The 288,358-nt window shown below is 38.0% G+C and overlaps 1 protein-coding gene across 2 annotated transcripts; it reads left to right on the forward strand.

Annotated features, from left to right (window-relative positions):
- The first annotated feature begins 57,973 nt into the window (after window positions 1-57,973).
- On the forward strand, window positions 57,974-203,989 carry LOC131072805 (AIG2-like protein D). 2 transcript variants are annotated; one of them, XM_058009064.2, is made up of 5 exons: window positions 57,974-58,352; window positions 62,076-62,148; window positions 142,894-142,986; window positions 192,384-192,485; window positions 203,672-203,989. In XM_058009064.2, the coding sequence occupies exons 1-5, from the start codon at window positions 58,231-58,233 to the stop codon at window positions 203,768-203,770; spliced, it is 489 nt and encodes a 162-aa protein (XP_057865047.2). In that variant the 5' UTR covers window positions 57,974-58,230; the 3' UTR covers window positions 203,771-203,989. The 2 variants fall into 2 exon arrangements, with proteins under 2 accessions (XP_057865047.2, XP_057865046.2); XM_058009063.2 differs by having other exon boundaries at window positions 57,977-58,355.
- Window positions 203,990-288,358: the final 84,369 nt, after the last annotated feature.

Genomic DNA, 288,358 nt, shown 5'->3' on the forward strand with positions numbered 1-288,358 from the left:
CCAATGTGGGAAAAACGTCAGTGAGAAAAGTTGCTGGAGTCTACTGCTCCAATCCAGCCTCACAATGAAACAACAATATTACACTGATTTAGGGCACCAACCCAAGGAGCACTAACCCCTAACTGTTTATAGGCACCAACCCAAAGGAGCACCAACCCCTGCACCGAGCACCAACTCAATGATATAAAATGAAATTAAAAACTTATTAACATGAAAGTACCTTGTTACAAATGAGTTTTGTAACGCCTATTCAACTTCTCTCTGTCGATTACAACTCTTTTCTGTTTTAGCGATTCTTTCACTACTGGTTATCAATTCACTCTCTTTGATCCCTTACCAATCAGCCTTTGCCTTTCTTAACTTCCCCTGATCCTCAATTTGCACTCTTTAACTCTATGATTCCTTCTTACCAATTCAATCACTGTCGGTACCCTTGACTGTTAACTCTATAACAGTTCATCGATTTCCCTGCCTCTACTAGTTAAAACCACTTACTGATTCTACCTTCAAATACTTAGTCAATTCAATGTTTTATGATGAACTCTCATACTGATTATCTCTCTTCTTTCTCAAGCACACTCTTTTCTCGCAACTGGCATCCCATCTCATCTCTTCAATCTGCATATTTATACATAAGCTTTCTCGCCATAATAAGGTTCAAACTATCTGTGGTTAGGGTTTCTACCTACCACGAACCATATCATATCACATTGGATCTCCTCTCCACAATTGACAACCTGCAACAAATCAAGCTTCACCACCATTTCTATTCCTTCCATAACATGCTTACTATATTTGGCAAACACGTCTCTACTTTTTGTCAATCGCCATAAATGCTCTGGATGTTTTCTTCACCAAATTTGATCTGCAACTTGATGTCCTGCATCGATCCTTACATCACCAATATCAATCTTATTTTGTTGTTCTACTTCAAGCTGCAAACCTTTGTCATCATCTCATGATTTATGCAGACTACATTAAATGTCTTACCAATCACTGACTACTTCGATGATGCACTGTTCACTTACCATTTGGAGACCATGTGGCATCTCAGTCGACATCCAACTCAGCTCAGTCCATTGTGTCAGTTTAGACTCAATTACCAACTAAACATGTACAGTTGGTACTTCTCCTTATACTACCAGTCTTCTTACCCTACCGGTCTTTTGAGCCAGAAACTTCTCATTTCTTTCGGTTGGAGCATATTAGCCCATTCATCAAACTTGCCTACCCACAATAGGTATCCAAGGTGAGTCATTGTGTCCATCTCTTATGCACTTTGTTGCATATTGGTATCCCTATTTACTGATTGACACTACTCCTGCCTACATACTGATAGTCTGTAGTCTTCAACTATCTCCAACTATTATGCATCGATCTCCTCATGCATCTTAGTCTCCTTGCATAATGGTGATCATGTTCCTTTATATTGTCCCTTTCTTGCTTATCAGTAGATACTACTTATGTTTGCATATCGGTTGACCATACCGGTTGACATCAATGAAAATACAATGCCAACACCCCTTGAGATTAACATAGAGATAATCTAAAGAGCTAATATGAATGCACATGCATGCATGGATTATCCCCAACAACTAGGCCTAATCAAGTACTCATGTACAACAAACCAATGCAAAGCTATAAAAATATCACAAATGAAGAAAAGGAGAAAAACCTAATGGGTGAAAACTCCTCTCTAAAGGAGAGAATACTAGAGAAAGAAGGAAAGAAGGAGGACTCAATGTGGCTCCCCAAGTACTCCTTCTATCACAACATTACAATGAATGTCCCCCCATAAGACAGAGAAAATGAGGATAGGAATCCCCCCAATGAAAAGTAGCTCCTATGCCAATGATGAATGCCTAAAGACAGAACATGATCTACTACCCACAAACAATATTTCTTCTCTTAGGAAGAAACAAATCAAGAGGAGATTTGAGAAGCAACTCCCATAAACTGAAAGAAGTAGGAAGATAAATCCAAACTATGTGTTCTTCTAGAAACTGCTCATCTGTCACTATGTCCATGATAGATGATAATTCCTCAAACCAATAAGGTTCATGCACAATCAATGTAGGAGGTGAAAAATTAGGACTCTGCAAACACTAATGAAGAACAAGCTCCATTGATGATAAAGGTGAATTGACAATATTGATGTGGCTATTAGCAAAGTGGAGATGAATATCCTCAAAATAGTCCTCCAAATCTAAAGTATGAGACTATTATGGATATGTTTGTAAGATACAAATCCCACGGATATATTATGTTGCACTAGATCAATGGGGGTTATGCACGAGCTAGTGTCAGTCTGATCAGGAACAATAGAAGATGAATATGATTGAGATGGAATCTCAATGTGAGGAGTAGGAACAAGAAGATAGGCCTTTGATCCATCAGAACATGCAAGACCTATGATCTATACTTAAGCTCCTCTAAAGTATCATCATCAAAGGGCATGAAATTTATACATGTGAGGGGAAGAAGATAATCCCCATGCATCTCTCAAAGTCTATTTCAAAGTGCACGAAGACACTGAAGGTCCCATATAGCACACATAATGTCATAATCAACACTAGAACAAATCACACCTACAAAATGGTCTATGATATTACCCCAAGTTAATCTACCTCTTGAACTCATTGGTTTACGTACAAGTACATACAAATAAGGCCAAATATATATCCACTTAAGATGTGTTAGGATGCCATGTTTCTAAGACTCATAATTACTCTTTGCCAAGCTGATAATAGAAGGATGAATTAAAAAACCCATGATACCTCCCCAAATGAAGTAATCAGACCCCAAGAATCTCAATACATATAAAGCACATCAAATACAACCTTCTCCAACAAACATATCCATCCCAAGTGCCAAAACATCCAAGTAATTGACCAGACAATGAAAACCCAAAAATCTAAATAAAATGTACTTGGGGCAAATTTTGGCAAATAGACCTGAGATCTAAATAGAGGACTTAGAGATTTCTGATAAAAAAAAAATTTAATGGAGTCCAAATGTGCAAGATATGGACCTAGAAGTGCAAAATTGAAGGTTGACTTTAGAGGCTTGGTATGAAAAATTGGAGTAGAATCTAACAAACCACTTGCAAATTCGAATTGGCACTAGAAATTATTTTCTAATGATATCTTGTTTGTGTAATTTTGAACCCATATGCCCAAGTTATAGCCAAAAAACCACACCTAGGCCCATGCAAACTGAAGATCCAAAAATATGCCAAAAAATTATGTCAAAATATTCTTGATGTCTTCGGTATATTTTTGTTGCCAGAACTAGTGCTGCTATTAATTTAGGGGGTCCTCTATTTTTAGTGGAAGACTGCCAAATTATGATGACATCAACACTTATAACAGACTACGTTGGACATTCATAGTAGGTATGAACTATACCTGAAAAAGACTGCTTCAACTTTAAAAAAAGTGCACCCTTTTGTGATAAAAAAAATAGATTTTTTGTTGGAAAATTTTGCATCAAATTTTCAATAAAGAAACTTGCAAAGTTTTTTTGCACTTCTGCTATTTTTTATGTCAGCACTGGAAGTGTAGGTGTACAGGTCCATAAGGTTATATACAATTGTAAAGATTTGTACAACCATACAAACCTATACTGATCCATACGATCAATATGAATTTGTGTGCCAATTAAAACCAATTTTCCACCAAATTTGACCAACTGCAATTTTGGTGAATGAACATGCAATTTTAGGGTTCTCAAACCTTCTAACCATGATGGTGGCCTTCATTTCACTCCAAAGTGCCCAAATGTTTTAGCTACCCCTAGATTTTTCTTCAATTTTTATGCCCTCAGCCAAATTGATCCAAAACTTCAAGTTCTCAAATTTTGACAATATGACAAATTATCTTAGGGTTTTGGGATGCTACGAACGCAATGGCAACCTTCGTTTGAGCCCAATGTACATAGAAAAATCACTCAAGGTTGGATCCTTCAAGCATGTGGATAGGAACTTGATAGAGCTAAATCATCTTCAAGAAAAACACTTGTCACACAAAAAAGATCAAGCAAAGATAATATGATCCATAACAACCTAAGAATTTTGTATTGATGCATACAAGAATATTTGAGATATAATTACAATGAATGAGTGACTTGCTTTATAGAAATTAAGAGATTCCCTAGTCCTAAAATTAGGAGAACTAAATAAAACTTAAGAGGAGCTAAATAAAGCTCAACTACAACTAAACTAAAGCTATTAAAGCATAACTCTAGATGAAAAAATGACCTAATTAATAAATAAGTAGATAAAGTGTCCTAATTATTGCAACAATAACCAAAGAAGACACACCATCTCCTGTTGATAATTATTTCTTAGAGAAAAATTGGGGTCCATTAGAAGTTACACCCTCCTTTGCTAGAGAATGCAAAGTCCCTAAATTTACATTTGAAGCCTTGAAAGATCCTTGTGTTTCACCTGTCCAAGCCACTTCTAAATATTTGCCAACTCCTTCATCTTATAACATGTCTTGGTGATGATTGGGGCTCTTTAGAATTCACCCCGCATGAACTAATTGAATCTAAGAGTGAACCTTCCCATCTTGACATCTCAACACCCAATAAGGATCTGCATTCTTGCAAAAGAATCAGCTCTCCTACTACTAATTCTACATATGATTTGGAAAAATATTATATTGTTGGTTTTAAAATTATTTCTAAATGCAGATACAATGGATATGATTTAGGGTGTATGGAACAAAGTATTGAGGCTCATGTAAAACCTATATCACACTTTTCTATGGAGGTTTTAGGGTTTCAACCTTTTCCTTTGTCTACGTCCCCTCCTCCATCGTATAATACCTCTATGTCTTATTTTACGAGCAATCAAACCTCTCTCCACAACAGAAATGATTTCTCGTTATTCCTCACCTTCCATTTAAAAAAGATAATATTTTGTTGATTTTTCTTAGATCTTACTTGCTTACTCTTCCTCCTTTAAAAGTAAGAAACTTCATAAACATAATCAAACAAATGCTTTTTTTGCATATTATCAAGTGTATGCCCATTCCACTAATGAATATTGAGCATCAAAAAGTAAAATACAACAACTTATTGAATATATTATCATTCAAATAAAAAGTGACAATGAATTGAACCTTCGTCCTATCCCTTTTAAATAAAACTTATTTATATTATGTTGCTCCTTATTATGTAACACTTGTAGCTCTATATGGGGGGCTAATTGTCATTCATGATGGTACACTCTCACGTGCAACCATGATTTTCTAGGGTAAGCAACATTATAGTCTCTATTGTGGTTGTCCTTGCCTACACACTAGGGGGCATGAACAACTTGTTTGAGGTAGGCATCCTTGTTTGAGGATCCATCTCCTTTTCCTGGTAAGTGTGCATACTTTCTTAAGGATCTCCTCTCCTTCTCTTGTGTGAATCCCTATTTGAACATATTCTTCATTTGTAGAGGTAAACATATTTAGAAAAGAATCATCCCATCTCTTTGCCTCTTTGATAGTTGTGTATCATTGATAAGGATCCCTTTACCCTTGTTACAAGATGTTTCCTTTACAATGATCTCTTCATTGCTTGAATATTTTAATCCTTTATAAGTATTTTCTTCCTAGCTTGGATGTATGCATTATTGAAAAGGATATCTCCTTGGTTTTGAAGGTGTGTATCCTTGATTTGGATCTCTATCTTTCTTAAGATATCAACATAGAAATGTGTTGACATCTTAAGTAGGAATATTACCCTCCTAAACCTTGATCTCATTGATGTACCCCCCGAGGTGTGGTTATCAATTTTTCCATTGGCTATTTTTTTTTGCCTTTGTTCATGCAAGAATACACACTCTTTTACCTTTGTTCTTATGAGAACACACATTATCTTGATCTATGGATCACCTAGTATGACATGGTTTGTTAGTTGTGATCATTATTTTTTATGCTCCCTAAGGAATTAGTCATCTAACATAGCACAAGTTTTTAGCATGATCGTTTTCATAGTGTACACTCCACAAGGCATGGATCTCCTAGTATAGAGTGCATTGCTAGGGTGATCATTTTGTTTCAATACATGGATCACCCAACATAACACAACTTGTTAAAAAGTGAAATTCATGCCATCTTTATGGACCCCTAGCATAGCACAAGTTGCTATTTGATGGACCATGGAGCATCCTCTCCTCTTAATAGTGCATGGTCTTGTCTCTTTATTGAAGTCCACTTGTGCTTTTATAATAATATTCTAAGAATGATATTGGCGGTTGAGACAACCTTTACATCAAGGTCTCTTTACCTATTGACTTGAAACCTTTTGTTTTCTTTAGTTATTTGTGTTGTACATGTGTATCTTGTTTTAAATGTTTTTTGTGGATTTATTGGATCCTAAGCTTGGGGGATTGCACATCCCTCAACTTAGTGTCATTGAAATACCCCAAATTAAATTAATTAATTAATTTAATCAATTTACATAAAAGGAGATCTAGTGAATTTAACTTATCAATTCAAAACCTTCATATTTTGAAAACCTTTAGGAACTTCTTAACTAAATTCAACAAAATGTTAATTAGGTAAACAAATATTTTAACCAAACTTTATAGAAATGGATCTAAATATTTGTGTAATTGAAATTTATTGTTTAAAACTACTTTCCAACATGAAATAGATCAATTTTTCATTAAATATTGCATCCGATAGTAAAATCCATCTACAACTACTTTCTCTAAAAATAGAGGTCCAAATTGAGTCCCAAAATCACTCCACAACACTACATACTTAAGGACAACTCACCAAACTTCGTTAAAAAAATTCTGATTGATTTTCATTATCTCAAGGCTACCAATATAATTCTTCAAACTCTAAATACAAAAATCATACTCAAAACAATTGCAAACTAAAGAAATCCCAAACCAATTAACATAGTGATAACCTCTAAAATGAGATTATTCAATGGTAATCCTTGAATATCATCTTAAATCACCTAGTAATCCTTTTAATCCCATCCTTATATGACTCAAAAAATCTCAAACTCATATTCTATAGTCTCCTTCTCCATTGGTTTATCAAACACTGAAGAAACATGCAAAAGTTAGTAAACTTTGCAACATGAATGATGAATTTTGGATCCCAAACCATGCATAAATAAACCATATTCAAACCCATAATTTTGGAATCCAAATCACACTCCCAAGGAAAATAAACTTTCCTTTTCCAAGTGTCTCATAATCCACAAACTCCCCATGAGTTGCCAACTTTACTAGAAAATTGTCAATTACCACCAAAAGCCAACAAATGATCCATATGAAGTTTCCCAAAACCCCAATCCAAAAGGAAGGAAAAAAATTAAATTTTATATATTTAGTGTTTAAATAATATTCTAATCTCAACCAAATCACTAATTTTATTATTATTTCCTAAGCTATCAACTAATCTTGATTTTCTATTTTGGGATTGTTGACTTACTATTTTTAGAAAATTTTGAAAAGTGTACATGACAAGTCCTTCCTTCCCAAAAAAAATTATCCTCAATCAATTACAAAAATGATGCTCCAAATTCCTAATGCCCAAAATAACTAAACATTCCATACAACAAAACAAATTATGATCATGTACCTATGTGAAGTTGCATTTTGCTCCCAAGCATCCTCATTTTTTTAAGGAAAGTGTACCTTTGATCTATGATATTGTGAATATATGCAAACCCCTACTCCTTATTACCCCGGGTTTAATATCCTTCCTTTCATCTTTTCCATTCACTCCTTTCCAAAGTTGTGTATGTGCACTATCACCAAGAATTATACCAAAAGCTCTTGCAACCATTCTAAAAGATATAAATATGATTTATGTAGACTAAAGTATCATTACAAAAGAAAATACATCCTTCATAATAGTGGATATCATTCTTGCAAATAAATACCTCCATTACCTTGGAATTGTGGAGACACTTCCTATAGGACATATCACAAATTGCTACCAATCTTGCCTCTATTTAAAAAATGCTTGATACAACTTTAGGATTTGATTTTGAATAGTAATGGAGCATATGAAGAACATAAAATTTCATCACATAACAGGATGTCAAACTGCACAAAACTCTGAATATTGATATTACAAACCCCAAGCCATTGTCATGCCAATTTATACACTTGAAGTCCTCCAACTAGCACATACTAATCACTCAATAATATCTTCAAAATGTTACTACAAAATAATTTTATTTCATATTCTACTAATTCAAATGACTTACTAATATTATTTAAATTTTCCACTTTGAAACACTTCCAACACAAACTCTCTATATGGAAAATAGAGTCTAGGTTCTCTAGCTAGAACTACACTATCATTAGGCAACTTGTACCTAAACATTCTAACAAAATTCATAATTTTATGAATCTATTTTTTTATTATTATTAGGATTGTTGAAAAATCCTTTACAATCAATATTATATCTAATACATAGTGTGGAAAAATATCTTTCATTCACCTTAACATACTAAGATACATAACATAAAAATGGATAACAAAAGTCCCAACCATTACCTCAACTTGATAAAAGTCTTTTTCATCCAATTGGATTGGTCTATAGGATCCAAAATATAGTAATAGAGTGATCGTAAAACAACAACAATAATAATTCTATGGCACCCAAATGATAAACAACAAATTATTTTGTAGGAAGATGATGAACTCCTTGGAATCATCCTTTGCCATATACTTGACTTCATTCACATTTTCATATAAATTGTTAGTGACAAAATCATCATGAATACAATCTATCATGATGGAATTCATTTGGCCCTTGTGGATGGTAAGAACTGTAGCATCCTAAAATTGCACCCTTTACAATTTTGGCTGCATTTGGGACCCTCGCCTTAGTTTTCTCATCCTCATGCTTGTTCGAGACCTATTTATGTCTCTGCCATGAAATAAATGTCATATTTTCTTCTTGTACCTTGTTGGGACCCCTTAAACCTGGCCCAATTTGGGGTAAGACTAGGGTATGGCACCTTGGTCCTCACTAGGACCATGACACCATGCCATGGTCCTCCCTAATTGGGGCCTAATTTGGACCCTTGGCCCTATCCAAAATTTTGGCAAGAAAACTTCCTCTGTGTCGGCCTATGTTGGAAAATTAATATGTTTGACGACATGAAAGTATATAAGGAGGTCTTCCCCTCTCATTTTGATATACAATCTGTTAGGATTAATAATAGTCTCAAAGATACTGAGAGGGGGGGCGAGTGAATCAGTATCTAACCAGTGAATGGAATATTTAACCTTATTAAGTATTTTGCATTCCAAAACAGTGTACCGGTAAATAAGAATTAATGCAATAAATAGGAACAATAAAGACAACAAAAAAAACACACCATAACACAAGATGTTTAATGAGGAAACCCGGTGTGGGAAAAACCTCAGTGGGATTTGTGACCCACAATATTCACTCACTGGCCAATGAATAAATATTACTTACAATGAGGGCCTTGCACATGCAGGAAGGCCAACTGCCTAGAGCTCACTGCTCAATCTACAAAATAGAAGTCTCACTGACTTACAAATGGATTATGAAATTCCAATACAATGTACTGCTTCAAATCAGCATCAACTATGTCAGGTTCAGTACCGGTTTAAGCTCATACTATAACCATAAACCTTATACAAAATCTTCCTTATTATTCACTCATTCCTATCTCATCTCCCCCTGAGCCATTTTTTTTGTCCTCTACTCCCCCTTTGACATCAATGACAAAGGTTGTCAAAAATTGTCAAACGAGTGCAAAATTTCACCTTAAGGTTTGTAACCGGTTGGTTACAATCTGAAATATATCAGCCAAAACCAAATTTAAACTCTGCATGAATCTGTTGCTATCATTCATGGTTTCCTCAGTTTGTTGGATCGTGTCAGTGAGATGATGCATATGCTCTTCCGGTGATATTTCTCCTTGAATTAATGCCTTAGAGATCTCATTTCTCAGAGAGATAAGGTTATCCGGTTCAGGACTAAGTTTATACTTCAGCTCTCTGGCATTTTCCTTGGTCCTTACTTTTTCCTTCTCCAATTTCTCCAACTTTTCCTCAAATCTTGCTATTTCTTGCTCAATAATTGATATAGGTTCGGATGAACCAATGATGTTATCAGCTATATCATTAATTTATTTTGTACTCTGCTTATTTCTTTTTCAATGTCATGGGTCAACAAATGTGGCTTGCATGTTTCTCTGTACAATTCCTTATACTCAAAAATTGTTGTATTAAGTGCCAATAAAAGTGTGTTAATATGCTCAGTGCACTTCTTTATTATCTCCTCAAAGAATTTTTCTTTTTCTTTTTCCATTTTCTCTTTGAATGTATCCCCATTTACCTTATCCACTGTTATTACATTTCCAGCAATGAATTTAGACAATGCGTCTAACTATCCTAAAGAATCCTTTACATTATCTACATTGCATTTTGGTGCAATCATCTTAAGAATAGGTATTGTATCATCAATTTCCTTGTAGGCCAATGCATTACAGTCAATTATCTTCTTAATTGAGTCTAGAAGTACCTATGTCACATTAGTGGGTCTGAATTTGGATGTCTGACCAACTACCTTTATTATTTTAGTGCTTCCAGTGTTAGTAACCAATTTTCTTGTATCAACCTTCGGTGGATCAGTCTAAGTTTGTGTTTCAACCTATAGTGGTTTGGGTTTCTCAGTGATTACCGGTTTTACTATCTCAACATGTACCTGTGCCTCTATCGATTGCTCTGTTGGTTTCTCGGTGTTATTAGCTATCGATATCTCTGTGTTATCAACTGTCGGTATCTCTGTCTCTACAGTTTCGCAGTGCCAGCATCTACACTACCAATATTCATTCCATTGTCCAAAGGTTGCTCTGTATGCTATGTTTTCTCTGTTTGTATTTCAACCTCTACATTTTGTGTCGGTTGCTCAATAATGTTTCCACTGCTAGCAATATCATCCTGTACCTCTGTGTTGTCCTTGTCCATAATAATGTTCACTTCCTGAGTATCAACATTCATAGTGAATAGAATTTATGATTCAGGGTTAGTGTCATCATGTGTTATGTCCACATTTTTAGTAGACGGTGTATCGTCAGTATGTACCGATGTAGTATCCAAGGGTGGTGGTAAGTTGTCAATTATTTTGATGTTTGGTATTCCACCAACTTTACCTTTCCCTTTGTCCTACCTTTCCCTTTGTCCTTGTCCTTCCGATAAACTTTGAATGTTTTCTTGGGTCGGTTCAATTCTTCTTGTTTTTCCTTTTCTACAAAAAAGATATCCCATTTGTTAGTTGTTTCCTCTGTGATTTCATTTACTCTGCTAGCCATTAAGCTCACTTGCCGGTGTTCACTAGCAAAAAATGATCTGTTAGCCTCACAAATTAATTCATCAATCTCCTCTTTCGAGTTAACTGGATGAACAACCAGAAATTTTTCAACCTTAAGTTTCTTATCTAACTCCATTACCGCAATCCTCTTTACATCTGACCTTCTGTATAGATCATTTGGTAAATCATCTACAACTTCAATTAGCACTTTCTTGTAAATGTCCAGATGTAGAATAATGTTGTTTTCAACACTTTCCTTTTCAGAATCAGTGAATGTGTTATACAACTTGCTCACATTTTCCAAGTTACTGTCATTAGTGATTTCATTCAGTAAGTTATCCAAAGGTGGTATCACCTATTTCTATTTCTTCTTGGGTGTTAACTTATTTGTTGGTTGTCTTACCGCTTGTTGCTTCTTTCTCAAAGTTCTTGTTTTCTTGGGTGGAGGAGAGGGTACCGATGAAGGTTTTCTCTTCCTATCAACTCTCTTAAACTCAACAGGTATCTCACTGTCAGATGATGTGCCAATCGGTGAGATATGTGCCTCAGGTTGCAATCCTTCTAGTTCACTTTCCTTTATTCCAGTAAGGTTCATAACATTTTCTTTTATTTCCTTTACTTGTTTTGATGCATCTCTTATATACTTTTATCTTCTCTTCCTTTGTTTCAATGTTTGTACACCACTCTCACTTGTTTATGCACTGCCAAAAATATCTTTTGTTGGTTCTCTAGGTGCTTCTAACAAGGCTTTAGCATAAGTCTCAATAATATTCACATCAGCCTCATACCCAATTTCAGTTACCCATATAGTTCTAGGAAGAACTGCTTCCATCCATATTTCATCTTTCTTAATCACAAAGAAGATTTCCTTATCATATTTGTCTACTATATTTTGTGGTAGTCTCTCTCTTGTTTTCATTTTGGCTTGGAAAGCTTTGAAATATTCAATTATATTGTTTTCCCTAGCAGTACCCATGCTGGTGAAGGCTTCTTGCAATTGTTTGCCTACCGGTATGTCATATCCAGAATCTTTGTGTCCAATACTAGGAATTTTCTTTGAAAAATACAACATAAGACATACCAAAAGATTACCAAAATGAAATGTCCCTTTCTTGTCTCCTTTTATCTTCTTCAAATTATCAACTAGTTCATCCTTCAACCATTCACATACATCTATTTTTGAATCATTATGTACCATATCATAAGCACTTTAATGCAAAGACTAGAAACTAAATTAAGTTGGTTTGCATGTGTGGTCTTGTAGCCTAAAATCATACTTATGAATCTCACATTGATATCCTTGATGTCATTAATTCTCAAAGATCTACTATCAGATGTTGCTCATGTTAAGGTCATGACTGTGTTGTTAGGTACCTTCTTTGTTTTGTCTAGTCTGCTGCCAGTAGAGGGTAAACCTATCACTGCCCTAATTGCTTGCCGAGTGAATTTGCAGACTGAATCTAACCAAAAAAATTCTCCATGTGCCCTACTTAGGACAATTCTCACTACCTCCTCTAGAAATTCAGGGATGTTCAAGATTTCTACAAAACCTAAAGTCTCAATAACCTTGTGCTCGGGTTTGACATTTCCATTTACATCACAAATTATGGTTTTAAACATCTTTAACACTTCCATAGAACCTAATTCTTCAATATTGTAGTGAATATAAATTCTAGGGTCTTTAGAATAAGCTACACCTTTAGGAATTTTTGAAAATGCACCTATGCAATCATCTTGCTTAGCTATCTCGGGAATAATTTTGAAAACAGGCCTAGGGCGTTTTACAATTTCCACAACAGTAGGGTTTGCAATAAATTCGAGAGCAGAAGAGGAAGCCATTTGAAAAATACCTTAAGATGCCTGATAATGTTTGAGTGCTTGAAATAAATCACTTCACTTCTTCACCCTGAATGCCTTCGCTCATATTTTTGTGCTCTCTGCTAGTTTGAATGCTCGGTGAATCAAAAAAGAGGGAAAACTGATGATTTATAATGAAATTTCATTCAACAACCACAATAAATGCTCGTCGGTTAAGTGAAAACTTAACACATTTGCCGATAAAGAAGAAATCTATCTTCTCACCATCTACCGAGGGTAATTTGCATGATATTCAACTTGTTGCAATACCCCCAAAGGGTTACTTCTTAGTTGGATGAAGAATTTCCTATCAGTGGAGTAATACTCTATTCTACCGGTGAAGAAATAGTCGCATCAACATTCTGCTATGTCTTTCTAATCCATTGTCTTGAAAATCCTTGCTTTACCTCATCAACCTTTTCTTTGCCTTTCAAATTGGGTCCTTTATTGTTTGTTGGTGAAGTCTTGCTTCTACAAAATTTTGCAATATGTCCAGTTTTGTTACAAGCATAACAAGTCACATTATTCTTCTAAATATCCTTTCCATATCCTATACCGGTTTGTGTTCTACATTGATTAGATAAGTGCCCAAATCTTCCACAAACATAACATCTTACATTCATTCTACAGTTTTCTGAATTATGACCAACTTTGTTGCATTTGGAACATTGATCGGTGGGTGTATTAATGTTCTGATTGTTTCTAGATCTACACTCATTTTCTCTATGACCATACTTGTTACAGTTAAAGCATTTCCCATTAAATTTGTAAGCATTATGTTGTCTTATAGGTTTACTGTGATCATGATTGTTTGCAGTATCGGAACTTTCACCAACTTCAAATCCAAGTCCATTAGTATCTCCATTAGGTTTCTGACTTTTCAACATATCATCGAATTCTTCTGGACTTTTCTTGAATTTCTCTTTATGTTGATTTGCAATAGCCAACTCATTTTCCAGAATTCCCATTTGCCTCATAAGTTTAGTTTTATCATATTGCATGTGAATCAGATCTATCTTTAACATGTTATTTTTATGACTGAGTCTTAGATTTTCATTTTCGGCATCATTAAGTCTCCTAGTCAAGTCATCTTCATTCTTCTTTATGTCTTCAATGTCTTTACAAAATCTCATAGTTATATCTTGCATTTCATTCCTCATAGTCATGTTTTCTTGTCTCAACTTGTTCACAAGCTCATTAAGAGTTTCCTTTTCATCATTATCATTTTGCATCTTCTCATGAAGTTATTTTCTCTTATTCCTAGCAATAGTAAGATTCTCCTGAAGTCCTTGAATGAATTCCTATGTAGTCCTTAGATCATCTTCAAGTTTGATATTCTTTAACTTCTCTGAATCATAGTCTACAAGAGCTCCTTCCAATTGCTTTCTTAAGTTCTCCATCTGTACCGGTGTCAAAATCTTCCTCAAGTTGTTAGGCTTTTGAAAATAGAGGACCAGGCTCTGATACCAATTATTAGGATTAATGATAGTCCCAAATATACTGAGGGGGGGGGGGGAATCAGTATCTAACCGGTGAATGAAATATTTAACCTTATTAAGTATTTTGTATTCCAAAACAGTGTACTAGTAAATAAGAATTAATGCAGTAAACGAGAACAATAAAGACAGCATAGAAAACACACCATAACACAAGATTTTTAACGAGGAAACCCAGTCTAGGAAAAACCTTGGTGGGATTTGTGACCCACAATATTCACTCACTGGCCAATGAATAAATATTACTTACAATGAGGGGCCTGCACATGCAGGAAGGCCAACTGCCTAGAGCTCACTACTCAATCTACAAAATAGAAGTCTCACTGACTTACAAATGGATTATGAAAATCCAATACAATGTACTGCTTCAAATCAACATCAATTATGCCAAGTTCAGTACCGGTTTAAGCTCACACTATAACCATAAACCTTATACAAAATCTTCCTTATTATTTGCTCATTCCTATCTCATCTCCTTCTTTTCTTCTATCATGTATCAAAATGATTTACAAGATCTCATACATATATGAGTTTATTACGATATGCCATGTCGGCTTTACAAAAAGATATTTACAATTAAATACAATAAACAAAAGTTTATTCTTGTTGGCTGGGGTGTCGATATGCATTGTTGCCACTTCTGGTGAAGTGTTTGTCGGTGTTGGTGCTTGCCAGTGGTTTGCCAGTAGGTTGTCGGTAGGTTGCCATCAATGACAACACCATCATTTCTCACTAGAGTGTAGAATGCCAACACAATCATAAGGAAAGGATAAATTAGTCGAACAATCAAGTATTCAAGCATTGGAGCATTCATCATCAAGCATTCCTAGAGGTCTTCAAGGTTGCATATTCTTCATCTATCTATTGTGGAGAAATATTACATCATTCATTTGCAAGAATTTGTGTGTGATTAGGGTTTTGTCATGTTCATGCCATTTCATATAACATATATGATTACATTCAAGAAGCAAAGCATCATCATCAATCATTGCAGATCTGAGATATACATCTCCATTATTTATTTTAGTATTTGTAACATTTAATTAAAGTTTGATTCCTCAACTGAGGTTTGACTTAGGCAAACCCCTATTCCCAACCTATTTCCCTTTCTTTTTGTGTGCAGGAAACAAATGCACAGTTGTACTTCTCAGAATAAGCTTCAGACATAGAGGTCATGGAACAACCCTTTTTGGTGTGTGAAAAATTTAGAAGACCGTGTTGCCGCATCATGATCTCTTTTTTGGGGGGCATTTTCGAGGTGCAGGACCGAATCAACTTATACTGCTGAATTCGAGGTGCACGACGAAATCCCATATTCCTAGGTCACTGTTTTCTCAAATTTTTACACTAAATCAACACTTTAACTCACAAAAGAGGGAACCCAAATTAACCAAATCAATCCAATCCACTTAGTGTTCAGTACTTATCTAATTTGTGACTGGATCTAGTGAATTATAACCCTCTTTTGAATTTAAAAGTCTTAAATCACTAAATTACCAGTTTTCATCCTCCTTTGGGTGGAAACCCTAATTTTTCACTCTTTACAAGAACATACCAATAAGAAAACATTTTGAATAAATCATCTACCACCATCATTTTTAATCCCCCTTTATGTGGCTCTTCACTCCCATAAAACCAAGCCCAATAGATCCTTTATTCAAGTAATCTACCTTCCTCACATGTCTAACATGAACCAATGGGAATTTGAATTCTTTCAAGAAAAAATGATATTAAGGTTCTTATCATACCTTGTGATTCTCTTCTTTGAAACTTTGAACTTTATTTTATCAATTTCTTTAAGATCTTATCTTTGCATTGAAAACCAAATATTACTCTTTCTTAAATCTCCATACTCAAAAGAAAAAACACATAAAATATATGAAATATTTAGTGCATGATAAAAGATTATTACCTTAGAAATACCCTTCCATACTTCTTGCATTGCCACCTCCTATAATCTTTGGATGCTTATGACTTGATCCAAGTAGGTGAAGTCTATGTTTTGAAGTTCATGTTGCTAATATACTCTTGTAACAATTTCCAAATGCTCTAAAATATCAACCCAAGTTTTGAAACAAAGAATATTTTCAACAAAGCCAAACTCAAATCATATTACCTAATTCATCTTTAATTGGTAAGTCAACCTATGCGCCATAAACTTGAACTTTGTGTGCTCCTTGAAAATTAATATCAATAGGTAGCTTGATATCAACTCAAAATATAAAGCAATATGAATGGTATACCAAAATCTCCTCTTCACAAATGATTATAGTAGTACATTAATGAAAACTCTCCTTTTCTGATTTGACAATAGAGAAATGATAGATTGAGACTCACTTGAGAATAACATAGCTTGTACACTCTTCAACACTAAACAACTTTCTCCCTAATAAACATCCCATAAAACACCACACTCTTCTACAAAGTGAATGATAAATAAAAAATGTTACATTCAAAACATGAATTCATTACTTCCAAGTTTCTATCAAAAATATCAAGGGTTGCATTTCCATGCATGCCAAGAATATGGATGGTACAAGTCATTACGGATCCTAAGATCATAAAATATGTCTTTAAAAATCTTGTGTTCACTCCAAAGGATAAACAATATCCTCCCCTTAAGAATGTTATAATTTTGTAATATCTCCTTCTTCATGAAACCTCCATTTTGTGGGAAAATCGATATCCGAAATACTAAAGGACAATTAATCATAAAATCTTGAATATCAAAATTATTTTGACTTGGGGTTAACCCCACAGTGCAACAACAGTTGCATCCCACTGTTGATGGTGGGTTGTTGGTTCGAATCTTTGCCCGAGTGATCCCCCCCGCGTTGGTGTCTCCCTGTTTGTGCCATGGTGTGTGCTTGGACTGTAGTTCCTCCTCCCCTTCGATTGGTGCTTCTCACGCATGACTATCGGATGGCGGTCGTCCCATGCGCTACTTCCTCAATGTTGTTGCATGGATGCCCCTTCCATGACCTGTGCGATTCTGCTGCTAGCTAGGAGTGATAAGGTGACCATATGGAGGGATAAGTAGTTGAGATAGAGTGATAAGGTGAAGTGTGGAGAGATAAGGAGATGGGAGATATAAGGAGTATTATGGAGAGATAAGGAGATGGGAGATATAAGGAGTATTATGGAGAGATAAGGAGAAGGGAGATATAAGGAGTATTACGGATATGAAGGATCAATATGCTACATGTGACCCCACTGGTTCAAAGCTCCAGTCAAAACCAACTATATTGTGAGGGCGAGACCCCATATTGTCTTAAGTTAGTGGCATGCTGCAGAGTAGCTGAAAATGTAATACCTGTTACCGATAAAATAAAAATAAAAATTATTTTGACTTTTCTTACCAAGGCCTTGCTTCAAGCAACTCAAGTCAGTCACATCCTTCTATCTATCACCAATTTCTTTATCTTCAGTGGTGATTCATCAATCCCATGAATATTCCAAAATTATGGGCATTGTCCCTTCGCCATGTGGTTAGTATGATTAAATACCTCACATGAAACCAATTGTAGTAGGAAGAGAAGTTAATATTGAATCATTTTTCAAACTTAATCTTCAAAGCATCACTTGGATCCCATATATAAGAACACTTTGAAAATTGAAACAAGGAATGATCGTTGCTTGTTGTGTTCATTATTTTTTCACCCTTTCTTGCATGCTCTCTTTGATAAAAAAATTTTTTAAAAGGAATGGGAAGAGGTAATAAATTTGAAATTTGTGAATCTTGAGTTTGTTGTGCTACTTTGGTGCTATAATCAATATCTTCATCCCTCTTTCCAAAGAGATATTGTTGAGATAACCTCAACCTTTTCATCTTTGCGACTCCAAGCTTCTAGCTTAGGGTTGTCCCAAACAATCTTCATATCTTCCTTCCTAGAATCAAAAAGTTCCTATAAAACTTCTAAGAAGATAATATGTTCATCTCCTTGTTCCATATTTTCTTAAAAACCAGTTTCATCATATTTATCTTCATCATCAATGTTATACTAAAATAAATGATTTTTAGAAAATTGGATTGAAAATTTCAAGAGTTTTTTGTCTTCAACTTAATGGATACAAGATTTTTGTACTTCCTCCTATGTTTGGCTAAAAGATGTCTTGAATCTCAACTTTCATATTCTCTTCTTAATTTTTGATATTTGTAGCTTTTTCCGTCTTAAATCCTTCATTTCTTCATCTCAGGAAGTACCCATCAAATGATCCTTCAAATTTTCCCTCTGAACTTAGGTACTCCTCAAAAATTCTAAAAACCTCTCCTTGATCAGGCATATCTTTCTCGATGGTCTCTACATATTCATAAAATGTGAGGGAGACCTTTAAAACTATACATTTTATAAAATATTCATCAAACCATCTTGATATTTTGGAGACTAACATATCATTTCCCCAACTCTAGAACATGGATTGGAAGAAATCTCCCATGATCGACTTTTTAGAAACCTACAGGTTGGTAAGATCTCAGCTCTTATACCATTGAAATGTCCCAGATTAAATTAATTAATTTAATCAGTTTGTAGAAAAAGAAATTTAATGAGCTTGACTTATTGATAGAAAACCCTTTAGACTTGAAAAACTTCAATACTTCTTAATTGAATTCAATGAAATGCCAATCAGGTGAAAAATGATTTCACCTAAACTTCACAGAACTAGATTTGAATTTTCATGCAAAAAAATGAATTCTTGTTCAAAACTGATTTCTAGAATGAAATACATAATTTTTTTTGTTAAATATTGTAGCCAATAGTAGCAAACATAAACAACAATTTTCACTTAAAAAATATATCAACATTAAGTTTAGAAATCACTCTGCAACACTACAAACTTAAGGAAAAATCATCAAACTTCAAAACAAACTTCTAATTGACAAAATATCTAAGATTGTATAGAAAAAATAGCAAAACCATTGTTTTAATGCTGCCAATATACTCATATAAACTCGGAATACAAAAATTATACTCAAAACAATTGCAGATTGAATAAATCTTAAACTAATAAGCACAATGATAACCTCTGAAATGAGATTATTCAATGGCAATCCTTGACTCCCATCTTAGATCACCTTATAATCCTTTGACTCCCATACTTAGATCACATGGAAACTTTCAAACTCTCATTCAACAATCTCCTTCTCCATTGGTTTATCAATTAATAAAGAAACAAGTAAAAGATTAGCAATACATATAAGATGAATAATTAATTTTGGAGACAAAATCATGCATAAAGAAAACCACATTCAAACCCATAATATGGGCTTTTGAATCTCACTCCCAATGAAAGGATTTTTTCTTTTTTCTAAGTGTCTCCTAACCTCCACAAACTCCCCATGAGTTGCCAACTTTATGAAAACTACCAATTACAACTAAAAGTCAACAAATAATTCATGTGAATTTTTCCAAATCCTTAGGCCAAAAAGAAGGAAAATATTTAAATATAAATATATTTAGTATTTAAATAATATTCTAATCTCAACCAAATCACCTAATTTATTATTGTTTCTCAAATTGTCAACTGGTCATGATTTGCTATTTTTAGACTGTTGACTTACTATTTTTAGTAAGTTGTTATTTTTATAAAATTTTGAAAAAGGGACACGATAGTCATCCTATCCCTAGTCTATTTTCTCTCTCTCTCTCTCTCTCTCTCTCTCTCTCTCTCTCTCTCTCTCTCTCTCTCTCTCTCTCTCTCTCTCTCTCTCTCTCTCTACTTTACCACAAGTATGTGTAAGTTCATAACCTTGCTAAAGTGGGGGATAAATGTAGTGTAGGAAATTGCATCCCTTTACAATTCAACACACTATTTGGGACCTACTTTAGTGTTATTTTCCCTAGATCATTTTATACCTATTTGGGCCCTATCATACTTTAAATCTTAATTGTTAGTATTGCAATCTAACTATTGTCAAACACTTAAATTAGGACTAGATCCAACATCACAAACCCAACACTCATGGCTCCCTTTCAAAGGCCCTATATTACTGGGACTAGGGCACCCAACACACTTGTCCCACCAAAGTCTCCCAAAACTATAGCTAGTCCAAGTTTCAACCTTCATATTTTCAAATCTAGTCTTGATTTTGGTACTTGGCCATTTTATATTGGCCTAGACTCAAAAATGCCTTGTTCTCCCTATAGAAAGCACATTTTCTATAATTCATAAGGATAGATCCAAGAAGAAACCATTATTCCATGCCAATTCAATAAAGAGAAACCAAGAAGAAATAGATTGCAACACACTATGCAAGTATGATTTCATGTTTGTCTTATTTTGTTATCATGTTACTGCATCAACCCTTGTAGGACTTGTCTAAAGACCATTACATCACCACCTTTATGTGAAAATCCATGAGAGAGTTTCATACCTAAGGTATGATGATTTTATTTCAACATTCCCATTATTGTTTAGCCTCTATCCTCCCTAAGATTAGATCTTTTCTCATCAATCATAGCTATTGTGGAGGTGGGAACACCAACACAAGGTTTGACTTAGGAAAGCCCCTACACAACACAACCATTCTTCCTCATTTTTGTGTGTGCAAATTGAGATTTGATAGGAGAGTTTGTTATAGGGGTGCATAACAGATTGTGACAAACATTCCTAGATTTTAAACAAGTACAAATACTAGGACTAGGACACTCAAAATACGTGTCCAATCCTTTTTGGCTATATTTTTGGGAGATAGACCTATAAGACCTCCTAACTACATTTTTGCTCCATTTTGTCAGTTTGGACACCCCTTAGACTAGGGAACCCAGCACACCAATCCTGCATTTTTAGCTCCAAATTGGAGATCTGGGTTCTTTTTTGTGTCCTCTTTCTATATTTGGCCTATTGTGTTGGTTTTTTGTTCTATAATTTATTGTTATTGTTAAAATTCATCCTTTTTTCTATCATTTAACCTAGTTCATTCACACACACTTCACAATTTTAATTCCATTGCATCAAAGGAACATCAATCGAAGTGTTCAACTCTTCCATTAGAATTATAATTGAAATTATTCATGTTCCAATGACATGCCATGTAGATTTGAGATCTTAGTTTGATCCATAGTCCTAGGATCTCATTTCCATACATATCAATTAAATATAATAAATTAAAAGTAAAATTAAATATATCATATGTTTATATTGAAAATGACCAACACAAATAAAATTGTTCAACTTGGACTACTAAAAGTAATTTAATAAATATAACTCTTAATGACATAGCTTATCTTTATAGTTTAGATGACATGTCTCTTTTTCTACAACATGTTGCATTTCCTGACTATCAATATTTTCTCATATTTTATTCTCTTAGATCCATGATAATGTGATACCTTATGAAGCATTAGTTTTAACTCTTCATGTGGATTCTTGTTTGAACTACAAATATTTTCCAATTTATTACATTTTGACATTTTGAGAAATTATTTAAATTTTTTACATGATGATTATGCTTATCACATAACCTACAAGTACACTTTGATAATATCACCATCAATTATGTCATCTAATGCATTAAATCTACCTTCTCAACCTCAACTCATTTCTAAACAATCTAAAGATTTTGACATTATTTTTACAATAGTTAAATACATAAGCCAAAATACAACATTGGAACTTAAAGCACACATTGCCTTTTTATAGCTTGATATTTCTATTCCTTCATGGTATGGGTTAGTGATTATCCTTTCCTATGAGACACACAATTTATTGAATTTGATAAATGACTTTATGGATTGTGAGAGTAATATTTACATGTCTAGTGAGGTTTTATTTGTTAGAGTCACTAATGGTTTGAAGCTCCCAAGAACCAAAAGATGCCTTCCACAAGAAAACATCAAGAGAAAAATGTTATGTTATAATTATTATAAAAATACCATATACATATAATTTAATTCTCGTTTTGACAAACTCAATTTTGATTTGTTTATCAAAGTCAAAATCAGCTAGTTAATTTATAAAGACTATTTACTAACAAGTTAATTGTTCATTAACATTTAACAAATATTATTCTAAGGACAAACTCAATGTCAACTATGCTACTCATAATTGTGCTTAGCACGAATCAAACTTAAGATCAAAATTAACCTTAACAACTATAATCTTCACAAAATGATCCACTAATTGAGCAAGTTTCAATAGTTATAAATGTTGGGAAAATGGTGTCTCAACCTTGCATTTACATGAGGTTACTATTTATAGTAAGTTTTCATTTGAGCACTAAATGGTGTGAAATTATCCCCGAAGATTTTAGTTGGCTAGATAAGCATTCTAGTAAAGTTACGTCACAAGATCATAGCTAGTCGTGAAGATATTAATTTTTTTCATTTTGGAGGGGTCCAATGAAAGGTTTAAATTTTATTTTGAGGACTTTAGAGGCCCTGAAACACCCTGAAAGGTGGGCATAAATGGTATTGTGATTTACGAGGCAATAAAGCACTTTGCGAGCTTTCCAGTGCTTCAAACGGTTCATCAATAGGATACACGGTTCTCAAGTTATGGTCTCCGAAAGTTTATACTCCTGAAATAGGAAATATAAAATACATCGAACACATAAATGAGCTGTAAAAAGGGAGGGATGCGTCATAGGGCATCTAGAAGGGAGATAAGGTTGTCTATGCCTTATTGGGTGGTTTTATCCCATGGATTTTGTAATATCGTTTCATGGTTTCTTGTATTGTATCTCCTATAAATGAGGTGCGTGAGATAGAGGTTGTGTGTAAGAGTCTTATAGCTATTGAGTTACCTTTGAATCTTTGATTAGTGGTACTCCTGCAAAGAACTTGCTCTGCAAGTATATTGTAATCTTTTTTTTATTGCAAAATAATATATTGGGCGGCTTTTGGAGTGTGGGGTTTTCCTCCCGAAAGGGTTTTCCCCACGTAAATCACTATGTTATGGTTCAAATATTATTATATCTGTTTCTATTTTTTGTAACTATTGTGAAGATCTGTTAAAGTTTTTGCATTACCCTCCTCTCAAGGTTAGTGTAGGAAGTTGTTCTACTACTTAACTTCCTTACAATAACATTTGTTGATTTAATGTCCAATATTTTTACAATATTGCACTAATAGTTATGACTTTAAAGTTGCTAGTGTTGATAATGGGTGCTTATTATTACATGAAATGTATTCCTTAGATCTAAAAATAAACAAATTATGTGATGTCACATCAACACACCAATATAACATGACTTAACACAACTATTAGTCTCATATTTGGGGGGGACCTATTTGGACACCTTAACAAAAATCGTACTGATGTGACATCATAGTTGATGATGCCACCTTAAAATTTTAATTGTGAACAAATAAATTATCAGATAAATTAGTATTAAAAACTTAAAAGTGATTTCAAATTCTTACCTAATGTTTTGAGAAAGAAATAAAATATTGTTAGACGTTTCAAATCACTCTCCGTGATTCATCATCGGGATTCTAGAGAGTTCAACGAGTTGTAAAATAGTGAGTTGCAAACCTAGATAGCAATATAAAGAAAGAGGAGGGGAATGAGCACGAGGACCAAGGAAAACCCAAGGTAAAATAAATAAATAAACAACACAAAACACCTAAAAATGTAAAAATAAGACCTCAAAAGTCTACCTCAAAAAATCTAAAAAAGCTAGAATAATAAAGAGAGAACAAGAAAAATAAAATTGAGAAAAATAATAAAGAAAAACAACAAGAGCCATTATATATATATATATATATATATATATATATATATATATATATATATATATATATATATATACGAAATGTAAAAATGCATAAAGATATGAATAGGTTTTATATATATATATATATATATATATATATATATATATATATATATATATATATATATATATATATATATATATATATATATATATATATACACCTAAAAATGTCTTGTCAACCATGCACTAATTTATCGTCTTATTAGTTAAATAATTCTTTAATTATTTAATTAAGCTAATTTGTTCTTCTAAACTAATTTAATCATTAGTTTCAATCATTACTAAGCATTCAACTTCCATCCTTTAATTAATTAATCATTCACCCCCTTCTCAAATATTAATTATTTAATTAATTATGATTAATTCCCTTAATTAAATAATCTTAATTATTTAAATAATCCTATTTCTAATGATTAAATAATTTTATTTAAATTATTTAATTAATTAATTTATTGCTCAAATTCCCCAAATTCGAATTTCAACTCATTACATCTAATTTCATTTTCCCAAATTCATATTTCACCAAATTTGAATTTCAATGAATTTCAGTAAATCTCATGCGCAAATCATCATTCAAAATTCAAAATTCAAATTCAAATCAAAATGAAAAAGAATTTCAATTCAATCTCCTCCAACACGTTGAAAATCATGATTGATTGATCAAATCAGTTAACTCTCCAATCTCCCCTTTTCACTCCGAATCACCTTTTCTGACTAATCAATTAATTCAATCTTCTCCTCAATCAATCTTGTCAACTGGCTAATCTATTCAGTCATCTCCCTAATCAATTCAATCTACTAATCAATCAAATGAGTTAACAAATCAATCTATCATGTTAACAAATCAATCAATTCACTTAATTGATCAATCAAAATTAGTTGAACTATCAATCAACACTTCAGTTCCAAATCTCACCCCATCTCACCTGAAAATATATAAAAGCAAGGCTTATTTCCCAATTTCAATTTGGAATCACTATCTTCAAAATAATTGTCTATCTTATGCATGAAATCCAAATGCAACACTTGAGAGCCACCTACATACACAATTCAGAGAAGAGCAATGGAAGCTTTGTTGAATCAATTGAGGGAGTTTAATTAGAGTTTTGTTATTCAATTGATTTAAGCATTATTTCATTTTCATTTAGGAGATAGTTGTAATTGGATTTAGAGTTTGTGATTCACTCTTTCATATCGGATTATCTTAATGATTGAATTTACCCCTGGAAACAATGGTGAGCCCGACATGAACTAACCTTTTGATGCCTTTTTCATGATTTGCATATTCTGTACGGATTCAAAAAATAGTACTACGCATTTGTCCACCCAAAAATTCACATTCGTCATTACTAATTCACATTTGTATTGACAATAATTCGCATTTGTATAAGATTATTAGCATTTGCAAGAATGATTCAAAATTTTAATTTTAATTGTTGTTTATGTTTTTGATTAATTTGTGCTGATAAGCCATAAATCTTTTTCAATTTTGGAAAAAAAAAATTAAGCATAAAATGTGTCTAACCCTATGGCAGGAAGAGTGACCTTCAAAATTTTAGGTTCCAAATAGAGAAAAGAACAAAGAAGACAATGAAGAGCTTATTGATGGTTGATAAGAGCAGAGAAGAGATTCCAAGATCTCAAAGAATTGGCTACCCTATCTCGATACTATCGTATAGCGTAGAAATACCTGGAAAGATTTGATGTATTTAATGACATTGAGATCATGGCCAACATGATAATGGATCCAACTCATGTCATTTGAAAAAAAAAACTTCTATTTTTTGTCTTTTTCTTTCTGTGTTTAATTAATTCGCATTTGTGCAGATCTTAGTTCGCATTTGTGCATAGATCAATTCGCAATTGTGCACACAAAAATTCACAATTGTGTAGATGCTAGTTCGCATTTGTGCAGATCCTGATTTGCATTTGTCAAAGGCTAACAAAGGATTAATGTTTTGTCTTTTCTTGATTTTCTATCAATGTAATGTTCTATTCCAACAGATAGTGAAGTCAATTTTGTAACCGAAAGAGAAAATTAGGCTTGTGAACCCACAATGTGCTAACATTTTTATGAGTTTTTGCAGGGATAGTTGGACCTAGTTTAGCTAATACTTACTTTGGTTATCTTTAAAAAGAACAAAAACAAACCTTCTTTTTTTTATCTCATCATTGCTTTGTTGGCTAAAATGAACATCATGCTTTTTTTTTTGGAGAAACATCTCCAAATAGTTTAGAAAATTTTGCAATGAAGGGATAAAAAGAACTCTTGTTTTCCATGTTTCCAACGTGATAGGCATATTCTCTCCCCTTAATTGGGTGACCAAAAAGCCAGACCCACCTTTCATGGTTTTTGTCAATTTTTGCAATAGGATAAAACCCTTAGCAGGCCTGCCTCCCAAGTAGCCCATAAGGTCAAGTGAGAGGGAATGACCTAAGTGACAACGACTAATGCCAAGTAATCCAGTCCACTATAAATAAATGTGTTTGCATTGAAAATTGTAAGCAACGAGTGTTACATGTTTTCATAACAGTGTCATGCCTCCCTCAGTGCCTATGTGGTATGAGAAAATTTGTAGAGTGTAACCTCTACAAACTGGGAGGCCTCCATAACGGAGCGGAAAACACTACTAATTATGACCACTCAAATGGAAACAGACTAATATCTTTAGAAAATTAGAGGCCAATCCAAGTCAGTAACCAGACACTTATAGTATCATAGTGCAAGGGTGGGGAAGAATCTTCCCCTAAGACACTCACCATATATCTCCCAAGATAAGGAGCCAATTGAGGAGAAATCCTCTTTGGTTTAATTTATGGAGAAAGGCAAAAAAATGGGTGCACCCTAGGGTGTGACAGGGTTGTTTGAGCTGATCGAGTATCAAGATGTGGGTTGTTATACTATTCGTGACCTTTTGACCTTAGTAGAGTCTGACTGTTGTATGATCAAATGACCAAAATTTATCGAAAACAAAATGGGTTTTTGAAAAAGATTCCAACATTCATAGGGGTTTGAAAAAATCCTTTGAATAGTGCTCTCTTTATGTCAGATTGTTTTTCTTTCTTTGTTGTTGTGACTTTGCTACAAGATCAAATATTTTTCAAACATTACCAAAAATAAAGTGGAATATCAACCAAGTTTTGTAAAACCATCAACAAAAATCTCAAAGTTCAAAGAAAACTCCATGTATCCACAATCAAAAAACTCAACAAATTTGCCACATTCAGAGAAATGGATAATATGTTGCATATTGTGATCTTAGGTCCCATGCACTTAGTCCATGCATAGTTACTTCTTATGTCCTCATTTTGCACAAGTCCTCACGACATACTTAGGAAGTAAGGTCAACTAATTCACATCCAAATAGTCTTTGCAAACTCATCATTTACATCCCTCCTATGATAGAAACAGTCTTGCACACTTCAATAAGTTAACACCAAGTTCATCATCTTAAACCTTTCATAGTCATCATTAGCATCAATCATAGTCCATCACCCTTAGAAGTCTTAAGAGGATTTCATTTGCATGGGTCTACCAAGGGATGGAGAATTTCCATTCAAGCAACCAAACCTTGGACCAGATAACAATCAATTAAAAATAATTAATGTTTTACAAAATCTTTCTTCGAAATTAAGAATTTATCTCCCACAATATGAAGAGATTGAGGTTGTCTTAGATAAAGAAGTTTGTAAGTCAGTCTGAATCCAAAGGCAAGCTGAGCGAGAAATCAAGAAACAAACAGAGCAATAAGTTATTCAACAACTTTCTGGACTTACCATCAAAGAACAAGCTCCTCAGATGTAGAGAGTCCTCATAGTAGTTTAAGTTTGTATACGTAATCTCATAGTCAATAGATCAAAGTCTTTCATATCAATTGTCCATGTACCTCATCCTTCTTTTAGGTGCATCATAGAGAGTCAAGATCACTTTGAGGTTACATGCATGCCATTAACATGATCTCAAAAGGCAAAACACCAAATGGATCCAAACAGTGACCCTGCAAAAATGGATCCAAATAATGACCCCTATTACAATCCTACTTGGAATATGAGCCCACATACAAGCTCAACTTCACAACTAAGAGGGGGAGCTACTTTACCTACGAACACAAATCAACTACCCACAATTGAGGAGATACAAACTAGATTAACACAAGAAGAGAATGAGACTGCTCAACAAGACCCTCAAGTATTAACAATCCTCAACACTCTCATCAATAACAACATAGATAGGTATCTCTCTCTTTTGATCCAAAATGGAGCAAAGTTACCCCCGAATGTTGACTTTTTTGCAATCTTGCCACCCAGGGTAACTCTAAACCAAAATACAAGTCAGATACCAACAACAACAACAAATTTAACACAAAGTGTAGCTCAAATTATGACAACACAATCAAATGCAATACAAGCTACCATGGCTTCAAGACAAATGTTGGGAACTACATTTGCTACATTCCAAACAACACATATGGTCAATTCACAATTGGTGAATACATCACAAGTGGAAACGACAGTAGCTATAGGATCTACTCTTAGTGGGGGACACAACAAGGATCTACCAATCCCTTTGGGTCTAATCAATCCAATACAAGATCACAATTTGCCTACTTTACGACACCTAGTGGAGGTTTCAACTCACAACTCCACAATCAAGCAATGTCTTCAACAATACATATCTATACAAAAGATCCATCATATGTGTCCAATACATACACATCCAGTGTACCCTTGACACAAACATAGGTTTTGGCTCAACAAGTTCAGAATCTACAAAGGCAAATGATGACATTGCAGTCAAGTAAAGAGAAAAAGTATTACACTATGAAAGATCTTGTTGGCAATTGACACCGACACTGGCATTCACTTCATACCCAGCTAAGTCCTGATCATGGTAACAAGTTCTGATCCCAGTAATGTGTATATGGAACCCGATAATGGATAGGACCCAAATAGGAAATCTTTTGCTCTTGATTATTTTCTTCATAGATTTTGTGGTAATGTGTGATGGACGAAATGGTCATTAGGATTATGTTTGAAGCTTATTATGTACCGACAACCGACATGTTTATATTTCTCATTGAAGATGACATGGTAAAGTTGGAAGGATATTTAAGAAGATCATTTAAGCGATAGATCAGATATGTGATGGAATACAAATTTTTGGTTGCGAATGTTTCAGTGAGTATCGGTATACATTTTGGTCAGTGATTAGAAGCATTTGTGTGCAGTTTCACGTGTACAACATAACTAGTAGCAGAACAGGGCAAAACAAAGCATCAGACAACTGATATACAAAGAAGGATATCAGAGCATTCACCAGAACTTATCCAGCATGGTTAGATGCAATTTATAAGCTCATTTTCATTTGTAAACACTTTGTAATATTTTGTAAGTTAGCGAGACTTCTCATTCTATGTTTGAGAAGTGAGCTCTAGGTGGTTGGCCAGATTACATGTGCAATCCTCTACATGTAATATTTGTATACCTTGATCAAGCATATAGATATTGTGGGTATCGGCCCCAACATGGTTTTTCCCTTTGCAGGGTTTTCCACATATAAATATTGGTGTTATGGTGTTTCCTCTTTATGTGTTATTTGGTGTATGCACTTTAATTTTATTTATTGTTAACCAGTTAATAATCAATAAGTTCAAAATTGTCATTACCAGTAGAACACTGATTCAACCCCCCCCCCCCCCCCCCCCTCTCGGTGTTCTTAGATTCCAACAATTGGTATCAGAGCTTGGTTCCTCGGAAGAAGTTTAACCACTTGAGGAAGATCCAGAATTTGGAATCAATGGAAACTGGTTTGTGCAACAGCAACTTCGACTTGCTCTTGAGGATCTTGATAATGAGTAGATGGAGAACAACAAACTGAAAAATAAACTAAACCAAGCTAGAGAACACATCATTTCATTGCAAAGAAAGCTTTCAGTTGTCAAGGCTAAGAGGAAGGAACTTTATGATCAATTGCAAAATCAAAACAGTGATGGGGAAGATGATATGAAGGATCATTGTCAGAAACTTACTCAGGAGAACACTATCTTGAAGAATGAGATGCAAGCCCTAACAATGATAATGTGTGAGGAGATTGAGGATAGAAATAAAATGAAGAAAACCTAGCTCAAGCATTGAAGGATAGATCTTAGGAATGAAATAGATTGGCACATGAGAGTGTTATGTTGAAACTTGAGTTGACCCAGTCCCAGAATAATGAATAGGAACTTGAGAGACATATTAAAATCATGAGAGATGACCTAGATATTGTAAATGAGTACAAGGACAAGTTCAAGGATAGCTCTGCTAAACTTGATGAACTGTTAAAGAATCTAAGAGATGTTAATGACAGGAGAGCTCTTGGTTATGAAGAAGGAGAAAGATCCAACACTGCACAATATAAGCAAAATCATACCAACAACCAAAACCAGAAATCACTGGTAAGGTAGCCTAATGCTCACAAATTCAATGGCACATGCTTTGTTTGCAATAAATATAGTCATATGACTAGTCAGTGCAGAAATAGGAATAATCAGAACAACACATCATTCATTAGTCTTGGAAATGTAAGATGTCATGAATGTAGCTAATTTGGACACATGGATAACCAATGCAGATCAAATGGAAATCAAGGAAATCAAGGGGTTAACAAGGCAATTCAGAAGAAAAATATTGTTTCTTATGCATGCAACAAGGTTAGACATATTGCTAAATATTACACAAGTAAGAATCCACTAGCAACAAATGGAAATGCATATGAGAAGGGAAAGGCAAAAGTGGAAGACATCAGACAATAGCATGAGAAAAGATGGGTAAGAAGATCTAATACACCACAGGCAAAAGAACCGGTAGCAGACACAACTGGTAACTAAGGCACTCGGCCTTAGGGGTAGGAAAATTATTGAAGATCATGCAAATACCTTGGATTAGGTCTGTATTCAGAAAATTTTGATTGTGGATGGTTACTCAGGAGATTTCAGATGTTTATTAGAACCAAAAAGAAGAACCGGTAAGAAGAAGATGAACTCTCAAGATTTGATTGATCAGATAATAAATTATGGTAATTTAGATAATATTTGTTCATTCTTTGATAATTTTAATGAGGTGGACAAGAAGCAGATTGAAGAGGCTATTCTTTTGTATCTTGATTCTTTTAGTAAGGCATTGATTGAATTGGGGAAAATTTTGCCTAAGGGGTTATATGATAAGTTAGAGGTCAGAAAAATACTAGCTCAGTCTTTGAACCGACATATTGAGGAGACTGAATTGGTCAATCTTTGTCCCACAATAACCTCTCCAGAGATGGCAGATTTAATTAATAAAACCGGGTCATCAGAATTCAATCCCAAGCACAAAATAAACAGTCTTATGTTGGACAGATTAGAAGAGATTAGGAAGGAAACAATTGATATCTAGGTAAGGATTCTTTTGGGTTTAGGCTATGAGTTGAGATCCAGTTTTGTGCAATCCTAGAATATACAATTGCCTAAGGATAAGCAACCAACAGATCAACAAATTGTAGATATTGAGAAACTAGCTAGCACTCCATCATATACCACTGTACCGGTTACTAAGTCACATTTTGTAACAGAGGATATACTGACAAAAAATGTGCAGATTGTAGAGGATACAAAGGATGTACATGTTTTTGATAAGGCACCAAGTGGCGAAGCAACTGATGCACAAGAGCTAAAAGATTCTAAAGTTATGTCACCGAGTGATAAGGGTAAGGAAATTGTGGTGGATCTCTCCTCCGACTTGGAAATTAACACTTCTACCATAGCTAAAGGAAATTTACCACAACTTTCCATTAGTTTTGACAAACCCTACCACATAATTTCATTGTCAGAGATGATTTTGGTAGCAGGAGCTCTTCAGGCATAGGCAACTCACGAATTGGCTCAGGAAGAGTCAAAAGGATAAAAAAATTGATTGAACACAACTTTGAGGTTTTGAACTAGTTAGTCACTGAATTTAAAGCTCAGGAAGGTGCAAGCTCTTCGGGTAAAGTAGAAGAAATTATTGATTTTATCCCCAAGCACTATGATTCTTTATTGAAAATTTCACTAACAGAGGCTAAATAAATTTTTGTGGCGGCCTAGAAGTTAACATTTTTCCAAATGACTGAGATTGATAAGGAGAACTCTAGACCTGCTTGCAATCCACTGATGTAGCTTTGGCTGAAAGAGGTGGTGTATATAAGACTTGTCTAGATTTTGATAAGCTCGCCAACTCCATAGACAAGCAACTGTCAGATTGTAAGAAAAACTTAATTCCGATTTCTAACTCTTACAACCCGACAATCAATCTAACAAACTCTTTGGATGGTCCAATCTTGGTGGTTATGGATCAAATTTTGAAATTGGAGAAAGATAGGGACTGAATAATAAGGAGAGCAAATGAGCTCCGAAATCTGATTGGTCCCTGACTTGATAATTTGTTGTTTCATAAAACAGAGTGTATTTCTAACTTGCGAAAGGAGGATCCCACTACTTCAGAAAAAATTGAGTATTATGCCAGTATCTTGAGTGGATTCAACTCCATTCTTGAATCTCTTAAGTAGGGTTGGGATATCTACTTTTCATTTTTGAAAAATATGTATGCATATTTTTTTAAGTTTGTATAGAATCGACTCATGTTTATAACTGTATAGAATTATTTGTGGGCACCTCGCTTTGTCATTGATGTCAAATGGGGAGGAATAAGTGGAAAATGTATATATTTCTAAAGGGGAACATTAGATGTATATAGAAGATTCATGTATAGGTCAGGAGGTTATGTAGATTCAAAGGCAAATTAATGATTGACACCATTTTTCACATGAGTTTTGCCATCAATGCAAAAGGGAGAGATTGTTGGAAATTGACACTCATCCGGTAAGAGTTAATGGAATTTTGGGTTGTCATTGATGGCAACTCATCACCTCAAGGTAAATGGTTTCATTATTTCGTTAGCCGACATTCATTGCACTTAACCAGTATTCACATTGCTTTACACCAGCACCAGCTGATGGTATGATGAAAGAATAAGTATCTGATCAACTACTGAGAGGGGGGTGAATCAATAGATAGAAAAACTGATACAAACTTCACCAATCTCAAAAATCAATCTCTCAAAGTAAACTTAGAATAATAACTCTGTCAAGATAAAAACTCATAAGATAAACTGGTTGACTGTTACAGCAAATTAACAGTAAATAACTTCTTCATATCTCAATGCTTTTGGTTATCATGACTTATCAAAATAGTTAAGTAGTTAAGTAAATCAATCATGAAAACATAACCACAAAAACATTCACCACCTGACACAAATATTTTTGACGTAGAAACCAAAATAGGTAAAAACCACAGTGAGATGAGACTCACAAGATAACTATCTAAACTCTTCTGAAGTTCGCCCTGTTAGGAGCCTAGCCTATTAAAGCTTTACAAAAAGTCTTATTAAGAACTGATCCTGTTAGGAATCACCTGATTAAGGGATTGACTACAAATGCCTTGTTAGAAGCAATACCTTATAAGGAGTAACCTTGGTAGAGCATTTGAAAATCCAATCTAATGGACCACCTTGTTAGAGGATTTGAATAACACCAAGCTTGTTAGAGCTTACCTGGTTAGGGGATTTCAATTCTGATATAATTGTTAGAAAACAATAGGAGTTTATTGATTTGTCTGAATAGCACTAGACTTGCTTGATCAGATCCATTTCATGCTCCTATCTTCCTTTACTCAAACTGAAAATACATCATCCGGTTTGACAACCACACACTCAACTGAACTATGTCTATCTCTTTTGCCAACTCATTAAACTAAACAACTTCATCAACCTTAAATACAAATCAATCAGGTTGGTAACACAACAAAAACCTAATTCTCATAGAGATTACAAATAAATCGGTTCAAGTATGACCGTTGGATTACATAGCAATCTCTACACATGAATCAAGAAAACCTGGATTGGTCCTTGATCAATGCTTCATCGAACTTAGTAACTCATCACGCGCTTTGCATTAGATGTAATACATTTTCTCATTCCCTAGACAAAAACCGTTACAACAACTCACCAAAATCTCTTGGAATTGTCTTCATACAATAATCATATGTGTCATAATCATTACCACTTATCATTAGATCATAAACTAATATAGCCAGTTCACCAAACTTAATCGGTTAGGGTTTATCAAAAACAACAGGTACGGTTTACCGGTTACATCAATAGATAAGGTTTACACCGGTTACCGGTTGACTCCAAAAATTCTTCCTACCAGTTACAGTAACAATATTACAACAATATCAATAATATCATTACCGATTTAATTGACATCAATGACAACATAATATATAATTAATGCAATCTCCATGCAAATGCCAACAATATCCCCCTTTGGCATTGATGGAAATACAAATATCAATACCATTGATTGTTGTGTGATTGTGAATAGGAATCTTGGTTTACATTACCAATTATTCACCATGCTCTCCATGTCTTCAGCTTGTCACTGGTTCTCCTTCCCATAATCACATAATTATTCTCCCCCTTTGACAACAATGCCAAATTGAAAGTAAAACATGTAATGCCAAATTTCATTTTGCATCATCAACATTCTACAACTTGATGCTCCCCCTATGGAATAAATCCACTTCTACACCAATCGTTCTATAAAATTATGCAAGTAGCTCTGGGACTAATGTAATCTACATCATACTTAACTGACTTCATGAAGAGGGACAACCCCTAGCTGACTTCTAAGATACTCAAAAGTAGTCTTAGGAAGAGCTTTAGTAAAAATATCTGCAGATTGTTCCTTGGTAGAAACATGCTCCAAGATCACATCTTTACTCTGTACTTTTTCCCTCAAGAAATTATACTTCAATTCAATATGCTTGGTTTGTGCGTGCAAAACAGGGTTCTTGGAAATATTTATGGCACTTGTATTATCACATAAAATCTTTTAGAGGTTCTAAAATCTTCATCTTAAAACCTTCCAAAATGTGTCTCATCCATATAGCCTTTGTACAATTCATGTAAGCTGCAACATACTTAGCTTCAATAGTAGATTGTGAAGTACAAGTATGCTTCTCACTACTCCATGAAACAAGTCTTCCTCCAAGAAAAAATGCTCTACCAGTTGTGCTTTTCTGGTCATCAACATTTCCTACCCAATTTGCATCTGTGTACACCTTCAAGTCAAAATTTCCTCCATATGGATACCATAACCCATAATCAAAAGTACCTTTCAAGTATCTAAAAATTCTTTTGGTTCCTATCAGATGTGTTTCCTTGGGATTCTTCTGAAATCTAGCAACTGTGCCAATTGCATGAGCTATGTATGGTTTGTTGTGAACAACATAGTGCAATTTTCCAATCATTGACCCGTATTCCTTCTCATCAACAGATTTGGACTCATTTTCCTTAGACAACTTACAACCTGTAACCATAGGTGTCCCAACTAGTTTACAGTCACTCATGCCAAATGTCTTCAAGACCTCTTTCACATACTTAGATTGTGTGACAAAATACCATTCTTCATTTGTTGTATTTGCAAGCCTATGAAATTTTTTATTTCTCCCACTAAAGACATTTCAAACTCATTTTTCATTTCATCTACAAAATTGTTCTTCATGTCATCATTACCTCCAAATATGATATCATCAACAAATACTTCTCTTTGTTGCGAACTACAATACCATCTTCATTCAACTTGTTCCTGAAAACCCACTTAGTACCTATCACATTTTTATTTACTGATCGGGGTACTAGGGTCCATGTGTTGTTATTCTCAATTTGATCTAATTCCTCCTCCATAGCTTTAACCCAATGATCATCACAAAATATTTCCTTAGAAGTTCTTGGTTCAATAGTGGAGATCATGCAAAAATTCTCTTTGATTCTTCTTCTGGTTAGTACTCCAACATCCTTATCCCCAATAATCTGTTCAGGATTGTGACTCAGTCTCACATATCTTGGAATAACATGATCATTATCTTCAGGATCATCTTCTTCATTATCATCATCTTCTTCTGAATTTATTTGTTCCAGTCGAACTGGTACATCAATATTTGCTTTGTCAGTTTCAGATTTCATAGTTTTTGGTTCCAAAAACAAAATGCAAGGATCTTCATCCTTTTTCTCTATACCGGTTTCCTCTGAGACTTTAGGATTTTCATCCACTTGAACATCAGCACTCTCAATAATTCTATGTGTCTGGTTGTTAAAACATTTGTAGGCCTTACTCTTGGTGGAATAGCCAAGAAATATACCTTCATCACTTTTAGCCTCAAATTTTCTAATATAATCACCTCTCTTAACAAAACATTTGCTTCCAAATATTCTGAAATAACTAACATCAGGTGATCTACCATACCAATAATCATAAGGAGTCCTGTCCTTACCTCTACCAAAATTTGGTTCATAGTATAGACAATTATGCTGACAGCTTCTCTCCAAAAAAATTTCACTATACCTCCTTGTATCAACATCATCCTAGCAACTTCAACAACTAACTAGTTGTTTCTCTCTATGATACCATTCTGTTGTGGTGTCCTTGGTACATAAAGTTGTTGTTTGATACCATTTTCTTCACAATACCTAGTGAATTCCTCATAAGTAAATTCACTGCCTTGATCTGTCCTCAAACATTTTATCTTCTTACTGCTCTCTTTCTCAGCTAATTCCTTGAATGCCTTGAACTTACCAAAAGCTTCAATCTTATCCTTCAAGAATGTGACCCACATCATCCTTGAGCAATCATCAGTGAAGATCATAAAATATATGTCACCTTGAATACTGTTTGTTCTTATTGGTCCACAAAGATCTATATGAACCAAATCTAACAAATGTTTCGCTGAAAAGGATTTGCTCTTGAAAGTTGAGGATGTCATCTTTCCCAACAGACATTCTTTGCACAGAGCTTCAACTGGTTTGTCTAACTAAGGCAAACCTCTCACTGTCTTGGACTTACTCACTTTTACAATGTTATCAAAGTTTATATGACAAAATATCCTATGCCAAAGCCAACTATCATCTATCTTTGCAATTAAACAGTTGTTGACTTTAGGACTAAGGTGAAACAAGTTACCTTTAGTTTGCTTTCCAGTTGCAATCAGTTCACCTTTATTGTCATAGATTTTGCACATACCATTTTTAAACTCCAATGGGTATCCTATGTCATTGAGTTATGCCACGCTCAAAAGATTATGCTTTAAACTTTCAACCCAATAGATAGCATCTGCACTACTCTTTCCATTAAGAGAAATAGTACCCTTACCTTTAACCATGCAGGGTGAGTCATTGCCAAATCTTACAACTTTTCCATCAAATTCCTTTAGAGAAAGAAATTTGTTCTGATCATTGATCATGTGATGTGAACAACCACTATCAATGATCTAATCATTAGAGTTATCCATCCTAGATACTAATGCCTTCTGGTTTGACATCTCTTCTTTAATGGCTACAAACATAATGTCTTCATTAGCATCACCATTAGATTCATCATCAGTGATACCACCATCAACAACAATAAGACAATCTCTTTTTCCTTTACCCTTATACTCCTTGAATTTCTCTCATTTGTGCTCATTATCACCATTAAGACAGTTAGCAGCAATGTGTCCAATCTTGTTGTATGCAAAACATTTCAAAGGTAATTTGCCTCTATATTTACCTGTACCTCTAGGCAACTACTTGGCCAACAATGCTTCAAACTCAACTAAATTGTCTTCATCATCAGCTTCTCTGCTGAATCTAGATTCATAACTGTGACTGGCATCTCTACTTTTCCTCGTAGATGGGTTAGAAACAAAATCTCTAAATTTAGACTCAGATTTATGTACACTACCATCATAACCATTCAATTCAAAAGTAGTAAGCTTGCCAATGATGGAGTCAAGAGTTACCTTAGTTTTGTTAATGGACTTCAGCTCCTGAATAGCTGCAACTCGGATAGCGTAGACCTGTAGCAGGGTTCTCAGTACCTTACTGATCACTGTGGAATCTTCCACTTTACCTCCTACACTCTTAATTTCACTGACTATCTCTTTTATCCTTTGACCATACTGCTGGATATTCTCACCTTCGGTCATCTAAAAGTCATCAAACTTTCCTCTTAGACTCTCTTCTTTAGCAATCTTAACATGTTCATCGTAGTTATAAATCTCTTCAAGTTTTTTCCATATCTCATATGCAGTTTCAAGACCATGAACATCTACATACTCTACATCAGACAAAGAAATGATAATAGCCTCCAATGCATGATGATTTTCTTGTTGCTCTTTCTTTAGATCATCAGTCAACATCCCAGTAGGTGCAACATACTTAGTATCGACATGTTCCCCATACTGGCTTCCCAAACTCTTGATATAAATTTTCATTTTGTCATTCCATATCTTGTAGTTCTCTCTATTAAACTTCAGACCTTCCTTCTTCATCATGATCTGCAAATCTTTACCTCAAGTCATTAGGCTTAAACCTTAGAGGACCTAAAATGCTCTGATACCAATTGATGGTATGATGAAAAAATAAATATCCGGTCAACTACTGAGAGGGGGGGGGGTTGAATCAGTAGATAGAAAAATTGATACAAACTTCACCAATCTCAAAAATCAATCTCTTAAAGTAAACTTAGAATAATAACTCTATCAAGATAAAAACTCATAAGATAAATCGGTTGACTGTTACAACAAATTAATAGTAAACAACTTCTTCATATCTCGATGCTTCTACTTATCATGACTTATCAAAATAGTTAAGTAGTTAAGTAAATCAACCATGAAAACATAACCACAAAAACATTCACCACTTGACACAAATATTTTTGACATGGAAACCAAAATAGGTAAAAACTATGGTGAGATGAGACTCACAAGATAACTATCTGAACTCTTCTGAAGTTCACCCTGTTAGGAGCCTAGCTTGTTAAAGATTTACAAAATGTCTTGTTAAGAACCGATCCTGTTAGGAATCACCCGGTTAAGGGATTGACTACAAATGCCTTGTTAGAAGCAATGCCCTGTAAGGAGTAACCTTGGTAGAGGATTTGAAAATCCAATCTAATGGACCACCTTGTTAAAGGATTTGAATAGCACCAATATTGTTAGAGCTTACTCAGTTAGGGGTTTTCAATTCTGTTGCAATTGTTAGAAAATAATGGGAGTTTGTTGATCTGTCTGAATAGCACTACACTTGCTTGATTAGATCCATTTCATGCTCCTATCTGCCTTTACTCAAACTACAAATACATCATATGGTTCGACAACCACACACTCAACTAAACTGTGCCTATCTCTTTTTCCAACTCATTAAACTAAACAACTTCATTGACCTTAAATACAAATCAATCAGGTTGGTAACACAACAAAAACCTAATTCTTGTAGAGATTACAAACAAATCGGTTCAAGTATGACTGTTGGATTACATAGAAATCTTTGCACATCAATCAAGAAAACCTTGATCGGTCCTTGATCATTGCTTCATCGAACTTAGTGACTCATCACGCGCTTTGCATTAGATGCAATACATTTGCTCATTCCCTAGACAAAAACTGTTACAACAACTTGCCAAAATCTCTTCGAATTGTCTTCATACAATAATCATACGTGTCATAATCATTATCACTCATCATTAGATCATAAACCAATATAACCAATTCACCAAACTTAATCGGTTAGGGTTTATCAAAAACAATAGGTAGGGTTTATAGGTTACATCAATAGATAAGGTTTACACTGGTTACCAGTTCACTCCACAAATTCTTCCTACCACTTACAGTAACAATATTACAACAATATCAACAATATCATTATCGGTTTAATTAACATCAATGACAACATAACATATCATTAATGCAATCTTCATGCAAATGCCAACAATGGCATTCACTTCATACCCGGCTAAGTCCTGATCCCGGTAACGTGTATACAGTAATGAATAGGACTTAGATAGGAAATCTTTTGGTCTCGATTATTTCCTTCATGGATTTCGTGGTAACATGTGATGGCTGACATGGTCATTAGGATTATGTTTGAAACTCATTATGTACCGACAATCGACATGTTTATATTTCTCATTGAAGTCAACATGGTAAAGTTGGAAGGATATTTAAGAAGATCATTTCAGCGATAGATCATATATGTGATGGAATACAAATTTTTGGTTGTGAATGTTTTAGTGAGTATCGCTATACATTTTGGTCAATGATTAAAAGCATCTATGTGAGGTTTCACATGCACAACATAACCGGTATCAGAACAGGGCAAAACAAAGCATCAAACAACTGGTATACAAAGAAGGATATCAGAGCATTCACCGAAACTTATCCAACATCGTCAAATGCAATTTATAAGTTCATTTTCATTTGTAAACACTTTGTAATATTTTGTAAGTCAGTGAGACTTCCCATTCTGTGTTTGAGCAGTGAACTCTAGGCGGTTGATCTGATTGCATGTGCAATCCCCTACATGTAATATTTGTATACCTTGATCAAGTATATTGATATTGCGGGTATCAGCCCCACCATGGTTTTTCCCTTTACAGGGTTTTCAACGTATAAATATTGGTGTTATGGTGTTGCCTCTTTATGTGTTATTTGGTGTATGCATTTTAATTTTATTTATTGTTAACCAATTAATAATCAATAAGTTCAAAATTGTAATTACCGGTAGAACATTGATTCACCCCCCCCCCCCTCTCAGTGTTCTTGGATCCCAACAAATCTCAAACCTTATCCTTTTGATAGGTCATTATACATGCCACTCTTTCCTCCTCATTTTGAAACACCAAATTTTTACAAGTATAGAGGAAAGGGTGATCCAATAGATCACATCGGAGAGTTCTTTAAATCATGCATTGAAATAGCCCATGAGGATACATACATTTTAAGACTTTTTCCCAAAAGTATTGGAGGATCTACACTAGAGTTGTTTTTACATCTACCATCAAGGGTTACCTCATGGGGAGAGTTGGCAGAGTTGTTCAATACAAATTTCTCTCACAATATTGGCAACCTAGTAACTCTCATAGACTTTTGTTCTACAAAGAAAAAGGAAAGTGAGACCTTTGCTATGTTTTTACAAATATGGAGATCTTTATCCCACTGGTATCCAAGCCACATACCAGAACATAACAAGTGGATATTTTCAGTGAAAACCTCACACCTCCAGTGAAGTATCCCTTACAAATTCAATGTTTGAGTACCTTTAGAGAGATCACTGAAAAGGGATTAAAATGTGAGAAAGGGTTGCTATAACAAGGCATCCTTAAAAAGAGAAAAGACAATGGTACATCCAACATAGTAGGTGCAGATAAGCCTAAATTCTGGTCTAGAAATAAGAATGTGACAAATGATGGTGTGGTAGATGCTCATGTGGTAAGTAGAGTTCAACCAACAGTATCATTGCAAGGTCCAATAACTTCTTCACCAAATGTGAATCATTCACAAGTGAACAATACAACAACTACAGTACAAATGCAGTGCAATCCAACATCTTTAAACCTCCAAGGAATAACGCACCAAAAAGAAACTTTACACCCTTGGGAGAACCGATAGACTCTACATTGAAGAAACTTGTGCAAACCAATGTAATAACATTACCCGAGGTGCAACAATATGAATCGGGTCTATTCAAACTAGCATGGTGGCATGACAATGACTTTTGTGAGTACCATCGAGCAAAAGACTGCAAGATATCTAGTTGTTATAAGATTAAAAAAAAAACCTCATTCAATATTTAATAGACCAAGGGGATGTCACAGTGAATCCCAATAAAGGATCTACAAATCAATCACACATCATCTACAAAGATCTATTTGTTAAGAACAATCAAGGTCAAGCTTCTGGTTCAAGAACACAAGATAACACAACCAACTACACAAAGGTTGATTATGACTACACCATCAATAGACTCAGTGAAGGAGATGGAATACTTTCCACTATCAGTGTTAATCCTAGAAACAAAGATTGTGTCGTTATGACCCACAGATCAAAGGTTACACTACAAGGAGTACCTTCTTATACACCTCCTCAAACAAGCAACTTTAATGTTGTTGGTCATTTGAAGAAGACTCCAGCACAAATCTAATTCTTTGAATTACTTTGTATATCACCAAGTCATAAAAAAATCTCAGACAAGGCACTCCAAGATTCAGTGTCTTAAGGGATATAGATGAGACTACATTTCAATCAATGGTAGGAAACATAGCTACTTCATCTTGGGTTACTTTCACAAAACACGATGTCACCACAGATAGAATCATGCACAATGATCCTTTACATCTAGTAGCATACATTCATAAGAAAAGGATTAGAAGAGTGTTGGTTCATGGAGGAGCAGGGATAAATATATGCACCCTCAAATTAATTCAAGCACTAGGATATTCTCAATTTCACATAGAATCTACAAAGAAGATCAATATAAATACATATGATGATGAAGAACGTCCTTCAAAAGGGGTAGTCATGCCGCCAGTACAAGTTGGACCTGTCACTACCAATGTTATGTTCCAAGTATTAGACAGGGAACTGGGATACAATGTGTTATTGGGTCGTCCATGGATACATGCCATGTAGGGCATACCTTCCACACTCCATCAATGCATCAAGTTCCATTCAATGGAATTGAAATAACAGTACATGGAGACCCAGATCCTTTTCAACATTGTAATTACTTGAGAGCAAGTACATACAAACAAGTCCCCATCAATCAAAAATCCACAATCATTCCATAGTTGGGATCTATAGCACCATCAGATGCACAAAATTATACACCATACATTCTTACTGCACCTCCATTGCAAATCAAGGATGAAGGGTGTGGGGAATACTCTATTGTTGGAGCATCATCAACAAGACCATTATCTCTATCTCCTAGAAATTTTGGGAGGCCCTTATCTACTGGCACCAAGCAAGATAAAGGAAAATATATTGTCAAATATTCAGACTCTTGCTCATTTGTTAGATGGGGAGACATACAAGATGAAGCCCTAGAAGAAGACATGAATGCTTGGCTATACAAGGATGAAGAAGACTACCATTTTATCACAATTCCCTTAGACCTATATGGGAATGGATTCACAATGTTACAAAGACATGGCTATGATGGAACAACATGATCGGGACTAAATGCTCAAGGCATCATAGAACCCATCTTACCTATAGACAATCCAAAACACCGAGGGTTGGGATATAGCCACACAACAAAAAAGTCTAAAAAATCAGCTACTCCAGTAATTATGAACATGCCACCAGCAATACCACAACAGTCAACCAACAAAATCATAGTTCATGATAATGTTACACTGGGAAACTTGTCAACAATTGAATGTCCACCATCTTCACATGCCAATGCAATAATAGAAATAGGCATTGCACCTTCCAATGACAACAACACATGGATTGCTTCTTCAAGCATAAGACCACCAAATGAGATCAACACCTGGTTGGCCTCATCCTTATCTTCAAGTGCATCAACAGATAATGACATAGCACTAGCAAATATCATAGTAACATGACCAGAATCAGTCATCCAAGGGATAAGCAACACATTAATAAATGAAGATACATCATCAAGTCATGAGAGTATTCCATGCATCATCAATATTGCAGAGTTCCCTCTAACTCTAATTGAAGAGGAACCATACGATGATAAATCAGATATGTACACCTATGTAGAGATGATCACTGACTCACATGACTATGAATTCATATCTCTCCATAGCAGCAACACAACACATGTGGACAAATATTATGATCACCTACCACCTGCAGATGATGGAATTGTTTACGAAGATATAGGAATAGACACTTCACAAGCCAATTTGATAATCAAGTCTGCATGATAACAACAAGCCCAAACTTTGATGATGAAAGAGATCCATGCCTTATGTACCCATATTTAATAGACTGGGGGAAAAAAGAAGAACCAAAGCTAGATTGGTTTGAGAATGACGAGGCCATAGCAGAGTTCTTGGGTGCCAGAAATGGATTCCCATTTCATGACCACATGGCAGGATTTGCCATAGATCTGAATAGAACAACATATTTTGGAGAGGCAAGTTCTTCCTTCATATAGATGACTCAGAAAAAGCATAAAGTATGACCAGAGGTAGACTTGACGATCTTCCAATAGATCAAGAGCAATTGACACTCCTAATGGAGGAAAATAAAGAGATCAACATAGGAGATGCCAAGAATGTACACAAAATTCATTTGGTACAATCCCTAAATCCTCTAGAAAAAGAGAAATTTATTCATTTTTTCAAGCAAAGGCTTATCAAATTTGCATGGTCTTATGCAGATATGCCAGGACTGGATCCTGAATTGGTCTTACACCATCTACCGCTATTACCGGGAACAAAAACCTACAAGTAAAAGTTAAGAAAGATGCATCCACAGATATCCTTATTAGTCAAAATTGAATTGCATAAATTGTTAGATGTGGGTTTTATAAGACCCATAAACTATGCAGAGTGGATCTCCAATCTAGTCCTAGTAACCAAGCACACAGGGGGGCATCAAAATCTACATAGACTTCAAAGATCTAAACAAGGCTTGTTCAAAGGATGATTTCTGCTTCCAAATATTGATATGATTGTAGATCTTACAACGGGAAATGAAATGCTTTCGCTCATGAATGGTTTCTCTGGTTATAATCAAATCGAGATTGTACCAGAAGACCAAGCAAAGACAACATTCACATGTCCTTGGGGAACATAATGTTGGAACGTCATACCATTTGGTTTAAAGAATGCAGGTGCAACATATCAACGAGCTATGACAACATTGCTCCATGACATGATACAAGATATCATGGAGGATTATGTTGATGATATCCTAGCCAAGTCACGAACCAAAGAAGATCACTTGGAAGTTCCAGCCAAAACCTTTGATAAATTAGAACAGTACAAAGTAAGGCTAAATCCTAAGAAGTGTGTATTTGGTGTTAGAACTGGAAATCTCTTAGACTTAATTGTGTCAAATAGAGGCATTGAAGTAGATCCAGAAAAAGTGAAAGCCATCTTAGAATTGCCAGCACCAATAACACTCAAGCAATTGAGAAGTCTACAAGGGAGACTCCAATCTATAAGATGCTTCATAGTGCAATTGGAAGATAAGTGTCACCCTTTCCAACACCTTTTAAAGAAATGTGTAACATTCAAGTGGTCAGAACAATGCCAGGGGGTATTTCAAGCTTTGAAAGACTATCTACTTACCACACTAGCGTTAATCCCACCAATTGATGGAAACCACTATTGTTATATATATCTTCCTCAAACTCCGCTTTGGGTTCTATCTTAGCACAACATGATGATCAAGGGAAAGAAAGAGCAACCTACTACATCAGTAGAACCCTTGTAGGATATTAACTGAATTACACTCCTATTGAGTGTGCATGCTTAGCAGTGGTTTTTGCTTCCCAAAAGCTTAGACATTATATGATCAGTCATAAGATTCATCTCATTGCAAAGTTTGACCCACTCAAGTATCTATAAAGCAGAGCTACATTAACCAAAAGGTTAGCTAAGTGGGTAATGATCCTAAGTGAGTTTGATATTGAGTATGTTGCTAGAAAGGCAATTAAAGGGAAAATAATTATAGATCAATTGGCAGAGGCTCCAATGCAAGACCATCATCCAATGTTGATAGACTTCCCAAATGAATCTGTCTTCATAATCACAACATCAAGCAATTGGAAACTATACTTTGATGGATCACATAACAATCATGGAGCAAGAGCGGGAATCCTATTTATCACCCCTCAAGGTGATTCTATTACCAAGTCATTCAGAATAAGTTTCCCATGCACTTTTAACATAGCTGAATATGAAGCATTAGTAATAGGACTTTGGACTGTCGTGCAATGGAAGATAAAAGAATTACAAGTCTATAGGGATTCTCAGCTTATCATCAACCAAGTAAATGATGATTATGACACCAAGGATGATAAGCTCACACCCTAAAAATAGTTGGTAGAATAACTCAAGGAGCATTTCTCCAACATCTCTTTTGAGAAAATCCCCAGAGTACAAAATAGAGTCGTTGATGCAATGACAACTATGGGATCTCTCCTTGGTATGCCAAATAATGGAACTCAATTTGAGTTCATAGTAGAGTAGTTGATGGTACCTTCATATGAAATACCTGCTTTAGAATATGTTTGTGTCATAGTGGGACCCGAATCCCCCTGGTATCAAAAAGTCTACTCATATCTACATGATCAGTATATGCCTCTAGATCTTTCATCCAATCAGACAAAGACCCTCATACGACAAGCATCTAGATACACACTTATTGCAGACACATTGTACAGAAGAATCTTGGATACCACCTTTCTTAGATGTCTCAATTTTGAAGAAGCACAACAAGCACTAAAAGAAGTTCACGATGGAATCTGTGGTGCCCATGTTAGTGGCCCAACTTTAGCCAAGAATTTGTTGAGAACAAGATACTACTGGCCAACAATGGAGAAGGATGCCTACAAATATGTACAAAAATGTAGAGAATGCCAAATTCATGGAGATCTAATTCACACACCTACACAAGACCTTCAACCCATCACATCACCATGGTCATTCTCACAATGGGAACTTGATTTAGTAGGGAAAATCAACCCTACCTCATCTAATGGACATAAGTTCATTATTATTGCCATAAAATATTTCATAAAGTGGGTTGAGGCAATCCCTATGACTTACACTATGGGCAAACAATTAGAAAAAATCATTCTGAATTATATTATCTGCAGATATGGAGTCCCAATGTGCATTGTGACAGATAATGGAAGACCATTCAAGAACCAAGAAGTAAGTGAACTTTGTGAGAAGTTTCACATCCAACAATGATTTGCAATACCATATTATTCACAAAGCAATGGACAAGAAGAGGCAACAAACAAAATAATTTTGAAAATCTAAAGAAAGTTGTCACTGAAATAGGACGTGATTGACACATTCAACTCAATCATGCTCTTTGGGCCTACAGAACTGGTGTATGAACTGCAACAGGAGCTACATTATATTCATTGGTATATGGTGTAGAAAATATTTTACCTATTGAGGTAGAATTGGCATCCCTAGAGTATCTCTAAAAAACATCATATTCGAGGAAGATTATAGAGTGTCAAGATTGCAAGAGTTGGAATTATTGGATGAAAAGAGATAAACTACTCTAAATTACCTACAAGGTTACCAAAACCAAATGAGAAGAAGCTACAACAAAAGAGTGAGACCACATTGTTTTGAAGTGGGAGATCTTGTCCTTAAATAAAATAAAAGAAATTTAGTAGAGCGAAAACGACCAAGTAAGTTTGAACCTAACCGGTTGGGACCGTTCATCATCACAAGAGTTGTTGGCAATGGTGCCTAAAGTTTATCCACCATGGAAGGAGAGTCAAACTCCCTGATCCTATGAATAGTATGCACCTAAAAAGATATTGCATCTAAGGGATAGATTCATTTTAAATTCAACATTGTATTGCATACTAATCATTGCGCATCATGTAGCTACATATCATTACTACTTGTTCATATAGTTACATCAATAAAACAAGGCAATCGTCCAAATTTATCATCCATTTGCATTCAAGAGAAACAAAGGTTGTCTCCTTTTTTAGATATCCCAACACGAAGTTTTTGAGATCCTGAAGTCATTCATTTTCAACATCACTCTGTGGCGATGTTGTACCTATGGTCAGGTAGAGATTTCACTATTTGTGCATTTTAAACCCAAAATATATCAATTACTATATCTCACACATTAACAAAATCTCTAATTCATTCTAGACACCTAGTTGATCATATGACTAGTGAAAAATTTAATATTCTACTTCACCGTCGGTGTAATCATCATACCCAAGTAGGTTTCATTACTTACAAGTCAAGGCAAGAAAATAAAAAGAAAAAGGTGCTATTCCAATATCCATCTAAGGCAAAAGAGAAATGACATATAACTGAAATATCACACACACAAGTGTGAAAAAAAATAGCTTTACTATGGGAACATGCGAATAACTCCATCACAACTATGGGTGCCTATTGGAAATGGAGCAATATTTGAGAGATTATGGTGTATAACCTCGTCAAAGCCCTTAAAGCTTGTTGGAAACAAGGCTCTATCCAAGATGCTTTTGAAGTTAGAATAATCCACGTAGCTAGTCATATAGGATGCCAAGGATCTTTAGTGAACACAAGAGCTAGAATTAACTCACCCGCACTCACTTCTCTACATCCTGTGCCTTCATTCCTTTGATTCACATGCAAATAATGAAGATAGTTTGCAAAATTTTTTAAGGGTTTCGGCCTTCATTATTGACACTCCTTTTTTTGGTTTTCTGAGACTCATGTGATGGCCGAAAACATCATGAATTTGCTTCTTTTCTTTCTGTATATGAACCCTAATAGGGTTTTCAACTCTTATATATGATTTTATTTTTCCTTTTTGATATATGTACGAGGCCGGAAACACATACAATGGTCGACTATATTTGTAAACCTAGTCATGAGTTTTGGCCTTACTTTATTCCATATTATTGCTCTATTCTATGACACATATATGGGGTAAAAATATAATGGTTTCTTGCTTTATTTTGTTAGAGAACTCAAGGTGGGTTTCGACCTCCATTATTCATTATATCTCTGCAACTTTTACTTGACTAGGACACACCCAGTTGGCAGCAATAAAGACAAACAAAAATATGAATAGGGATTCAACCTTACTTTGAAATGAAAAACCCAATAAGGGTTTCGACCTCCATTATATTTGCATTTCTCTATTCTGATACATACATGCTGATAAATGATGGATTTAAATGACAACCCCTAACACAGGGTTTCAACCCTCTCATAGAAATGTACTGGAACATTCGACCTTCATAACTTTTCAGATTACCTTGAACATGTATAAACTAAAAATGGAACAAGAATGCGATTAGGGTTATGATGAAACCCTAATCAACTATGATCAAACCCGAACTGAAACAACATCATTTAATGGAAACATCTGATCCTTGAATTAATGAATATTTCATTTATCATAAAAAAAAAATGAAAGCACCAAAGGCACTCAAACACTACAATCTGCAACTTGAAACCTGGTACCAACATGGCAAACTGAAACTAAAAATATATCCCAAACATCTGGATGTTGAACAATAAGGACTGAAATGTATTGCAATAGACAATTGGGGATTAAATGAATGGTATGAATAATCACCCTAACTGATTTCACTTATGGTAATGTAATGAACATGTTGTTTCACTTAATCTGAAGATAAAGTACACACTGTGGCCAGCACTATATAATAACATATGAAATCATTTCAATCAAGAACACATAATGTATTCATTGATATAAGGTAATTCAATGTTTGAATTTATTCTGCACCAAAACATGCCATTAATGCCATGACATTCACTTTTTATCATTGTTCTGTTGCAACTGGATAATCATATGATGCATATCTCCATAGTTATATAGCTGTAATGATAGCTTATTGATGCATTTCTTTCACTATTTAATCATATACAACAGTGTACTTGTTGGCTTAAAAGGTTTCCTTTATAAACTTGTCAGTCATATAGACATGTTCTATTCTAAATGATGAATACTGGAAAATGTATACCTTGTTGTAGCTACACATATAATGCATTGTTATTATGTGTTGAAAACTGCTCTTATTGGTAATTGTTCTTTGACATTTTGAAGCAATATAAACTTGGAACTGCTAAAAGACATTGTTATGATGCATCAATATCTTTGTACTTTATGCTATAAACTGTGACTGTTATATTTCCTTGAGTTTGATCATTCTTATTTTCACAGCCACTCATGTGATGGCTCTAGTCATCAGTTGACTATTGAGTGCAGTTGTATTCATTGTAGTATGTATTGCCATTGGATGGAAATTTATATTGTCATTGAATGATATTATATGGGACCATGGATACAATTGCATTCTATGGTTAACAACTTATTAGTGTCGCCCTGTGAGTGATGACTGGTATATTGAGCTCAACCCTTATGGGAGCCCATTTTTCCGTACATACTTGATATTCATGAAATGGAAACCTATCTTATACCTGCACAATGAACAAACATGTTAGATAAAATAAGAAGCTGATGAAGCTTCTGATGATTTGTCACTTTGATCTCTCTGATTCTCTTGCTTGATCTGATATGATTTTCTCCATTTGCAGTCTAATGTATATGTGTATAAGTAGATTTATAGAGGAACAAAGATCCCAAGTTCTAACACACCCGATCTTCACCCCTTGCAGGTACTCTAGGAGCACTAGGAGCATAAAGACACAATGACGCGGCTTCAACAAACCAATGGTTCATCATTGAAGGGCAATGACAAATCTTTCTCTCTCTCTTTTTCTATTTATGCATGTGCATATCATTCTATTTGTTACACCTTTTCAGTCATACCCATGGCTTGTGTGGGTCCTTACACATTTATGTAAATAAAAAAGCTTCTCTCATATGCGTCTTTTATGATGTACATTATTGAAATACATTGCATTTGAAAATAATTTTTCATTTGTATGATCTATTTTGATAAATAATGAAGTATGACAAAAAAATTTGTGTACCTTTCTTTCATTTGATGTGCAAGGCCAATCATAGGCCTATTAAATTTTGTTGGTTCAAAATTTAGATAACAATAAAATAATTGTCTCAACCGACACTTCCCCTATCACTAGGAGGATTGTGCCTACTAGATCATGCCCTAGGATGTCCTGATGATGCCCAAGGTGGACCCATAACACCCCCACTGCTAGTCCTCCGTGATGTAGACCTACTAGAGCCTAATCGACCCCTAAACTCATAATAAATAGGAGCTCTTTGTCCCTCGGGAACTAGGCCCTCATAAAGTTGTATGTAATATAATGCCTCCTAAGAAACATCATAGAGTCTATTAGACCATGTCCGTATATCTGTACCCAGAGAAAATATTGATCATACACATCTCAGACTAACTGTTCTCATCAACATGCATCATCTCGCTCGGCTATGGCCTAATCTCTCTAAGTCACAACATCAATATACTCTCGTCGGAATAATGCCCTATCATCCTGCCTCCCTTGTCGCTCATCCTGAAGATCTACATGAACAACTGGTCGAGCAATGGCTATATGCTCCCATAACCAAACCTGGAGTACTGTAACCCCACATCTGAAAGATCCCTGTCTGAGATACATAATGTCGTGCATCTGATGGTACAAAGTGGCAAGTAGACAAGGACCCCATGCGAACACTCGTCTATGCACAATCATGTCACGTATAACTCTGCCCCAACCAACTGGGAACCCATGTGTCCTCGTATCGGGAATCAATAGACCTGCTACTATACTACATAATACAATGGTGAGGTCATCATAATCCATTGCCTCCCAAGGTATCTCGTATCGACCTCTAATTCAGAGCTCCTCCTTTGTACACTCATGAAGCTCGCACATGCCAGCTATCCCAACTCTGCGATCATATATCACCCTGGCACCATGAATAGGAATGTGCAAGATGTACCATACATCCTCCAAAGTGATCGATGCCTCTCCAGTAGGTAAATGGAATGAACATGTCTCTGAATGCCAATGCTCAACTACTGCTGTGATCATGGCCCTGTTCGTCGTAACCTCGGGCAAGTGCAATACATGATACAAACCAACATGTCGAACCAAGGCAACATCCTTGGTACTCAACTCGGATCGAAGATCGAGACCATTAGGCCTCATCTATCTACATACCAGTACACTCAGATTCTCCTGCAAGTGAAAAACACAAAAAGGTCAGACAAGTATTCACATGCCAAATTTTAATCATACATATAGAAAAATCAATCTATTCAACAAATGTGAGCTAGTTATGACAAATGTGCATCATTTATGACATATGCACAACAATAATAAAAAATGCACAATATTTGAGAGAATTGTGAATTATTCAAAACAAATGTGCATCATTACATACAGATGTGAACCATTACAAACAAATGCGAATTAAAAAATCAATTGTGCATCAATTGAAACAAATGCGAATTACTAAATACAAATGCAAATAGATCGATCTACAATTGCACATTAGATAAAATTTGGAGCTTTGAGAAATATTTTGAAAATCTAGCACAAATAGGCAAACACAAGTAAATTTTTTGGAATACGTACATGCCTCCAGTCCCGGGTGGTCTTTAGTATGATCAGACTCAATTGGATAAGTGCAATCGCGCTTGGAAGCCGACCATGATGCTCACAAATTTGCAGGAAAGCTCAAAAATCAAAAGAAACTCCAAGAACTCAAATGAATGCAAATGAGCAAATGAAAGGGCAAAATCACTATTTGTAGCTCAAAATTAGGGTTTTTACCACTCCGACGGTCATGGTCCCCTTGAACTTAATGCATTTGTAGGTAGATCAAATGGAATCAAAATTCCTCGAAACTTGAAACGATTGCTCACTAGCACTGTATCAGAAAAACGGTCTCAATTCCATAATTTTTCGACCACTCTTCCCGATGGGGCATATTTACACCTAAAGTGTCACCGAGGCATATTGGGGTAGAATTTTTTTGTTTTCTTTGAAACAACGTTGTTTCAACATTTTACCAAAGAGGGGCAAATGTAGACACCTAAAAATGTGTTGTCAGTCATGTACAATTTATTGTCTTATTAGTTAAATAATTCTTTAATTATTTAATTAAACTAATTTGTTCTTCTAAACTAATTTAATCATCAGTTTCAATCATTACTAATCATTCAATTTTTATCCTTTATTTAATTCATTATAACGCCCTTCTCAAATATTAATTATTTAATTAATTATGATTAATTCTCTTAATTAAATAATCTTTATTATTTAATTAATCCTATTTCTAATGGTTAAACAATTTAATTTAAATTATTTAATTAATTAATTTATTCCTCCAATTCCCCAAATTTGAATTTCAACTCATTCCATCTAATTTCATTTTCCCAAATTCATATTTCACCAAATCTGAATTTCAATGAATTTCAGTAAATCTCATGTGCATTTCATCATTTGAAAATAAAAATTCAAATTCAAATCAAAATGAAAATGAATTTCAATTCAATCTCCTACAACACATGTTGAAAATCAGGACTGTTTGATAAAATCAGTTAACTCAATTAACTCTCTAATTCCCCTTTTCACTCCAAATCACCTTTTCTGACTAATCAATTAATTCAGTCTTCTCCTCAATCAATCTAGTCAACTAGCTAATCTATTTAGTCATCTCCCTAATCAATTAAGTCTACTAATCAATCAAATGAGTCAACAAATCAATCCATCCTGTTAACATATCAATCAATTCACTTATTGATCAATCAAAATCAGTTGAGCTATCAATCAACACTTCAGTTCCAAATCTCACCCCATCTCACCTGAAAATCTATAAAAACAAGGCTTATTTTCTAATTTCAATCTAGAATCACTATCTTCAAAATAATTGTCTATCTTATGCAAGAAATCCCAGTGCAAAGCCTGAGAGCCACCTACATACACAATTTGGAGAAGAGCAATGGAAGCTTTGTTGAATCAATTGAGGGAGTTTAATTAGAGTTTTGTTATTCAATTGATTTAAACATTATTTCGTTGTCATTTAAGAGTTAATTGTAATTGGATTTAGAGTTTGTGATTCACTCTTTCATATTTGATTATCTTAATGATTGAATTTACCCTTGGAATATATATATGTATTGGGTGAACTCATAATACTGGTTCCCACTTTTTGACCAACTTTGACACTTAGATGAACATTTTAAAAAACAAACTCACTTTCTGACACCTATAACTTTTAAACCATTAAGAATTTGAAGATGTTGTAAACTAGTGATTTGTAACATCTTGTTTGCAGATTCTAAATATATTTTTTTCAAATTTTTTTGAATAGAATTTTATTGATTTTTCCATCTCCTTCAAAAAGTAGTTTTTTATAGAAAACAACATTTTTTAAGAGTGATGTGCATCCCTAAACGCATAACTTTTTTTCTATTTTATTAAGTTTTGAATTCCGATTAATTATAATTTAGATATAGGTGTACGTTTGAACACATAACTTGTTTTATATATATTAAAATTAAATTAAATTTTTTTTGTTAGAAAGAAGACATCAATACCTAGTGCATAGATATTTTTCAGAATTTTTTTGAATTGGTTTACTATTTTGCCAATGCATTGAACAAATAAGTTCATGTTCGGTGAAAAACCTACATTCATAAGAAATAAAATAAAAATATATTAAAAATTATACTATTTGGAAAGCTTATAATAAGGAATAAATACTTTAAAAAAAAACTTCTAAATGAATTCATTTCACTCCACAAAAGCTAATTTAAATTTGGTTTTTTATCAGCATTTGATAGATGCAAATGAGACTCCATTGCAAGTATGATTTAGAAGTAGAGAGGTTCTATCCAAGAAATTTTGATCTAAGAGCCTTTGATCTAACTCTCTTCAATTAATTACTTCAAATGGGACTTGATGCAGGACCATCCTCAGTTCACAACAATCTTGCATCAACCAAAAACATTTTCCTTTATGTTTTGCTTTCTATTTGCAATTTCAATTTTCCTTTCTGTGCTTCCCAGTTTTGGCTCACTGGATCCTATGGAGTTGGATTCTGCTTGACGACTTGATCATCTTTCTTGCTTTTAGACCGCATCCCATTCGGATCACTTTCTGACAAGATATCACTACCGGTTTCCATGATAGTTTCTTGTTATTGGATTGACAGTTCTTTGTTACCAATTGCCTAGACCTATTCTGGTGATCTTCCGGAACCCATTCCGAAGCTTGTAGAGCCTTGGGCATTGATTTCAATGTTCCTTGGCGTGTGGTCGACCTTTTCTCGTGATCTACATTTCATCCTTTGAATTTTTTGGAGGAAACTCTTGGCGGAGGTCGACCTTGTTTATTTTGTACGTTAGGTCTTGTTCTTCGGGTTTTGATCCCTTTTGGGCCAACTAGATCCTTCAGATATATATATATATATATATATATATATATATATATATATATATATATATATATATATATATATATAAAATTGTAATTGCATATTAGAATAAATCAAATTAAGAGAATCAAGTAGCTAGACTATGCATAGAAGATAGATCTTTCAATTCAAGGTCCCGGTTGTGATCTATTCTACCAGGCCTGTGAGCTGGTATGTTGTAACCTGGTTGTTACCAGTTGGATGTAATTATTTTTCATGCAATAAAACTATCTGTTTTGCATTGCCTCCATCATATCTGTGTGTTTCCGTTGTGTTACCCTTGCTAATGAGTTCAAATTGATCTCCTTGAGGTCCCTCTTCATGCAATAAGGAATGCCAAGAGAGACTTAAACTCCACCCTTCATCACGATTGAGATTGGTGGGGTTATTATTAATTTTGATTGCCTCTTTGAGTTTCCTTTTAAAGAAGTTGTCCTCCTTAATCACAATTTGAGTGTCTTCTAAATAAATGTGGTGCTTGGTGGAAGAGGAATGCTTAGCAAGAGTTGACTTACTAATACACTCGTGCTTGATGTATGTATCATGCTCTTTGATTCTGGAGCTAAAGGAGCAACTTGTTTCACCTATATACGGGGTTTCACAAGAGCAAACAACCTTGTAGACTCCAGACTCTGAAAATATATCTTTGGAGTCTTTGAGAGGGGGGATACAATTTTTAAGATGGATAAGGGTTTGAAGGCACAATGAAGACCTTTTTTGAGCAAAATGTTTGAGATCTTGTGGGAGATGCCTTCAACATAAGGAGGGGAAACCATATGAGCACCACAAATTGAGCATGGGGGATTTGAAATGGAATGAAATAAATATTTGGCTTGGTGAAAGGCTCTAGAAATTTGCTTGTCTGAATAGCCATTCCATTTTAAGACTTGTCGAGGACGGGAAAGCTCTTGGTTTAAGTTATCCTCATCGCAAATATGATGGGGTCTCAAGGCCAAAGTTATAAGGATCCCAACATTTTGGCTACGGTGGAGGTGAGAAGAGGCATGTTTAATAAAGGTCAGTGTGGGTGACTTTGCAGATCACCTGTCGACCTAGGGAGCCATCAGGTTTTTTGAGGATTAAAACATCTAGGAAAGGTAATTGGTTGTCTGACTCCAACAAGTCTTCAAGTGGAATGGCTATTCGAACAAGCAAATTTCTAGAGCCTTTCACCAAGCCAAATATTTATTTCATTCCATTTCAAATCCCCCCTGCTCAATCTGTGGTGCTCCCTATGGTTTCCCTTCCTTATGTCGAAGGCATCTCCCACAAGATCTCAAAAAAATTGCTCAAAAAAGGTCTTCGCTGTGCCTTCAAAGCCTTATCCATCTTAAAAAATCATATCCCCCCTCTCAAAGACTCCAGAGATATCTTTTCAGAGTCTGAAGTCTACAAGGTTGTTTTCTCTTGTGGAACCCCCTATATAGGTGAAACATGCCGCTCCTTTAGCGCCAGAATTAAAAAGCATGGTGCAGAAACCAAGTACAAGCGTTTTAGTAAATCAGCTCTTGCTGAGCATTCCTCTTCCACCAAGCACCACATTTGTTTAGAAGACACTCAATTTGTGTTTAAGGAGGACAACTTCTTTAAAAGGAAACTCAAAGAGGCAATCGAAATTAATAATAATCCCACCAATCTCAATTGTGATGAAGTGTGGAGTTTAAGTCTCTCTTGGCATCCCTTATTATCCAAAAAATGTTCCTCTCATTTATGTTCCCCCCTCCCTCTAACTTCTATTTATTCTTATACTTAAAGATTAATTTAAATATAAGAATAAATAAAGTTTTTAGTCATTTGAAAACTTGCGATATTTTCTTGTTTTTATTATTTTGACTTTTTTTTGTTTGATTTTCTTTGGTGATTCCTAGTTCCTTGCTTTCTTTTTCTTTTATTTTATTTTCTAGTTTGTTGGTTTATATATATGTGTGTGTGTGTGCGCATATGTACATTTGTCTATATATATAAATAAACATATACATAACTTTATGATTCTTTACAATTCATATATATATGTAACTTATTCATATCTTTATGTATTTTTACATTTCATATATATATATATATATATATAATGACTCTTGTTATTTTTCTTTATTATTGCAGCTTTTTAGATTTTTTGAGGTAGACTTTTTGTGGTCTTATTTTTACATTTTTAGGTGTTGTGTGTTGTTTATTTTTTATTTTTATTCTTGGGTTTTCCTTGGTCCTCATGCTCATTCCCCTCCTCTTTCTTTATATTGCTATCTAGGTTTGCAACTCACTATTTTACAACTCCTTGAACTCTTAGCATCCTATGATGAATCAAAGAGTGTGATTCGAAATGTTGATGATAAAAAATTTCTCACACAATCAAAGAGTGTGATTCGAAATGTTGATGATCAAAAATTTCTCACACAATCAAAGAGTGTGATTCGAAATGTTGATGATCAAAAATTTCTCACACAATCAAATCTAGAAATTGCTAACAATATTTAAACAAATTGTAGCTTTGAAAGAAATAAGATGCTTTAACTATTATACCCTTTCCCCATTTAACATGCAAACTTAAACTATTGTCTACCCTTTATTTAGTCATGTCATGATTGACGAGATGACAAATGCTTCTGGGCCTAACGGCACTTTTTAAATTTGCTCCAATGCTTTTGGAAATCAGGTTATGGCGGCTGACGACTATAAAAAATTAACACGTCTCATTCACGTCTTTGGAGCCAATTGCTGGTGGTTTTTATAGTGGGCTTAAAATAGGTCACGCTCAAATGCTGAAAGCAATTGACAGGGGAGCGTCTTCAATTTACCTATTGTTCTGTAAGTTGTGAGTTGTTGAAGACACGGGAGCATTACAATGGCTGCTGCAACCTCCATGCAGTTACACAATGTATTTGTGTATGGAAGCCTTATGGCCGATGAGGTGGTCAAGGTGCTTCTGAACCGTATACCTTCTGCTGCTCCTGCTCTGCTTCCTGGGTAGTAAGTATTCCCATCATTTTTTATTTCGTGGCGATTGCTTTAAAAAGCTCAATTCATGTATACAAGTTATGGATACTGTTTATGGTACAGGTACATTGATAAATTCAATTTCACATATGCCATGTTTCTTAATTGTTTACTAAAATTTTAATGGTTTATAGGCTTACAGAATTAGAGCTCAAAATTTTACTAAATTAGTTAAAATAGTTTGATTTTTTAAACGAAAACGTGCATGTTCAGAGATCTGTACAATTGATCGTGGGCTTGTGGAAGGTAATAACTGATTGGCTAGGTTAAGTTGTATGGTACTAGTGAGTGAACTGGAATTTTTACCAGTGAATGACTGAGGATTTTGGCTGTTTGTTTGATCCAGTTAGGGTTAATGGGTAGGTGTTTCATTGAAGTGCTTCATTTTATACTTTTGTTTTGTTCTTTTGGAGGTAGGTGTGGGATGTGGATCGGGGCGAGTTTTGCCCTTGTGTTTTTAGATAGGATTTTCTGAATGGAACTCATAATTCCATACTTGTATAAATGGATTTTTGATTAAGCTCCACCGAGTTTTGTATTGGAGAGGACAAGAAAACATAGGAATACCCAGAAAGGATGCCTAGAAGTACCTCCTAAAGCCTAGCTACAATATATGGGGAGGAATGCAGGTCAGGGGATGAGGGACTAACGGGGAGGAATGCATCCATCTGGAACATAGGTTTTAAGTTTTTAACTAAAATACCAAACCAAAATTCTGCGCAACCTATCTATTTCCCTCGTTGGTGCTTTTAACTGTGATTTTGAGGCTTTTCAGCAAGGGGATTGAAGATTCATGTTTTCATTCTGTACAATTTTGTTTTTTCCCTCATGTTCCCTTGTTTATGGGGATGACTTGATTGTGGCATAACAAATGACGGCTGTTGGACATGTTTCCATTCTTTGGTGTATTCCCTATGGTTTTATGTTATTGTTTTAAAACTCATTTTTTCCTTTTTAGGAGAATGACTTGATTATGGCATAATGAATAATAGCTGGTATAGAGTTGCAGTCTGAACTCATAACATTCATAAACCATAGAATACATTACATATTTGTGCAGATGCTTATTTTAAGTTTTGCCATCTGCTTAATATTTAATTTGAATAAAATTAATGAATGACAAATTATGGGGACTGAATAGTATGTGCCGTTGTAATAGGGAGGTGCTAGGGTGAAACTAAATGTAGATGTTTAGAAGCAATTAAATTCTAAAAACAATTACCGTGTAAATATGTAAACATTACTAAAAGAGATACACCCAAAGCTTTTAAACCCCAAAACATTTGATCCAAGTACGGGAATAAATGGCCATGCAAGGGAAGAACCATCTAATGGAAAAGGGAATTTATGAGTACCAATATAGATCTAGAGGTAAAGGCTGGAAGCTAGTTACACATTTGTAGTCAATCAAAACTTTCAAATTGAAATTTTAACGCGTATTAAGTTATAAACCATTAACTGTACCTTAATGATCTTTATGACCATGGGAATCCATTATTGTGGATTTCATTAGGTTATGCCACGTTTCAGCACTGCATTTTTGTGTTTGCGTGCTCATTTTAATAGATGACAACTTTTATGCCATGCATCAATGTTGGAATGTAATATAATGTTATATCATTATAAGGTTAGATCATTGTAATATTTATGTTAATAAATAATTTAATAAATAATAATATTCATATTATTATTATTAATAACATATGGTAGTTGCTGGGTGGTTAACCAGTTTTCTCTCTCAAACTGAGTATTCTCTTGTATATATTGACTGCCAGTTCATAATAGTATTATTCATTGCCTCTCAATGATTCAATTACCAAGTCAATTGATTCTTCAGATGTAGACTGTACCCTGTCTTGTTCATTAAACATGCCTACAACAATTTTGCAAAAACACCTATTGCAGCATAACTTTTTGAATCATTTTTGACCATCGTTGTGGAAGCTTATTGTTTGTTCCTTGGGATTCTCCACTTCATTGCATACATGTGATGGCAAGATCAAGTTTGTCAATCTAAATATCACACCTTGTTTTATGGTCGCTCTATCTCATCTATAAAATAGGTTGTGGGACAACTAGCCAGGTATTATTTGGCATAGCTACAACCAGGATTATCATTTCTCTATAGGATATTCATCTTTTGAAGTCTGTTATGGATTCCACTCTTTTACCCCATACAAAATTCCAGTTGCTCTTCCAGCACCAGATGCTTTCAACCCAAAGATACAACAGGACAAAGCTTCTTCCTTTGTGTGGAATTTGGTCAAGCTCCATGCAACATTCAAGACATTCTCTAACAAATTTACCACTAAATTCAAACCACTTTATCACTGTCAACATAGTTATAAAAAGCCTTGGTGAGATTGAAACATCACTCCACTCAAGCTTGAGCAAGGGGAATGATGATTAAAGGACAAGTCGCATAACACATGCCTAGCTGGATTGTTGACAGAAGTAGTGGTAAAAATTATAAGATGTAAGACCAGAAAGCTGAAATTTGGCCATAACTTGATCACTATAAAATTGAATCATTGTTTTGAATTATGTGTTAATTTGTCAATGATGCCCATATATGATCACGTTGTTATAACCTAATCTGTGGGCCATTCTAAGGTCATCATAATGTTTCATTTTTTATTTCTGTTTACTCCTGATGTTTTCTCCCTAGTGTTTTCCTATATACATTCTTCTATGGCTTAACCAGCATTCCTATTTCTCTATAGTATATACACCTTTTGAGGTTGTATATGGATTTTACCTGTTGGTCCCATACAAGATTCCAGTTGCTCTTCCAGTGCTAGATACTTCTTCCCCAAAGATTAGGTGGGACAAGATTTTTCCTTTGCATAGAATTTGGTCGAGCTCCATTCAGCATTCAAGACATTCTCCAACAAATTTATATCAGTTCATGTGAGAGGTTGGAGATAGGTTATAATCTTTTGTGTTTGCGTTTATCAATCAATAATATGGATGGGACACATTTTACTTGGTTGTGTGCTAAAAGTGTATTTAATTTCATACATTATTATGAATACTCATTTGCATGTTCTATATTTCATTCTTTGTTTGATCTGTGGTTTCCTAAGCTAACAACATCAGATTTACTGAAGTTATGACTGCAGCAATGCGTCTCTTCTTCATTAACTTCTTGAAATTATTTTTGAAGTTACTGTCTAGTGTTCTCTTTCGAATCCAAGTCCTGAGTCAATTAGGTGCAATTGTTTTTCCTTTTTTGATATACAAATGGCTTTGTAAGCATTTTACAATATCCCTCATAATTCATATTGTTGTTCCTCCCTTTGTACAAGGCTGAGTGTCTTAACAGATTAGACTGTTGACTGTCCCTAGTTTAAATATGGTATTGTTGGCTACAAAATTTGTACCTATAGGCCTAATTGAGGCTTTGGGTGCTCTAGAACTAAGTCTCCATTGATCAAGGCATTGAAGTTGTTTTCTTAATATCCTTTTCATGAATTTTCATTTGATTATAAACTTAAGAGAATGAAGCAAGACAGAAGATGATGTTATCACTTGAATAAAATACAAAGATACACACACACACACACCCCTTAATTACTTGTAGCAGATCAGGCTAAATCTTAATTTAATGTGATGATTTACTATATATCAAGATTTTGGAACATAAAATAAAAAAAAATTGAAAATACTGATATTACACTTTTATCATGACAGTCAACGGCATAGTATTAGAGAACGTGTATATCCTGCTATTATTCCTGCTGAGAAGGATAAAGTCAATGGAAAGGTTTGACTGATATCTTTGAACTTGTTGACTTATATTTTAGAAATTTTAAATCTAAGATTACTTCTTATTTCAAAAACACAATGTATTTAAATCTCTGTGAGAATTTGGCTAGTACACATAGTACCAATTCTGAACTTGTTCTGAACTTGAGAGCTTACAAATGAATCACATGCCATGCTGGTGAAAATTGTTCGTCTATTTCTTAATTGTAGATCTTTAAGTTTTGGAACACACAAGCACGTAAAGCTTTGATATGCTTCATTGTACAGAAAGGTTCTGTTAAGCTAATATTTTAAATATCGTCAGTAACTGAATGAACCTTATTATTAGACGAGCTCATAGGTGGGTACACTAATCGTCTATTCGGTGGATAGAGTGTATGTTGAATCATTAATAGAATTAAACCTGTCTATATTGTATAAACAAACTCAAATGTTTATTGCCATCAAGTTGAGATACAATTGGTACACGATTAAAATATATTTTAAACACTGAATTATCATTGAAATAAACCTCCACAAACTAAAACTGTAATGGGTAAGTGTTGTGATGTATTCACACATCACCCCATTGCAAATGGGGACCCCTACTTTTTGCTTTCTAGGGTTAGTCTTCCTGGTTTAGATTTTTAGGTTCTTGGCTATTAGTCTTTGCATTGAAGGGTCGCCAGAGGGCTCATTAGGATAAGGTGGTCTGCTTAGGTTCAAATTGGTCAGTAGGTGGTCCAGGTCAGGGTCTCTATTTAAAGTTTCCTCTTGGTTAGGCTTGGGAGCTTGTTAAGTCTTGATTGGGAATAGAGGGATCTTTGTACCTTGCCATGAGTCTAAGTGAAAATCCAAGGGTGGCCTTGCCTTTAAGACCTAGGGCATTTAGTCAAGGATGTGATGAAGAATTTGAGCACAATTGCCAAATTCGCTCCCGACCCTTCCAAAGGGATAGGAGCGAATTTCCTTAGAATCCTCTTTTGCTCCCAGTCTAGACCTCAAAGCTTACTCCTACGCCTTGACTGAGTGAGGAATGATCTATTTTTGCCTTGTGAACAAGTTGGAGCGAGATGGGATGAAGAAATTGGGCTTAAAACATCAATTTCGCTCCTGACCCTTCCAAAGGGTCCAAAGCGAAATCCTCCAAAAGACTTATTTCTTCACTAGGGACATCAAATGGTGGACATACATGGCAAGGAAAGGATTCAAAAGGACAAGTCTAAAGCCAGATGAGTGAAAAGAAGGAAGAATTGGGTCTAGAGGAACAAATTCGCTCCTAACCCTTCCAAAGGGTCCAGAGCGAATTTCTTCATAAAGCATCATACCTTGCTCAAACCTTAAAACTAAGTCATTCCCAAGCATTTTTAAAGGCAAAACACTTGTTTTTGATAAGGAAAGGTTGAAAATGAAGTGAATAATGGAAAATTTGAGCCTAAAATGCCAATTTCGCTCCTGACCCTTTCAAAGGGTCTAGAGCGAAATCCTTAGATGGACTCTCAATTTCACCTAAGGCACTAAAAGAACCTCATTTTAAGCTAAATTGATGGCAAGTTGAGTTGATGGTGATAGAAGGAGGTTTGACAAGTTAAATTCAAGGCAAAGAAAGGAGAAAAATAAGTGTGAATTGAGCCTAAGGAAGAATTTCGCTCCTGACCCTTCCAAAGGGTCCAAAGCGAAATTTTCTAAATCTCTATTTTGCTCCTTGTTTGAGACCAAGAACCTTATCCCTATGGCATAGTTGAGAGAAGATTGATGTATACTTGCCTTAAGAACTGACTGGAAGTGAAGGCAATGATGGATTTGAGGGCAAAAGACAAAATTCGCTCCTGACCCTTCCAAAGGGTCCAGAGCGAATTTTCATAGAATCCTCCCTTTGCTTCAAATTTGGACTAATTTCGTGCCTTGGAGCCTTAGCTAGGATGTCATCATGCCTTGGAAGCAATTGAGGGGTGAAAAGGTGGACGATTTGGGCCTAAAATACAAATTTCGCTCCTGACCCTTCCAAAGGGTCTAGAGCGAAATCCTTAGGATAGCCTAATTTTCTTGCCAAAAACATTAAGTTGACATCACTTTGAGGGTAGATGGGCTTGATAGTATGGGGGGAGGACCCAAAGGCCTAGCCTAGGAGCAACGTTCAAGGAAATGATGAAAGGTTGAGTGCAAATGCAATAAGGGTCCAAAGCGAAATTTCTTAAAACCTCTATTTTGCTCCTTGTTGAGACCCAGATCTTGGTTCCTAAGGCATGGTTGGGAAAGGATTGATGTGTACTTGTCCTTGAGAAGAGATATGAGGCAAAGAGATGATGAAATTTGAGCTAAAATGCAAATTTCGCTCCTAACCCTTCCAAAGGGTCCAGAGTGAAATTCCTAGGAGGTCTAATGTTTTGCCTAGGTCCTTGAGCAAAACCTATTCCTAGGCAATTTTGGAGGCGAATGATTTGATCTTGGTAAGGTAAGGCTGAAAATGGGGTCTAATTGAGCAACTTTGTCAATTATAGGGTCTATCCTTGGAGAGGGTCCAAAGCGAATCTCATTATAGGTCCTGTCCTTAGAGAGGATCCAGAGCGAAATTAATCTTAATGTCTTCTTGTTGATGATTTAGGGTAAGGAATGCCATGTTAGAATCAATATATCATGTGTACTTAATCATCTTTTGTTTGTTTTGCAGATCAACAAAATCAAGATGGAGGAAGATCAGGCCAGGACAAGGTGGACCTATTCAAGTTCCATCATCATCAAGGACACTTTAAATGCGTGAAGGAGGACTCAAAGTGCTTCAAAGTTGGTTGACTTAAAGTGTTCAAAGAGTTGCACGTAATAGACCAAACTATCCTCAAAGACCTCATTCTACCACATGGAGAAACCACGGGATGTCAAAAAGAGGAATCTTGGAAAGAGAGATATGCTACTAGAGAAGGAGTTACTTGGCCGTGAGGAGCCCTCATTAGGCACAAAGAGAGTCAAGGAGAGGTACACCTTTCATCTAGTACATCAAGGACAAAGAAGGATCGACCAAGGTCAGTGCAAGGGTACGTTGAAAGAAGCAGATAGTTTTAGAAGAGTTAATCAGAGTTAGCTTCTCAGCATCACCAAATTGAGTATCAAAAGAGATACGAGCAAGTACCAGACAAGGTGGCATCCCAGTCACTATTCCTTCAGTCAGATAGCTCCACCTAAGCATGTCCAGATTCAATGTACCTGACTCACTAGCGATGGCACAAACTTCGAGGCACCTACCCTTGACATCTATTGGTCCACACTCGTGAAATGTAATTTTCTCATTGGCTAAGGGAGTTTGTTGTAATAGACCCTAATTAGGGTTTTCATCCCGAAATCCTAGCCATTCATTGTTAATCAATCTGAGCCATTGAATTGTAAAGAGCTCCCTATATAAAGCTCTGGCTCTTCATTTGTAAGGGGTTAATAGTTAGTTCATAGAGGTTAGAATAGCTAATGATTAATAGTGAATAGAATAGAAGTTAGAGTAGATTAGGAAGAGAAGGCAAGAAATTGTTGCCTTGATTGTAAATGAACTCCATTTTCATTGAAGTTATGGTGAAGTGTGTTGTTTCTTTGCAATATGCATGGTCTCTTGTTGAATCTTCATTTTAGATGGTAAATAATTAGATTGAATGAAGGAAGTTATTGAATGCACTTGCGTGGAATCCGCCTAGTCCAAACCACTAGCCTCTTGCTGATTGTAAGTGCGCCTTGCGTGGTCAATTGGCATAGAATGAGCTTAATCTCAAGTCGTTACGCGTCTATTGTTCATGCATTAGCTTGAATGGTGATCAGTGTCTGATGGTGTACGATTTGAATATATTCGAAGCATCCTTTAGAAGATCGCATTGAGTTGGTGTCGGATTGTTCAACCTGATGGTGAGACCCAGCCCAGTAGGACTCCACCTAGTTGTTCATCCATCTTCTTGCATTCTAGGTCTTAGATTAGATTCTCCAAACCCTGTATCTTTTAATATATCTTTATCTTCCAGCTAGTAGATAGGATTCAAGTTCCAGTAGATTAAACGCTCAGGTAGTCGATTGTAAGTCCCCTTGTTAATCCGGGCTAATCACATCACACCAACAAAGCTTATCCACACTTAGAGACCCTACATACTAGAACCTTGGAGTTGCCTCGATTGATCCTTAGGCGAAATCTTCAGCATTCAGGGAAACTTTGTTCAAGAGAGGATAAGATACCTTGGTATTTTATTTTGTGTTCGCATGTGCATGAAAAACACATCAACAGTAAGTAAGCTACATGCCTACGATTTTGGCATTGAATATGTCAAAGGAATATGTCAAAGGGAAGAAAAATGTAGTGGCTGATGCATTGTCATGAAGGCCACATTTATGTTCTTTGATGGAAATTGTAGCTGATTGGAAAGAACGGATTCTCACAAGAGTATGCCAAGAACTCCTTTGCCAATAGTATTTTGGACGGTAATTTGCATGATGTCAAGTACAAGGTAGTGGATGGACCTATACTATACAAGGAGAGAATCTTTTTAGTACTTGAATTGGAGCTTAAGGTGAAGTTTATGAGGACATTTCATGATGCACCCATGGCTGGTCACACAGGTTTAGGTAGATCCAAGAAAGACTCTTTTGTAAAGGGCTTAAGGATGAAGTCCTTAAGTATGTTAGGGAGTGTCTTGTGTGCCAACAAAACAAAAATGACCATACCTTTTCTGTTGGTTCATTGCAGTATTTGCCTATTTCAAATAAAAAATGGTAAAGTGTCTTCATGGATTTCATTATAGGTTTCCCAAAGTGCAAGGGAATGATTGCATCTATGTGGTTTTTTTTTTTTGGTTGATAATAGATAATTTTTATTGATATTCAAAAATATGTACATATAAGTTGTAGTAAGTGTAATTGCATAAACAACAAACCCTATCTACTAGAAACCAAGCTGATAACCCCATTTATAGTATTGCAGATTTACAAAATCACAAACAAAATAGGGACCACTTCCTCCCAGAATCTTCCAGACAGATATATGTATACTTGGACAACAAAAAAAGATCAGAGCCAACCAACCATGGCTCACCCAACAAAACAAAAAAGAGGAACAACCACAACCCTACAAAATTTGAAATCATTATCCACCCTACCTCAATGCACCAATCATCATCATCCCATCCTGTGCATACTGACTATAGAAGGCTCCGCTTTATCTGTCACATTCCTCTTTCCCTTCACCACCTGCATTGCCACCTGCTCCAATTTTGAATTCTTCTCCTCGGCCTTCCTCTCCTCTCTTTCACGCAGGAAAATCTTCAATGTGTCCCACCCTATTGCTGCTTCTGCTCTTTGCTCCTCCCTGTTAACACCAAAGGGCCATCGCATAAAAGGAATAAGCTCACGAACCTCGAACTCTTCCTCATTTTCCAAGCCTTCACCAACACCAAACCTAGCACCAGGAATTGCCCACTCCAGAATCGACTGCAACCCACAAAGCCAATTAGTATCCACACATTCCTTCAAGATCCACTCGATCACGTCCTCCTCACCCAATTCGAAACCCCAAGCCATTACCATTGTGACAATGTCCACATTTGTACCTATGTAATATCTTGTTGACGTGTTTTTTATGACGACGTCTAACACAGAATAAAGTTACCAATGGTCACCTTTCTCTTGATCAAAATTAGTTCGTATGCTAAGATTGCACAAAAAGTTCAAACGGCTAACTCCAAGGTTCCTTCAATGCATGGACATGACTCAGTTGATTGATGGGTTTGCTGTTAACCCAAGGGGCCTTACGTATTCACTTGAAGAGGATAACAAACTTATGCAAGTTCAAGGATTTCTATGTGAATGATTTGCAATGAAAGCCCTATTTTTTGGATTTTTGGATTTAAGAGATGCGGAAAAGTAAATGAGGAAAGGTTTAGAGGTCTAAGCTAAGGCTAATCTAATCCTATGAACACGGAGACGAGATTACTTATGCAAGATCCAACCACGCTTCGCTTCGCCAGCAATGCACAACTACACGAAGGCAGTGCAATCTTCAAAGGGTGTGTTAAAGATTTTCAAATCATCAGTAGAAACCATCAAATCGAACAATCTCTACTGATAATCAAAGTTAAACATACACAAATAACGGAGGCTCAAGCTAACTTTGCACAGTATGCAACAATCCGCTGCACACCAAAAGTATGAGCACGAATCTTGCAGCAAGCAATCCTATCAAATCTAGTCCATCTAATAACATAAAGCAAAATCTATTCTAACTGAAGAGAGCAAGACCATGCAGATTGCTAAAATAGAACAAGAATACACCATCGAAATGAAACAAAGTATTAAGTTGGCTACTTCAACAATCCTTAGCAACAATCTCAAACAATAATCTCTCCTTTTCAAATGAGGGGGGTCACCCCTTTATATAGGCTCCTGGCATTGACTACATGCAAACCCTAAAGATTCCCCACTCAAGATGCAATAAGGTGGGAATCGACTATTAATGCCCACTAAGCCCATGTACAACTATTTAAAAGCCCAAAAATGGCGTCCATCAGTGCATTAAATGCACCCTATTATATCAATCATGCCCAAAATACAATAAACATTCTCATGCAAGAAATAAATGCCCATCATTCCCCATGCGATGTATATGCGTAGAGAATTTGTCATAGAATCATTAATAAGGTGGTTGCATGCAAGAAGATTCCTCATGCATTTAACATGCATTGATCAGGCCGCCACTAAGTCAAAATATTCCTGTAATATGTGCACCACCACGAAGCCATAAATGCACCATCATCTCCTGGACGTGATGACCGCATGCACAAGGAATTTGTCATTAATTCAATATGCGTTGACCTAGCTACCACTTGGCAAGAAATCCTTGGAGGGAGAAAACTTCAGGAGAGAGAATCTTTGACTCTGGAAGCATTTTTTTAAAAAGTTTTTCAACTTTCCTTACCTTGGAGGAGATTTTCAACAATTTTCCACCATCTCCTATTTTTTAGGAACTTTCCTTAAATTTAGGACTCGGGTCCAGAAGAGAGAGAATTCTCTCATGATTCCAAATCTGTAAAAAAATTCGGATTCTGATAAGATTTGGTGTCTAAAAATGGAAATTTCAAAATTTTTCCTGAGGGGATTTCCGCTTTTACATTCCTCCTTGACCCTTGGATTTTCATGCCTTAGACAATTCTCAACTTCCTGACTGGGCCTGGAATTTTGACTTTGATAGAGGAAATTCATCCTTTCCATGCTCTTCCTTGATACCTTGACTTGGGCACCTGCCTTTGGACTTGGGCAAATGATTTTGCATTGGTAAGGAATTTTGTGATTTTGAAGCTTTCCATGACCATCAAGTTTTGGCGTCCTAGTACCTTCCTTAGGCACAAATCTCACTTGGTGATGGAATTTTGAACCTTCTTGGATTTTCCATGCTTGGGCCAATTTGGCGCCCTATCCTTGACTAGGGTGGAATTCTTCACAGGGTGTGGAACTTATTCTTTTTCAAACTTTTTTTGAACACTTTATTCTAGCGCCCTCCTTCATTGCTAGGTGCAATTTTCCTTAAGGCAAAGATTTTTACTTTTTTGATGCTTTCCATGGACACCCTTGTTTGGCGCCATTCACCTGGCATGGGCGCAATTTCTTTATGAGGGAGGAATTCACTATTTTCCATGAATTCCATGGCTCCTTCTATTTGGCACCCTGCGTAGTCCTTGGGCACTATTTTTACTAAGGCAAGGAAATCTTGATTTTCCACGTTCTCCATGACCTCTTGACTTTTGGGGCCCTTCCAACTCCTAGGGCGGAATTTTGTACTGAAGGAGGAATTTCACACTTTGGAGTTCTTCCTTGACTCCCTTGTTTTGGCGCCCTTTCCTGTGCATGGGTGGATTTTTCACTAAGGCATGGAATTCATGATTTTGGTTTTCTCCATGGCATGGGCACTTTAGCGCCCTTCCCTGTGCATGGGTGGATTTCTCACTAAGGCGTGGAATTCATGATTTTTTGGTTTTCTCCATGGCATGGGCACTTTGGCGCCCTTCCTTGCCTTAGGGTGGAATTTTGACTAAGGTGAAGGAATTTACAATTTTTCAAACTTTCCATGTTGACTTCATTTTGACGCCCTTTGACCTTCTTGGGCGGATTTTTGGTGGTGAGGAGGAATTTGGCAATTTCCATGCTATCCATGGAGACTTCATTTTGGCGCCCTCACCTGGCTTTGGGTGGGTTTTGACCATGAAGGAGGAATTCACACTTTCCCCGCTTCTTCTGGACTTAGGTGAATTTCTGAGCTTCTTTCGGATCAGGCTACCATATATGGATTTGAGGTGATTTCCCAGACAAAGATGAATTTCTCGAGCTTTCCACTTCAGGAATGGGCTTTCAGCACTTAGCCATTTTTTGACTCTCTCTGTCTGCTTTCCGACTTTTCGGAATTAGAAGTAGTCAGAATGCTTGGCCTTCATCACTTCGCCTGAATGGTCCTGCCAAAAATGAACTTCCAAAAATAAAAACCTTTAGAGCGTTAGTGTTAGACCCCTAAAATAGGACACATAATGACTTACTATAAATAGAAACTTACTAAGAATAGAAATTACTAAAAATACTAAGTTTGATTTTTGGCCAAATGAAGACATTCCGAGACACAGTAAAATCCCTAAAAAATAGGAACTTTCTAAAAATAGAAAGTTGCTCTGTATCGGCTCAAATTTTACTGGGAGGTTCCTTGAGGGGTCCTGATTCCAGTTGTATGTCCAGTTTTTCCAAAACCCTAACAAAAACCCCTAAAATCTAAGACTAAAAGTAGAAACCCTAAAATTGATGAAACGGGCCCTAGACTTCACCAAATCACTCAAATGAAAAGAAGACTTAATCAATTTGACCCCCGAACACTCGCAAAGCAAAAAGACTGACGAGATTGTTACAAAAAGACCCCAAAAACGAAAGCCAAAAGACCGGGAGGGCCTAAAAAGTAGGGGGTTCCCATTTGCAATGGGGCGATTTGTGAAAACATCACAACATGTCCCTCTTTGGAATTCCCCAATTTAAGCCCTAGAATATCAATTCAATTTTGAATTCAAGAGAGTAATAACAGTAATTCAGATATATTTTAATTCATATTATATACATGATAACATTTTGTCCTACAATCTTGTATTTAAGCTAGCTGCAAATAGATGTATCTCAGACTGTATTAATAATTGCAACCTGAAAGCATATAAACCTTAGAAGGATCTGCTAGGATATAATGCCCCTACAAACGAATACTGAAATTATTCCTTAAACAAAGTAGAATGAGATAAAGAGATACTTGGTATTCTGGCCGAAGACCCGCAAACAGGTTAGGATGATATAAAATTACCTAAGTTAGCGGTTCAGGTTCGGGAATGGGTTTGAGGACGTGAACCCGGTTCGTGGGTTCGGGCAATTTTTTTTTTGCCTTTTGGGTTTGTGGGTTGGGTTATATATATATATATATACATATATGTATGTATATATGTATATATATTATACATATATACATACCCAACCCACAAACCCACATATATACATACCCAACCCACAAACCCACATGTATATATAACCCAACCACAAACCCAAAAGGCACAAAAATATACAAAATTAAAAGAAATAGTATGCAACAATTTAAAGAAATATACAAAATTACAAATCTAAATACATTTAATAGTATGCTACTTCATCATTGATCAATGCCAAATGCCAATTCAATTGATAGTTTAGAGTTTCAATAATATCATATTATGTCATATACTCATATGCCATATAATATATATCAATGTATCATAGATTCATATATGTCCAGGTTCACGATTCAAATGAAAATCATTGCAATTACAAAATTGACAATAAAAAATAATAATTGTCTTCTATCTTCAATGTTCATCAATCATCAAAAGGATCAAGATCAAGATCATCATCATTTGCTCCAAGTTCAAATTCAAAATCATTTGAACCCAAACAAGTGCAACTCCTACTAGCTCCATCAGCTGTAGGTATCTCATCATCATCATTTAAAGTTGGTTTGTACCTGGGTTTGCCCGGGTTCGGATAGGGTTCACCCCAGGGGCCTTGGGTTCCTTGGGGTGAACCCTATCTGAACTAGTCACAAACCCAATTCAAACCAGGACCCACGTGGACTTGGTCCGTGTTAGGGGCTCTAGACAGGCCGACTTGGTAACTTAGAAAATTCCAGTATACATGATCATAACAAATCCTAAGAATCTACATGAGTTCATTCTAAAAGAATTAGTCATATAATAGGAATAGGATAGGAAGATCAAGTGTGGTGCCCTAGAAACCCTCTACCCTAGGCTCAAGGGTGGCTTAACCCCCTTGACCTCATGTAATCCATACCATCAATGAGGTGGCTTACCTAGTGAGGTGTCCTATCACTGTTCATCTCCACTCATCATGCTGCCCTAACCCATGGTTTACATATTCAACATGGTAGAAGGTAAAAGGGCCATTACAGTAAGGTGCCCAAGTAGTCTACTTCTTGTAGGCCGAAGGGCATCACCTGTGTACCCTCTTGGCCTCATGGGACACCCTGGTCTTAAACCATGAGGTGGCGTGCCTACAAGGTAACCCCAACACCGTTTTCCTAACTGTAACTTCTCTCCTTCTGTCATGCTTCAGTAATTCTCAGGATAGTCCCATGATTTCAATTGAATGGATTCCTAGAATTTCCATTAGTATGAATATATAGAACATAGGCTTGATGAACATGCAGGAATTTATATGTATGCAGTAATAATATTGTCACAGAGTTGGATATTGGTGCACAGGAATTCATACCACTGTGTGTTTACAAGTCTGCTCCACGTGCCTGTATACTGCTCCAGCTCGGATCCTTTTTCCTTTTGTATTCTTTCCGCCAAAAATATATTATTCTTTTTCTATCTTCTTCCTGGATTGTTCGATTCAGACTCAAGCTTGATCTTTTGTTCCTTTCTATCTATTTAGAATGAACTCAGATATAATGTTCTGTAATTCAGTATTTAACTTATAGATGCTTGCCAGCAATATGATGCGATTCATCTCTTTTTATGAACACCAATAATTCCTATTATTCCTTTTTGATCCTTTCCCATGTGATTATTACCAAGCACATTTTATAATTTCTCATTCCATGCTTTCCTCTCTTGTGGTTGATACTCTTTTTTGTCTTTTGGGATCAAATAGGTGTGTCTCATCTTGACATATTCTTCTTAACTGCACCTCTTCATGAGTAATGATTATGGTCTTAATCACATCTCTTTACTAATTTGTTATTTGTACAAATCGGGTTTGTATGTTTAATTGCTGCCTTGTAATCTGTTGTTTACTTCATTTGTGATTCGCTATTTATTAGTAGTTGTTTTTATTAGAATATTTAATTATATTTTAGTCACCTATATTTAGTTCCTTGTTTAATGGTCATTTAGCTTTTTAGTTAATTAGCTTTTAAGCTTTATTTAACATTTAGCTTTTTCTTTTTAGTTAATTAGCTTTTAAGCTTTATTTAACATTTAGCTTTTTGGTAGTTCACTTTAAACGACTTGTTCTTAATTTAGAACATCGTCCTTGTAATCTCTTTATATACGCTTGTATATTGTTGAATAGATTATCCGATTATTGAATCATTCATTCAATTTATTTTTCATGGTATCAGAGCATGGAAATTAAAAATTTTGAAAATTTTTGTTATTAAAATTTTTCGAAGTTTTTATTGAAGAGATTTTTTTAAAACATTTAAAAAAGAAAAAAAAGAGCAGGTTCTTTTTCTCTTCCTGGGCAGATTTTTTTTGCAGGTTGAAATTTTTCCTAGGGTTTCTGCAATTTTCGACTAGAGTTTTGATCCTTTAGTTCAAGTCGAAATTTTGTTCTAATTTTAGATTCTTGGTGGGTTTTTTGAGACCTCAATTGGGTCGTCGTCAGATTTTTCTGGGTGCATCGTTTTCTGTGCCTCGATTTTTGAGCCGTCGGATTTGTATTTTGATTTTAGATTTTTGGTGGGTTTTTCGAGAGCTTTTTTGGGTTGATCTCAAATTTTTTTGGTTGCCTCGTTTTTCGTGCCTCAAATTTTTTGCCGGCGAATTTGCTTTAGAATTTAAAAACAGTCAGCGATTTCTTCTAATTTTGTGGGCGTTGTTTTTGTTGTACATCTAACCTAGGGTTTTTGCCCTATTTTTTTTGCCTTTTTTTTGGAAAAAAAATCATCAATATTTTTCTATTTTTTTTACAAAAAAAAATCATGGGTATTTTTTTATTTTCTGCAAATTATTATTTTTTCTGATTATTTTTAGGAAAAATTTTAGGTTTTAAGTTTGTAGAAAATTTTAATTTTTGGGTTTCTTCCAAACCTTGGAATTCGTGCATTGGAATTCATGCCAGAATTCTCCTCTGGGGTTTCAAATTTTTGTGCAACTGCTTCTATTTTGATTTAAAAAAAAATCAGATTCTTCTGTCTCTTGCTTTCACTTAGTTGACCTTGATCAACCGCGGATTCCGTGATGGCATCTTTGACCAACATCATGTCGGAACACAGACAGAAGTTCAACAGCTACCACAACACCTGGAAACAGTGCATGTTCACGATATTTGAATATCATTACCTTTATTAGATTGATTTAGGCCAGACCTCGTCTTACAGGTCCCAGGGTTTTCATGATTTTTTTCCTGAAAAATTGTCTGTGGGTTTTCTGATTTTTCTCCACAAAAAATTATGGGAGGGTTTTGCTTGATTTTTCCTCAAAAATTAGGGGATGTTGTTTTACCACGTGATGTTTGCTATTTTTCCATGTGAGGTTTGGTATTTTACCACATAATGTTGTTTGGTGTTTTCCTGCATGATGTTTGATGTTTTACTGCGTGATGTTTGGTGTCTTACCATGTGGTGTTTTGGGTCTTGCCATGCAAAGTTTCAGGGTTTTGTTCGATTTTTTCCACAAAAATCGTTTCAAGGGTTTTTACCATTTTTTTCCTCAAAAATGATGATTTGTATCTTCAGTTTTGGAGGGTTTGCCGATTTTTCCTCAAAATCATGGTTTCAGGTTTCAGTTTGGTTACCCAACGTTAGGTTGGATGGATTTTGGTATTCTTGGTCATTAACACTTTTCAGATCTAGGAAGGGTCTCCACCACAGCAGAGTGTTCTTTTCATTTGTGATCAAAAGACCTGCAGTGTCTTCTGTAGGGTAGTTAGTAGATAGAATGACCATTAAGTGAGGGTATTAGAATATTTAATTATATTTTAGTCACCTATATTTAGTTCCTTGTTTAATGGTCATTTAGCTTTATAGTTAATTAGCTTTTAAGCTTTATTTAGCATTTAGCTTTTTCTTTTTAGTTAATTAGCTTTTAAGCTTTATTTAGCGATTAGCTTTTTGGTAGTTCACTTTAAACGACTTGTTCTTAATTTAGAACGTCCTCCTTGTAATCTCTTTATATACACTTGTATATTGTTGAATAGAGTATCCGATTATTGAATCATTCATTCAATTTATTTTTCAGTTTTTGGATATCATTGCCGCCTAAAAACATTAGTTATTTAGTGGTTGTAAGGGTAGATAGATCTGACATGCGTCAGATCTGGTCCGCCACTTAGATTGCTGGGATACAACACAAAGTCTTACTTTGTTTAGTGTTTTTTTTTAATTAATGACAAATTGCTTGAAATCAGTTAAGGAGAATTGGTTATTTATTTAATAACAGTGAGCTGATTTTATTCATTTTAATCAGGGACATGACAATCTATGCATGGTACTTAGAAAACAATCACCCAAAAGCGTTTCCAAAATTTGCAGAAAAACCCCATCTCCGAATTTAAAAATGCATTTCAGCCTTTTGGCAGAGATATCACCTGCAAAGGCCAGCTGTTGCCTAGAGGTATACAATGTAAATGTGGCTTCCATTAGCTTAGACACTTAAACACCCATCACTGCAAAAACAATGACACACAACTACCGCCACCTTTAAATACTAAAAATGGAAGCCTTGTCTCTTCACATTTGGCCACTCCAAAAGATCATTACCAAACTCAAACGGTAGTGTACTTCCCTATATCCGTTTCATCCATTGAAAGATTTCTGACATCTTCAAAACGTACCACTTCCTCATCATGAAAGGAGAACACCCACTTTGAAAGGGAATCAGCTACCTCGTTCCCTTCACGCTGTACATGTGTGACACAAAAATCATTAAAGGATTTTAAAATTTGTGTAATGGCATAAATGTATTTATTGAGATACTACTCCTGAGCTTCCCCCTTCAAAATTGCATTTACAATAATTAGAGAATCTCCCTCGAAATGTAACTTTTGAACTCCCAATTTTTGCCCTGATTGCACGAGTAGGGCAGCTTGTGCTTCTAGAACATTGTTCGTTCCTACTGGTAGTTTCTTTGCCCCCAGAGCAATAATTTTAATTACCCTTCCAGTCTCGGACAACAAAACCCGCTCTTGACACTCCTGGGTTACCCTTAGAGGCCCCATCAAAGTTTACCTTATGCCAACCATCTTGGGGAGTAGTCCAACTCACTTTAAGTGCTTGGTCACCATCCGGATTTACCCAAACCCGGAGGGGCTTGTTAACAAGCTATTCACTCATCTATGTGGTTGTTGATAGGGTGAAAATTTGCTCACTTTTTTGCTATTTTTGTAGTGTTAACAATAGTACAGGTGGCATATTTGTTTTTCAAGGAGGTGTTCGGGTTGCCAAAAAACATTGTTATTGATAGGGACAACAAGATTTTGAGTTTATTTTGGTAGGAATTGTTTAGATTGAGTGGACTAAACTTACTCCAAATAATAGTTACCATCCACAGAGAGATGGGCAAATGAAGTTTGTCAACAAATGGCTTGAAAGGTACCTTCGGAATTATGTTTCAGGGCAGCAGAAGGCTTGGTTGAGTATTGTTATAAATACACCTATCACATGTCCATTATGATGTTTTTGCTCGTAGCTTTGAATGGGTATGAAGCTCCTAGCTTCATTAATTTATTGTTTGGTGATAGTAGAAGGCTTGGGTGAGTATTGTTATAATTCCACCAATCACATGTATATTAAGATGTTTCCGTTCATAAGTTTGAATGGGTATGAAGCTCCTAGCTTCATTAATTTATTGTTTGGTGATAGTAGAGTGCCTAAGGCCAAGAATTTATTGCAGCAGAGTTAGGACATAATGAAATCCTTGAAACACAACCTCTAGCATGCTTAAACTCAGCAAAAATTGTATGCAAACCAGCGCCACATAGAGCGTGCATTTGAGGTGGGAGACATGGTTTATTTGAGATTGTAGCCTTACAGGTAACCCACTCTCAAGTAGAGTGGATTAGAGAAGTTGAAGCCATGTTTTTATTGTCTTTTCAAGATCTCCAAGGGGAATGGGAGGTGGCATATGAGTTGGAGCTACTGGAGCATAGCAAGGTGCATAATGTCTTCCATGTATCGTGCCTCAAGAAGGTGCTTGGGCTTAATGATGTTCCCTCTTTTGAGCTGCCCCCTTTGGATGAGGAAGGAAAGCTTGTGTTGGTTGCAAAGGTAATTATTGATTACAGGGATTGTTATTTGAGGAAGAGGACCATCAGGGAATATTTGGTGAAGTGGAAGAACCTACTTGTGGAGGATGCTACTTGGGAGATTGAGCATAGTTTACAACATCTAGATTTTTAATTGTTTGGGGACAAACATTTTTGGGGAGGGAGGATTGTAATGCTCCCTTCTTGAGCCTAATCAACAAGGATGACGATTAGCCTATTTCCTAGGTTCCTATAGGCTAATTGGTTTTTGTAAGGGGACTCCTCAAATCTTGAAGTGCACTAGTTCAATTTTTCTTGGTTTCTCATTGATGGATTCTAGCCCAGTTGGCATTATGGATTGACGTGACATTTTTTGAAGTGTTTATGAACTCTTGAGGTATTCTCCAAACTTTTTGGAGAGCACATCTATTTTTAGTAATTTTTTGAGTTGAAATCAGTCATCATCCACTACCTCTATTTCATATTGGCATGTTTAAATTTGGTTTCTGATGCCTTGATAGAGCTTTCTGCATCTCAATTGGGAGTAGAGTATTTAAAATATACACTAAAGTTCTAATGTTAAAGTTATATTATTTTACTTTAGAAAGTCACGTGATGCCCCCTAAAGTGGATGCCTAGGGGAAGGGGACTTGCACATAAGGCATTTTAATGTTTCAAAAAGTGCTTTTGGTGGGAAATGAATTATTTTAAGTTCAAATTGGCTTATTTTCCCTCCAAAGCTATAAAAGTAGGTTTGGGCTCTCATTTTGGATATGCAGAGTAGTACACATAATTAAATGTTGCCGGATTGAACCTATATGTTCTTTCTTGGATCTTGTGAGGATGAAAACCCTCATTGGATAATTGGTTTCGGATTTGAAAGGACAATCCCTAGCTGGTTGGAGTGGTTCTACTTTAGGAATCACCAATGCTATTCATAGGGATTGAGAATTAGGGATTTCAGAAGTGAAGATATATGAGATGTTTTGATTGCATATTTTTAGGAGTATATTTTGAATTGATTTTAGAGATTCTTGGTGCGAGTTTGTTGCATTTACTGTTGTTTCCTACTAGCCATACAGTTGGTGGATTTGGGTCCTGCCCTAGCTGGTTGTTGTTGGCGGGAATATTGTACGGGAATAAAGTAGTAGTTAATTAGATAGTACTTTACTTTGTTAGTAATGTAACCGAGGGATGGTAGTTACGGGTGTGACGGTTGTCCCTCGCATCCCCTTGGTACCTTTATATATCATGGAAGGTAACTTGTAAAGACACATGATTATGAATGGAAATGGTATCTCTTATATTTGCTTGATCTTATCATCTGGTATCTATGGCATTATTGGTTCTTGTTAAGCATTCTATCTGTATGTTTTAAACTGTTCACCCAGAGGGTAAACATCTGGCGCCATTGCCTAAATTAATCTGGAGCACGGGAATATACTACATGGCACGTAGATAATGGGACAACCATTGCCCGAAGGGACGAGCACTAACCTTGACGAACAAACTGAAGAACTGTTCGAGGGAGAACTGGCACTTATGAAAGATTTCTCTTGCATCCTCCAGGCGGCGATTGAAACACACGTATTCCGCGAAGTCACCACCAAGGATGTTCCAGAGGATGTTGTGTGGAGTGCGCTTGGTGTAAGCCCGATGGTAAATCATTTGATGAGCAACTTGCCAAACCTTCTGGCACAGGCATTTTTGGCTCTTCAAAACCCCAGGGAAGACACCTATCGGGAGAACTGACGACAACAAAGCCTACGGGAGTTTTACGAGGGCCAAGAAGAGGAGCACGATGAAACATAGCGAGGGGTAAATAATCCCTGAACTGTGTACGGGCGAAGGAGAATAAACAAGAACACCCCCATTGTAATGGGTATGTCAGTGACATACATTGTATACGAGGGATGAATTAATAGAAGTGTTCTTTTAATATGATGTCTTGTTCTATTTCATAAGGAGAATTTAGAATTAATGCACAATCAGCTACATAAAGACAAAAACAAAAAGGAATACGTAGGGGACTCTCAAGCTGCCCAACAAGCATTAATTCTTGAGCAACAAGCAGAACGAAGAAGAAGATTCAAGAGGATTGCCGAGGAAGGAAGCTATAGAAATGGCAACAATGGCTCTGGCGAGGGCCAAGTTTCGTACTAATAGAAACCACCAGGAAATGGTTGGGGGACCTTTCCCTAACATTGGAGGAGATCGGTGACGGGAGTACGGTAGAGCAGTACATGCCATATAGAGGTGCCGAGACCAGGAGGGAAGACGAGACAAAGACCGAGAACAGAGAAGCGGAGGATACCGGTGTGACCGAAGGTCGGGAGGACACAAGGTCATGGTAGTAGAAGCAATTTGTTTGCTGCAGGCTCATCACACCTTGGTAGTCAGAGCAACTTGGTGGGACCTGTTGATGTGTATTTTGTACACAATCAAACACAGAATAAAATACCTAAGGGTACCTTATCCTCTCTTGAATAAAGCCTCTGATTGCTGAAGATATCGCGAAAAAGGATCAATCAGGATGACTCCAAGGTTCTTGTATGTACGGTCTCTACGTGTGGATAAGCTCTCTGTGGTATGATGTGATTTGCTGGAATCACAAGGGGACTTACATTTGATGATTGAACATCTGATCTGCTTTGAATATTGCTGGAACATAGGCTCTTACTGGCTTTGACTTGAAAAAAAGGAAAAAAGATGAGGGCGAAGAGAGGATCTAATCCTAATACTAAGAATGTAGGAGCAATGATTGATCTTTGATGAAACTCTAACTAGGTCTTGTTTTGACATCGCAGGACCATCTCCACAAGGCTAGTGCGATCTTCGAAGGAAAGCTTTATGATGTTCAAATCATCACTGCAGGCATAGACACCATCAGGTTGATGCATATCAATGAAGAAGCGACAACTGAAGTTAAGCTTAAGCTGAATGATTCCAGTTGACTACGCAAGGCAAGTCTGCAATCAACAAACTGCTAGTAGTATGGATATACGAATTTCACCATCAATCAAGCACATTTCTTCCACTCATCTAATCATAAAATCAAACACGAGAAGTATAAAGACCATGCAAATTGTCGAATCAACCCATAAATTTCACCATTTCTTCAATGAGGTTACAAGTCTTTTACAACAACATCTTGGCAACAATCTTTGCCTTCTCTCTCTACTCTACTCTAATTGCTATTCTATCAACTATATTCTAACTCTTCCAACTATCTTCTAACTCTCTAACTATTTATTGCTAATTGCCTTTACAAAATGAAATGCCAGGGCTTATATAGTGCCCTCAATACAATTCGATGGCTTAGATCAATTCGAGATCAACGGCCAAGATTCAACAATGAAAACCCTAATTAGGGTTTGTTACAACCATTACACAACATTTAATGCTTGACCAATGATAAAATTGTATTGCTTGGACACATGTCCTCTCTAGAAAATTCCACCAATGAATAGCCGGGGTAGGTACATCGGAGTTTGTGCCACCTTCCATGAGTTTGGTCGGCCACTCTGTAAATTTTGCATTTCCTGATGAAGTCTAAAGGCAATCTAGAATGCATCTTTCTTTTCACTTCAAGGTCATCCAAGAGATTCATCACAAAGTCCTCTACCTGAGGTTCATGTTTATATTTTCTTCCAACCGTCTCCTCTATATACCCATATGGATCAAAGCTCTCTCTCAAGGCAAAGAATGAAAATGAATATAAAGCTAACTCCTTCTCCGCATCATCCATGGCTAGAGCATTAGGACATACCTCAACTGAATTCCCTAATATGATAGGCACAGGAACTCCATTTCCATGTCTGTGTCTGAATGCTTTCACATAAGCTGCCAACTGTCTTGTTACCTCAAGTAACACTATTCTGTCTGTCGGATATCTTGGCAACATGTAGGGGGGTGAAGGACATCCATGAACTCTAATATATGTAAATTTCTGGAATTGGATAAACCATGCACCGTACCTCTTCACAAGCTCTTGTGCGTCCTGAGATAACCGGTTGTGAATCCCGCCTTGCAATATCCTGGTGATGTTCATCGTGAATGTATCATTGACTAACTTGTAGTTACTCCCTGGCGGATGATGCAAGTGAACATAAGAATCACAAACTCTGACCTCGCCAGGTCCTCTTCCAATCACTCCTCTGTGAGGTAGTCCTGCATACTCAAAGCTCCTGATCAAGGCATATATGATGTATGAACTCATGTGGAAAGACTTGGTAGCCTTCAATCTCCTTAACTGTACGTCCAAGCAATGGCTAATCATTCTAGCCCAATGGATTGTTCCTTTTCCCTGAACTATCACTTGGATGAAGTAGAACATCCACTTCTCAAAATAGAAGGCTTGAGGGGCTCCTGTGACTCGGTTGAGTAGTGTTATCAAATCTCTGTACTCCTCCTGGAAGTCGATCCTATGTGGTGTGTTCGGAATCTTGCTCAGGCGAGGACGACTCTTGAGTAACCAATTCTTGTTGATGATGCTTAGGCAAGTGTCTGGATCATCTTCGTACATGGACCTGGCTCCTTCTATGCTTTTATAAATCATATCTTTATGTTCTGGTAAGTGAAGAGCTTCACTGATAGCTTCCTCTGAAAGATAAGTAAAAGTGTCTCCTTCCTTGGACACTATTGATCTGGACTGTGGATCGTAATGGCGAGCACACTCGATCATCAACTCATGGCACTGGATTGCTGGAGGGAAGCCGGCCGCCTTGATAATGCCACTTTCAATTATTCTCCTTGCGACAGGTGATGGCTTGCCAATGTAAGGGACCTCTCGAAACTTCTTCACACTGAAGTTGCCCAAGTTGGTATCTCCAATGTTGCTCCACTTCGACACGATCTTGGTCTCCAATTCTTCGTTCTTCTGATCTTCCTTCATGAGAGCTGGACGACTGGTGGATGCTCCCACCTTTGGGGTCGCCATTGTAACACCTACACAACATTTCATAATAAGTAATAAATTTTGCAATGTTTAAACATAGATTAGATTAGAGATTGAATTTAGGAAACTTCATGATAAGTCTTTGAGTTATCATTTCCTAAATTCGATTGAGCTACAGGAAATTCAAAATTTCAAAATTCAAAATTTAAGATCAATATTCAAAATTCGAGACAAGGGAAGACTTCGCCATACCTCACTTGAGAGCTAACTCTAAAAAGATGCAAAAATATGAAATTCGCCTAGGCAAAAATCGAAATTTGAAGTATCAATGCGATCCTCCTCTAGCAAAGGCGCCTTCCTTGTCAACTTCGCCAACTTTTGGGGTCTTCAACGTCTTGATGGCAAATTCGCCCCACTTGAACACAAACCAAGTTCGCACTCCCCTTCAAATGGAAATTTCGCACTTCTCCTTGATGAAATTCGCACCTTGTAATTGTCTTCTCCAAATCGCATGCAAAGGATGATTGAATGATGTTTTAAAATGCCATATCACACCCCCTATATATAAGCGCTTACCTCCTTAATTACCTCAAGGCCGACTTTTGGAAATAAAGCAAAATAAAAACAAATTTTAAATAAAAATCAAGGCCGACTTTTTTAAAATATGGAAAATAAAACCCAAGCGCCCCAATTTATTTATTTAAAATAATAATTAATTAATTTAATGCCTTCGTATTTAATAGTTTCAATTTTTTAAAGGCAAAATTAATTAATTAAATGTCTTGTGCGCACTTATTAAATGCCCATTTTATCGAAATTTAGCATTTGAAATAATTTGAAAATGATGTTAGCGCCAAAACATGGGAGATGTAAGGGGTACAAACCACATCGCTCTGGTCCCTGGGAGAGGGACAGGAGCGATCTAGCATTTGGCTCTTGAATTTCTTGCCTTTTATGTTCAAAACCACTTCCTCTACGTTGAAACTGGCATTTTCATTGGGAATCTCGAGCTTGATCTATTCAATTTTGTAGATGAATGCCTCTTAAGATCATTATCGCCCTGGTCCTTGACTGGAGGACAGGAGCGATCTTGCATTTACTCCTTGGTCTTTGCTTCTTTAATCACCAATTTGCATCACAAGGCAAGTAACAACTTTATCCTTTCATTCCACGTATACTTACTTGTCCTTTACAAAGCAAATTTGATATTTGAGTGAATATCGCCCTGGTCCTTGACTGGAGGACAGGAGCGAACTTTGAATTCTAGCTCAAATTCATCATCTTTTAACCTTAACTCTTTGTTCATCACCTTTCAAATGACATTTCGGTTCTTGTGTAACCTTGCTTTGATGTGATCTAGGAAGAAAAATGATTGATTTCATGAATATCGCCTTGGTCCTTGACTGAAGGACAGGAGCGATTTTGCTTCTTTGCTCAAGTTAGTCGCTTTTTGACGTTTGGTTCCTTGCTTATCATCTTCCCAAAGACATTTTTGACCTTGTGCGATCTTGCCTTGACGTGGTTTCTTGAAAGAAATGACCAGTCTAGTGAATATCGCCCTGGTCCTTGACTAGAGGACAGGAGCGAACTTTAGTTTATGGTGCAAATCCTTCATCATATCGATATCCAATTGTCTTCAAGGCGTAAAATGGTGTTCTTTATTCCTTCTTGAACATTTGAAACGAACGTGGCCTTCAAAGTTTAAGCATATTTGACTATTTCGCTCTGGTCCCTAGGAGAGGGACAGGAGCGATCTTTCACTTGTAGGCTTGTTCGTGCTTTGCCAACCTTCAAACTTGTTTTCAACGGACTCATTATGCTCCCCTTCATTCATCTTCGACATGAAACTCACTTTAACTTCGTGGGAAATTTGCCTAAGGAAGAAATCGCTCTGGTCCCTGGGAGAGGGACAAGAGCGCCTAGGACAAAATAGGCTTCACTGGCGTCTTGCACTCTTCAAAATTATATTCAATGGATTCGTTACGCTTCCTTTGCTTGCCTCAAACTTAACACTCACTCGATCTTTGCCCAAAACTTGTTTTATAAGGAAAATCGCTCTAGTCCCTGGGAGAGGGACGGGAGCTATCACTAAACTTAGCCCTTGTCCCTGGCAGAGGGACAGGAGTGATTTTGCTTCTAGGGCCAATTTTCCTCATTATGGTACTTTCAAGTTATATTCAACTGATAATATGTACTTCCTTTGTTCTTCTCAAATCGCGAAATCATTCAAATCTTTCAAGGACAAGGCAATTTTGGATTTCAAGCTCCGGTCCTTCAGTGAGGGATAGGAGCGATTTTTGTTCCTGGCACATTTCCTTGTTTGCAAATTTCTTCAAATTATATTCAATAGACAGAACATGCCTCCCTTTATCTCTTCCAATCCAAAAATCGTCTTGATCCTGCAAGGACAGTGAAATTTTGAGAAACAAGCTCCGGTCCTTCAGTGAGGGATAGGAGCGATTTGTCCTCAAACTTCAAAAAAATTGCCATTTTGAGTCTCAAAAAATCTTCAAAACCTCCAATTCGCGTTCAACTGCATCTCCTGGCGACCTTGCACAAGACAAATGAAATAAATTAATAACCAGGATGCATAAAATATCATTTTCGCCCTGGTCCCTGACTGAGGGACAGGGGCGAACTTGCTTCCACAGGCCAAAATATCAAGTTTTTAGGACCTCAGTCACTTCACAAGGTAAAATTAGGTTATTTCCAATGCCTGGGATCAATTATCAAAATTTCCAAAATTTGGTCAAAATCACTCAAACAAAATTTCAAAATTCCATCATCAACACTTAGGCAAAAATTCGGACTTGCATTCAAAATTCCGACTGAACCTAGACAGACTCACTTGACCCCCTGACAGATCACCTTACCTCAAAATTGCATCCTACGAGAGGAAGCTCAACAGTCTTCAAAATTGGACTAGACATCGGTTTGAAAACATCAAAACGGAAACCCTAAGGCTTAACCCTAATCCAGGTGACTGACTCACCTACTCAAAACCCTAAAAGCAGAGAGAGAAACAGGCAAAACCGAGCAAAAAGAGGGGGTCCCCATTTTAATGGGGCGATGTGTGAAATGGTCACAACAGGACCCAACGGACCAAATCTAGGCGGAGTACCTTCGAGAGGACCAGTGTTTGGAGGAGGAGTTCCTAGAGAGTCAAGTTCGAGTTCCAGAGGGCAGACCTGGTCGCCACCAAGGAACGTAATTTCGAATCGGAAAAATTGTCGAAGCTCACTGGAGATGGGAAAGAAGACCTTGTACGACATTGCCGTACATGTGAGACAATCTGGTCGGCCAATGGCGTGGGTGATAGGGCGGAATGGATGGTGCAATTCCCCACCACCCTACGAAGAGTAGCCATCAATTGGTACTTGGATGTTGATAAAACCAAATTGACAACTTGGGGATGAATTGCACAAAGCCTTCGAAAAGGAGTTTCGACTCCTCAGAGACGATAATGAAATCATAGCCGAAATCCTGAGCACCACCAAGCAAGGGAAAAGTGAGACCATCCGAGCATATAGCCTACCCTTCAAGGAATTGTTGTGAAGAATGGATAACCAACCCGACAATGGGTTGAAGAAAAGGTGGTTTGTGGAGGGCTTAAAATCATCACTTAGAAGGAAAATGAAAATTGTACCCCCCACATCCTACGAAGATGCCTATAATCGGGCAATGGACCTGGAGAGTGAAGGGAAGACATCTAGGAAAAAGAAAGACAAATCCTTTGAAGAGGAGGATTCCTCCGACCGAAGTAGCAGCGACGAGGGGTCGAGTAAAAAGGTGCAAGCCCTTCAGAAGGATATGCATCACATGATGAAGGAATTCAAGAGCATGAAGGGAAGCACCAGCAAAAATGAGGAAGTATGGTGCGCAGAATGTAAGGAGGAAGGTCAAACAAAAGGCTCCTGTCCAAAAACGGCTTCTGCGATATTTGCCAAGTGTTGGGACACTCTACCAAAGAATGTCCCTACAACATGAAGACACGGGGTAACCAAGTGCTCTTCACCCAAGAACAACTGTCAGCGACAACAGGCATATTGCAACCTCAAGCCAACACCATGGCATCATCTGGCGGTTACAGAGGTAATCGAAGGGGAGGAAGAGGCAAAAATAATAATAGCAATAATCGAAGTCGGATGCAGTATGATGCCAAGGGACGACCGATGATTCAATGTCGGGCATGCAACCAGTGGGGACACTTTGTGTGGGATTGCCAGAAAGAGGAGGCACTGCATCACTTGTGCAGATGGTGTGGTCTTGGAGACCATGATGAGACAAATTGCCCCAAGCCAGCGGTTAATCTCCCCAACATTGAGAAGACTGGTGATAAAGAAGTACTGGCAATCACCCATGCTCAAACCAAAAAGGCCACCTATCCAGACCCCTGTACGGAGGAGAGATTACGGGAGGCAAAAGCCAACATTGAGCGCGAGATGGCGGCAGAACGACGGAACAATGCAGAGGTGGTGAGTACATCATCCCGTACTGAAGCCGAAAATAACATAATTGGGCAAGTATTACAGATGGAGGTGCCGATAAGGGTGAAGGACCTTCTAGACACAATGCCACAGCTGAGAACCGCCATTTTCAGATCCGTACAAACCACTGCACAGGCACCTTCGGGTGTGACAGGGGTGGAAGTTCCGATCAACCCCTTAGCTAACCCAATGTTGTTGGCCTTAAATAGTGGTCGACATCCTGCGGTAGTAGAGATGGGAATTCTCGGGGCTATCCTCAAAGACACCATCGTGGACGGAGGTTCGGGGGTGAATGTGTTGCCGGAGGATACATGGAAGAAGCTCGGGAAGCCAACACTATGGCCATCCACATTCAACTTGGGGGGAGAAGACCAACACGACATCAAGCCACTCAACACCCTGATGGCCCAGTTGGTGACCATCGACACTCAACCCTTCCTACTGGATTTTGTGGTAATCCCACTGAAGAAGAAGGGGTATGACGCCATCTAAGGGAGAGGGTGGTTGGTTACAACAAAGGTGAACCACAACTGGAAGAAGAACACCCTTTCCATGAAGAAAGGGGGGCGGAAGTACATCATTGACCTAAGGACCCAGGTTGTCGACAAGGAGCTTGCATCATCGGACTCGGATTCAAAGGACTCAAACAGATGGGAGTGGGATTCCTATGAAGGTAAAGATGAGAGGGAACCCAACGATGAAGGAGTGCTTGAACTCGATGGATGCTCAGAAGATGACATTTCCTCATTGAATGGACTCTTCCACTGGCAAATGGAAGATTATGAAGTGTTTCACCCTGCTTGTCACATGCTGCAAATTGAGGACGAGCCAGGCGAGGAGGAGTTTCCGCCAGAATACACGGAGTACAAGGAGGGAGACGCCAAGGTAAATGATGTTTTGGCGTACGAATTTTCAAAGGACAGACCAATGCGGTACGAAGACCCCACCGTGAAGGAGACAAACTTAAGAGACACTGCCACCCCTCGAAATATTTGGATAGGGGATGATTAGAGCCCGGTGTTGAAGGCCGCAACATTCAAAATCTTCATGGAATACAAGGACGCATTTGCTGGTTCTGCAAGGATCTGAAGGTGGTCTCGCCAGAAATGTGCGTCCATCGGATACCATTGGTCCCGGGAGCCCAATCGGTACAGAAGAGGCCGTACCGAATGAATAGGAATTATGCTGCCAAGGTGAACGAAGAGATTGAACGGATGCTGGAGGCCGGTATATTTTGTCGGGTGGAGACAAGTGAGTGGGTCTCACCGATTGTGATCTCACTGAAGAAGGAGGCCAACCAGATCTGTATCTGCGTGGATTTTCGGTGCCTCAACGCAATCACCATCAAGGATCCATTCCCTATACCTTTCACAGACAGCATCCTGGAGGAGGTGGCTAGGCATGAAATGTACTCATTTCTGGACGGCTTTTCTGGATACAATCAGATTTTGATAGCTAAGGAGGACAAGTTGAAGACCACCTTTGTGGTGGAGGATGGAGTCTATGTGTACAACCGGATGCCGTTCGGGTTGTGCAATGCTCCCGCAACATTGTAGAGCATAGTCCTTCACATCTTCGATAAGATGTCTGTGGGAAATTTTGAAGCCTTTTTGGATGACTGTTCGATTTTCAGTAGCGAAGATGCTCACTTGGTGGCGTTGAGAGAGTGCATGGAGAGATGCCGAAGGGCCAGGCTCGCCTTGAATCCACGGAAATGCAAATTTATGGTACCACAAGGAAAGATGCTGGGCCATATTGTTTGTAAAGCTAGACTGAAAACTGACACAGATAAGGTACAGGTAATTGTAGAAATGGAGTCGCCTAGTGATGTGACGGGAGTCAAGTCCTTCTTGGGACACATTGGATACTACCGGAAGTTCATCAAGAACTTTGCCCAATTTTCATTCCCACTGGACAAACTGACAAGAAAGGGCGAACCGTACATATGGGAATTGACACAAGGGGAAGCATTCGAGGAACTCAAGAGGAGACTGGTGGCAGCACCCATTTTGGCCTATCCAAACTAGGATCGAGAATTCCACGTACATGTGGATGCCTCGAACTATGCCATTGGGGCTACACTGGCACAAGAAGGGGGACATGGGTTGGATCATCCCATATATTTTGCCAGTCGGTTGATGTTGAAAGCCGAGAAGAAATATAGTACCATTGAGAGGGAAGCCCTCAGAATGGTCTATGTCGTACAAAAATTTCGGCACTACTTGCTGGCGACACCCTTCACTTTCTATGTGGATCACCAGGGGTTGATGTACCTGGTAAATAAACCCATTATCCAAGGCAGGATAAGCAGGTGGCTACTGCTCCTTTAGGAGTTCACGTTCTCAATAATTGTATGGTCAGGCAAGAGCCATGTCATTGCCGATCAGTTGTCCCAGATTAGGTCCAGAGAGCCGCCAGAGGGGGTAAATGGTGAATTTCTAGATGCTCACCTATTCAAGATCGTAGTACTGCCACCACGGTATACTGCCATCGGGGAATATCTCTCCACCTCCGTGTTCCCACAAGGTATGCCATCAAGAGAACGAAGGAAACTTGTGTTGAGAAGCCGCACGTTTCAGTTGATTAATGGATTGTTGTATAAAATGGGACCCGACCAGGTGTTACGTTGGTGTGTGATGGAGGAAGAGGTGCCAAGCATTCTAAGGGAGGCACATGAGGGGCCCACAGGAGGCCATATGGGACCAGACACTATGGCAAGAAAGGTGCAGCTAGCGGGCCTGTGGTGGTCCACATTGTATAATGATGCTTGAGAATGGGGTGGAGGAAGCGTCCCTAGTGAGGAGGGTGCCGATGCACGAGGTGCGGCTGTCAAGTGAGCCCGTAACTCATAGGCCTGCTTAGTCCACGGCTTGAGGTCCTGCTCCGCAACCATCTGGCGCTCCATCGCTGTTTTCACCATCATTGCCACCTCCAAGACCTCTTTGTCTTTCTGCTCTACCATCTCTAAGGCACTACCCAGGCGGCTCTCCAACATAGCCTTGTCCTCGCGGCCTCCTTCAATTGTGCCTCCAAGGCATCCTTCGCCGACCTCCCCTTGGCTAACACTGTGTCCAAGGTAGCGTGTTCTGCATCCCATGAGTCCTTCTCCCGAGCGAATTGCTCTCTATGCAACTCCTCCATCTGCTGGAGTCTATATGTTTTAAATTGTTCACCCAGAGGGTAAACAATTGTACGACTCTTTATGCAAGGAAAAAGTGGTGAATGGTCTTAGAAATCATGAAAGACTGATTTAATATTACTCCTTGTGGCTGGTTGACTTAGTTTAGAAGGACTTTTGGCTTGTTTTGAAGTGGCACAAATTTCTATGAAGGGTTGTACATGTTGTAGGAGCTCTTGAAACTAGGTGTGAGAACCTAGGAGGCCGGTCACTTGATTTTATGGAGTTTTTTCTGTATGGTTGGTGGCACCTAGGTGAGTGTCTTATCATTCCAAGAAATTTCTTGCTGAGCAAAGTGAGTTTTGGAGTGGACTTTTGGGTTATTGGTGTTGTTTGGGCTTTTGGGTTGCTGGCCTCCCTTGTTGCAAGTGCCATTCTCATGTAGGGTATGACTGAAAACATAGAACAGACTTGAAACTTGTCATTTTCCGTCATTTTGAGGTTGAATAACAGTGTGGGGTTGGTGTTTAGGGCCAGCCTTAAACCACACACACTAAGCAACATATTAAGCCTAGAGAATGTTAGTCAACTCCGAGTGTTTAACACTTTTAAGTCTAGAAGTGCATTCTTAGTGTGAACACACACCTTAAGCAACATATTAAGCCTAAAAAATGTCAGTCAACTCTAAGTGTTTAACACTTTAAAGCCTAGAAGTATAATCTTAGTGTGTGCGATTTAAGCCATTCTGGTGTTTAGTGTTTGGTGACCCTTGGAGTTTTCATTGTGAGGTTGGAGTGCATTATTGAAGGTTTCTTCTTATTCTTTGAGCTTGTAACAGTCATTTCCAGACCTTCCATCTCTTAGATTATCATTGCAGACCTGTTTGCCATTTTTTTGGAGAGTTTGGAAGGTGTTTGGGTCAGATTTGTTGGTGTAAATCCATCACAAGCACTTGTGAGTGTATTGCATTCAAGTTATGAGGCTGGCTGGTGATATCCATTGCTGTCCTGCCTATAATAGTGAGATATTTGTCCATTTTCAGATCTGCAATAGTCAGCCTCGGCTATGTTTTCGATGTATTTCATGTGGGGTTTCCTATATATGTTCATTTCATGCATTGGTTTTTCACTATGAGTGATTATTCACTCACAACTTTGTAATAGTAGTTATATGAATGTTGAAAAAATTAGATTAGAACTTTGTGGCAGCAAACAACCACTATTTGTTGAACAATCCAAAATAATGAGAGGGGGGGTGAATCAATATTCCTTTTTAAAATTAAAACCGAACTTCTGAAACTTAGCTTATTATGAATAACCATAGCAAAAAAGTAATGCATGCAACATATTTGAAATGCAAGAGATACACAACCATAAGAGGGACCATATTTTTGTACGTGGAAAACCCAAATGGGTAAAACCACGGAGAGGGTTAACTCTCAGGATAATATAACTAGTTATATGAGATTACAAGGCTCATTGTCGGAGGGCTCACTACCCGGATTACAACGGCTTACTGTCGGAAGGCTCATTGCCAAGAGATAGAGACAAAAAATGAACTGAAAAAATTGCATCTACGTATGCATAGGTTCAGTTCTTGATAAGCTCAGATATCTAAATAACTGCTTGCAGCAGATCCAATCAAGAATCTTTGCAACTCTATTGCAATCTGCCTGCTCCAATCCACTGTCGCACCAATTTTGCCTTTCTTCTTCAGACACACATAGCACACTCAACAACCACAACACATGAACACTCTCACACCTTACATAATACTCTCATCATATCAAGCAAACCATAACATATATATATACCGGTAGGTATATGCACTAAGTTGGCTTCAAGAACAATTTCCCCAAGAATATTTCTCCATCGGTCTTCTACATGTTTTCTTTCAAGAATATTCCAACGGTCAGATCACACGTTACAATCACCAGAACAAAAACAAAAAATAGAAAAAACATTCAAGGTCGGTTAGACTTAGAATGATCATATCCTTGTGCTTCTGGAAGCACGTTTCTGAAGCACAAAAACATGATCTAACTTGACATAAAGAAATTAAGGTCATGAACAATGTATTGTCAAAAGATCATCTTTAGAAACCAAAATGCAGAGGAATGAAAAGCACTGCAAACATTGTTGAACACCATCATCGCTGAATACACTTCTGGAGCACCAAATTCAATTGCCATAACTGAATCCAAAACTTGGTCAACATGAAAACATATCAACATATTGGTAACATACATTTCCGGAGCAATATCCTTTTGGAAAACACATCTGCAACAACTGTAACATATTTGCAACAACTGTAACACATCTACAACAATTGTAACACATCTGCTTTCTAACATAACAACAAGGTTCTTCTTCTTCATACATACATACCTATCTTCCACTATTTTGCAATACCTTCATACATACATACCACTGTTCTGCAACACCTTCACTCTGTACATTGTATTACTATATCCGAACCAATCCGGATCACCTGGTTTGACATCAATGACAACCAAACATATATTTCTAACACTATTCTGCATTTTCATGTTGTGATCTTTATTGGTAAAGAAATTGGAAAAAAATAGGGGTGATTGTTACATTGGAGCACAAAAGATAAATGTGAAGGACATACAAAAATTAATTTTCTCAAGAAGTTATTTTGTGACATCCATGGGGTCTTGAGCCATTCAATTTTGCAAAAAATAGAACACAAGTACTCTTCACATAATAAGAATAGTTTATTTAACCAAGTACATTGCCAAAACCATAGAATATATCGAAACAGTAGATCTAATAGTAATAGATTCAATAATAATAATAGTGGAAACAGGAGTTGGATACAATATAGTTCAAAAGAGCATCCTAATATATAATGTAGACAATGGAATTAGTGGGAGCACTTCGGTAGAGATTCTGAAGGCAATCCAAATAAGACTGAGCTCTTGTGCAAATGGTGTGGACTAGGAAGCCATGAAGAGACTGATTGTCTAAACCAAAAAGTAACAATCAACATGATTGATATAGAGGAGAAAAACAATGAAGTTCTATTAGTCACAAGAGCACAAATAAAAAAGCATTGTATTCGAACCCACCTAGGAAGAAAGAACTACGTGATGCAAAAGTAGAAGTCAAGCAAGCCACAGAAAGATAATAGTGTTGCTCTAATGGGAATACAAGATGGTAGATATTTTGCAAAGTATGCCTCAATTAAGGACTACCATAATTGCTACAATAGAGTAAACAACAAAAGGGGATAAGACACAAAAAAAGGCAAAGATACAATATTGGAACCCCCTTTGCATGGTGAGCAAGTAATAGATCCCATGCTACTATCCTCTAATAGGACAAAAAGACCTACCTTAGTGATGAGAACACACTTATATTGAGAGGGGTGGGGAGGGGTGAATTGGTATAAGATAAACTTTTACTTGTTAAAATCCAACAACCATGAAAATAGCAATCACACAAGATCTACCAACTAAGAGACACAAGATTTACTTGAAAAGTGTAACAGCATAAGAGAAATAGACAAGTAACAAGTATCATTGAACGAGTTACCCCAAAAGATATTATTATACAATATAAGATCATAATGATATGGAAAATTTTTCATCAACTAGATTTTACATCTAGAATATAGCATAAGTTCTCATTTCCATGGCAAGGCATTTAATGTTCAGTTAATCTAGAGGTCAGCATATGAACAATTCTATCATAACAACAAAATCATGCATATCATCGAGAGTATAATATACTCAAAAGAACTTAAACTGAAATAAGTAAATTCTAATTTTAACATAGTAATTGAAGACAAACCTCTTCCGTCCATTATCCATCAATTGAGAGAGAGAGAGAGAGAGAGAGAGAGAGAGAGAGAGAGAGAGAGAGAGAGAATGCTTTTTGGTCTGCCACAACTCCATAGGCTTCCTCGTGCTACCACACCAAGGAAGCTTGACCCATCTGATCCATCACGAGGAGTCTAGCATTCTGTGGCCGACATGTGTGAAATCTTTGCATATATGGAGTAACTGACACATGCAATCTATTAATACCCCAAGCATAAATATATGCATGTGCCCTTTAACCATGAAATGACTCATTTTACTCGATCAATTCTTTGTCTAACTATCTGAATTAACTACTTTGGCCAAAGCATCCATTTCATTTATTTGTTCCCTTGGGAGCAATTGGCAGCCACTTTGCAGCAGAATCATCCAAAATGACCCCTGAAAAGATGCGACTATTCATATTCCAAAAGACCATGGAATATATATATGAAGACCTAAAGATATCGGAGAAGAGTACCATGTCAAAAGTAGATAATAAAACTGCAAGGGAAACTAGAGAACTGATTGAAGAAGCAATGGGCAAGAATACTGCTAAAAGAAAAGCAAGGTAGACTTAGGAAAGAGAGGAGAGATACCTCAAAAGGGTGAAAGAGATAGAAAAGAAAGAAAAGCAACAAATTGGCAAAATGGCAGAAGAAAATTTAAAAAGTAACTGTTACTTATTTTTCACTTCCAGTTGAAAAATATTTTTTGATATGCTTGTTTTTACAAAATGAAACAAGTACATATTACTTCTGCTATAGTGCATTCCAACTGCACTAAGAAAAAATGAACTAAAGATTATATTTTAATACTTCTAGCTTGCAACAGCAAAAGAGAGAGACATCTCATCAAAAAAGGGAAGTATTTTTATTGATATTCAAAACATGCGTCCCACACAAAGAGCCGTGAGACTAGCTACATACATCAGGTGTAGGAAGGAAATACATAGACATGTATGCATGAGTACAAAAATAAAGAGAGCATGTTGAGAATGGAACTAGTCATTGCCTGAATGACTGGAACGGTTGGAGTAGCCTTGATGTTGCCTTCGTCTTGCTGCTTCGTCCTTTTCTGCATCTGTCTTCCTTCCGGTATCTGCAAAGGAGTTAAATATGCAATGGGCTAGAACATTTTGTTCTAAGTAATAGCTGATTACATTCCTAACATGTATGCTAACGCATGCATGTATATATAGTCCCTACATGCATTGGGTGCATATAATCAGCATCACAGAAGAATCTCAGAAGGGGAAATATCAAATCAGAGGAAATCAAGAGATCATCATACATAGGCATATTATTTCTAACATGTTTGTTTCATGTGCAGCTGTAGATCTGATTATGTTCATTTTCAACATGTGGGGGCAAATGGGCTCCCACAAGGGTTGAGCTCAACATGCCGGCATATGAAAAGCCAAATGGTGATAATGTTTCAGTCAAAAGAGGAACCCATTTTCAGGAAATAGTGGTAGGAGTGTCATCAAATAAGGTATTTTAAGAGCACAACCTGTTTTGCATTGATGAAAGCTTTTTAGTAGTCATATAGAGAGACAGGCATATCAGTGAAGGAGTCTCAGACACAAAGATAGATGTTCACCGTCAAAATGAATGTCATAAAAGCTAGGACAGAGTTTAACAATGAATTTTGCAGTCCTATTTAAGGAAATACCCTCCTAGGCCCAACCACAATCAAAATAAATATCATACAGAGCCTTGAATTTGAGATGGAAAATCAGAAAAGTGATATTAAAATACTGATTTCAATGGTCAGCTACAGCAGTAGTTCAGAAAGAAATCTGAGCTAAATATCATGTGTGAAAGAGCAAACCAAGAACAAGCACAGGTGTTGCTTGCATTCTCTTCAAGCATGTTGACAAACAATAATGACTTCCCATAATGAACAATACATAACACAGTGGGCAGCAAATAGGAAGGAGCACGATTCATTTTCAAAAAATCATGATGAAGACAACTTCCTAGCACAATGCATGATACAATTGAACGCAGTTAGAGAAAGGATACATATAATCTAAAATTCAATCACAATGATCAGTTTATAGACTTGATTAACAGTCAATTTGACAATCAACAACAGCAAGATAAGGAGGTTACAGAGCAGTCACAGGAGTCCCACAACAAATCAGATTCAAAACAGTGAACAAAGGATGCTGTCATTAAGAGTTAGAGAGCAGCCTTAATGGATAGATCAATACAACAACCATAAAATTATGTTGCAGCATCTTTTAGAACTTCAGGGCAGTCATCGATATGATGAGATCATAAACAATACATAGTCACAGTGCAGTGAACATCATAAATTCACGGTTAAAAGTTCAATAATAGAGTGTCAATTGAAATCTATAGTGGCATTGTTTTCACGGAAAAATACAGTCATACATGCTTTCAAGTACAGTCATGGTAAAGCTTTATATATCAGCCCAATGTTAGAAGCGAGACATTTAAGGAGGCTCAGTAAAATGACAGCAGTGATAGCCTAAGAAATGTTTGAGGAGGGAGAAACATTTGGAGCCAGGTTAGGGTCACCATTCAAAAGATGAAAGTGCAGTCTTCTTAACCATATGCAATGTAGTCTTAGAGGATCAAATCAGAGAAAGAGCAGTAAATGAGCAACTTGCTGTTATATACAATAAATGCAAAGATTGCAGCAGTTGAAGAGTCATCAACACTGAATGAAGAGCTGGGAGCAACAATGAAGAATCTGAAAAAATACAGTCATACAACAATGACAAAATGCATCCACAATGAGTCTAAGAAGTGGGGAACAGTCATATCGCAGCTGCAGCAGTAAAAGAACAAAGTATACAACCAACAAATCACAAAAAATTCAGTCAATCAGAGCCTCTATTAGAAGATCAAAATCTGATGTAATGTTAGGACAGTGAATGGTGCTTGGTCTGCTACAAATTATGGACGATTAAGACATGTGACAATTCTGGAGCTCAAACACGTTAAGACAGAGATACGTGTTAAGTTTTATCAAACGTGCAAAGTAAGCAGCAGTTCGCATAAATACACGGAGGGGAATATTGTTAAGTTTCAGACTTTGTTACTTTTTGCAAAGATGAAAAAATGTGCACCTGAAGCAGCCATTAATGGCGGAAATCTGCAGAAAATGGTTCCCAGAAATAGCAGCATGACAGCCAGAGAGGGCAGCGCCCAGCTCACAAGAAATCACGCTCAACACACACAAAATCTATAAAATATGAGGAAAAAAACCAGTCATGGCAACATCTATGATCTTTTCCAGAAAATTCATCCGAAACCCTCAGGAATGTGAAATATAGCATGGCGGCCAGAAGTAAGCACAAAAAATTGCCTCAAATGCCCCTTCTTTTTTCCTCAAACCCTAGCCTGGCAGCAATCTCCAGCAGCGAAGTTTCCAGAAAGAGAGATATCGTGCATGATGTAGAATAAAATGAGGTTTTTAGGGTTGGGAATTCCCTAAGTATTCATCGATGCCTTAAGGCATTTCTTTGTCTTTGTTTTATTTTTTATCCTCATGCTCCAAATGCCACGTGAGGTGCATAAGGGGTCTAAGTGTATGAATTTTTTCCCTTTCCTTGTCATTTAAGTGACTTTAAAATAAATCACTTAATTTATCTTTCCATAAAGATTTAGGCATGGTTTTTCTTATAAAATGATTAAGTATTTATTAGAGTGGTTAAAATTTATTACTTAAATAGCCTTAATTTCGTTTTTATATTTAAAAGCCAAAAATATAATAAATATAATAAAAAAAAAAAAAAAAAATCATAAAGTGATTAATAATTTAAAACACTTTATAAAATATATTTTCTTATTACATTTATTGTTTTAATAAATAAAAGTAATGAAATTACTTATTGGAGTGATTTAATTTATTAATCGCTCTAATAAATAGCTTTATTATGTTTATTTTATTGAATCTTGACTTTAAATATAAAAACAAAATTAACAATGTCTAATTAAGTGATAAATTTTAAAGTTTTTTTTAAAAATTTTTTCTTTTTTAATTAAATATTTATTTTATTTTATGTTTATAGTTAAAATAAAAAATACTAATAAATGAAATAATAAAATGTTTGTTAAAGTGATAGATATGTCACTTTATTAAATTGTTTTATTATTATTTACATTTATTACCATTTTGCTTTTAAACATAAACATAAAATAAAACAGATATTCAATTAAATAATAAATTTAAAATAAAAAAGACCACTTTATGAGATTAATTTTCATTTTATTTGATAAAGTCAAAGAGGATATTTTTGGCATTTATGAAGGCTTGCAGGCCTGTCAGATGATATTTTGGGGCCATTTATGGTGCTTTTAAGAGCTTTTATGGTTGCAGTATGGGTTGGCTTGACTTTTGGCCAGGTTTTTCCCTTTCAGACCTGTTTCAGGTTTTTTGAAGGTGGGTTTTTGTTTCTGCTCGCCCAAGAGGAGGTGGAATATATTATTCATTATCTGCTTTTTGGAAAGCATATATACTACCTTCCTTCTTCATTGTAAGGGTTTTGACTTGTTCATTTTTTGGCAGACTGTAATGTTTAGAGTTCTCTCTGCAGAAAATGAATGATTTTGTAACACAATTTCAGGAATAGTACAGATTGGTGGTACCTTTTGTAGAAACAATTAGTTCATTCCTTCCCAGTTTCTTTTGTCATTGTGGGTCCTTATTGTTTAGTGCAGTTTCTTGTGAGTTTTTCTTGTCCTTGGAGCTGTGTCTTTTCATATTGGTGCCTTCATGCAGGGGAATAATCATTTGCAGGTCATAAGCTGTTTGTTATTAGTTATCAGTTTTGGATTGTGAAAGTTTTTCTTTCCTCCTGGGACTGTGGTTATCTAGCCTCCTTATAAATTACTAATGCAAAGGTTATCTTTTTCTGGGTTGTGAAAGAGATTTTTGTTACTGTCATGTTGTGTATCACTCTTTATTAATTTTAAGTTTTTCATCATATCATTTCAGTGCATCACCTTAGGTTTAGATTTTAGTTTCATATGTCTTCTTTCTCACTCTTTTCCTTGAAGAAATTGTTAGTTTAGGTGAAGATTTTGAAAAGAACCAGCTTACTTTGGAGGTCCACTTCAGTCTTTAGGTCACCCACAACTTCGAAGTGTTCCCATGTTTCAATAGGCAGCTGAAGTTCACAGCTTTAGCAGAGGGTGCAGGCTTGATTGATAACAGTAACAAGAAGCGTGCCAAAGAGGGTGCAACTAAGCGTGCTGATGTGGGTGCAATTAAAGAAATAAAAGGGAAAAGAAAGGAATCAGGAGCCAAGAATGCTGAGAAAAAGAAAAGCAAAGATGCTGTGGAAATTGATCTTAATCTTGAGGCATACTAGTTGAATATGAACTAGTGCCACTTATCAATGAATCGTCACCTCTAGAAATGAAATGGTATGATGAATAGACATCACCTCAGGCTAGGAGCCATCCCTTATGCCAATTACATCAAATACAAATACAATGAGTGAAGAAGAATCAAAAGAAAAAACAAATAGAATAGAATTTCAGACAACTTACATTTTGAACTAGAATAATCAAGGAAATGATACTCAAACCATAGAGTGGGCAAATCGAAAAAATAATACCCCGACTAATTTTGGAAGGAGGGAATACCTCCGAGGAAGAAGATGAAATGAGTAATATGAGGAAGATGCCCATTTTTGAAAAGGATACGAACGATGTAGTGTAACACATTTTCTTGTTGGATTCTATATGGTAGAGCAAAAATGAGAATCATGATAGCACACAATTGTTTGATTTCATTGGATCCCTAAGAAATGAATTGTTAAAATGGTACTGAAAGTCATATTGCATGAAATGATAAGGAATGGGATGAGGTGCGAAAGTCATTTTTGGCAAACTTTGATAGCTTGAAACTCCCTACAGAAGGAGTAAGCAAACTAAGAAAATTATCTTAGTAGGAGGACGAATCAATCACAAAATTCGACAAAAGGCTCAAAGAGGCAAGGTGGAGGCTGGAAGAAGCTCTAAATGACAATTAGAAGATGGACTGGTTCCTTTCGGTGGTAACACTAGAATTGAGGATGGCTTTAGATGGGAGATATTTCATCACATACTTAGTAACACTAGCCTGTCAGACAGAGAATCAATTGTTGCGCAAGGTAGAGAAGGAAAGAGAAAATAGAAGAGTAGAACAAATTGCAACTGGAAATTGAGCAATTGCGATTAAGATAGGAACTCATGAAACATGATATACAATCATAAAGGCCAAACATATGTTGCTCTTACTACGATAGAGAGGGGCGTATGCAAAACGAATGTCCTAAATAAATTTGAGAGAAAAAGGCAAACACTCTAAGGGTAGACCATCACATAGTAAGGAAACCAAATTCATTGTATTGTGGCACTTGTGAAGAATGGGATGACCATGAGATAGTAGGTTACCCATCCTAGAGATTTCGGGTAAGGGAAGAACATAACTATGATAGAGACATGGCATATGTAAAAGGGCTGGCAGAAAGAATATTATATGCATAGGATAGTGGGTATAGAGTATTGCCATGGCAGTAGAACCAGAGAAATGTCAACACCATTTAGAATTTGGAACCATACAACAATAATGGAATATTTCGAGGAAGAGGCCGAGGTTGAGGAAGAGGAGTGCAGGCAGATGCTACTTGCTTCAATTGCGGTAAAACAGGCCATTATGTAGTTGAATGTTGGGGGGAGAAAAGGAAACAATGCGGATTTTGTGGCTAGGAAGATCATGTCCTCTTTAACTACGAGAAGGCACACCAACATTACAAAAGTGCAACACCTTAGATCCAAAATGATGATTTGCAGAGCTCGATTGCAAATAGGGGAGCAAGGCTCCTCTGCAAAGTGCCTAAGACCTCATCAAAGGAAACAAAAAGATGCCGCAAAGTTGGGAAAGATTGAGATTATACTTTAGAAGAGAGCAACATTGAAGAAGAGGACTATTGTATCAAATCTGAAAAGAATAGAGCAGTAGTGGTAACTAGGCAAGGGATTAATATCGAAAAGCAGTCAGTGTTAACAATAGAAGAGGAGAGTTCAAAGGAGGAGGAAGAGTTCCGCCGAATCAAGCAACATGATCATATTGTGGAACATACTAGGAGTTTAGTGGAGCAAGAATAGAACAAAGGAAAGGATCAAAAAAACTATTTTTCGGAACAAGAAGTAAGAATTCTAAAATAGATGGTGCAGATGGAAGGATATCATGATTGGTGAATCTGAAACAAATTAGCAACTATTGGAACAAGAAATCCACTCCACAAGTCAAAACCGTAGGGAAGAATTGGAAGACTAGACCAATCATGATTGACCTTGGGATTCATTACAAGATCTCTAGAGTTATGGTGGTGTTGTGACCTTTTCACACATCGCCCCATTGCTAACGAAGACCCCCTCTTTGCTGGCTTTCTGCATTGTTAGGTTAGGGTTTTGGCTGCTTAGTGGACAATTTTGTGTTTCCCATGCCCGAGTCTCGGAGTTTTGATCATGCCTAGTGCCGTCTAGGGTTTTTGAAGTTACAGGATCACGTTGCAAAAGTTGATATTTTAATGATCCTAAGTTTTGCTAAGTGTTTGACCTTTTGAGCATTAACGTGTTTTTAAATACGCGCATCAATGATTTTAAAGTGCCAAGGCATTCACAAACCTTTTGGAGTTGTTTTCTCGCTCCTAAGGTATTATTTAAGTTGGTTTCATACTTTATTCCAATATTTTCTTAGCGTTTTGCTCATATTTTTGGAAAATTAGCATAAGTCCAGTCTAAATTTAATGTTTTTAAGCGATTTTGAGTGGTTAAAATGATAAAATCCTAAGGGAAATTCATATTCCAAGGGTTAAAGGGTCAAATTCCATGCTAGAGGTGCTTTTCCCCTCACATTCCAGACTACCCAACCCATTCCCCCACTCAAAATCCACACTACACATGGGTTTCCCCTGAAATCCATACTTCCCCCACTGTTTATCCATATCCAAATCGATTTTCCCCTGGGAGTGCTAAAATTTGGCTAAGTGTCAAGATTTATCCAGACTGCCATCGATTTTCCACCAGGAGTGCGGACTAAAGTGCAGACAACATTGAGGACGATTCCATTTTTGGGTCGATTTTCCACCAGGATTTTTGTGATAACTAAGTGCGGATTTTTTGTCCGGATTTTCATCCATACAGAGGTCGATTTTCCCTTGAGAGCATTTGTAAGGATTTTTTCTGTATTTTCATCCAGACAGAGATCGATTTTCCACTGGGAATATTTTGAAGAGTTTTGAGTCCGGATTTTCATCTAGATTGAGGTCGAAATTCCACCATTGAGGATTTTTCCAAGTTAAGTGAGTTTGGAGTGTGGATTTTTCAATCCAGACTGCCATCGAATTTCCCCTGGGGGTGATTTTTTTGCAAGTAGAGTGTATTTTTGTTTGGATTTTTGTCCAAGCTCATATCGATTTTCCCCTGGGAGGTTTTTGTGTGCAATTTTGATGAATTTATGCATGGATTTTTATCCAAGCTAAGGTCGATTTTCCCTTATGGGGTAAATTTTGATATTTTAATGATTTTGGAAGGGATTTTTCAATCCCAAACTAAGTCAATTTTCCCATGGAAGCTTAATTTTGACTTAAATTGCAATATTTTAATAGATAAGCCCCATTTAATTGCTTTTAAATAATTATTAATGATTATTTAAAATTTAAAAGCAAAATTTAATAACTTGCAATAATCATTTAATATTTGAACCTTCTAGAAGCAAGTTAGGTTTTCACTAAGCAAGTATTTAAGCAAGTGTTTTATCCCACATTGCTTGTGTGGTGAAAGTGAGAGGTGAAAGCAAGTATAAGAGAGGAGGAGCTTTAGCATTATTTTATTATTAAATCTGCCAAGTGTCTCCATGAAAGTGATTTTTCTCCAAGTTGGGTGAATTTTAGCAAGTGATTGAAGTGAAGTGTTGGGTTGATCTATTCCCCTTTGCTGCCATTAAAGACCAGTTCCAGAATTTCGATTTTTGCTAAGTTGGGCGATTTTTCCAAATTTGGCATTTTTTGGTGAAAGTTGGCGATTTTATGTTTGGAGACTTGGGTGATATTTTCCTCCATTATTTGCTTGCTGTCCAGACCTCCATTGTTGTAGATCAAGGGTGCCATTAATAACATTTTTCAGAATTTCACCTTGGCACCATAGCTGAAAAATTCGATTTTTGCTAAGGCAATTTTTTGTGTTTGGGGTATCCAATCCCAACTTGGGCGATTTTCCAGATTGTTGCCATCCTTGCCACCGCAGATCTAAGCTGCCATTGACAACATTTTCAGAATTCCATTTTGGCGTCATAGTTGGGAAAATTTCGATTTTGCTTGGAAAGTGATTTGGTGCCACATTTTGGTGATTTTCATGCATTCTTGGTGGCTGCCATCATTTCCAACCTACTGATTCGCTTCAGATCTGAGGTTTGCTTCAGATTTTGACCTCCATTAATGACTGCGATTAATTTTCAGACTTAAGTTTTTATTGCCTAGCCAATTCCAACTTAGTCAATTTGCGTTTGGAGGTATTTTGTGGAGTTTTCTATTCATTTTTTTAGACCATTTTATCTCTGTTGTAGGTCTGAAAACTCCATTGTTAGGCGGTTGTCCTCAGAAATTTTCATTTTCAGCCACCTAACCATTTTGGCGATTTTGCTTGGAGCTGATTCCTTAGCCATTTTTAATCATTTTCAGGGATTTTTTTAACTACTTTGCAAGGTGCTGGTAATTCTGAAGTAACCAATTTTCAGACTTGTCCTCAAAAATAAATTTTTTACCAGCCAGACTTACATTCCTGAATATGATTATTTTCATCATTTAAACTAATTTTTATCAAGTTTATGCACATTTTTGAAGATTGCAACATGTTTTAAAAGTCTGATTTTGAGGTTGTCTTCAGAATTGTTGACCTCCATTGTTGACTGCGGAAGGTGTCTTCAGACATTCATTGTGTGAAAACACAACCTTTCACACCTTTCCTTAGTCATCATTTATCCGGTATACTCATTTGCATTTTAACTTGCATATTTTCTAAGCATAAGGAGGTATTCATGAATTTTATGGAAGACTTCCATGCCTTAGTGTTGTCACACTTTGAACTTAATTGCTAAAATTTACCAAGTGTATGGATTATTTTCCTGACTCCATGCTCTAAATTAGCTAAATCTTTAGAAAGTCAGGAATTTTATTAAGAACATTGTTTATTTTCCTAGGTCTAACTTTGAGCTTCGTACAAGTGCGATATCAAAGTCTGGATATAAGAAAAGGAAAGAATTATTGAAGATGCTGGAGATTGGATTTTATGTAGAGCTCAAGATTTCATCCAGATGGAAGGAGATCACAGATACAAACATGCATTTCCTAGATTTCGACCAGATGCAACGGCGGATGTTCGGAGTCGGAGATCAAGTTCCTTCCCCAGCATATGCGAATATTATGAAGAGTGGCATTTTCCATGCCGCTGGATTTCCATAGTCCATACAGTGCAGTGAGCTTATCCTGGAGTGTGCACGATGTTACAATCCGCTCACAAGAATGATCAAGACTCCCAAGGGCGTTGTCATCGCCTACCTTGCTGAGGATATTGCAAAGGTGTTCGGAATTCCATGCGGAACAGACATGAAGGATTTGACCAAGGAGGATTATGCAGAAAGGTACACGAAAAAGATGGGTGTATGCAAGAATTTAATTAACAAAGAGTGGATGGTTGAGCCTAGGTCTCATCATTCCAAGGCTCCCAAGACACTCATGTGCATAGATTTCAAGGAGGAGTATAGTGATTTGATATTCCTACTCAATAGAGTGATGGGGATGCCGCGGGGAGCAATATTTGATGGATGAATGTTCTACTTCATCTAGGATTGTCTTAGAGGAACACTAGTAAATTGGTCCAAGATTATAAGTGACAACCTGGATTTTCAGCTGAGGAATGTAGAGCGGTCCAAGTCATTCACCATGACTTCTTACTTGGTGTACCTGCTTGCACGGTTTGTTTCATACAAAGGATTAATATGCAAAGGTGAAGTCGGGAATGGGCAAGGACAATTCAAGAGTCATGAATGCTACCCCCAGCTGAGCATGCATAGAATTGAAGACTATAAGAGAGTGAATGATGCATTCACTATGTACATCACACAGATGCTGCAAGGCGGAATCCACAGAAGATTGTCCAAGGAGGCAACAAAGTTAATAGAAAATTATGGATCGTGGTATATACAGTTTCCCACTTTCACATACCTCAGAATTCATGGGTTTCAATCTGAACCCTACAGACTTCCTAGGTATCCAACCAACAAAATGATATTGTTGGAAGTGGTGAGACAGCTTCTAGAGTTCGATGTTATTCAGAGAGAGAAGCATAGGACAGGAATGACATTCCCTATTTTAGTTGGGAAGACGTTAGAGGTTTGCCAATCCGCCATAGCCGTTAGCACAACGAGTGAGGAGCTTGCATTCTACCGATTTGCTACATATAAGAAGAGAGAAAGATTTGATCTAGACAAGGTCGGAAGGATCAGAGGAGAGAAGTTCACTCACAAAATTGAAATAGAGGATTATTGGGCTAACCTGATGGACGAGCAAGCAGTAAAGAGAAGAATGTGGTCTAGAATGTTAGTGGGTTTCACTGATTCCATGAGGAAGTGTGTACTTTTCCTCATTCCTGATCAGGTATTAGATGATAGAGATCATATACATCCACAGTATGAGAGTGAAATGAAGAAGGCAATCCTATTGCCTAATTGGTCAGAGTCATAAGAGATTGACCTGAATATATTAATGAGAAAGGTGTTGAATTTCTCTCGCCTATGGGTGGATATATACAGATGAATAAGTTAGTTGACATGGGTGTTCCCTTCACTTGTGAAAAGATGAAGCCAAAAGTGTCTATTTCCGAGGATGATCAGAGGACTATCAGTGATGTCAGGATTCATGCAGACGAAGAGAGTCAAGCTCCCAAGAAAAGGAAGAACATGCCAGGAGAAGTCAAGGCCAAAGGGAAGAAGATTGAGGAGGTGAAGAAGAAATAAAAGACTATCATTCTTCCACTTATCATTCCTTCACCCCCTCCCAGTGTCTCATCAATCGAAGTGATTGAAGTAACAAAACAGAATAAGGAGACTCAACAGTGTTCCAACACAGTGATATTACCAGAGAATATTCAAGAGTTCCATGCCACAACGACATCTGCACCTCCTGATGAGAATAATGATCAGCCGAAATCCCCTACTGTCCTTTTGGAAGTTAGCTTGGGAAATGAGGTATATGACTGGACCAAGAATAATCCTGATGATGATGATGATGCTATCTCGGCATTGAAGGAGCTTGATCCAGAAGTATGTCTCGATGATGGTATGGAGATGGCCTTTATTCCTGAATGGCTGATGAGAAGTATGGAAATGCAGCCTATTGATGATATTGATGACTACCTAGCTAGGAGTGCTAAGGGGAAGGAGCCCAAGAGAGCGAAGATTTTGTCGCACATAGCTAGAGATAAGACAGGAATGCGGATTGCGCAGATTGCTATTCCTATTGCAGGCATTACAACAGACATGGCTACTCCTATGGATTTCCAGATCACTTCAATCGCCCTTGGTGAAAACCTCCAGGCAATCGATGCGAGGTTAGGCAGAGAGGTTGTGGAGAAAGAAAGGTACAGAGAAGAGAATATTAGACTCAGAGAGTATAGTGCAGGGACAAGGCGTGGAAATCCCACCCTTATTTCCCCTATTGCAATTGACCATGGAATACATTCACACTGTGAGGTAGTGAGAGGTACACACTCGGAAGTGGAAAAGTGGATTGAGAGCACAAGAAAGCAGGCAGATGATTTCCTCACTTAGTTTGTCCATGCATATGATAGGACAACAGGGCTTGTATTCAAAATCCAGTATTTGGAGGGAGTTTGGGAAGAATTCCGACCTATCCAAGAGATGACTATTCCACGCCTCCAGGCTTTGAAGAAGGTTCCTAATTCCACCTTGGTCAGGGAGAACATTGTGCACAGTGGAGACAGATATGATTTCCATGGCTGATATTGTGCATTAGCCGTGAAGAAATCAACTTTTGAAAACGCCCAGTTGAGTTGTATGGAGATGGAAGGATTAATTCAGGACATTTAGATGAAGATCCTTGCCTCGATTGAGGAATTATTGGGTGTTGATGTTAGTGATGCTAGTGGTTTACACTTAGCCGAATTAAGAGACAAAATGAAATTTATGTATTTTTGCTAGTTGGACTCTTTGAAGAAGAGTCAGATAGATGATTTGGTCTCTTTGTTGATTCATGTTCATAGTTCGCAGAAGCTCATGCCAGAATGGGAAAACACTTTGAATGCTTGCTTGGACTCACTGGACGTGATTGATTTACAACAGGATACCTTGCCTAGCATTTCCATGGAGGAGTTAGATTCAGTATTGGCTAGATTCTTGGAGTATGCTAGGAGAGAGAGAGATGCAGGGAGGAATCTTCTAGAAGATTCCCTATTTGATGACTAGGTATCTTTTCATTGGGCCATATGTTGGTGGCACCATTTTTGATGTAACCCTAATTAGGGCAATTCTAGGGTTTTGTTGGCATGATCTTGGTCGTTGATCTTAGATCAATCCTGGCCATCCATTTTGTAAGAGACTCTATATATGCCTCTTTGTCTCTCATTTGTAAGAGAGTTTTTGTAGAGTTGTTGGTATATGCTACAACTATTTGAATCCTAATCATTGTTCAATTGTTGGTGATTTTGCTTGCTCTTCAAGCGTTGTATTTGCATTCATGGTTCTCAATTCCTTCAAGTTAGATTAGATTTTAGAGTAGAATTTATTTTCATGTATGTTAGATTGAGTGGAAGATTTGTTGAATTGTGTGGAATCTTTAATCCATACCACTAGCCTCTTGCCGCTGGTAAGTGCGCCTTGTGTGTTCAATTGGAATTTGAGTAAGCATAACTTCAACTATTACGCGTCCGTTGACAAGCATTAACTTGGATGGTGTCAACGTTTGATGGTGATAGCCTGAAAATCTTTAAGTATACCTTAGACGATTGCACTAAGCTTGTGTCAATACCTGATTGTGAGACCTTGCCTGGTTTGATTCCACTAAATCCATTCATCATTTCCTACATTCCTAGTTTTAGAATAGATTTCCTGAACCCTATTCCTTTTGCTCATTTTTCAGTAAGTAAATCCAGAGCCATATTGATAAATCTTAAGTTGTTAGCACACCTATTCCGCATCATTCATGATAATCCAAACATTTGCGTAAGTCCCCAAGTGAAACACAACAATTCACATCGACCATTGAGTTACCCACTCGTCAAGACCTGATATGTAGAAACCTTGGAATCATTTTAGTTGATCTCATTCTTAGCATCTGAGGTGATTTTGTTCAAGAGAGGGTAAATTATCTTGGTAATTTATTCTGTATTGTTATGTGCGTAAAACACACATCAACAGGTGGATTGAGGGGTAGTTGCAAATCTGCTTCCAAAAAGGAATGGGAATACTTAAGGAGACTCGCACTTGAGCCAACTCCCTACAACATTAGTCTGGTGGATGGGACGGACATGAAAACACTGGGCACTTGGAAACATGTGGAAGTTAATGTCAAACGGGTAAACCTTAAAACAAATTGTTGACTTTCTTTGATGCATTTCTGGGTTTAAGGTGGTTTGTTGATTCACAAGGAGTAATAGATGCCACAAAAGAAGAAATCTCATTTGCAAGTAATAGAAGGATAGTACATATCTCATTGGGAAGGAATATGGAAAAATCTTGTGTGGAATAAATCAATTCGGAAGAATGAGGATGATGATAAGAACATAAACACTATAACTAAAATATTTACAACCAAGGTTTGGGAAGAACCCAATTCAGGATGGAACTAGAAACAAATGAGATGGATGGGATGACGAATAGCGAGACTATATTGGAAGCATGGATGAACGATGAATCAAAAGTGTACTTGTTGTGCGTTGCACACGCTCTCTGTCGCTGACAGGGTCCCCCTTCCCTTTTTGAGCCTTTCGTCTTCGCCCTGTTGAGTTTCGCGTCCTTTCGAGCGAATCTGCGACTGGTCTGTGAAGTGATGATGTTGAGAGAAAAGAGCCGATGATTCCATTAGGCTAGTCTAGCCCTCCGACATGAATACCAAGAGATTGTTCAAAATTGTGAAATTGCCTTGGATAGGCGTAAGATGATAGAGGTTGGCGAAGCCCGCCTAGCAAAGAACAACGCGTCTGAAGGTCGCATGACGACCCAAAATTGTCATTTTTCGTGTAAGAGCGATGAGATAGATTACATGAGGTTTGTTTTTACGGAGTTTACGGGATTTGAACGAACGACGATTTTTCGACAACTAGAGAAGGAGCGAATTTCGTTGCAAGATGCCAAAGTTGACAAAATCGCCCAGGGGGCTGAATTTCGAACCCTGGGGTTAAAATGAGAGAAATTCATAAAGTTTGCAAAATCGCCCAGGGGGTCGAGTTTTGGACCCTGGGGTTAAAATGAGAGAAATTCATAAAGTTTGCAAAAATCGCCCAGGGGGTTGAATTTTGGACCCTAGGGTTAAAATGAGAGAAATTCATAAAGTTTGCAAAAATCGCCCAGGGGGCCGAATTTCGGACCCTGGGGTTAAAATGAGAGAAATTCATAAAGTTTGCAAAAATCGCCCAGGGGGCCGAATTTTGGACCCTGGGGTTAACATGAGAGAAATTCATAAAGTTTGCAAAAATCGCCCAGGGGGCCGAATTTCAGACCTTGGTTGGGGTTAAAATGAGAGAAATTCATAAAGTTTTCAAAAATTGCCCAGGGGGCCGAATTTCAGACCTTGGTTGGGGTTAAAATGAGAGAAATTCATAAAGTTTGCAAAAATCGCCCAGGGGGCTGAATTTCGGACCTTGGGGCCGAAATTTCAGAAAAGCTCCGAAAATTTGCAAAATGTGCCAGAGGTCTGAAAAATACTTTAAATTTGCAAAATGTGCCAGAGGTTCGAAAAATACTTTTAAGTTTCCAAAATGTGCCAAAGGTCCGAAATTTGATAAGTTTGCAAAAAAGCGTGAAAGGTCCGAAATGTGATAAGTTTGCAAAAACGTTGAAAGCTCCGAAATTTGTTAATTCTGGCGAAAGTGTCCAAATAGTCCAAAAAATGCAGGCATTCGAAGTTTACCTTGCTCGCGAAAGCTTCCAAAGGTTCGAGATTCACCATCTAGGGCGAAAATCGCAACACAAGGCAAGCATAGGGGATTCGAGATTGGTAAAATCCCCATTCACCCAAAGTTCACATCGCAGCACAGAAAGTTTATTAGACAGCAAAACGCAAAAAACACGAAGTTCGCGATTTAGGAGAAAGAGACGTGAGGTTTAAAAGTCTGCTAAACCCCTCCCCCCCCCCATGCCAAGCGAAAATTTTCAAAACCCTCATAGCTCCGAAAATCGTATTTTAAGGTAAAGTGCAAAGTGTTTAATTTGGCAAAGCGCCTGAGTGCCGAGAATCGCGATTTAAAGTGAACGAAAATAAATGATTAAAGTTTTAAATGGTCTCCAGACTCTCCGATTCACCGAAGTTTGCCAGCCGCAACCCTCTTCAGAATCACGTTCAACTAAATCGCCTGGTTTAAAACTCAACATTGCAAATTCTTTTCCAGCCACAACTGCGAAAATTTGAATTAGAGAGATAACCGTTGGAATTCAAAATTTGCATAACTATCCATTCGTCTTTGCACAGCAAGTCGGGCAATTTCTCACCATCCATTTTCATCAGGTAAGTACGCTTTGTCTCTCTTGATCATCTGAAATATTTATAAATTGGATGCATGCCTGTGCAAAAGTGATTGAAATGCTTAAATCTTCAAATTCGCATCTTTTTTCCGATTATTAAAGCGTCATGTAAAGCAATCGAAATTAGAATTTGCTCCTAAGATTTAATCAAAAATTGCATTTTCAAACTTAGGAGAATTTTTCGAGCTTTGTCCCTTTTAAAAATTAATCCAGAAAATGCTTAAGTAAATTCGCGATCAAAAGCTTCATGAATAAATGTTTTGCTCAATCAAGCTTTCATCTAGCAATATTTTGCTGTTTCCAATCCAGATTTTGAATTAATCCTTGAATGCTGGCATATTCTCTATCTAATCCGCCTTACTTCTTTTATATCGCCCCGTAATCCGCATCCGGCTGTGCAGGATAAATGCCTAAATCAACGGTGGAATCATCAAAAACGCCCGCTACAACCGAGACATTGCGAGCATCCAAATCAGATATCCCACGCAAAGTCGAAAGGATGAAGTACCAGTATCAAAGAGGGGGATTGAAGGAGTCAAAAGTTCAAAGCGTCTGGGATAGTGTTAGTGATACCGACCTAGGCCATATTGATATCCAAGACTTCAGGAATCGGGTCTTCTCCCCTCACGCATATGGCAAGCCTAGACAGATGGTGGAAAGCGGCATCGCCCAAGTGGTGGGATTTCCTCCAGCAGTACAAAACTATGAGTTAGTGGTAGAGGCTGCCCAACATTATCAGCCAGGTTCCAGATTGGTGCTCCTCGAGAATATGACCCTCGCCAACTTCACTCTTGAGGCCATTGGCGACGCATTCGACATTCCCTTCCCAAACAATCTCACGACCACAACTATAGACGAAGCACAGGGGGCATATGATATGAATCCGGCCAGATGCAGAACACTGATCAACGAAGAGTGGTACAAGGAGAGAAGGCCTCCAAGCGCCAGAATTGGGAAAAAGACCCCAAGAAGTGACTTTCACAATGAGCATGGGGATATGGTCACATTACTCAGCAGGGTTATGGGACTTCCTAAATCCAACTACTTTGAAGAGTGGATGTTTTATTTCACAGAGCAAGTCTTCGCTGGGAAGTCTAAGTTTGACTGGGCCCAGATTATAAGCGACCACATCCACACTCAACTAATTGAACTCGAGAGCAAAAAGTACTTCACTATGACCTCCTACTTGGTGTACATGTTCGCCAAGAACCAGCCACTGCCAGGTTTGATAATGAAAGGTGAAATCGGGAATGGGCCTGGTCAGGTAAAGGTATATGATTGTTACCCACAGCTTCACTATCAGGATATAGCTCAGAGAGAAAAGAACAACCTAGCTTATGCAGTTGGCCAATATGAGCGCGTCAATGACGCCTTCACAATGCGCTTGGTTAGGCTAATGCATGGAGGATTACACATAAGGCTCTCGAAGCAAGCTACTATTCTAGTACAGAGATACAGAGCCTGGTTCATCCAGTCCCCAAGGTTCTCCTATATCCGAATGGCGGGCTTTGATGGTGCCCCTCTCCGACTTCCACAGTACCCAACCGACAAGATAGTTCTTATGGAGGTTGCAAGGGAGTCATGTCTAGTCGGTATCTTACTCAGGGATAGCAAGCAGGCTGGATTCGCGTTCCCCATGATTATAGGCAACCAGGATGTCGATCTGAAGACCTCCACCCTAGCAGAGGAATCCTTCGTAGAGCTGGCTTCCTATGGCCTACAAGAGCATTTTCCAAGGAAGTGCTTTGATCACGATAATCTGGCAAAGAGAGCCTATGGCAGGCGGTACAGAGCAAAGGAATCAGTTGAAGATTATTGGAAAAACTGCTCTGATGACTATGAGGTCCGGAGGCATGAATATTCAAGGTTGAGTGTGCAGCAAATGTGACTCTTTGAATACCGTCGGGTCCCATATCAACTCACGGATTCAGGGAATTGTTTGCAAGTTCGGGAATTTGAGGCAGTGAGGCATCTTCTGCCAGGCGTTGATTGGTCGCAGGACCCTATCACTGATTTTGAGGTAGTCATGGTAGCCCCAGCAAGATAAACAGACCTATGGTTGCATCAGCAGATCGAAAGACTAATTCATGAGGGAGTCCAGTTCATCTACCACTTAATGGGCAACCTCGATTCTCAGTCCTCCGAAGATGAGGGAACATCCAATGCACCCAGAGAAGAAATTGAGAAACTTGAAAAGAGAAAGAAGGCTAAGGCTTACAGAGGTACTCGAACGTCCAAGAGAACAAGAAGGGAAAAGATTCCTAGAAGAAGACCAGAGGTCACTTCATCGTCAAAGGACCCCAGTTCGTTCGACGATGTAGTAGAATTGGATTATATACCTGCTCCTCCTTCCCAGAGTGACATCGATGCATTTGGAGCTAATGATCCTCCCGCACCCGACATGCTAGAAGCCGAGCTAATAGCTATTGAACCAGCCAAGCTGGGTAACCAAATTGAGGAAGGAGAAATTCCATCCATCCAGGAGATCAAAGTGCATGAACCCACCCAACATAGTCGCCATGAACTGTTGCTCCATAACACTGCCAAAGATGACTCTACTGTTGAAGGAGAGCAAAAGACAGAGGAGACTCGCAAGCTTGAAAAGACTGAAGAGCTACCATCACATGAAGGCATCAGACAATTGTTCAACGAAGTAGGAGAAAACTCTACTGCAAGCAAAGAGCTTGACACCTCCTCTTCCACCCCTCCGGTAACAAAATAGCTGCGAATTTGCGATGAGTCGGGTGAAAACATCAAAGAACAGAATGCAAACTTAACCATATCATCAGCCCAGATAGTACCTCAAGAATGGTTGATTGCCAAAGCCCAGCGCAAGGCCGCCACCAAACCACCTATTGATTTGGAGGACATCTTCTCACGCATGGACCAAGCTAAAGCTAAGGGGAAGAAAAAGCCCAAGGCATATTCTAGAATGACTAAAGATGATCAAAGGAACCACACTCTTCACATTGCCACCCCACCTTTAGACACGTCAACAAAATTGGCGCTAGAAGGAGGGCCGTAGGATGGATGTCTAAACAGCTAAATCCGCATCATATCAGTCTATATCTGTGAAGAGTAACCTTATAGCTTTTTCTTTTTTTACCCTCCTCCGCGCGCAACAAAATTGGCGCTAGAAGGAGGGCAATAATGCAGTATAGTATTGCTGCATGAATTCCCGCTTAACCTTCCCCTTGGACAGCCTGATCAAGGACTGAACCAGTCCTATATTGCAGACCAGTTACGAACCCTCGCTTGGAAATCAGAAGCAGGTCACCCTCTTTTCAGACGAGTAAGTCGCACTATTAATCAGGAAGAAGAAAAGGGTTTGCAAATATAGATTGTGATCAGGGAAAATTTAGAAAGACAAAGGATTGTTGCCCTTCGTAAGCAAGTTCTTAGGGAAATCCAACAGTTTTCTTTCTGGTCCGCTAATATGGTGAGCAATGGGTCTAACCCATTAATCCTCCTCAGCCAGAAAGAGACCCCGAACCAGTGATACAACCAGATTTGAATTTCAGCGACGAACAAGAAAGCCTTATCACTGAATTATATAGCTTGGCCTGGTCAATAAAAAGGAATTATCCAGACTGGTCTCGGATGCGCTTGATCCTTGAGGAAGAACAGGAGATTGCTGATCGTATCGACGCACAAAATCAGAGAGATCAAGAAGAGGCTAATCTAGCTCCTGCACCGCATCCACAAAATTGACATTAAAAATAACTCACGCTGGAACGAATTGGATCTTTCTCTCCGGAGAGATTCGAAAGAGTCTTAAGGTCAAGCCCAGATCGGGAAAGATTTGCTGGATTTCAGTTCTACAAACGCAAGAGTTATCGCCGGGCTGCAGATCCCAGTGAGTCCAGTTCTACAAATCAGCAATTTGTTGTCCCAACAAATACAGTTTTTACAGCTCCAGCGGATATAACTACGGTTCCTATTGTAACTCAAGTAAATCAGCCACAGATGGCACACAATCCACCCGCTCCAAATGGTGCCACTTGGTTGGTAGACAATCCATCGCCCATCATTTTCCCAGCTTACCATGATATGCCTAAGAGCCCGGAGAGGTTCTGTTCTATTTTTCACGCAAATGATCCAAACAGAACAGCAGAAGAACATATCAAAATATTTGAAGATGCGTTACGCAATAGACAGATTGAGTATGCAGATGTTGCATGTAGACATTTCCCTTATTCATTGGGGGAAGACGCATTTTACTGGTTTATCCATTTGCTGGTATCTTCTATTGACTCTTGGGAGTATTTGAAGACAACTTTTACGGGAAAGTATGGTATTCCTATGACCTCGACAGAGCTATATAGACAGTTTGTAGAAGTCAAAAGACAGGGGCATGAGCCGATCGGTTCCTTCAATAACAGATTCCATAAAGCCTTTACCTGATTGCAAGATCCGTATGTGGTAAGTGATGCTTCGGCAAGGGAAATCTACTATTCAGCTCTGGACTATTTAATAGCTATGTTTGTCCGACAGTCACACCCCGCACTGACCACGTTAACTGAAGCCTATGCTAAGGCTATGGAGATCAGCAAGGGACTAGGCCAAAACATTGCCGGACCATTGGTGCAATTCGGACCTCCCGCTATGCCTAATCAAATTCAAGAAATCAGCCAGGCTTTGGCTCACCAAATGCCTATCATGAATCCAATTCCGCAATTGGCATATCAGCCCCAACAATCTACCGATCAGCTAGTGCTCCATCCGGGACCACCTATATCCCAGATCCCTCCTAAATAGCCCATATATCTGCAAAATACTACAGTATCGTCTAGAACCCAAGAGGAGAAGGATGAGATGCGGGAGCTGACTGACCAAATGAAGAAGCTTTCCTTTGAAGTCACTTATCTGCGAAATCAGAATAACCAATTGCAAAATAGTCAGAGAAACCAGCAGCAAGGCCAGCACCAAGGTCAATACCAAAACCAAGGATATCAACGACCCACCAGGACGTGGAACACCCGTCCCAACAACAGAGGAGTCCCCACTCCACTAGATAACCCCCCAACATCAGAAAATAGGCCGATAGATAGGGTATTCCTGGCGGAGGCATCTTTTTCTAATTGGTGCAGGTTGCATAATACTAACCAACACTCAGAGATGCAATGTGACGAGTTTCAGGTTGCAACAAATATATTCCAGCGAGAAGTGGAAAACACAATGCCTCAACCAGTGCTTCCTCCCACTAGATTTGAAATAGTGCCGTCACCAAGGTATGATACAACGCTTGTCTTAGAGACCTACATTCCCCCGTTCTTCTTCCCTAATCAAGATGAAAATGAGGTGGCGGACCCAAACGAGCCTATTGATGTGAATGCATTTCAGCAGTACCAACGCGGCAATCGGGGGTATTACAATAACATTAACCAGAACAACAATAGTGGCCCTTATACTACTTCCACACCTCCCAAGGATATTCAAGTTCCTCTAGATCAGAATGCCAACAACAAACCAAGTTATCCTAGGGCATCGCAGCAGTATGCAGGCCAAGGTCAGCCGCAAAAGGCGCAAGCCCCTCAGAGAATACTTACTCCTCAGAATCAGCTGACCGCTGCCACAAATCAGGGCTCCAGTGATAAGCCATCTAGCAATATAGAGATTACTAAACTAGGCTAGTTGGTGGCAGATGAATTCAAGAAGATTAAAGTCAGCTTATCCCTTGCTAAACTGATGAAAGTTTCCGAGGTCAGGACATGGTTTTGGGCAGCCTTAGGGAACCCTTGCCAGTTCAGTCCAAAGGGACCGATGAGAACTCCGGATAGAGAGTACTGCCAAGACAACCCCAAAAGGTCAGCAATGAGGTAAGGGCACTAACAAATCCTAGGGGTGCAACAGTAAATTATGCTGCACCGCCTGAGTTCTCAAATGATCAGCCTATGGAAATTGGTTTTGGAGTGCGTGCACAAGGAAGAACTCAGGACATCTCAATCATGAACAATGACACTGCCATCACAGCCCACTATTAATTTGTTCATTGAAAAGCTAGAATCCCCGCCTTTCCTATTAACTCTCAGAATCTTTGGTAAGAACTTGCACAATTGTCTAATAGATTCAGGAGCTTCAGCTAATGTTATTCCTCTATCAGTGTGCAGTGCTCTAGGCCTAACCCCCACCAAGACTAACCGAAAGGTTACTCAATTAGATAAATCTGAAGTGACGGTAGTGGGGGAGTTGAACAATATACACATGTAGTTGACAACAGATCCGCGTATCCAGATGTACATTGATATCCAAGTAGTAGACATCCCGGGAGCATATGGCATGCTGCTTAGTCGAGACTGGACCCGTGTCCTTAACGGCTGGCTGCATTCTAGTTTCACTCATATGTGGCTACCATGGAGAGGGGTAGCTAATCAAATCCGGATTGAGTCCGAACCTAGGCTTAAATTGATGATCACCGAGTATAACCAGGCTAACGAAACCTTGTTTCTAGAATCCGATATGGGCACTTCCAAGGCTCACATTGACTCAACAAACGAAGTTTTGTTGGTACAATGCTCAAATCCAGTCCAAAATCTGGAAGGAATTGCAGAGAATTATGATAAAGAGATCCCGTCATCAGATGAAAATGAGTTGTTCAACAACTTTAAAGAGTTTTTCTGCAAATACACGGAGCAGATGCACCATCTCAATCGTCAAGATTCTATTAAGGATTTGCTTCTAACTAGCTGGTGTAGAGTCCACAATGCTGCCCATTCAGAAATAACATGTTCATTATGCAGAACAACATTAAATCAAGCATGGAAGAGACATTCAGAGGTGTTGCAAACCCACACTCTCGGGCCAGAAGACATCGCTTTCCCCGAAATTCCTGAAAGGAGGCCTCTTGAGCAAGAAAAGTATGAAATGATAACTCCAACAATCGCAACCAGCAAGGTTGCCAGCCCAAATCAGACTTGGACTCTAAGATTTGATGGTTCAAAGTCCAAGCGAGGAGCTGGAGCAGGAGTAGAACTGATAAGCCCTACCAGGGAAACCTATTTGGCCTCCTACCGACTACAGTTTCACTGTACCAATAACATAGCAGAGTATGAATCTTTGATTCATGGTTTGCTGCTAGCCATCAAGAAGGGAGCTCGGATCCTACATTGTTTCGGAGATTCCGAAGTGGTAGTCCGGCAAGTTCGAAAACAATACACCTGCCATGACAAGAGACTCAACGTTTATTGCAATCGAGTGTGGGATATAATTGAGAGTTTTGATGCTTTCAACATCAAAGCCATATTCAGATCACAAAATCAAGTTGCTGATTCATTGGCACAGGCTGCGAGTACGCTCGAGCCTCTGTCAATGCAAAGTTTAAAAAAATTCACAGTGGAGTTAACATCAGTCCCATCTGTTCTGGACAATGTCACTAATTTTCAGGTGTTCGATGATGATAAGCACATCATTGATTTTATTACAAGCTCAGATGTGTTTGCGACACAGATTATTGACGAGGAAGAACCTCAAGGAGCCGAGATCGACATAGAAGGAGTCTTGAATCTCAGGACAAATACCATCCCCAGGGGTATGGTCCAGTTGGAAAGAATCTTTGACTGGGACCAGCTCAAATCTCGCAAGGAAGGTACTTTTGAGGGAGGCGCGTGCGATAAGATCAATGTTGGCACACATGAAAATCAAAAGAACGTGTTGATTGGCAAGGTATGTACATCTTAGGAAAGAGACGGAATCCTCAAGAACATGAGAGAATTCCTAGATATCATCACTTGGGGATATGAGGATCTCAAAACTTATGACACTTCAGTGATAACTCATACCATACCCCTTAAGCCAGACTCAAAACCTTTCAGACAGAGGCAACGGCCAGTTAATGCCCTCCTCGAACCTTTAATCTATCAAGAAGTAAAAAAATTACTGGCTGCTCGCATCATCTTTCCAGTACGACATTCTACCTGGGTCGCTAACCTAGTTCCCGTAAGGAAGAAGAGCGGTGAAATTAGATTGTGTGTCGACTTCCGCAATCTAAATAGAGCATCAGAAAAAGATAACTACCCGCTGCCCTCACTTGATGAAGTCCTGCAAATGGTTAATGGATCCCAGATGATGTCTTTCTTAGACGGTTATTTCGGGTACAATCAGGTAATGGTTGAGTATGAGGACTGACTGAAGACCGCATTCACCACCAAGTGGGGAATATTTGCTTATAGAAGAATGCCTTTTGGTTTGATCAACGCAGGAGCCACATTTCAGCGTGCCATGGACATCGCGTTTAAGGACCTTGTAGGCCGGTGCATCATTATCTATATGGATGATTTGATCGTTTTCTCCAAGCAAAGGGCAGATCATGTGAATGATCTACGGAAAGTTTTTCAGCGCTGTCGCCAATTTGGGATATCTCTAAATCCCAAGAAGTGTATGTTTGGCATGACCGAAGGTAAGCTTCTCGGTCATGTTATTTCAGAAAAGGGGATATCAATCGATCCTGATAGAATCAAAGCCATATTGCAAATCAATCTCCCCACAAGCAAAAAGGAACTTAAGTCATACTTCGGGAAGATAAATTTTGTCAGAAAATTTATAACTGGATTTGCCGAAATAGTTCACTTGCTCAATGACATGCTGAAGAAAGATGCCAAGATAGAGTGGACCCCAGTGACCAAGAAGGCGTTTGAAGAAATCAAACAAGCTATTGTCCAGGCGCCAGTTTTGGTAAGCCTAGACTACCTAAGGCCATTCTACATATATTCTTTCACTTCTGAACACACCTGTGCAGCAATTTTGACTCAGCGAAAGGAAGAAGAGGGAGAGCACCCGATAGCATTCATGAGCACCCCACTAAAGGAAGCTGAATTGAGAAATCCGAATATTGAGAAGCAAGCTTATGCGCTAGTCAAAGCCATCAGGAAATTCCAGCATTATATACTCAGGAGTAAGATATATGCCATAGTGCCAGATGTTGCAGTAAAGACATTATTGATGCAGAATGAGCTAGGTGAAAGGAGAGGCAAATGGGTGACCATTATCCAAGAGTATGACATTGAAATCCAGCCCATGAAGCTAGTACGAGGTCAAGCTTTGACGCAGACTCTCGCATCGGAATGCTCAGGAATTGTACACCAGCAATACTTGATTGAACAAGTCTTGCCAGACGAGTGGTATGATGACATAACCTTCCATCTTCTTAATCAAAAATGTCCATCACACCTTAACCCAGTACAGAAAAGGGCACTGAGGATGAAGAGCAGCCGTTTCATGCTGCAAGGTGCTGTCTTGTATCGAAGAAACCACGAAGGCATCTACCTAAGATGCGTGAATAGAGATGAAGCATGCCAAATTATAGAGCAGTTCCATACTAAGTTTGGGACAAGTCATGGGTCAGGCTTAGCAACAGCCCACCAAATCCTCAGGGCAGGCTATTATTGGCCTACCTTATTCCGGGACACCCATGAACATGTGAAGATCTGCCATGTTTGCCAAGTATCTGCAACTAAGGAGTGAACCCTAGCCATGCCACTCCGACCAGTCATAGAGGTAAAACCGTTTGGCCAGTGGGCACTCGACTTCATAGGTACGATCAACCCGCCCTCCTCCGCGCAACACAGGTACATTCTAACCGCTTCGGATTATTGTACAAGGTGGTCTGAAGCTCAATCTTTGAAGCAATGCAATGCTGATGCTGTTATTAAATTTTTAGAAGAGAACATTATAACACGTTTTGGTTGTCCGCATGCTTTAGTTCGTGATAACGGTTTTGCTTTTGCATCATTAAAATTTTCAAATTAGGCCTTTGATTACAGGATTACCTTAAAATTTTCATCTAACTACTATCCCCAAGGTAACGGTTTAGCAGAATCCACTAACAAGAACCTGCTGCAAGTGATCAAAAAACTTCTAGACAAGAATCCGAAAGATTGGCACACCCAACTCCGATTTGCCCTTTGGGCAGACCGCACCAGATGTAAGGTCGCCATTGGAACTTCACCGTACCATTTGGTATATGGCCTTGACCCCATCTTTCCTATACAATTGAGAATACCAACCTTACAATTCATGAGAGAATATCTAGGAATCGACAATGCCGTAGAGGCCATGTTGTCCCAACTGTTATATTTGGAAGAAAAGAGAGACAACGCCATAGATAATTTTGCCAAACACTAAGAGGTGGTCAAGCATTGGTTTGACAGAGGGGCGAAAGTGAAGGCCTTCCACATTTTTGACCTTGTCCTTTGTTGGGACAAAGCTCATGAACGGAAAGGGGAGCACGACAAGTTCGATAATCTGTGGCTCGGTCCTTTCCAGATTTTTGAAATTTTGGGAGAAAATGCATTCCGACTCAGGATCCTAACAGGTGAGGATGTCCCCTTGCCTGTGAATGGTCAATTCCTCAAGCATTATTTCCAGCCTTAGGCTTCTCGAAGCCTTTCCCCTGTATATAATGGTTTAGTTTTCCGTTTCTTGTTATAGCTTAGTTTTCGTTTCCTGTTTTCCTGTTTTGTTGTGGGACCCCTGTCAATTTTGAAAGGAGGCTTATGCTGTGCACGATTTTGGTGCGATGCTGGATTTCTGTAACTTTCTACTTCTAGGATCCAAGTTCGGGGAGGACTCTTGATTGATGGAGCACCCCATGATGAGGTCGGATTAATCTAGATGACCTTTCTCTGCAAGATCTTGTTTTTGTCAAAACCTATCCCCGATATCGTGATTATTGCACAAACACATTTTAAAATCGCATACAATTAGTTGTTAATCAAAGGGACACTACATCGATGAAAGGTCCGAGGCTATGCTTCAGCGGCCACTGTTACGCTCAATCCCACGTAGGCTTCAATGCCTGCCATGCCAAAAAAAGAAAAAAAGAAAAAAAAAAAGAAGAAATTTTTGGATTGTTGCGAAAGCTTTGGCGAAATTTACAGGATTTAATGCAAAGTTAAGACTGTTTCCAAGTTTCCTTATGAGTGCATGGTGTAATGTCCCCACTTTGAAATAAAATTTAATAATAAATGATAATAATAAAATTAAAATATTTAACAGTAAATTAAAATATAAAATAAAATAATTAAATATAATTAAATATGATTAATTAAAAATTAATTAAGTTAATGAAAAGTCAAAAGAAATGAAAGGAAAGGTTGTGACTCCCTCAACAATGAGATATAAAAGGGAGAAGAGAACCTCATTTGAGAGGGGGAATAATTTGGAAATGAGAAGTGCAGAACTGAATTAAATAATAAGTGCAGATCTCATTATGAGAGGTTGTGTCCCTTTCAAATGGCAGAAATAATGAAGAGTTGCACTCTTTCAAAGGGTGCTAATGGTGAAAGGGTGCGTCTCTTGCCAAAGGGTATACATGATGAAGAGGCGTGACCTCTCCCTCACATTGAGAGATATAAAGGAAAGGAATCAAAAGCATCTAGTAAGATCACCATTGATCAGATCAGATCAGAATTGTTATCAAGTTACAGGCAGTAACATTTGTGTTCTTGGTGGTATGCATGGGGATGTGCTTAATAAGTATGCTTAATATATGAAGCCCAATAATGTTCTTATGCAGAATTAATAGTAATGCTAATATGGACTGCAATATGTATGACAGTCATACTTAATTTCATATATATATTCATAATACATAAGAAATATATATACTTATAGTCTAAATCATGTTATTACTTTTCGTATTTAAGAAGATGGGATTGAGATGTTCCAAAGAGGGGCAGTCTAAATCCAAGCAATAGGTTAAGTCCCAAGATAGGGTGGGGATCAGCGACCCATACGCCTTGAGGGTATAGACCCAAGATAGGTAAGGGCTTGGATCTGTAAACTTTGAGGGCACCTATTGTAGTTGGTCTCTAAGCGCTTTGGTAACATATGTAAACCCTTCTCCCTTAAAACTGAAGTAGTTGCAAGGTTTGATAGCTATATTAAGAACTATGAATAATGAAATTAATCAGCTAATGAGGAAAATAGACAAGCACTTGTTAATAACTTATTGAAGAAAATCTATCAATTTTAGTATATTTAAATAGATCGGGTAGGGGACATTACAATGGTCTCCTTCTTCATTAGTTTAGAAATTTTTCAGTCATGTTTCTTTCCTGTACATAGCATTTTCAAATAAACATCCAATAGCATCCTCGCAGTTCACACCATTAGGGAATGGCTGATTGCCTTTCTTTCTGCATGGTTAATCTGAACCTTTCATATGCTCAGTTCGGTTATTAAATGCTCATTATGAATGTAAAAGTTCCAATGTTGTATTTGATATCATGAAAATCCTATTTTCCTTTGAAGATCGCACTAGATTGATGCAAGTATTGTGCTTAAATAGCTGGTGATGCTTAGTGTAGTTATTTGGAGGTGTCCGTCTGTTTACTGAATCTGCTATCTTAGTTAAAATTTATATTTTTATGTATCTCTCTCTCCCTATCCTTCCCTTTTTCCCCTTTTTTTTATCAAGAGAATCCGTAGTCCTTTTGAAGACAGTATCAACCCAACTCGAACCATTTGATAAGCAAGACCATTAAAGTTTTGGGGAACTCATCCAGCAATCTCCTATCTCACCGTAAGTCCCCCTTGTGTTTCCAGCATAAACACATCAAACCACTGAGCAATCCCGCAGTCAAGACCTGACAAACGAAACCTTGAGGTTGTCCCCTTTGATCAAACGTAGAAAATAGCACTAGGGATTTCCTTATCTTAAGAGATGATAGGATACTCGACAAGTTTATTCTATTCTGTGTTGGCCGTATGGAGTTTGCAGTAATGCGACTTTTGACACGTCAACAGTACTCTCACAAGATCTTTGGCTCCAGAAGAGTATTTATGATTAGGAAGTCACCTTTAGAAGACTCAAGCATGGAGGAGGTACCGCAAGACAATTTTGCAAACACAAAGAGCAACAAGAAAGATAGTGATGAAGTATCTCACCGAGCCTACGACATATCACATATCAAGTTGCCTAGGTATTCCGGAGTAGGGGAATTGTGAGCATACATTGAGCAAATAGAACAAATCTTTAGAAATGAAGGCTACATACTTGAAATCCTCAAGCATACACTCACTTGCAGTGTCGCATGTTGGTATAGTGTACACAAGGATACTATCACAAGGTGGGAAGCTTTCAAAATATTGATTAGAGAAATTTACTTACTAGATAAAGGAGAGTACCCAGACATATCAAAATATAAGGAGGACAATGTATTGTAGGACCGCTTGGATACATGTATACATTAGTGGGAGGAGTGGTATTAGTATGACAATGTATTATACATTCAATTATTCTACTTGACACAATCATTGGTAGTGCAAACTTGGTATATCAATCAGGAGAGAAGAGGAGAAACCAAGACATGGGAAAAAGAACAACCGATTTCTTGCATACATTCTCTTTTTATAGTGAAGATCCACATATACATATTGTATTGCTCAAAATGAAGGAGATTATATTTAGTCCAAACTAGGATCAGGAGATAGCAGTACCGCAATGCTCATCTCCACCTCCCAAAGAAGGGATATGGGAGTATATTGAATGGTTAGACCTATGCTATATTGCACAACAAGACAACGAAGAGGGAAAGGATCTAGACATAAAGATAGATCACAGAGAAAGGGAGATACAAGAATCTATTAAACACAAATAGAAATTCTATAATAACTAGAACAAGTTGAGAGAAGAAAACATTGTGGCAGAAGGTGACCTTAGGATGGTGAAAATAGGAGACTATAGGGATGAAAAGGTGGTAGCTCAAGTAGTGAAGACTCTCTCAGATTTCTAAGATTGCTTTCCTAGAACGATTACATACATGAAATGTTTTTAGAGGAGGTAGGAGTAATGAAAATTGAATTGAAGGAAGGAACTAAACCGGTTCGGAAGAGACCTTACAGACTAAACCTCAATATTAAAAAGGTGGTCAGAATAGAATTGGATAAGATGTTAGTCGTTGGAATCATTAAACCAGTAGAGGATGTAGAATGGATAACCCCCATGGTGATCTAGAATAAGAAGACCAGAAAATAAGGATTTGTATAGATTTCAGGGAATTGAATAAAGGTTGCTTACATGATTCATTTCACACTCCATTTCCAGAAGAAATTTTGGAATCACTAGTAGGAAGAAATATATATATTCATTCACTGATGGCTTCTTCGGGTACCACTAGGTCAAGATAAGGGAAGAAGACCAACCAAAAACCACATTTGCCACAAAATGGGGGTCTTATATGCATACAATGATGCCATTTGGATTGAAGAACGCTCTTGCTGTATTTAGCAGAATAATGATCAATGCATTTAAGGATTTCATACAAGATTTTTTGTAAGTCTACTTGGATGATTGGACGATCTATAGATTGGTCAAAGACCACATATAGGTACTTTGCATGATGCTAAAAACATGCAGAAGTATACAAATATCATTGAACTCGAAGAAATGTATGTTTGTGGTACCCTACTAGGCCACATTATATGCAAAGAGGGATTGATGGTGGATCCTATGAAGGTTACTCTAATACTAAACTTATTGCCACCTAAGAGTGCTCCATAAGTTAAGACATTTTTGGGATATATTGGATACCATAGAAAGTTTTTAAGGGGATATGCTAGTATTGCTAAGCCACTAGAACTCCTAAAGAAGTAGAATGGCAAGAGTATTGCATGGAATGAGGAGTCTCAAAAAGCATTTGGCACTTTGAAACAAAAGATTGCGGAAGCAACAATCGTTACATTTCCGGATTGGAATAATCATGTTCATGTCGATACTTTCGGTATTGCCATAGGAGTAGTGCTGGCCCAACCCAAAGGGAACAAAGACCATCCTATTGCCTTTGCTAGTGGAAAATTGTTTGCTGTAGAGAAAAAATACACTACCATTGAGAGGGGGGCATTGGCTATGGTCTATGCGCTTCAAAAATACAAACATTATCTACTCTCCACACCATTTACATTCTTTTAGATCACAAACCATTGCAATACCTTCTCAATAAACCAGTTACACATGGCCACATATCTAGATGGTTATTACTGTTCCAATAATTTGATTTCAAGATTATGGTGAAATTGGGGAAAAACAATCAAGGGCTGGATTATCTATTTTGGATCGAAACAGGAGAAGAATCAGAAGTCAAGATGAAGACCTCCCTGGTCACATCTATTCCACATCAAGGCGGTACTAGGACATTGCTATACTTTTTTCTAGCAAAGAATTTCCCAAAGATATATCACCGCAAGACAAACAATCATTAGTGCGAAGGGGTGTGTCATATACATTGGTTGAAGGAGAACTACACCATCTGGGAAGGCATGATAACTTGACAAGAGTGGTGTATAAACAAGAAAGATAGTCAATTGTCAAAGAAGCACATGAACGAATAGTAGGGGGACATAATTGCAGAGAAAGCACAAGGAGGGTGCAACTTGCAGGGTTATGGTGGCCAATTGTACATAAAGATGCCAAGGAGTATACAAAAGGATGTGACATTTGTTAGAGGGTGTGGAGACCTACCACAAGGGATGAGATGCTTTTGAGACTGGTACTAGCACAAAATCCATTTGAGAAATGGGCCAGACTTAATTGGACCTATTGACCCACCGACAAAGCACTTTAAGGAAATATTCATTATAATAGGAGTAGAGTGCCTCACAAAGTGGGCAGAGGTAGAACCTACAAGGGATTGTACCACAAAGATTGTTGCAAGGTTCCTATATGAGAATATCATTACAAGGTATGGATGTACATCGAGTATAGTAAGTGATCAAAGCAAACACTTTGTGAATAAGATGATAAAATAACTACTATAGAGCTTTATGGTAGTCCACAACAAGAGTTCTCCCTATCACCCACAAGCTAATGGAGCAAGCGAAGCATTAAACAAGATAATTGGGAAAGCATTTACCAAAATATGTGATGGAAACATGACAAATTAGGATGTAAAAGTACTTGCGGTACTTTGGGCATACTACACTTCATATAAAAGGACAAGTAAATTCACTCCATTTTAGCTATTTTAATGGCATTTGATGTTGTAGTCCCTATGAACTTCATAATCCCTAATATACACTCACTTTTTAGTTGGAAGATGACCAATCCTTAGCACAATGGATAGAAGATTTGGATAAAATGGATGAATCTAGGCAAATTGCAATGCATAACCATCAGCTTGAGCGACAGAGGTAGAAAGCATGACATGAAAAACTTGTGGTTGAAAACATTTAGAATAGGGAACTTGGTACTATTGTATGATAGTAAGTGTAAGAAAAGGGGGAAACTGAAGGTCCGTTGGTTAGGTGTAATGACCCTTGACTAGTTTAACATTTCCATAGCTTCCCAGATTGTATGCATTTTGTCAAACAGTTATTATTCTGTATTATTGAATTGGGTTTATGTTGAATGTTACAAGTTTTTCTTTGTATTAGTCAAGTAATTGAACACTAACTCATACATCTGAACCTTCAGTCAGATACTTAATTACGTAGGCAATATGGATGCACAAAAATTCAATAGCAATACATTTATTCATAACTGCAGTAAATTACATTCATTAGACTCCATGTTCAATAAAATGTATGCACCTAATCTTAGCGAAAATCAGACCATCTTCAAACTTTAGGTCTTCTGGGAATGGAAATGCACCAATTGTTAAATTTAAGTGATCAGATTATATAGATAGAAAATTCACACAAAATGCACAGTGTATATCCTGGGAAAACCTTCCTCTTGAAGGTGAAAAACCCAGCCAAGAAGTTCCTTATTATTTTATTGATACATAAGATGTATACAATGAATTTGCCTCACTCCTTGAAGCTAGTATCAATTCAGTTCAACATACAATCTGCTAGGATAAGTTCGATCTGCTACAGGAACTATCCACTCGTTGTCTATGATGCCACTGCCGTGTGTCTAGAAGATCTGCAGATAATGGATATATCTCAACACAAGGAGCAACATGATCTGTATGCTGACTGTAAGATTCAGACTGCTGAAGATAATAGATTATTTGCTGAACAAAGAACACGATCTGCAGAATATTATCCGATATGCTTAAATGAATTGAATCACTGCCTTGGAAGTGTGAGGAGGATCGAACTATATACCCATATCAACCAGCACGACTTCTCCAAAGTCGGCTCTTCTCAATCATCACGTCTCTCCACAATGCTAACTAACACGTCTTATGAGTTAGGTATTAGCTATACAATATTAATGAATCACTTCATTAATTCGCCAATATAAATCAAGGGTCGGCATCATAGAATTCGAATTATATATTAAATGTGTAAGGCCGATTAGGCCATTCACACATTTGATGGCAAGTTGACCCTGTAGGATCTGACCGATGCTATACAACAACATTCCTTGTTAGCTAGGGAGGAATCCTTCTTGATATCTGAGTCACGTATTGACATCCACCATGGCTACTCCTAGAGAGTGAATAAGCACAAATGCCAAGTCATGGAGTTTCTCACGTGACATCCACCATACCTACTCGCAGAGGGTGGATCTACCATACCTACTCGCAGAGGGTGGGATGAGCTTAAGAGCAGACCAGGCAAGCATACAAAATTTGACTCATTTTGGGGAGGTCCGTTTGTGATAACAGAGTGCAAGGAGCACAATGCTTTCCAGCTGTCAACACTTGAAGCAGAAAGCTTGCCGATACCAGTCAATGGTATCCACCTCAAATCTTGTTTTGAGGTATGTCCTACTTTGTAAATGCTAGATTAGTTGCTGAATAAAGTGCTGCTGCACTATTTGTTTTTGAAGTTTCCTTTTCCCTAAGTGATGTTGCACAGTGAGAGTTAGTTTTCAGCAGTATACACTCCTAACAGCAATTCATGTGCACTAGGATAGCTACATATCAAAATTCTACAACACATATGCAGGATATAGACTGAAACTGCCATACATGATGTACAATCTCCACATATAGTTACCCTAGTGCATACAAGCCTGCTGTTATTAGTGTTCCTGCTGTGTAGTCTTTCAGTTAGCCAGTTTTCTAGTTTTCCCTAAGTGGTTTTCAAATCACAAGTTGCTTTTTCAGAGTCTCCAAGTTTCAAATTGCTGTTTCAAGAGTTGAGTTTCATGGATAACGGATCCATATGAAGTCATCATTTGATTGCACACCTATCACTCATGATAGGGGAGCTGATAGACTCCACTAATATCAGCCATAAATCTGCATTCAATTGATATCAGAAACTGATATATTTCAGCCATGGCTTTCAAAGTTATTGTAATGTTTCTCAGTGACCCTTATGCCCAATGGACTGTAAAAGGCTACTTGTTTTCCCTATGTCTAGCAGGCAGATAATCGACAGATGTTGCCAAAATTGTTACTAAATTTTTACACATGTTTAAATTTAGTTAAGAAGCTATGATGCCTAACCCTTTATCATTATATTCAGTTCGTGTTAAGAGATTACATACACATAGAGGGAATTTGAAAATCTTTCAATTATATTAAGCACAAGGATTTACATCTTTTATACAATTGGAAAGATTAAAAGAAAGTAATCACTAATCTACTGAATTAAAATAGTCTCTCACATAGGATCGTGAGAGTGATCTTTACTTTCCTATGCAAAGGAGAAATGCAAAACCAAATAATACAAATGCATAGAAATGATGAGAAGGGAACCAACCATTGCCTGGGGCTATATGGCTGGCATAAATCTGTTTCTGTTGGTGTAGTTTTGCAATCCTGGTGTCTCCTAGCCTCCAAGTGCCTCCTTGTCCTGAAAGAATGAAAAGAAGTAGGTGTTAGATCCAAGGGATCTAAGCAATGACTGATTGATGCCTAGTCATGCCTATACATTTATACTATTCAATCATGATCCTTACTTGAACGGGAAAGTAAACATCAAAACCAGAAAAATGATCGTTCTCATTGCATCGGAGGAGATTTTTATTGCTAACTAGTTTGTTTCATGTGCAGTAACAGGTATCTTAATCTGACAAGTGGGGTTAAATGTGGCTCCCACAAGGGTTGAGCTCAGCTTGTCAGACTAATACAAAAGAGAAATCAAGTAACGGACAGTATGTGATATTAAAGGGACGTGTAAGTCACAAACACAAAACCTTTTATTACATGATTATAGAGCAAGTTAAAAAACTTTTTAAGGGATAGATTACTTGAAATCTGAAACCTTATAGTTTTATCAACCATTTTACCCCTTGATTTAATCAAGGAGGTTCTACAGGTTTATGGTAATGATATAGACCATCGAACAACAAATGAACAATATCAACTTCAGGGTCAGATCAGGAGGAAGTTTTTCTAGTTTTCCTGTATATACCTGTAACAAAAATTTCCAGAAATCTACAAGCATTTACTGTTATAATTTTTCCACAATGTGCAAGCAAAATGCTAATTATTTTTCCAGAACAGAAGAAGCAAAATGCTAACAAAATTTCCAGAATTTGCAGCAGAGGGGTTTTACGGAATCTCCAGATTTCTTTTAGAAACCTCGTGGCTTCCTATTTCTTCATGGTGGCAGCAACAACAGAATATCACAAAAAAACGCAAAGAAATGCTCTCTTTTTCCCTTCATGGCGGCATGTTTAGGGTTGTTAAAAATGCTCTCGACTTTAGCTGAGTCTAAATGAAATATATTTTATGAGCTACCGTGAGTTTTAAAAAGTCCAAGTTAAAAGTTTTTGAGAAACTTTTGAAGTCCGATAAAATCTCATCGACTTTTACCATGTTTAAATTATGCCTTGTCTCATATGTTTATTTGTCGATGGCATTTACCTTGCCTTTATCGATTTATATTATGCTATGTAATGTGTTTTGCGGGCTTTTGGCCTTCTACATATTGCTCTTTTGAAATCCGCAAGGTAAAGACTTTAAGTCTTTAAAGTGTAATTGTTGTTTTTACAATTTAATATATTAATATTAATATTAATGCTTTAAAAAGTATTAATATTATATAACAATATTAATATAAATATATTCTTACTTTTATTTTCATGTAAATTAATTTTAGCTATGATGGCATTATAAATCATAGCTAAACATTAATATTCTAGAAAAGCAAGTTAAAATGACTAAGTCTTGAGGACTTAGTTAAAGACTTAAATGAAGAAATGACCAAGTCTTAAAGACTTAGTTATCAAGTAAGTGTTGAGAGCTATTTTTGGGGAAAGCAGACTTTTTCTTTGCAAACTTTAGGAACTCAAATTTGGACTTTTTCCAGGTTGTTGAGGGCCTTTTATGAGCATTTTGAGTGTTTTAAGGGAGGTTTTGATGAGTTGTCCAGTTGTTTATGGCTGGGAAGGACTTTTTCATTCCACACATGGCTTTTTGGAGCATTTCTAGTGCCTAAAAAATAGGCTTTTCAGTTGAATCCGACCCAAGGATTCAGTTCCTATTTTCATGCATATCTTTGAGAGAAAAGCATAAATATTGTAATCACTTCTTTTAGAAGTTCTCAGTTCTGATTATGCAGAGAAGGCTCTTGTGACAACATTTTGTCCTTAGCATATTTTCTTGTATATTTTCTGTAACTCAATCTTGGAGACTGAATATATGATGACAACATCTTTTGGAGCAAGATTTTATTAAGTTTTTTTTTTTCCAAGCCTTCTTTTCTTTCTGTATCTTTGTGTTCATAACATGATTGATAGAGGTAACTAGTGAATTGTATTATTCCTTGTTATTTTGTCTCATCAAGAGTTTAGTTGTAGAAGTGTATTTTGTTTGCAGGTTTTAGTTTGTGTCCACAAGTACACAAAGCTTTTATGTCAAAAATATTTAGGACCTTTCTGTGAAACATTTATGCAGGCCTATATAGAAGAGAAGTGTTTACCCACTAAAATAGAGTTTATGCAATTAGAGACCTGTCATTATCATTTTAGTTTCCCTCAAAGTCTGGTGAATCACCTAGTTAGTTTTTTTTTGTTTTTTTTCTTTCTTTTCCCTTTTCCTACCAAGTTTTCAGTTGTTAGAAGAGAAAATAGGCGATTAATCAAATAGGAACCGGCCTAGAATTCAGAGGTCTCATTTCAATTGATGCATTTCCCACATGCAGAGATGAGTTCCATTGTTATGCAAAGTTGTTGAACTCATTAGTTCAACAGGGTGCAAATTTTAAGCATTAACACTTTGTTTTGTCACGGAACACTAGATTGACTGAAAGCTTCACACAACTTTGGTTATCTCAATGAATGGTAGTAGGCTCCAATGATTGTCCAAACAATCTTGCAAGGAGCTTACGAAGCCACACTGCTTCGCGAGTTGCGACACATGCTGCAATGTATTCTGCCTCTGTAGTGCTCAGAGCTACTGAAGACTGCTTCTTGCTACACCAAGAAATCATAGCAGATCCCAAGCTGAAGCAACAACCAGAGGTGGTCTTCCAATCAATAACACTCCCTGTCCAATCAGAATTAGAATATCCTCCAAGTATCAGGTCTACACTGGAAGAGTATTTCAAGCCATATCCAACTGTGCCACGCAAGTATCTCAAGATATGCTTGGCTGCAACTAGATGTATCTGTCTAGGTTCACTCATGAACTGGATAAGTGCACTCACTGCATAGCAAATATCTGGTCTAGTATTAACTAGATACATCAAAGACCCAATCAACTGCCTGTACATAGTAGGGTCCACAAGATTTGAGCTAGTTGCAACTTCCCTCAATTTCTTCAAGTTAGTTTCCGTTGGTGTAGACATAGATTTACAATCTGCCATTCCAAATCTCTTCAAGATATCGATGGTGTATTTTCCTTGACTTAGGGTAATCTCATTGTGCCTCTGCCAAACTTCCAACCCTAGAAAGAAGTGCATGGGTCCTAAGTCCTTCGTGCTGAATTCTGAAGTCAACTCCTTGCATCTATGAATGAGATGATCTTCTCCTGTGACAAATAGGTCATCAACATAAAGTACCAAGATCAACATATCACCATTGAATACCTTGAAGTAAAGGTTTGGATCAGCATCATTCTTGCAGAAACCCAAACCCACTAAGTATCTATCAATTCTTTCATACCAAGCTCGAGGAGCCTGTTTCAGACCATATAGGGCTTTCTTCCATTTACACACATGAGAATCTTTCCCATGAATCACGAACCCCTCAGGTTGCTCGATGTTGACTACTTCTTCAATCACACCGTTGAGAAAAGCTGTCTTCACATCCATCTGATGTAACTTCCATCCCTTAGCTGCAACAATGACAATGGTGGTTCTAATGGAAGTATAGCGAGCAACAGGAGCAAATGTTTCTTCATGGTCTATTCCCTCTTGTTGAGAGAAGCCACGAGCCACAAATATAGCCTTGTACTTTTCAATGCTACCATTAGCTGCATGCTTAATTTTGTACAACCACTTGGAAGATACAACAGACTTCCCTTTCGGTCTAGGCACAATATCCCACACATCATTCTTGAGAATGGATTGATATTCCTCATCCATTGCATCTTTCCAAACCTGTTGTTTTGAGGCTTCCTCTACGTTGGAAGGTTCAGACTCAATAAGATTGCACGTCAGTGCAACATAATTGGAGAATCTTTGTGGTCTTTTACTTTTGAATGTGCCTCTAGGAGTGGCAAACAGTTCTGCTTCCCGTAAAGTGTTTCTTTCCCAAAGAGGTCTCTTTCGAGACACAACAATATCTCTAGGTCCATCAGTGGGATCCAAAGGTTCAACTGGATCATCATTCATATCAGGTTCTGTAGACTCCCTCTAAATCTTAGGAGCATGATCAACATCCATGTCTTGAGGAGTCTCATCATCTATCTCCATGTACAAACCCTTTGATTTCTTGAATGCAACATCTGCCTCAAATGTGACATCCCTGCTTACTTCTATTTGCTTCTGACCAGGGATGTAAATACGGTAGGCTTTGGAGGTTTCATTGTAGCCCACAAATATCTATCTCTTGCCAGAAGGTTCCAACTTGGTCCTCTTGTCCTTGGGAATATGAACATACATAGGACAACCAAAGATTCTTAGATTGATTGATATCAAGCTTGATTCTTGAAAAAGCTTCTTCCGGGGTCATGTCTTGCAAAATTCGGTGAGGACATCTGTTCTGAACACACACTTCTGTTCTAGGGGCTTCTGCCCATAGAAAAGTCTGAAGGTCTTGATCATGAATCATAGCTTTTGCAGCTTCAACAATAGATCTGTTCTTCCTTTATGCAACCCCATTTTGTTGAGGGTTGTAAGGGACACATAACTCCCTCTTGATCCCTGCCTCAATACAGAAATCACGAAAGCTACCCGAGGTGTACTCACCTCCATTATCAAACCTTAAAGTTTTAATTTTCTTTCCAAACAAATTTTCTACTAGAGCTTTAAATTCTTTAAACCTACCTAGAACTTCATCAGACTCTTTAGACCTTAAGAAATAAACCCAAGTCTTCCTAGAGTAGTCATCTATGAAAGTTACATAATACAAACATTCACTTAAGGATGGAATAGTCATTGGACCTGTAATGTCCCCTAATGCTACCCTCTTTTATTCAGTCCCAGGATTACAATTTTAGTACACAGAGAGAACAATAGAAGGACATTAATGTCAACCTTTCTTTTCCTCCACCTATCCTCAAGGAGAATCACACAAGATACCACAAGGTATTACAGACTCTATCGTATAATTTACTTAATTGTCATATAGACAGTTATTTATTAACTGTCATTATGACATTATTATCTTATATCCTATTAATAACATTACATTATGTTATCTGCATTATGTAATAACATTATTATATTACATTACATAATTATGTAATAACATTATTATATTATATTACAGTCTGATATTTTATTACCAGCATTATGTTATATTGACATCATTATATTATATTATTACAGTATTTATAATATTGAATAGTGCCACATCATATTAGTATTACTTTATTCCTTATGGCCAGCGAACTTCTTTTATGTGTCTCCTTAATTTTTACGTGCTATTCATTTTTACTATTCTCCCTATGCTGTGTGATGACTGTTATTAGTCAGGCTTATTTTCTTACTATTCCCGATATATTCCCCTTTCTCTCATCATGACTTCTATTATATATCTTGTCTTATGATGAGACACACCTCTTTATCGAGCCTTTTGACTACCTCTTAATCGTGCCTTTTTGTTTAATATTTGCTATCTTTTTAGTAGTAATCGCTGCCCCTTACTAATAGAGATCACCCTAATCTTAATGTTAATTCATTGCCCGTCTTAAAGGTAATTGCTATCGCATTATTTCCTTTAAACATACGCAACCTCCTCTAATTGAGTAGCCACGTAACCACATTCTTTAGATTTCTTTTAATAACTTTTAGTCACCGATTTGAGGGAATCATGTATCTTCCTTAATATAGAGTTGATCATGTATAATATTATTAATTAAAAATTATTAATAAATAAATAAATAATAAATAAGTAATAAATAATAGTATTAGTAATAAACATAATATGTAAATTATGTTTATAATATTATTAATTTAATAAACAAATAAATAATAAATAATTCGTTGGTAATTATTATATTAATTAATAATAATTATTTTATTAGAATATATATAATGATTAAGGACGGGACATGACAAGACCACATAAATCTGAATGTACAAGATCTAGAATTTCTTTAGACCTCCTTTCATTGCTATGAAAAGGACTCTTAATATTTTTACCCATAGCACAACCTTTACAAGTACCATCATGTACATGATTAAGTTTAGGAATACCTTTTACCATCTTCTCCAGTGATGGAAGAGCCCTAAAGTGGAGATGTCCAAGTATTCTATGCCAAAGTTCGCTGGAGCTGGAAGAATCGTGAATAAGAGCTTGAATAGGGAGAGTGGAGAGTTTATACAAACTCTCATGTTGATTTTCGATCACACGAGCAATCTTGATGCTAGAGTTCTTAGGCCAAGCAAGAACTCTTCCTTCAGAAAATGCAATTTGATAGCCCTTATCCTCCAAGGCTGAAATAGACACAAGGTTTCTCTTGATCCCTGACACGAATAACACATCACTTAGGTGTAGAAAAATTCCATATTCAAGGTTTAGAGATGTGGCCCCAAATCCTCTTACAGAATAGCGTGCATCATCCCCAATAATAATTTGAAGATTTGACGACTCCAAATCAGAAAGGTGCTCTCGATAGCAGGTGACATATCTAGAGGCTCCACTATCAATCAACCAGGTATCACTGTTTGTAGGAACATTGCTTGATAATGCTGATATGAAAAGAAAATCATTGGAGTTATCTTCAACCTCTTGAGATGAGACTTCATTGATGTTTGCTCCTTGATGATTTGGTCTTGTCAAACAATCCTCTGCAAAGTGACCAAACTTGTCACACCTAAAACATTGTGTTGTGCGTATAGCACACACGCCCCGTCATTGACAGGGACCCCCCCGTGTTGTATCTGTTTGCCCGCTAGGAGAGAAGCCCGAAGTCTTAGGGCGAATGTAGGTTACCCTCGTGTCGGTCATCAAAGGCTTCAAAGTTCGCAGGAATCAATTTTTTTACAAACACTCCTTGTGGGCCTAAGTGTGAAAGCGGACTCTCAAATCGACTCATAAGGCCAATTTGAGAGGAGTCGTCAAGATCATGCAGTTTGCCCTAAATGTCCGAAAGATATAACGTTTTGGAAGTTTGCATTTTGACCCCTTAGCTCGAAATCACTAAAGTTCACGATATCTGCTCACAGGTCGAAAAGGGTAAAGTGCATATCGAATTCACGCGAAGTTACTTCCTATGCCAAAAAGCGAAGTTCAGAAACTTGAAAAATTGTCCAAGAGCCCGAAATTAGAGAGGGTCATTTGGCCAAAAACTTTCAAAATTGCGCCTAAAGAGGCCTCCAACCCGAAAATCGTGAAAGAGGAAAATCGCGCTATATGATCTTTAGCCGAAATCATTCGAAGTTCACAAAATCACGCATTCTCACTCAAATGGGCCAAAAATAGAACAATCTCGCAAAAGAGCATTGTGGGCCGAAAATGGACAAAATACAAAATGTCTCCATTTAGGCCGAAATTCACAAAGTCTCCAAATAGCCTGAAAAAGCACAACTAAAACCAAAATCGCGCAGTAACCTTATTTTGCCGAAAAGGTAAAACGTCAAAGCCCATAAAATCAGCCAGTAACCCGAAAATAAGAAAAGGATGTTAAGTCCAAAATCGCGTGATATATTCTTCTAGGCGAAAAACAAAAGACTAAGTGTAAATTCGTGCAAATCTTCCAAAATTCCCGAAATTAGCAGATAGCCCGCAAAATCTCATTTAGGCCGAAATACCGTGAAAAATCAAGTTCGCATTGTTTACTCTAAATGGCCGAAAAGATCAAAAAACTCGAATTCAACCCCCATGCCGAAAATGGTAGGAACTTGTAAATCGCATCTCTTTGTCCAAAGTCTACCAAAGGGGGGGAGTTATTAAATTAAGTCGCAAAATAATGTCCTCTTTTCATCGAAATACTTGATTTTTAGTGTAAAGGAAGAGGGCGTTTAAACGGATTAATTGCTCATTTTGAACAAAGAATCCGTATTTTGCAACCAATGAGGGAAAAATGGCAAGTTAGTGAGAAATCTCGCAAAAGGTCAATTCACCCAAAATTCGGCCAAAGAAACATTTAGCACGGAAAAAACAAACATCTCTCAAAAAGTTTCAAAGGCCCGAATTTCACGAGAGGCATTTAAAAGATACATCTCACAAAGAGCTTCTTGAGCCAGGCATCGAAATTTAATGTTTGTTAAATTAATTTTATTAATTTTTCAAATTGATTTATTAAAGTGAAATCAATTGTTTGCAGGTCGCAGGACGTCATCGGAAGGAACCAGGAGAAAGCTTGAAACGACAAAGCTAGGCGCTGAAAGATGAAGAACAAGATGCAGGTTTGCACTGCAAAAGCGCGTGATCTGAACCGATTATTGGGAAGCGTGCCGTTGAACAACAAGCTAAAGTCCACCACCGGGACCAAAGACTAAAGAACACTCTGAATGCAACAATCATGCATTCTAAGGAAAAGTGCACAGCTGGATTTAATTCTAGAAGTTCAGTTTTTGAAAACAGAAACCGTTTTATTGTAAAATTGCCTGTGGGCCCCACTCAAGATATTTTGAAACAAAGGGGAAATAGGTCAGTTGTGGACAGTTATGTCCAACCACCGGATAGACTCAAATTGAATCCAGACAGTTGCATGCAGTTGAGATAGTGGTTGGATAGATGACTAAGAGTTTAATGGGCATGGGTTAAAGCTGTCAGCTTCTGGAAGGCAGATTGCAGCCCTTGGATGTAGTCAATCCTGGCCATTGGTTTGACATGCAAAATCTATAAAAGGCAGAGGCCTTTCTTTTGTAAAGGGTTAGATAGTTAGAATTTTGTAGTTAGATTTTAGAGTTAGAATAGGTTAGATTATAGGAATAGCATAGAGATGCTGTAGAAATTGTTGTAATAGGTAGCTGAAATCAATATATAGACATTGATTTGGTGTTTATTATCTTGTTTTTAGTTTGTTTGCATGGTTTCTTTCAACTGGTTAAATTTTAGAGTGCAAGAATTTTAATGGTGAAGTGTAGAGGGGTATTTGATGCATTTCCGGTTCATACCATTGGGGGTTTGCTGATTGTAGGTCACCGTGCATGGTTAGTCTGAACCCAAACTATGCTCAGTTCAATCACAGGTGTTCGTCTTAGGCTGCGCTAGAATTGGGTACCTAAACGAGTGTCTTCGGTCTGAAAATCCTTCATCCCTTGGAGCTTGCACCGTTCTTGTCTAGTTGTGAGGGTATCTTTGGAAAAACAAGAACTGGTTTATCGAAATCTATCTACCCCCTGCATTAGCTATTATCATCTTTGTCCTTAGGCTTCCTGAACCCTTCTCTTTTGATTTTATTTCGCAGTCCGAAAATCGCAATAGACCAGCTTGTTGCAAAACGTAAGTCCCCTTGTGTTTCCAGCAAATCACACCAATCACTGAGTAATCCTGCAGTCAAGACCTGACAATCTAAACCTTGAGGTCGTCCCCATTGATCAACTAAAACAACTTTAGGGCTTCCTTATACAAGAGAGGATAGGATACTCGGCGAGATCATTCTATTCTGTGTTGGCCGGATGGAGTTGTAGTTCCGCGATTTTAGCCCCGTCAACACACTGGATGCGAGAGAGATCTTTCTTCTTCTTCTTCCTAGAATCAGGTGCAGAATCTGATTTTAGATCTCTATTCCTTTTGAAGTTGCCCTTCTTCCAATTCTTACGTTTCTTGGTAGATTGAGTGGCAAGAACATGTGTATCTTCATTTTGGGAGCTTTTGATAATTCCCCTAGCTGTCAATCTTGATTCTTCTTGAACACAATCCGGACGGAGTCGATCAAACTTAGGTAATTTGGATCTTCCACTTATGCTTTGGATAAATGTCTCCCATGAATGAGACAGACCTTTCAAGGAGCATGACAAGGTCTTTATCAATCACTTGATCCCCAATTGTGCTTAGTTGATCTCTGAATTCTGAAATTTTCATGAAGTAGGTGATGACTGAATCTCCCTTTGCCATCTTTACTTGGTGAAGTTGTTGGCTCAAGGCAAGAGTCCTACTTACGTTGTTAATCTCATATAAGTCTTCCAAGGTCTTGAACATATCTCTCGCAGTTGTCATCTTGGAGATGAGAGGCACCAAGTGATCCCTCACGGGGTCGATTAATATCTTCTTTGCTTTGATGGCATTTTTCTTAAATTGAAGCTTCTCTTCATGATCTTCAGGGTCTTGGATAAATCCTTTTCCTCCACAAATTGAAGAAGATCATTTTCTTCAAGTGTAATTAGCACTCTAAACTTCCATGAGGTGAAGTTAGATGTGCCTTCAAGCCTATCTTCAACTTTAAGATTGTTCACCATTTTTGAGACTTAGTAGATACTTCTCAAAGGAGAGAGAGAAGAGAGAAAGCTTAGAAGTTGTAGAGAATCTGATTACGATCCTTCTTTCACTGTGGCTCTGATACCATGTTAAATTTAAGTGATCAGATTATATAGATAGAAAATTCACACAAAATGCACAGTGTATATCCTGGGAAAACCTTCCTCTTTAAGGTGAAAAATCCAGCCAAGAAGTTCCTTATTATTTTATTGATACATAAGATGTTTATACAATGAATTTGCCTCACTCCTTGAAGCTAGTATCAATTCAGTTCAACATACAACCTGCTAGGATAAGTTCGATCTGCTACAAGAACTATCCACTCGCTGTCTATGATGCCACTGCCGTGTGTCTAGAAGATCTGCAGATAATGGATACATTGCAACACAAGGAGGAACACGATCTGTATGCTGACTGTAAGTTTCGGACTGCTGAAGATAATAGATTGTTTGCTGAACAAAGAACACGATCTGCAGAATATTATCCGATATGCTTCAATGAATTGAATCGCTGCCTTGGAAGTGTGAGGAGGATCGAACTATATACCCATATCAACCAACACGACTTCTCCAAAGTCGGCTCTTCTCAATCATCACGTCTCTCCACAATGCTAACTAACACGTCTTATGAGTTAGGTATTAGCTATACAATATTAATGAATCACTTTATTAATTCGCCAATATAAATCAAGGGTTGGCATCATAGAATTCAAATTATATATTAAATGTGTAAGGCTGATTAGGCCATTCACACATTTGATGGCAAGTTGACCCTGTAGGATCCGACCGATGCTATACAACAACACCAATTACATTAATCTTCTGCTTGAATGGATTAACATTCGATACCTTTATCTCCCAATCATAAGTGAAGCAACACTTGATGACTCCAAGCAACCTAGAGCTTTATAATTAAAATAACGTTATTATTAAAGTTAAATATAATGTTTCACTTTAATGTTATTTTAATTAATTTAAAGGGGACTTTAGGTGGACGCGTAAATGAGAATTATAAAGTGACTTTATTTTGGTGCCTAGGGAGTTATAAGGATTTAAATAATTTAATAGTCTTATAGGCACCGATATAAGGAGATAAAAGGTGGGTATAAAAATTAATTCATAAAGTGACTTTTTGTTAATTAAAAATTATATAAGGGGTCACTTTATTATTATTTCCAATTGCAAGTAAATATGAAAATTAAAAGAGGGGGAAAATTAAATGGGTTTTCCGGAAGCTTCCTTGGAGAATTATAAAAAGGCTCATTTGGAGCTCATTTGCATATACTTGGTTAATTTATTCTCTCTGGGAAGTTGAGAGCTCTAGCTTCATTTGTAGGAAATCTGAGCACAAACACCCTTGGAGTTTCTCAGTGGTTTGGATGGAAACCCAAAATCCATGTGGATTCATCCAAGATTCACCATTGCACTTCATCATTGGATTGTTAGAGGTTTTAGCTGGAAATGTCTTTGGAGGATTTGACAGGCAAATTTGTGAAGTCTATAGGCAAGATAAAACCCTCATTTTTACTCATATCTCCTAGGGCATTGCCTATATTGTGCTGGGTATCTTTGCATATGAATTCCAATAGCTGGGTGATAGAGATTGATATATAATATGCAGGTTTAAAGTGCTTCATGAATTTAGTTAAAAGAGTTGGCAGGCAGGGTAATATTTGGATGCCATGTTATGAAATAGGGTTATATATTATTGCTGATTGATGAGCGCTCACATATCATCCCTTGGTAACTGTGGGAGTGTTTATCTTTGACTGGAAAAAGGAAGTATTTGAGTCTTGAAACTAAATATAGTGGAAATTTAAATAGTGTTCAGATATTGCTTGGGACGTGAAGGTATTTCTGAGTGGTTGGAAAGGAAAGTGTAATACTGTAGTTGCTGATGTTTATATATATTTGATGCTGGGTGTGTGGCCAAGTGCCATTTTGTTGGAATATCATATGCTCTAGCTGCTGCTTGTACCTGTACATTGTTACTGCTTGTAATAGGCTTCAAGACAGTGACATTGCAGTCATATCAACACACAACTTGGATGTAATTAAGGTCGGATTTATTTATGAAATGCACTCTAATGCTATGCTTCAGTTTATTATTGCTAAGTATTTGTTTCAGTGGTTGTGTTTGGTTCAATACTTTCAATACTTTACATGCTGAGTGTAAGTACTGTCATAAATTATCTCTGCAATATATGTCAGTACAAACCAGAAACTGAATGGTCAGCAAGTAAGGAAACTGATTGACAAAATACTTAGAGTGGAAAGTCAAAAAATTTGGTTCAAAACGGGGTAGGACACTTCACTGCAAATATAGAAAAACCTTGTGAGATGGGCACTTTCGAGTCTTGTGCTCAACCTCAGAAATAAAAAAGAAAGGCCAAATTTATTTTTGTGCAAAACCCCAAAAGATAAAATTATACAGTGTGCGTAAGTAGTAAGCTTGTTCGTTATTTTAGGTTTGAGGAGTAGTTTAGATCTCAAGGAACTTCCCTTGCTATTTTAAAGAGGAATTTTCCTTACACACTGTTCCTTTTTAAGTTGTCCTGGAAAGAACAAATTAAAATACTAACAGATCCTTGCAAACATTTAGAATCATAGCCGTTGCCACATTGCTTGCTTTTTTGTGTGAAGTAGAAGATGAGCCTTGGAAGTGAGGAAGATGCACATTTCTCGAAGGCTCACTCTGGAGTTTTTCAATCAAGTTTTTTCTGCAATGTATGCTAAAGGAAGCACCATTGAAAAAGACATGAGGAATTGTCCCAACTGATGTACTTTTGGGCAGGTTACGAGGTAATTTAATTTGTTTAATAAGATTGCTTGACTAGTGATGATAAATGTTCTTTGCATATGAACTTTTTTAGCATGATAGTTATATATCTCTACTTTTTTATAAGCTATTTTATTTTCACATTTTTTTTTCAGTTATTTTTGGGATGTTTATAAACCATGGCACTCATATGGGATATTAATTATTATGTATATGTTTTACTTGCCTATTTCATGTGTTATTTTGGTCATTTATGGGGATTGTGTTTTTTCTTGTCATCTGATATATTAACTTTAGTTGCCTTATAGACTGTCAGATATATACTTTATTCTATGCTTTATTTTTTAATATTTATTATTTTTATTCTCCTGTTGTTTTTCTTGTGGATGACCATTATTTAAACATGTAGAAACTTTGGTTTCCAGATATTGAATAGACCAGTACATATATATTTGGATGGCGTTCACGTTAATAGCTATGAATTATTCTCTATTATGTTTTCTTTTTAAAGTTTTTGGTTGTGCTTAGTCAACATAATTAATTGATGTTTTGTTTACTTTGACAGGTTCTTCTTAGCTTGGCAGATCACGAGTTAGATATTCTTGACAAGTTTGAAGATGTTGATTATAAAAGGACACTAGAGGAAGTTATAGTGTTGGTAAGTTATGTGGGTTTTAAAATAATTTGCTTAGAATATTTTTTGTCCTAGGGAGGCCATTTAAGTGAAGTAGATTGTGATACTTGTGTAAGTCCCAAATTAGTGCCTTTTTATCAAATCTTCGAAAGAACTAGAAGTATATTTATTTGTTAATGATTGGGGTTGATAATTATGTTGTGGTGATTATTAGTCCATCATCTTTTAATTGGAAACAAGAAATTTTGTATTATAAATTATAGCAAAGAAACCATATACAAAGTTTGATCCATTTTTTGTGATAAGCACAAGCTCTGAACCCAATCTATACCATATTTATAAAACCATTCAACCTAACCTATCATAGTTTCTAACATAAAAACTGAAAAATCATCAATTATACTATAGAGCCAATGCAAGTATCCACTAAAATCCTACACAATAGATCATAATATAGGTTCATAATTGAGTTACCATTTAGCAGGTAAAATAATTGAAGATATGAATCTCATATATCCAAAATGAAAAGTACTATTAGACCAATGGGAATTTCCCATTTGAAGCAAAATAAAAATTAAAGATAACTTAAAACAACATATATAGAAATGATGTTTACATTCAAAGCAACGGAGATCATGATTCTGTCACTGCTGCCAGCAGAAAGTCCCCTCTTCATTCAGTTCTTCAGTGAGCTAGTAAATGCTCACATACTAAACCTCTAGGAGTCACCTCTTAGAGAATTTCCTGTAGCTCCCATTGATGCTATTTGTGTTGGAAAATCCTTCATGAACATTGATTATCTCAGTAATCAAACATTGGTTGATGAGGTATTCCATTTTTTCACATGAACGATCTCATGAGATTATTGATGGTATGATGAAAGAATAAGTATCCGGTAGAATACTGAGAGAGGGGGGGGGGGGGGGGTGGGGTGAATCAGTATACTGAAAAAGTGATACAAACTTCCCAATCTCAAATTGAAACTCACAAAGTAAACTTTCACTATCAAGATCAATACTCAACATCAACCGGTTAACTGTTATAAGTATAACAACTTAACAATAAACAACTTCAATCTTGTAAACATCAAAATGCTTGATCATACATCAACATACTTCATCTCTCAATGCTTCTAGTTATCATGCCTTATCATAAGTTAATCAAATTAACAAATCAGATCATAACCACAAAAACATTCACCACTTGACACAAATGTTTATATGTGGAAAACCCAAATAGGTAAAAACCATGGTGAGATGAGACTCACAAGGATAGCTATCTGAGAACTTTTGAAGTTCGCCCTGTTAGGAGCCAAGCCTGTTAAAGCTTTTACAATAAGTCCTGTTAAGAACTGATTCTGTTAGGAATCACCCGGTTAGGGGATTTACAAAATGCCTTGATGAAAAGCAAAATACCATATTAGGAGTAACCTCGGTAGAGGGTTTGAGAATCCAAGCTAATGGACCACCTTGTTAGAGGATTTAATAAGTAACCAAGCTTGTTAGAGCTTACCCAGTTAGGGGATTTCAATTTTGCTGTAATTGTTAGAAAACAACAGGTTTTCTTGATTTGTCTGAATAGCACTACATTTGCTTGATCAGATCTTTTTAAGCTTCAATCTGCTTTCACTCAAACTGCAAATCCATTCTCTGATTAGGCAACCACACACTCAACTGGTTTTCAGCCAACACTATGCCAACACTCTTACAAACAACTTCATCGACCTTAAATTCAAATCAATTAGGTTGGTAACACAACAAAAACCTAATTCTCTCATAGAGATTACAAACAAGTCGGTTCAATCTTGACCGTTAGAAATCATAACAATCTCTTCACATTCTTCAAGAAAATTCCAATTGCTCCATGATCATCGCTTCATTGGACTTTGTAACTCATCATGCACTATGCATTAGATGCAATCCACTTTGCTCATTCCCTAGACAATCAAACAAACGAACAAACGCGCCAAAACAATTTGAACTAATCCTCATTCAATGATCACAGGTGTCTCCATCATTACCGCTCATCATTAGATCTTAAACCAACAAACTTGATCGGTTAGGGTTTAACAAAAAACAACTGGTAGTGTTTACCGGTTACATTGTATAGAAAATGATTAACCTTATACACCGGTTTACTGGTTCAACTCACAAACTTAACATACTGGTTTACAACATCTTCCACAAAGCTCTTCCTGCCGGTTACAAGACAATTTCAATAACAACAATAATAGCAATATCATAAATACCATTACCGGTTCAATTGACATCAATGACAACATATCATATCATTAATGCAATCTTCATGCAAATGCCAACAATCTCCCCCTTTGACATTGATGGCAATACAAATATCAATGCCTCTGATTGCTGCTGTGATTGGTGAATAGGAATCTTGGTTTACATTACCAAGTATTCACCATGCTCTGTCTGTCTTCAGCCTGTCGCTGGTTTCCCTTTGCCAGTCACATAATTCTTCTCCTCAATCACATAATTCTTCTCCCCCTTTGACAACAATGCCAAATTGAAAGTAAAACATGTAATTCTTCTCTCATTGTGCATCAACAACATACTGCAACTTGATGCTCCCCCTGTGGAATACATCCACTTCTTCATCAATCCATGTAAAATTGTACAAGTAATCTAGGGACTGATGCAATTAGCATCATGCTCAACTAACTTCATGAAGAGGGACAACCCCCAACTGACTTCTAAGATACTCAAAAGTTGTCTTAGGTAGAGGTTTGGTAAAGATATCTGCAAGCTGCTCCTGGGTAGAAACATGCTCTAAGATAACATCTTTACTTTGAAATTTTTCTCACAAGAAGTGATACTTCAATTCAATGTGCTTGGTGCGAGCGTGCAAAACATGATTCTTAGAAATATTAATGGTGCTTGTATTATCACTTAAAATCTTTATAGGTTCTGAGATCTTCATCTTAAAACCTTCCAAAATGTGCCTCATCCAAATAGCTTGTGTGCAATTCATATAAGCTACAACATACTCAGCTTCAGCAGTAGATTGTGAAGTACAACTCTGCTTCTACTACTCCATGAAACTAGCCTTCCTCCTAGAAAAAATGCTCCATCGGTAGTACTTTTCTGGTCATCAATATTTCCTGCCTTCAAATCAAAGTTTCCTCCATATGGATACCATAATCCATAGTCAACTTTACCTTTCAGATATCTAAAAATTCTCTTTATCGCTATCAAGTGTGCTTCCTTTGGATTCTTCTGAAATCTAGCAAATATACCAACCACATGGGCAATATCCGGTCTGCTGTGAACAACATAGTGTAATTTGCCAATCATTGATTTGTATTCCTTTTCATCAATAGACTTAGATTCATTCTCGTTGGACAACTTACAACCTGTAACCATTGGTGTTCCAACTAGTTTACAGTCACTCATGCTAAAAGTCTTCAAAACCTCTTTCACATACTTAGATTGAGTAATGAAAATACCATTCTTCATTTGCTGTATTAGCAAGCCTATGAAATTTTTTATTTCCCCCACTATAGACATTTCAAATTCAATCTTCATTTCATCTGCAAAACTATTGCTCATGACATCATTGCCTCCAAAAATAATATCATCAACAAATACTTCACTGACCAGTATTTCATCTCTCTCAGACTTGAGATAAATATTACTATCATCACCGGTTCTTCCAAAGCCTATCTTCGTCAGATGTATATGAAGTCGTTCATACCATGCTCTGGGTGCCTGCTTTAATCCATACAAAGCTTTATGCAATTTGCATACCATGTCTTTCTCATTAGTCAATGCATAACCATCAGGTTGCTCTATGTATACCTCTTCTTCCAATATCCCATTAAAAAATGCAGACTTAACATCCATTTGGTATACCTTGAACTTCTTATGGGCTGCAAATGCAAGTAAAGTTCTGACACCTTCCAGTCTTGCTACTGGTGCAAAAGTTTCGCCGTAATCTTCACCTTCTTCTTGAGCATAACCCTTGCAGACTAATCTTGCCTTGTTGCGAACTACAACACCATCTTCATTTAACTTGTTTCTAAATACCCATTTAGTAGCTATAACATTCTTGTTTACCGATCAGGGTAGCAGGGTCCAAGTGCTGTTCTTCTTAATCTGATCCAATTCCTCCTCCATAGCTTTAACCCAATGATGATCACCAAATGCCTCCTTAGCACTTCTAGGTTCAATGGTGGAGATCATGCAAGAGTTCTCTCTTATTTTCCTTCTAGTTAGTACTCCAACATCCTTATCCCCAATAATATGCTTAGGACTGTGGTTCAGTCTCACATACATAGGAATAATATGATCATTCTCTTCAGGTTTAGCGTCTTCATTATCATCTTCTTCTGAATTTATTTGTTCCGGTTGAACAAGTACATCAGGATTTGCTTTACCGGTTTCTGATTTAACAATTTCAGGTTCCAAAAGCAAAATGCAAGGATCTTCATCCTTTTTCTCTGAACTTGTTCCTTTTGAGACTTCGGGACATTCATCTACACGAACATCAACACTCTCAACAATTCTCTGTGTTCGGTTGTTGAAGCATTTATAGGCCTTACTCTTGGTGGAATAGCCAAGAAATATGCCTTCATCACTCTTAGCTTGAAACTTGCTAATTTAATCACCTCTTTTAATAAAACATTTGCTACCAAATATTTTAAAATAACTAAAATCAGGTGATCTTCCATACCAATATTCATAAGGGGTCTTGTCCTTACCTCTTTTCATCAGAACTCGGTTCATTGTGTAGACTGTTGTACTTACAGCTTCTTTCCAAAATGTTTTCGCTACATTTCCTTGTATCAACATTGTCCTAGCAGCTTCAACCACTGATCGGTTGTTCCTCTCTGCTATACCATTCTGCTGTAGTGTCCTTGGTGCAGAAAGCTGTCGCTTGATACCATTCTCATCATAGTACTTAGTGAATTCCTCAGAAGTAAATTCACTGCCTGGATCTGTTCTCAAACATTTTATCTTTTTGCCACTCTGTTTCTTAGCTAAGGCCCTGAATGCCTTGAATTTACCAAAAGCTTCACTCTTATTCTTCAAGAATGTGACCCACATCATCCTTGAACAATCATCAGTGAAGATCATGAAATATCTATCACCTTGAATGCTTCTTGTTCTTATTGGTCCACATAGATCTGTATGAACCAAATCTAACAAGTGCTCTGCTGAGAAGGACTTGCTCTTGAAAGTTGAAGAAGTCATCTTTCCTAACTTACATTCTTTACAAAGAGTATTAACCGGTTTGTCTAGCTGAGGCAGACCTCTTACTGTCTTGGACTTGCTCACTTTAACAATGTTATCAAAGTTTATATGACAAAATCTCCTATGCCAAAGCTAGCTATCATCTATCTTTGCAATCAAACAGTTGCTAACTTTAGGATTAAGATGAAATAGATTACCTCTGGTTTGTTTCCCGGTTGCAATCAATTCACCTTTGTTGTCAAAGATTTTGCACATACCATTTTTAAACTCCAGTGGGTATCCTTTGTCATTAAGTTGTGCCACACTCAAAAGATTGTGCTTTAGGCCTTCAACCTAATAGACATCGTTAGCACTGCTCTTCCCATTAAGAGAAATAACTCCCTTACCTTTAACCATATAGGGTGAGTCATTGCCAAATCTGACAACACCGCCATCAAATTCCTTCAAGGAAAGAAATTTGCTCCGATCACCGGTCATGTGATGTGAACAACCACTATCAATGATCCAATCATCAGAGTTGTCCATCCTGGACACTAGTGCCTTCTGATCTGATATCTCTTCCTTAATAGCTACAGACACAATATCTTCACTAGCATCATCATTAGATTCTTCATCAGTAATACCACTGTCAATAGCAATAAGACAATCTCTCTTGCCTTTGCCCTTATACTTCTTGAATTTGTCTCTCTTGTATTCATCTTCACCATTAGGACAATTAGCTGCTATATGACCAATCTTGTTGCATGCAAAAGATTTTAAAGGTAGGTTACCTCTATATTTCCCAGTACCTCTAGGTAGTCGTTTTGCCAACAATGCTTCAAGTTCCACTAAGCTGTCTTCATCATCAACATCTATGCTGGATCTAGATTCATAACCATGACAAGTATCTCTACTTTTTCTCATAGATGGGTTAGAGACAGAAGCTCTAAATGCTGATTTTGATTTCTGTACACTGCCATCATAGCCATTTAATTCAAAAGCAGTAAGTTTGCCAATGATAGCATCAAGAGTTACCTTAGTTTTGTCAATGGACTTCAACTCCTGAATAGCTGCAACTCGGATAGCATAGACCGGTAGCAGGGTTCTCAGTACCTTATTGATCACTGTGGCATCTTCCACTTTCCCTCGTGCACTCTTTATTTCACCAACTATCTCTTTTATCCTTTGACCATACTGCTGGATATTCTCACCTTCAGACATTCTCATGTCATCAAACTTTCCTCTTAAACTCTCTTCTTTAGCAATCTTAACATGTTCATCACCGCTATAAATCTCTTCAAGTTTTTTCCATACTTCATATGCAGTTTCAAGACCATGAACATCTACATATTCAACATCAGATAGGGAACTGATAATAGCCTCCAATGCTTGATGATTTTCTTGTTGTTCTTTCTTTTGATTGTGAGTCAGAGTTCCAATAGGTGTTACATACAGAGTTTCTACATGATCCCAATACTGACTTCCCAGACTCTTAATGTAAATCTTCATTCTGTCGCTCCATATCCTATAGTTATCTTTGTTGAACTTCGGACCTTCTTTCTTCATCATGATCTACAAGATCTTTTCCTCAAGCTGTTAGGCTTTTAGGTTAAAGAGGACCTGAGACGCTCTGATACCAATTGATGGTATGATGAAAGAATACGTATTCGGTAGAATACTGTGAGAGGGGTGAATCAGTATTCTGAAAAACTGATACAAACTTCCCAATCTCAAATTCAAACTCACAAAGTAAACTTTCACTATCAAGATCAATACTCAACATCAACCGGTTAACTGTTATAACAACTTAACAGTAAACAACTTCAATCTTGCAAACATCAAAATGCTTAATCATATATCAACATACTTCATCTCTCAATGCTTCTAGTTATCATGCCTTATCATAAGTTAATCAAATCAACAAATAAGATCATAACTACAAAAACATTCACCACTTGACACAAATGTTTATACGTGGAAAACCCAAATAGGTAAAAACCACGGTGAGATGAGACTCACAAGGACAGCTATCTGAACTCTTCTGAAGTTCACCTTGTTAGGAGCCAAGCCTGTTAAAGCTTTTACAATAAGTCCTGTTAAGAACTGATTCTGTAAGGAATCACCCGGTTAGGGGATGTAGTATCCCAGATATTTTTGTTTTGTTTTTAGGACCAATAATAATCATCAACCAACAAATAACCCGTTAAGGTTAGAAAAGATAACTCAAAGCTTGCTGAAAATTGCAACCCTTCCACTTTCTGATCACCAAGTGCCCAATATGGGAAGGTGAGAGCATACGGTGAATAGGGGATCGTTAGTCTGCTGAAAAGATAAAGTGAATATAATGCTGGGCGACAAGCCAACCCCTTTCGCTTATCCAGCGGGAAAGCAAGAGACTTGGCGGTGAACCAGCCAAGAGAAACATACAAAGACACAAATCACTCGATCGCAATATTTTAGCGGGAGGATTGAAATTACAAACAAACTCAACTCGACCGCTTATGTAGCGGGAGGACCATTACAATCAATCATCACTCGACCGCTTATGCAGCGGGAGGATTGAATTACAATTTAATTGAAATAGGCAGCAAGACAGCCTCTTCCTCTTTTCAGCGGGATGAGAGTTTACAAGCCAGAATTGGTTAGTAGTACTACTACTTAACTTTACAATAATAAAGAGAGTGAGAGAAGAAGAGTAATGTTGAACATCCAAATAATAAGCATGAAATTTTGCTAACATCAAAATCTGCACGCTGGAAATGCAAAAACAACAGCCTGTGGATTCACTAAAACACTCATAACTCTCTCATTACTCACCCAATTCACCCCAAATCAGTTCTAAACCAATGCTACACCAGCCACAATGAAAACAAACCCAAAGGAAGCTATCAAAACACACATTTCTTTTGCACGCATCCCAATGCACTCACTAAACCCAACGCCTAACTAGGGAATTTCGATTTGCATTATAAAATTCCACACTCAACATAAGGTGCTAAAAACTTACAAGATGCATCGCCAGTGGTAGGAAAGATGGATGAGTCGGTACCCAAAATGATGGAATCACCTGGCCAAGAGGTATGAGCAAAATATAGTTTCAGCAACTCCTCGACCAGCAACCAGAAAACACTCCAATCCCACATAAAACACTCCACAATCTGCAACTCACTCACCAACAACATTGGAAATACAAGGACACAGCTAGGTACTATCTTGCAAGTACGAAACTGAGACTTAGCTAGGAAGCCACACTTCGAAGCTCAGATTTTTCAATCGCCAATCCGGCAGCATAATGATGCAATTTCATAAGATAATCAAAATGGGAGCCCAAGGCTCTTATTTATAACCTCTAACACCACCAAATCCAAATGCAAATGCTCACAAATGCGCCCAAATTCCACTTTCCCATTTGCATTTCATTTACCAAGTGGACCCAAGGATGGTGCCCATACCATAAGTCAAAAATCATGCCAAGTAAGAACAAGACCACGATTTTGACTTAGCAAATATTTTTGGTGAATAAAATAATATCTCCCATTATAAAAATGGCATCCCTTTTTAGACATAATAAGCTGTCTAGCACTTAGGAGACATTATGCACAATTTCCATAGTCATTAATCAGTAGTAAAAATAATCAAATTAATTAAATATTAAACCTTAGGATAAGGAAATAATATTTAATTATATCAATTATGACTCAAATATTGATTATTGCCAAAACCAGGATGAAGCTGAGCAAGGAAGACCACTGAACTGCTGCAGAATCAGGACCCTGTCCACTACCAAAAATAGAAATACGCATATTGCCACTTACTAAAAATAGTAAGTCATGAACTACTGCTCCAAAAATCATGATCTTCTCACCTAGTGACGGAGCATGGAGAGCTTAGTAGGACAATATCACCAAAACGGCCAACCCCCGACTTACTAAAAATAGCAAGTTCTCGCTTCATCAATATTTGACCCTCATTCTTCATTCCACATAGCCTACGGGTCTCAGGAATAGGCCAATGGACCACTGGAAGGACATCAACGATAAGGGGACATTACAAGGGATTTACAAAATGCCTTGATGAAAAGCAAAATACCCTGTTAGGAGTAATCTCGGTAGAGGGTTTGAGAATCCAAGCTAATGGACCACCTTGTTAGAGGATTTAATAAGTAACCAAGCTTGTTAGAGCTTACTCGGTTAGGGGATTTCAATTCTGCTATAATTGTTAGAAAACAACAGCTTTTCTTGATCTGTCTGAATAGCACTACATTACAAGGGATTTACAAAATGACTTGATGGAAAGCAAAATACCTTGTTAGGAGTAATCTTGGTAGAGGGTTTGAGAATCCAAGCTAATGGACCACCTTGTTAGAGGATTTAATAAGTAACCAAGCTTGTTAGAGCTTACCCAGTTAGGGGATTTCAATTCTGCTATAATTGTTAGAAAACAACAGGTTTTCTTGATCTGTCTGAATAGCAATACATTTGCTTGATCAGATCCTTTTAAGCTTCAATCTTACTTTCACTCAAACTGCAGATCCATTCTCTGGTTTGGCAACCACACACTCAACTGGTTTTCAGCCAACACTTTGCCAACATTCTTACAAACAACTTCATCGACCTTAAATACAAATCGATTAGGTCGGTAACACAACAAAAACCTAATTCTCTCATAGAGATTACAAACAAGTCGGTTCAATCTTGACCATTAGAAATCATAACAATCTCTTCACATTCTTCAAGAAAATTTCAACCGCTCCATGATCACTGCTTCATTGGACTTTGTAACTCATCACGCGCTATGCATTAGATGCAATCCACTTTGCTCATTCCCTAGACAATCAAACAAACGCGCCAAAACAATTTGAACTAATCCTCATTCAATGATCACATGTGTTTCCATCGTTACTGCTCATCAGTAGATCTTAAACCAACAAACTTGATCGGTTGGGGTTTAACAAAAAACAACTGGTAGGGTTTACTGGTTACATTGCATAGAAAATGTTTAACCTTATACACCGGTTCAACATACAAACTTAACATACCGGTTTACAACATCTTCCACAAAGCTCTTCCTGCCGGTTACAAGAAAATATCAATAACAACAACAATATCAGCAATATCACAAATACCATTACCGGTTCAATTGACATCAATGACAGCATATCATATCATTAATGCAATCTTCATGCAAATGCCAACAACATGATCTTCCAAAGTGCCCACAAGGGAGAAATTCTTAATACTAGCAGGCACTAAAAAGCTGGATGTAACTGCTTAGCAGACGAGGATCAAGCACACTGTGGTAAACACTTTATGAACTGGACAATAGCGTTGATCAAAAGAATAATGCTTGTGAGAACAAACATGTTTATTGTCAGACATTCCTTGATTCATCAATCCCAATTGCATGTCACCTCCCCACCTTTTCCATAGTGTCTTAAAACTCTTGATTGTGATGTCCTTGGTGCTAAAGTGTCGTTCCTTAATAATTGTGATGGACCTCCCAAAGCTCAAAAATCCGAGAAAACCCATTGGTTTCTATGAACCCAATACCACAAAAATGCCCTCAAATTGCCATTTCAACAATGGTTTAGGGGTTTTTGGCCTAGCCTCTCTCAGTTGCATACTTGGGGTTGGATCTCAAAACATTGAGAACCTTTGATTACTGGTAAAGTTCATATTTACCCCATGGCTGAAGGGTTTTTAATTGCAAAGTTTGAGAATGCTTAGGATAGAAATAAAATTCTTATGTGATCATTATTTTAGTTGGGAGGACAGATTTTTATTGATGATTAAACCTTGGCACTTTGATTTCAACCCTTCTTTTGAAACGTTTAACAAGATCCCGATTTGGGTTTGGCTTCATAATCTCCCCCTTCATTTATGGGTTGTTAAACGTTTAACAAGATTTTTTGATGGTGGATGATGAATCATTTGATATTTTTCACTCCACCTTTGCCCGCATTCTGGTTGAAATGGATGTTTCTAAAGGGCTGCCTGTTGAGATATTACTCAAATCTTCTAAGGGTTGTTGGGTTCAATCTTAAGTTTATAAATACTCGTGAGTGAAGGTACTATGTTGCTGGAAAGCATTCTCGATCCATGTCTTAATGGTTTGAGCTATTATCCATGTTTCTTCCGCCCCTTCAACTGTTTCTTTGGAAGTATTTGAAGTGGAGGAGGTGCATCTTCCTCTTGTTTGGATGACGTGCGATGGATGTAATCTATCAATTGCTTGTTTTCTTCTTTCAATTGCCTCTTCTTTTTGACTTCGATCTCCAATTGCTCTTCCATGCTAGAGGCTGATCCTCTAAATTCTTCAACAACATGAGTGCGAGTGATAGGACCGATGTCTATCTCCCTTATGTCATAATCTTCTGCAGTGATTTGATCCCTAGGCTTATTGTATTTGGGAACAACTACCTGCGCTTTTCGTGAGCCAGATGCATCTTTCACAATTTTGGAATACTTCTTAGGCTTCTTTTCTTTGTTCTGCTCCGCTCTTGCAAGCAAAGTATCCAAATCTCTCACCTCATCTACTATCGTCACCGGTTTCTTCTTCATTCTTTCTTTCAGCCATTCAGGTGTTTGAATCATCCAACTCTTCTAAATTGGATTGTTGCTGATTGCTATTGGGGGCCATGAATGTGTCTTGATGGTGTCCTTGATTTTGATCCTCAACATCCATGTCTTGTACCTCTTTGTTGGTATTGATTTGCTGATCATAGACATGTTCTTCATCATGAGGTGGTGAATTAACCTCTATCTCCTCTTGCTGATTGGTGTAATTAGGTTCATTGACACTCCTCCTATCTTGTGTATTATGACAACTCCTTCATCTTCTTGCGATATGTTCTTCCCTTTCATTGCTGCATTCATATCTACAAAGATGTTCACTTCTCTTTCAGAAGGAGTATTAGTGGTAGATGGAGTCCTTGTTGATTTTTGCTTCTTTTGCTGAGTTGCATTATCATCCATCCTTTTCCTCTTATTTGCTCGGGCTTGCGAACTTTCATGGATATCTTGTTGATTGCTCTCTCCTTGTGTGTGTGTTTCATTTCCCGCATTTTCATCTTCGGACTCCTCTGATTCTTCATATTGATAGGAAGATGATTCTTCATTGTCCATTCGGTCATATGTCAAAGTGATGCCATTTGCTCTCAACTTATCTGATTGATACAATATCCATTTCTTGGTGTTGTCTTACACTATTTGATTTACAACTTCTAATTGAGTCACCTCAGGAGCATACTGTTGTGAGGTATTCACACATCGCCCCATTGCAAATGGGGACCCCCCACTTTTTTTCGCTTTCTAGGTTAGTCTTCTTAGCTTAGTTGTTAGTTGTTGTCGAGTCTTTGCTATTAGCCTTTCATTTGTAAGACATGTAGTTGCTCGAAAGCTGGCGAAGTCTCTCTCTTTGAGATAAAGTGAGGTTCAACACTCCCTTTGCCCAACCAAGACATAATCCTTTCCACTTCTCCTAGTCCTGTTTGTGGGCGCCCAAACCCGATCACTCCTATTTCCTTAACCTACCTGTTGTGCCTTGCACACACTCCCCGTCGTTGACAGGGTCCCCCCTTTTTTTTTGGTTTTCCGTCTCGTCCTCGCTCAGGTCCTGAGTAGGAGGCCTGATAATTCGTGGAGGGAAGATGTAGCAGCTAAGAAACTTTTGAATGATGAGAGGATGACTAGCCTAAGTTCTAGGTACTGGGGTGTTTACATCTTGGAAATGAGAAGCAAAATTTTGCATCTAAGTCAAATGACCAAGCCATCAAGGGGGTATTGAAAATTCAAAGTTTGCGAACTGATTTTGAAGCCGAGTTGAAAATGTTTTTAAGACCTCTTGAGAGCCAAAATCGGCCCCTAAGGCAAAAATGCGAATTCAAAATCTCCAAGGCCCAAAACGTTACAACGTAAAAGTTCAGAATCGGCTTCCTAAACCAAAATGCATTCAAAAGTTTGAAAATCGTCTTAGTAGGCCGAAATGTGACAAACAAAGCAAAGGTAAAAAGGCTCACAAAATTGCCTCCTAAACCGAAATTTATTAAGCTCAAAATTCAGCGTACTAGCCCGAAATGCTAGGAAGAACTCAAAATTCAGCCTCCTAGGCCGAAATGCAAGGATAAGTTCAAAATTCGGGCCGTGAAGCCCAGTGTTTGGACCTGGCGAGTAGTAATGACTTCTACTCGCCAGGAAAACTCTTAGCAAAAAACAACAGAAAACGGCAAAAAATACATGCATTTTTTGTTTTTCGATATGGTTTTGGGCTGAGAAGGGGGAAACTCACTTGGAAGGGCCATGCTGAGAGCCCACTATGCCCTCAAGTAATCGTCAAGTTTTTTGGTCTGTCCGTCAGGATTCATATATGGAATATAACTTCTTTCTTATACTTTAAGTTATATTCCATATATACTGTCAGGATGTTTGAGAGTGGTTTCGGACCTCCAAGAGTTATAATGCAAAATCTAGTTTTTGGAGGATTCTTCAATTTTCTAGACTTAATCAAATTTCAGGATCCTTCGGCGATGCCTCTTGACCCCAACTTGGGGGCGCTGCCCCCAAATCCCCATCGAAAAATATAGGGGGAAACTGCGCTGATGGAAGTAGGGAAAATTTAACCTCCGAGTCTGATTAGGCTCCATACAACAACATAATTAGCATTGAAGAAATCCTGGTATTATACATTTTAGAGTTGAAAGTTTGAAACTATGAGTATGAATGATGAAATTTCAAATATGATGAAAGTTTGAAAGTAGTTTTAGCTAGAGTTGGGAAGAGGAAGTTATATTTACTTTTGGTTTTACAAAAACTATTTACTATTTTGCTTCCAGCCATCAGCATTTCTCATGAGGATGCGATTTTGTAGACACTTTGCATTTAAATATATCTAGAATCAGCTTGTTTGTTTTGTGTTATCATTTATTGACTCATTGGATGCATCTTCTCATTAAATTTTGCAAAAAAAATGCATTTTTTAATAAAATTAAGCGTGTTTTTACGTTGCCGAGTTTTTCGCCGAGTTTTTTTCTTAGGGGCTTGATGAGTCGAGCCGAGTCGCGAGTAGTTCAACTATGATTTAAAGAAAACTCACAAAATTCCCATTCAGGCCGAAATGGAGAAAAGACTTAAGTTTTAAATCACGCAAATAAAGCCCAAAGGGCCTAAAATCACTAAAGTTTGCAAAATCGCGATCTAGGCCGAAAAGTTGAAGTTCACAAAATTGCTAAGTTGCCCGAAAAAATCATAAAGAAAGAAAATCGCGCATTTTAGGATTTTTGCCCGAAAATCATATCAAAGTTTCTAAATCGCGCATTACGTCTCTGTTGGCCAAAAAGAAGTAAGAGTTAAAGTTTGCAAAAATGTAATCTAACCCGAAAATCAACTTGAATCTGCAAAATCGGCCAGTAAGCCGAAAAGGGTAGGAGAGGTGTTAACTTTAAATCTCACAAAACTTTTCCTTTACCCGAAAATCTCATTAAAACTTCAATGGCTAGAAAATCGTGCAAAATGTGCATTCAACCCAAAAATGAATGAGGAAAATTGCATTAGATGTTGAAGTCGTGAGAAGTCATCAAAGAGATAAGTTGCAAAGTTTCGGGTCAAAGGCCGAAAATCGCGTGAAAACACCCATTTACTCGAAAACTTCAGGTCTTCAAAACCTCGCGAATTGATCTAATAAGATGAAGTTTACAAATTATGCCATAAAGTCGCATGAGTAGTGAAAATCGCAAAACTCATTCAGAGAGAGTCACGTTATTTGCCAACGAGCCAAAAATAAAACCAAGAGCTTCATCGCTTCATCGCGCATTGTACTTCAATATGTGCAAAGAGAGAGATAAGTCGAATGAAGATTGTGCACTTTTCAGTAGAAATCCCAAAATTCGCCAAGCAAGGGAGCATGTAAAGAAGTTCGGCACTTTACCGGTTTGACAAAAGGTAAAATACTCGCATTTCCTTCCAGAGAGCCGAATTTATAGAAGTCAAAAACGCCTGCTAAAAAGATCACATGTTTTCTGCAAAAGAAGCCCGAAGTTGCTAAAGCGTGGTGCATACAGGGAGGAAAACTTTGAAAATCAGAGGATCAAAGCCGAGTTTTGCCTTCCAAGGGCATCCGAGATAAGCTTTTCAATATTGCCAGGTAAGTCAATAGTCTCCCCAAATCGGTTTTGTTTGTGCAAAATGGTCATGATAGTTAGCCTAGGGTTAGAATGTAAATGAAAGAGTGAAAAATTTGATGGTCATAATTTAAGAAAATATCAACATAACATGCAACAACAACGAACTGGCGAAATCGGCCTTTAGACTGAAATTTCGGACTCAAAGAAATTTTGGAAAATTCAAGTCTAAACTAAAAACACAAAACACTCTTTTCCAAATGCATTCTCGAAACAATCAGCATACAATTATCAAAACATTCAAACGCTGAGTCACAAGCTAGAACGTTTGCAACTTTCCGCCATTAACAATCAGGAGTAACATTTCGAAATCCGCTCCAAGAAGAACAATTAACCAAGCCAACTTGATTTTCAGCTTCAAATTGCATTTGGCTCCCAGACGATCAGAATTAAATTGTTTAAATGCCGTGTTTTAGCAATGTTTTCAAATTTTGATTACCTCGTTGATCGTCAATTTTAACGCTAATTTCGTCTTTTGGCTTTGCTAACTTGCTTTTTTTTGCCTTAATCTCGTCTCGTAATCTGTGTCCGATTGTGCAGGATAGATGCCTAAATCAGCGACAAAGTCCTCAAAAGCACCTGACACAACTGGAACATCTTGAATTTCCAAAGCTGACATTCCCCGCAAGGTCGAAAAAATGAAGTAGCAATACCAAGGAGGAGTCAAGTAGTCAAAGGTCTAGAGTGTGTGGGACAACATAGGAGATATGGACCTAGGACATATTGATATTCAGGATTTCAGGAACATAGTGTACTCTCCTAATGCCTATGGCAAGCCCAGACGGATGGTGGAGAGTGGCATTGCTCAGGCAGCCAGTTTCCCTCTGGCCATGCAAAATTATGAATTAGTGGTTGAGGCTGCTAAACATTATCAACCGGAAACCAGATTAGTGGTATTGAAGGGGACGGTACTAGCTGACTTCACGCCTGAAGCCCTTGGGGAAGCATTTGATATCCCGTTTCCTGATGATCCCATTGCCACAACTATCGATGAGGCTCAAGTTGTTTATGACATGAATCCTGCTAAGTGCAAATCATTGATAAACGAAGAATGGTTCAGTGAGAGAAGACCACCAAGCACTAGAATCAATAAAATGACCCCCAGAAGCGATTTTCACAATGAGTATGGTGATATGGTTACCTTACTTAGCCGGGTCATGGGACTTCCTCAATCCAATCTCTTCGAGGAATGGGTGTTCTACTTCATTGAGCAAGTCTTCGCTGGGAAGTCTAAGTTCAACTAGGCTCAGATCATCAGCGTGAATATTCATACACAGCTGGTTGAGCTTGAAGAAAAAAAGTACTTTACCATGACTTCCTACTTGGTCTACATGTTTGCTCGACACCAGCCGCTGACGAGATTAATTAAGAAAGGTGAGATTGGGAACGGGCCGAATCAGGTGAAGGTATATGACTGCTACTCTCAGTTGCATTACTATGACATTGCCCAGAGAGAAAAGAATAACATCGCATACACAATTGGTCAGTATGAGTGTGTTAATGACGCTTTTACAATGCGCCTGGTTAGATTAATGCAAGGAGGATTGCATATAAGGCTGTCAAAACAGGCTACCACCCTGATCTGAAAATACGGTGCATGGTTCATCCAGTTCCTCAGGTTCACCTACATCAGAATAGCAGGCTTTGAGGGAACACCATACGGGTTTCTGTGCTATTCATCAGACAGATTAGTCCTCATGGAGGTAGCAAGGCAGGCACACCCAGCAGGTAGCTTACTCAGAGACAAAAAGCAATTGGGGTTCACCTTCCCCATTATTTTGGGTAATCTTGATGCGCACTACAAGAATTCGATGCAAGCTGAAGAATCATTTGCTGAATTGGCATCCTATTGCTTACAAAAGCATTTCCCTAGGAAATGCTTTGACCATGAGGGATTGGGAAAGAAGGCCTATGACAAGCATTACAGGGCTAAGGCATCAATAGAGGACTATTGGAGCAATTGTTCCGATAACTTTGAGGTCCGTCGGTGAGAATATTCCAGGTTGAGTGTTCAGCAAATGCAGCTTTATGAGTACCGCCAAGTCCCAGATCAAGTAACAGACTATGGAAACTGCTTGCAAGTTCGGGAATTTGAAGTAGTCAAGGACCTCCCGCCAGCCATTGATTGGACTCAGGACCCAATTACAAATTTTGAAGCAATCATGGAAGGTCCAAGAAGGTACACAGATAACTGGTTATCCCAACAAATTGAGAGGCTGACCCATGAAGGAACCCAATTCACATACAATTTGATGGGTAGTCTCGATTCCCAGTCTTCAGAGGACACAGGAACCTCAAGTGCGCCAAAGGAAGAGGTTGAGAAACCTGAAAAGAAGAGAAAGAAAGCAAGGGCCAATAGGGGGACTCGAACATCGAAAAGAACAAGAAGAGAAAAGATCCCAATTAGGAGGCGAGAGGTTACTTCCTCATCCAAGGACCCCAGTTCAGAGGATGATGTGGTTTAACTTGATTACATACCCACTCCACCTTCACAAAATGATCTTGTTGCATTTGAGGCAAATGATCCTCAAAAACAAAATGAGCAAGAAGCGGAGGTGAGGATCATTGGTTTGGATGGACCTGGAAATCAGGTCGAGGAGGGAGAGATTGCACCATAGATGGCACACTCGCCGAAAACTCGGCGAGTGACAAAAACTCGCCGAGTTTTTGGACCTGGCGAGTAGTAATGACTTCTACTCGCCAGGAAAACTCGCCGAGTTTTTGCCAAAAACTCGTCGAGTTTTTGGCGAGTTTTTGTCAAAAACTCGGCGAGTTTTAAAGAAAAACTCGCCTAGGTTAGCATAACAGCAGAAAACGGCCAAAAATACATGCATTATTTGTTTTTCTATATGGTTTTGGGCTGAGAAGGGGGAAACTCACTTGGAAGGGCCACGCTGAGAGCCCACTATGCCCTCAAGTAATCACCGAGTTTTTTGGTCTATCCGTCAGGATTCATATATGGAATATAACATTTAAGTATAAGTTATTATACTTTAAGTTATATTCCATATATACTGTCAGGATGTTTGAGAGTGGTTTCGGACCTCCAGGAGTTATAATGCAAAATCTAGTTTTTGGAGGATTCTTCAATTTTCCAGACTTAGTCAAATTTCAGGATCCTTCGGTGATGCCCCTTGACCCCAACTTGGGGCCCTGCCCCCAAACCCCCGTCAAAAAATATAGGGGGAAATTGCGTTGATGGAAGTAGGGAAAATTTAACCTCCGAGTTTGATTAGGCTCCATATAACAACATAATTAGCATTGAAGAAATCCTGGTATTATACATTTTAGAGTTGAAAGTTTGAAACTATGAGTATGAATGATGAAAGTTTGAAACTATGAGTATGTATGATGAAATTTCAAATATGATGAAAGTTTGAAAGTAGTTTTAGCTAGAGCTGGGAAGAGGAAGTTGTATTTACTTTTGGTTTTACAAAAACTATTTACTATTTTGCTTCCAGCCATCAGCATTTCTCATGAGGATGCAATTTTGTAGACACTTTGCATTTAAATATATCTAGAATCAGCTTGTTTCTTTTGTGTTATCATTTATTGACTCATTGGATGCATCTTCTCATTAAATTTTGCAAAAAAAATGCATTTTTTATTAAAATTAAGCGTGTTTTTACGTTGCCGAGTTTTTCGCCGAGTTTTTCCGAGTTTTTCCCGAGTTTTCGGCGAGTTTTTTTTTCAGGGGCTTGGCGAGTCGAGCGAGTCGCGAGTAGTTCAACTATGGATTGCACCTTATCAAGGGATTGATAAACAAGAGTTCACGCAAGAGAGACGACATGAGTTGCAGCAGGAAAGCGGCAACAAAGATATCACCACGGTTGAGGGAGAACAGAAAGAAGATGGAACTCAAGAACCCACCAGGACTGAAGAGTAGCCATTACTAGAGGATACCTAGCTGTTGCTCAGTGAGGTGGGGGAGAACGCAGCCATGAGTAAAGGATTGGATATTGTACCCATTCCTCCTATTCCCGATCAGTTATGGATAAGTAGTGAGTCAGTTGAGGCCTCCAAAGAACAGTGAGAATCTATCAATTACATCTGAACAGACCATCCCTTAGGACTGGTTGTTTGCCCTCTTAGGTGAATAACTTAGAACATAAAGCACGTAATGCAGAATGATAACGCCATAGATATCAGACAAGTATAAGAGATGTTATTCCATTCATAATTGTCCTTCCCGTTACAAGTTACATTTGGAAGGATATAAAGATACCGAGGGGGTACGAGCGCCAACCGTCGCACCGCAACGACCACCCCTCAGTTGCCAACTAACCAAAACAATTACACATAATTAACTAGTCTTATGTTTGTGTACAATAATGCCGCTAACATCATCCCCCCCAAAAGAAATGAAGTCGTCTCTGGACGACTTAATACAAAATAGAGATGACATTAAACAGAACTGCTGACGCTAGTCGAGCTCGGAACTCATACACCTGCTGCGTCCTCGCCTGAAAACCCTTTTCTGCTACCATCCGATGCTCAAGTGCGGATTTCACCATTAGTATTTCCTTTGACATCACAATCCTCTTGTGCCTAAACCAAACTTGTCTGCAAAACACGCGTTTCAGTTTTAGTCTCCACCAACTGCTACTCAAATGATACTGTCTCCCTAGCCAATTTGTCCTCGGTAGCCACCCACGCTGCCCTCTCGGCATCCAACTCCTGGGTATGCTGAGCTAAGTCTCACGCTAGTACTACCTCCAACTTGGTGGTCAGCTCCTCCTGAGCCCTCTCTGCATCCACCAAGGCAACCTCACATCCAGTCGAGACCTACTCCAAGTTCCTCAAAGCGTACCATTCCTGCTTGGAGGTAGCCACAACCCGCTGGCACAAAGGCTAGGAGACACCTCAAATCCTCTATCACACTCCCCAAAGGCTAATAACTGAATTGAATAACTCCCTGGTGTCATACAATTGCGCGGACCTGCAATGCCTTCCCTCAAACTCTGTTTGTTCCCAACCTCCAAATCCGTCTCCCTCTACGGCTTATGGCTTCCCCGCCAATGCTTAGCTGCAGGCTTCTTTCTCACAGTACGGACAACCACAACACTTACTGTGACATCTCTAATGCCCTTCACCCAACTCCAACAAGTGTACTGTAGCTCAAAAATAAACTGGGGTTTGGGGGCAGTGCTCCCAGCGGGGTCGAGGGGCAGTGCCCCTCGCGGGGTCCAATTTACAACCTTCAGAACCACACGTAAGTCCATGGCGCGCATCGAACCACACGAAAGTCCATGGCGTGCATCATTTCTATGATATTTTATGATGTCAAAACTCTTCTCCACTCTAATATTTTCAGTGACCTGGCCCCACATGTCATCGAATGATTTTTCAATCCAGTCGTCGTTTTTTTTTTTTTGTTGTTTTCCACTGTAATGTTCTCAATGGCACCCCGGCCATACAACCTCCCCGTACGGTCAACAACAACACCGGCACCTCCAATCTTACGGCCACCTTCCCGTGTGGTCAACACCAGCACTGACACCTCCAATCTTACGACCACCTTCCCGTGCGGTCAACACCTCTCCATCGTACGGCTGTGTGTTTGTTTGTGCGAGGGCTGCGTGTTTGTTTGCGTTTTCTCCGCGCCTTTATTCCTTGCGCCAGCGGTGGTTTCCACCGCAACCACCGTCGGTGTTGCCACCATACGGTGGCTCCATTGTGAATTTCTTTTTTTTCTTTTTTTTTCAAGTTGTACGGTCAATTGCCGTACGGCCGTAATTTTTTTTTTTTTTTTTTTTCAATTTCCTAATTTAGTTGTTTAGAGAGTCTTCGGCTTGGGTCCCCTATCTCTGGGATCACCCTTCATCCTTCTCGGTTTTCCTCGCCCAAGTGTCTCCCACGTTGGTCCCGTGCCTCTCAAGTCGCCTGCCCGGCCTCTCGAGTCCCCTTCCATCCTCTCGGGTCCCCTGCGCGCTTCGCGTGGTAGGGTTTCAGTTTGGATCCGTTGGTGGCAAGTCTATTTTCAATGGCCATCGGAAGACCTGGAACCACAAATTCTACGGGGACCACGGTCTCCTTCCCGTACATAAGAAGAAGAAGAATAATAAAGATTTTGAAAGCTACGACCTTCCACACAGGGTTCCAATCGTTGCCGACACAATTGATCTTCGGATTATCTACATCACTGAGGTTTGGGGCGTCTCCCTTCCAATATTCTCTGTATTCTAGCAGGTACACCTCCTTCGTTGCTTGCTCTGGTTCCTCTACTTCGAGCATGTAGCTTTGGAACATTTCGTAATCCTCCATCTGCCAGTGGAAGAGCCCGTTCAATGACCTCATCTCATCCTCGGAGCACTCTCCTAGTTTGAGAATCCCTTCGTCGTTGGGCTCCCTGCAGCCCCGTCCTTCGTTCCTCAGGTCGCCTTCTCCTTCACCCTTCGATTCCGAAGATGATGCCAGTTCCTCGCCGACAACCTGGGTCTTCAGATCAATGGTGTACTTCCGCCCCCCTTTCTCCATAGAAAGGGTGTTCTTTTTCTAGTCGTGGTTCACCTTTGCTGTAACCAACCACCCCTTGCCTAAGATGGCGTCGTACCCCTTCTTCTTGAGTGGGATTACCACAACGTCCAGTATGAAGGGTTGCGTGCCGATGGTGACCGGCTGGGCCATCAGGGTGCCGAGTGGCTTGATGCCGTGCTGGTCTGCACCTACCAAGTTGAACGTGGGTGGCCATAGTGTTGGCTTCCCCAGCTTCTTCCACGTATCCTTTGGCAGTACATTCACCCCCAAACCTCTGTCCACGATGGTATCCTTGAGGATAGCCCCGAGAATTCCCATCTCTACTACAGCAGGATGCTGACCACTATTTAAGGCCAACAACATTGGATCAACCGAGGGGCTGACCGAAACTTCCGCCCATGTGGCACGCAAAGGTGCCTACGCAGTGGTTTGTATGGAACTAAAAATGGCGGTTCTTAATTGTGGCATTGTTTCTAGAAGGTCCTTTACCCTTATAGGTACTTCCATCTGCAGTACTTGCCCAATGATGTTATTTTCAGCGTCCGTACGGGATGATGTACTCGCCACCTCGTTGTCCCGCCGTTCGGTCGTCATCTCATGTTCAATATTGGTCTTTGCCTCCCGTAATCTCTCCTTCTCGGTATGGAGGTCAGGATAAGTGGCCTTTTTCGTCTTGGCACGGGTGATCGCCAGTACTTCTTTCTCACTAGTCTTCTTAGCCTTCTCAATGTTGAGGAGATTAACCCCTGCCTTTGGGCAATTTGCGTCCTCATGGTCGCCTGGCCCACACCATCGGCAGAGGTGCTGAGGGGTGGCTTCCTTCGTGCAATCACGGGCGAAGTGTCCCCACTGATTACAAGCCCTACATTGGATCATTGGCCGGCCCTTGGCGTCATACTGGATACGGCTTCCGTTATTGTTATTGTTGTTATTCCTTCCGTCGCCGCGTCTGTTGTCCCGGTAAACCTCCAGATGATGTCGTTGTGTTGGTTTGCTGGGCCGTACCCACTGGTGCGGATGTTGTGGCCTGCTCCGTGAACAACACTTGGCTCATTCGCGTACTTCGGGTTTTCATGTTGTATGGGCATTCCTTGATGGAGTGTCCCATCACTTGGGAAATCTCACAAAAGGCTTTCTTCGGGCAGGTGCCTTTTGTGTGGCCTTCTTCCTTACAATCAGTGCACCACACGTCTTCGTTTTTGCTCGTGCTTCCTTTCATGTTCTTAAATTCCTTCAACATACGGTGCATATCCTTTTGAAGAGCTTGCACCTTCTTTCTTGATGATTCGTCACTACTGCTTTCTCTCGAGGACTCCTCTTCTCCAGAGGACTTGTCCTTTTTCTTCCGCGATGTTTTGTCTTCACTTTCCAAATCCATCGCGCGGTTGTAAGGGTCATCGTATGAAGTGGGCGGTACAATTTTCATCTTCCTCCGCAGGGATGACCGCAACCCCTCCACGAACCATCTCTTCTTTAGTCAGTCAGCCGGCTGGTTCTCCATCTTCCCCAATAATTCCTTTAATCGTCGGCTGTATGTTCGCACTGTTTCGTGCTTTCCCTGCTTTGTTCTTAGTATCTCCGCCACAATCTCATTATCATCTCGAAGGAGTCGAAACTCCTTCTCAAAAGCTTTCTATAGGTCGTCCCATGTTCCCACCTTTGTTTTGTCCACATCAGAGTACCAATCAATGGCTACTCCTCTCAGGGTGGCAGGGAACTGCACCACTCAATCCGCTTTGTCAACTACCTCGTTGGCTGACCATATTGTCTCACATGTACGACAGTGCTGTACGGGGTCATTGTTGCCATCTCCATTGAATTTAGGCAACTTCTGTTTGCCCGCCATCGAGGGGGGTCGTCTTTCTGGAGGTGGCTGTGGCTGCGTCTGTGCGCCGCTCCCTCCGACGCCGGTGGTGTGTCCTGCATGGGTGACTAGAGGTACGGTGCTTTGCCTGCTGTGTGTGGCACCTACAACCGTACGGTTGTCCTCCCCTCCGTTGTCGCTCGCACCCACTCCTGGCTCCCTCTCGTGATCCTCACTTCGTGGCGTAAGGGATAAGTTTCTAAACTGATCCCGAGTCTCTTCGACTAGATTCCACCGTAACCTTGTTTCCTCCAGAAACTCTTCGTGGCTCCGCACCCTACGGTGTTCTGGCAACGTGTAGAAATTTCCGTTGGCTTCTGCACCCTCCGTGACACCTCCTTGGTTCCCCTCGGGCCACCCTTCCGTAGGTCATCCTTCGGCAAGTTACCTCAGCCTCCGTCTACGTTCTACTTGCTGCTCCAAAATCAAGGCCCTCTGCGCGGCCTCCCACTCGTCCGTTTTTGCTTTTTTATTTCTTTCTTTATTTAATATATTGGGCATAAATCACTTCCGTACATAGCAAGCACATGCCATGTACAAAAAAAAAAAAAAAACTTATTATTTTTTGTTTCGGCCACAATTTATCTCAACATTGTGTCGGGATTATTACAGGGTTCAATTTCCCCCTCGCCTCTTGCCATCATGCTCTGCGTCCCATGCTGATTGTTCTGTTTGCGCGTCGTCGACCTTTGGGTTAATCTCATCGACAGGTAGGCCCATCGTGTCCGTGCGCCATCCGCGTTTTCCGTTCTCGAGTACATCTAGGCAACGGCGCCAAATGTTTGCTCTCTCGGGTGAATAACTTAGAACATAAAGCACGTAATGCAGAATGATAACGCCATAGATATCAGACAAGTATAAGAGATGTTATTCCATTCATAATTGTCCTTACCGTTACAAGTTACATTCGGAAGTATATAAAGATACCGAGGGGGTGCGAGCGCCAACCGTCACACCGCAACGACCACCCCTCGATTGCCAACTAACCAAAACAATTACACATAATTAACTAGTCTTATGTTTGTGTACAATAATGCCGCTAACACTGGTTAATAGCTCGTGCATAGCGGAAAGCGGCTGTCAAACTACCAATTAACCTGGAGGATATCTTCTCTCGAATAGGAGAAATAAAATCCAAAGGCAGGAAAAAGCCTAAGACTTACTCCAAGATCACTAAAGATTAGCAAAGGAATTAGATGATTCATATTGCTACCCCCACTTGCAGACAAACCAAACAGATTAGATTGCATTGGCTAATTACAACGTCACGACCATCCCAATAGGGCGAGCAACCAAAGAGCAGGAGAGGGAAGAATTCAAAGATTCTGTGCAGAATATGCTTAGACAGCTCGACGAAATGACTGTTGAGAGAGATATGTACCGGGCTCGTGCTGAGAAAGCTGAGTGGTATATAGATCACCCGTTGAGACCGTTGCAACATGCCGCTGAATCCCATGTTCCCCCATTGGCACTAACACAAAAGACTACAGCTGAATTTGAAGGAGTGCATGACTCTGCCAAGGCTGTCAGGGAATGGATCCGGGGCATTAAAGTAAAAGGAAAGAAGATTGTTAATGATGTGTTTGAAGTAACAATCAAAATACAAGCAACACAGATAAAGATGCTGGAGGTACAAAGGGAGTACGCCAAAATTCAAGAAGTGGTTGCCTTAGCTCAACCACTCATGAGGGCTCTTTTCTGGACTCACTCGGATTCCGACACTACATTCTATCCTAGATCCCTATAATGTCAATACTTTGAAAGAGTGGTATTGGATTGTTAGCATGAAGATGGACATGACGAACATCGTTAGGAAAATTTGGGAGGGATGCGAGATGGACTTATCCCATATTGAAAATGGCGGTGAAAATATCCATAAGGCATTGGTCATTGGCTAGATGGATACCATAGAGGATGCTGATGTAGTATCACGATGGAATGTCAGGTTGAAGCTTGATAAAACTGCATACTCTGTGGAGGACATAGAGTGCATCAGCAAGCTGCACACAGACATATTGCGCTTTGAAGATCAACAATCGGATTGGTGGGAGTGGCTAGGGATAGTGGACTCTCATCTTGAAGGCACGCAGTTCAAAATGCACAATCCTCCTTTTCCCTCTAATGAGGAATTGTTCCTTGTTTGTATAAAATTTCAAGAATATGTTCGAGAAGAATGTGCGGCACACTGGGACATCTGGAAAGGTTACTTGCCTGAGGAAGATGAATTTTTGGAGAAAAAGTCCACCTCGGGGAAGGAAAAAGTGCTTTCTTGAAAATATCTGTTTCTTTCAAATTCTAACTGCACTTTTTCAACATAAAATTTCTTTCCAACTACCAAAGTCCTTGTAAATTTTTGAGCTCCATGCAAGTGCACTTTTTGGAGCAGCTTTATGTTTGGTAGTTGGTAGTTATTAGTTACTTTATGGTTGGTGGTGATATTTTGTCTTCCATTTATGGGTATGGGCAGCCGTGTTTCACAGGCTGAATCTGGGCCATTTGTAGATTCTAATCCTGGCCATTCATCCTTTTTGAAGGTCTATATAAGGAGGCTGGTTCCTCTATTATTTTAGTAAGAAATTGTGGATTGTTGCAAAAGCTCTGCAGAAATATATTCAGACTTGATGGAAATTAAAGCTGTTATTGTTTCATGTGAGTGCATTATCTATTTCTTCACTCTTTAAATTTATGTATGCATTTTGCTTTACAAAATAATATGTGCAAGTTGATATCTGATAGAAATCTTCGTTCATACCATTAAGGATTGGTTGATTGCCAGTTCCTCTGCATGGTTAGTCTGAACTTATTAATATGCTTAGTTCGGTTTTTGAACATGGAATCTATGAATCTCTCAAATTCAGTGTTTATGTTTAAAAACTTGAAAATTTGTTTCCCCTTTGGAGATTGCATCAATTTTATGGAGTTGTGCGAATTGCTGGCGAAATAAAATTTGATTATTGCAAGATTTCTGTCTATTAGCTTGAAGGTGTTATTTTTAGGTAGATTAATTAGGCATTTTCTCCCTCTTTTCCCTTCCTTTTTCCCCTTTTTTTACTAGAGTTGAAGTCCGAACAGCATCGTATTAAAGCAAAATTGGATGAAATCAAAACTGTTGGATCTTAGAGAACCTGTGCGAACAAAACCAATTCTGTCTAACAGTAAGTCCCCTTTGTGTTTCCAGCAAAACACATCAAACTGTTGAGTTATCCTGCAGTCAAGACCTGACAATCGAAACCTTGAGGTCGTCCCCATTGATCAACTAAAACAGTATTAGGGATTTCCTTATCTCAAGAGAGGATAGGATACTTAGCATTCTATTCTGCATTGATTGAAGAGAGTTGTAGCAACACGAGTTTAGCCATGTCAACACTACCCCTACCACTACCTTTACCTTTACCTCCACCTCCATCACCCCTTCCATCTCATTCACCTCCCTACCTTCATCTATACCCTCTTCCCATCCTAGTATACTCATCCACTACCAGTGTTCCACGGGCATTGGGGACGGGGGGACCAAGGGCCTAAATTTGGGGACGGCGGGGGGACGGCGGCGGGGGGGGTGGCGGGGTGGTGGTGCTCATATACATATAGTACTTGAAAAACTAGTTTTGAAAAGATGTATGACAGTATTACAGTGTAAGAATTACATTTCAAATGAGACTATAGGAAATTTGAAATACTAAATCTAAATACCAAGATTTCTAAGTTGTGTTGTTATATGGAGTCTAATCAAACTCGGAGGTTAGATTTTCCCTACTTCTATCGGTGCGGTTTCCCCCTATATTTTTCAACGGGGGTTTGGGGGCAGCGCCCCCAAGTTGGAGTCAAGGGTCATCGCCCCTTGCGGGGTCAAGGGGCAGCGCCCCTTGCGCGTTCCCTGTCGCGATATAGGGCGGGGTTGAGGGGCAGCGCCCCGCGAGGCCAAAAATACTTTTATTATTTTCTAAAGACGTCGGGTGTTATTTTTCTATTGGCCCACGTCCAATTAGAGTTACCCCTTAACCCTCAAAAAACTTAAAAACTCACTTTTTTTAAAAATTTTAATTTTAAACATTGCATATAAGTGGGGGCGACAGGAGACGTCTGGGCGTCTCCCCGTCCTTGGAGAGATGTCTGCACGTCTCTTGAAGGACGAGGAGACGCCCAAACGTCTCCCAAGGAGATGTCTCCACGTCTCCACGTCTCCCTGGGAGACGCAGGGACGCGGGGACGTCTCCGCGTCCCGGCGGCGCTTGGGTGGCAGTGGCGGGACGGCGGGGGACGTCGCGCCCCCGTCCCCCCGTCCCCGAAACGTTTCTGACGGGGGGACGTGCCCAAAAAGGGGGGGGGCGCATCCCCGTGGAACACTGTCCACTACCCTTCACCTACATATACCTTCATTTTTTACCTACACCTCCCTTTACCTACACCTTCCTTCTCTTAGCCTACCCTTTCCCTTACTTACCACTTTACCTCCTACCCCTATCCTATCCTAACCCACCTTCCATTTCCTACCTTTTCCCTTAACTACCACCTTACCCCCTTACCCTTTTTATTACCCCTTATACCTCCCGTTCCATTTTACTCCCCATATATCTTAACTCCTTTCACCAACCCCTTTTACCTCCCACATCCTAAACTTCCTTACCCCCACGTATTTCCTACCTTCATCATCCACACCCTTATGTCTCCTTTTCCCCAAACATCTTCTCCTTCCTTTTGTCGACGTAGCAGCTCCCCTTACATTTCTCACCACTCTTCCCTTCCCCCACAACATTGCATATTTCCTTATCTATCCTTGCCACATCACATTCTGGGCCCTACACACTCCAAAATGGAGAATTAAATAGATTCGTCTTAAGGACTCTTGCTGGGACCCACTAACCAGTGGGTGAGAATGAAAAATGTTTTTTGTCTTTGATATTGTATGGGCCCCACCAGAAATTTTGAATGAAAGAAAAGTTTTTTTTTAGGAATTTTAAAAGCTTAAGTAGCCACCTCATCAGTCCTTGCAAGGTGTGGCAAGAAAAAAATAAGGAGCTGGCCTCTGAATGAAGATGTGTCACTTTAATGAAGATAGAGTAAAACATGCATTTGGGGTGTGAAGGATTGTTTTATTTGCATGATTCTTGATTCATTATGTATCTTTCAGGTTTTGATAAGAGGATTGAAAGCTGATAAAGAGATGATTTCATTAGGAATTTCAAAGACTACACTCCAAGGCAAATCAAATTCAAAGAGGACTCGCACATCAATATCCACATTTGGGAAAGGGACAATATCAAGATTCAATCACATAAAGAGGGTGGATCAGACCATTACTATGCACTTACAGAGCTGACTGCAGGAGATTCACCACGTTAAACAGAGTTGGAGTTTGATACAAAAGCAAAGGGAAGCTCATGGAATGATGAAGAAGAACGAGCAAGTGCATCATAGTTTACTAAAAACAAATTTCCTAAGGAGCGAACTTCATCAGTTGAAGGAGAGGAGCGAACTTCATGTGTTGGCATACATGAGCGAATTCTATGCTGAACTTCATGAACTCAAGCATATGAGCGAACTTTAGGAATCATCCTACATGAGCGAATTTTGCAAATTGGAGGAGATGGGCAAATGCACCCAAGACAAGATACAAGACAGCTAAATAGATGCATTTTCCTTGAAGCTAATTTGATATGCCTAAGAGGGGATGATTTTGAATGATGATAAGCAAGAAAGAGCGAACTTCATGAATCCACATAGATAAGCGAACTTCACGAACTCACCTAGGGCAGCGGACTTCAAGATTCATGATACAACAGCGAACTTCAAACTTCACCCTCAAGCAAAGAAGAGCAAATTTCATGTGCAAGAGATTAGGAGTGATTTTGCAATATTGTTTATAAGAACATTGCTTTGAGCTGATTCAATGCTTGGGAAAAGTGATTTTGGAGTCAAAGTGATAATGAAAGGTCAGATTTAGGACTAGCTTCATGCACAAGGCAAGTAGAGCGACTTCATGAGCTGAGCAAATGTAGCGACTTCATGAGTTGAGCAAATGGAGTGAACTTCATGTGATGGCTGTGTTGGCATTGTATTGTCTTTGATGTCAACCGGTAAGTATGGCAACCGGTATGCAAGATATTGTTACCGGCATTGGAGATTGTTGGCATGTTGATGTCAACTGGTATGGGTTGTCAACCGGTAAGCAAGCAAACCCAGTAAGTGTTGTTCGATATAGCATGACCTAACTGGTAGAATAGTGAAGTGCACGATATGAAGGTTAACCGGTTAATGTATACCGGTAGCATGTTCGGTTGGTGGCCAAAGTTGAACTGACACAATTAAGTGAGTTGGATGCTGACAGAGATAACACGTGGATTCCAGGTGGCGAATGTGCAATGGTTGGTGAATGGTGCGTCGGTGAGGTAGGTGCGGACTAAATCCATATTAAATGTCGAGTGCGAAAATCATAGATCAGTTGCAGAGGATTGCAGCTCAAAGCAGATTGAAGGGCAGAGATTTGATTCTTTGACATCATGAATGAAGTAGGATATTTGATCGACTTGCTGATCTGGAAAGGAAATTGCTAGATCATTTATTGTGATCGACAAAGTCAAGACTGATGAACAGAGTCTAGTTTGCTAAATATAGTAAACGTTCATAGGAAGAATAAAAAGAGGATAGAGTTTTTTGTTGTACTATTGCAGGTTGTCGATTCAAGAAAGATTCGATTCGATTCAATATGGATCGAGGTTGGTGAAGAAAACCCTAAGCGCGTGAAGTTTGAGTTTTTGTTTTGGTGGGAAAGCATATATATAAATATGCAGATCAAAAACTTAAGTATGTGGATAGTGGATGCTTTATGAGAGATTAATGATATAGTGAATCTCTTCGAGGCAATAGTTGATCAGTCTGAGTGAGATAGAAAATATTGAAGTGACTGAGTGTTGGAGAAGAACCGGTAAGGAAGGTTTAACCGACAAGGGTTAAGGTAATTGTTATCACAAAAGCTTTCACCCTTGTTGAGCTATCAACTCAACAACCTTGTGAAACATGGAAACAACCTCGAAGTGTGGGACCTTGCGCAAGGGGGTTGAATCTTCGGAGAAGGCCGACTTCCTTCTCAATCCAAGTGTAGGTGTTGAACCAACTCAACTCTCCAAATCTTACTTGTAAACCTATCCTAACAACTTGCAGAGGAAAAGGGAAGAGAGAAATGCTTAAAATGAAAGGAGGTGATGCAACAAGATAAGAGATGTTTCTCTCCCCACTCGAAATGGCACAAAGAATCAACTAAAATAGCCAGGCGATGCACAAACTTCAGTTGCATGAATGACCTCAACGCACGTATGGAGGTCAGAACTTGCTGAATGCCAAGAGGGGAGAAGGTTTCCCACAAGTCACACCCAGAAATAGGTTAACACAACATATACGTGAAAGAAAGCTACAAACATACACTTACAATGAAGGTAAAAACACATACACAACATACATAAGTTGAAGCAAGGCAAGAGTGATGATTTCAATTCATTATAAGGCCAATGGCCAAACTTACAGCTGTAGAATTGCAAGATAAATTCAAGTCTTTAAGAGAAGTGAAAGAGCATAGAATAACTCAAGCCAGCAGGGAGAGAACCCTTTTCAATGAGGCTTAACAACCTTTATATAGAAAACTGGTCGTAGAGGAGAGACCATTGGTCAAGGAAGAGAAGGCTTGACCCTTGTGCATGTAGGGAAATGTCAGTCAGGGAATGTAGGGAAGTGCATGCACCTGACATTGTGTACATGCAAGCAACCTGTCCATACCCTGACAACGCAATCCCAAGAAGAAAGGGACTTCTAGAAGGTGGATTGCTTGGCATTCCAAAGTCAGAGCATGCAGGCATGACATAAGTAACCACAAATAAGCATGGCCCTGTACTTCTCTTGATGGAAATCTTGGAAAAATCATTTAATGCGCCTGTGTAGCTCCAGAAAAGGTGTACAAGTCGCAAGAGTTGTTGGAGCATTAAAAGCCTTGAGTGTTGATCACACCATCTGGAAGTGTTGCAAGCCGGAAGAAATTAGGAAGATTTCAGAAACACAGGTCGTTGAAGTTGGGAAGACTTCGGAAACACAAGTCACCGAAGTTGGGAAGAATTAGGCTTGGGACTTCGGAACTTCGGGATTCCGGAGTTCTGGGATTGAGGAAGAGAAGACTTAGAAACTTGGGAACTTGGGGGTTCCGGAGTTCTAGGGTTGAGGACTTAGGAACTTGGGAACCTGGGAGTTCCAGGGTTGAGGAAGAGAAGACTTAGGAACTTGGGAACCTGGGGGGTTTTAGAGTTCCGGGGTTGAGGAAGAGAAGACTTAGGAACTTGGGAACCTGGGGGTTTCGGAGTTCCGGGGTTGAGGACTTAGGTACTTGGGAACCTAGGGGTTCTGGTGTTCTGAGGTTGAGGACTTGGGAACTTGGGAACTTGGGAACTTGGGGGTTCCGGAGTTTTGGGGTTGAGGACTTAGGAACTTGGGAACCTGGGGGTTGTGGAGTTCCGGGGTTGAGGAAGAGAAGACTTAGGAACTTGGGGGTTCCGAGGTTGAGGACTTAGGAACATGGGAACTGTTGATGTGTTTTTAGGCACATGCGAACACAGAATAGAATACCATCAGTATCTTATCCTCTCTTGAACAAAATCTCTTGGTTGCTGAAGATTGTCTTAAGGATCATTTGAGACGACTCCAAGGACCCTAAATGTAGGGTCTCTACGTGTGGATAAGCTCTATTGGTTGATATGATTATGTTGGAATCAAAAGGGGACTTACATTCTAATGCCTGAATGGTTGATTCGTTGGAACTTAGGTTCTATCTACTCGGCTGGAAGATAAAAAAAACAGCAAAAAAAATAGGGTTTGAGAAATCTACGCTAGGACCTAGAATGTAAGAAGATGGGTGAATGACTATATGGAACCCTACCGAGTGAGGTCTCACTATCAACTTGAACAATTTGACACAAGCTCAATGCAATTTTCTAAGGACGTTTCAAAGATGTTTGAACCATTACTGCCAAACATTGATCACCATTCAAGTTAATGCATAAACAATGAGTGTAGGATGATTCAAGGTTAAGCTCATGTTATCCAAGTTGACCATGCAAGGCGCACTTACAAGCAGCAAGAGGCTAGTGGTATGGATTAGGCCGAGTCCACATGAATACATTCAACAAATTCCTCCACTCAATCTAATCAACATAAAAGCAAATTGAAAAACAAAGACCATGTGAGTTGTTGAAATAACGAATCAAAATTCACCATAACTTCAATGAAAATCAGTTGTTCTTTACAACAAGTCTTGGCAACAATCTTTGCCTTCTCCTAATCTAACCTATTAACTATTAGCTAACTATTCACTATTAACCTTTACAATTGAAGAGCTTGAGCCTTTTTATAGTGCTCTCAATACAATTTAATGGCTCAGATCAATTTAAGATCAATGGCCAAGATTTTACAATGAAAACCCTAATTAGGGTTTGTTACAACAAACTCTCCTTAGCCAATGAGAAAATTACATTTCATGAGTGTGGACCAATAGATGTCAGGGGTAGGTGCCTCAGAGTTTGTGCCATCATGGAGGAATCAAATACATTGTATCTAGACATGCTGATGTAGACCTTCCCTGATTGGTGAGTGGTGACTGGGAGGATGACTAGGGTGCTGCTTCAACTTGCACTTGTAGAGTTGACTTATCACCATGAAGGGATGTTGAGAGATATCTCTTGATACTCAACATTATCTAGCTCGCTCAAAGTAGTGGTGATGGGAGTATTGATATAGCTAAGTCCTTCTATCTTTGCTTGCTTGCCTTGGAATGATTGTATGTCTTCTCCTTAATAATCCTTTGATCCGTTCATGCCTTCAGGGTGCTGTGAGAGTTGATGGTGTGGTTCATGTCTTTGTCTAAGTGAGTGCTCCTTGTATAATCACCTTCTTATGCTTGTCTTATGAAGTTCTTGGTCTTGCATAATGATGATAGGAAGTTTTTGTCATGATCGAGTCATCCCTCCATCCTTGCTTGTGGCTCTTGCCTTAGGGTGGTTGTATGATCTTTCGTTCCATATCTGCAAAAAAAAGCAAGTATAATATCAAACTCATGATTTCTTAATTTTGACAAAATCTCTGATTTTGAATGATTGCAATCAATAAGTTCATTGGGTAATTTGAATACCCTAGGGCAAATCTAGGCTGTCTAAAGATGAATTTGCTGGTTGATAGGCCTCTTAGCTGAGTAAATTCGCTTTTACTCAATACTTAAATGATAAATTCGCCTTTTCAAAGCATCAGACCTGCACCCTCAATAATGAATTTCGTCTGTAGGCTGGATGAAATTCGCAAATATGCTGATGAAATTCCTTTTCCTGCTGGAATAATTCGCTGACCTGCGACTGATGGAGAGAAAAATGTTTGAATTGATGCTTAGAATGATTGATTTGACCTCCCTTTATATGCGATCTAGGATAAAGATACAAGGCCGACCTGATTTAGTATGAATAAAAATAACTTTAAAAGTGCTGGCCGACTTGATCTTTTCTTAGCAATTTGAAATTTCGAATTTGTTTAGGTGCCAAAATACTTGTTTTGTTGAATTTCGCTTTGGATCTCATGCAATCGCTCTATGTCCTTGCCAAGGATGGGACCTATAATAAAGTTCACTGGCTGACCTTTATAAAGCATTTTCTTATCAATTTGCTGCATGTTATTTGAGTGGTTAAGATCAAGATAAGCATGTCGCTCTATGTCTTTTCCAAGGACAAGCCCAAAATGATTAAATCCGCTCCATGACCACCTTAGGGACAAGACCTATAATAAATTCGCTTTTGACCTTGCGTAGGACAAGATCAAAATTAAATTGCATCATTTGATTTGATCGATCAAGGTCTGAAACAAGTAGTTCATTCTCTGACCAGCCTAAGGACAAGCCCTAAAATGCATTTCGCTTTGTGTCCTCTCCAAGGACAGGACCTATAATGCTGTTCGCTCCAAAACCTTTCTCAAGACAGGACCCAAAATGTAAATTTCGCTGTGTCCAGCCCAAGGACAAGACTCAAAAGAGAGTTCTCTCTGTGTCCTTCCTAAGGACAGGCCCTAAAATGTGAATTTCGCTCTCAAACCTGTCTAAGGACATGATTAGGTTCGCTCAGTGACCTTTCTAGGGACAGCCATGAAAACAAAATTTGCTCAATAACCATCAGCAGATCGTTTTAGACCCTCAGCAAGGACAACGTCAAAATAGGTAAAACCCGCTCAATGACCATGGTGAGGACATACCTTATAACTGAAAACCTGCTCTATGATCTAAAGGAAGATTTTTCTCTATGTCCTTAGTAAGGACAAGACTCAAAGTGCAGTTCGCTTTTGGACCAAGGTAAGGACAAGGTCAAGATGGAAAATTTCGCTCACCGTCCTTTGCAAGGACAGGTCCAAAATGATGAATTCGCTTTGTGTCCTCTCCAAGGATAGGCTCTAAAATGGAATTTTCGCTTTGTGTCCTCTCCAAGGACAGGCCCTAAAATGGAATTTTCGCTTTGTGTCCTCTCCAAGGACAGGCCCTAAAATGGAATTTTTGCTCTATGTCCTCTCCAAGGACAAGCTTATAGATGAATTTCGCTCTGAGACTTTCGGAAGGAGGGGACCTAAAATAAAATTTCACTTTATGTCCTCTCCAAGGACAGGCCCTAAAGTGCAAATTTTGGTCTTGGACCAAGGTAAGGACGAAGTTAAGATGTGAGAATTTCGGTCACCGTCCTCTGGAAGCACAAGGACAAGATAGGTGAATTTTGCTCAATGACCTTCGGAAGGATGGGACTCAAAGACAAAGTTTGCTCTCGACCATTGGCAAGGCACAGGAGCGAAAATGATAAATTCGCTCTATGATCAGCCTAAGGACAAAACTCACAAGACAGCTCGCTCTGTGCCCTCCGTCAGGATTCATGTATGGAATATAACATTTAAGTATAAATGACATTTCCTTATATCTTTTCTCTTTCTTATACTTTAAGTTATATTCCATATATATTGTTAGGATGTTTGAGAGTGGTTTCGGACCTCCAGGAGTTATAATGCGAAATCTAGTTTTTGGAGGATCCTACAAATTTCCAGACAGTAGTCAAATTTCAGGACATTTCAGGATCAGGATGACATTCTAAACTTTAAAGTGAGTTCGCTTTGACCTTGATGCAAGGGATGGGACCTATGAGGACACTATGCTTTCAACCAAGGTTTGATTTAGCAACTTGAAGCCTGACCAGATGGTACACAAAAAACCCTAGGAATGATCCAAATAACCCCTAATCACTCAACTGACCTGACCTCCTTCACTCCACCTTGAGGAGATCCACCAAACTTGATGACCTTTGAGAATTTCAATCCCTCCAATGCAAAGGCTAAGACACTAAAACGACCAACAACAAAACTGAAAGAGCTATCCCTAGAAAGCAAAAAGTGGGGGTCCCTATTTGTAATGGGGCGATGTGTGAATACCTCACAACTGTGGGTTCCTGAGTTCCGGGGTTGAGGACTTAGGAACTTCCTTCTGACAAGACAACACTTCACTCTTCATGATTCCATTGTTTTCTCTTTGATCAATTGTGGCAGCGCTGGTCCATAGAACATATCTTTGATCGGTTCTCATTGATGGACCAAGGTCTCATTGATGGACCAAGGGTGTCATAAAATGACAACATTTTTGGCGACCTATGCGGGATGCTTGCCTGCTAAGCATATAGATCAGTAGCCTGTGTAATCTATTGGGCGCAGAGTCACAACTACATGAAAAAAGAAAACTCTCTCCTCTATAACCTGCAAAGGATAAAGATTAGCCATTTTGAAGGGGAACAGCCTGTGCTCATGCACTTCTTGGAAAACAAGAAACCTAACTAATATTTACATTGTTACAATAAGAGGCAATTGATGCTTTTGCCTCTATCAAAGAGGAACCTTTTGAAGGAGCTGATCCCCCTTGTACCATTGTTACATTCACCATCTAGCTGTAATGTTTGAAATCTCTTGTATGCATGCATTAGATCACACATACTACTCATGCGGTGAAAGAACACTTTGCTATTCACCTTGCCACCGTAGGGAAGCCATAGAAAATAGCCACCTGAGACATTTGGGGATGCATGAAGCATACACATAGTAGCAAGGGGGAAGTTTTTTAGGAGTCGGCTAGCATCAAAAGAACTACTCCTTGCAAAAGAGAAGTCATCTCTATTATACAAGGGGGCATCTTTTTTTTACAATAGCCAACCTCCTCTTGGCGTGAGTTGAAACCAAAGGAAAAGGCCTCAAACTCACATGGTGATGAAAAGTATACCATATTTCAATCTTGGCCTACACAAGGGGGCTCCTCAGACACATCAAATTGGAAACTTTGAAGCTCAGGTATACTGTCAAGTTGAGCAACCAAAAACTGGCGGCATGACCAACATGTTGTTGCTCAACATCATCAAACTTGGTATGTTGGTCCCAAGTGAAACATTCAAGCTTAGGCACATCATCCCTAATGCCAAAAGAAACATCTTCACCTTGAATGAAGACTTCATATTCAACATCACTTTCAGGGACAAGGGAGAACCAGCATACACCATAATCACATGTGCTGATATCCAACTCATCAGCACAAATCTCAGGTTTATGAGACACCTCACAAGAAGATCTAAAATCTTCAGATTGTCTCTTTGTTTTTGTTTCCTCCTCTTGGCTTAATTTCTTTCTTCCTAGCAGAGGCAAGCTGCCTTGCACGGAACTTTTCATGTTGTCTTTGGGCTCCCATTTGTTGTTATTGAAGCTGAGCCTGATAAGCAAGTTGACCTTGCTGCAAATCCCACTCCTGTTGCCTCTTGAACTCCAGATGCTTGGTGAAATCAAGCAACACACTTTTGAGTTCTGCAATTTGCATTTTTTCATCATCTTGGAGCTGGTTGGGCTGCCAAGAAGGTTGAGAAGGGGTGGGTGGGTGGCAAGCATTAGGAAAGTACTCACCTATTGCTAAAGTGAAGTTATTTGGGTTGAAACTAGGAGCAGTCCTAGTTCGGTCTTGTTGGTAAGGAGGGGAAAAATGGCTGGTATTCTCATAGAATGGGGGTGAATAGAATTACACCCATGATATGAACTCATTTTAAAGCATTTGAAAGAGATGGAGCTTGTTTAACAAAATGCTTAAAAGAGCAAACGAACCTTCTCAACCAGAGACTAATAACATACCATGTATTCACCAAATGATTGTAGAGTCGCCAGGTGCTTGAAAGATGTCTTCAAAGGCTTGATGAACTGAAGAACACACCGAATCTTCAATTGGCTTGGGCTTAGGATTGCTTGACTAGTAGATTTCCTCTTAGAGTCGCCAAGTATGTAAAATGTTGCCTCCAAGGCTGAATATACCGAAGAACACACCAAATTTCAACTTGATGAAGGATGAGTCCCATCGGGCGTGCCAAAAACTGTTATCACAAAAGCTTGCACCCTTGCTGAGCTATCAACTTAGCAACCTTGTAAAACATGGGAACAACCCCGAAGTGTGGGACCTTGCGCAAGGGGGTTGAATCTCTAGTGAAGGTTGACTTCCTTCTCAATCCAAGTGTAGGTGTTGAACCAACTCAACACTCCAAAGCTTACTTCTAAACCTATCCTAACAACTTGTAGAGGAAAAGAGAAGAGAGAAATGCTTAAAATGAAAGGAGGTGATGCACCGAGATAAGAGATGTTTCTCTCCCCACCCGAAATGGCACAAAGAATCAATTGAAATACCCAGGAGATGCACAAACTTCAGTTGCATTAATCACCTCAATGCACGTATGGAGGTTAGAACTTGTTGAATGTCAAGAGGGGAGAAGGTTTCCCACAAGTAACACCCAAAAACAGATTAACACAACATATATGTGAAAGAAAGCCACAAACATACACAGGATGCATAAGTTGAAGTAAGGCAAGAATGATGATTTCAATTCATTTTAAGGCCAATGGCCAAACTTACAGTTGCAGAAATGCAAGATAAATACAAGTCTTCAAGAGATGTGAAAGAACATAGAATAACTCAAGTTAGCAAGGAGAGAACCCTTTACAATGAGGCATAACAACCTTATATAGAAAATTGGTCGCATAGGAGAGACCACTAGTCAAGGGAGAGAAGCCTTGACCCTTGTGTGTGCAGGGAAATGTCAGTCAGGGAATGTAGGGATGTGCATGCACCTGACATTGTGTACATGCAAGCAACTTGGCCATACCCTAAAAATGCAATCCCAAGAAGAAAGGTACTTCTAGAAGGTGGATTGCCTGACATTCCAAAGTCAGAGCATGCAGGCATGGCATAAGTAACCACAAATAAGCATGGCTCTCTACTTCTTGGTGGAAATCCTGCAAAATCATCAAATGCGCTCTTGTAGCACCACGAAAGGTGTACAAGTCACTAGAGTTGTTGGAGCATTAATAGCCTTGAGTGTTGATCACGCCATCTGGAAGTGTTGCAAGCCGAAAGGAGTTTGGAAGACTTCCGAAACACAGGTTACCGAAGTCAGGAAGACTTCGGAAACATAGGTTACCGAAGTTGGGAAGACTTAGGTTTGGGATTTCTGGATTCTGGGATTCCGGAGTTCCGGGGTTGAGGACTTAGGTACTTGGGAACCTTGGGGTTCCGGAATTCTAGGGTTGAGGACTTAGGAACTTGGGAACCTAGGGGTTTTGGAGTTCAGGGGTTGAGGACTTAGGAACTTGGGAACTTGGGGGCTCCGGAATTCCGGGGTTGAGTACTAAGGAACTTGGGAACCTGGGGGTTTCGAAGTTCTGGGGTTGAGGAAGGGAGGACTTAGGAACTTGAGAACTTGGGGGTTTCGGAGTTTCGGCTTTGAGGAAGAGAAGGCTTAGGAACTTGGGAACGTGGGGGTTCCGGAGTTCTGGGGTTGAGGAATGGAGGAGTTAGGAACTTGGGAACGTGGGGGTTTCGGAGTTCCGACAAGACAACACTTCATACTTCATGATTCCATTGTTTTCTCTTTGATCAACTGAGGCAACGTTGGTCCATAGAACATATCTCTGATCGGTTCTCATTGATGGAGCAAGGGTGTCATAAAATGACAACAGGAAATTCCGAAAATAAGTTATTAGAAATATTTTTTACCATGATATTAACTTCTAGTTTCGTATAGGTACCATGTCTAAGGCTGGTATATTGGCAAGGAAAAATCAATTGAAGGTTGTCCAAGAGGGCTTCTATTTGGAGTTGCAAATATCCAGTGAACCACGGGGACGCGTCCCCCCCATTTTTGGGCGCGTCCCCCCGTCAGAGACGTCTCGGGGACGCGGGGACGGGGACGCGACGTCCCCCGCCGTCCCACCACCGCCACCCAAACTCCGCCGGGACGGGGAGACGTCCCCGACGCGGAGACGTCTGGGCGTCTCCTGGGGGACGTCTGGGCGTCTCCGTGGGAGACGCCTGGGCGTCCCCCCGTCCCTCGAGAGACGCCCAGACGTCTCTCGAGGGACGGGGGGACGCCCAGGCGTCTCCCGCGTTCGCACGGGATAAAAAGCGCAGTTTTCATTTTTTTTTTTAATTTTTATGACATGTGCTTTTTGGGGGGGGTTAAGGGGTAACCCTAATTGGACGTGGGCCCCACCCCACCCCCCAAAACAACACAAAAACATGTTTAGTTTGGATTTCTCATTTCACTCTCATTATGCAAAACTGATTTTTTTTCCAGCAGCTTGAAGAGGAGGAACAGCTTGAAGAAGATTGATTGAAGGGGTGAGAAAAGTGACTACAAGTGTGATAGGAGCTAGAAGAAGAGGAAGAAGAAGATTCTTCTACATTTTGGAGAGATTTTTCAAGCACAAGGTAGGGTTTTTCAACTTCTTCTTGTTTTTTTTTTGTTTTACTTTCTGATTTTCATTGTTCTATGTCATTTTTGGTTTTTTTAATTTTTTTTCCCTATTCATCTTAAGACTCAAAATGAGGTTTGATGTTGAATCTTGAGGGCAAAATGATTCATCATTTTGCCCTCAAGATTCAACATCAAATCTCATTTTGAGATGAATAGGAAAAAAAATTTAAAAATTTAAAAATATATTGTTAAACAAGGCTGATTTTATTTTTATTTTGTGAAATGCAGTGTCAATTTGAAAATTTCACAATGAGCTCCCAAGGCACGAGTCAAGATAACATGGAAATCCATTCTCATAGTGAGAATGATTCAGAATATGAACCTGAAAATGAGGGGGGTGACCATGGGGCTGATCCTGGAGCCCAATCTAGTTCTATGGCAAGTGCAGCAGCTAGTACAGGTTGCCCTTCAGAGTTGTTGGCACCATATGCTAGGGGTCATTTTGATCCTAAGTCTCCTCTAAAACAGTTTGCTTCACAAATATCAGTACAAGGCACTGCATCACATTCAAGTGGGGGAACAAGGAAGTGGAAGTGCAATATTTGTGACAGAGAATGGTTCGGTAGCATTAGCAGGGTGAATGCACACTTTCTATTTTGGAGAGGAAAAGGCGTGAAACATTGTAAGTTTTTGGAGGAACCCAAAAATATACAGTACAGAATTGAGTTTAACAGGCTTTGGGGGGTTCCAGATGACACAAATATTTCAATGCCTACTACTTTGTCTGCTAGGGCATCACTTCACGACAGCCGGAATGTGCCAGTGCCACATACTTATCATGCTTCGCAGGCGGGAGGAATGATGTTTGGATCTCCATCTACTTCCACTTCTACTGTTGCCAGGACTGGGAAACGTAAGTTGCATACACCACAGAGCAACCCCATTGCTGATATGTTTAATGTGCAGCTGAGAGATGAGATAGATGAATCCATTGGCAATTTCTTCTTTGCCAATGGCATTCCATTTCATGTTTCACGGTCTCCTTATTATAGGAAGATGATAGATATGGTGGCCAAGGGAGGACCATCTTATGTGCCACCAGGGGAGACGAAAATGAGGACCTCGATCTTGGATAAAAGCTATTCCAAGATCAATATTTTGATGGAGAAGATGAAGGCATGTTGGGTGGCATTGGGGTGCAGCATAGTTATGGATGGGTGGACGAACATTAGCCATCGTCCACTCATCAACATCATGGTCACATGTGCAGAGGGCCCATACTTCCTTAGAGCAGTTGATTGTACAGGGCATCGTAAAGATGCTGATTTCCAGTTTCAGGTCCTCAGGGAGGCTATTGAGGAGGTTGGGCCACAAAATGTGGTCCAAGTAGTGACAGATGCAGCATATGTGTGTAGAGCAGCAGGGAGACTCGTTGAGGCAGCCTATAGACACATTTGGTGGACCCCATGTTGTGTGCATGCCATGAACAATGCACTCAAGGACATGGGGAAGATTGACTGGATTAGAGGAGTGGTCACCGATGCGAGAGATGTGCAGATGTTTATCTGCAACCACCACATTTCACATGCACTATTCAGGACCTTCGCGAAGAAGGAGTTCTTGAAACCAGTTGAGACTAGATATGCATCCTATTTCATTCTCTTGGAGAGAATGATTGAGTTGCAAGAGGCATTGCAACTCATGGTTATGACTAATGAGTGGAATAGGTGGGCTGAGGCCAAGACAGAGCAGGGGAGAAGGGTGAAGGAGATAGTGAAGAGTGATGTGTTTTGGACTGATACGAAATACATTGTCTCCATCATTTCTCCAGTATTCCAGGTGATCAGATATGGGGATGGGGATGCACCTAACCTTGGAGAGGTGTATGAGTGCATTGACTCTATGCTTGGCCAGATGAGGGCTGCTGTGCGAGTGAAGGACCCCTCTCTAGCATTCTACAATGAGCAAATCCGGCCTATCATTCAGAGTAGATGGGACAAGTTGAACACTCCTTTGCATATGGCTGCCTTTGCCTTGAATCCTAAGTGGTACAAGGCTAGACCGGGTAGAACGACACCGATTGAGGATGATGAGGTGAAGGCAGGTTTCTTTAGGTGCATAGAGAAGATGTTTGATTCCAGAGATGGCGGCACAATACGCACTGAGTGGGGAAGATTTGCCACTCTTAGAGGTTATTCAGATGCAGCAAAGATGGATATAGACATTATGGCACAGGAGGACCCACTTTTGTGGTGGAAATGTCATGGCCCGAAATCTTTGACCACCACTCTAGCCATCCGTCTGCTATCCCAGGTTTCCAGTTCTTCAGCTGCTGAGAGGAACTGGTCTACATATAGCTTCATCCACTCTCTTAAGAGGAACAGACTTACCTCTAAGAGAGCAGAGAAGCTTGTGGCTGTACATAGTGCTTTGCGTCTCATTGACCGCAAGACACTTATGTACAAGGAGAGTCCAGCGGCACGATGGGATGTAGAGCCAGAGGAGCCTTCACAGATTGATGAGGATGATCCTACCACTTCAGATGCAGGGCTAGTTGGTGTGAGCTTGAGGGACCTTGATCCTCAGGAGTCCAGCAGTTCCAGTGAGGAGGAGTTTGCAGATGATTAGAGGCCTCCATTAGCTACAGTTTGAGTTTTCACTTTTCAGTTTTGTCATTTTGTATTTGACTCGTCTCTTTTGTAATACTATTGCTACACGTATTTGTATTTGGCTACTCATTGTAATGATGAATCATGTAATCATCTTTATTATTATAGACTTTGCAATGGCATCAGATATTCATATTTTTCGTTTTCCTTTTTCGATATTCATATGATAGAAATGAGAAATCTCCAATTTGACAATTTCATTTGTCAAATTTTATTTACTTTTAGTTTTAGCAATTAGCAATTAGTTACGTATCACTAATCTAAGTAATCTTGGTATTTCCTATAGTTTCATTTGAAATCTAATTCTTATACTGTTATACTGTTATACATCTTTTCAAAACTAGTTTTTCAAGTACTATATGTATATATATGAGCACCACCACCCCGCCACCCCCCCGCTGCCGTCCCCCCGCCGTCCCCCCGCCGTCCCCAAATTTAGGCCCTTGGTCCCCCCGTCCCCGAGACGCGTCCCCCTCGTCCCCCCGTCCCCCCGTCCCGAACGCCCGTGGAACACTGCAAATATCATCCCAATGGAAGAAGGTCGTGAACACGAACATGGAGTACTTAGACATGAATCAGATGAGGTGGAGAATGTTTGGAACAAAGAATCATCTTCCTTCCACCTTGTCGACTACTATCATGAAGAGCGGAATCTACCATGCAGCTGGCTTTCCACCAGCCATTCAATGTAGCAAGATCGTAGTTGAGTGTGCGAAGCATTATGATTCTCAAACCAAAATGATCAAAACACCTAAGGGGACAGTGCTTGCGTACCTAGTTGAGGAATCCATTGGGGAAGTATTTGCAATCCCTAGGTGTACAAACGTGCTAGAGATAACTAAGGAAGAGTCCCAAGCCAAATTTGACAAAAGATTGGAGGCGTGTATGACAGTTATCAACAACAAGTGGGTCCTTGAGACAAGGCGTCACCACTCTAGGTTACTTAAGTGGCTCTTAAGTTCAGACTTTAGTGAGGAGTACGGTGACCTAATATTTCTGCTCAACTGAGTCACATGAGCACCTCAAGGGGCACTATTTGAGAAGTGGAGGTACTATTTTATTGAGGAGATAGCAAGAGGTACAATGATCAATTGGGCGGAGATAATAAGCGACAACTTTGACATCTTGCGGAGAGGTTCGGAGAAAACAAGGACGTTCAACATGACTTCCTATCTTGTATACATACTTGCCAGATTTGTTTTGTACAAAGGATTGATATGCAAAGGTGAAGTCGGGAACGGACCTGGTTGCTATTTGCAACTCCCTTTCCTTTGAAGAGAAGTGATAGGATGAGCCAACTTAGAGAAATCTCTCACAAAACAACAGTAATAACCCTCCAAACCCATGAAACAATGAACCTCTAAGACATTAGTTAGCGCTGGCTAATCCACAATAGCCTGAATCTTAGAGGGATCTATTGAGATACCTTCTCCTGAGATGATATGGCCCAAACATCTCACCTTAGTCTGGAAGAACTCACACTTCGCCAACTTGCCATACAACTGATTGTCATGAAGACATTGTAAACCTTGATGTTAGTGGACCTCATGTTCTTCCATTGTCATACCAAAATGTGATCAAGAAACACAAGGACAAATTGGTCAAGGTAGGTGCGAAACACCCCATTCATCAGACTCATAAGACTGATGGTGCATTTGTCAACCCAAATGGGACAATCATGAACTCATAATGTCTATAACGGGTGCGAAATGCAGTTCGATGAATGTCAGCCTCATAAATGCAAAGCTGATGATACCCTAACCTAGGAGGTGCAGAGTGTGCCCTAGATGATCCTATGGGTTGAGATTGAATGGCTTGAACATTTGAACCAATGGAGGTGCACTCATAACCTATACTCCCTTCTGATATCCATATCCCTATGTGTTAGCCAAATTATCCTCAATGAATCTCGCTTTCTCTATGACGATCTCCAAAGACTTGGGCTCAAAGACTTGAACACCACCACTAATACGGGCATTAAGGTCTCAAACAAAGTGCTGCACTAACATAGGCTCATCATTAGATATACTAGCATACTGCTTGAGCTTGAAGAATTGATGCTCATACTAATCTAAATCATAGCCATCTAACGTAATTGATGGATTTCATTGGCACGCCTCTGACAATATTGCTCTGAAAGGAAGCATGCACAAAATCTCTCTAAGAAGATTACCTATGATACTAAGGCAATGCCTAATTGGAGCTTTTGTTCCATGCGCCGCGGCCACCATGAAGGCGAAATCCTTGAGATGCATGATGGCACAATGAGCTCTAGCATTATTGCGATAAGGATGCATAGCAAAGCATCGATCGAGATCTATCAACCAAGTTTCTGTCTCAGTACCTCCACAAGTACCATCAAATGTAGGTGGATGTGACCTAAGAAGGTCTCTCATATGTCCTACAAGAATAGCATCCTCATCAACCAGTGTATGATCTCTCCTACAAGGGGACTCACAATCTCTACCATAGTCAACTCTAGAATGGCTCGGGCTATGAGAACTCTCTCTCACGTTGTTGAGATGGACGAGACTTCTCATGCTGAGACATCTCCTGTCTAGGCCCCAATTGGACTATATGACCTCTTGAAGAAAATTAAGCACCTAAGGTCCCTCGAGTCTACTACCCTAACCATCTCTCTAATCGTCTGCACGCTACTCATCTTGATGCTTCTCTTGATGATCCTCCTGGTAAGGATTTAGTTGGAACTGCGGCAGGTAGGTCCACCTCGATCGCAACCACTGCCCTTAGGAGGCAACCTTCATAACACAACAATTAATACATTAGGGTAAGCATAGTCGTATCTATAATCCATGCTAAGGCAATGAACATACAAAGAATATAGTATAGCAAACACATGGCACTCATGCCAAACGCAATGAGCGCACATACAGTAGAGCTCCCAACGTTTGAAAATGGGCTCTTATACCAAATGTAACACCCTGCCAAGGTACCTTAAAGGATATGAGCAAAATACACAAATAATACATGGAATTTTTTTTTTCAAAGTAATTAAGTGTGAACATACGTAACATATGCAAGATTGATGCTCAAACCTCAAGATTAGGTCAAACTACTGATAACCAACAACACATGTGGAAGGCTAAACACCTAAAACCATTGACGAAAAAGGATAATGGTCTCCCAAACCATAGAACAAGGTCTAAGAGGTGTTTAGGGTCACACAAGACCATTTTCGAAGTTGCAAAGCTTAAATCAACAAACAACAAGTGTTAAGTCCTAGGTGTCATAGATGGGCTCCAACGAAACCCTAATCACAATCAGACACTCTCACACCACCCAAACCCACTCAAAAGCTACTCAAAACCCTTTGAGGGTTCCTTGATGTCGCTACCTTCCGAACGCATATGAAATTGGGTCAAACGGACACCCCTAGCTCTTGAAATCCTCTCTAGACCGAATGACCAAACCTAGGCTCTTGCCATGGAACCAGACATTTTGAAAGGACACTTGTGCAATTTTGGGACACGAGCATGGCACACGTGTCCTTGACTCACACTTTGGTCCTTGACCCGCATTGACGTCCTCCAGGTTGGTGAACTCACGCTATTGCCCTTTGAGATGCACATTTGTCTTGACCAATAAGCTTCCCGGTTGGATAGTCTGGCCTCTCAGATACTCCAAATCCCTTTGTGAAGTCAAAATACTCATATGACTCTCAAATCAAGAGAATTGGGCAAAAAGGTGAGAAAATGAGTCAAGAATAGTGTCACCGAGTCATTGGGTGACACTTACAAGGCTAGTTGGGAATCGGGTGAACTCAAAATCTTTCCAGCATGGTGTTGTCGTTTGAACCCTAGAAATATAAACTGAAATCAATGACAATCCAACAACTTATACTCTAAATAACGATGACTGAAATGATAAACTCTTCGCTGTTGTACATCTCCCGTTTCATTTCTAGAACCTTTGCAATGGTAGGGAACACACTGTAGCAGGTACAAAATCACTAAGCAAGTACAAAAATCATTGTAGTAGGTACAAAACTATTGTAGCAAGTACAAAAATCACTGTAGTAGGTACAAAATCATTGCAGCAAGTACGGTAGCTTGTGTCCCTTCAAATCCCTTCTATAATTTGCTTTGCCATCTGTAAGAAATTTTTCAAACTTCCATTTCAAATTGGAAATAATATTGTAACACGAATCTTTACATAAACTAAACAGATTTGGCATAGTTGTAAACTCTAGATGAATTCGCCAAGGATTGGCTAGGTGGGTTTTTGTCCATGAAACCAATATTTTCTTTAGGGTTTTCGCCTTAGGCTGAATAGTTGAACAATAGATCATAGTCCCAAAGAGGGTTTCAGCTAAATGAACAACCATGAATGAATGAAATGAGTCTTCTCAACCTCCTTTTATAACCCCCTACGAAACTTTCCAAAACTTGTATTTAAAAATCATTTTTTAAATAATAATCCTTTCAGCTCCTTTTTAAGTGACTTCATATTATTTTACTCTTTGAACTCTTATGTCACTTTTGTTTCCCTTCTTAAATAATTACATGTCTTTTAATTTGACTTTTTGACAACTTAACTATATATTTTTCGTACATTCAGACAAAGTTATAGAAAATATTAAAATGGATCAAACATGAATTTCAATTGTGCCAAAATAATCCTAAGTTCTCAAAGTGACGATTTGAATGAAAATTGGTGCTTTACAAAAAGAGGAAGCTTCTCCAACAAGTTTCGAGAGCTTCCAGAGTGTCAAAACTACATTCAAAAAGTATTGGTTGACTCATCTTGAATACTTGAGCTCATTGCCACTGCTAGAATTTCTTTTGGATCAAGTTGGAATTCTGCAAAAATCTTGGAGCTTTCCAAGGATGTTGAAATGGACCGAAAAGGGGATGTTACAACATCCTTTTCATCCTAATGGCCTGACAATTATAATATAGGATAGTACATGGAAAGAAAAAAAAAGGTAGCATCTGCAGGAAACATCAATCTGTCGATAAGGATGGGATGTGATATTTCTTTTAGTCTTGCTCAGTTGTATTTTTCTAAGTTTCCATCCATAATTTCTTTACAGGGTGTTCCTTCTTCCTGTCCTGGGGATCTCTTATCAAAGATCCCAAACTTCTCAGTTCTGGTTACAAAACCATCTTCCTTTGTCATGCCTGATCCACACCTCACCAAGCCTTGGTTTGAGGCAGCTATAAGAGCCTCAACAACCATTGACATTCACCCATGCTAATTTTCCTCTGGCAAATCTGAATAGCAGCTTTCAAACTGCTCTTGATAGTTGCTGAATTCCTTAATTTCAGATATGCAGTTATTTGTAGATTGAAATCAGGCTGAAACAAGGAAAAATACCTTAAATTCTGGTGATACTAAGTGTATATCCAATCCTCAATAGCCTGATCATAATGATCAGCCCATTCAGCTTCAGTATCAATGCTGGCTCTTTATCTCAATAAGGTACCAATCACAATCAAGATGTAAAGATACAGTCAAAGGCTAACAAAATTCTTTGTGTGGTTACTCTTTAAAACAGTCAAGCTCTTCTCAAAGTCCGGGTTGCACTTGGTCATTTTTAGGACAATTTGTACCAATGAAGTGACTCCAAAATCAAATGCAGTTATCGGAAAAATAAAATGGATAGAATATTAGCTATATAGTTTAAGCAACTGACTCTCACCTATAGGCAGGTCTTGTCCCTCTTCCAAGACCATTAACATGTAATGGAACCCACTCAAACTATAAGAAACTGAAATGCCAGCACCAATGGATAACATAGAACCTCAAGGACCTGAGGAAAGTTGGAAATTATTCTTTCCATTACTCATGGGTTCCTTAATTGAATGGTAATCCTCCTCTTTTGGCCATTATTGAATGTTGACAACCAGAGAGCTTGTGTCTTGGATATCCTTTTTGGCTTCCGTAAAACAGATCTATCTTTTATCTAAGTTGATAGTATGTGTCACACATTAAGTATGGATCCTGAAATAGCTGGTTTTTATGTGACCATTAGTTGTTGTAGTTTAACTTAGTCTTTCTGTAATGGTACTCAAATGCCTAGATCTCTGATTACACACAAAACAAACAAAGTAGTAGTAGATTTAGTTCTACTCATTTGTAAATGATTTATAAGCATCCACAAATACATGCAAATATATAAATAAAAAATTAAATCTTTCTTTTTGCTGATAAAAAGTTAACCACTTTTTATACCAATATTAATCTATGTCTAACTTTTTTCTAGTGTTCAAATAACAGGACAATGAGAAGCAACAAAACAGTTCCAGTCAATTAAAAGCATACACTTATGTGTGGGCTGATGTAAATGACAAAGATCTATATGGAGAATGGAATTTTGAGGTATTCATGCTCTTTATTTTTAAATGGAAGTTATAATAAGTGTGCATCTTATAAAAAGTGAGATATTTCCTATTAAATTCAACCTATATAAATAATACTTTAAAACCAACTATTGATATATCTTGCATTTTATTTTGTCTTTTGTAAGACACACAAAACAGCAGTGTGTGAAGTCTCTTTACAAAGTAGGAGGGGAAGCCCTTTGAGATCTAAACTAAACCTAAACCTAAGATAAATTAACTTCGACTAAAACTACAACCGATATATAGATATGCACATCATACAATTTTCTCTTAGGTGGGTTTGCATAAAGGAAATAATTATTCACATATTTTTACACCTCAATGGACTGTTAACAGCCATGCCTTGCAAATGAGATTTTTTTAGTTAATGAAAAAAAATACCAATCTGAACAAACAAATGAGACCTTTACTCTGGCTAAAATAGAGATCAACTATTCATTGCAAACAAGGATTGAAGAAATAACAGCACACAGCTCGAAGAAATAAATAGCTAAGCTGTATACATGTTATTTCCCCAAATTTTGGTAAAGTGACTTAATTAAATTAATTGATTAAGTTGTCCAAAAATTAGTATTATTTCAAAAGGTTGACTCATAATTGATTAATGTAATAAAGAATAAAATAAAGTAATAAAATAAGCTCATCCCGCAACTCATAGACCTTCTTAGTTCGCAGCTTGAGGTCCCGCTTTGCAACCATCTGGCACTCCATTGCTGTTTTCACCATCATCGCCGCCTCCAAGACCTCCTTATCTTTCTGTTCCACCCTCTTCAAGGCACTACCCAGGCGACTCTCCAACATAGCCCTGTGCTCGTGAGCTTCCTCCAACTGTGCCTCCAAGGCATCCTTTTCTGACCTCTCCTCGGCTAACACTGTGTCTAAGGTAGCGCGTTCTGCATCCCATGAGGCCTTCTCCCGAGCCAATTGCTCTCTGTGCAACTCCTCCATCTGCTGGAGTCGAGCAACCAACTCTTCCCGTGCCAACAAAGCCTCCTGGCGCTGGGTCTCTGTACTCTCAGGAATATACTACGTCCTCTGAAACTCATAGTAGGTCTCTCGGAAAACCTGCTCTATCCTCCACAACAATGACTGTCTGTTGGTCTCGCCAACCTGCTCGCGGAGGCCCCAATTGTCCAACATCTGTAAGGTTTCCGTAGTAGGTAGTCCACCAGACTCGAAACACTGCGCAAAGTTTGTCGTGCACTTGCTCCTCATAAACCCGAGTAGCTGCTCCAACTCTTCATCTGTCCGGGCATCTCCCTTAGACCTCGTAGAGGCTACCATCCGTTGGGCTTCCACAACCATATCCGCAAGGAACTGCTCCAATTCCTTGTCGCCCTCCACTCTTGGAGATGCTAGGACACCGTGCTCCTGGGCATCCCTGTGAGGACTCTGCAACGACTCATCATGCGGGGGGCTCTGGATCAACTCCTCCTCCTGCTTGGGACTCAGCACCAACTCACGAATGGGTGAGTGGTCTCTTTGTACAATCCGTGTAGTCTATGGTGAACTGTCTCCGACCAGGTCCACAATCTCGTGAGGGCTCGGCTCATGCCTTGGGGAGAGGACCGCTACTCCAATTGGTGCTATTGGTGTCATTTTTATCGACCTAGCCACGCATTCATATTCGTCTGAGAAGGCATACCACTCCCTCCATGATGCTCTGCTTGTACAACCTCCCTACCAACCTTCCCGCCACTGCCCCCAGCCTCTACTGGTGCCATGGGACTTGCTGCCGTGGGACTCCTGTCGTCGACCACTTGAGGCTTTGGTAAGGCTACCAATGTCGCGGCCGCGTGTGGGGGAACCATAATCACTGGTGCCCGACCCTGCCCAAAACCAGGAACCGGTATTGCTAATACTGTTGCTCCATGGAGAGGCCGAGTGGCACTTGCTGAGACCGTTTGCCCGGATAACTCACCTGAGGGCCGTGTGGCTGCTACTGGCACAACTACGAGAGGTGGAGGTGTGGCTGTCTGCGTTACTGTAGATGTTGCCCCTGTCTCCTCCTCCACTTGCTGTTCGCCTCTACCCACCATTCTGAAACTACTCCCGATGGCCTGTGATGTATCACTAAAGTCCTCTGCCTCGTCACTCGGGTCACTAGTCACGGACTTCCACTCTGTCTTCGCCTCAGACACCACTACCCGTCGCTTCTGTTTCTTGCCTGATTGTGTGTCTCCGCTCGGTGCCATCATATCCAAGGGAACCCAATAAAATATAAGCGGCTGCCCCGGGTGTACACAACCTTGTGGTGCCAAGTGTTGTGTGTCTGGTAAGTCCTGAAGGCGTACTGCATCCAGGAAGAGTCCAATCGCATGGTAGGGCATGTAGAAGGTCCTGTGCTGGAGGGTCATGAATTCCTCGATCCTATCTGCCAGTACTGATGCCCAGTTGTAGATCATATCCAACGGAACCCAATAAAATATAGGCGGCTGCCCTGGGTGTACACAACCTTGTGGTGCCAAGTGCTGTGTGTCTGGTAAGTCCTGAAGGCGTACTGCATCCAGGAAGAGTCCAATCGCATGGTAGGGCATGTAGAAGGTCTTGGGCTGGAGGGTCATGAATTCCTCCATCCTATCTGCCAGTACTGATGCCCAGTTGTAGACCATGCCATTGCGGATACCATTCACCAGCACCACCTGTGCCATGGCAATGTCTAAAGCCCTACTCGCTCCCATCAAGCGACTCTTTAACACATCCAGAAGGCACTGCCATATCCCCTCTCTCAGGAACGACTTCTTCAAACCTCTTCCTTTGCTGGCATGCTGGAGACTATCCAGTTCGGCTTGTGTGAGGTTGTCACGGCACATCAACTTAAGAAGTTTATCTTTGAAATTTGGGGATATTTTTTGAATACCAAAAACTCTCGTAAACTCTGTGGAAGCGAAGGACACCGTAACCTGGCGGTGCTCGTAATCAAATACCGACTGTCGCCTGTGTGGGTCATAGGCACCAATCATGGCCCACAACACAACCTCAAAATCCTTAATGCAAAAGATGGGCATTTGGATGGCCCAGTGTACCTCTGCATGTCATAGTTGTGCCTTCATAGGGTCATCATGCGGGGTCTCGTTCCACCATTTCTTACAATCTGCTCCACTCAAACCCTCGAAGGTAATGGTGTCCATGGTCACATCATTCTTCACTGCTATCTGCTGTTGCAGTTTGGGTTGCACTTTTTTACCTTTGCTTTTGCTGCTGTCAGCCATGCCGCCCCTGACTTTCACACCTGAAGGCAGAATCCAAACAACTTTCTTGTTTGCAGAGGTTGATGACACTGTAGCAGGTAACTACCGCAACTGTTTTTGCCAATTCTTTCCACCGCTGGCGTCCATTAAATAATTTTGCCTTTGTCTTTTGTGCCCTTCTTAATATTAAAAAAATAGGGTTAGGGTAACAAACTTTTGCACATGCCTATTTTCCTCCAACATGGGACCTTTCCTCCAGACGCTACCCCTAGATAATTTTTTTTCTTCAGCGTACCGTACAAAAACGCTTCTGTGCCACAATGCAATCTTTCTCCATCATTCAAAAGTACGTGCAATGATCGTACAACACCTGCAATGACCATGCGATATTTTTACTGTACAATACCCCCGATTGATCGTACAAGCATTTGGCGAATCTATCTTGTCAACCGTTCATAGCCCATACGGAATCACTGTTAAGTGGGTTTGTTCTAGCTGCCGTACGGTTGTCCTGCACTCCCTTCCTTCGCCATACGGTGATGGCGTACGGTGATTTCGCTTCTTTTTTTCCTTGTTTGCTTTCCTTAGTATGGTGTTTTATACCTACAGTGTCTCATCTATACAGTGGGCTCCTTTTTTTCGTATGGTATTGACCGTACGGTTAATTCGCTTATTTTTTTATTTTTTATTTTTATTTTAAAATTTTTTTCCACCTACCATAATTTTTTTTTTAATGTTTTTCACAATTTTTTTTTCAAGTATTTCTTCGGGAGGATTTGGGGTCGGTTGATTGCCTCTGCTCGTGATATAGTTTTAATTTCGACACATTGATGCTGCCTGCAACCTCCCATCCATCCAGTGTCCACAACTTCACTGCTCCGTTCTCCGCCACCTCGTGGACTTTATATGGTCCTAACCATCTTACCTTGAATTTGCTTGGTTTAATCTCATTACGCCCATTATATTTCAGTAACAGTTGTCCTGGAGCAAACCTCATTCGTTTCAGATGCTTGTCGTGCCACAACTTCCTCCTTTGCTGGGTTGCCTCCGTAGCCCACTGGGCCATCATTCTCTTCTCATCCAACTTGTTCAATACATACAGCCTCTCCCTCAGGCTCTCCATGTCTCCCAGTTTGTTCTTGATTGCAATATGAAGGCTTGGCACCATGAATTTAGCCGGCACAACAACTTCTTGCCTGTACATCAGTTGGAATGGAGTCTGGCCGGTGGTCACCTTGTAGGTTGTGCGGCCCACAAGATCGAAGGTAATTTTTCTTCCCAGTCTTCTCCCTTGACACCGCAAGACTTGTAAATTACTCCCACCAGAATCTTGTTGGTAGCCTCCGCCTGCCCATTGGCTCGCGGGTAATAGGGGCTAGACAATGAATGAAAAATTTTAAATTCAGTAGTGAGGAGTTTGATGACGTGGTTCACAAAATGTCCACTCCTGTCGCTAGTCAACTGCATAGGGATACCATACCGTGTAATGATTTGCTCATAAACGAATCTTGTTGTACTTACGACCGAGTTGTCAGGCAGGGCCTGCGCTTCAACCCACTTGGTTAAATATTCTGTGGCTACCACAATGTAGCGACACCTCCTGGTACAGCTAGCCTTGAGTGGCCCAATAAAATCCAACCCCCAACGCTCGAATAGTTCTTGAGCATGTGAGGGGTTGAGGGGCATGAAATCCCTCTTCAGCGGCTTCCTCGCTCTCTAACACGTATCACAACCTACTACCCATTCTGGCATCATTATACAATGTGGGCCACCACAGGCCTGCTAGCAGCACCTTTCTTGCCATAGTGTCTGGTCCCATATGGCCTCCCGCGGGCCTCTCATGTGCCTCCCTTAGAACGCTTTGCACTTCTTCCTCCATCACAAACCGATGCAGCACTTGGTCGGGATCCATTTTATACAACAATCCATTAATCAACTGAAATGTGTGACTTCTCAACACGAGTTTCCTTCGTTCTCCCGGTGGCATACCTTGTGGGAACACGGAGGTGGAGAGATATTCCCTGATGGCAGTATACCACGATGGTAGTACTACGATCTTAAATAGGTGAGCATTTGGAAATTCATCATTCACCCACTCTGGTGGCTCTCCGGACCTAATTCGGGACAACTAATCAGCAATGACATGGCTCTTGCTTGGCCGTACAATTATTGAGAATGTGAACTCTTGAAGAAGCAGTAGCCACCGGCTTATCCTGCCTTGGATAATGGGTTTATTTACTAGGTACATCAACACTTGGTGATCCACATAGAAAGTGAAGGGTGTTGCCAACAAGTAGTGCCAAAATTTCTGTACGGCATAGACCGTTCCGAGGGCTTTCCTCTCGGTGGTACTATAGTTCTTCTCGGATTTCGACATCAACCGACTGGCAAAATAGATGGGATGATCCAACCCATGTCCCCCTTCTTGTGCCAGTGTAGCCCCAATGGCATAGTTCGAGGCATCCATGTGTATGTGGAATTCTCGGTTCCAGTTGGGATAGGCCAAAATGGGTACTGCCACCAGTCTCCTCTTGAGTTCCTCAAATGCTTCCCCTTGTGTCGATTCCCATATATACGGTTCGCCCTTTCTTGTCAGTTTGTCTAGTGGGAATGAAAGTTAGGCAAAGTTCTTGATTAACTTCCGGTAGTATCCGATGTGTCCCAAGGACTTGACTCCCGTCACATCAATGGGCGACTCTATTTCTACAATTACCCATACCTTATCTGGGTCAGTTTTTAGTCCATCTTTACAAACGATATGGCCCAACAACTTTCCTTGTGGTAACATAAATTTGCATTTCCGTGGATTCAAGGCGAGCCTGGGCCTTCGGCATCTCTCCATGCACTCTCAGTGCCACCAAGTGAGCGTCTTCGCTACTGAAAATCGACCAGTCATCCAAAAAGGTTTTAAAATTTCCCACAAACATCTTATTGAAGATGTGAAGGACTATCCTCTGGAATGTTGCGGGAGCATTGCACAACCCGAACGACATCCGGTTGTACGCATAGACTCCGTCCTCCACCACAAAGGTGGTCTTCAACTTGTCTTCCTCAGCTATCGAAATTTGATTGTATCTGGAAAAGCTGTCCAGAAATGAGTACATTTCATGGCCAGCCACCTCCTCCAGGATGTTGTCTGTGAAGGGTATAGGGAACGAATCCTTGATGGTGACTGCGTTGAGGCACCGAAAGTCCATGCAGATGCGGATCTGGTTGGCCTCCTTCAGTGAGATCACAATCGGCGATACCCACTCACTTGTCTCCACCTGAAATATGATGCCGGCCTCCAGCATCCGTTCATTCTCTTCGTTCACCTTGGCAGCATAGTTCTTATTCATTCGGTACGACCTCTTCCATACCAGCTGGGCTCTCGGGACCAATGGTATCCGATGGACGCACAATTCTGTCGGAACCCCCTTCAGATCCTTGTAGGACCAAGCGAATACGTCCTTGTATTCCATGAAGATTTTGAATGTTGCGGCCTTCAGCACCGGGCTCCAATCGTCGCCTACCCAAATATTTCGAGGGGTGGCAGTGTCTCCTAAGTTTGTCTCCTTCACGGTGGGGTCTTCGTACTGCATTGGTCTGTCCTTTGAAAATTCATACGCCGGAACATCATTTACTTTGGCATCTCCCTCCTTGTACTCCGTGTATTTTGGCGAGAACTCCTTCTCGCCTAGCTCGTCCTCAATTTGTAGCATGTGACAAGCAGGGTGAAACACTTCATAATCTTCCATTTGCCAGTGGAAGAGTCCATTCAGTGAGGAAATGTCATCTTCTGAGCAACCATCAAGTTCAAGCACTCCTTCATCGTTTGGTTCCCTCTCGTCTTTGGCTTCATAGGAATCCCACTCCCATCTATTTGAGTCCTTTGAATCTGAGTCGGATGATGCAAGCTCCTCGTTGACAACCTGGGTCCTTAGGTCAATGATGTACTTCCGCCCCCCTTTCTCCATGGAAAGGGTTTTCTTCTTCCAATTGTGGTTCACCATTGTTGTTACTAGCCACCCTCTCCCTAAGATGGCATCATACCCCTTCTTCTTCAGTGGGATTATCACAAAATCCAGTAGGAAGGGTTGTGTGCCGATGGTCACCGGCTGGGCCATCAGGGTGCCGAGTGGCTTGATGCTGTGTTGGTTTGCTCCCACCAAGTTGAATGTGGGTGGCCATAGTGTTGGCTTCGAGCTTCTTCCATGTATCCTCCTGCAACACATTCACCCCAGGAACCTCCGTCCACGATGGTGTCTTTGAGCATAGCCCTGAGAGTTCCCATCTCCACTACCGCAGGATGGTGACCACTATTTAAGGCCAACAACATTGGGTCAGCCGAGGGGCTGATCGAATCTTTCGCCCGTGTTACATCCGAAGGTGCCTGTTTAGTGGTTTGTACGAAACTGAAAATGGCGGTTCTTAGCTGTGGCATTGTGTCTAGAAGATGCTTCACTCGTATCGGTACCTCTATCTACAATACTTGCCCAATTATGTTATTTTTGGCTTCAGTACGGGATGATGTACTCACCACCCCTGCATTGTTCCGTCGTTCTGCCGTCATCTCGTGCTCAATTTTGGCTTTTGCCTCCCGTAATCTCTGCTTCTCCATACGGGGGTCGGGATAAGTGGCCTTTTTGGTCTGAGCACAGGTGATTGCCAGTACTTTATCACCAGTCTTCTCAATGTTGAGGAGATTAACCCTTGGCTTGGGGCAATTTGTCTCATTGTGGTCTCCAAGACCACACCATCTGCACAAGTGCTGCAGTGCCTCCTCTTTCTGGCAATCCCGCGCAAAGTGTCCCACTGGTTGCATGCCCGACACTGAATCATCGGCCGTCCCTTGGCATCATACTGCATTCGACTCTGATTATTGCTATTATTATTGTTGCCTCTTCCCCCCCTTCGGTTACCTCTATAATCGCTAGATGATGCCGTGGTCTTGGCTTGAGGCTACGATGTGCTTGCTGTCGTTGATGGCTGCTCTTGGGTGAAGAGAACTTGGTTCGCCCATGTCTTCATGTTGTAGGGACATTCTTTGGTGGAGTGTCCCAACACTTGGCAAATATCGCAGAAGGCCTTTTTTGGACAAGAGCTTTTTGTGTGACCTTCCTCCTTACATTCTGCGCACCATACTTCCTCATTTTTGCTGGTGCTTCCCTTCATGCTCTTGAATTCCTTCATCATGCGATGCATATCCTTCTGAAGGGCTTGCACCTTTTTACTCAACCCCTCGTCACTGCTACTTCCATTGGAGGAGTCCTCTTCAGAGGATCTGTCTTTCTTTTTCTTGGATGTCTTCCCTTCATTCTCTAGGTCCATTGCTCAGTTATAGGCATCTTCGTAGGATGTGGGGGGTACAATTTTTATTTTCCTTTTGAGTGATGATTTTAAGCCCTCCACAAACCACCTTTTCTTCAACCCATCGCCGGGCTGGTTTTCCATTCTTCCCAACAATTCCTTGAGGCGTTGGCTATATGCTCGGATGGTCTCACTTTTCCCTTGCTTGGTGCTCAGGATTTTTGCTACGATTTCATTATCGTCTCTGAGGAGTCGAAACTCCTTTTCGAAGGCTTTGTGCAATTCATCCCAAGTTGTCAGTTTGGTTTTATCAGCATCCGAGTACCAATCGATGGCTAGTCCTCGTAGGGTGGTGGGGAATTGCACCACCCATTCCACCCTATCGGCCACGCTGTTGGCTGACCAGATTGTCTCACATGTACGACAATGCCGTATGGGGTCTTCTTTCCCATCTCCGGTGAATTTCGGCAATTTTTGTCGATTTGCTATTACGTTCCTTGGCGGCGGCTTGGTCTGCCCTTCGGAACTAGAACTTGTCCCTCCAGGAACTCCTCCTCCAAACACTGGTCCTCCTTGCTGAGATTTGGTCCGTTGGGTCCCACCAAGTTGCTCTGACTACTAGGGTGTGATGAGCTTGCCCCGAACAGATTGCTTCTACTACCGTGACTTTGTGTCCTCCTGACACCTTCGGTCGCACCGGTATCCTCCGCCTCTCTATCCTCGGTCTTTGTCTCGTCTTCCCTCCTGGTCTCGGCACCTCTATATGGCGTGTACGGCTCTACCGTACTCCCGTCACCGATCTCCTCCAATGTTAGGGAAAGGTCTCCCAACCGTTTCTTGGTGGTTTCGATTAGCACCGAATTTTGGCCCTCGCCAGAATTAATTCTAAATTCTCCTTATGAAATAGAACAAGACATCATATTAAAAGAACACTTTTATTAATTCATCCCTCGTATACAATGTATGTCATTGACATACCCATTACAATGGGGTGTTCTTGTTTATTCTCCTTCGCCCGTACACAGTTCAGTTCGGTTTCATCGCGCTCCTCTTCTTGGTGCTCGTAAAACTCCCGTAGGATTTGTTGTCATCGGTTCTCCCGATAGGTTTCTTCCTTGCGGTTTTGAAGAGCCAAAAATGCTTGTGCCAGAAGGTTGGGCAAGTTGCTCAACAAACGATTTACCGCCGGGCTTACACCAAGCGCACTCCACACAACATCCTCTTGAACATCCTTGGTGGTGGCTTCTCTTCGTACGTGTGTTTCGATCGCCGCCTGGAGGATGCAGGAGAAATCTTTCGTAAGTGCTAGTTCTCCCTCGAGGCAATGGTTGTCCCATTATCCACGTGCCATGTAGTATACTCCCATGCTCCAGATTAATTTAGGCAACGACGCCAGATGTTTACCCTTTGGGTGAGCAGTTTAAAACATACAGATAGAATGTTTAACGAGAAACCATAATGCCATACATACCAGATGATAAGATCAAGCAAATATAAGAGATACTATTTCCATTCATAATCATGTGTCTTTACAAGTTACCTTCCACGGCATATAATGGTACCGAGGGGATGCGAGGGACAACCGTCGCACCCGTAACTACCATCTCTCGGTTACATTACTAACAAAGTAAAGTACTATCTAATTAACTACTGCTGTATTCCCGTACAATATTACCGCCAACAATGTATAGGTCCGCTCTTATGAACACTGATGCTTTTCTTGATGGTTCGATCTGTCTCTTTATTGCTGGGCACTGTCAGCTCCTTAAGAGGATTGATGTTTCTTGGGTGGATTGATAATTCTCTTTGTGGTTTGATATAATGATTCTAAATCTGATCTTGGTTTGCACTGCTGCTCATAATGGTATTCTCTGATCTGGATCCTGGGTTTTCCTTTACTGCTGTTTATACCTGAATCTCTCTTATGTCTTTCGATGCTTCTTTTTCTTTACTGAAATATTAATATAGATGATTTGATCTCTGCTACGAATCTCCGTTTACAAGCACCACGATATTAAGAGTAAAAGTATTGGACTTTGTGGTAACTGGATCTTCCATTATTGTATGAATACTCCGTTTTAAGGGTATGGATGCAAGTAGAAGTTTTGAGCCAATATCGAAGATTTGTGCATGACATCTGAACAGGTTATTTTGTCGGGAGCGATCATATGCGATTATAGGGACAGTGACCTTAAGGAAAGGGAATAACTTCGAAGACAAGTATTGACCCGATAAATTGATGTAGTCAATGAAGGCATCAATTAATGACAAGCTTGGGAAAAACAATCGATTTATCATACGAGATCGATAAGATTATTATGTGGTAGATATCGATAATAGCATCAATGGGAAGCTTCCATGAGATTAAGTCATATCAAAAGAGATGAACCAATAAAGACATTAAACAATTTACAACCTTGCTAATGACCTATCAGCAATAGACCAAGAATACTAAACTGTTTACAAATTAATTGACATCGTTTATAATAACAGAGGCGGCAACTAATGTGTTACCACGACAATTACCAATTGCCTTGAAGGGGTGTGTTATGCATGTGCACGTCCCAAATGTACATGGATTTTATTCCTCATATCTCTGTATCATCTACTTTGTATTTATTTAAGGCAATCAAGTCTATGACTGCTTTCAACATATAATTTACATATATTTTGTGCTTTTCAGGCCTGGAAAGATTCTCACATGAAGGACTTTGTGAAAATGTGCGAGAATTTTATGTCAGACTTGAAACAGCCAAGTACCACAAGGCATGTATCTATTTAAAAGGCTTTTTTTGAATCAAAACCTGGAAAGATTATATTTCTGAAAAGACAGTCTGATAAAAATAGTAGAATATTTGATATGAACAATGGCTACATTTACATACGCATTATATATATTATTGTTTTCTCTCAAGAATTATTTGCATGATGGTGCTTCCGACTCGATTGTAATCCCTGATCAAACTTTTAGGCTCTTTGGTATGTCTTTATATATTTTTTATACTGTATTGTCTCGGTGATGTTATGTTTGACAGCTAATTGAATCTGGCCACATGGTTCAGATTTGTAGAAAGGTTTTTTTGGTTTACTAAGTGCTTTGCCTCCATAATGCAATTGAATATCCAGAGCTAGGAAAATAATAACTAAGAGACAACCTACCCAAGATCTATTTTTCAGTAGGGAAGGTTATTTATCAGGACCCAACATGCATTTCTACATCTTAACAATTTATCTAGACTCAAATTTATATTGATGCTAAGAGTCACATGCATAGAGGCATTTAATTAGTGCAATCAAGATATTGAGAGTAAATGCCCTAAAACACCGAGGCAAGTATGGATTCTAGTTTATTTAAGTGAAGATAGGGAGGCCTCTACAACCGTAGCTAGTATCTCAAATTGCAAAAGATTTTTCAAAGAATCATTGTCTAAAATGATATATGCAAGCCCCTTGCTTTTCAAGGGCTTCAAAATATCATAATATAACTACTTAATTATTCATATTTCTCTTCATTGTCATTTTTCATTGTTATTTTTCTGAAGACTTCTCATTAAATTGTTACAAAGAACATGCAAACTCGGTATAAACTACAATTTTTTTGAATGTTGTGCATGAAACTAAAAACAGTGATCTTTAGGGTAACTGATGCTGGCAATTCTTACCTTCTTGTTTCGTTGAATGATGTTTTTTAAAACAAGAGTTCATTTAATAAATTAACATACGCAATATTTACAAGTGAATAGAATAAAACAAATGAAAATAATTGTTTTTAGTTAGTGATTTTGTATTGTTATTTTAGATGTTTAAAGAAAGGTCAAAGGGAAAAATCACTATTCACATTTCCACATTAATTATGCACATATAAGCTTAATATCCGCATGAGTTTGTAAGTATTGGTGAGAACATCAACTCTTTCACAAGTTCAAGACTTACGAGTGTTATGGCTATGAGGTGATGGGATTATGTGCATGAAGATGGTATTGATAAATGGACATTCAAGATTGAGCTTCATGTTGAAGAGTTAAAAATACTAATGATAAGATTATGAAAGACATTAAGGAATGTATGTATTGGAATGGTGTATTTTATTAACAGTTTTAGTCACAAGATTTACCCTTAGTTTTACTAAGGATAGTATATGACTGTAATAAGTAATGTCAAATATGATTCTTAAATGTTTTCAAAAGATTTATAGTTAATGTAAATGCCTATTTTATCAAAGTAATTGTCACAAGATTTACCCTTAGTTTTACTAAGGATAGTATATGACTGTAATAAGTAATGTCAAATATGATTCTTAAATGTTTTCAAAAGATTTATAGTTAATGTAAATGCCTATTTTATCAAAGTAATTGTTAACATAAAACTAATAATCAATATTATATCTATTTTTTATTATTAAAATTTGAATAGGCTTAAAAATTGTGTATTAATATAACACATCTAATTTGATTTAGGTTAGCTATAAGATCTCAATTTAGATTTTTTTTTAATCCTATACACACATACATCAAATTCCACAATGTAAGAGTATGAAAGTTATCCTCAAATTATTTCAATAATTAAAGTAATAATTTATTTCTTATACAAGATGATAATATTAGTACTATATGAATATATGGTACATGCCAATTTTAATTAAAGGTTAAATGAGCCAATATTCAATACCATCATAATGGGTGGATTTCATTAATTTGTAACAAAAGCACTTGTAGAAATTCTTACAAAAGAATGATGATTATGTGTTGTATTAGAACATATTTTTAAATTAACTAAAATGAAAAATTATCACTTAAACATGATGAATTAGTATACCATTTATTATAAAAATAGCATCTAGAACCTCCTTTATCAATGTTATGAAGTATTTTAGAGATAATGTTAAACTCTTTAACCAAGATGTGATTCCCACAATTATTATAAGCCAAAATGTAACTAAAAAAATCAACAAGTATTTCCTACTAATGATTACCACACATAATAGTGATATAGTTCACATACATATGCAAATATGGTCAACACACGAGTACTCCAGCATAGATGAAATAGATGTTTAGGTAAAGTCATAATGAGAGATATGGTATCATCTCAAAGAGGAAGGGATGACAAGTATCTCTGTATGGTACATCCATTAAGAAAAACAAAAATGCATGTGTGGATGTCCAACATAAGTGATAGTTGAGGAGGAGAGCATTCTTAATCCATGTTTCCCTCAAGAGACAAACAATTAGGGGGGGTGAGTTATCACCCTGAAAATGGTGTAAAGGTTATAATGTTTACCACCACACTACAAAGAATGAAAGGAAAAACTTATGAGAATATAATAAAATCTAGTTATCTATGAGAAAGTAAGTGAAGATAAATTTACCTTTATGCATTTCTAGCATATATAATAGGATATAAAAAATAAATAATTAAATTTTTTTTTGAATGTTGCAATGGCTTAAATTATAGGTTAAGAACTTGTGGTAGGTGTGAGATTTTGCCAAGATCAAGAGTTCAATGAAAAGTACAAATAGAGAGACAAAATATAGGACATGAATAAACTGTATTCTCATCAATAGATAAATGATCAATTATTGTTACATACAATGAATATGAGCCCGCTTATATAGGCAAGGCTATATGGATATGTGAACACACAAACATGACATGTGGCTCAATAAGAAACAAGGATAGGTAAGGATAAGTAGGGGTAGGTAGGAGAAACAATAAAATATTCCACATGAGGTGGATCACCCACTAATTGTGAAATGTAACAACAAGATCAGACCACAAAAGGTGGAAATTCTCCTACACACACTATCTCAATGTGGCACAAACACCCAAGTGTTTCATACCCAAACTACTATGAAATGCATTATCCTAAGTAAACTTAAGTAAGGTGTAATAATATCCAACATGAATAATTAATTACACCAACACCCCCCTTTAAGTGCAACATAGGGGAATGCACTTAAGTCTACAATGCAACTAAGCAATGCAAGATGGGTCCTGGCTACGGGCCATGTTATGTTCCCATGTACAAATGGAAATGCATGCAAACCAATGCAATGAAATCTCTCATAAAGTGGGAAAAGAGAGAAAAACCCAATGGGAAAAAACCCTCCCCCAAAAGAGAGATGAAAACTATACAAGAGAACTCTCATAGAGGTGTGTGAGGAACAAAACCCCATGTGAGGAAAAAGTCCCCCCCATATGAGAGAAGAAGAGAAGCTAGGTAGCCCCCCCCCTCAATGTAGAATCTGCACCAATGGTAGAAGCTCGAGAATGAATGAAGAAACTGCTCCATGAACATCGAAAAACATTCCTCCCCTTAGGAAGAAACAAAACCAAAGGTGTATCCATGAAGTCTCCCCAATCATGAAGGGAAGATGTAGGAAGTCCAAGATCTAGTGGAGATGCACGTAGAAGAAGTCCCAAAGACTCACATGTCTCCTCTAAGGATAAATAGACCTCCTCCAACTGCTATACATAAGAATCCACAATCATATCAACCTCGAAAGAATGATCATGTAGAGAATGAACAAGAGAGTCAAAGTATGCCCTCGCAACAATCGAAGAAGGATCATCTTCATCAAAGAGAAGATGAATGTCATCAATGATGTCTCCCAAATTTGCAATGTAGGACTCCACAAACTAACCTGCAATGTCTGTCAAGTAGTCATCCCATGAAACTGAAGCTGGAAGAAAAGATATATCCTGCTACACTAAATCACAAGAAGACAAAACTGTCGCAATATCTGCATCATCAGGTGCAAGAGGTGATATGATATCAATAGGAGGAGATGAAATGCAAGGCTCAAGAACGGGGTCACATGTGAGAATCCCCAAGTTCAAGTACCCAAAGCTCTCCTAAAAAATTGAATCATCACAAGAAGTGTGATCATCATATGTAGAATCATCATGTGAAGAATCATCATATGTGAAATCATCCTCATCAACAAAATTTGGAAAGGAACATAACCGAGATGCATGAACCACCACCCTAGTCGCAATGATTGCTCTAGTCTCCAAGTCTCTAATGAAAATTGATTCAGGTGTGAACTCCACAATTCTCGTAGTTGCCCCATGTGTGATTTGATAGATGGAAATAAGATTGTTTGTCAAGTGGGGTACACACAACACATCATTGAAGGAGTTATCCCCAATGGCAATAGTTCCTTTCCCAATCACATCCATGTATGTATGACTGCCCATCAAAATCTGCAGCATGGTGCAAGGCTCAAATGTAGAAAACATAGACTGGGAAGATGCCATATGATGAGAAGCTCCCAAATCTAGAAGCCATCTCTCTGAATCATGACTTGTAGTAGCATAAAGAGCTTTTCCTTTTCTTGTCCCAAAAGAGTGAGTCTTCCTACTTGTTGAAGCCATGAATGCTTGCCCTTTCCCCTTTGAGTGTGAGGAAGTGGAAGTTGATGAATCCTCTTTGTAGGAATTAGGCAAATCGATGTTGTGTTTTTTGAGGATGTGTGTGAGCTCATCAATCTTCTTAGAATGGCAACGATGCTCCTCATGACCAAATTTTTTACAATAGGCACAAGTACGTCTCTCATTCTTTGGTGAATTGTCCTTCTTGGAAGAGGATGAATCTCCTTGTTGTGGAGAAGGTGGTGCTTTGTCCTTAGGCTTTTATTGCCATTTCTTCTTGTTTGAGTTGTTCCTTGATTTCCTTTGTTACCTTGAGTTGCCACATATGCTTGAGACTTAGAAGTCTTAAGAATGCCCATGCTTATCAACTTAATTTGTTCCATCATCAACATTTCGGTGAAAGCATCAAACGTAGGCATTGTGTAGCTTGAAACCATTGTCATCCTATGGGTTTGGAAACTAGAAACAAATGCTACATATTCTTGTGGAAATTTGCCCATCAAATTGAAGATCAAATGAGTATCCTTTTTATCAATGCCACAATCTTTGAGTTGTGCCTCAACTCTTTTGCCTTAGTGACATAATCTTGTATAGTATCAAAGTTATTGGAATCTAACATGGTGAGATCACTATCAATCTGATATCCCCCAATCTCATCAACTTGACCATACAATTCTTGAAACTTTTGCCAAGCATCCTTAATTAAGGTACATTTTTCAATATGAAAGATGAGATCCTTTGATACATACTTTCTTAAGGTACCAATTTCCATGATGTTCTTAGTGAGCCAATCCAAATGAGCAACAAGATCAGCCTTATGATCATCGGGAGCAACAATAGTTCCATCAATATAATGAGTTGGTCTTTTTTCCATAAGTTTACTCTATGCATCAATTTTCCAAGTAGCATAATTATGAGGAGTTAAGAGAGGAAACTTAGGAGAATCCATAGCAGCAAAAGGAAGGAACACAAGAGCACAAAAGAACAAGAGACACCCCCCCCCAAAAAAAAAAAAAATGATTTTGGCAATTTATATGTAGTGCGTGTACAATAGGTCACTTGCAAACAATGGCAAGGTGGACTTCTGATTTTGTTTTACAACTGCCCCAATAGGCTAAGAACTACAATGCAAAAGACTAGAAAGATAGATTTATGCAATACAAGTGCCAAATTGGCCAAAAAAGATCATATTTTGAAAGTACAATTTCTACTCATAATCACTGCAAACTAATAGCAGATTATGAAAGTAGACGAAAAATTATGCACTTTAAAAAAAAACGACACCTGAAAAGGAGTTCGTATGAGCCCAAACGGAGTTCCAGAAGTTGCAGAAACGGGGATTGGACAGGTACAGTCACCAAAAACTAAGATTTCTGAAAATCTATCTATCAAAATCAACAAATAATGCCACCACAAGAAAGCACATGAAAAATTAGCCAATTTAAAAAAAAAATGCACCAAAAAAGGAGCAAAAATGAGCAAGATATGGCCATTTGAAGGTGAACTGTAGAATAAAAAAGCTCAACAGGAGGGGCTTGCCAAATTTTTTTTTAAAATGATGACGTCAGCAAAACACTCTTAAATTTGACGGTTGTTGGCAAAACTTCGACTCCCTGCTTGTGTGGTGTCCATACAGTATGAACTGATGACGCAAACAAGTCAGATGGTGCCACGTGTCGTACGGAAAAGGAGGTGTCGACTCACGTGTACATATGATGTGTTGTACGACAGGGTGATATGGTGTGCCAATTAGGCAAGGTACACTGACATTTCTGTACAGAGTGTCTGTGTGTCACTGATGTGGCAGTGACATGGATGGCCACGTGGCAATACATGTATTTGTGTGGCAGAATGACTGGTGAGGTGGCATAATCTGCATAATCTGGCCCTGTTGTGCTAGCTCCTGTGCTTGTAGCTCCTGCACTGTGACTTGTACGACTCTAATCTTTGAATCTTTTCGATGGGTGGGTACCCTAATCTGAACGGGTACTTGTGTCGTGGTCCCACCCATACCTGTCCCTGTCTAAAGCACCGATGGAGGTAGAACATCAGATCTCCTCCTTTGGGTGGGTCGCCTAACATCCTCTATACCACCCACCGCCGCTAGCACTGCACCTACCCTACCAACCCCACCAGCACCAAGAACAAGCCCTCTTCCTCTCCCTCCATCTCCCCCTCGTCCTCTATCTAATCCACCACCTCCTCTATCTCCTCCTCTCCCTCTCCTTCTATCATCTCCTCCATCATCTCCAACTCCATCTCCTACCCCCTCTCCCTCCCCATCTCTCTGTCTCACTCCCTCTCGCCTCTTTGGCTGCTCATCCTCATCATCATTAAAAGCGGGTAGCATCTCTATTGGATCAGATATCCACGCCACTGCACGTGCCACGAAGTACGCTGCAAACTCCTCCGTCATCCCAACATCAACAACCCTAGCTCCATAATCCCAGATCTGGCCTGCCAGTGTCATATACTCCTCTACCACCGCTACACTATCTATAGTGGGTCCCCACTCTGGCACATCCTGTCTCCGACGAGCATACAAACACGCTCCCTATGGCATCCCCTACTGTCTCCCATACTGTCGCTAAATGATAAAGGGCATCTGCCCGATTAGGTATCTTGATATATAAATATAGGGCATCTCTAGCCTGTCCTCAACCCACACCTCACACTCCATGTATGGTCTCCAAATGACTGTATTGATGTCATCCAGTACCCTCTGCTAATGCTCTAGTTTTCCCAGCTTACGCTCGACAACTATACCTGTATAACCATAAGCATACGTTCGCCCAACTGGCCTATCCCTGTCTGCAAGTGGCCTCGATGCAGGAATGTGCTCCCATGCCCACACCTATAGTAATGTCACCCCCACTGATAAACTGTTGTATCCTAGATACATCACTTGGTGAAGCTCCTTGTAAAGGTGGGCTAACATACAAGACCCCCATACGAACTTGCGTCCCTGTGTGACCATATCCTCCAACACCAATCCCCATCCCACGGCTAGTCCCTTTGAGCTACGGTCGGGACACAAAAATCCACCAATGAAACCTGCTAGTACCGAGGGCAACAGAGCATAATCAAAATCCATGAACTCCTGCTAGGGGATCTCATATCCACTAATCTGATCATCCTGGAAGATGGGATGGAGAGCCTCTGTCCCACTCTCCTCAGTTTGCTCATATGGCAACAGGGCCCCAACAACAGGAATCCGCAGAATGTGATAACAGTGCTCTAGAGTGACTGTTATCTCGCCCGTAGCCAAGTGGAAGGTGTTCGTGTCACTGTGCCACGTCTTTGCCAAAGCTGTCAACAAACCCTGGTTAATGATATACCGAGGCATGTCTATTAAGGACGATAAACTTCATCTCTCAAACACATCTCTATCAGCCTGTGATAAGCAAGGAATCAATGACCACGGTCTCAAAAATTGCTCTCGTGACTGAATTATGCCAAGATGTGCTTGCAAAACAACACATGTCCATCATCAGTTCCCACATCTATCTGATATATCCAATCAAAACAAAATCAACTTGTATCAACTTTCAACAAATCAAGACTCGATGATGAAAACAAAGGAAGCACTGGCAATTTGATCGCAATAGATGGCAACATTGAGAACGAGAATGCATATTAAACTTTGCATTGGCTGCACATCATTATCATCTTAATCTTGCATTAGGTTGCATATCATTTTAATCTTCCATTAGTATCATTTCATTATCATTATCATACATCTCATTTTCAAAATACATCTCATCATCATCATATAGTCACATTCATCATTGCATCCCTCACATGCATATCTATCGCATCATCATGGAATCTTTCTTCACTTTCATATCTTCATCATTTTTCCAACTATCATCTATCATGTCTTATACATGATGTATCTTTCCTGAAACCAGACGTTTTGATCAACTCTTATACAAGATATATCGTTCTTCAAACCACACATTTTGATCAGCTTTTATATAGGATATTTCATTTAAACCAGACATTTTGATCAGCTTTTATATAGGATATATCATTCCTGAAACCAGACGTTTTGATCATGTCTTATACAGGATATATCATTCCTGAAACCATACGCTTCGATCATTTTTGTCTTATACAGGTGGTATTGTTCCTCAAACCAGACGTTTCGATCATCTTTGTCTTATATAGGCAGTGTCATTCTTGAAACCAAACGCTTTGATCATCTTTGTCTTATATAGGAGGTGTCATACCTGAAACCAAACTTGATCTCAATCTAATCAATCTTAATCTCAATCCAATCAATCTAATCAATCTTATCAAACCCATGAATGTCGTCACTATCCACTCTTCTATCTTTCAAATAGATTCTTCTTCTTTCGAGAGATCATTCATGCCTTTTGTGCACGAACAATCTCCCGAGGGGGCATTATCATATAAAATCTCGACATCAATTTCATATCAGTCTCACATCGACATCAGTCTCATATCAAATCAATTTTTCATATCAGGGGCATCATATGAATCAAATTTTGACAACATATCCGACAAATTATATTTGAATCAACATGTAGTCACATGTCACTTCAAAGAGGGGCAAAATGTAGACACCTAAAAATTGCACAATGAATTAAGTGAATTTTATTCATTTAATTATTCTTAATTCTTTTAATTAATTAAATTAATATTTAACTAATATCCATATTTTTCTAATCGTAAAATTTAATTAATATACCCTTCTTCTATATAAGCCATTTAATTAAATGCACATTTAATTAAATACCCCCCCCCCCCCCTCTAGCCATTTTAATTAAATTCACATTTAATTTAAAATATCAATTTATTCCCTTTCCCATTTTAATTAAATCTACATTTAATTAAAATTTCCTTTGCATTTAAATAAATTTAAATTTATTTAAAAATCCCCCCACTTGCAAAATCCTACAAATGCAAGTTGCATCCCCTATTTGGCTAAAATAAATCTTTTATTTACAAAAAATTGCCTATTTTCCTTCACCCACTTACATTTTCCTACATCTCCCACTTGTCTCCAAAACCCCTTCTAGATTCTTCTAATCACTTCCAATTCAGTCTAATCCATCTCCTCATTATTTTCACATTCCTAAGCAAAGAGAAGTCACTTCTCAAAGCCTCCAAAGTCTTTGAAAACCATTAAAGGCTTTATGTCTTCAACAAGTTAACCCTGAAAGTCTTCCTAACCATTAATGGTTAACTCAACCTTCCTGCATGAGTAGAGACTTTCTCTCTAACTTAACTCTCATCTAATTCAAGGGTCTCATCAAGCACTCATAGCTTTAACCTTGGTTATCCTATTAACCCTTGCACAATAGTTTATCCCTTGGATAAAAGCTTTATCCAATGGATAACCCTAACCTAACCTTAACCCTTACCTCCTAAGGTAACCTTCATGTCTTCTCAAACATTTAATGCTTATTTCATCTCCTCTCAAGCAACCTCTTGTTGACAATTGTCACCATTTGATTGGTGAGAATTGTAAACATGGATTGATAACTTTCAATCATGGCCCTTGTTAAGATTATCCAATCTTGACCATCCATTGCCCTATTTTTCCTATAAATAGAGCTCTCATTCTCTTATTTTCATATATCCAAGTTTCATGCATCTAATTTATTGTCATTTTACTAAGCATCTAGCCTATCTTTGTTAAAACACATTAAACATTTAGAAACATTTTTAATATCATAGCATATCCATGTAAGACTAGTATATCTTGTTAGGATAGGATTACTAATCTTTATCATAGCATCATATTCATACTAGTTTAAATCATTCTAGTTTCAATATTATACATGTTATAGGAATGCATTCATACTTATAAGCAAACATCACTCGTTCTTGGAGTTGTCATTCCTAAGTCACTTTGCTCAGTGATCTAAGAGCAAACACATTGACTTCAGGGATCCTGTGAGATAGAAAACAATGGAACACCCTTTGGGAAGTTGAGCTATTCAATATAGCTCCTATAACTTGCACAAAGATTCCCATTGGTGTGTGGACACTTTAGAATTAGACTTTTATGTTTATGTCGCCCACATTTCCCGCACACATAAAAATATTTACTAAGGCACTCCCTAAGGATACCTTTACGTATCTTCAACAAGAACTAGGGGTTATTGCCCCTCCTTCCAACTAAGATGCATATAGTGGTGCATTTGTTCGGGGGGAGAATTTCAAGATATATCCTTAGTCCTGGATTGATGCTGAGTGCTACTCTTAGGGGGAGCAAGTGTTTGGTTTGTTGCTTTCGTTAGAGTAAAATGATGCAATGTTAAAAGGAGGAGAGATATTTGTGTTGGACTAATGACGCAATAAATTTTTGTGTCCTTTGTCCTTGATGTCAAAGGGGGAGAGAGACTTACTGAGGAGAAGAGTTATTGCTCACAGGGAGAGCTTATGCAATGTTACATATGGTGTTGCAATCAATGGAAAAGGGGGAGATTGTTGGCAATATGTGTTGTTTCTGATGAGTACTGATGTTGATGTGGTCATTGATGTTGTGGAGATTGTTTTGCTATGGTTTGGTGAGGTTGATTTTGTCATGATTGAGGAAGATGTTATACAATATTGATGGTTGATGGTTACAGTTACCTTGGGTCTCGGATGTCCACCTTCGTGGTGTCTGATGTCTACATTTTGTATGAAGTGTTGATCATAATATGTTGTGGATTTGTGGCATGATGATGGTGGTGCTTTCCTTGGTCTTGGCACTCTTATTCAAGTTAGTATTGTTTCTAGATGTTTTTAAATATGAGAAGTGATATACAAGGAGGAGTATTAAAGTCTGGCTAGAAAAATGCTCTACATTCCTTCACATTTCAGAATTCAGTCTTCCGGATTAAGACATAATGTTTATGCTCTGTGGACATTGCACTTCTATCATTTCAGATTCCTGTTGTTGTAGTTGATGTGGCTAGGGATTGTTGTTTGCTAATAGTTTGACTATCTGATGTAGGAGCATCCGGTGGTGTAAGAGCAATCTTGCATCATCCAAAAATATTTCTCTTTAGTTAGTTTTCTTTTAATGTTTTTGCATTTCTGGATACTCATTTGGACGAATAAGAGATTCCAACTTTCAAAATTGACAAGTTGTTTTTTCTAGCCGACTGCCAAATTTAGAAATTTTTTATTTAAAGGCAGATGTAGCCCTTTTTTTGTGGGAAGATTGAGAATGAAAAAATAAGCACATTGGTGAAAGAATCAGGTTAAACTCATTAATGGTTTGAAAGTTATTCAAGTTTCAGTTTCCTGAAAAACCAAAAAAAAAATTCCGAGTCAGGTTCGAGGCATTAAACGACCTCGAAAATGGCGAGAATCAATAGAGAGAATATTTAGCATATTCTTCACTTAGAAATCTTTCTGGCAGTTCAAATGACGCATCAATCCGATTTTCAGATCAAAAGTTATGGCTGTCAGAAGTTGGACAATTTTTTGGAAACTTTCCAGTTTTCAAATTTGGCTCAATTTTGAAATTCAAATTGTATGATTTGGCACTAGACCGTGAAATTTTAATTTTAGCTCCAAATCAAAAAATGGCTATTTAGGACTCATTTGAGGAAACTTGTGAGTTTGTTGTGGTATGTGAGTTTTAGGGGAGTTGGTTTTGGGTTGGAAATTTGACATTGTAAGAGAAAAGGGTTTTCTAGGAAACTCTGTAAGCTGTAATGTGTTGCAGCTTGTGAGGATTTATTCCTCTAGATTGTAATTGCATGTTTTGAAAATAAATTGCTGATAATAATAAAATCCTCTTTTGTTGTCTCAATCATGTGTTTTATGAAGTCTTGGGTTCTGCCCTCATCAAGTGGTATCAGAGCAGGTTGTTCCTGAGCGGGTGGATAGATCGCCGAATGTGAGGCAGTTCTATGACTTGTGATTGTGGGCTCGTGTTCAAGATGCCTCCGATAGTGATGCATGGTGCTAGAAATGCTTGTGGTAGAAATGTCGATGGAAGAAATGCTTTGGCAGACAATGGTGTGAGGGCCCTCCAGAGATAGATTGATGCACTGCAAGAGGAGTTGAGAAGAGGGTTTAATCTAAGGAGAGGAGAAAGGGAAGACGAAGAAGAGATTGAACGTACATCTGAAGAAGAAGCAAAATAAGCAATAGATTAGAATCAGGCTTGATTGTTAAGGGCCATTTCCCAGATCGAGAAGAGACCCAAAATTGAAGTTGCCAATTATTCTAAAAATCTGAACCTAGAAGAGATGATTGATTGGGTTAATGAGATGGAGGAGGATTTTGAGTATGAGGAGATAAAGGACCCAAATCAGGTCGAGTTTGCAAAAACAAAGTTAAAGAGTCATGCAAAAATTTGGTGAAAAGAGGTCCAGCTAGATAAAAATTGGAGAGGAAAGGGAAAGATCACCAGATGGGATCAAATGGTGGAGAAGTTGAAGAAGCAGTTCAATTCCAATGGACTACGAGTTGGACCAACTGAAGAAATTGCAAGGGTTGAAGCAAGGTAGCAAGTCTGTGAAGGAGTATACAGACAAATTTTACAAAATGATCATCAAAACAGGCTATGCAGAGGCCAACAAGGAGAAAGTCACTTGTTACCTTAATGGGTTGAGGCCAAGTATTCAGGAAGAGCTGAGCTTGGTCAGGGCCAATATCGAGGAAGCATACCAATTTGCCTTGAAGGTGGAGGAGAAGCTGAATAAAAGATTTTAAGGAAAGAAAAAGGGAAAGCTCAAGGCGGAAGAGGTGACGGAAGATCCTTTGGGAATCGAAATGAGGATCGAAAGAAAAATGATGATGTGGGTTTCGACCAAAATCAGAAGGATGATAATTTCTATCGCCCTCATGATCGGAACAATGGTGAACAATAAAGAAGAGAAAGAGGAAGACCTGGACAAGGATTCGGGAGAGGTGGTTTAAGAGGAACTTGTTTCCAGTGTGGAGAAGAAGGGTGTCGAGCCTATGAATGTCTGCAACACAATGAAGGACACATAAAATAAATTACGGCCACGCTTGAGTTGCACATGCAGATGAAGAAGATAAGTTTGAACATTCTAATGATGCTAAAAGGGGAGAAACCCTAGTTATCAGGAGAACCCTGATGAATGAAGAGAAAGAACCAAATCAGAGGAAGAGTTTGTTTCGCACTAGATGCAAATGTGAAAATAAGTGTTGTGATGTGATTTTTGATAGTGGGAGCACTGATAATCTGGTGTCCGAAGAGATGGTTACAAAGTTGAAGTTGAAGAAAGACATCCACAACCGTATCAGATAGCCTGGTTGCAAAATGACTACAAAGTTTTGGTCAATGAGTAGTGTTTGGTAAGATTCAAGATTGGCAGTTGCTGTGAAGAGGTACTCTGTGACATCATACCCATGGATGCATGTCACATATTGTTAGGGAGGCCATGGCAGTTTGATAGGCGTGTTGTACAAGATGCCCATGCTAATACCTATAACGTAACGGGGGATGGAGTTCGCCATAAGCTGAAGCCCCTAAAGGATGTGGAAGAAAACGTATGTAGTAGTGTCGTTTTGTTGATGGAAGAATTTTTTTGGAAGGCATGAAACACGAACTTGTGTGTTTTTCTTTTATCCCTAGAGTGGATAAGGAATATAGTAGAGAAGTGCCTCTTAAAGTTTCTAGTTTATTGAATGAGTTTCAGGACATTGTGTCTAATAATGTGCCTGGGGGTTTACCACCCATGAGGAAGATCAATCATTAGATTGACTTGATCCCTTGAGCCAGTTTGCTGATTAAGGCAACCTATAGAATGACTCCAGTAGAAAATGAAGAGTTGAACATACAAGTTCAAGAATTGTTGAAAGGATTGATCCGAGAGAGCTTGAATTCGTGTGCGGTACCTCCATTCCTAGCACCAAAGGAGGATGGGGAGTGGAGGATGTGTACAGACTCCAGGGCCATAAACAAAATAACAATCAAGTACAAATTTCCCCTACCAAGGATGGATGATCGTATGGACTGTTTGAGTGGAGCTCAGTACTTCACAAAGATTGATCTAAAGAGTGGATATCACCAGATCTAGATCAGGGAAGGAGATGAGTGGAAGACTGCCTTCAAAACCAAAAAAAAGCCTATATGAGTGGCTAGTCATGCCTTTTGCGCTAACCAATGCACTGAGCACATTCATGTGGGTCATGAACGAGGTATTGAAAGAATTTTTGGGTAAGTTTGTTATTGTGTACCTCGATGATATTTTGATTTTCATTAAGACATTGGAGGAAAATTTGATGCATATTCGTAGAGTTTTTGAGAAGGTGAGAGAGGAGAAATTGTTGATTAATTTGAAGAAGTGTAGTTTTGTGAAGGAGTTGGTGTACTTGGGGTTTGTTGTCTCAGCAGAAGGTCTTAAAATGGACCCAGATAAAGTGAAGGCTATTTTGGAATGGCCTACCCCAAGGACTGCTAATGAGGTGAGGTCTTTTCATGGTTTGGTCAGGTTTTACAGAAAGTTCATTAGAAACTTTAGTAGTATTTGTTTATCCCTTAGTGAAACAATGAGAGGGGATAGGAAGGAGTTCAAGTGGAGCATTGGAGCAACAAAGAGTTTTGACATGTTGAAGAAGAAGGTGGCAAAGCAACTTGTTTTAACCCTTCTTATTTCAATAAGGTGTTTCAGGTGGATTGTGATGCTAGTGGTAATGCCATTGGAGCTGTTTTGAGCTAGGAAGGTAGGCCTAAGGCCCATTGCATAGTTAAGTGAAAAAATAAATGATGCAAAGAAGAAATATTTAGTTTATGATCATGAATTTTATGCAATAGTTCAATCATTGAAGAAATTGAGACACTATTTATTTACAAAGGAATTTGATTTGTATATTGATCATCAAGCATTGCAGCACCTGAATAGTCAGGGAAAATTGAATCAGAGACATTTGAAATGGGTGGAGTTTTTGCAGAGTTACACTTTTGTTTTGAAGCACAGGAGTGGGAGGTCTAACACAGTTGCAGATGCCTTAAGTAGGGGGCAGATTTTGTTGACAAAGATGCAATTTGAGGTGGTTGGATTCAATGAACTCAAGACATTGTATCTTGAGGATCCTAATTTTGCAGAGGCTTGGAAAGCTTGCAAGGAGCTTGTTACTTTAGATGGGACGAGATGGCTGGATTTCATAATCTAGGATGATATGTTGTTCAAGGGAAGCCAATTGTGCATTCCCAAGAGCTCCATGAGGAAGAATTTGATCAAAGAGAAGCACAGTGGAGGAATGGTGGGACACTTTGGTCAGTATAAGACCATTGCCATCATTAGCGAGCATTATTATTGGCCTCAATTATCACAAGATGTGAAGAAATTTGTGCAGAGTGTGCTAGATGACATAAGGAGTAAGCCAAAGTACATGACTGTATCAACCATTACCTGTACCAGAGAGGCCATGGGAGGACATAAGTATGGATTTTGTTCTTGGTTTGACAAGGACACCGAGAGGAAACGATTCAATATTTGTGGTGGTTGATAGGTTTAAAAAGATGACACATTTCATTCCATGCCAGAAGACGCATGATGTTGTCCACATTGCTGATTTATTCTTTAGGGAGGTGGTGAGACTACATGGTCTACCAAAGAGTATTTTTTTAGATCATGATACCAAGATTGTTGGATACTTTTGGAGGACCTTGTGGAAGAAGTTGAAAACAGAGTTGCAGTTCAGTTTTGAACACCATCCAAAGACTGATGAGCAGACTTAAGTAGTGAACATGAGTCTGGATAACCTACTAAGATGCTTGGTAGGCATGGATAACTCTAAGAACCCCCCCCCAGGTAAAGGTGTAAAATCCTGGTGATTTTTTTTAATAAGGAAAAAATATTAAATTTTGTTGCCGAATTTTTCTTAGTTGCCTAAGAATTGTACAAAAACAAAGGCAAATTTTGCTTTCTTTTTGGGAAAAGAATTAATTTTATTGGCGAATATTTTTCTATTGTGTGAATTTTTTTCAAAAACTAAGGTGAATATTTCTTTATTTTTGGGTGAAAATAATAATTATATTGACGTTTTTTTGCACGTTGCATGAAAAATGTTGACTAATTAAGGTGAATATTTCATTCTTTTTGGGGGAAAATAATAATTAGATTGGCGAATATTTTTCAATCACATAAAAAATGTAGAATAATTAAGGCGATTCTTCCAATACATATTGGAGAAAAAACTAATATAACACATATCCCTATGAAATCTTTTAGAAATATTTTAGAAAAAAAACTAATATAGCAAACACATCACATCGTCCTACATATCCGTGTGAAATAATTTAGAAAGATTTTTTTTCGGACGTATGAAATCTTGATTGAAGATTCACTGCCATAGCATTGGCTGCTTTGTTTTGTGTTCTTGGGATTTGTTCAAATGTTATATTGGTGAACTATTGCTTGTATTCTTCTACCAACAATTTGTAAGATGTCAGCTTGTCATCTTTTGTATTGTAATCATCATTGACTTGATTGATGATAAGCTACAAGTCTCCATAGACTTGTAACTCCACAATTTTCCATTGTATGGCAATATGAAGTCCTATTACTAGGGCTTCATATTCAACTATGTTATTGGTACAAGAGAAACCGATTTTGAATTATTTAGGGATGGAATCTCCTTGAGGAGTTATGAAGGGAATTCCTGCTCCTGCTCCATGATTCGTATAGGACCCATCACAATACAATTTCTAGTTTGTGGGCGCTAAAAGTGTGAACAGTGATTCATTTGGAAAATCTACCACCATTGGATGACTGTCTTGTAGGGGTTCCTCTGCTAGTTGGTCTGCTATGATCTGTCCCTTGATGGCCTTTTTGTCGACATACTCTATGTCGAATTCACTCAATATCATGACCCACTTGGCTAGTCTTTCGGTTAATGCTTCTCTATTCAACAAGTACTTGAGTGGATCAAAATGTGCAATGAGGTGGACTTTATGACTCAACATATAGTGTCTTAGCTTATGAGATGCAAAGATTACTACGAGACATGCTCGTTCTATTGGTGTGTAGTTGAGTTCATATCCTATAAGCGTTCTACTAATGTAGTAGATAGCTCTCTCTTTTCCTTGCTCATCATGTAGTTGAGTTTACCAGATGTTACTCCAAACACACTTTTTGGGATTGAGACAGACATTTTCCTTCTCAAGTCTGTCAAATATTTTAGCTAAGACATCCAGATGATCATCTCTTGTTGTGGATTTAGCTAGTAAATCATCTACATAGTCTTCCATGATTTTGTGTATCATGTCATGAAACAAGGTGGTCATTGCCCTTTGATAAGTAGCACCAGAATTTTGAAGGCCAAATTGTTGGATATCATTGGCATATGATGAACCGGCATGTTGATATGATGATAATGTATGTTTTAATTGATGTGAATAAGTGTAAGTGAACCGGTATGAAGAGGCATGAAGAGATTTAGTGAACCGGTGTTAGGGTTTCACTAAGTGTGACTACCGGTTGGTAGTCTCAGCTCTATGGTTATCGGTTTGGCGATCTAGCTTGTGCGATGCAACCGGTGATACTCTGTGATGATTTAGCTAAGAGTTGTGAATGAGATCGAGGTGCCACGTCATCCTTGTGCGTGTGAAGGATTGAGGTATGAGAAGATCAACTGGGTTTGAAGTCTACCTCGGGAACGATCATTCTTCTTAGTGGTATGAGAAGAAAGTGTGATGGGTTACTGATTCCCATGTGCGGTGATGAATGAACGATGCATATTGTCTTGTGATTTGTTTGAAATTGTAATACTCTATGCAATGTGTTTGGACTGTCAGGAGTGGACCACCTGTGTTGTAAACCTAAGATGCTTAGGGTTTAGGGTTTATGCTACCGACCTAATTGTTGTCTATAAGGTCGATGATGTTTGTTATTGTAAAGTGGTTGACAACTGTTGTGTGTATCTGAGTAATGAGATACTTGCTAGACCAGTAAGAGGAAAACTGCAGAGTGTGATTCCAAAGTAGAGGAAATGAAAATGATCTCACTTGGCATGTAGTGTTGTTATCAGATCAGACGTTTTACCTGTTGTCTTCTAATAATTTCAACAGTTGGAAAATCCCTTTACTGGGTAGCTTTAATAGGCTTATTGTAAAACCTATAACCAGGTGACTCAAGATCATTGATTTCTTCAAATCCTCTAGCGAAGTAACCTGTAACAGGGTTTCAACCTTTAACAAGGTATATAGCCATCCCTTAACCAGGTAATCTCTAACAGGATTGGTTCCTAGCAGAACCTCATTGTAAAGTCTTTAACTGGACTAGGGTCCTAACAGGGCGAGCTTCAAAAGAGTTCAAAAACAAGCTTGTGGATATTCATCCCCACCGTGGTTTTTCCCATTTGGGTTTCCACATGAAAAATCTGTGTGTTATGTGTTATGCATTTTCATGTGATGTTTATGAAGTATTTGGTTGAAAGATTATGCATGCAGAGTTAATAGGTTATGGTATTACTAGTATACGACATGCATATGTTTATGGGTGAAGTTGATATAAAGTATTGATCGTATTTGAAGTGTTCAAACTTATCAGTTTATGGTATCTGATGTCTTATTGTGTTTAACTGGTATTGCCATGGTTAATTTCAGTAATGTTGACAACCAGTTGGTATTGCTTTAGCTAGATAAGTTATTGAGTGAGTTTTTGCCCGTACTGATTCACACCCCCCCCCCCCCTCTCAGTATCGGTTGGAGTATCTGTTGTTCATCATTATTCATCACAAATGGTATCACATTCCAGTAATATGTTCCCCACGGATAGGTGAAAGCTATTTTATGTTGGTTTTCTGGTGCAATCTTGATTTGATTATAACCAGAAAAACCATCCATGAGTGATAGCATTTCATTTCAATTGTCGGGTCCACTATCATGTCTATGTTAGGTAGTGGAAAATCATCATTTGGGCAACTCTTGTTGAGATCTCTGAGGTCAGTGCAGATTCTGATACCTCCAGTATGCTTGGTTACTGGGAATAAATTAGAGAGCCATTCTGCATAGTCTATGGGTCTGGTGAAACCCACATCTAACAATTTCTGTAATTCGATTTTGAGCAATAGAGCTATGTGAGGATTTATATTCTCGAGTTTCTGTATGTATGGTTTCACTTCTGGAAGTAATGGCAGATGATGGAATAATAGATTGAGATCTAACCTTGGCATATTAGAATAAGACCATGCAAAGTTTATTGGCCTTTGTGTAAAGAATTGAATGAAAATTTCTTTTTGCATTGGATTCAGAGATTTTGCCAAGTGTATCTTATGCACTGTTTCAACATCTTTGATGTTGATCTCTTTAGTTTCTTCAACTAGTTGTTAGAATTAGGGATCACTGAGAGGGGGGGGGGGGGTGAATCAACAATCTACCGGAAGTCAAATCCATAAACTTATTCTTTATTCACTGGTTAGCAAGGCATAACAAAAAAGAACATAAACATGCAACAAATAATACACAACATTGAAATTTTTACGTGGAAACCTGGAAAGGGAAAAACCACGGTGGGGCTGAAACCCATAATATTCGTATACTATGGCCAGAAGTACATAAATATTACATAGATGGGGAATGCACTTGCATTCAGGCTCACTACTCAATTACAATTGCCCGGAAGGCTACAACCCTCAGGGAAGTCTCACTGACTTACAATTTGATTATAATGAGGAAATACAATGAAATGAACTTTCAAGTAGCATTTGACTGTTGGCATTTTGATGATGTTTTGATTGTCATTGATGGACACACACTTTCTTGATGTATGAATTATGCTCAACCGGTAATTGTTCCAACTGATATTGTGTATTATTGAATGTATAGTCTTTAGACTATCGATATTTTGCAAAAGGTGGTTTACCGGTCAGAGATTGACTGAAGATCCCAAGTGGTTTGAGGATCTCAAGCGGTACGAAGGACCCAAGCGGTAGTTAACTTTTGATCGGAACACTACGATTTTCCAGTCTTCATTTTTGACAACCGGTAATCGGTATATTGTATTAATCAATATATATCTATGATGAGTTACCAACCGGTATTACTGTAATGTGTGATGAGTTATCATCCATCGACACTTTGGCGGTGTGTTTGTGTCGTGCTACCAAATGTGTCTAGATGCACTGTACCTAGGAACTTGTAGTCTAATTCTATTGGACCAACATGAAATCAAATTCCTTTATAAGGACATCATGTCTAGGGTTTGCATGTATGAGATATAGAATAGAAAAGGTTATGTGCGATCATGGAAAAGATTAGGTCTGTGTGAAGAGATAGAGTGTTTAGATATTGAAGACTGAAGTAATGCTGAAATGCATTAACTATGAGTTGTCAAGGATCTAATTAAGCATATTGTGCTATTATCTAGATCATTCACTTGTTGATTACTAATAATATCTTCGACAAGTTTGAAACCCTTAACCGAGTAGGCCCATCAAAGCCTTTGTAAATCCTCTAACAAGGTGGTTCACAACTGTGGACCTGAAATCCTTTAACAAGGTAGTCTTTAACAGGGCTTATCTCCTAACAAAGCTAGATTCCTAACAGGATCTGTTCTGGTGAAGAACATTGTATGACCTTAACAGGTCTGACCTTAACCTGTCTGGTTACTATTCTGCAGATAGTTACTTGTGAGTTTCTACTCACCATGGTTTTTCCCATTTGGGTTTCCATGTCAAATATCTTGTGTTATGTTGATTGTGCTTTTGTGGGTGAATGCTTTGTTTGCTATTTGGTTTGCACTTATCTTAATCGGTTTATTAGTGAATCTGTTGCACCGGTTATCTGCTAAACTATTTAAGAGTTTGATTACAATATTTTTTGGTATAGTAATTCACCCCCCCCTCTTAGTATTCATCAATTGGTATCAGAGCCAACCTTTCTATAAGTCTAACCACTTGGAAGAAGATATGAGGGAATATAGTGTGAGGGAACTTACTCATCGTCTCACTCAGACTGAGAGAGCCTATGATGAACTCAAAGTCAAGTATAAAGCCTCTTTGGCCAAAAGAAGAGAGCATGCTGAGAAACTGATGGAACTCACTAAATATAGCTCTTCTGATGAAGCTGACATGGATGCCCTAGTTGAAGAAGTTGAAAAACTGAATGAATCTAAAGTCAATATGAGAAGAGAGTCGGAAGGATTGACTATCAAAATGAGTCAGGAGATTGAGAACAGAAGGAAAGCTGAAGATCTGGTAAAACACAAAGATCATGAGATCTCCAAGCTGAAGCAAGAAATCAGTACCCTTACCGCTCATCTCTAGGAGAGTAAAGTGGAAAAAGAAGTAATACAAGGTGAACTAAACATAGCTATTTTTGAGAATGCAACCTTGATGGAATCCAATGCTACTATTTCCAAGGAACTTACTGCGTCAAAGGAAATACTTGCCAAATTCAATAAGAATACTACTAAGCTAGAGCAAAAGCTGGAATCGGCAAAGCCAGTAAAGAATACCACAGGACTTGGTTTCTCTAGATATGAGGAAGGTGAGACCTCTGGAACAAAAGTTGAAGCATAAAAGAAGCAACCGACATCGAAGGATAAAGGTAAACAAAAATTTAAACCTGTTTGCTCTAATTGTCTCAAAGAGGGACATACTACCAATGTGTGTAGAAGCAAGGCCTACAACAATTTTCCTTATTTTCAAAACAATATGCCTAGATCCAATAGATTCAATGGAAACTGTTATGCATGCAACAAGTTTAGGCATAGAGCATTTGAATGCAGGTCGGTTTTGCACAACACTGGGAGATATCCTCCAAGGACTCAAGGAGTCATCCCAGCACTTTCTGTGAATCAGAATCCCAACTGGTACAATACCTATGACCATCAGTCAAGTGGTTATAAAGCGGCTACAAGTTGGAGAGCAACTTGTTTGATCTGTCGTGGTAGCGGTCACGCTGTTGCAACATGCATAAGGAAGAATGGAAGTATGAACAACGGACCATGGAGAACACTTGGAATGGTATGCTATCATTGCAACAAACCGGGACACACTGCCAGAACTTGCAGACTGAGAAAGAACCTATCGGGTGATATACTGATCACTCCAGAAGGGAAGATTGATGTTGAAACCGTTCAAATGGAAATGAATAAAAATTGGAAAAATAAATCAGAAGAAGAGTCACAGGATGAACCTGCTTCTGCACCTAGTGTGGAAGTCTCTGAACCGACAAACTGAGCTTCAGAAAAGCTTAGGGGGAACATATCGGTGAAATATTTTGAACCCCTGGTTTATACCGGTAAAGACCGTTATCGGTATATGTTACCTGCCAATCGACAAAAGATTTGAAGCGGTAAAAGACAAAATTAGGGTTTGTGCCCTAGCGGTGATACATCTATTATGGTAGGTAAGAGTTTGTTTAAAAAGGTTTTTCGTTGTTATTTTCACTTATCTGTTTTCGAAAGAAGAATCTTCAAGAGCAGAGCAACCAGAGCAATTTGTTTAGCATTTGGAGAAATCGTGTGCGAAATCTTTCAATCATCTGCAAGCAACCAGTGAAGAACACTAAGCGGTGAACTAGCAATCGAAGTGGTGTACTGTGCGTGATATTGGAAAACCTAAATTTCAGATTGTGAAGGTATTTTCCGAAATTCTTTCTTATCATTTGGTTATGGCTTTTGCATCGCATTCTAGTTCTAGTGCACCTGAAGAATCGCCTGAGTTTCTTCAAAAGAAAATGAGATACAATGCCCTATCTCAAATTCCCATCGGAGTTATTGTCGAGGAAGATATTTCAGGGTATATAGACTGTAAGTTGGAAGACCTAGGATCCCTAGTAATTCACTCCTAGCTAAGTCTGTTCTGTGGAGATGACAAGAAGATCAAACCAGAGTATAGAATCCTAAAAAAAATAAACCTACACAATGCAGTATACTTTCTGGAAGAGTTTACAGAAGAACATATTCGCATTATCCTCAACAAAGTGCAAGGTGACAAGATGTATCTCGAGTGGACCCATGACATCACACCGGAAACGGTTCATGCCGTCACCAAATTTTGCAATGTTGGAGAAGTACCAGCTCTACGGAAGGTCACAAAAACTAAAATGACAGAGCTCACCGGTTCTGTGAGTGACCAACGGGCAATGACCGTCAACACCATTAAAGATGATTCGGTGAAATATGCTTGCATGGTGATTGGTTATAGGATATTATATGCCAGCAGAATGAATTATGTCCCTGTTGCTGCGGTGAATGCTGCTTACAGGATGATCAAAGAAGATACTAAATTTGACCTATGTACCTTCTTACAGAAGCAATTGTTGGTGAACCTGAAATCTATCAAACATGACAAATCATTGAGGTTCAAGTTTGGCCAACTTCTGGTCATTCTATTATTCTATTTTCAAGGTTATTTCCCTGGAGTAGGTGATGTTCAATGGTCTACTGACCTACCGGTTTCTAGATAGATTAAGGAGAGTCTACAAGTAGTGGGAACTACATATCCCGAGGTTCTAAATAAGTATTTTGATGAATTCAGACTAAAGATGAACCTGAGAATGAGGATATCTGGTGATATAGTGAAGAAGTATGAAGATGACATCTGCTTCACAATAAGGACAGATGACTGCATAATGGAAGCTGTAGAACCTAGAAAGGAAGTAGTTGGCCCTATGGGGTATGAAGTGGTGAAGGACATATTGATTGGGTATGCCTCTACCCTACTTGCCTCACCACTGGATGCAAAGAAGAAAAGAACCGATACCTACTTGGAGAGGGTCACATTGATTGAGGAATTGAAGCAGAAAAAGAGCAAAGCAGTGCCATCGGTATTTGCTAGTCCGACAGTGACCAATCGGTCACCAGCAAAGAAGAAACCTGAGATTATTCCGGCAAAATTATTCGAGAGGAAGTGGAAATCCAGGAATCACTCACCAGAGTCAGAGGACACTGAATCGAAGGTTGAAACAAGGAAGACAATGCAATCAAGCAAAAAGTTGAAGTCTACCGGTAATGAACCGGCAACATCTGCACCGGTAAATATAGATATTACCTCTTATAAACCAATGACACATTGTCAGAGGACAATAAAGAATATTAGGAGAAAAGTGCTCGATGACTTAAAGGAATATTTTGATGACTTTAATGATAATGAGAAAGAGGAGGTAGAAGATGAGGTCATTAAATATTTATGTGTTAATGATCGGTCACCTTCTGAGATTAAATCTGTTACTGCAGATTCTTTGTATAATTATTTGGATAATAAATGGCGCATTGCCATTGAAAGAGAATAGGAGATCAGAGAGAAATGTTTTGCACAGTATTTTCCTGATGCTTCAAATTCTGAGTTATTTGAAATTATGGATAAGAACAAAGTCATCTTCTTTATGAGAAGGAGGTGACTCAGGTTACTAGAAGGTAAAACTTCTGAAGTAGAAAAGGATACACACATACATGTTAAAGCTGCTATCAAAATGCACCGAGTATCTGAAGCCGCTAGGCAGGCTGATCAAGCACCTGACCTATCCTCAGACAAACCGGATGAGGTATTTGACAGTCAAGGTGAAAGAGTGACAAAACAAATTGACCCTATTGATGTTGATGCATTAGATAATGAGGATGTCACTCCTGACAAAGAAAAAGATGAGAAAGAGAAACATGACAAAGAAAAAGTAGAGAAAGAACAAGAAGAAAAAGCAAGGCAAGAAGAAGATAAGAGAAAATAAGAGAAGAAGAAGAGAGAAGAAAATAAGAGAAAATAAGAAGAGAAGAAGAGAGAAGAAGATAAGAGAAAAGAAGAAGAGAAGAAGAAAGAAGATGACAAGAGAAAGGAAGAAGAAAGGAAGAAGAAAGGAAGGAGGACGAGAAGAAAAAGAAGGAAGAGGATAACAAGAAGGAAGAAGAGGAGAAAAAGAAACAAGAAGAAAAGAAGAGAGTGGAAGAGGAGAAGGAAGCAGAGAAGAGAAAACAAGCGGAGGTCAAGACCAAAGAAGGAGGGCAGACTCCTAAGGCAACCGTTGATCCAACCAAGCAGGTTGATTCCACCAGTCTTATTGATCTAACTCTTGCATGTATGACTCAATTAGCAGATGAGTCTGAGCTACTTTGAGACATGAAACTTGCACAGGAGAGACTGAAAGAATTGTGAAGGAAGAAAGAACATGATGTCATACAAATTGCAGTTGACACCCTTACCAGTCTAATTCCCAGTACTAACCTCCCCAGTACCGACTCATCTCTATCCAAGCTCAAACTTCTTTGTAGTGTAGTAGAGGACCGGGTACAATGCTTGGAAGATGTTGCTCAAGCAACTGCAAGAAAGAACCATGAAAAGGCACTCAATACTGCCTTAGTCAAGCAAATGAATGAACTCAGGACGCAACTACTAAAGCAGCAGAATGATATCAATGTTGCTATGAGTGAGGGTAAATTACTTTTGAGTAAAATTTGCCAACCCCATCTGTTTTGTGAAGATGTTCTCAAACAGAAAGCTAAACTCCAATCGGAGTTACAAGAGTATATCAGCACCTTCAAGATGCCCTATGATTTTTTCACTACCTTTGGACTTGAACTGCTCATCATTTTCAGCATCAGAATGCCAAGATGGACTTAGAGATCAGCAATCGGACTCAAGATTTCCAGGGGCTTCAACTGCTCCTATTGCCAAAACTGCAGGTTCTTCAGAGATGTTTTCTCAACTTGGAAGTTATCATGGTAACTCAAGAGATGAGTACCATCGATGCAATGGAAGAACTGACATTCCAGATGAAGAATGAAAGTGAGGTTGCTACCTCATTACTTGAGTCGTGGACATTGGACATAAAAACTTTTGTGTAGAACTTTAAATCTTTTTTTGAGAAATTTCATTCCTTATTGTCATGAATATCTACTCTATTTTATTGTATAAGGAAAAAGGGGTTACTTTGCATTACTTTGTCATTGTTGGCAAAGGGGGAGTAGTGTACATTAAAATTTTGGTGAATATTACCATTCCATGCATTACTTGTAATTTTTGCAAAGGGAGCAGTGTATATGCTTAGGGGGAGTAATTTTGATTGTAGTGTCTTTTTTGTTATTGTTGTAAAAACACTTAGATGTCAAAATTTTCTTAAGTGTTGCAGTCAATGCCAAAGGGGGAGATTGTTGGCATTTTGATGATGTTTTGATTGTCATTGATGGACACACACTTTCTTGATGTATGAGTTTTGCTCAACCGGTAATTGATCCAACCGGTAATTGTTCCAACCGGTAATTGTTCCAATCGGTATTGTGTATTATTGAATGTATAGTCTTTAGATTATCGATATTTTGCAAAAGATGGTTTATCGGTCAGAGATTGACTGAAGATCCCAAGTGGTATGAAGACCCCATGTGGTTTGAGGATCTCAAGCGATACGAAGGACCCAAGCGGTAATTAAATTTTGATCAGAACACTATGATTTTCCAGTCTTCATTTTTGACAACCGGTAATTGGTATATTGTATTAACCGGTATATATCTATGATGAGTTACCAACCGATATTACTGTAATGTGTGATGAGTTATCATCCACCCACACTTTGGTGGTGTGTTTGTGTCGTGTTACCAAATGTGTCTAGATGCACTGTACCTAGGAACTTGTAGTATAATTCTATTGGACTGACATGAAATCAGATTCCTTTATAAGGACATCATGTCTAGGGTTTGCATGTATGAGATATAGAATAGAAAAGGTTATGTGTGATCATAGAAAAGATTAGGTCTGTGTGAAGAGATAGAGTGTGGAGATATTCAAGACTGAAGTAATGTTGAAATGCATTAACTATGAGCTGTCAAGGATCTAATTAAGCACACTGTGCTACTATCTAGATCATTCACTTGTTGATTACTAATATCTTCGACAAGTCTGAAACCCTTAATCGGGTAGGCCCATCAAAGCCTTTGTAAATCCTCTAACAAGGTGGTTTACAACTGTGGATCTGAAATCCTTTAACAAGGTAGTCTTTAATAGGACTTATCTCCTAACAGAGATCTAGATTCCTAACAAGAAGTGTTCTGGTGAAGAACATTGTATGACCTTAACCGGTCTGATTACTATTCTGCAGATAGTTACTTGTGAGTTTTTGTTCATTGTGGTTTTTCCCATTTGGGTTTCCACGTCAAATATCTTGTGTTATGGTGATTATGCTTTTGTGGGTGAATGCTTTGTTTGCTATTTGGTTTGCACTTATCTTAACCGGTTTATTAGTGAATCTGTTTCATTGGTTATCTGTTAAACTATTTAAGAGTTTGATTACAGTATTTTTTGGTATACTAATTCACCCCCCCTCTTAGTATTCATCATTGACAATACAAGAATGAGTTCCAGTTAAGCACTAAGTCTCTGACTGTCTTCGCTCTGCTGAATACTTTGTTTCTGTCTCAGTCAACTACCAGAATGTCTAAAAGCAAAGTATGCATGTGAAACTGCGCTTATTCGCACCAAAACATATCACCACAATATTATTACCCACAAAACCAATCGTCAATTCAATCTTATATATCCGGTCTTAGCACAAAAGTAATTTCCTTCAAGTCGGATTCAATCTCGAACAAAACATAGCACCAGACCAACAGAGTGTATTCACACACTTCCTAAGTATCTTCCCATTCATCAAGAACAAAAAATCAACCATCAAAATTACTGCAATCATCGAACATTATTCCAAATCAAAACACCACCGAGATACCCTATTTTATTGGTTAACTGCCTACCAATTAACTCCAGCTTCTGGATAAGATGAATCACGATCGTCAGATTGAATCTCTAAGAAGAGTTGCCATCAATGACAACCCTAAACCATAAATCAAACATCAAATATCACCGGATGAGAGTCAATTGCCAACAATCTCCCCCTTTGGCATTGCTGGCAACAACTGTGAAAAATGTCTAAGTGTTGAAACTTGTGAAACCTTTACACCGGATGAAAGAGTGAAAGAATTTGAAGGCTCCCCCTTTGATCAACAATCCAAAATTCTACATTAAATCAAATTGTACACTCCATACATACAATCAACCTGTAAATTTTTCACGTCATCTCCCCCTTTGACAGGAATGCCAAAGATAGGGTGTGCATCAAAATTCCTTGTACATATATACACATTCACCAAATGATCAAATCTATACATGTTTCAGGACATCTGCATATGCCATCTAAAGGAACCCAAGATATGTGTTCCATCCCACTCGTAACTTCTCCAAAATTGAAACAAAACCATTCAAAACATAAGCATGAAATTCTATAGCCGCAATCTCAGTAGGAGTCTCTTGAGACATGTTTTGAATGCAGTCCATCTTATGATACACTAAGGTGTCCAACCAAGACCAATTAGGTTCCGGAGTTCACCTATCCGCCTCATCATCCTCTCTTTCTCCTTCTCAAAATTCCTAATCTGCTCAATAATACCCAAAATTTGGCCTTCAATACTGTCGGTTAGGTTAGCTATAAAATTATAGGCCTGAAAAATCTGAACTAGTTGTCCTCTACAACTAGCTATTTGCTTGTCTATCTCAGTAGTAAAATTGGTCAAAATTAGACAAGACATAAATTTTTCCACCTTCTGCTAAGGTCTCATCAATTAGTTTTAACTCCTTATCTAGTTGGGCCTTATCATTACTAATCATTTGCAAACATGTTTGAAATTTAGCATCTTTAAATTTTTCCATAGCTTGCCGGGTTGATGCCCTGGTCAAAGAATCAAAATGGGTGGATATATGATCTATTAAGTTCTGAAGCTTACCGAATGAAGTGGTGTTTGCATCAAGTTGCAGTTCTGGTACCACCCGTTCCAAAACTTTAACCGATTTTTCAATGAGTCTTTTCTCTTCAGATTATGTTTGTGCTAACTCCTGACTGGTTTGTGCTTGGAGAGTAGCAGCAACAATCATCCTATCTGTCGGAGACAATTGATTGAATGGTTTATCAAAATTGATATTGAACTGCAAAAAAATCCCTTGGCTTTGAATTTTAGCTGTGTCAATTGCCACAAGGATCGAAGTCTTTGTTGCCTTACCCTTTCCTTTATCCGATTCTTCTTGTTTCTATTCTTCTTTCTCAGCTTTGACCTGTCCGGATTTACCTACTTTAGATGCCTCATGTGCACCAATGTCACCACTTGGTGCACCATCCTCTGCCTCTGTTGATTTATCAATTTCTTTACCAGGCTCGACCTCAACATAATTCAAAATTTGTTGCTCTGCAACATCCTGAGTGTCTTCCTCATTTTCATCATTTACTGAATGATTTTATGATTGAGTGGCTTCATCTTGTGAGATAGTTTCTACAAGCCAGTTCTCAGTAAGAAACTTCTTCCAGATTTTATTGGTTTCTCTCCTTATTTCTCCAACTTGGCCAACCATCAAACTGTTTACTCTATGCTTGCTCATGAATTCCTTTTTATTTGCTAACAAAATTAATTTGTCAATTTCCTCTATAGTGATACTGGTGCACTGATTAACCAGTTCACTTTCCTTTATTTCTCTATCCATTTGGCTAGCAGATTTTCTCCTAGCATCAATTAAACTATACAAATCTTTGGGAAGATATTTTCTAATTCAATCAATGCTTTACTAAATACATCCATGTACAAAATTAAAGCTTCTTCAATTTGCCTTTGATCCTTATCATCCATATTCTCATAATATACAAAGATGTTCTTCAAATTTCCATCTTTAATAATTTCATCAATTAATTCTTGAATAGACAAAGGAGGAACAATATGATACTCTATTTTAGAAGTCTTCATCTTATTAGATTCTATAGCTTCATCCAAGTCAGATTTTGTCGTCTTTCCTCTCTTGGGCTTGCCTGCTGGTACAAGATCAGACCTTGCCTTCTTCTCCTTCTGCTCTTTCTTCTTACTACCGGATTGGGGTTTCCGGATCACTCTAGCAAACTCTCCTTTCTTCGGTAACTTGGGAATGTCTGTATCTGATTCAGTCTTAAATTGCACCAGAGAAACTACTACATATTCCCTTTGAGGTTTATGCTTCTTCCTCATAACTTATTTACCCTTAGTAGATGAACTAGAGGGTTTTGCTTTAGTAGGAGGTGTCTTGACCGAAGCAGGAGAAGGCCCTGTCACTTTTACCTTAACTGGAGCAGGTGGAGTCTTTTGTTTCTTCACTTTCTCAATTGCATCCCTCACAACTCTAACAACTCTAACTTTCTTCCATGGGTGTCCTTCTTCAACAAGAATGTCCTCCATAATCTTTGCAACTTTTCTCTTTCTTGTTGGTTCGGTGAATTTAGTGTGTAACTCCATTGATTTCTCCCTGTAGGTTCTGAACCTTTCTTCTTTGGAGTCTACTGGAGCTTTTAACAAATGTTGTGCATAGGCATCCAAAGTGGCTTCATCAACCTCATACCCCATAAGCATTATCCATACTGTCTTGGGTTGAACCACTTCCATAAGACATTTATCTTTGTTCACCATAAAGCAGATTGTCCCCTCATATTTCTTTACAATTTCTTTGGGGATTCTGACTCTTTGTTTCATTTTGTCCTGAAAGGTCTTGAAGAAAGCCCACAAAGAAGCATTTTGATTATCCTTGTTGCCAAGTCTGTCAAGCCCCCATTTTATCTGTTGAGCCACCAGTCTATCAAAAGCCCATTGTACTATATCGGTTCCAGGGATCTGATTCATGAAATAGAGCGCTAGACAGATAACCAAAGAACCAAATTTAAAGACATGCTTTTTATCTTGCTTATTTTTCTTCAAATTTATCATTAGCTCCTCCAACAAAACACTACACGTCATAATGAGCATCTTCTTTGACCATTTTGTAGGATGCATGAATAGCAGTGCCAGATACAGGATTCAATTGGTTAGACTAGTATACTTTGTAACCAATGACCATTGCAGCAAATTTGACATCATCCTCCTTGATTATGCTGATTTTCATTGATCGCCCACCAAATTTTGCACTGGTTAATTTGTTCATTGTAGGGTTTGTGACCTTGCATAACCCTGGCTTGTCACTAGTTTGATTCAAACAGGTTACCACCTTAATCGCATCAACAGTGATCTCGTATGTTGGTCAAGCCATATAAATTCATCATGGATCCTGCTCAGTACATACCTCACCGATTCCTTCTCATTGAATGTCAGAAAGTTTACAAATTGAGTGAAACCCTTTCTCTACAATTGTGCAAATTCTGGCTTAGGGTTGCCAATCTCATCCATGATGTTGTCGGTATAAAGATCCAAAATATCCTCAGAGTCAGTTTCCTCAATCTCATAGTGAATGTAGGCTTGAACATCATCAACATGCAAAACTCTGTGCAAAATGAAAGAGAAAGCTCCAACCGGGTCGACTTCCATGGATTTGTAGGTGTGTTTCATGAACACAGGACAGGTCCTATCCTTGACTTCAACAACTAGAGGGGTAGCGATGGAAGATGTAGATTCCATTTCAAATTTTCAGAAAATCGGACTTAGAATATGCTCTTCAAAAACTACCTCAACCAACTGACGAATGCCCTAGATCTCTTGCTAGATCGCTTTTTCTCTCTGATCACTTGAAAACCTTGACTGCATTGTTCTACAACTTGAAAACACCATTCGCAAAGTGAAGAATGCTTCTTGTATTTTCCCTTTTTTACTTTGCAAACCCTAATTTCACTTTGAAATAAATGCACCTTAGATATCCAACTGGATGCCCTGTTCGACATTGGATGCTAGAATCAACCATCTAAATCCCGAATATCAACTGAAACTCAATCCCTACCATCTGTAATCCATCAACTATAGATCTCATCAAGGGGTACTGCAAGATTTGCATTAGTTTGCCTCCCCCTAAGGCCAAAAGCCCTAGTTACCAGATGAAGGTTTTGCACAAGATTCAGGTACAGATCCATCATCTACCTTAGATTCATCCTTCTTTGCCCACATCTTCTTATGCTTATATCTGATCTCATCTACTTTTGCCTTTCCCTTTTCATCTGATTTGTTCTTGTCAACCAGAGCACTGTTTTTGCTTCTGCAGAATTTTGCAATATGATTGGTTTTGTTGCATGCTCTACAAACAACATTATTCTACATAGGTCTGAAGTTCATCTAATTTGGTCTTGTCCTGCACTGATTATAGATATGTCCAAACATTCCACAAGCATAGCATCTTTTTATCTGAAGGTTATTTATTACTACTCTACACATATTTGACTTGTGTCCAAAGTTATTGCATATGAAACACTGACTGATAAAGGTAGGAACATTATTCATGTTGTTCATCATATTGTTATTGTTCATCATTCCATTATTCATCCTACTTATACACTGACTCGCCATATGACCAAACTTATTGCAAGTAAAACATCTACCATTGAATTTATGAGCATTAGGTTGTCTTACCAGAGGATCCTTTCTCTTCTTCTAATCAGGTTTTGCATTGCCTTGTCCAGATCCAGAGGATTCGCCTTTCTCAAATCCTAGGCCTTGCATATTCTTTCCATGTCTCTGATTTTACGACATCTCATGAAGCCTTGTTGAACTTGCTTTGAATTTGTCTTTGTATTCATAGGCAGTAGCAAGTTCATCCCTCAAGGTAGCAATCTGTCTTTCAAGTTCTTGACCATTATTCGTTGATTGTGTCAGCTCAAGCTTCAACTGATCATTCTCATAGGCAAGCCTGAAGCATTCATCAACTCTTGTCTTCAATGATTGTGCTAGATTCTCTTCATTCTTCTTCCGGTCCTCAATCTCCTTAGTCGACCTCATCACAATGGATTGCATATCATTATTCAAAGCAACATTTTCTCTCTCAAGCTTGTTAAGTTCATCAACTTTGTCCTGGAATTCCATGATTTGATCTTCTTTCTCCTTCAGCTTGTCCATTAATTCCTTCCTCTTCTCTCTACACACTTGCTTGATCCTTTAGCTCACTAATGAATTCATCAATAGTATTCAGGTTCTTCTTCAAGGTACAAATCTCATTTCTAGCTGCATCAAGATCCTCAAGTGCCACATTGAGTTGTCTCTGAAAACCAGAATCCATTGAATCAATCTCATGGATCTTCCTCAAGCGGTTAAGCTTCCTCAGAGGAACTAGGCTCTGATACCAATTGTTAGAATCAGGGATCACTAAGAGGGGGGGTGAATCAATGATCTACCGGAATTCAATATACAAACTTATTCTTTATCCACCAGTAAGCAAGGCATAACTGAAAAGAACATAAACATGCAACAAATAATACACAAATCCACAACATCAGAATTTTAATGTGGAAACCTGAAAAGGGAAAAACCACGGTGGGGCTAAAACCCACAATATTCATATACTATGGTCAAGAGTACATAATTATTACATAGATGGGGAATGCACTTGCATTCAAGCTCACTGCCTAGAGCTCACTGCTCAATTACAATTGCTCAGAAGGCTACAAACTTTAGGGAAGTCTCACTGACTTACAATTTGATTACAATGAGGAAATACAATGAAATGAACTCTAAAGTAGCATTTGACAATGCAAGAATGAGTTTCGGTTAAGCACTAAATCTCTAACTGAGTCAACTACCAGATTGTCTAAAAGAAAAGTGTGCATGTGAAACTGCGCTTAATTGCACTAAAATAGATCACCACAATATTATTACCTACAAAACCAATTGCCAATTCAATCTTATATATCCGGTCTTAGCACAAAAGTAATTTCCTTTAAGTCGGCTTCAAGAAGTGTAACGTGTAGCTCCAAGTTGGCTTCAATCTTGAACAAAACATAACATCGAACCAAAAGAGTGTATTCACACGCTTCCTAAAGATCTTCCCATTCATCAGGAACACGAAATCAACCACCAAAATTACTGCAGTCATTGGAAATTATTCTGGACCAAAATTACTGCCTACCGATTATGTAGTACCCCAACTTGTTTGAACTCATTAGAATCATATTTTATTATTGTTTTTGTTCAGGGGATACATTACCATGATGTGTTATTCAAATTTTTATGAGATTATTTCATGCTTTATCTGGATATGAGATGAGTAATTTATTTACAGTATTTCAGTACTTGTTATTTATGACATTTTATGGATTATTGCTATGTACTAACATTTTATTTTATCTACGCATTGTGTAATTATATGTTGTGTCTGCGAGTGTATTGGATGTAAGGAGACGATTTTCCTTCACTCATTTCGGTGAGACAGGGAACGTCATGATTCTCCTTCATCGGTGTGTATGTTGTGTTTTCTATATTGTATATATGCATGTGTGGTTCGGTGATGCATGATATTGCAGGTACAAGTAGCGGGTAGGTACGGGGTATCATCTCCACCTGGCTTCACAGGTCTGAGAGTGCTTTATATTTTCCGATGGAAGTGGAGGAGATAGTAGTTGACCCTATTTTACTCATTTACACTCGTGTGAGTGTCGTTAGTTGGTCGTCCAGTCAGTTAGTTCAGCCTTCGTATTTTGTCATTTGATCTTTTTATGAGTATTTGCTTGAGATTTGTTCAGTTTGTGTGTTTTAGTGGATTTGATTAATTAATTAAGTTTATGGAGTTATCTCATAGTTGAATTATGTATGCATTGAGATTATAAATTTAATTAATTAAAAGAAGTTATTAAATTAAGTTGCAAGCTGCATGATATTAGAAATATATTTTATTTAAATTTTAGTGGAAAAATAAATTAGATTAATTGCATTTATTGTTTCTTAGAATTTTAAATAAATAAAAGAATAAATAAGTAAATAAATGAATAAAAGAATTCATTAAAATTATAACATTGCTTTAATTTCTTTATTTAGAAAATTAATTAGAGTTGCATGAGAAAAAAAAAAGAAAGAAAAATGATTTTTAATTATTGCATGTTAGCTTATCTTTTGTTAGAAAATTAGAAAATAAAATAAAATTGTTTTTATTACTAAATTTAGGTTTTTGGGGAAAAAGATATTCAACCTAGAATTTTAGTTTAAAAAGAGGAATATGTCATTATTTTAGGAGACAGGAAACAGGTCAGAAATTTAGGTGAAAAAATTTATTTGGAAGCTTATTGAAAAGATTAGGGCTATTCTACAATTTTCTTCCAGGAAAGCTATACCAGGTTGGGTGGCTTCTTTTGATTGTTGTTCTTTTTAAAAAAAAAATTCTATTTCTTTCATCTCTTTGAATGATGTGTGTAATAAGGTGTTTTTTAAATTTGAAATCCTGTCTGATTATTTCTTATTCTTGGTTAGAATCCATTCCTAAAGTTAATTTTTGGTTATTGGAAATAAATTATTTCCCGTGTGTTTGTGGATTTAATTTTTAGAGAATTGGGAGTTTATTATGGCAAATTTTGCCAAGATTCTTATTGTGCATGGAAATTTCAAGATTTGGGAGGAATGGTGTTTACCAGAGAAATCATTCCCTCTTGCTTGATTTTGTTCTAGTATTTGGCTATGGCAGTCTTTTAATTGTATCTCTGTGAAATTGTTATTTACATTTAAAATAAATTTAATTATTAATTAAATTTATTGGGTTATTTATGTCTAATTTTTTTTTTTAAAAATAAAATAAAATAAAATAAATAATAAAAAAATGTGGGGAGGCGAGTTGCTTGCTACCCACGGTAGCAGAGGCTACCTGAAGGCAGCAACTGCTGCCGTAGGGCAGCAGTGCTACCCAAAGGTAGCGACTGCTACCTACGACAGCAGTGCTACCCAAGGGTAGCGACTGCTACCGTATGGTAGCTGTGCTACCAAATGATAGCGTCTGCTGCCATATGGTAACAGAGCTACCATGGGGTAGCAGGGGCAGCCGTGAGTAAACCCTTGCTGCCACTGGGTATTATAAAATTAGTTTTATTAAATTATTTTATTTGTTTAAAAATAATAATGTTATATATATATAGTATTGTGGTTTTATTGTGTTATTCTAGAAATTAAAAAGTTATTGTAATGTTAGTTCTTCACTTTATAGTTTAATGTGATATAATTACATAATAATATATTTGATGAACATATTTTTTATTGTAAATATATTATATTATTAATTATAATTTTAAAAGTGGAACTTAATTTAAATTATGGATATAAGCCATTTGGAATTACTTGTTAAAGAAAAATTATGAACATATAATTAGGGAGATTAATTTTCATGTGAATTTATTTAACCTTATTGGACAAATGACAGATTGATTTCTTTGTATTTAAATTGATGTATTTTCTTATTGTTTGGAAAATCTTTTATTGCAAGTTATTTATGCTTTTGGTTGTTTTAAGAAAAGATTTCTCGTATTAGGATCTTGTGTAAATGGTGTTTGCAGTTAAGCTTAATTTCATTGCAATTTTGGTTGAGTTGTCATTATGTCCTGAAACACAAAGCCTGTAGTCGTATAACACACAAAAACACAAGAAACCGTTAGTGTTAATCAACCAAAAACTAATCTAGGCAGGCATACCAAAAAGACAATAAAAACATGATAAAATATTTAACTATGGAAGTAAATACAATGAGACATCTCCAAATGCCTTTTAACATGCTCTTAACTCCTCCTCTTTTGTTCCTCTCCTCTCCAAATTCCAAATTAGTGTAGCTCTCAGCAACTTTTTACACTATGGATGCTTATGGAAGTTCAAGATTGACAATGTTTATAACTTATGCTATGCAAGTGTGAATAAAATTGAAATGAGAGATTTATCTATTTAACTAATTGATTTTAAAACCAAAAGAGTGAATATGATGCTAAATGCTCTCTAGAAATGCCTATAAATTAAATGCATACAAGTTTTCAGGATCTGGATTATGAAGAAATAGGCTCTATTTATAGGAAAAAAATGGAGCAATGGATGGCTGAGATTGAGTAATCTCAACAAGGGTCAGGATTGAATGATATTCAATCCATGTGAGGACTTTCAACCCAATCCCAGGATGACAAGTGTCAATATGAGATAGGTTGAAAGGAGAGGGAATAAGCATTAAATGTTTGACATGACTTGAGAGTTAACTTGGGAGTTAAGGTCAAGGTTAGGTTGAATGAATAAATTCTTTATTTAAAGAATAAAGCTTTTATCCAATGGATAAACTCTTGTGCAAAGGTAAAAAAGATAACCATGATCAAAGCAATAAATGTTTGAGGAGACACATGAGTCACATGAGGGTTGAGTTAAGGGTTAACCATAAATGGTCATGTAAGAGCCATAAGTGGTTTAGAAGACTTTAGAGGTTAAATTGTTGAACACACAAAGCATTAAATGCTTTTCAAATACTTTTAAGTCTTTGAGAAGTGACTCCAAGTTGCTTAGGAATGTGACAATAATTAGGGGATGGATTAAGCTAATTAGAAAGGGGTTAGAAAAATCTAGAAGGGGGTTAGGATTGCAAGTGGGTTTGGTGGGTGAGGGAAAATAGGATTTTAATTAAAATAAAATAAATTTATTTCAACTTGTGGTTGCAACTTGCATTTGTAGGAAAATGCAAGTGGGGGGGGGGATAATGATTTAAATAAATGTTTAATTTAATTTATTTAAAAGAGGAAAGAGGATTAAATTGAATAAATAAGATTTATTCATTTAATTGATTGTCAATTTGGTTTAATGAATTAATTAACATCAATTGAATAATTTATTTAATTAATAGGAGAATGTTTGAAGACAAATTAATTAAATATTAATTTAATTAATTGATGGCCAGTGGATTTTTAATCAAATAAATATGAAATATTCATTTAATTAAAACAGACAGATTTATGTGACTACAGTAATATTATGTTAGTGGAATGTATGTTAATTCAGTGGCTTTGATCTTATGTATAAATGGTTTATGGAAATTGAATGCATTGGAATACTTTGATTTCTTTCATTATGGAATTTAGATGTATCTGTAGTTTTGATCTTAAGCATTTACTTTATCTAATTAAATGGACAATTGGATTATCCATGGTGTTAAAATAATCTACGATTAATCTTCGTTGGTAACCCTTAGGAAATCATGTGTTAGTCTTCCGTTGTGTTATTAGATGTGCAATAATTATAATTAATGCACTTAATCTTTAAAAAAAAATTATTTCACCCTTTAGTTGCCTAGTTGTGTTGTTTTCCTTTAGGGTTCCTAGCGGGGCATTACAGATTAACTCCAACTTCCAAATAAGATGAATCATGACCGCCAGATCGAGGCTCCAAGAAGAGTTGCCATCAATGACAACCCTAAACCATAAATCAAGAATCAAAGATCACCAGATGAGAGTCAATTGCCAATACTAGTAATGTTGATTGTTCTTTGTCTATGGGAATTGTGTCCAATTTGTTGTGAACCATATGTTCTGCTTCATTTTCATCATCTGTATTGGAAGGGAAGCTTGCTTCTCCAAAGTATGTAGTTCTATCTAGATATATGGTGAAGCCAACTTTAAGATCATCATAAGGAAATCCATCTCTCGCACCCAAGAATTCAGCTATAGCTTTATCATTTTGAAACTAATCTAATTGTGGTTTCCCTTCTTGCCCCTAGTGTATTAGGTGAGGATACATGAGAAAATATCTCTTTTTCTTCAACAAGAGGAGATGTTGCTGAAATCATGCATATTCTTTTGTTAAAATCATACTTGACTGATGGTGGGTAGATTGGTATGTCTTTATATTCAATGCCATCATGCACAATTGGTTGGTTGTCATAAGCTCTAAATGTTGAAAATGTGTTGCAACTGTGTATAGATAGAAACTCATAGTATGTGAATTAGTTATACTCTCTATATATGTTTCTATATCTAATTCATATTTATCAATTTCTTCAATTGGAGAAAGAAGATTTTTAGTTGTATTGATGATGAATGGGAGAGTATCCTAACTGGCAGGCCCTTCTTCTGTGATAGAAGCTTCATTGAGTGCTTTCATAAGAGATGGGAGTAATATTTAATTACCCTCTCTTGTTGGTGATATCCTAGTTTCTATTAATGTACTAGTTGGTGATAATGGTGTGGAAGTATCTGATGCTGGTGCAATTCCTATTTCCATCATTGTATTGACACGAGATGTTGGTTGAAAGACTGTTTGTAGTGTGTTGTTTGGTCTTGCTGATTCAAAGTCACGATCTTCACTTGATATTATTAGGGTATCTGGTCGAGTTGTTCTTCTTTTTCTTGTCAAGCCAGTGTATCCTAATCCCCAATTCTTTGGATTCTCTGAAGGTAATATGGGCTCTATGATGCCTTGTGCATGTGCCCCCAATCTTGTCGTTCCATCATAACCATGTCGTTGTAACATCTTGAAACCATTACCATATTGTTCTAAAGGGAGTTTGATGTTTGGAGTGTCATTTTCCTCTTTATATAGCCATCCATTGACGTCTTCATATGGAGATTCTTCATTAAGCTCTCCCCATCTAATGAAAGAACAAGAACAAGAAAATTGGACAATTTCTTTCCCTTTATCTTTCTTGGTTAGATTTAGTAATGTTCTCCCAAAGGACCTAGGAGACAGTTGTGCTACTAGCAATGTTCCTGAACATGATTACTTGCCTCACCCTTCATCTTTGATTTGAAGAGGATGTGTTGTAGGTGTGTGAGATGACGATGTTGGTGTTTTTGCAATCTTTAGAGATTCTATTTGTATGTGGAGCGGAGCTGCCTGATTGATAGGTACTTGATTATCTGTACTTGCCCTTAAGTAATTGTAGTGCTGAAAAGGGTTTGGATCACCCTATATGGTGATCTCAATGCCATTGTAAGGGAACTTAACACATTGGTGAAAATTTGATGCATGGCATCTATCCATGGGTGCCCTAGTAGCATGTTGTACCCCAATTCTCTGTCTAAGACTTTGAAGGTTGTATATGTGGTCCTACTTGCATTGGTCCTACTTGCACTGGCAAGGTTACTACACCCTTGGAGGGGCATTCTTCATCATCATAAGTTTTGATATTGATCCTCTTTGTAGGATCAATATGATGTACAGAGTATCCTAGAGCTTTGATCAGACGCAAAGTACATATATTAAGTCCGGCTTCGCCATCTATAAGTACTCTTTGAACCTTCTTTCTATGACTAAGAGATTCTAAGTGTAAGGGATCGCTATGCATGGGCTTGTTTGTAGGTACTTCCTTCTCGGTGAATGCTACCTTGGAAGCTTCCAAGTTTCTAACCATGGATTGGAATGTATTCTCATCTATATCTCTAGCAACAACAAAATCTTGTAATGCCTAGTCTAGGACTGCCTTATGAGCTGGTGAGATGCAAAGCAACTCAAATAATGAAATTTGAGTTGGAGTCCTTTTCAGTTGGTCAACCATATTGTAATTGCTTGTCGGCGGAGGGGGATTTGATGGTACCCCTTGCAATGTGACCTTGGACCTTTGGGTGATGACAACACAACCTTTGCTCCTTGGGTTCACTGTAATTGTGGCCACTATGTCATCTCCTGCACTGATTGTGTTGTTTGCATAATCATATGAAACATTGGTATAGTTTGCGGTATTATTCTGTGCATTTGAACTAGAAGCCTTCCCTTTGTCATGCTTGACAAATAGGTCTTTAAATATAGTGTGGTTTGTGTTAGTTGTTCTCTTGTTAGTATCCACAGTGATATCCCCTTGATCAATGAGACCTTGTATCGGGTTCTTAAGTTTGTAACAACTTGCTATTTTGTGGCCTTTAGAACGATGGTACTCACAGAAATCATTGTCATTCCACCAAGAAGGCTTGAATGGACCAAGTTCGTAGGGTTGAGCCTCTGGCAAAGTGATGGCATTATTTTGTACCAACTTCTTGAGAGCTGACTTGATTGGTTCCCCCAAAGGTGTGAAATTCCTTTTTGGTGCATTGATCCTCAAGGGTCTTGGATTGCTTGACTAAACCGCATTGGCATTTGCATTGTTGTTTTGAGTTTGATCCTATTGAAAGAATCAATTGGTCCTTGAAGCAACACCACTGGTTGAGCTATATTAACAATATGGGCATCTACAACCCCATCATTTGTAAATTCTTGTTTTTATACAAAAAAATTGGCTTTTCATGGCTTGTATTTATGGTTGTTCTATTATCCTTGTGATGTTTCAATATTCCTTGTTCTAACAAGCCCTTCTCACACTTTATGCATTTTTCTGTGATTTCTTTGAAAGTGCCTAAACATTGCATTTGCAATGGATATTTCACTTGAGGAACAAGGTTTTCAATAAAAATGTCTACTTGCTTAACTTCAAGAATGTGACTGAGACATCTGCGGTATAAAGCTCTCCATCTTTGCAAGAATGTAGCAAATGCTTCACCTTCCTTTTGTTTAGTTGCACATAGATCTATTAGGGTAACTGGATTGTCTATATTGAATGAAAAGTTTGTGATGAATAACTCAACTAGCTCACCCCATGAAGCAATCTTAGGTGGTAGATGTGAAAACCATTATAATGCGGTCCCTCCAAGACTTTTGGGGAATAGGCGCATTAAGTACGTGTCTTCATGGGCCACTTCTATACATGTTGTAAAGAATTATTTGACATGATCATGATGACAACATGTAACACTTGTTGCTTGCATTTTTTATCGCAAACACATTTATTTATAGTGGCTTGGATTATTTGCCTTTAGTCGTTGCCACTTAGGTTGCTCCCTCTCACTTGGCCTTATGGGCTACTTGGGAGGCATACCTTCTAAAGGTTTTATCCTAATGTAGAATTGACAGAAAGCATGAAAAAGAGGGTCTGGATTTTTGGTCACCCAGTTAAGGGGAAAGCATATGCCTATCACCTTGAAAACACAGAGAGCAAAAGTTCTTTTTAAACCTTCATCGCAAAATTGTCTATACTACTTGGAGATGTTGTTCAAAAAATACATGGTGCTCATTTTAACTGATATAGCGATGTTGGAATTTGTGTTGTTCTTTTTAAAAGCAGCAAAAGAAATATTAGCTAAACTAAGTCTAGCTATCCCTGCAGAAATCCATGAAAAAGGTTAGCATATTGTGGGCTCTCCAACCTAATTTTCTTCTTTTGGTTACAAATTTTGTCTTATTGTCTATTAATGATTTGTTTGTAGAATAGGAAAAGTAAAAATACCACAAAATGATAGAGAAAAAGACAGAACAAAAAGATTTTCCAATTGCTAGTGAATGCGAATCAGTGTAAAACCGAATGTGCATCTCTGTCAACTCGAATGGGATTTTTTTTGCATTTGAATGCAAATTTCTATCAATTCGAATGCGTGGCAGCCTCTGATTGAATGCAAACAAATAATGAACATAATTAGAAGACAAGAGAAAAGGTCAGTCAATCATGACATGAGTTGAATCCATTATTAAATTTCCCATGATCTCAATGTCATCAAATATGTTGAATCTGTCCAGGTACTTGTGCACAATGTGATAATATCGGGATAGGGTGGTTGTTTCTTCGAGATCTTGAAATCCCTTTTCTGCTCTTATCCATCGTCGATGTGCTCTTCTTTGTCTCCTGTGTTGTTTTCTCTCCCCGACACCTCAAATTTTGAATGTTACCCTTCCTGCCATATGATCAAATGCATCTTATGCAGAAAACTTGAAAGTTTTAGATTTAAAAAAATAATTGTGGGTCAGAAACGCAATCAAGTAACAAACATAAGCGACAAAAGAATTCAATTATGCAAGTAAATCCTGTGAATGGATGTCATCGTCTAGGCGAATGCGAATTTCTGCATGACTAATTGTGAATTACCGTCAACTCCAATGCGAATTTTTGTGTGCAAATGAGTGACACTTTCCTGTGCATCCATACAAACTCTGCAAGACAGAAAGTCAAAAAAGGTTAGATGTGGTTGCGTTCACGTTGAGTTCGCCATTGTTTCCATGCTTAAAATTTGTTAGGTTGAACATAGCTAATTAGACTAAAATGACGAATCACAAAATCCTTAACTAATTTAGCAACCTTAAACACAAACCAATGAAATAAAATGCAAAACACGAGAATTAAACAATTAAACTAATTGAAAACTCCCTTTGAAAGCATTGCAACTTCCATTGCTCTTCTCCATAAATGTTGATTGATTGGCTCTCAGGTGTTGCACTGAAATTCCTGTATAAGATAGACAATTATTTTGAAGAGTGTGATTCTAGATTGATTTGATGAAAAGGTCTTGTATTTATAGATTTTCAAAACAGATAGGGTGATAATTTAAACTGAAGTGTTGATTGATAGTTCATTGATTTAGATTAAACAGTGAACTCATCTTGATTGATTTGTTAACTCAATAGATTGATTAGTCAACTATATCGATTGGATAGTGGATTGAATAGATTAGCCAGTTGACTGGATAGATTGAGGAGATAACTGAGTTGATTGATTAGTTACAAAAGCTAATTTGGAGTGAAAAGTGGAGATTAAAGAGTTAACTGAGTTAACTGATTAGATAACTGATTTGATCAATCAGTTATGATTTTCAAAATGTGTTGTAGGAGATTGAATTGAAATTCAATTTCATTCTTATTTGGATTTGAATTTTGATTTTCGAATGTTGAAATGCATATGAAACTTACTGAAATTTATTGAAATTAGAATTTGGTGAAACATTAATTTGATGATTTGGAATTAGATAAAATGAGGTGAAATTAAAAATTGGGGAATTGTGAATTTAAAAGACATGAAATTAGATGGAATTATTTGAAATTCGAATTTGAGGAATTTGGAGGAATAAGTTAATTAATTTAAATAAAATTATTTAAACATTAAAAATGAGGTTAATTGAATAATAAAAAATATTTAATTAAAGAATAAATCATGATTAATTAAATAAATAATATTTAATTGATATTTGAGATAAGGTTAACTGATTAATTAATTAAAAAATAGAAAATTGATAATTAGAAATGTTGAATGTGATGATTGAGTCAGTTTAAAAGAATAATTAGCTTAATTAAAGAATTACTTAATTAATTAGACGAATAATTAGTGTATGATTAATGAGACATTTTTAGGTGTCTACAAGACCAATGCTTCTTTTTCTCTTGATTTGTCACATTTATATTCATGACTGTAGATCTTTTTTTATTAATATATTTTAACTTTGTTAAAAATTTCTAAAACTATACACCTTCTCAACATAAATTTTAAATCATTTTGTAGAAATAGATAATATACTAATCAATTAACTTATAAATAATAATTGACATATCAATTGCCAATTTTTCATATTACTTAATGATAAATGAATGTAGGTGTAGAATATATCACTAGACATTATATCTAAGACTTGCATTAAACATAGCCTCCTATAAACTACCTTTTATTAGTGATTGGGGATGTTGTGAGGCATGAGTTTATTTCATCATGTGTTGAGCAGCTTCTTGCTCGTTGCTTTTTCTTATGATGGAAGGCTAATCATGATCTGGTTGTCTCGTTCTCTGTTATATTCTTGGTGGCATGCAGATATGACATCCATTCTGCCTTTGCATTTATTCTTACTAACATAAAATGCTATGTTTTTTATGGAGAGTTTTGGTCAAAATCGATGGCTAGTGGCTTTTTCTAAGGAATTGGAAAGAGCAGTTAACATGGTGTTGCAGATGGTTTCTTATTCTACTGTTATTTCTTTGGCTTTTGCTTTGGATTATTCTATGGATCGGTTTCATCCTGCTTCTTGAGGGTTTTCATCATCCTTCTCTGCTTTTTATCTGGATTGGCATATGTTTGCTCACCATATTTGTGATGGCAGGATCACTTATTCTTGGCTCTTTTCTGGCTTTGAGTTTTGTTCTCTTCAGAGCCTTGGACTCATGTGGTGTGTAGACAGGTTGGTTTTGGGGTGATGTCACTAGTTATGGTTGGACATCATTGGCTCCATTTTGAGATGTTCTCTTCTAGACTAGTTTTCACAGCTTCCTTTATATCTAATGCGGTTGGCTATGTATCTGGGGGGTTTATTTGGGGGTGCATATTGGGCTTTTGTATTGGGTAGATAAGCTTATGTTCTCTTGAACAATACTGAAAGGTTTTCTTACTGGTTCTTTCCCTTCAGTGCTCTTTGAGCCAGACACCTGTAAAAAATTAAAGATTTAATATAATTTTAGTGGTTCCATCCACTTTTATCACAAAAAAAAAAAAAAAACAGTTCCCCTATAAATCATCTAAATTAAAAATAAAATAAAAACATCATTCTCATTTCAATCGTTATCGCAGCACCGACGAACCTGTCATAAATTTTCGATACAGTTGAATGCATGTCCCGATTTTCAGGACGATAACAATACATTCTTTCCAGAATTTTACGACGAAGTTTGACTATTTATTTTTTTCCATCGGTTTTGCTGTGGCTGAGCAAAGCCATTTGAAATCGCTGGGCTTTTCTATCCAGAAGAAAAACGCGTTGTTGTTAGGTAATTGTTTGACAAAATGGTGTACAATTAAAAACATCAATCTCTATTCTTTTTAATTTTTAATACTTTGAGGTCTTAAATTTCAATAGTCGTAATAGTTTTTAGTTGACTACAAAATTTTAAACAACTTCTTGATTAGAAAACTCTGAAATTTTTTCAAAACTATTTTCAAAGTCTTTTATTTTATTTGATAGACATTGGAAATCTTATCGATTTTTGGTATTAAAAGGACAACTTTTAACTTACAGATTGTTATTGGCTTTCTTCCACTTTAGCTTTAATATTTTAGGTACCATTTAATTCACGAAAGGTCTTTTTTTCTTCCATTTGTACAAGATTTGAGAATGTGAACATGAGTCATAAAACAGCATTGGCACCTTCGAAATATAACAGCTGTGAGTTCAATGCTATTAATGGGATTCGCCAGGAATGAGATAATATTGCGCACAAGGATTGAATTGGTAAGCAAATGTAAGAAAGAGTTATGATATCTGTCTTTCTAAAGAACTGGGTTCTCTTCTTTTAATCTCAAATAATTTATTTCTCCATAATGATCATTCAACTCTAGGAAAAAGTTATTTAGAGAATTAAAAAGAAAAAGTTGAGAGGTGGGAAGGACATTCTATGATATTCTATTGTAAAATCATAAGGGATTTGAATAAATGAACTAATCATTAGGGATAGAATGTATATAGCTTTAATCAATTTATTTATGTTTATTGGTTCAACAAAGTAACTTGCAACATTCATCAAGTGGCTACCATCTTGATCATAACGCTTTCATTCTTCATCATTTTTAAGCATGAAAGATAAGAATCCCAGCCAAGATCACACTGAATATCTCACCAGAACCATTATAACGTGCTTCAATATAAAGAAAAACATAAAAGTCCATCTAATTTATAACAAGATCAAGTATCTACCAAATACTCAACAACAACTAAAATAGCAACCATAATCAATCACTAGGACACCTAGCTAACCATACATAAAAAAATAAAGTGCAATAAGAACTTCTACTATCCATATATCTAACCTAATCTACAATTGAAGAAATCCTTATATATTCACTATCCTACACAAAGTTTATCTCCATCAATAAATAATATATGAACATTTAAAATTACACAATAACCCTTTTATTATAGTCTCATTCAACACTTATTTCTTTCCAAAGAAACTCTGCATGAACAGTGTCTAGTTCAAAATCAACCCAAGCATCCAAAAGTCCACAATAGAACTTACATAGAAGACATGGTAAAATACTCTAACATATAATGTATTAAATATCAGATATTAATCTATAAAATTACAAACTAAATTATTACAAAACTCTCTCCATTGATCACCATACCAATAAAAATTAGCTCTCCCAAATTCATTACATCACATAAAAAACAAAGATTAAAGAATCCTAATCATTCAAACTATCAATACAAAATATTGAAGTGCAATAACAATTGCCTTCACAAAACTAAAATGTAACATAAAATGAACCAAACCTCTATCGTAAGAAACATATCATAGAGAGAACTTGCAAATCAAACCATTTTCTTCTCCCAACACCAACACATGCTCAAGTTATGATAACTATGCTCTTCTTTTAAAACCCCATATAAAATATTGTTAGCATCTAACTATTCATCTTTAATGTCAAATATATTAGCAATAGATGTAAGCTTACCAAATTGAAAGAAGTTGAAATTTACTCACTGGAGAAATAATTCCAAAACCACTAAACATCTCATGAAATCCACAAATTTGTCTTCATAATTGACTCCAAAGCTCAAGATCAAAACATAAGAAATAAAATAAGAATATAATCATACATCTACTCTTCAAAAAATAAAAACTCGTGAAAAAAATCCCCAAAATTGATATCAATGGCTCAATATTCGTACACATGAGAAAATAATACATAAATAAAAAAAAGCATATCAAACACTAGGTGGAAAAACTTATCAAATCATTCACCATTAAGATATTTTTCTCAAGGAAAAAGGATTCTGAAAAAATGATGTCCTCAACATTTCCATCTTAAGCTCAAGTCTAGCTCCAAGTCTAATATTTTTAGAATTTTTTGTTTTGATTGGTAAATCATATATTATATGAATTCAAAAAAAATTATATGTCAAAAATTCAAGCCCTAATTTTCAAAACGGGCAAAGTCACAAGCCCTTCATGTTTAGTTCGGGAAACATGGAAGGAGATGAATAGAAGGCTATTTGATGACAAATGGAAAAGATTAGAAACAATTTTAAACTCAATTGAATCGGTGATAGTGGACTCAGTAAACTGCAACATAGCTTTCTCCCTAGAACCACCTAAAGCCTTTTCATCATGGGATGAAAGCATTAGGAAAAATTGGCATGGAATCAGGATCCCTCCTTCCTTTGGGAAAAAAGACAACATGAGAAAAGCTGCAACCTGGTTGGATTAAACTAAATTTAGATGGTGCTTCTAGAGGTAATCTGGGTCCTTCAGGCATAGGATATGTAATCAGAGATCACACAGGAGCAATCCTTGGGAAAATGGCAAAGCCAATCTCCCTAGACACAAACAACATAGCAAAATTCAAAGCATTGCAATTTGGATTGATAGAGTGCATAAAGCATGGTCTAAATAACATTCTAGTGAAGGGAGATTCAGAGATAGCAATAAATGCAATTAAGAGGAAAATAACTCCAAACTGGAGATTGCAGGGAATCCTAGATAACATAATTGTAAGCCTCGACAGAATTGAAAGCTATGAAGCAAAGCACATCTACAGAGAAGGAAACTTAGAGGCAGATGCTCTCTCGAAAATAGCTGCTCAAGAAACCTACATCTACAGGTGGGATCAGGGAATTTAGCCAATTGTCTCATCAGACCATCTCATTTGATAGGCAAGGACCCCAAGGGATATCAAGCTCAGATGAAAGAGCCACCTTCAAAAATATGTGAAAGCTAGTTAAAGCTTTGATCAACAGGGCAAACTTTAAAATTAACCTTGGCGGCTAAAAGAAACGACCGTCTCAGTTCAAATTTTAATCTTATCTATTTTGGGTAGAGTGGGCCCGTATTTAGTGATGTCACCTAAACCGTGGTTATGAGCTAAGTCCCTCGAATCAACTGCTGAGACCTAGCTGGCAAACTGTCAAATCCGTTTATGGTTTGCGTGGCATGAATGGGAATTTTGGCATGTCGAGGACAAACATCCCTCACCACCTTAGTTGGAAAATTTAATGCAATTATGTCCCTCATCAATTAGTGTGAAAAAGTGTGCCAACCTATTTCTTCGCATTGCCTTCTGCAAATTGATTTCGTTCCTTGCCAATTAATTCTAGAGCTCTGGTTTTTAGCTCCTCTGTTGATAGCTGCATTTCCAATCATGTCGACAGAGCCCCCATTCGGATTCATAATGAGTTTTTACCCCAGGCCCATCTCCTGTTTTGGAGCAGACACTCCAATTTCTCTTTCGGCGTCTATGCACCAAGTCTCATTCCAAAAAATAACAGACCTGAGGCTTAAGTGCCTTCTTCTCTTCTCGGACTTCCCTCTCATTTTGGCAGTCAAGATGATCTTGGGTAGTGGGCATCTGAACAAAGACGAGTATCCACGGGACAATACTAGCATCTCCTCCAGGTTTGTTGCATCTTTGTTGGATTTAAAACTGGCTAAGCAGGTCGTCTGGACCCTCACAAAGAAGATTTTCCAAGAGGAGGTCACCCAAGAGCTCCAAGAAATTCTAAATAAAGCAATTGATGATTCTGGGGCTCCTCGGCCAGGTCACAGAATCCTATTCAATGCTCATGGCGAATTAATTAACTACTATCCTTTCTTGCTCGACCTGAAAGGGAAGGACTTGGATAGGCACAAAGTATTTGTGGGAGTTGGCCTTGGGTACCTTAAATGGTGGTTTCTGGGAGAAAATCCAGAAGACCAGGGCAGAGAGGACGACCTAATTCAATTTGCTAGACAACGACATATTGCCCATGAAAGAAGAAGAAGATAACCCTCAAGCGGAGCAGGCAGGTAGGGGTGGCGCTAGCAGGGGTCCTTGCGGGTCTAGGTGTGGCCGTGGTAGGGGCTACCCTCCATGCAGAGGTTGTGGGAGTGTGAGGAATGCAAACCTGCAATCTGAAGCTGACAAGGAAATTGCAAGCTAGGTTTCTTTGAGTTTTGTATAAGTTTTTGTTTGAGACTTGAGCTATAAATTTTGGTTTATCAAGTATATTTTTTGGTTTCTAGGGCAGTAACGCATCTGCCATTCAGACTTATACTCTTTCAAGTTAAATTTTTAAGACTTCATGCTAATCTGGGAAGGACATATATGTCTTCCATGATCTGTATAAATCTTGTTAAAAAACCTACTACTTACTAGCTATGTTAGCTCTGTTAATTTTTTGCATAATCAATATAATGTTGTCTCTGCCTTTACTGATAAAAAAAAAAGTCATAGGCCCCAAATATCCCTTACATCCAAAATTGCAAAAAGTTCATCACCCGAACTTGACAATTACCATGGGAAGTCGATATTTACATACATAAAAACAAAGATGGCATGACCCGCCATCTCCCACCCTTCCCCTACCACTATCTTGCCTTTCACATCTTCTGTCACCGCTATCTCCTCATCCTGCTGTACAACCTTTGGTTCATTTCTTCCGCCGGATCCTTCACCGAGTAACACTACACAACCCGTTCTCACACTTCCCATGACATCATATTTTACATTATGTCATAGCTCAGCCAAAAGTTCTAAGATATATTCATGAAAATTGTCTATCCACATCCTCAAAAAAATGAAAAAATATTTAGCATGTGCATGGAAATGGGGAGCGAAAAGGGGATCAAAGGTGACCACTTTTTTCTTGAGCTTAATAAAATTTGATCTTATGTAATGCCCTTCCCATTTGAAGCTTGGATCTATGTACATATCTCAATATTGGTTCAACTATGTATCTAGGAATGCATAGGTAATGGATGTTTTTTTGCTTCTAAGCAATTATTCTATATCTACTTCAGTGTGATTATGGTGCCTCATGATTCTTGGTGTGTGTAGACCACACACATGTTCGAGATGGTGTTCCTAAACATATCAATCATTGATGTTATTGCATTGAGATAAATGGATGATATTTGTGTCTGGTTCCTCATGAGAACTAGATGTACTCTTTCATGATTATAATTCATGTGATGTTTGTGAGATGATGTTATACCTTATTTTATTATGCTTCAACTTAATGATGTGTGAGACATTGGTTACATGTGATTATGACATGATGTTTTGAGATATTAATATTCATGTTTAAATAAAATGACAATGTGATTTAGATTAGTTAAATGAAATGAAATTATATGTTCTGATTAATTAAAAAAGCAGGTTTTCAGGACCTGAAACCTTTAACAAAAGATATTAAAATAAGACACCAAGAAGATTAGTGCTTAAGGACTGCATACAAAAAGACTGGCAAAAAGCCAGTGAACCGAAAGGACAACAAAACAAACAACAACAAAGAAACTAAGAAGGCGCTACACATAAATTTTCTTCAACAAGTCCTCCACTTTTGTCACCAGCTCGTCGTAAGTAGCCCCGACGGCTTTAAGGTCTTCCAGATCCTTGTTAGGTTTTTTGTCCTTCTTTCTGCCTCTGGTACGGGTTCTGGGGCCTTGAGCTTCCCCTGTTCCTTCCATTTCCGGGTCGATGTCTAGGATCTCCTTTTCATCATCCAGTTTACTGAGGAGAATGTTGGTGTTGTTGGCTGAAATCTTCAAGATGCTAAGGCTCTGTTCAACAATGTTCTTCAGGCACTCCTCAATTTTAACAATTTTGCTGACAGTTTTCATGAGAGTGTTGTCGTTAGTGTCAGCAAGATTCTTTCTTTCCAGCAAATCCTTCTCAATTTTTTCGAACCTAGGGTTGAAAGCATCTCTTATGTCTTCACCTTTGGCGATGGTACTTTTCAGGTCCTCTATGAAGTTGGCCATGGTATTCCCTTCCCCTATTTGATGGTTTCTAGGATCAAGATTCTGTTATAGAGTTTTTTATTTTCGTCCACAGCTTTCTTGTAACCATTGATGAGCCACGCCATAATTTCCATGAAACCTTGCAAACCCTCGAGGGGAGGGTTAGAGGGGGGGTCAAATTTTCTAGGAGTAGCCTTTTCCTCTTTAGGGGTGTGCTGGATGGTTGTGTCAAAATCCCTAAGAGCCTCTTCCATGGTCTCCTTTTCTAGATTCTGATCATCTTCCAGGGCCCTTACCTATTTATGGGCTTCCGATTCCTTAACAATCTCCTCTTTCTTCTTGTGCATTTTCCTGGCCTGGGTGTGAGCTTTAGCCTTCTTCTTCAGCCGCCCTTGAGGGTACTCCTCCTCAGAGTCATTCGAAGTCTCCTCTTCCAAAGAAATGCTAATCAGGGACTTACCTTTAGGCTTTTTTCCCTTAGAGGATGAGGGTCTGGTTTTGATATATTTCCTCTTCTTCCCACTTTCATAATCCGAGACATCCATGTTGTCCTCAATATCAGTCGAAGGGTCACTTTCAGACTCCTCTTCCTTTGAGAAGGCAAGGTCAGACCCCTCATCCTTAGAATCTGCAAAGGGCTGCATCCGAGCAATTTGGTTGGCCTTAAGATGGTCATAGACTAGTACCATAAGGCCTTGGTGCATGGCCATATCACCCCGTGGGTTCTCTTTGTAGGCCTTGAGGGACGCATTTATCGAACATAGTAGAAAATAAGGGAAGTTAACCTTATCATTGTGCCTAAAATGATTCAGTAGAACAAAGTGATAACCATAAACTTTAGTGAACCTATCGTCTAGAGTGATGTATCGCATTAAAACAAAGAAGACTTCCCGCCAGGGTTTGGCAAAAGCCCTAGGTGGGTAGTAGGTTTTGCTCAACTTTACCAGTCGTTTCTTCTCTTTCTCGGTGATCGGATATCTTTCAAAAGCTTCCCTATTGACTTTCCTATCTTTGTAGAAATTGCACCATTCTCTTGTGAGGCCCATAGCTTGAGCAATTAAATCTTCATCGATTTCTACAGTTTGGTCTCCCATTTTCAGCATGCCCTTCTTCCAATTTTTACAAAAAAAACTGGTGATCATGTTGTCTTGACTGTGGAGTCTCTCCATGAATTTTGAGAAGCCACCCTTCTGCAGAATACCCCAAACCTCCTCCTTTTGTTTCCATTCTTTATAGCTACTTGGTTCATATCACCTCCTGTTACCACCCATATTGTCGTTGTTCGACACCAAATTTTGAAACTTGCAGAGCAAATTAGCCGGTGATCTTTTTAGAACTATCAAAGTTGCCCAGAAAGCATGGGAACTTATGGCATTGGTAATATAATAAATGAGTCTCTCATTATTATAATAACTCAAAGTACTCAAGTTAGTTCTTTTCATAATTATCTTGTCCATCAAGTATCTTAGGACTACTTCTATAACGATCATATCAAATGATTTGTTTGACATCTTCGGGGAGTCCTTTCTCTCTCGTCCACGTGGTAATTGCTTCCTTGTTAACCACTGCAGTGGCAACCCAGTCAGCAGAGCCATTGGCCTCCCAGTAAATGTGGGATATGTAGCTTTTTTTAAAGGTACTAATAAGGTCTCTAGAAGAGATGATAATGTTGTTGATCGACCATGAGGGTTTTGAGACCCCCTTAAGACAGTTAATAATATTGTTTGAGTCCCCTTCAATCCATAGGTGGGGACAATTCCATTTTTTAGCTAGGAGGATACGTTGGAGAGAAGCCATAGCTTCGTCTTTATGATTAGTTTGAATTCCAATAGGGACAACAACCATTTCCTTACACATTCCTTTGTCATCTCTTAGAACAGCTCCACAACCTGAAGGACCCGGGTTACCTTTGGCAGCACCGTCAAAATTAACTTTGAACTAGCCATGAGGGGGGGTTTTCCATTTAGCTTCAAGCCTTTTGTTATGATTGAGATTTGGACTGTCGGTGCTCTTCATGTTCCAAACCCTTAAAATATTTGCTTCCAGTGTATTGTTTGAAAAACAAGGACCCTCAATGATCTCTATATTTTCCTGAATCGCCCATTGGATTTTCTGGAACACAATATCCTAATTGAGGGAGATATCCCTGAAGATTCGATTGTTTCTTTCTTTCCGTAGTCCCCATAGGATGTGAGGAAGTGAGAGCCACCACAAAGATCTCAAAAAAGAATTAGTCCATTTTATGTTCCAGGAAGAAAACATATCTGTGATGGTGTTGGGAAACACCCAGGCAATGCTAAAGCTTTTGAGAAATCTTTCCCACATTGAGGCTGAGAAGGGGCAGTGAATGGCAAGGTGGTCCACAGACTCTTCTTCCTGAAGGCACAAAGCACATCTATTAGGGATAGCAAAGCCTCTACATTTAAGGTTGTCAAGGGTCAAGATTTTATTATGGAGGATGGTCCACAAGAAGAAATTGATCTTGGGGGTAAGGCCTCTAATCCAGACTTTAGATTAGAAGGGATTACCTAAAGGATAAGGGGACAGAAAACAATACATAGAGGAAATAGTAAGGGTACCTTTGGGATCATGTTTCCAAATCAGGGAGTCAACCTCTTTGTTCAACCAAACCGTAGACAAATGGATCTTGAGCTTAGAGAGGCTTGGGTAGATGCTTTCAATATTTTGCCATTCATTACCAGTCCAGTACTCAACAACTAAGGAGCCAAAAGATCTTATACAAGAGGGAGCATAGGGGGCCCATTCATTGATTTCTATCAAAAAGCCAGGGATCCTCCCAGAATTTAACTTTCCTACCATTTCCAACTTTCCAGATCACTCCTTTAGCTATACTTTCTTTACATTTAGAGGCATAATTCCATATGTGGGAGCCATTAATACTAATATCCGAATTGATAAATGAAGAAAGGGAAGAGGACTGAAGAGAGTACTTACTTTGCCAAATTTTACACCATTCAGTATCAAGATGAAACATTCTCCAGACTTGTTTGGATAGAAGAGCTTCATTTAGTGTTTGGATCCTCCTCAGGCCCAAATCGCCATGGCTCTTCGGTTTACAGACTTGGTCCCAACCCACCAAGGAGATTCTTTTCTTTTCCTCAACCCTAGACCAAAGGAATCTTCTTTGGATTTTCTCAATAGCATCAGCACACTTAATTGGAATTCTGAAAAGGCTAAGAGCATCTATCAAAATACTTAGAAGAGAAGCTTTTAGAAGTTGGAGGTTTCCAGCTTGACTTAGGAGGGCTCCTTTCCATCCAGCTAACTTTTTCTGGGATTTGTCCACTAGAGAACTCCAGAAGGAGTCAGGAGGAGCAGTGCCCATAGGGAGACCAAGGTAGTTTGCAGGAAGATTAGCAATCCTACACTCCAGGATTCTACTGATTCTCTGTTGTCTTCTTTCTGGGGTATTGATGATAAAAACTTCACTTTTAGTCCAATTGATAAGCTGACCCGATGCAGAGGAAAACTTACAAAGAGTACTCTTCAAAGTTTTTAGCTTTAGAAATACTAGATTCCCCCATGATAATAGTATCATCGACAAATTGTTGATGAGAACAGACAAGATCCGCAGAGGAAGGGTGGAGACCCTTAAAGGAGCCTTGCAAAACCAAATTTTCCATACTCCTTCCAAAACATTCTGCCATAATAATGAAGAGGATGGGGGAAATAGGATCTCCTTGCCTAAGACCTCTAGAGGATTGGAAAAAAGGAGAAGGTGAACCATTGATTATAACAGCAAAAGAAGCAGAGGTGATAAGTTGGGTAATGAGATCCAAAACTCTGGGTGAGAAACCAAAAGACCTGAGAACCTTCAAGAGGAAAGACCAGTCAACCCTATCATAGGCTTTGGAGAGATCAATCTTAAGGATGAGACCCTGCTTCTTAGCTTTAACAAGAGAGTGGATGTTCTCATGGACAGTAATAATAGAGTCAAGAATTTGACAACCAGGGACAAAACCATTTTGCTGGTGATTAATAAGAGCGGGAAGGACAAAAAGCAATCTGGAAGTAAGAACCTTAGAGATAATCTTATAAAAGGAATTGCAAAGATTGATAGGTCTAAATTTGTCCATAGAGTCTGCACCATGAGATTTGGGAATGAGAGCCAGAAATGTGCCTTTGATTTCTTTCAAAAGTTTTCTAGCCCCGAAAAATTCCTTGACTCCATTGGTAACATCTTTCCCGACAATGTCCCATAAACATTGAAAAAAGAACATTGGAAAACCATCCGTGCCCGACGCTTTGTTACCATCAAAGGAGAAGACAACATTTTTGATTTCCTGATTAGAAGGAATGGAAGAAAGGGAGGCATTCTTATGATCATCAGTGAGACAAGGGATGTTAGGAAGAAAAGAAGATTGAGCTTCAGCATCCAAACTATTATCCCTCATTAGCAGTTCCGAAATAAACCTTTTAGCTTCCTTTCTAATTTCCTCCTCCTTGATAATCTCCCCTTTATCCACCACGGGTTTGGTAACCCTGTTAACTGCTTTATGCTTGATAGTCGACATGTGGAAGAATCTTGTGTTCCTATCTCCTTCCTTAAGCCAGATGCATCTTGATCTCTGCTTCCAAAAGGATTCCTCTTTGGCAATGATATCATGATATTTTTTGAGAGTCTCATTTTCATCAGCAATGAACATAGTTCTGAAACCATCTTTCTGGATTTGAGTTTGTATCTCTTTGAGGTCTTCCTCGACTTTTCTTTTGGCCTAAAAAATGTTCCCAAAGCTGGATTTATTCCAGATTCTTATGTTGTCCTTAACACTCTTAAGCTCTTAACAACTCTATACATAGCAGTTCCCTCAACTTGAATGCTCCACCATTTCTGAATATTACATTTGATGTCTGGGTGGAGGGTCCACATTTTTTCAAATTTGAAGGGGAAGTTTCTCCTTCTCTTGATGGAGTCAGCAATAAAGGTTTTGGGAAAATGATCCGAACCAACCCGAATGTGGGCCGACAGAGAACAGAAATAATGACTAAACAAGTCATCGGAAATGAGAGCCCTATCAAAACGAACTTGGATAAGATCAATACCAGTTCTCCTGTTAGTCCAAGTATAATTACATCCCTGAATTTCCAAGTCATTGAGGGCCTGAGAGTTAATGAAATCCATAAGGGCCAACCTGCTTTCCAGCTGAGGGGGGCTTCCTCCATATTTTTCCTCCTCTCTCAAAGGAGTATTGAAGTCTCCCATAACTAGCCAGCTAAGATTCCTGAAGCTGTCCCTAGCTTGAATAAGTTTTGTCCAGAAGGAATTTCTAGCCTTCAAGGTGTTGGGAGCATAAATATTGGTGAGGACCCATGAAGTACCATCTTTTAGGTGCTCAAATTTGATACAAGAGAAATTGTTGTCCTGGATGATAACATGCCCTTTGACAAAATTAAGATTCCAAATGGTAGCTATACCTCCTGAAGCACCTTCAGAGCTGCCGCCACTAGCATTTCCATTTTTGAAAAACTTCAATGATTCAACTTTTTCTTTACTCATTTTGGTTTCTTGAATTAGAAATATATTAGGTTTACTATCCCTTATCATGTTCCTGATAATGTCATGCTTATGGGAGTTATTGAGACCCCTAATATTCCAAGAAATAATCTTCATAGTTACTTACCAATTCCTAACTCCTTAAGAGTCTTTTGGGTTCCATCTGCAATGTTCTTGCTAGCCTCCTTGTTTTTGACTGTGTGATTAGAGGGACGACCTAGGGAGGAGGAGGTATACCCAACATCCACTTGAGCTATTCTGTTAGATTTCCTTAGAAGAGAAGTCGAGGGAGTAGTTCCTTTCTTATTCCTTTGCTTTGGTATTTTCCACTCAGCGTTTATCTCAGGAACCGCAACCGGGTTACTTAGGATTTTGGAAATTTCTTCTTCGTTTCCCCAATTAGGGGTTCTAGAAGCATTTGAATCATTTAAATCACCGTTAGCTGATTTTGAACTCCAGTCTGAGTCTGAGAGGTTCAAGCCCAAAATTGAACATTTTTGGGCTTCTTGTATTTCAATACTAGGCATGAGCAAAGAAGAATCAGTCTTTTCTTCTTGGGAGACAAGGATTTCTCCTTCCTCTGGTTGATCATTTCTCTCTTGCAGTTCATTTCCTTCACAAGTATCAGCCACCACTTCAACTATATCATTTGGGTAATCAGTCTAATCTTTCTGCTCCCTTGATTGAGAAGTAATCAGAAGGTTGACAATGGTTGAATCATTTCTCAGAACTTCCTGGGTTGTCAGACTGGAGATAGAGGCTAAGGGCACTTCCATCTTCTCCCCTAAGGGATTAAAACGATTTGTGTTTTCTTCTTTACTTTCTGAGTTTTTAACTTGCCATACCATTCTTTATGACGCCCTTTGGTTCTCAGAATGGTGCTTAGGCTGCCTGGATTTTGCCTTGGGTTTGATGGGACAGGACTTCACCCAGTGCCCTGCTTTTTTACAATGGAAGAAGGCAAAGGGGATAGACTCATATTCAATATGTTGCTTCCATGTTCCTAGCTTTGATACTAAATCTATCTGTTCTGACATATCTGCATCATGGGCTATCCCTATGCAAAACCTAGCATGAGTGAGTCTCCTTTTTGAAGCTATTACTGGGTCTATAGAAAGGAGTTCACCAAAGGAGTTTGCAATTCCAGAGAAGATACTTTCTGCCCAATATTCCAGAGGCAAGCCTGGCAGCTTTACCCAAACTGGAACTTGTGTCAAGAGAGAGTCGTTCATATTCAAATTCGGTTGCCATTTTCGAAGAACCAAGGCTATCTTTCCTACCAACCAGGGACTTCCACAAAGAATCATAAGTTTGCCTTCTTTGCAAGAGAAAGAAAAGGACAGAAGGCCTTTGGGTAAGGCCAAAATTTCAACATTGCCCTTAAGGGCCCATTTTCGTTTGACATAGGCCCTAACAACTTCAATGTTAGGACGCGGTCCCATAAATTTTCCTACCAAGGAGTTCGACATACTATTTATATTATGATCCAGAACCAGATCAAGGATAGAGATAGAAAACTTACCTCCTGAAGGATCAGATATATTCTTGACAGGAGGAAATGAGGATTTACCAGTTGGTCTAGTTCCAAAGAGGGAAGATGATTTTTTTAATTCTTTTCTGCTCTCATCGGAGTCGTCACGTGGGATGGGCCCCCCGCTGGTCCCTTCCCCTAAGGGCCCAGAGGAACCCACTATCTTCTCTGGCAGAGTACCACCAGTCTGTTGAATAGCAGCAGCTTCTGGAAAGTTTGGGGGCTTATCCTTCTCTCCTATGGGACCAGCTACAATCTGGCCGCTCCCATCATTGGAACCAGAGTTCCCGCCTTGTAGAGAATTTGAATTTTGAGTTCCCCCATTGTCGCTTACTGCTCCTTCCTTCATCTTGCCCTTTCAGAATTCCTCTATGGTGTTTTGAACTAATGTTTGAAATTATATGTTGTCAAACCTTGTTGAGTGATTTTGCAATGCTTCGACTATTATATATACGCACAAGTACACTTGATGCTTGTTGAGTAATTATAGGTATAGTGTATTTATTCACCCAGCTCCATGGGTTCAAGAGTTATACCCCAATGGTGGTTATATGAGAGATGGCGTGCATTGGCTATAACTGTTTAGCCCTAACTGCCATACTCAATTCAAGTACAATTTCCCTTTATTTTTCTCATTAATTACCTTGAATACTATGATTGTTAGCATTCTAAAAAACACAATCCCTATGTTGATAGGTCCAATAAATGAGTATCTAAGTATTTTATGTATTTTCATATTTTTGTAAATTTAAATAAAAAAATGCTACGTGGTTTTAAAATTGGCATTTAATACTGAATTTGAAATGTGGAGTATATGTGCTTGTTTATTATGTGTTTGAGAAATTAGGGCAAATGAATCAACCAAAAATTGAAAAGGAATTATTTTATTTATTTTTCATTCAAAAGTATGAAAAAGTGTTTTGGGGGTTAAAAGCTAATTAGAGTTCATTTTTACACTTCACATATTTTGGGAGAGAAAATGGAGAGGGAAAACCCTCATTGGAAAGAAATTTGATTTGTTCATTGTGGGAGAAATTGTGCATCAAATTTTATGGAGTCAGTGTAGTTGGATAGGAATGGGAGTGTGAAGTGATGTTTGTGTTCTTGAGTTCTCTCATGGCTTGTGTTCAAAGTGCCTTCTATTTGAAATTTGTGATGAGAAATGAGGTATTTTGTTAAAAATTCTAATATAATTCATCTAAATTGTTTTGAAAGTTTGCAATTGCAATGGGAAAGTTTTAGCATTCATTCTTCCTCTTTATATCATTTGATTTGGCACTGTATGAGTTCATTTATTAAAATTTTGTTAATTTTCCAAAATAAGGGGATATGGTGCCAAAAATAATATAAAAAGATGAAAATGTGAATTTTTTATGTTGAAAATGAGGTATTGGGTACTTTTAAATCAAAAGGGTATTCTTTGTTTTCTGAAATTCAAAATTTGAGTTTTTGATAAAATTATGGATTTCGTATTGAATGAAATTTGGGAAAATTTGAATATATAAGGAGATTTTGGATGTTTTAAAATAAGTGAATGGGATTTTCATGCATGAAATGTTGAGATAAGTCAACTAAAATCATGTTATAAATTTTGGACAAAGTTTCAATTTTTGCATTATTTTACGTGACATGTATTTGAGAAAATGACAAAATGTTAAAATGTGAAATTAAGAAAATGGAATGTTATGTGATTTAATAAATATTGAAATGCATCAAGGTAAAAATACAAAGTTGTGTCACACTTTAGGCCAACTTATCAACACAAGGAATTTAAGTTTTTTAAACTAAAATTTGATTTTGGTAAAAAATATGGTCTAGCTAGATTCATTCTAGCTAAGTTGGATATGGACCACAACTTTTCCAATTGGAAGTGTCTACTATATGCATTTATTTTATACTTTGGGTCTAATTACCCAAAAAATAAAATCATTTGAAAAACAAAATGTTTCAACAACTCTTACTCTTATAAATACATATTTTTTTAATATAAAAAATACATTTTTGTAGATCTATAAGTGAAGTTCTCTAAAATATATCTTTTAATATTTTAAATTTTTTTTACATTTTATAGTTTATTTTTATTGCATGTAGGCCATCAATACTAAAATATATGGTTGATTGTCTTACCAAGGAAAAATAACAAAATTTATTTCAAAATTTTGAAAAAAAAATGATGCATTAGAGAAAATAATTTATGTCAAGGTAATATAATTCTTTTCTATTTTGGAAAAATAATTAGGACAAAAGTTGACAGCAAATGAAAAGAGATATATTTCAGTACACACAAATTATCAAATCTATTTAAAAATGCATATTTATAAAAATAGTGAAGAATATATCCATGCACTAAATGTTCAAGCTATCAATACATACAAAAAAATTGAAGTAAATCGAATAAAATTTACTATATAAAGAGTGACATTCCATATAACTTCAATTTCATCATTTTATTAGCACTTACATTTTAGTGTTTATTTTGTGAAAAACTATACTCAAATAGTTTTTAAATTATTTAAAAAATTACAAACATTAAATACACTAAAAAATATACATATTATTAGTTTACATCATTCCAAAATTCAAAACATACATGTTACTTTCTAGTGATTCAATTTAAAAAGTTGAACTAGCATTGTCCATTTTTTTGTAAAGGTGTGACCAAACTTTTTACTTTTACTTATAAAATGTGGAAATCAATGTATTGAAAATGTGTTTTGAAAATCGATAGAAGTTTGTATTTTGCATTTTTTCTCTGCCACATTTATTGGAGAACATAGCGTGTAGCTATTATAATCAATGATGGGAATGACTTCCAATAGGAGCGAGGGCACAAAGAGGCCAGCAAGATAACTCATTGGGAAGTAAAAAGAAAAAACTAATTGAACATGATGAATTATGAAGCAAGATAAGGATGCCCTTCTCATGCCTTGAGGACTTGTAAAGACTAAAGATGACTTGGGAACAACTGGCTATTTGTGGGGTGTTAATCTAGTTTGATCAAGTTTCCTCGTCTCTTGGAGAGGACTACTTGATTTTGCATGAGCCATCCCTTTGAGCTACACAATAAAACTTCCCTCTCTTTCTCTCTAATATTCAACCCCCTTAAGTAGTTGAGTAGTACTTGAAGGATGGTCATTCCTTTCTTATTGGTGTTGAATTATTGATGCTTGCGTGGATGTCAATATGTGTTCTTGGCTTTTGGATGTTGTGATACCCCTCATGCTTGGATGTCATGTATTTGTCATACCTTGATGCTATGTATTATTCATGTTTGGATGAGTGTATGCCTTTATCCATAAGAGTCTTGCATGTATGAGTGTTTTTGGCCTTGTGACTATCTCCTACAATGGAGGGAGAGTATCTTTTGTTTCCATGTTGTTGGGTGGCATGTATACCATTGTTGGGTGTCATGGAGATTAAGAGGATCAAATAGGGGGAGCACATAAAATAGTCTTTTTTTTGTTATAAAAATATAACACATTGTTAGTTATGCTTCCCTTAAAATGTTGAATTTTAAAATTTTTTCAAAAATACTTTTGACAAAATTTTACTTAACATCATTTATTTTAGTATTCTTGTTGTGGGTGCCAAATTCTCCAAACCTCCTTTTGCTGGTATGCGTAGCTTTTCTCATGTTGCCAGATCTGCTGCTCAAACCTCCAGAGGGGTTCATCCTCTTTATTGTTATATGGAACCTAATCAGTCCTCAGAGGTTAAATTTTCCCTACTTTTGTCGACACCATTGCTCTCTAAATTATTCAATGGGGGTTTGAGGGCAACACCCCCAAGATGGGGTCCAGGGGCAACTTCCCTTGCGGGGTTCAGGATTAGTGCCCCTTGAAAGCTCAAATGACTTATTATTATACAAAGGCATCAGAGTTATTTTTGTATTGGTTGACATGTTCTAACTCTAATTTTGTAATCGACATAAGTCTTGATAAAAAGGCTAAGGGTTAGAGTTTTCTTTAGAGATTTTTGTAGCATTTTTGTAGTGGTATTGAGTTGCAAGAGATTGTTGGTTGTAATTGGTTTGATTTACTAGATAATAATATTGGACTCTCTGTTTGATGGATGTAGCCCAAGTTTGGGTGAACCACATTAAAATTATCTCCTCTGTTATTATTTCTATGTTTTTCATTCCTTTGTTTAATATTTATTTACATATAATTGATATTTTTTGCATGCAATTCCTAACACTCTTCCATGTGCCAAGTCCTCCTCTATGGTGGTTTGTGGGCAAGATGTTGTGGATAAAATTGACTTTTACCAATGTTGTGCCTTGGTGTGTAGATTCTCTGGGTTCTAGCTTTCGTTTTCAGATTTGCTTCATTGGGTATGTGACTCTTGAAAGCCTTTGATTACTTATGATATTGATCTATTCCCTTGTGCTAAAGGCCTTTTTGTTGCTTCTTTCATATCTATGATTGATAGGGACTTGGTTTTGGGTAAGATGTGTGTTGGATGTTGTTGCTGCTAGGATATGTTGTTGTCATTGATGTCAGCACATTCTTGTGTTCCAGTGTTGTAGAGAGTTGTTTGGTGATCCAATGATTGTATTGATTTGATATGGTTAGTTTATCTATTTTGGATGCTGGAATACCTCATTCCTTATTGGTTTCAGTGATTTAGAAGTTTACTTGATCATATTATTTGATCCGGTTTGAAGTTTAGTCTTTATGTTCAGTGGTTGGTAGATTCTGGTATTTGACCCATTGTGCGCTGGTATGATCATATCTTTGGTTACGGATTTGGGAGAATGTTTTGGTTGTTCATGTGTATCTATATTTCACATGGTTCATGATTTGGTTCTCTGCAACTCATCTTTCTAGTCTAAATTGTTGTTGTTTTGCGTTCTTGAGGGTTAGCGTGTTGATCGATGAAGATTTGATTAAGTGGTGTTGGTGCAACTATTGTGGATGATTCTAATGTGTTTGTTGGTGTTTCATGATTGTGTCCTATTTTTTTTCATGGTCCGCATTGATCCTTGTACATGGTATTGGCGATTTTACTGATTGGGTGATATTTTGTGTTATGTGGTATTTCTGGTGGTGTAGCGTGTTGCAGTTAATCTTCGCGAGATTTCTGATGGTGGTGTGTGTTTAGAGATTTGGTTTAGGTCCATGATATGTCGTCTATGAAATTGTATTGGTTCAGTGGTTTATTTATATATTCTGTGATGTAATTTTGTATTAGAGGGTTGAGGGTTTGGCTGACCTTGTAGTCAAGGTTGATGAATTGTATAAATAGGTGTTAGATTCATGTAATTTGGGTATCATTGTTGTGTCTGCATTATCAAAGAGTGGTGTATGTGTGCATAAGAGAATTTATCTTTCGGTGTGGAGTATTGAGAAGAGATTGTTGCAGGTCAGACAAATGTGCTTAACCGAAACTATCATCAAGCATTAGCAAATGTTATTTTTGTAGTTCATGTAATCCAGATTGTAGTCTGATTATTATTGTAAGGTAGTGAACCTTCCTTGAGGGTTTGAGCCTTCTGGTTCATTATATCTTGAGTAGTGAGCTCTAGGCAGTGTGCCTGAATGCATGTGCATTCCCCATTGTAATATTTACACATACTACTACAGAGTATCATCTTATTGTGGGTAGCTTCCCACAGTGGTATTTCTCTTAACCGAGTTTTCCACATCAAAATCTTGGTGCTATGTGTGTTGTTTTTATTGTCCTTATCTTTATTCTTGCTACAGTTGGCTGGAATATGAGATTGTGCTTAATCGGTTTAATACGGTGAAAACTACTTTACCACCCCTCTCAATTTTCCTTCATTGTTGCTGCCAATAATTGGTATTAGAGCTAGATCCTCTAGAAGAATCTTGGTCTCTTGAGGATATCCGAGATGGTAGCCTATGTGTTCAATAAGGAGAGTCTAAGATTTTATGAAAGCAATTATACTATTTGGAAGGACCAGATGGAAGTTCATTTGAAGTGTCTTGGAGATGAGTATTGGAAGATTAAAAAGAATGTGTACAAAGTTCCTCTGAATGGACCAGTTACTATTGTTGAGATCAAGGATGTTGAACATAATATAAAAGCTAAGCAATCTTTGTTGAGTTCCTTGACTGATTTAGAGATGACTAACGTGATGGGTTTGAAGACTTCACATGAGATCTGGAGAAAGCTAGAGACCTTGTATGAAGGAGATGCGCAAGTTAAAGTTGCAAAGTTGTAGAGTTTGAAAGATAAATATGAAGCATTGAAGATGGGAGAAGATGAAAACATAACATCCTTTATGGCTAAGGTGAATGAGATTTTCATGAATATCAGATGTGCCGATGGAACCCTTGAAGAAGATGAGATTGTGTCTAAGGTCTTGAGATCATTGCCTCCTGTTTACCACCATAAAGTAGCTGCTATTGATGAAATCCGAAGTGTGACTATAGTGACTAGAGACATGTTAGTTGGAAAGATTGCTGCATTTGAGTTGAGTGAATTTGGAGAATCATGTATGGTAAATATGAGACTGCACTCAGAGCCTCTGCATCCAGGAAGCAAAAGTATGATCTGAGAGAAAGTTCATGTTGGGTATCCAAATTTGAAAGAGAGAAGAGAGAGATGGAAGAGGAAGAAAGAGAATTAGATGAGCTTGAAGCCTTTATTGCTCAAAGATTTTCTAAGGGAGTCGGTAAGTATGATGGAAAGTTGCCTTTGAAATGTTTCTCTTGTAATAAGATAGGACATTTTTCTTCTCAGTGCCCTGAGAGAATGTCTAGATATGATAAGCATGATAAATTTGAAAGGCATGATAGATTTGATAAGTATGATAAATATGAGAAGCATGATAAGAATGATAAGCCCTACCAGAAGTTCAGAAATCATAAAAGATTCTATTATGCTATTGATGAAGGTGTAACAGATGAAGAATCAAAGAATGGGAATTCGAAAGATGAGTTTGTATTTATTGCTATCAAGGAAGATGATCTGGTACCAATGTATCCTACAAGCTGCATTATTGAGGAGAAAGCTTTAGCTGCTAGGATTGAAGAGAAAGATGAATGGGTGATTAACAACAGTTGTTCATATCATATGACAAGTGATAAAAGAAAATTTGTGAGTATGGAAAGGTATGATGATGGCATAGTGAGATTTGGAGATAATAAATCTTGTGTGATTCGTGGTAGAGGTTCTATATCTTTCAATGGTAAGCATACTATTGATTATGTCTTGTATGTTGAAGGTTTGAAGCATAATCTATTGAGTGTTGGACAAATAGTTGACAAGGGATATGAGTTGCAATTCAAGAATTGTAAATGCAAGATCCTAAATGCCTCCAGTGTAGAGATTGCTTCAGCTACTAATACTAAAGGTAATATCTTCAACTTGAATGCCGGTGAGAAAAGTTGTTTGATTTCTCAGAATGATGAAAGTTGGTTGTGGCATAGGAGAATGTGTCATGTTAATTTTGACTGCATGATAAGGATGTTTTCTACTCAAGTTGTTAGAGATTTTCTTAAGATTGTGAAGCATGCTAATCTAGTATGTAAGGAATGTCAGATGGAAAAGAAAACAAGAACTTCATTTAAGAGTAAGTTGTTTTCATCTAGTGCATTGTTAGATCTAGTGCATACTGACTTATGTGGTCCTACTAGAGTGAGAAGTATGCAGGGTGATTAATATTTCATGTTGTTGATTGATGATTACTCTAGGATGATGTAGGTTACCTTTCTAAGGGAGAAATTAGAAGCACTGGAGAAATTCAAGATATTCAAAATCGGAGTGGAGATTGAGACAATATTGAAGCTAAAGTGTCTGACATCAGATAGAGGAGGAGAATTTACATCAGGAGAGTTTGATACATTCTGTGAGAGGAATGGAATTAGAAGACAATTATCTGCTCCTAGAACCCCTCAACATAATGGAGTTGTTGAAAGAAAGAACAAAACTATCTTTGATGTTGCCAAGATTATGTTGATTGAAGGAAATGTTTCACAGACCTTTTGGAGAGAAGATGTTAGCACTATTGTTTACACATTCAACCAAGCTCATATCAAAGGTGACTAGGGTAAGACTCCTTATGGGCTATGGTTTGGTCATGTTCCTACAGTTAGATATTTCAGAGTTTTTGGAAGTAAATATTATATGAAGAGAGATGAGGATATAGGAAAGTTTGATGCAAGATGTGATGATGAAATCTTCTTGAAATATTCCACTAAGAGAAAGGCCTACCGGTGTTACAATAAGAGACTGAGAAAGATAGTGGACAGTGTAAATGTGAAGGTGGATGAATATCTTGGAAAGCAGATCAGAACATGTGGTTATAATTTTGATAATGAAGATGTTGTTCCTAATCCTGTGCAGACTGAGATCTTGAAGCGGAATGATCCAGTGGAGACACTTAATCCGGATATTTCTATTGTTGGTGAAGAAGTGCAGAAGCTTGAGAATGAAAACAATTAGAATATTCTGAGGTATGTAAGATTGAATCATTCTGAAACTTAGATTATTGGTGATAAGAATAAAGGTGTGATGGCTAGGAAAAGGATTGTTGCTAAAGAGATATGTTTGATTTCAAAGATTGAGCCTAAAAATGTTGCAGAAGCATGTAAAGATGAGAATTGGATTAAATCAATGGAAGAAGAGTTGGATCAGTTTGAGAAAAATAACACTTGGGAGCTTGTTCCGAGACCTAAAGACAAGAATGTGATTGGCACTAAATGAGTGTTCTAGAATAAACTGAATGAAGTTGGTGAATTTGTTAGAAACAAAGCGAGATTGGTATGCAAGGGATGTTCTTAGATGGAAGGTATTGATTATGAGGATGCTTTTGCTCCTATGGCTAGAATTGAAGTTGTTAGATTTCTGTTTGCATATGTTGCTTACAAAAATTTCAAGGTATATCAGATGGAGGTCAAGTCAACCTTTTTAAATGGTGATTTGGTAGAAGAAGTCTACATTGAGCAACCAGTTGGTTTTTCATTATAAGATGAAGGAGATATGGGATGTAAATTGAAGAAAGCTCTATATGGACTTAAGCAAGCCCCTAGAGCCTGGTATGCTAGATTAGACAAATACCCGACAAAGTTAGGATTTTGTAAAGGTAAGGTTGATAGTAACTTATACTTTAAAGTTGAAAATGATAACATTTTGATTGTTGAAATCTTTGTTGATGATATCATTTTTGGAGGACATGATGATTTGAGTAAGAAGTTTGTTGATGATATGCAAAAGGAACTTGAGATGTCTGAGATGAAATTCTTCTTAGGATTGCAAATTACTTAGATCGGTAAAGGTATTTTCATTTCTCAATCTAAGTATGTGAAAGAATTGTTGAAGAAGTTTGGGTTAGCTGATTCTAAACTTGTTGGAACTCCTATGGTGGTTGGATGCAAATTGTCTAAAAATGATGAATCTCAGAAAGTTAATCAGACTAATAGGCCAACACTAGGGAAAATAATAAGAAAGATTTAAAACTCTATAATGAATTTTAGTTTGTTATATATGTGTCAATACGAGGGTGTAAACTTGTGAAAGGTGTCCGGGCAATATGCCATCAAGGTGTGAAAGTCAAGAGATGAGTAGGGATGAATACAACTATGAAAAGAAAACCTCTTACAAATCAAAATAAAGCTGGCAATAGGAACTGCCACTTCCTAGCATCAGGAGTTGTTCTATTTTATTTAAGCGATAGGAACTGTGCAGAAATTACAACAAACTCTGAAGCATAAACTCAACACAAATTGCCAAATATATAAAATCAAAAACATGCAAATATAACTCAAATCAATAACGTACTTAATTTACATAAAAATTATATCATTTAGTTCAATCTAATTAATATACAACTTACACATATATCAACTACATAATTATAGTAGCAGAAATACCAATCGACAAGAATGTGTAACCAAATAACACACACCTGCAGAAAAATACAGTATTTACACTCAATCGATAACTGTAGAGGAGGCGCCCTTCCTCCTAACAAGTCGATTGAAGAGAATTCTCAAAGGACCTTCAAATTCAAATCATACAATAATGATATTCAGAGAATAATTTCAGTTCATACATATCCCCTCTGCTTGAATAAAAGATGGCTTTTATAGCCCTTTACACAAACAACAGAATAACTAATTCATACTTATGGTTTATATTCTTTCCAAGGACACTTAAAGTAATTCAAAAACAATATATAGAAGATATTAACAATATCTATGAACCATCATGAAAACCATTACAAATTATTGCCACCACCCCTACGCCTAACTACAGGAATCTAGAAAGGGAGGAGATATGTGTTGTTATTTTCATGACTGAGTTTTAGTGAACAGTTTTAACCACTTCTTTAATATTTGAATCCAGCTCCATGCATGTGAATGTTGTGTGGCCCATGGCCAACATTTCAAAACTGAATTCAGACCAAAATAATAAGTAGAAAATGAATGTGGGCCGCCTTTTACTCGCAGCTTCAGAAGATAAAAATATGGAAAATGAGTCTTTGAAAGCTCGATAATGAAAAGGATCCACACAGATATTATGGAAGAAAATGGTTTTTACATGAATTGTCCATCCCTCCTTCATGATTATAAGAGACCATGGCAATGTAGGAAGGAAATATTGAGGTATCCAGCTAGCAGATGGAGGAACGATAATACTGTATTGGCATCAATATGTCTTCACAACAACTCTTATTACATTAACATTAAATATTAAGTAACTTAGGATAAGATATAGATCCTACAGTAGTAGCAAGAGCTCCAATTATTTGATTATTAGTAAAAACAACATAAACATTATTTTTCATATTTCAATCTCAAAACTAAATTAAATACCTCTTATATATTTTAGCCATATGTAGCATAAATGACATAATATAATACAAAAATTGAATATGAAAATGGGAATGAAAGGGTATGAAACAGGCTAAAAGATGACATAAAGTGGGACGTAAATGTCTCTCATAACAAACTTTGTATAGATCTATGGTTGGTGGATTATTGTACTTAACTTAGACTAGACTAGATATTATGCATGCTATCTGTCTTTGTGCTAGATTTCTAGCAGATCCTAAAGAGACTCATGTTACTGTTGTGAAAAGGATTTTCAAATATTTGTAGGGGACTGTTGACTATGGTTTGTGATATCCAAAGAATGATGATTTCTTGTTATGTGCCTACACTGATGTTGATTGGGCAGGTGATGTTGATAACTCAAAGAGCACTACCAGTGCAGCATTCTTTTTAGGGAAGAAGTTGATTTCATGGTCCAGGAAGAAGCAAGATGTTATAGCTTTATCTACTGCTAAAGTTGAATACATTGTTGTTGCTAGCAACTATACTCAGGTAGTTTGGATGAAGCAAATGTTGAAGGATATCAGAGTAATTATGATGATCCTACTGTTATTTATTATGACAATTAAAGTTCTATCAATATTTCAAAGAATCTGGTGCTGCATTCTAAAACAAAGCATGTATCAATTAAGTATCATTTCTTGAAGGAGAAATTCAATGATGAGGAAGTCAAATTGGAATATGTATCTACAAAGGATCAGATTGTAGATATTTTCACTAAACCTTTGCCTGCAGATATATTTGTCTATTTGAGAGACAAGTTAGGGGTCTTTGCCCATCTTGATGAGAACTAGATGCATGGAGTTGCATCAATCCAGTTGATTTCAGAGCCTTATCTTTTTTATCCGGGTTGATGAGTTGGCGTTTCTACTTAGTCAGAGTAGTCAGCATGTGATTTTGATGTCCAGTTGTGAGTTTATCCTAAGGGGGAGATTGTCCTTCTTAGAGGATGAGTTTCGGGTGAAATTATCCTGTATAGGGGGATAGAGCATAATCTATATTTTGTCTTTGGCATTGATTTCAAAGGGGGAGAGAAGCATGTGAAAAACTGCTTTATCTTTGAAGCTTTGTGTGCATGATCTTAGGGGGAGTTTGTTGCAGATTGCTGGTATTGATTCATTTATTCCTTTGCATTGATTGGTTTTCACATTCATATGTTGCCATAAATGCCAAAGGGGGAGATTGTTGGATATTGTTGCTACTAGGCTATGTTGTTATCATTGATGTCAACATATTCTTGTGTTTTGGTTTTTACAGAGAGTTGTTTGGTGATTTGATGATTACATTGAGTTGATATGGTTGGTTTATCTATTTTGAATGTTAGAATACCTCATTCCTTATTCGTTTCGGTGATCCGGAAGTTTACTTGGTCATATTATTTGATTATGTTTGAAGTTTAGTCTTTCTGTTCAGTGGTTGGCAGATTCTGGTATTTAATCCTTTGTGCTTCAGTATGATCATATCTTTTGTTGCAAATTTGGGAGAATTTTTTGGTTGTTCATTTGTATCTGCAATTCATCTTTTTAGTCTGAATTGTTGTTGTTTTGTGTTCTTGAGGGTTAGCGTGTTGATCGATGAAGATTTGATTAAGTGGTGTTGGTGCAGCTATTATGGATGGTTCTAATGTGCTTGTTGGTGTTTCCTAATCATGTCCTATTATTTTTGGTGGTTTGCATCAATCCTTATGTGTGGTATTGGTGATTTTACTGATCTGGTGATATTCTTCGTGTTATGCGGCATTTTTGGTGGTGTAGCATGTTGCGGTTAATCATATATTCGCTTTAGGTCCGTTATATGTTGTCTATGGCATTCTATTGGTCTAGTGGTTTATTTATGTATCATTTGATGTAATTTTGTAATTAACGGTTGAGGGTTTGGCCAACCTTGTAGTCAAGGTTGATGAATTGTATAAATAGGTGTTATATTCATGTAATTTGGGTATCGGTGTTGTGTATGTATTATCAGAGAGTGGTGTATGTGTGCATAAGAGAATTTTGTTAGGCCCAATATGGAAAGCTAATGTATTGAGAGGGGAGGGGTGAATCAGTATTCCAAAACTTTTCTTGAATAATAACTTTACAGTTATGCATAAACCAAATAGTGCAGTGACATAAAATAAAGCTAAAACAAATACATAACAATCATACATGATTCACTCCATAACACGTATATTTTGGTTACGCAAAAACTCTTGGTTAGAGAGAAAAACTACGGTGGGGATGGCACCCACAACTTCACTATTGCAATAATAAAGAGTGCTCGGTTAGAGCTACATATTTAGCTATTTATGATAGCTTACCCTTTTAGGAGTAACAAGATCTGTTAGATCTACCTTGCTAAAGGATTTTACAACACTTTAATCTAAATGTTGCACCTGGTTAGAGGCTTTACAATTTATAGACTTGATTAGAGTTTTTTACCCTGTTAAAGGTTTCTCTTTCAACTTCATAATATTACAATAAAATCATTACAAATATCTGCAACTTTACATCTGAAATGTTATAGCAGATTCTATGTGCTTAGAATAGATTACCTTGCTTCTAGCATACCTCGGTAACCCATATAGTAACTCGGTAAACCCTTCTGTTTACTCTGTTCTTCGATTGTTCTCTGAAAACCTTCTCGGTGACCTTTGTGTCTCTGTAACAGTCTTTTCTTTCATCTATACACCCTTAACTCATGCTGTATAAATAGATCTCTTATGTCAGTGATCCTATTCATTGCTTCAATCTTACAAACATGATTTATCAAATTAATAACTATACAAAATATTTCATTGGTTAGATTGATCTCAAAATCATACATAATCTTTAAGTGCAATTTCCAATGTGATAACGGTTAGATGTGCCTCGATCTTGTAACACGTTTTCATGTGCATGTCCAGGTTCAAAGAATCTAGTAACACGTTTCACTTGGTGTATATCAACTCGGTGTGTCATCTTTGTTGCTCGGTAGACATAAAAAGATACTTGGTAGATAGCTCGGTGTATACTGCGTTCTAGGACTGCTTTCTTCTGTAACCGACTAGACTGTGCATACCAACTGAATATTTCGGTAATAGTAACCAACTAGAGTATATAGTATAACTTTGACATAAAACTAATGGCAATCTGATAAGTAGTAACAATCTCCCCTTTTGACATTAGTTGAGATGTTTGACAAAAACTACTTTCAAAGTTATAACTCAAAAATCTATATATTTTGCAAAATGACTGTACTTGACAGTATATACAATAGTCAATAGTATATTCAGATATACTCCCCTTATCATTATACTGTACAAAACTCTGGAAAACTTTGATTTTGAATGCTTGATTCTGTTCATTTCTCTATTCACTCCATTTGGATACTCTGCATACTCTGCTCGGTGTACTCCCCCTGTATACTATACTTCGAATACTATATCATTCTCTCAATACTGTATCACTCCCCAAATATATTGTATCATTCCCCCTTTTTGACAAACATCAAAAAATTTAATTTCCATCCAGGGGTGGTAACTGGTCAAAAATGGATTTGTACTTGTTCCGAGCGTCGGTGAGAGCGACAGAGAGTGCATCCTTTACACTTTCCATTAAAGAATTTTGTGCTTGAATATCAGCCAATAGTGATATTAAGCCATCAAGAGTGCTTCCCTCTGTATAGTAGACAAGTGTATGGCTCAGTTGATCTATTCTTGGACTGATGAAAGATGAGGAAGGAATAATGTCTGGAGTGTCATTATATCCATCCTGATCTTGTGTTCTTCAATTCTTAGTTCCAATTGTTGAGCCATGAGCTATTGAAGCTTAGTATAAAAATTCTGAACTGAATTGGGCTCTGGGGTCAACTTATTTGAGAGATTGGTGATCTCTTTTTCAATTTTCTCTATTTTATTCTTAATGTCTTTAATGAATAAAGAAAATGTACAGAGTTTCTGAAATCAATAAAGAATGTGCTTGAGTTAAGGGGACAACTAAGCAATGAATTTGACAAGTTTGACTTTGCCAATAGCTAGAGCTTTCTGAACCTCTTCTATCATTTTTGCAGTAAGCTCCTTGTCTTTTAGCTTGCTCAAATACTCAGATGCATCAACTCCGGATGTTTCTATTTGATTCAGGAGTTCATCCAGTTGAATATGGATGGTTGCATCGGTTGATACTGTAGCTGTAGGTAGCATATCTGATAGCAGTGTCTTCACCTTTTGAAGTACTTTATTCTTCTTTTGTATGGCCATCTGTTTTTCTTGTTCGGCCTTTGCTTTGCATAGTTCACCAAAATCAATGAGTGCTTGCCCCTTTAATTTTGATATATCCACATTGGGCAACACTATTGGTTTAGATAAATCAACTTTGAAACTATGCTTTTTCACCTTCTTCTCTTTACCTTTGGCCGGTTGGACCAAGACAATAGCTTGGGAGGCTTGTTGACCCTCGGTAGGTTGCTTGGTAGAGACAACACTTTGGTTGGTTCCTGTAGCCTCTGTGGTGTCTTTTGGTGTCTCGGTACTGGGTGTCTCAGCTGCAACATTTTTAGTGCTCGAAGGTGCTTGTGAGGTCAGTTCTAGAGTAGTATCTTCTTCTATTGTAGACTTGTGACCTTCGGTGCCTTGAGTTGTATCCTGAGGAGCTTCGGTAGAGATAGGTTGATTGATCAGTGGATAAGGCTTAACTTGTTCTAAAACAGATTCACTAGATACAAGTTTTGCATATGTAGTGCCTTCTATCATTTCTTGCTCTGATTCCTCTGTATCCATGACATCTTCATCTATTTGAATGGTGTCAACAGGGTCTTGTTTGGTAGCATCAGGACCTTGCTCGGTGACATCAGGATCATGCTCAGTGACATCAACGATTTCAATTGTAGGTTGTTCACCGACATCCTTAATTTTGAAAATTTCCTACCATTTTTCTTTTGTCTCATTTTCTACATCAATATATAGCCCATTCATCAGCTCTTTGTTTGACAAGAAACTTTGAATTGTAGGTTGTCAGATATTCCTTTATTTCAACTACTGACATATCAGGAAAGAGATGGACTAGACTTCTTTCTCTGAGTCCATTGCATACTTCCACCTATTATCAATATGCAAGTAAAGTTCATTTGGAAGTGAATTTACTAGTTCCAATGGAGCTAACCGAAACTTTAGAAGTGTGCAGATGACAGCTTCTTCAATTTGTCTCTTCTCATCATTATTTCTAGTTTCATACTTGATATATCTAAATGAACCAAATCCACCATATTCTTTCAGATTAGCACAAAAGTTTTCAACACTATGTATATTTACCTTCTTGCTCTTGACAATCTGGAATTTGTTTGCATCCTCGGATTTTGTATCACTAGACTCTTTTGCCAAAATGAGTCTCCAAGTAGATTTCTTGTATGTCTTTGTTACCTTGGGAGCAGTAACACTCTTTTGTTTCTTACTCGGTGATGTTGCAGATGCTCTTGTGTTAGGTCTCTTTGTTGGAGGAGTCGGTAGGGCCTTTGAAGTGTCCTATTTCTTTCTTTTTAACACTTTACCCTTAGGCAATTCAGTGCTCAGTGTTATAGCTACCTCTTGAGCTTCTGATTCCTCTTCGGTGATGGCAAGAGTGCCTTTGACAGATGTGGAGGAAGAATTTTCTCTGAATTTCTCCGTTAAAACCTTTATCATCTTTGTTGCCTTTCTTGTAGCTTTGGGTACTACAATGCTCATTTTTACTTTTCCCTTCACTTCTTCATAGGTTCCATACCTCAGCTCGGTAGGATGCCTTGGTAACATAAGAAATGCATCAATTTGTTGTTGTGTGATGTCAAAGTCAATCTCATAACCCATAGGTGGCAAAGATTGAGTTCTTGGTTCTACAACATTCACATAACAGTAATCAGTGTCTACCTCAAAGCATATGTCATTTTTATATTTCTCCACTAGTTGGGGTCGAATTCGGTACCTGTTGTGCATCTTATCCTGAAATTTACTAAAGTAATCATCAATTATATCATTGAAATTATCACCTAGCTTCTTGATGAAGTCATTAATCTGATGGGTGATTGGTCAGTGTAGCTCCCAAACTACTTTACCGACTGATGGAAAGAATTTTTCAAAGTAGAAAAACATGCATACCAGTATACTTTAGAGTATTTGTCGAGTTGTTCTTCTTCGGCTTCCTTATTGTGTTTAGATTCTCAAACAGGTTCTTCAATAACACTTCACATAAGTCAATTTTCATCCCCTTTTTCACAATTTTATAAGCTAAGTCAACTGTTGCAGAGGGTACACTATTTTCCCTTACTGATTGGAAGAAACAGTAACCAATTACTCTAATGGCAAACTTAAGTTCTGCATCAGTGACATTGTTCAGTTTCAGTCCTCTGTAATCAGATTCTACTCTGGTTAAACTGATCAATTCCTTCTGTGATATCATCTTTTAAGCTTGTGCATGATCATAGATAGGGTAACCGGTGATCACATGAATGATTTCCTTGGTTATCTTGAATGGTTTCTCTTCTAGCCACATGAAATCATCATGAACTCTTCTCAAAACAAACTTGACCCATTGGGGTTTGAACACATGAGGATAGGTTAGGGCTTCAGTCAATCCTTTGATTTTGATGTGTTCATACTTGATGTTCAATTTCTCATCGATACATAGTTCATCATAGGTGTCTCTGATTTCAACATGACCGAGTTCTTCAACACAACATTTGGTGAAGAATCTCACATCTTCGACTAACAATACTCTATTCGGGATGAGTGAAAAGGCGGTTTTGTCATCCGGTTTAGAAGCAACTTTGGGAGTCAAAGAGTATTTCAGTGAGGGCTTCTCTACATTCTTGACAACTATGGGATCTTGTATCTTGGGCGCCATTGAAGATTTCAGGTAAAAACTAGTAAAGAGTCCTTAGGGTTTTAGGATTTCAAACGACGGATGCTTTAAACTTAACAGATAATGGTAACTAGATACGCTTGGTAAATCAACTTAACAATGTGTTGAGATTTGATGTAAATACCTTGGATTTGCTTTGAATGAGGCTTTGATCGCCTTGGAATCGCTTTCTCTGCTCTCTCGAAAACTTGGTGAATGAAAATGACCACAAAAATGCTTTTAAGTACACAAAATACCTTATCGGGCTCCATGCGGGTTAGGTCAAAAACATCAAATGCACTCGGTTCCTCTTTAAACTTTCTTTCCTTTTTGTATTTTAATTGAGTAACCAGATTTCCTTCATTTACCGACTTGACAAGTTTCCTATATAGTTCTCCAAAGACTTTGATAGAATTTCAAACTTACTAATGCATCTTAACTATGTAGATTTTGAATTTAGTACATAATAGAATAGGAACTGTTATGATTTTAACCTTCAGAGAATGCAGTCCCTTCATACCTTTACCAATTAATTTGGAATGGGTGCACCTAACTTGGTAGGTAAGGTGCTTTCTTCATTTGACACAACTTTCTTCTTTTTCCAAATCATCTGTAATTTTTCTTTTATTTCTTTAATGTCTTTTCTAGGTTAATCTCTGCAATCTCCAGCCAAGTGTCCAACTTTGTGACAATGAAAACTTACCATACCAGGATTTCTCCATGATCTTCGGTTGTTCATTCCAAACCTTATAAAATAGTTAGCACTAAGATGTCCATATCTTCCACAACATTCACACCATATCCTTGTATTGTAATTCCATGGTACTACTGCATATTGTCGGTAAGGACCTGTGTAAGTTCGATAACCTCTAGTGTTTGCTTGGTGTGCAGACCACATGTAGTTCTTTTGCTTAAACCAACACTCCTCGGTACTATGTCCATATCTATTGGAGTTTCTACAAAACCCTTTGAATTTTTCCTTATGATAATTGTTAACAGACTTTGTCCCACATTTATTAGATGTGTGACCATATTTATTGCAATTGTAACAATAACCATTGGACTTAGTGACATTCAGTTGCTTACCTTTTCTGATTTGGCATATGTTGGCAGTGTGACCTTGATTTCCACAGTAGTTGCAAATAAGATTCTTTCTTTTGATATTAATCTTGTTTCCAGCTTGCTTTGATGATTCTCCTCTCTCGGTAGTATGAATTCCTTTCTCGATAGAGTGTTTTCCTTTGTAACCGAGTCCTACATCTCTGTTGGGTCTTCTTGTATTCAGTTGCTCATCCAACATCTTTGATGCTTCATAACTCTTCTTCAGTGTTTCTTTGGATTCCTTGTCTGTTTCAAGTTCATCTGTCAACATTGATACCTCAACTCTCAATGCTTGGTTCTCATCATTCTTCAAAATTGCTTCATGATGTGCATAACCTAGTTGATCTAATAGGTTTTGTTGAATTCTAGTCAACCTTGTGATTTCATCATTCTTATTAGATACTAAGACTTCAAGTTGTTGTTTCTCTCTTTGTAGATCTCTTTCTTTATCCTCAGCTATTCTTAATGCATCTAGATTTTCAGTCATCTGTGTGCTAAAATGTTCATGTTCTCTTTTCATTGCTTTTAGTTGATCAGCCAATGCTTTGTTCTTTTCTTTCAATACTCCAATCATTTCTTCAGTCTCTTCAGATATACTATTCTCAGATGATGTCTCAATTTGTTCCACTAACTCTTCAGAGTCCTGCAAATCATCAGATAATCTTCTTCTTACTTTCAGAGATTTTTGCATTTTCCTTTGCATGTCTGCAATCACTTGATTAGCATGATCCATCTCTTCTTGCAGATACACAATCCTCTGAGATTGTTTATAGCCTTCCATTGATAAGATCTTTCTCTTTAGGTAGTTAAACCCTTTTCCAAGATTCAAGCTCTGATACCAATTGTTAGGCCCAATATGGAAAGCTAATGTATTGAGAGGGGAGGGGTGAATCAGTACTCCAAAACTTTTCTTGAATAATAACTTTACAGTTATGCATAAACCAAATAGTGCAGTGACATAAAATAAAGCTAAAACAAATACATAACAATCATACATGATTCACTCCATAACACGTATATTTTGGTTATGCAAAAACTCTTGGTTAGAGAGAAAAACTGCGGTGGGGATGGCACCCACAACTTCACTATTGCAATAATAAAGAGTGCTCAGTTAGAGCTACATATTTAGCTATTTATGATAGCTTACCCTTTTAGGAGTAACAAGATCTGTTAGATCTACCTTGCTAAAGGATTTTACAACACTTTAATCTAAATGTTGCACCTGGTTAGAGGCTTTACAATTTATAGACTTGAATAGAGTCTTTTACCCTGTTAAAGGTTTCTCTTTCAACTTCACAATATTACAATAAAATCATTACAAATATTTGCAACTTTACATCTGAAATGTTATAGCAGATTCTATGTGCTCAGAATAGATTACCTTGCTTCTAGCATACCTTGGTAACCCATATAGTAACTCGGTAAACCCTTTGGTTTACTTTGTTCTTTGACTGTTCTCTGAAAACCTTCTCGGTGACCTCTGTGTCTCTGTAACAGTCTTTTCTTTCATCAATACACCCTTAACTCATGCTGTATAAATAGATCTCTTATGTCGGTGATCCTATTCATTGCTTCGATCTTACAAACATGATTTATCGAATTAATAACTATACAAAATATTTCATTGGTTAGATTGATCTCAAAATCATACACAATCTTTAAGTGCAATTTCCAATGTGATAACGGTTAGATGTGCCTTGATCTTGTAACACATTTTCATGTGCATGTCTAGGTTCAATGAATCTGGTAACACGTTTCACTCGGTGTATATCAACTCGATGTGTCATCTTTGTTGCTCGGTAGACAGCTTGGTGTATACTACGTTCTATGACTGCTTTCTTCTGTAACCGACTGAATATTTTGGTAATAGTAACCGACTAGAGTATATAGTATAACTTTGACATAAAACTAATGGAAATCTGATAAGTAGTAACAAATTTATCTTTCGGTGTGGAGTATTGAGCATAAATTGTTGCAGAGCAGACAAATTTGCTTAATTGAAATTGTCATCAAGCATTAGTAGATGTTATTTTATAATTCATGTAATCTGGATTGTAGTCTAATCATTATTGTAAGGTAGTGAACCTTCCTTGAGGGTTGAAGCCTTTTGGGTCATTATATCTTGAACAATGAGCTCTAGGAAGTGTGCCTAAATGCATGTGCATTCCCCATTGTAATATTTACACATACTATTACAGAGTATCATCTTATTGTGGGTAGCTTCCCACCGTGGTTTTTCCCTTAACCGAGTTTTCCACGTCAAAATCTTGGTGTTAAGTGTGTTGTTGTCATTATCTTTATCTTTATTCTTGCTATAGTTGGTTGGAATCTGAGATTGTACTTAATTGGTTTAATCTAGTGAAAACTAATTCACCCCCCCCTCTCAGTTTTCCTTGATTGTTGCTGCCAACATTGTGGACTCGAGTTTGTCCATGCTCTTTCTATTAAGACTTGGACAACTTCTTTTAACCCTCTTACTGAACAAATTAATGTGCGTCTGGTTTGAGTCCACCTTCTAAATCTTCCCCTTCATTTCTAGGAGGATTCTTGATTTGAGGCCATTGGTAACTCCCTTGGATGCTTCTTGAAGGTGGATGAGATCATATCGTCTATGGACCATTCCACCTTTTCTTGAATCCTAGTTGATATTGACATCTCCTTACCTCTTTTAGGGGATGTGGTCGTCATGGTTGGGGATAGGCCTTGGACACAGCCTATGGATTTTGTGGGCCTTCCCTTTTGGTGTCAAAAATGCTTCTCCATGGGTCACTTAGCTTCAGAATGTTCCATTCCGTGTCATAAAGGTGTTGCTACCTGGTGGAAAGATGCTACTACTGATCACCTGATCCTTTTTTTCTTCTGATGTTGATGCGGTTGGCTCCTCTTAGGAGGATGAGGAGCCCCTTACTACTGCTAATGCTACGGTTGATGCCACTATTGTGACTCGTGATTGTTGTTGCACCTTCTGCTCTTGAGGATTTGCAGCTCCATTCTACTCTTGTCGAGATTTATCCTAACGTTGTCTGCCTTCGACAACCTACCGCTATTTCATAGAAACCTAACATGACCCTTTAACAATATTTTGTTGCTGCTACTACTTGTAACCCTATGGAGTCACACTCCCATTTGATCTTTCTCTTGATAATCCTAATGATTGTATCCCCTGGAATGTGGTTCATCTAGCTAGAAGGAAAGGTCCTCCTCCCTTGCCCAAACCCCTCTAGGTCATGGTTTGGGTGTTTCTACCCCTCCTTGAGTTGGTTTGGGGTTGTTTTTGGTTTGCGAACTTTCCTATTTGTCTGTCAAACCTAGTTGTCTAGGGGCTTGCTCCTATGGTTAGATTTTTTCTCATTTCCTGCAGGCTATTGTATTAAGGGTCAGCACCTTGTTTTGCTACTTTTCATATCAAAAACATCATTTATTTTATGTTATTTTTTTTATTAATTTTTAATTAATATATTATTTGCTAATTTTGAAAGTGGACAAATACTAAAAAATATTAAATATAGCATGATTCCACCCTAATTTTGGGGACACCAATTGAAAATGATTTTTCTTAATGTGTATAGAATGGAATCTCGAATGTAAAAATATTGTTTTACAAATTTCAACAAGCATATACAAATGATACCAAAGGAGTTATATATAGTTTTTTAGAGAAAAATTTAAACATTAGCAAAAGAAATTAAAGATAAAAAACTTTAATCTATTCAAAATATAAAAATAAATGTACATGATTAGAAAGAGAAGAGAGATTAACATTATTATAGCATTTAAATAAAAATAAGGTCTTAAAACATAAAAAATTAATAGAAAACATGCTCAACAATTACCCTTTGAATTAGCCTAATCCAAGCCTGAGGGTGGGATTCCAAAGAAATTTCAAATCAAATGCATGAACTTTATAATGTGTACATACTATAATGTAGAGTAAAAGTATAAATCTATGTGACATTTTTATAAAGAAAATGACAAACACCAATCCATCTTTTTAACTTGAATCACTAGAAAATGACATATATGTTTTAGATTTGAAAATGATGTAAACTAATGAAATTTATTTTATTATTAAAAAGTTATTTAAATGTTTTTTTTTTTATAAAATAAATAGCATAATTTATTTAATCATTAAATATTGATCAAGTCATACATCATAATCTTGTCTAATCATATCCCTCATCCTTGTCTATTTAAGTAGGGCATCATATGAATATTTTTTGATGTAGTATCCAATTCAATCTAATCCATTTTGCCCATAACAAATAATTATTTTTCTCATGTTTAGATCTCTTGTAAACAACAAATTTTAGTTTTGTATGTGATCCTGGAGGTTAGAGTCCATTAGTGGACTCTAACATATTATTAGAGCTTCAGATCTACAAGATCCTTCTAAAATCTAAGAGGTAATCAAGATTGAGTTTTTTTTAGGTGCACTTTGACATCAATTAGATCTCACCAATGAATTTAGAGAATTTTAGAAAATCTTCTTTGGCATTTTTCATTCAAATCTAACATATGGGACCAAATCTATGAGGCTTTCAATTTGGATAATGTTTTCCGGATCTTAGAGTTAACTAGAATTTTGGAGTGTTTTGGGACAAAACAGACCCTATAATCATGTCCAAAAGGCCCAAAAATGCTAAAATTGATTGTAACTGTCAAAATTGAAAATTTTTGTCCTACGTCCTCAAGAGAGTTTTTCTACCCCTATATATTTTTTGTCTATACAATTGTATAGATACATACACTGACATCATCAACCATACATTGTGTGTAGCACCATTAGGTAGACCTAGTGTATAGAATATTCATTATCTTTTAGCTATTATATAGAAAATATTCTCCACATGCTACATAGGCTTACACCAACACTTCGTCAACATTATGTAGCATGTACGACATACATTTTTTATGTCTAAAATATTATTTTTTTGTTGGATATTGGAGACCCATTTTTGGCAGATTGAAGATTTGTGTTTTTGTCTTGCATTTAGGCTAGGGTTTGATGAAATGGCTTGATAACTGACAAACAACAGAGAGGGGGTGGGGTGAATTAGTTATCTCACAAACTTACATAAATTGAACTTATTCTTCGATCTGATTATAAAGCATGAAAAAATAAATCAACAACACATCAAGAACACACATAACACCAAGATTTTTAACATGGAAAACCAAGTGAAGTGAAAAACAATGGTGGGAACCTACCCACAATATGATGATACTTTGTTAGAAGTATATGAAATATTACAATGGGAAATGCACATGCATTCAGGCACACTGCCTAGAGTTCACTGCTAAAAAACAACAAGGACTACAACCCTGGGGAAGACTCCCTATCTTACAAACAAATTTGGATTACATCTGGAAGAGTAGGAACTAAAGAAATAACATCTCCTAATGCCCAGTTACGGTTTTGGTTAACCACATAATAGCTTACTTCTTCACACACTTCTTCTCTTCCTCTGAAAGACGTATACATTCAACGCACATACATTTTGATTCTCATCCATACACTTCATGGCACTACTCAATAATAAAGATATTACATTTATTTATACATGACATCAACCTTGATGAGGTCAACTCAACACACATCACCTAATTATAAAAATATAACCATACACGCTACAAAATCAAATGTAAACCAAGCAATCTCGGCTAAGACATAACACAAACCCATATCACATGCCTCAAATATGAAACACCTCCAAGAATTATGTATTGGCCATCCGCAACACGCTACAACCATATGGTTGGCCAAAACAATGAAGAACACTATCACACTGGAGAAAATCATCAATAACACGCACAACGATCAATGCAGACCACCAACATAAAAGACACACAATCCAGAAACATCCACAAGCATTATGAATCACCACCGCAACACCCACAACAACTCAAATTACTAGAGTCACTTCAACATCATACAGAACTTCAAGAACACTAACTACAATGACTGTCAACTTGGAAAAATAACTTGTGGAGCTCCAAACCACAAACCACTTGAATTGAAGACACACATAAATGTCCCAAACATTCTTCCAAATCTGCAAAACAAGATATTATAATGCAGGGCAATATGGATCAAAATATTGAACACTCTCGCATCACTGAACGACAGGAAAACCAACCACAACACAGATAACCATAACTCACTCAAATATTCATGCGGACCTCTGCAAATCATACTGAATCATTTATACACAATCCTCTACAAACTCTTTAATCTGCAAACACTGATCATCAACATGTTGAACAAACCACCATACTAAACTCACTACAATATTGTCACAAGTAGAAATATGTTGACATCAATGACAACACATCTCTCAGATATCATCAAAGCATACATTTGTAGTAATCTCACCAAACTTCCAACAGGGTTTTCATGCCCTAGCTATCTCTTTCCCTATTCTTTTCCTTTTGTGAATGCTTGCGTCGTGGGGGCATTTTGATCGTTGGGGGTTCATGTGGGAATGGGGGTCTCCTCTTTTTGGTTGTTGCATATGGAACTTCTTCTTGTTGTATTATAGTTTGGTGGTGATGTGGGGATGTGGGGGTCCTAGTTTTTTCCAAGTGGAGACAATAGGGCCTTGTGCCTTGGATTCAAGGTGTTGTGGGGAGGAAATTTTTTGTAAGGTTATTTTTTGTTTTGTTTTTAGTGTAGAGTTTTAGGAGTGTTGTTTTTTCTAGGAGGCTTGCATTGACAAGCCTGGAGGTTCTTCTCCACAACAAAGTTTTTCTTTCAAGGATGCGATGATCGAGGGAATTTCATCTCCCATCATGCAAATTCAATTTGTTATGGGGTTGATCAATCTTGATTCCGTGACATGTGCTTCTTAGCATGGGAATTTTTTTGCCTTCGAAGGTAAATGGGTGTCTTGCAAGAAATAAGCATAGGCTTGTGCTTGTGATTCAACTAGCTACAGTGGAGGAGGATGTCAACTATCTAACATATAATGTATCGATCTATAAATTCATGATTATTTAGGTTTCCCTACCCTTCTTACAATCATGGGATAGTTGCACTTGGAACCCAAAGGGTGAAATGGAGGTGATGCTAGCTGTAAATAGTTATTTTTAGGTGGTCTCTTGAGAATGTT

This window comes from Cryptomeria japonica, chromosome 2, assembly GCF_030272615.1.
Source record: "Cryptomeria japonica chromosome 2, Sugi_1.0, whole genome shotgun sequence".
In the NCBI taxonomy this organism is placed as follows: domain Eukaryota; kingdom Viridiplantae; phylum Streptophyta; class Pinopsida; order Cupressales; family Cupressaceae; genus Cryptomeria; species Cryptomeria japonica.

Bases quoted from the DNA above. Each gene is read 5' to 3' on its own strand.
- LOC131072805 (XM_058009063.2), top strand. From the start codon at position 58,231: ATGGCTGCTGCAACCTCCATGCAGTTACACAATGTATTTGTGTATGGA. The intron at 58,356-62,075 runs GTAAGTATTCCC...TTATCATGACAG, and splicing joins CCTGCTCTGCTTCCTGGGTA to TCAACGGCATAGTATTAGAG. The intron at 192,486-203,671 runs GTATTCATGCTC...TGTGCTTTTCAG, and splicing joins ATGGAGAATGGAATTTTGAG to GCCTGGAAAGATTCTCACAT.